The 288,358-nt window shown below is 41.8% G+C and overlaps 4 protein-coding genes across 6 annotated transcripts; all 4 read right to left on the bottom strand.

Moving 5' to 3' along the window:
• Positions 1–34,351: 34,351 nt before the first annotated feature.
• Positions 34,352–65,890, bottom strand: CCDC34 (coiled-coil domain containing 34). 2 transcript variants are annotated; one of them, XM_018921955.3, is made up of 6 exons: positions 64,957–65,890; positions 54,677–54,809; positions 52,307–52,414; positions 41,595–41,753; positions 41,007–41,148; positions 34,352–39,869 (listed from the first exon to the last, which is right to left on the bottom strand). In XM_018921955.3, the coding sequence occupies exons 1-6, from the start codon at positions 65,070–65,072 to the stop codon at positions 39,655–39,657; spliced, it is 873 nt and encodes a 290-aa protein (XP_018777500.3). In that variant the 5' UTR covers positions 65,073–65,890; the 3' UTR covers positions 34,352–39,654. The 2 variants fall into 2 exon arrangements, with proteins under 2 accessions (XP_018777500.3, XP_018777499.1); XM_018921954.3 differs by lacking the exon at positions 64,957–65,890 and adding an exon at positions 61,004–61,258.
• Positions 65,891–66,027: 137 nt separating this feature from the next.
• Positions 66,028–139,265, bottom strand: LGR4 (leucine rich repeat containing G protein-coupled receptor 4). Its single transcript, XM_030240713.2, has 18 exons — positions 138,765–139,265; positions 107,290–107,361; positions 92,782–92,853; positions 91,235–91,306; positions 81,739–81,954; positions 81,035–81,106; positions 79,900–79,968; positions 79,259–79,330; positions 79,102–79,173; positions 78,368–78,436; positions 77,865–77,936; positions 76,710–76,775; positions 76,015–76,086; positions 75,122–75,193; positions 74,310–74,435; positions 72,448–72,569; positions 71,819–71,893; positions 66,028–68,966 (listed from the first exon to the last, which is right to left on the bottom strand). Exons 1-18 carry the CDS (start codon positions 138,947–138,949, stop codon positions 67,690–67,692), a joined length of 2,853 nt encoding a protein of 950 aa, XP_030096573.2. The 5' UTR covers positions 138,950–139,265; the 3' UTR covers positions 66,028–67,689.
• Positions 139,266–146,892: 7,627 nt separating this feature from the next.
• Positions 146,893–159,655, bottom strand: LIN7C (lin-7 homolog C, crumbs cell polarity complex component). Its single transcript, XM_009097039.4, has 5 exons — positions 159,510–159,655; positions 154,526–154,644; positions 153,397–153,468; positions 152,856–153,065; positions 146,893–150,355 (listed from the first exon to the last, which is right to left on the bottom strand). The coding sequence occupies exons 1-5, from the start codon at positions 159,544–159,546 to the stop codon at positions 150,200–150,202; spliced, it is 594 nt and encodes a 197-aa protein (XP_009095287.1). The 5' UTR covers positions 159,547–159,655; the 3' UTR covers positions 146,893–150,199.
• Positions 159,656–186,568: 26,913 nt separating this feature from the next.
• On the bottom strand, positions 186,569–205,927 carry BDNF (brain derived neurotrophic factor). Of its 2 annotated transcripts, none has more exons than XM_030240820.2 (2): positions 205,733–205,927; positions 186,569–188,087 (listed from the first exon to the last, which is right to left on the bottom strand). In XM_030240820.2, the coding sequence occupies exon 2, from the start codon at positions 188,064–188,066 to the stop codon at positions 187,326–187,328; it is 741 nt and encodes a 246-aa protein (XP_030096680.1). In that variant the 5' UTR covers positions 188,067–188,087; positions 205,733–205,927; the 3' UTR covers positions 186,569–187,325. The 2 variants fall into 2 exon arrangements, with proteins under 2 accessions (XP_030096680.1, XP_030096679.1); XM_030240819.2 differs by lacking the exon at positions 205,733–205,927 and adding an exon at positions 204,879–205,008.
• Between the last annotated feature and the right edge of the window lie 82,431 nt (positions 205,928–288,358).

Genomic DNA, 288,358 nt, shown 5'->3' on the forward strand with positions numbered 1-288,358 from the left:
TCCCCTCTCTGTCTCGAAGGAGCTGCAGTAGTAATCTTTCAGCTGCTTTGAGGTGAACTGAAGCCCACTTGCCAGTTCAAGACCAGAGACGTGGGACCAATGGGAGCAGCATCACCCCATGCCAGCCCCAAGCCTCGAGGAGCACCTGTACACTGAGACAAATGGCCAGCAAGGTCATAAAGCTGGAATTCTGAAATAGGTTTTCTATCTGAACCAGGCATCTTCCTGTTATTATTGATTAATTACTAAAATCATCATAATAGCTCACACAATCAAAACCAGAAGGTCTTCACCATGGACTATGATACCCCATCACTCCATGCTGTAAACAGCTATGTTTGGTTTAGCCAGAGGCTCTACAGACATTTTTATTAACTCAGAACAGCGCTGGTTAAAAGTGTAATAACATAAACTGAAGTTCCTGTGATCTCATTTGTAAAGTAGTGTTAAGCAGGTAGTGCAGACCAAGTATTGTCAGCAAAAAAACTGTCAAAGCTATAAGTGTTAGGAGATAGCAGCTATAGTTTATTTTGTAGTAGATCTTGACTTTGTTTTTTTTTTTTTTTTCCTCTCTGCACATAACTGACCTTGGCTGTACTCTTCCTTCCAAATATATTTACAGCTTTTAATGATAATGGCAGAGAGAAATATTTACACATCTTTTCAAAGGCAACATGTACATGTTGCCTTTGAATCTGCAAGTCATTGTGCCAGCAAACTATCAACAAATGCAGATGGCAGGGGATTTCTTTAATGCTTTCCATTCCACCACCAATCACTCTCTGCTGCATAACACATGTATGTTGACTGTCATCTAAAATCCACTGAAGGGTTTAAATACATTTGGGCATTGTTTGTAGCAAAACATATTTTCACCCCAAGTATTCTTACACCACCAAGAGGTAGCAGAAGGGAAGTTCCAGCCCAGCAGAGGACTTTGTCCTTGGGACACAGTGCTGCTGGAGCACCAAGTGGCACTGGGACAAGGTCCTGTGTATTTGCAGCCACAGCAAAAGTTGGTTTGTAAGCTCAGGCTTCAAGCAGGCAGGAAGAAAATAGCGTCCTCATAAAATTATCTGTGCATTCTAATGCTGTGAAAGAAAGCATGTAATTTTTCTGAGAAAATTTCTAGACCGTTTGTAACCTCAGGTTTAAAAGGCTAACATGGGGTTTACATGTTATATAAACTGTTAATTATATTCAATTCTTCCCTTCAAGAGCTAAACACAGAGGTGTTTCTGTTTATTTGAAAAGTAGAGACAGCATTTTATCAAGTGTTGACCTGCCTGCTCTTTGAAATATGACATCAAGCCAAGTCAAGCTACACCCCAGCAAGAACAATTCTTATTTTTTCCATTCTGGCATCTGGGCCAGGAAGAACTTCAGGAAGACACTTTTTCAACTAGTTCCACCATTTGTTCCTTTAGGCTATTACCCCATTGACTCCAGAAACCTGAAAATAGCTGGTGTCATCTGCTCAAGGTCTCTCCTGGGATAAGGACTAGAGCAGTAGCTGGGGTGTCATTCAGCCAGCCTTTCTTATGCCACTTTCATGTTTCCAAAGCAAGAGAAGAGAGAAAGCCAAAAGAACAAGCTCAAGGTAGTCTATAAATAAAGTAACAGCCTTCAACCAGACTCCTCTTTCAAAAATTGAACTCTATTAAAAAAAAAAAACAAAAAAAACCCCACCAAAACCACACAGCAGCAAGCAGAAATACATCATAATTCACACTATATGAAACAAATATAGAACTTAAAGGCATAGGTGCAAAAGAATAAGCTTTAACTGCCTTGTGCCTTACTGGACAGGAAAAAAAAAATGTATTAGTAAAAATAATGAAAAATGCTTTTCTGACACCCCAAATATTTCCAAAGATAATTTAGTTTTCAGTCAAGAAAATCAATCATGCACCACCAGAAGTTCTCAAATGCTTTTAAAATTTTGAAAATACCTGCCTATTGCTCCATGAGACACACTTGTATGCAGTTCAGTTTAGTTGCAAAGATATTTGTGGAATTATAGCTTTTATATAGGAAGACTGTTGCACAAAAAAGAACAGTGGAATTTGCTTTCATGTGACAAATGGAATATTAAAAGTTGCAGTACTGTACACTTAAGTGTAACCTAAAGGCCAAGTTTTAAAATTGAAACTTGTTCTAAACAATCAAACTGAGTTCTCTTGATGACTGGGCACCTTAAAATACCATTCTTGCCATAAAACAACATTTAAAAGACAAAAGATAGCATAAAAGGTAAAAGATAACATTTTATCAATTGATTATTTAATCAAGTTACATGAACCAGGAAACCAATTCTTGCAATAAATCAGTTTCTTAATAAAGCATTTCTTTCTCCTTTTAGAAAACAAACTCCTCAATCCCAGAAAAATTTCAGCCAACAAAGAATTGCAGAAAGATTCTGTCATTTGCCATGTCCTTATAAGCCATCATCGAGTTTAACACTGACTTAAATTACCATTTAGTCTAGGAATACCAGAACTGTGGCCTGCACTTACCTTGCTAAGTCTACAACTTGTTTTTTAGCCCAAAAAAAACACCTCTATTAGATTCTACTTGACTTGGATATCACATAGTCCAAACTTGAAACTCATTGTCCAAAGATTTCAAGGAAGCACAGACCGAGTTTTTGTTTCTAACAACATTCACACATAGAAGTGAATCAATGATTCTGTGAACATAGCTGTAAAAAAAACCAAAGCACATTTTACCGATTGATGTGTATAGTCACTCATCCAGGCACAAATCCCCCATCATGGTAGTTAAGTAGTAAGGGAGTCCGAAAGGTTATTGATGGAAGAATACACAAGACAAAATAAATTAGCCATGAAGCTATGCCTAACAATCAATTTTATGTTCTGCAGAAAGATTGCATGATAAGAACAGAGGCAAAGTTCTCAGGACAACCATCTTAACACTGTAATTTCTGGCAAAGTAAATCAAAGAGGGATTCTAACACCTAAAAAAGCAAACAAAAAAAATTACCTGAATATATTTCATTGTCTAAGCAACACAATGCTAATCTATTTCCAGTGATTGATTCCAGAGTCCATCAGTGACATGCACATGCCAGGAGCATATCTTTAAAGAAACTGTTGGATCATGTTTTCAGTGTTGGAGATGGGCTTCCACACCATCAACAGACAGCAGTTTTTCCACCACACTCCAGCTTTTGTCCTAAAAGTTCCACATGGAGCTGCCAAGTTCAGCCAGAGCAAAATTCTGCATTCTTCCTGAGTAAATTCACTACAGTTTTCTAAGCGTGTTGCTTAGTGTGGAACGGTGTTTTGGTTTTGCTCTGAAAAGAGGGTTGATAATGTGGAGATGTTTTCATTACTGCTGAGCAGTGCTCAAACTGCGTAGATGACTTTTCTGCTGCTGCCTCTGCCCCAGCAGAGTAGGCTGGGAGCACACAAGGAGCTGGGAGGGCACACAGAGAGGGCTGGTCACCGAAAAGACCCAGAGATACCCCACACTACATGGTGTCATGCCTAGTATATAAAGCAGGAGGAAGAAGAAATGGGGAACATTTGGAGTGATGATTACAGCCCTGGATAGATTTGATGCAGCCCTACAGATTGATTTGATACAGCCCTGATTTCCAAAGGATGGCTGACCACCTGTCCATGGGAAGTGGGGAATTAATTCCTTTTTTTGCTTTTCTTGCATTCACTGCTTTTGCTTTGCCTATTAAATTGTCTTTATCTCAACCCTCGAATTTTCTCATTTTTATCCTCTGGATTTTCTCCCCCATCCCACTGGAAGGGGAGTGAGCGAATGGCTGCATGGTACTTAGTTGCCTGCAGAGGTTAAACCACAACAAAAAGAAAAAAGAAAATATTAAAAAGTTATCTTTTGCTCCAAGTCTTACTTCTAAATAAAGCAGAGACAGAGATCACCTCTGACTTCATCTGTAGTGCAACTGTAAGACTAGGATTTCTATGTTAAGAAAATACTGGAAACTCCAGTCTCAATACTGGTCATGTCTGATTTTTTGATTAGCAGAAATTTTATAATCAATCCTACGTTTGTATATGTCACTGTCATATTTTCTGAAAAATCCCCTTGCCCAGGATTCTTCTCCTGGGAAGCTGAGAAGCCTCAGAGAAAAAGGAAAACAATTATCTCATTTGCTTCTTCTGTGTTTTGCTGCTTTGGAATAGGGTTTGGAGATGGTTTATCCAAGAGTTGGTTGTTTGATTAGTTTCATGTGAATTTTTTTTAAGTTAATGACCAATCACTGTCAAGCTGTGTTGGACTCTGAGGAGAGAGTCACTAGTTTTTCATTATTATCCTTTAGCCTTCTGTCTGTATCCCTTCTCTATTCATTAGTATAGTTTTAGTATAGTATTCTTTTATATAATATCATAAAATAATAAATTAGCCTTCTAAGAACATGGAGGCAGATCCATCATTTTTCTCCCTTTGTCCCAGGGACCCTGAAAATACCGCATGTATACACTCCCAAACACTGCCAATTACTCTGCCTCTGATTCTAGTACCCAAAATCATGCCAAAGAATGTGCAGTGAAAAGGCATCTTGTAATTTATCAGTACCTACTGCAAGAAGTACAAGAACTAAACCTTTAAGATAGCAAGATGATCTAAAAGGAATTGCAAAATGACAAATGTTGACAGATGATTGCAAACTGAATACAGTGCCTCCACAATTATGTTCTTCCTCTTTTAAATGTGAAAATAGTAACAAACATTGAGCTTATTGGTAGCCTTGAAACCATGAAAGGGGCCAAATGGGAAAGGCTGAAGAGTAAACAAGGAAGTCAAAACTTAAGGTCCCGTTGTTTTCTAGCCCAAATTAGCACAAAGCCTTATAGTTTCTGTGGAAACTTGTCCATTTGGCACCACAAGAAAAAGTTGCAGTCTCAAAATGAGAAATAAGTCAGAGTACTAAAAAAGTGATGAAATAAATGTTAAGGTACTGAGAGTGACCAAAAAGTAAACTACTGGTTTTAAGGAAGAAACCAAAGATGTATGTTTAAAATATATTATACTTACAAATAATTATCACTTCAAAAGTGGAAAGGAATGAGAAAACTGATTTAAAAAAAAACCCAAACCAAGCAAAAACAAACAAACAAAACCACAAACAAAAATAAACAAAAAGAAAACCACCTTGTAATGTGAAGTGAAATTCTTAAATGAGATGAAACCAAAAATGTTGATGGGCAGATGAGGCAAGTTACTTTTGTGCAAAGGCCAGGAAAAATTTAGGAATTTGAGCAGAGAAGAAGATTGTTTCAAGTGCTTTATAATGAGTAAAACAAAAGGACGATGATAATATTTTCTTGTTGAGAAGAAAAATGAGAGCAACACACCTTGATAAACTTTGAAAAATATGAGATATACAGAAACAAAGGGATCAACACTGGCAACAAAATGGGAAAACAAGATTATGAGTCAAATTCCTAGTGTTAGTTATTAGTGTTTTCAGGGATAATCATAAGATGATCAGTTCTAGAGAGCCTTTTTTTTCCTCCCAGACTCATTTTGCATCATTTACCTCAGGCTGGAACTAGGTGAAGGCAGGGTGTGGGAGCATCTACCTCAAGCGACTGAAACTCTGCTTTTCCCCAAGCTCGTTGCCATAACTCTTGCAGTGCTTCAGTGCTGCTAGGTTGTAACAAGTGGTAGGATATCTTTGAAGTTAGAAACCTGGAAACCTGACCAAGATGCTTTCCTGTTTTTCTTTCCTCTGAAATAGTGAATGCTGATTGCTGCCACCACAGGATATCAAATAAGTGATTTTGACCTGAGTCTGTATAGGAATTCCTTTGGTTATGAAGAGCAGAAGAAGATAACAGTTCCCTCCCAGACCTCCCCATTATCTGTGCTTTGTTTTTTCCAGCACAGCAAAGGAGCTCAGAAGGAAAGCATATGGAAATCAAAATTAGAACAGCAGAAAACAAAATTTTATAAAAATAAAAGTAATAGGCATCATATTTAATTCTACTGTAACAAATACTATTAACAGAAAGAGAAATGCAAAAAATGTGTTGTATTAAACTCTGTGAATTTTGAGGATGACAAGATATCTGTAAATAAATTAAGAAAAACTATTTGTACTTGTTTGAATGTCACTCACAATTTCCTTCCTGAGGTAAGTGAAGAAGCCAGACATATCCTGTGTGAAAACTATATATAAACTACATTCTTCCAGAAATGAAGAAAAAAGGTGAAACCCCTGAGCATTTGTTACATCATTTAGTTAAATTAGCCAGAGGACAAGGCAAAATCACTCTCAAGAAGAATAAGATGTCAACATTTGAAATAAACTTCATTCAAATTATTTTGATTACCTATTAATTGAGAAGATTTATGTTCTCCTTAGGTTTTTATTAAGAAAAATAAAAAGAGTGAATAAACATAGAGAGTTCGTTATTCCTAATTGGAGTATTGAATTACTCCAATTTCTGTCTAGTTTTGACAGAACCTTTTAGTCAATTGAAGTGAGCAGCAACAATTGGCAACTGATACTAAGTGTTCTAGAGTCCCAAAGAGCAGGAAACCCAACCATCCTAGCAAATTCATATTCTATTTCCATTGTTTTTTATTTTATGGGAGAAAACTTCCGGAGTTTTCTCCCATAAAAGAGTTCATGGATTTTTCAGGACAGATATTTCTAAGAAACACACAAGTCAATATAATTGCACTTTGATTGATACACTTCAGGAACTGCCTTTCTGAAAGACTGGCTTTATTAAATCCAGTCTTTATTCTGTCAAAGTGAGTTTTAAAAAAAAAGCATTTTGGCTTGCCAAAGCTGACAGGGCAAGAATCTCTATTCATTAGTATTTTTCTCTTTAAAGCCGCACTAACAGAGCTTTCCCTAGCCAGGATACTGGAAGAGAAAGCATGCAGACCTTGTACATCTATCTCATCCTTGGACAGAAGAGAATCAGGCAGGAGGAACATAGAGAATGGGAACACGAGATTTTGATGGTGGTTCAGTTAAATAATTCATTAGTTCCTTTAGTCAGGTCCAGCACAACGTTTTTTTGAGTGAAGGAAGGATGGAGTAGACTAATACTTCTACAAAGGTGTTTTCCTTGGATGTTTTTTGAATGTCAAAACCTTTAGAATATAAAAGGCAAAGGTGTGCCAAAATAAGATGAGAAGAATCTTAAATGTGGACCGACTCAAGTTATTTTAGTGATTTCATGAATTTCTGATATTTAGTTCTTTCTCTTTGCTTTCCTAGGTAGGGAAAGCAAAAATCAGTTTTGACCTACTCATCGTCTCATTGCCATGCCCATTATCACTGGCCTGTTATTCCTTATTAGGTCAGGAAAAGAATGGGAGAAAAAAAAAAATTAAGGATAAACAGTTTATGTACCTACCAGAAGAAGACTTTGCTTACAAGAGAATTTATTTTCTACAAGGAAGCACCAGAAAAGGAATTTTTTTCAAGATATTCAAGAAGGCACTGTAGAAATTAGCAGGTATTTCAGTACTCAGGTAGGACAAACAGCTCATCTTCAAAATACATCATTAAGTGCTTTTGAATGAAATTTGGTGAACAATTTACCACCTTTTTTGTTAACAACACCTTAAAATAATTAATATTGGCATCTGACTACAATCTGAGTTTACAGAAACCCTGTTGCATTAAACCACAGAAGCATAGCAGCAGAATAAGGAGGACTATTTCTTACTTAAAAGATTTATGATACGTCATGTAATGTGCTATTTTTAGGGTGCTATTTTGAAGTGATATTTGTTTTCTTTTCATACACAAAAGAATATATGGATTTTAGAAATAATAATCCTAAATAGTCAAATCTTCAAAACAGAAGCCTGAGGCTACTTGATTCCAAAAACTATACAGCCAGATAGTTTTGACATAGTTGTCCTGCCACAAGAGGTGGATATATTTGGATCTAAGTGACTCCAACATGTCTTCCCCTCTCCCCCCTCAAAGGCAGGAGCAAAAAAATGAGAGAGATCTAAATGATTACAAATACTTTTGCTTATATAGATGCATAATTCCTCAAAATACTATTCTGAATTTCTCTTACCAGCAAAACAGCACACTTTAGGACTGAGGTTAACAGGCAGCCAAATCCTTTCTCACTATATACTTTTGGAAAAAGACACTTGAGTCTTCCAGAACCACTCAGAACTTTCTATTTATAACATTCAGCTCCTGCACAAGTAATTCCATGTAATTTTCTCTCTCTCTCTCCCATGATGTCCTTTCTAAATTTTAATAAACTTGTGTTTTCAGGAAGAAAAATAAAAATAGGGGTTTTTTTCTTTGCTTATTGTTTTGGTTTTGTAAATCAAATTAACATAGATAATATTACAATGCTGGTACAAATATCACAAGGGTTTCTAAAGTCTGCCAGAGTTTTTATACATTTTTGGTGGTGTAATAATGAAACAACCCATATTTTGGGTCTCTAACTCTGCAAGCAGTAACTTACATACAATGTACTAAGTGACATCATTTCTTTCCTGACTGCATATTGTCTAGACACAGCCATCAGAATTTACAGTTAATTCAGTGTTCAAACATGAAATACAACTGTATTCTGCATCACCAGAGAAGCATCCTTTACTTGCCAAAGTTCTTGATTCATGGTCATCAATCCATTTTACTTATGATGCTCACAGGCTTCAGACTTGGTTTTTTAAAACACGTTGTTACAAATGCATATAGTCACATAACTCAAGACTTAACTTGTAAGAAACCTGAAATTCCTCAGTGACCTTCCCATCTACACTGAGTCATTTGGCATCTTCTAACATACTGGAGACCTGCTTCTCAGTTTATGCTTATCATTAAAGTAAAAAGGACTTAAGCACACAGATAAGATGCAAGTATTTCACTGTTGTATTCGGGCTTTGCAAATGTAAGACACACTGTACTACAGGAAGAGTGCTCAGACTTCACCCTGGCTTCCATTTTTTCACTGTTGTTACCAAGCCTGCACTCATCTGTTTTGCAAGTATGGACCTCACATTTCAAACCAAAGCAAGTTTGATCTGTGGGGTCAGCATATTCTTTACACAGACAGACTTCTATTGCTACTGAATTAGTTTGGGAAACAAAATCCACTATAACAAGTCATTAGTGTATTTTCTTGGAGTCTGCTAAAAGCTCCATTCTCTATTGAAAGTAAATAGCCCATTAAATGAAGGAAGTGCATGTAAATGAAGTAAATGAAGAAGATAAATTATGCCTCCGGGAAAAGTTACATTTTTGTGTTCAGTTTAATTTCCATTTATCCACACCCTGTAAGGACAGAAGTCATGACTCCTGGGGCAGAGGTGAATGCCTCAGTGTCTCAGGCCTCTCTGCTAACTCTGAATTATTCTTTAGATATAGGCTCATTTCGTATATTATTAATGAAATTCTGGTTCAGAGGGTAGTGCCAAAAAGTGACAGACCTTCCAGCTGGAGCTCATGGTACATCTTTACTCCATCCCTGTATGAGTTAATATTCTCTTCCTCTCTCCCTCTTTCTCTTCACATGCATTCACCATAGAAGATGCCCCAAAAAACTCATCAGTGAAAGAACCACATTAAAGGCAAAACCTTTAGGTAGGTGTTCTTCTAGCCTTGTACCATTCTAGTAAAAGTCACAGAGTAAAACCCATGTGGTTTCCTGCATTTCTAATCTCAGGACAGCTCGAGTGCTGCACTCTGACTTGGCCAGTGAAGATTGTAGGTCAAGTGTTTTCTGTCTCTTCCAGACTAACAAGAGATGAAGTGGAAAAGCAAATATCAGGGACAATAGGGTTTAAATCTGCACAAATATTTACATCTGCAATATTCAGATAAGCTTTGTTGAATGTGAGAAGTCTGAAGAGCAAACGGACCAGGTCTTGGAGGAAATTTTTCTCTCACCAGTACAACAGAGAAATGGTTCTGAATTTCTGTATTTGGAACAGCCTGTTTTCCATTGCAGACTAAGTGCTGTAGCTGTGACACTTGCATTCATGCTACATATTGTATTAAAGGCTCTTCTTTGCAAAGTATCTTAAAAATCAAGATGGGCTTGATTTTTTAAAGATTGCTCGACATCTCTAAGATGTGAATCCCTGCCAACCCCACATTATCTGCCATGTCTAAAGTGTCACTGCTCCATTCAAGCTCTCACCCAGAGTTCAGGTAATCTGAGCACCATGGAAGTCTCTGATCCTGGGGCATTCATCAGCTGACCTTGTTTATGCATTTCATTCCTTAAACCAAGGTCTCAATATTTTTCTGTTAGAAGTGACAAACACCTAAAGATTTCAATAAGGCAAAAATTCTGTAGTCTGTGCTCAGAACTTCTCAATACTTTAGTTATTTTTCTTATTTTGTTATTAATCTGCAGTGTATTTTGCTGTATGTGCAGATCACACAAAAAAAAAAAAAAAAAACAAAACCCACCCCAGGACTGCTACCTGCATCAAAATTGAAAATAAAACAAATGGTTAATATTTTTTCTGTCCCAGCAACATTCCCTGAACATCAGAGTATATTTTAGGATACCACTTTACTTTGTCAATGTTCACTTTTTGTAATTATTATGTTTAAATGTAGCAACACATCAGTACTATGTGGAAAGCTTTTCTTAAGTGAAATCTCTCAATATTGAATCCTCTGCTTTATATACCAAAAGAATTATATGACAAGCACTGCATAATAAATTTTAAACTATAACCTCTCAAAAGAAACAATATTGTGAGCAGCAAATTGAACAGAAGAACAAGGAGGCATTCTCTGTCACTGCTTTTCTGTAGGTTAACAATGAGTACTTCATGTTTTCATAGCTTACATACCTCTTCCTAGCACTTCCTGGTGATATGAACAATTTTATGTGAGTCCTTGAAAAATTCTTTTCAAAAAAAAACAGTTTAAAATCTAAAGTCCATTGACAGTAAACATAGAGATTCCCAAGGCTGCAGCTGTGGAGCTGCAGTCCCCTGGGGCAGAGAAGCCAAACCTCAGGGCAGCACCCAGATGTAGGATGTCCATTTCCCTGGAGGTTTTTATATTACCATTTGAAAAAAAACTCAAACAAACAAACCACACCAATCCAAACCTAAATTCTAAGCGAAAAATTTCTGTCAATTACCATAGCTTGATTTTTTTTTTTCTGCCTGACAAACAGCATTGTTGGTAAACATCTACTCAAAGAAATAGTGTCCATCATTTCAGTATAAGCAAGAGCTCCTTATTTGTATCAATAGCCATGTCTGAGCAAGCAGAAGTTTCTTTTAGGAAAAGACACGTGGAAGCCAAATAGGACTTGTTTACACTTCTCCATTCAGACTTCAGCCAACACAGCACCACACTAGAAACTACACAGGACTTGCCTAAAGACTGGTAAAAGAAATATATCAAGGAAAACTTTCAAGGCAAAAAAATGAGATGGCATTTCCTTTAACTGATCATCTATAACACCCCAAAACACTAAGATAATGCATCAGTATTCATTTGATTCTGCTCATGATGCAAAAATATAAACCAAGAAAATCTCCATACTCAAACAAAACATTTGTCAGAGATGTTTGTTAGCACTCTGATTAGAGGTTTGTTATTATGCTTCAGGAATATTAAACAGTGTTTCCAACAAATATTCACAAGAGAAAATCCTTTTTAAATGAAAATACTATTTTTTCCTGAATGGAAGAATCAAACAAGGAAGTGTCTTCTTTTATTACCTCTTATGTGCAGAATTCTGAGCAACAGTATGTTGCTTGTACTGGAAGTTCATTTAATTCTTTGTCAACAAGACAGGCTAAAAAGGTTAGTTTGTAATTTAAGGAATATAGCTCAGCAAATCACCTAGCACACACAAAAGTTATTTACGGACACCTGTAGGGGTAGGAGAGTTATTTTGAAAATTATGTAATAGGACCCCAGAGGAGCAGACAGATACCTAATTCCTGATGTTACAAACCCTGCTGACATACAAGAGCAAATTTCAGAAGAGCATTAACTATAAAAATTCTGTTTTAAAAGAGTTACTGAAGGCTTTAGAGAAAGAGAAATTAGAAAATTTCTATTACGGAAAGAACAAGACATCTGCTTCTATTGCAAAGGAAAGATCCCAACCATTCGACCATTTTAATGTGTAAAAACTGAATTTAAAACTAGAAAATGTTCCAAACACGTGTTGCAAAGTTGAAAATATAATTTTGATTTATTTGATTCATATCTTCACCTACTTCAGCCAGTCTGAAAGGTGCAGACTTGCACTGCACTTCAGTTGTTCTATTGCAGGATATAGAGTGTCAATTACATTCAGATATTCTCTTCTTGTCAAGTCTGTGTTTTGTTCTGGGCAAATGAAAACATGATTAAAATAAAATTACTCTTTGGAAGTTGTGAAAGCCATAATACAGACGTAGTCCAAGAGAAATCAGAGTAGCCACTCTCAAAATGGGTTTCCCTTGTGAAGAGCTATCCAATACTTAAGAAAATGTGTAGGGATTAACTGAGATTCCATTAATTAACTACAGATGTGTCCCCTTGGTTATATTAGATAATCCAAGGCAGCTGCAGTCTGTGTTTTTCATTACTATGAATTTTTGGAAAAATTTAAGTTTCACGATGCTCACAAAAATTGATATTTTTATGGACCTATTCTACCTGTAGGTAACACCTACTCAATACAAAAACAAGCAATATGCATTTCCCTCTTTATATACGATAAAAAAACCAGAAAAAAGCAGTCAAAGAGCCACAGTGATGAGCACTAGAGAGCACAGCTCACAGACACACTTGGCCAAGTCTCCTCTCAAAGCAGCAGCTCAGGCTGCTCTAACTTACACAAAAGCTGTACTATCACCTAGGGAAAGCTCATCTTTCTGTAATGCCAAGGTTACAGGCTCCTGGACCACCCCTGCCACATTCTAGAGAGTTCAGGAGACACAGATTCTTTTTAAACAATCATTTATTTCCACCTTTTATCTGAACTAAAAACTAATTCCTATAATGCTTGCATGACAACAGCAATTCCTATGTTTTCCTTGTAGGGTCTTGCAACTGTAAGTTAAATTGCCACATGTTGCATGAGTAAATAGACACAGGTTTGAGGAAATAAGTCATAGAAACACATGCTTACCAGCTGGTGCAGAATATGAGCAGTGAAGTTGAAAACCATGATGATGATCAACACATGACTGACTGGATTTGCCTTGCTTCAAATCTTGCTTGGAGTCTCTTTTGCTCTCAGTCTCCTCTGATGAAATCTTATCCAGTTCAATTGTAACAGCTGACATTTTGATAGCTTCAGTAGACATCAAATTTAAAAAAGAAAAACTGAATAAAAGGAGAAATGAGTTTTAGTTCAGGTTGCCCAAACTTGCAGTCCAAAAATAACTTCCTATCATAAAGAAAAAAAAACACAAAAAAACAGACTGTAACACTGCAGAGAAAGATCAGGTTCTTTTTGGTTTGTGGGGTTTTTTTTTGTTTGTTTTGTTTTTTTGGTTTTTTTGTTTTTGTTTTTGGGTTTTTTTTGTTAAATCAACGGCAGAGAAACCCTAAACTTTATTTCCATGAAGCTGTTCTTCCATCTCTGGAACATCTGATAAGCACTGCAGCTCATTTCTAAAATGGAAAGCTACTACTTTAAAAAGTTCTTCTATTCTTTTAGTGAGAACCACATTGTGAATAGCTGCCAGAAAAACAGCAAGGATAAGCAGAGACATTTGTATGCCTGCTAAGTTGGGGACTTCCTAACTTTTAGAGTCCAACTCAGATTTTGTTCCTGGGAGGGGCCAACACCAATGGGAGCGAGTGCATCCCAGCCCGGCCCATGCTGGCACCTGTGCCTTGTCCCTTGTGCCGCAAGTCAACACCCAAGTCATTGTATGGCACGTGTGTAGGAGGATAAATTACCAAAGGCTATGTAATTCTTTTAAAATTAGTAAGAAATGCATCACACTTTCTCTGCTTATTATTTTAGAGCCTTGACTGTAAAAACATGTCTTTCTAAGCAAATATTAAAAAGGAGTAATATTGAGGAAAGTGGTTTCATCTTCCAAGTTTTTAATTACTACTTTTGTTTCCTTAAATGCAACTAAATCTCAACACAACTCAAGGCATGAAAATGATCAATCTGTTTCTAACCTGTCCCAGCAGAGTCTGAGCACTCTGAAGCGTCAGTCACCCACCTGGAGGTGCTGGGAGCTGGCAGAGCAGCAGGCAGGGGCAGGGTGTTGCACCAAGGCACCTGGAAGCACACTGCCAACTCCTGAATCCCTCAAGAACAGCAGAGGACACAAAGCTTGAGTCAGTTATTACAACTGGCCACATGAGAAACATTGCAAGCCCTGAGCTCCAGGGACAGTTTGCTATCCCTTTCTTATTTTCTCTTTGCACAGTGAGGAAGAGAAGAAAATGATGCCAAGAAAAACAGAAGATCTATGCAGCTATGCAGCTTTTACTAAACATTCCCTTGTCCTGCAAAAGCAGGACAAATCCAAAATCTTAAACTCAACTTGAAAAACATTGCAAAGTTAGGTTTAAACATAAGTCAGGTTTTAAACTGTTCTGCTGGTGGTGCTATCCTAAATAATCGCAATGCAAGCAGGGAGAAGGCGGAGGTTCCACGTGCTTGCAGTGGAAACATATCCTCAAACAGGACCCAGTTATATTTAAAAAGAAATAAATAGATCTATTTACCAGTGGGATACTTCTTTAAATATTTAGGTTAAGGGAATTTCTATGAGATAATGGGACATTGCAGCTAGGCACCCAACTGAGGTAAAAAGGCTCATAAGTAGAAAAACATGGAAATGGGACTATAAAAATCAGTCAGAGGGGAAGCTTTCCAAGGGGACCAGAAATATGTGACAGTTTTGCTTTCATTTCACTCCAATTAATGCACATCAGGGCCAGGAAAAGCCTGATGCAAGTGTCACAACACTAAACAAAACTTTAGAATGGGTTATATAACAGGAAAAACAAGTGTGTTTTTTGAAGGCAAACCCAGCATGGCTTACACCAAGAAAGGGAAAAAGCAAAAAATATCAGACAAAAACATTGTATCTTTTTTTAAAATAGCCCTCCATTCCAGTGCCTCTTAAATATGTAAAGTCTACTTGTGTCATTCATGCTGGCTGAAGTAATCTTACTTTGTCTTCTGAAAGAAAGTTCCCCAAATGAAAATGTTGGCTGCTAATTTTTTCAGAAATTTTACAGGAGGCAACAGCCCTATCAATTTATTTTAAAAAATTTCAGAAATTAAAAATCCATAGCTTAAATTGCACTTCCCTGCTCATAAAAATTTAAAACATGTATTTTACATGGAGGTGCTACATAAATGAGTCCAGTGTAGTAAAACTAGTAAAGAAAGAAGCAGCTTAGTCCTCTAAAGACAGAACACCTCAAATGCCCAGAGGCTGGATAATTTCTTCAATATTCAGTGTCCCAAGAACTCTATCTTAGTTTTGCTGGATTCTTGTAACTTCTCCTGGACATGTAAGCAATTTCACCTCCTGTACAAACCTTTCTCCAGTAACAATAATGTCAATGTGATTGAAGTTTTTTTCTCCCATTACCAGGCTGCTGTTAAGTTTCCCATGTAACTCTGAATATGTAAATCAGTCAAGAGCAGTTTGTGATTGTGTCACACCCAGGTCACTCAGACCCAGGGCTAAACCAAGGGTGTTTTGACCTGGGTAGGTCCAAAAGAAAAAATTCCACCCAAATATTCTCAAGAAGCTACACAAAAGTTTACTGGCTAAGTACAGAAAATTAAGGAACGTTGGCAAAAAAGTAAATACAACATAACATCACTTTTCACAGCACAGACTGCAGCCCGCAGAACACAGAAAACCTTTAAACTCAGTTGATGTAATGTTCCTTGAGAAGAGACTTAGAAGAAGAAAAAAGGGAGAAAAACAGAAAGGCAGGAAAATTTTTTTTGCAGCTAATTTTGACATACCTTTTCCATTAACCTGAGTAGGATATGCAGGCAAATTAAATCCTCCCCTTGGACTGCACAGGGAATGTTCCTGCCACTGGCTCGGCTCCACCCAGCACAAAAGCTGGAGCAGGAGAGCTGGATAAAGAGTGTCAGGGAACTTGGGCTCATGACAAGAACCTGAACCAGGGTGTGCAAGGCTCTGCTGCTGCTCGGGGAGAGATGCTGTCATTCAGCACCTGATGCACCACTTGCACTTCCAGCACGGACACCTGGAGTTTGGCAAGCCTTGGAAACACAAGAGGTGTTACGGGGCAGCAAGAAAGGCACCAGGCAGTGCCCCCTGCATTCCCTCACACCAGGGCAATGTCAGACTGCACAGTAACTCACACAGTCCTGTGCTACTCACCACTTGGAAGCAAAAACTGAGACTGTTCTGACTAGCCAGTCTGATTTTTCACCATTATTTAAGCAGTTTGCACACAGTAGCTGTTGAGTCAGTTGTTATTATGAGTCACAGGTTGATATGCTTACCAGTACAGTGACACTGAAGGAAACAGTCTCCCTCATGCTGACAGCCAACATGAGAATGCAAAGGAAAGCTGTTCCCAAACCCTAATAAAGGTTAAAATAGTGAAAAATCATGGGTTTATTTTCTTCTAAGTATGAGACACTTTTCAACTATAACTGTTTCTCATAATAGTAATCAGTCAAGTGACTGGTTTAAAATGTTTATTAATCCAAATAATCAAGAATTTCTTATAGTAACCCTAAGATTTTTTTACAGTGAGCTGTATTACTACTGAGCATAAAAAAATATTACACTTTACCTTTTCACAGTTGCAGAACTACCATAAGAACTGAGAAATGCCTTTTTAAAGTATAAACTTCTGGAACTATTTGTTTCCAAGTTAGAAAAACCAGCTGAACAGCTGTAGATATAGGACATGATTTACCCCGGAGTAATCATAAAATCCTAGAATAGCCTGGGTTGGAAGGGAACTATAAAGATCACCCAGTTCCAACACCCCTGCCATGCACAGGGATCCTTTCACCACACCAGGTTGCTCAGAGCTCCATTCCAAATCTGACCTTCATCACTTCCATGGATGGCACAGCCTCAGATTCTCTGGATAACCTGACGTCGTGTCTCACCACCCTCTGAGTAAAGAATTCCTCCCATATATCTCACCTAAAGCTACTCTCTCTCAGCTGGAAGCCCTTCACCCTTGTTCTGTCACTTCATCCCCTTTAAAACATCCCACCTTTCCTGCAGGCTCCCTTCAGGTACTGGGAGGCTTCAATTAGGTCACCCCAGAGCCTTCTCTAATACAGACTGAAAAAACCAATTCTCTCAGCCTTTCAATTAGGCCCTAAAACCAGAGATTTCACATGAATAATAAGGGAGATTAGCTTTTGATGCCATGCCCCTTATGTTAATTTGTCACCTCATATTCTCTGCCAGCAAATAATTATCAGCCAGTCCTACCAGGCTGACAGAAGGGCATTTGATGGCTAGCAAAGATAAATAAAGCATATTGTTTCCTGTTTACACTGGACATGAGCTTTATACAATTATTCCCCCAGTTAGTATGGAGTGGGCAAATATCCTGGCAGACAGTGGCACATTGAGGGCAGCCAGACAAAGGCAGCTCAGAGCCCCTCTGAATTCCTCAGTGTTGGCTGCCATCCCAGCACCAGCCATGTTCCAACAAGGCTGCACAGTCATGGGGGAGCAGCAAGGGAAACAGTTTTCCTGACCTGGCAGCATTTAACAGCACAAATATTTTTCCTTACCACAAAAGGAGTTGAAATCTGGGAGGAAGAGCGTTCCCAGACTGAGTGTGTGCAGCAGAATAGAGTGGCTGGGGAGAACAGTTTTGCTTTTCATCCTTCTGAAATGTTTCCATTAGATTTTCATCTCCTTCATCCAAGTGAAAGCAGTATTTCAGCAGTGGAACAAACTATAAAAATTGGAATGTCAAAGGAGTTTTTTCTCTTAACCCCTAATCCATATAGCAGAAGCCTCAGCTAGCTGACTCTTTCTTGGCAACAATTCCATTTCAGTGGATTTACTCACTTTGTCAGAAGAATTGTGAGAAGACACAGCCCATAGTTCACCCAAAACAAAGGGATAACACAGCAGGGCCATTGCCATGACGGTTTTTCCAGCAGCCAGAACTGCTCAGGTCTGGCAGGGAGGGCACCAGGCTCTGCAGGGCCACTGCTGCATCTCTTGCCAGGCTGGACCCAAACCAAGGCTAAGCCACAGAAGGAGATCCCTGACAGCCAAGTGGAATCTGGGACAAATCCTGGGTGCTACCCAACCTGCACAGCCCTGCAGCACAACCACAGAAATGGAAGGACTTATTCCAAACACTGGCACTGCCTGTTTCTGAGGCAGGTGGAGGCTGCTCTGAGGTGCACTGGTGCCTGCTGGTCCCCTGTTAACCCAGGATTTCCAAGACACCAGAAGTTGAGATTTAATTCATAATCTAGTCAATTCTATTTAACCTTAATTCTTTCTCTTTTGCACCAAGAAAAATGATATTTCTCCTATTATCTGAACACAAATGAAAAGATGATTTTGACTGCAGAACACACCAAATCTTCAAACAGCTACTACCTTATGTACCTAAAACCCCAAATCTTTAGACAGAGATTTAATATCTACAGCAAAATTGATCTTTAAAATCCCCACTACTGAAATATTTCAAACATTCTCTCTATAGCAATACCTACAACCAGTGTCTGGAAGGAAATCAGAGCTGCAAATATCTATTGATTATTCCAATTCCACATTTCCTAAGGTAAGTGAGCTGCACTGTGAGAGCTGGTGGTGTACAGTTGTGAACAATGCTTATTCCAGCCTGAATAAGTTCACTGCCTTACTGAGGCATAAGTAAAAACTCCAGCAAAACAACCTCATGCCTCAGCCAAATTAAAAAAGGGACAAAATCTCAGTTTAGTAGATCCAAGTGAAGAATGAAATCTAAAGCTCAGTGATTTCTGTGAATTTAAGTTGCTTTTATTCTGTCAGTTTTTCCTCCATTCTGGACACTTGTAGCCACAGACAGCTCTGTAATCCTCTTCTCATCCACTGCAAATATATATTAAGGAAATAAGAGTTCCCTTCACTTTAGGGAAACTCATTACATAGGCACATTTTCTTCCAGAAATTGAAGAAAGCTGTGAGAAGATAGGATGGTATTTATCTTCTCCCTTTGTCTTTTTGTGTTTGATTTTTGGTGGAATTTCTGAAGGTAAGGAAGTATAGCAAAAGATAGGAAAAAAAATTTTTGAATCTGCTTGAGTTAGCAAAATACACTGGAGAAAACAAGAGAAAGGATCTTCACTCTTCCACACTTTTAAGCAGGAAACAAGCAGAGGGCGGATGCTTTTTAATGAGTGTGATGCTGCTTTTATCTCCCTGTTCTCTGGACATGTGTATTTTGGTTTTGACTAGTAATAGCAGTTTTCCTGCCACTAACAAGGAGGTTCCTGTCCCTTCCCAAGGTACCTGGCCATGCACACACCAGGGCTGGCTGGCTGCAGAGCCCTGCAGGAGGCATGCTCAAAAGTACACACCAAGATATTTCCTCTGTGCTTCTCCTGAACTTCTGAAACTCCAGTCACACACCAAAATATTTCCTCTGTGCTTCTCCTGAACTTCTTAAACTCCAGTCACAAGGTGACCCAGAGCAGAATGAAATCCATTTTAATGGGGCCTTGGTTAAATCAGTCAACTGAATCCTTGCTGAGCGAGGCAATGCTATGAAGAAATACATCCAAAATCCAACCAAACCAAAACAAAAAACCCAACAAACCAAATGAAAAATACATTCCTATTTCTGTTGGCAGACTTAGAAACCAAGGCTAGAGGATGTTTTCAGTTGTAATCCCTTGCTTCACTGTCAAGCTCATCAGCACTACCCAAACACTGGCCATGCCAGCATGGTGCATTATGGCTCATTTTGGCAGCACTGCTCAGTGCCTGCTCCTCCTCTGGACTGCTCCACACTGGGAATAGCTCAGGGAAAGCCAGTGCTGAAAGTCAAGTCCGTGCTTCTGACTTCCACAAACTCAGCAGTGATGTCACCCTCTGGTGATGACACATTCCAGCAAGGAACAGAACTGAGAATTGCAAAGGAACACATCCAAGATGGGTAAAAAGAAAGTAAGAATATTCCTGTATTCCACCAGAACATCAACATTCTTATCTCTTGTTTTCAGTCTGGTACTGTAATGAGAGAAGCCAGAGCTGTAACAGGAGATGTATCACATTATCTCTGCTATGCTTTTCTCTGGAGCAGAAGTGTATTATGTTTAATTGTTCTCTAGAAATTTTAAGATTAGTGCACAGAAAAAATACCAAAGAAATGAGATATCTTTAAAAACTTATGTTATTTGTATTGCAAACATCAATCATCACACATCCAAACTCCTGCAAGTATGATAAATCCACCTCACCAAATTAATGCATTCTTTAATCAAATTTTAATTTGAATGAGAGTAACAGTGACAAAAGAGGCAAGTTTTGTGAAAAAAGATGGCCAAATTTCAGCCCTTTATATTTTCATGTGTATTTAAACAAAATCAGTTGCACCAAAAGCTTGACAAAGTGTGGAGCACACCTTTCCTACTGCATGAGGAACAAGCAGCCTAGGACATGCAGGAGACAGTAGAGAGGGACCCTCCCCAGAGTCTGATTCTGTACCTTCTCACTGAGTATTTCAGTCTTCCATCGATCTTGAAGTGCATCCCTGTGAGATCCAAACCCAAACCAGCCACAAGTGTTGGGACTGCAGCATCAAACTAGTGTTGAGCAGTTTATTTGCAGACTCTGAAAAGTTTAATTAAATCCTGCCACATTCACCAGGGTTTCAGGCCTCCACACCCACAGCTCCTTGAGCAACTGCATGTTCTCTGCATCCATGTGCATTATGTAACACTATTCTCTGTGACTTCAGCACACATTGGCTCAGGTCTCCCTTGCTTCTAGTATTTCTACATCAGCAGCCTGAGTTTCTACCAATCCACAGCTACACAAAATGTACTTCTTTCATTCTGGCATTTCATCCTATTTTCTAAAACATTTTTAGGAATGAGTCCAAGATAAATAAATTTTCTCAAGTACAGAGCAGTTTCTGATTTTGAAAATCTTCTCACGTTATTTAGATGGCCACCTATGAGACCCTAAGCAAATTTTCAGTACTGTGAAACAAAGAAGACACACTCATTTCAGCACCACCAGTATTTGATTGTTTAACAGCCTTGTACATTTTGAAATTAAGTCCTTGAAATTTTTACTCTATCTCCAGGCACTCTTTAATCAAAGGGTGCCTACATTCACTGAGTGGAAAGATTATAGGAAAAACTTCTTAGAGTGAAAACCACAGAAACAAGGAAAATACCAGTTTAAATTCTGAGACACAGCTGGAAACCAGAGGGTAAGCACCTTCAGCAGAAAGGAATACCTCTTCCACTCCTTATATTATTTATCCAACTAATTCCTGGACTTCACTTTGCACCATTTCTCCACTTTTGGTTTTGTTTGCCTCTGAGTAGTTTAGCAACAGCTCGTCTAAGCAAGGCAGTTACTATGGGCTCCTATGACCCTAAATGCCTCTATTTTCTTTGTGGCTCTTTTACCCAACCACCAACACCAAGCTCTGTTCTTTCCATTACCTATAATTTAGACACACTATATATAGATTAAACAATTCCAGTCCTTTCAATTACTCCAGTCAAAAAGCCATCACTGTCCTCAGCCTTTGTGAACTTTACAACTTGTTGGATTGTTCTTGAAATGTGTCTGTTCTCAAAAGCCAAAGCCATGGAAAAAGAACTGAAACCAAAATCCATGTGATCAAGCAACCATAACACATGAGAGACAAAAAACAACAGGAGAGGCTGTGGCCATGTCTGACCTTGTGAACCTGCACATGGACTGCAGCAAACAGCTCAGAATCTCATTTTACATGGTGCATACTCCTTCATTTGGAGTTCAGAAGATCTCCATTTACAGAGCAGGGATTTTAAAACCTCATGGACTTGCTTCAGATGTCAGAAACCCTTTACATTTGGAATAAGCTTAAAAAAGGTCACAGTTGAACTTCATTAGCTTACATGATCAAAACCAATTAGGCAGGCAGCTTCAATGGCCGCAGACATTGCCTCTATCTCCTACCACGTTTCCACATCAAAAAGGAAGGTGCATGAGTGGATTTTCTGTTCTAAACCTCTTTAAACATGGAGTTACTCAGGCTGACCTGAAAGTACCAGGTCACAAATTTTTATTTAAAATGTTCTGGCAGCACAAATTCAACAAGAAGCTTCTTACAGAGGTGTCATCAGCCTGCTCAGATCTGCATCCAGCCCTTAACTCAAATAATAATAATGTCAATCAGTTACACACTGATCATCCCTGTACAAACTGAGCACTTGTAGTCCTACAAATACGACTACAAATAACTACTAGAACTACTAACCAAACACACAGATTATGTTGCTGCTGACAAAGATATCAGAGCCCTTCATTTAGATCCATACATGCAGGGCATTATTGCCACCAGTATCCTTACTGACAAGAAATAGTGATTTTCGTGAAGGTAAAGGCCCCATGAAATGTCAATAAACTGCAACTTCAGGCAACAAAGCTTTGGCAGCTTTGCTGGGTAACAGCCCCCTGCATAATTATCCAAATTACATATACAGGCACTCAGGATGTTCAGTAGCTGTTACTGCTATGAACTGAGAGAAAACTTGGTGCAAACCATAAATGCTGTGCAAAAGTATAAATGCTACCCTCAATCCAGCCTGAACACTTGAGATACAAGACACAAAATCAAACTGCAGACATGCCACCTTCACTCCAAAGTAAGTATATTCAGGTTTTCCCAGGATTTAATAGAGATGCTTCCTGAGAAAGATTTTTACAGGCTGTGCAACTGTGACACCAGGAAAGGAAAAAAACAAGGGAGGAAAATCCTGATTTCCCTTCTAGCTGAAAGTTTTTCTACAGCTGGCAGCAACCCAGACTAGATTTTCTTCATGAACAGACCTTTACTTAATTAAAGAGTTTCACTGGAGTAAAGAGAGAAGCCTTACAAGAACTATCCACAGTAGTTTCCTCTCTCATTTCTCCTAGGAGTACAGACATACTTGTATGCCCATCCTCACAGACCTCCTGCAGCAGAAGCTAGCAAAGATCTTGGCAGAAGTGGCCAAATCAAGAGGTAAAAAATACCAAAATGGTGCAATTTGCCATTCTCTACTGAATAAGTAGCTACCTGAAATTAGCAGGTTTTTGAAAGAAACAGTTTTGACAACAAAGTGAGATGTGGCAGCCAGACCACAGAGAAAAGAAAATGTCCAACATGAAAATAAAGGAAACTCCTGTACACAGATAGGACAGAATGGCCAGAGGCTGAACTGTTACAGCTGCTGATTTTGGCATGGGATCCTACTCCTCTGTGCTAGTTCCTGCAGGTCCCCTTCTGCCAGAAACCCTGCTGGCCATAGCCCAGCCCTTTCTCTGCCCAGCTCACTGAGCGCCAGCAGAGAGCAGTCACACTGAAATGGAAAGGAGCAGATTACAAACCTGAATCACCACTTCTTCCAGGCCCCACAAACAGAACCACATCAAGGGACATTTCCTTTATAGGACCTTGTTTAAAATCCATGGAAGTCAGTAAAGTAGATGTTTCTAACTGTAAGCAGGAATACTTCTATTTATGTTGTTTGGGGTTTTATTACCATCCATTAAGAACACTGATTTTTTTTTTCCTTCTCCGTCACAATCACAAGAGAGGAGATGAACACAGGTAACTGAGAGTGGTTCACACAACAAGGCACAGGGCTGACCCCAGGTGAATTTGGCTTGTACCAATACACTGTTTCACCATCCTGTGCTCTCTCTGCTGTTGGCAGAATCCATAATGCTCTCATCACAGCACTGCAAAATGGTATTTTGCAAAAATGTAACTCTGCAGGCAGAAAAAAAAGAACAGTTGCTGCAAAGTCTTTCTTCTAAAGTATTAAATTATAATGAAAAGTCCAATAATTCAATATGATCAGGACACAAATCCTTCAGGTCTGACATCTGCCCACTCCTATGACATGAAGGATGATTCTGATCTTTCAAAAAAAACCTCTCTTCACCTGCTTCCTCTCTCACCCTTTCAAAGCACCAAGTTATTCACAAACACTTGTATAACTGGAAGAGGTAACTGAACCATGGCCAACATCCTCAGCTTCAAAAATTATCTTGTTCACTTGTGCTGTATCACTTGCTGCCTTTTGAATTCTGATGAAGTACAAAACAACATGGAAGAGCTTTGCTTAGCCTCAGTTTGTAACACTCAGGTTTAATTCAAGGCTTGAGCTCAAGGGCCTTCCTTCAGAACACTGAATTTTATAATGAAGTTTGGAGAAGTCCTTTAAGATCAAGTCTGACTGTCAACCTACCAGCATCACTGCACCCTATAAGCCATAACACCCAGGAATTTTTACCTACTCAAGATTTTAAATGCTGTCATTTCTGATTTCAACAAAATATTGTAACTCCACTGTATATTGTGCCCTCTTTCTAAAAATGGCTTGAGCTTCCTGTCTCAAAAATTGGTCTGGCTTCAGACACTGAAATAGGATAATGCAGAAAATTTCTCCTCCAGTCATCTGATAATTCAACAAGTGCTAGAGGGCAGCAAAGAACAGTGCTACTCTTCATAATAATTCTGATTACAGCTATATCCTATGAAGTAAAAATCAACAAAAATGCAGATCAGTCACACAATGACTCTGTTAACAAACAAAATATACACACCTTTATACTTGTTTAGCAATGTATATCCTGGACAAGATGATTCAGGGAAAGAAAAACCACTCAGGTTTATCCTCATCAAGAAACACTTACTGAAAATTGTCACAGTTATGCTTGTTCCTAAAAGATACAGCACTGATCAGAAATGCATGGTTATGTGTTAACATTTGGCTTTGTTAACTGCATTTGAGACAATTTTGTGATTACAATAACCATCTTGGAATAATTCTGGCTTACACACTTAACAGCAGCTCAGTCCTCCCCTGTCACAACTTTCCCTGCCCTGCCTGTGCCTGGTTTCTGTGCATTGGTAGAACTGTCTGGCTGCTCCCAAATCACCTGAAATGAGCCTTTGTCTGCCCATAGCACCTTAATTACAATCCTAAAGGGCCCTGCCAGGGGCAGGAACACCTTCCACCATCCCAGGTTGCTCAGAGCCCCATCCAGCCTAGCCTTGGACACTTCCAGGGATGGGGCAGCCACAGCTTCTCCAGGCAGCCTGGTCCAGGGCCTCATACCCTCTGAGTAAAGAATTCTTCCAAATATCAAACCTATTTCTGCCACCTTTCATTTTAAAGCCGTTTGCACTGGTTCTGTCACTAGATGCCCTTGCAGAAAGTCTGTAGGAAAAATCAGCTTGTCAGGAACGGAGAACCTGCAGCTCAGGGGTCCATGGCAGAGGTACAGCTCCCCTAAAATGCAAATTGTCAGAGAAGACTCCTGAAATCTTTGCCATGAATCTCTCTTTTGCTGCGGTACCTCGATCTCGGCAGTCCTGCACTTCAAGCTTTCCTACAGACACCAGCTGTAAGATGTGCTGACAGCACAGATGTCAAAGGCAACACACCTTCCACTCACTCTGACAATTTATCTTTTTAGCAATAACAAGTTCTTTTCATGGATTTCTGTGCCTAGTCCATGACAACAGCTAGAAAACAGAGTGAAACCAGCACAAAGGCAAGCCACAAGAAATGCTGTGGGCTGGCAGTATCCCAACAATTTGGGGAGCTGAATGAAGGGCTGCCTGTTTGCAGCTTCCTCCTGTTTGTTCCATGACGTAAACAAGAACCCAAAGAACATTTTTAAAATGTTTTTCCATTAACTTGGGTTTCCAGAGCTTTGCCTCTTTCAGGAGCTGACAAGATCTGTATTCACATACACAGCATGCAGATGTGCACAGATGTGGCTGTGTCAGCAGGGGATGTCCCAGATGTTTACACATTTAGTTATCCCTAAAATGCTGAATGGTGCCAGAGCCTCCTGCCCTCTGCTCCTGGATGTGCCTGCCAAAGGTCATGTTACCATCTCCAGAGCATTGTTTTAATTCTTAGGGCTGAGGGACATCCATCCAAGCCAAGCCAGGACAAGATGGGGATTTACAGCTTAAAACTAGGATGAACAATTATCATGGTTTAGAGACAAGTTTAGGAGAAAAACACCCTGGAATAAGTGAATAAATGCTGAAGAAATGCTAGATATTGAATTGTCAGACCTTACCCCCTGCATACACAGACACAGTAGAAAAAAAACCAAAGTGCCAGGGAAAGAGGCAACATGGTGGGGAGAAAAAAAATGGTGCTGGCCCCTGTCTCAAGGGGAAAAGAAACCAAAACATTCCTGCTGCAGCTTGGGCAAAAGAGAGATGGGAACCTGTGGAACTGCTAGTGTTGGTCCCCTCTTAATAGCTGTCTCAGTTTTGAGACAAATTTCAGGAGAAAATGCCCTGGAATGAGTGCTTCATCTAAAGAGAAAGAGCTTCAATAACTCTCTGTTCCAGATTGCAAGGCAAGATGTATTCTATTACCATCTGTAAGGCAGTTGTCTGGTGTCAAGTGGGCAATTCTCTTTAACTCTCTCCTTGAGTGATCACAATCACTCCTCCCTGGCAGGGGACATCTGCTGATAACAGGCTATTGAATGTCACTGCATGGCTGATAAGAACTATAACATCCCATTGTGAAATGCTCCACCCAGAAGGAGGAGCCAAGCATTGCTACCCAGATATAATCTGGACATTCTGAAACACAAGGACACTTTCTCCACTGGATTCCCCAGAGGAACAGCAGCTGCTTCTACTTCCACAGATCGGCAGAGGAAGAATAAACCCTTTTCTACAGGACTCCCTTGCTCCAACAGAACCACACCTGACACCTCAGGAGGGCTGCAGCCACTTTTCCAACTGGACTACTACCAACAGACACCAGAAGTTTATGTCCAAAAAAGAGACAGAAGAATCATTTCTGGCTTTATTCCAATAAAGAGAGAGGCCATGGAGCATTCCCCTGAGATCTCTCAAATTTTTGGAGGACACTGCCTCCTTTTTATCCCAATTTCCTGACTGCATTTCCCTGTTCTCTTTCCCCATTTGCTGAGGTCCTTGAGAGGTACAGACTTCCCAGAACACCTGATCCCAAAGATTTCCTTCCAATGTATAACCCTCCCTTTTAGTTTTTAATTCTGACAGAATTTAAAGGTTTTTCTTCCCCATTGTTTCTTTCATCTCTCAATGTCTAATTTCATTTATCAGCAAACCAAAAGTTTATTTGTAAGCAAATATCTTTTTCTATTCATTAATCAGTAGAATCCTTCCCATTGTTTCTTTTATCTCCCAGGGCTGGTTTTATCTACTAGCAGACCCACAGCTTGTTTGTAAAGACAAATCTGCTATTCCTCTCACTAGCAAAGCAAAAACCCCCCAAAACCCCAGAGCACACAGCACAAGACACCCCAGAGTGAGGCTGTGGAGGAGCCCCAGGGCTCCCTTCTGCCCAAGACCCAGCTCAACCCAACAGCAACCATCCCTGGGCATGGGGCAGGGAACACAAAACCTCCCTAGGACAGCAGCCAATTCCTGCACTTGTGAGTTCCACCTAAACAGAGCCTGAATATTTGCAGACACATCAAAATTTAGAATGAATCCGACAGTTCATCTTCACCACACAGACTTAACACATGGGATATAATTTCTTGTATTTCATGTGCATATCCAGAGAGAAAATACAGCCAGATCCTTTGACAGACACTGAACTACTCTCCTCAGCTGCTTTTAATTTCTGGAACCTCTTTAGATGTGCAGATTAGCTCCTTTGTAAATATTTTAGCCAGTCACAAATATTCAGCAATAGAAAGAACAGTAAGGTCATATTTTTGCTTCCCATAGCAGTTGAGCCTTCCCACAACCTATTATGAAATACTTTGCAAAAATCAAGCCTCTAACAATGTAATTAAATATAAACTGTCTTTCTGCTTTTATTAGATTAAAATTTACAGATTAGGATTTAACTAACTGGTGAAAGTAACATTTTGCAGGGTTTAGAAGTTGCCTCCTTAATCTGAAGAAACTTGGAGAAGTTTTTTAAAGCGCATACACCAACACAAAAGTTTATAGGTAATATCTACAGGAAGCATACTACTTCCCTGAAATAGGAATCCAAAGGAAGCCTCTTGTATTTGTGGGGTTCCCAGACAAAGGGAGGAATGATGAACCTGACTCCATGTTCTTAGAAGGCTAATTTATTATTTTAAGATACTATATTACATTAAAGAATACTAAACTAAACTATACTAAAAAATAGAAAAAGGATGCTTACAGAAGGCTAAAAAGATAATAATGAAAACTTGTGACTCTTTCCAGAGCCTTGACGCAGCTTGACCATAATTGGCCAAAGAGTCAAAACAATTCACATGAAACCAATGAAACAATCACCTGTTGATAAACAATCTCCAAACCACATTCCAAAGCAGCAAAACAGGAGAAGCAAATGAAATAATTATTGTTTTCATTTTTCTCTGAGGCTTCTCAGCTTCCAGAAGAAGAATCCTGAGCAAAGGGATTTTTCAGAAAATATGAATGTGACAGAAGCCCACAGCAGTATGGGCTGTATGTGTAGTTAAGACCATACCAAACCAGCTGATGTCTCAGAACTGACTGCACATTAATTGTTGTACCTTACACTGGCCTCATGACATAAAGAGAAAAGTCCTTTTATTCCCCTGCCTTCCTGTACCCTGCCAGTGCTATCAAGGCCTACCTGGAAGAGGAGAAACAGGAGATAAAATATTATTGCAGGATTCAGAAGAACTCCAGGAGAGAAGGTCTGGAAAGTATGAGGTGTCCCAAAGATGAACCATTTGCATCCCAAAGCACGTGAGGAGAATGAGCTTCCAGCAATAAGAGAACCTAGAGATGTATCAGGGCCCAGAATTCAACTAAACAAAAGAAAAATCACATTCATTGCTATCATAATTTTCATCTAAACAGAATAGATTGAAAATCTCTTTAGAGCCAAACTGCTTGCCATTTGCCTAATGCACTGATTTGGTGATATTTTCTTTTAATTATTTGCTTCACAATCTTTTTATTACTTAAATCAATTTGAACAATTCCATATTGTAAGAAACTAAGGCTAATGGGAACAGTAACATTATTTTCTACTGAGTCAATAACTGGACAAACATCACAGACCTTTAATTGATGATAGTATTGTTTTGTCTGACAGATTTGTTTTCAGATCCAAAAGTGCCCATCCCTTCTTAAAAAGCAAAATTATGCTATAGGGTACAATTATATATTACAAGGAATGTACATTTTAGCTACCTAAATGCAGAGAAGGTTCTCAAATGCAGGGGTGGGGGAACAGGAGGTTTGCCAATTATGATTTCAGAAACATTGAAGAACCCAGTTATGTCACGTCTCCAGCTCTTTTCCAAGACTGAGTTTACCAAGGATCACACCATGTCCAGGATATTACAGAGCACTAAGACATCTAGTGAGGGAAAAATATACTGCAAGTAGAGTCACTGAACGTTATGTAAACTAAGCAGAGTTGGTTCAGTTATGAGATGTAGGCTGTCTGTGGGATCCCTGCTGCAGGTCAGTTATTGCCTCATGGTTTTTCACTGTACATTTTAAGTTCTTACAGCTCTCGGGGAAAGAAATGATTGCACCAAAACCCACCTGGTGCAGGATCTCCCTGCAGTGCTCTGGGCTTTTATCAGGTCCTTGTTTTAGTAAAGAGCTCGAGTCACACCAGCTCAGAGAATCATGTCACTGCTTTTGCCAATGTGCAGGTGTGGCAGTGAGTCCTACCTATGAAACACACACCTGGCACACTTAGCACTGCAGACCCTGTGTATTTAAATTACAATTCAGAAACTGGCATGAATCCCGTGGCACAGGATACCTAAACCCTCCTTTCTAATGGAAACACAAGCTTTCCACAACTTTGCTGTCATAAAGTATAACAAAAACCTGGAATGACTTAATTCAATAAAAAGGTCAAACTAATTATTTTCTCTATGGCAAACACATAACAAAAAAATTTGCCATTATCAGCTTCAAATACATCAGAAGTGCTTCTTTGGGCTCACAAAATAAAGAACATTATTTCAGAGCAGATCCCTTCATGTTCTGCCAGGAAAATGTGTGTGGAAAATAACGAAGGAAAAATGCAACACCAACACACGAATAATACTTGAGAAACAGAAATGTATTCCTGCAAACTGAAGCTGAAATGATCAAATGATCACACCAAAAAATTGGAGGGTAAAAAGAAACTGTTTAAGGTATTGTAACAGGTTCACTCTAAGTTGCAAGGTTTGGAAATTATAAGAAACGTTCAAACAACTTGAAATTGAAAATTTAGGTCAGATTCCCCAATTTATGTAATTTCTTTATCAATTTCTCTCTTTTCAAATAGTATTCACTTTTGTACACAATAAATAGCATATACAGTTTATACACCACATTTATATCTCTTTCCCTATCCTTCACTAAGAAAAATATATTCTTTACAATAGGAGGATAGTACAATTATTTACTTTTTACTTCAACAGCTTCAGGGGAAAAAATAGGTATTTTCCCTGTCTGCTGACATATAGGCAGACCTTGCACTACCCAATGGCTGGATGTTTTACTGGGCAGACATTCTTGGATTAGGACTCTGCTTAGGTTTTAATTACTTATGTTTGACCTGGCATTTTCAGATTTCTTGGTACTTAAACTTTGTTTTTTGTGACGCTGTGAGAAAATTTTGGATTGAAAAGCATACGAATCCCATAAATCTTGAGTTCAGAATGACTTCAGTTATCTAAGAGAGTTTTTTGCCTCCCAGTGATTAGGATTCCATCATTAGTTTTTTTTACATACCAAATTACTTTTTTACAAATCTCTTGTATTACAATCCAGCCAGAAACTCTTCAGCGAGAATGTCTCAGAAATTTCTAAACATTTCACTAGTTGCAACACATCTGTATTTAAAAAGGTGTTTGCACAGCTTCTGGAAAGCAGGAGAAAACAGTTACGTAAGCTAGGAGCATTAGTGAGTTACAGGCCTAGTGACAGTGAACACAAAATCAAAGCTTATATACTGGATATTCCGCTCTCAGGAAAGAACATATTTTAAAGTACATTAATCAGATTTCATCCAGAGTGTTCTAGTTTTTTCACATACCACAATCTCCAATACTGCAATATCATTACTACTCTGCACTCCAAAAATTTATGCATATCCTCAACTCCCTACCTCACCATTGTCACAACTGCACAGGCTCCAGAAGTCTCCTACAGGCCTCTTCACCAAAATCATCTTCCAGACAATTTGCAGGGAGTTTAATTTAACAGAGTAAAATTTTGGGAATATTATTTTTTTGCTTTTGTTTGTTTTGTTGAAGCAGGCAATGATGTTGGGGACTGTCACTGTCATGTTTTCTGGAAAAATCCATTCGCCAGGATTTCTTCTCCAGGGAAGCTGAGAAGCCTCAGAGAAAAATTAAAACAATAATTATCTGATTGCTTCTCCTGTGTTTTGCTGCTTTGGAATGTGGTTGGAGATTGTTTATCCAGCATGTGAATTGTTTTAACTTAATGGCCAATCACAGCCAGCTGTGTTAGGACTCTGGAGAGTCACAAGTTTTTAATTATTATCTTGTTAAGCCTTCTGTCTGTATCCTTTCTCTATCCTTTAGTACAGTTTTAGTATAGCATTCTTTAATATCATATAATACCATAAAATAAATTAGCCTTCTAAGAACATGGAGTGAGATTCATCATTTCCTTCCTGCCGTGGGGGACTCTGAAAATACCACAAGGGACCAGATGCACAACCCACACTGACCATTGCTCTGTGACCCCTTTTGGTCCTGCTCAAGTGACACTGGAAACCCCCCCAAAGACTGAAGATACTCATGCTCCTGGTGACTCTCTGTCCTACCCAAAACCTACACAGCCACATAGACAAAATTTTTCTTTCGAACTTCTGAGACCTGCTTCTCAGTTTTCTCCATCTGACTGAGGGTTAAATTACCTGTGAGACAACTGAACAACTGAAATCTGACAGACAGGGGCAACTTATGTCTGGGAGGAACTGGAACCCAAACAAATAGAAATTAAATTTGTATTGGCCAGTGGCATTGCTTACCAAAAAGCACAACATGCATTAGTTGAATCTCAGTTGATTGCTGGAACATTAGTTTGCAAATCACAACTATAAACTTCTCTGAGTTTCACAGCAGCTTTAGATTTTGTTCTTTGCTTGTTTTTACTCAAAGTGGGATTCAATCCAGGATTGTAAGGAAAGAATACCACAGGTAAGGCTCAGAATGAAGCTGTGACAGTGACTATGACAGACACAGCTTATCTTAAGACACAGCAGCTGCTAGAGAAGCCATAGGCTGCAGAGGCACAGGTGGGACACATGGCTCTGTGAAGCTGCAGACCCCACACCGCAATGCCTCCAGAAGAGCAGTGGCACACCCTGGAAAATCCACACACCTCTGGAATTATCTGCCTTTCCCAAAGAGCACTGCTGCACCCTGAGCATGCCAGTCTGTACTCACAGATACACAAGCACATAGAGGGAGCAGTTTACAAGGTAGGGGGCTGAAGTTAAGTGAGATAAAAGCCAACCCAAGTAACTTTAATTTTCCCTTTGCCTCCAATTACTTGAGAAAAATTTTAGGAAAGGCTTATCAGATTACACTACTGAGCAACTTCTCAAAAATCTACCCCCTTAGACACAGGTAATAAGTTTATTTCTCAGGTAATAAACTTATTACCTGAGAAAAAAACAGCCTTTAAAAGCACTCTTGAAAGTACAGAGCACTGCAACCAGTGATATTACAAATCAAGGTACATTTGAAATCTATGGCAGGCTCTCATCCCTTCCCGCCCTCCTCCAGCAACAGGGAGAACTCCAGAAAGCTGCATTACAAACTCTGCCTCAAGCTGCTGTGAGTCAAGCTTTCACATTAGATTGGTTGAGCTGCTGTTGTTTTTTGTCTTACGGTTTTTGCTTTCGATTCCCCTAAAAAAACTACTGAAGGAATTTCGAGTGGATTTAAAGTGCAGAAAAGTTATCTACAAGTTATCTTTTGTAACTGGGAAAGGAAAGGAAAACTTTAAGTAAGTAATAACATTTCTGTACATAGCATTTATTTGTGTGGTATTGCACACACATAATTAGTTATAATTTACTTCACTGCCAGGTTTTTCTGGGGCTTTGTTTTTAAAAGGGCAATCACTTCAGGCTTTTAATGTTAGTTCCAGACATTGTTTGAACTTGGTTTATGCTCTACCAGTAAGTTCTTAGTATATTATTTTTAAAAGTTCCCATTTCCAATTGGATTTAGTTGCCTAACAGAGCATGCCTTTAATCATAATCAACAACAACAACATGGCAGCAAAGTAAGAAACAAAATTAAATCAAAGTCATGGAAAACACATGATCTGGTTCCTACATAATACTTAATTGCATTTGCTCGAGATACTGCCTTCCGCAGAGATGTGTCACTGGAACAGTCAAGCACTCCTTCACATGCCAGCCACTACCAAAAAGCCAGATTGCTTCAGACAATTGAAACAATTGTCTGAAAACAATGGAAATCAATGGAAAACAAAGAAATCTCCCCTCACTCAGCTGTGCAGGGCAACCCAGCCTCCTACACCCTGGAAAAGCACACGTCTTTGCAACTGGCAGGCCAAAGGGCCATTTATGAAAGCTGGCACCTTTCAGAGATGCCATAACTTTGACAGAGAGAAGTGACTTCACATGTCCTTGATCTAGCAAAGATTCAGATATAGAACTCCTGAATTTTAAATCAAGTTCTTTGATATCATTACAAGGCAGCATTTTTCACCCATTATATTTTGTCTCAATGTTAATTAAAGAGCATACTGTGTAATTCTATGAACAATACACACCTAGACAAGAATTCTCTTTTGAGAACATGATTCAAAAGCTCATGATAATTCAATTTACTTTCCTTTTGTGTTAAGAAACTGAAGTAACACCAAAACTTGGCCAAATGTTTTTCATACATTTAAAAATACACACATATATTAAGACAATGAGAGAAGTATGTATGAAAATTTTATGTAAATAAAAAAGTAATTTCATATATGTTTCTACTCATGAAAAAGTGCCAAGATAAAACAGAACAAAAATGCTTCATAGTATTTGCAGAAAGGAGAAAACAAACCAATCCCCAGACAGGCTTTGTAGATCATATCACTGGCTCATGAGGTGTGTCTTTTGCTTCCCAGTGATTTGGTCTAGAAAGTCTAGACTGTAAATCCTTCTTGTACAGGACTTACATAAAATTTACAACTGAATACATGCAAAACTAAAAGCAAACAGCAGCACAGTATTGCAATACTTGTGAAGTCCAAACGCCAATTAAATATTTCTCTTCCCAGCCAGCCTCTTTGTGGAGCACACAGGAAACACAAGCAGTGCATAAATACGAGTTACCATCCAGACATCCATGTCGTGACAACCAGCTGTGTGCAGCAAAAGCTTAACTCAGATACCAAGGGACACAGTTGTAAAAACAATCAGGGTTTTAGCACCAGTATAGGATCATCATTTTCATTAGCATCATCATTTTCCCACCTCAGGTATTTCCACTGAAATATCACTTCCCTGAAATATCATTCAAATCCAACCTAAAACTTCCCACAGAGTGACAAAGACTAAAAATATTGTCCACTCAGCATTTAACACATAATTTTAAAAAAAATCATAAATATGATTTAAAAGATTTTTCACAGACCTTCTGGAAAAAAAAAAAAAAAACCCAGAACAGTATCTCTCAATAGCCACCTTGCTATTTCCATTCATTTCATCCATGGTACTCAGATGAGAGAATAAATTACCTCAAGCTGTTTAACTCTTCTGCAGAAAGTATTTTATTTTGCATGTATAAGTAAAAGTTTGCGGATCAGAAACTGAAACTCACATATCTTATTTTCTAGGCGACTGGCTCTGGAACTGCTGTTACCTCTAAGCTATTTTATAAAAAACGCAACCATTGTAAGAGGAATGTCAAAAGTTTCAAGAGGAGAGAGGTTAAATTCTCTAAATCTATTGACAAGGACAGTAAATGAACAACAAATCACTGGTCCAACTTAACTAGGCATGAAGCAAATGAACATTTTAAATGACTGTACCAACCATTTAAAATGCTTTATAAGATGATTATGCTTTAAAAGTCTCAAAGGCTTAAAGCTAAGTGGCAATGACACTTTTAAATAGTTTTAAAAGGCACAAAGCTGAAGCTTATTGTCCTTACTCCTGTTTAAGCATTTTAATCCTGAAATCTTACACCTCTGAAGCAGTCTTAGAAGACTCTAACAATTTTATGTCAGAGAAACACCACCTGAAATAACAAAAAAAGGAGATTTTTTTTTCAAAGATCTGTTTGTGTTGGAATCTTGTGAAACATGATCAGCACATCCACTTCACTCAGGAAATTATATAAAATATTTTCAATTTTTAAAGCTGTTTAGCTTAACATGGAAGCAAAAATAGTTCTCTGGTCAGCATTTAAGCATGGACTGTACAAATATATCAATAATAACATCAGCCTAAACACCCAGTTAAGAAAAAAATAGAGAAGAATAGCAGCAGCAGCATCTAAATCCTAGAGTTTATTCAAATTACATTTTCTGTAACATCTTTTATTAGTAGCTGATTGAACCAGTATGAAAATACATTCCTTGCTAAATTCATTTGGATTATATTACCCACTTTCCCTGCACCAAGAATGCTGGTAGTTTTCCCTCCCATTTTCCTTCCTGAGAAGTAGAATAATTTGGATATGAAACAGAACTAAGGTCTGAAAGCCATGTGAGTTTGTAGGTACAAGGAAGTTCCACAGAGGTCATGTCAGCTGCAACTGGCTGGAACGTTACAAACAAGAACCAGCCAGAAACTTCAGTGTTCATCTCTGGATCAGTGCAGCAGCTTTGGCACTAAACATATATTAATAAATATCCCTGTCCAGATTCTGCTGCTGAGGGCACCTCAAGCTACTGCCATGCACATTTGGCTTGGGACACCTCTGACAAACTCTGCATACATAGAGTGGCATAGGAGAAAGTGCTGGATGGGCACAATAACTCACTTCTCCCAGTGCAAGACTGCATAACTTTGATATGGTGTGAAATAAACAATGCAGCAGAGGCATCATATTGTGCCCAGCCACAGCTGCAGCCTCACCTGCCATCCATCCACCTTTCGTTTCCTGCATCCTGGCAAGGAAATTGCTTTTGCAATTTTGTTATCAACATCCTTCTAGCCAAAAAAACAAGGCACAGCAGTGTGAGATTGCTGTGGGGAAATGAACTCCAGCTCAGCCAGACCCCCCACATATCCTACAGATCTGCCACTGCCTCCCTCAGTGCACTGTGAGCTGTGCTCAGCCTGGCACGGATATCCTAACAGAGAGAAATCCCTTCTGAGCAGTGGAAATCAAACCATTGCTATCAGCCCTTTAAACTAGGTCCTCCAGTGTCATTATTTTATCTTTTAACATCTGAGAAAGAACGATGTAAATTATCTGCCACAACAGCATAAAATTATAGCCTTCTGTGGCACACAATCTGAAATTATGCTACAAGGCCAGCCCATTTTATTGTGTAGTTGATACCTCCCTGGAAAAAATCCAAACATTATTTCTCTTCTTTAACAAAATCATTGTGTGGATTGAATTTGGGCCAGTATGTGCATTCAACAGCTATCTTGCCTTAACCTTTTGCTGTAATTTAGTTAGGACAGAACTGTCTTTTAAATAAATGCCATGTCTACCATCCCCCTAGAGGGTCCTTGCAAGAGAAATAGCAAATATGGTACAAGTATCCCTTGTGCAGGCTCCACTGACTCTGGAATGTGTCCTGACCTTGATTCACTCCCCAAACTCACATTTCCTAACATCAAAATCCTCATACTTACACATCTAGAATACTGACAATATCAACAGCCGTACAAGTTTATAAAGTAACACACAAGAATAACAGAATTACAGAATTCCATGGACAATCACAAAACTTCATAAACACTCAAGAATAACAGAATTCCATCCACAGCTGTACAACTTCATAAAGTAACACATAAGATGGAATCTACATGTTCCCATCCTAAGAACTACAATTCACATGCACAGTACACAAGATTTTACCAGCAAACACACAGCACTGAACAACAGAGCCACTCTGTCTCTATCTCCTAATGCTGCTCTAACTTCTCTTGTTCCTTTCACAGTTTTTGTTGCATTAGATGGTGTGAAGTTATTTCCCATGGTGTTCCCAGCAGCTCACCTGTACCCCAGGTACCAAATCCACTCTGGTCCATCAAGCAGCGTCCCCCCACTGCTCTCAAGGCTACGCTGGGCTGCATTTGCACCTCGCCCAACAGCAAAACCCCAAATCATGCTGGGGTCACCATTATATGGGAACCACAGTGGAGCCACCACCAACACCAAAGGCTTTGAGCATCGGCTTACAACTTTTATGCCCTCCTGTTGATGCCCTGCAGCTGTGTGCCCTCTGCTCCCTGTGTAATTGCTCAGCACCCCTAGGCACTCCATGGCTCCTTACCTTCCATAGCATTCACCTGTCCTAAACAGCTGCACCCACTGCTCCCAATCACCACAAAATCTGCGCCTACAACAACATAATGACAAAGATGGACACTGAGTTCTACATCCTGAAGATAATGTGCAGACTTCTGTGTGCTCCTACTTACCAGAAACATTGTTTGATGTTCCATGTGTTTTACAGGTGCCAGACTTCTAAATGCATACAGTAAAATTAAGACTTTGTGAAAGTCTAAATGCAAACACAAACCAAATCATCTATAAGTGCAACTGTAAGGTGTTGCAGTCTTGTTAGCAATTGCCACTATCTACAAAGAACAGACACAGGCATATTGTATAAACTGATTCACTCAAAGTCACGGTACAAGTAACGTATTAAGTATAAACTTGACATGAGATAGTTTAGTATTTTTCACAACTTGCTCTGAAGAAATTAAAATATCAGGCCTAGAACGAGAATCAACAGAACACATACATTTCAGAATGTGACTTGGCGTGTTTTCTTACCGCATAAATTTTATAATGTGCACAATACTTTTTAATACTGTAACTTTTTAAGGATAACAAGGTATTTCTCAAAGTGATACAACTACAACAGGAAAAATAAATCTTCTTTATTTCTGCTTTTTGCTTTTCACCATTAATAACAGAATTGTTGAGACTGGAGTGGACCTTTAGAAATTATCTAGTCCAACTCTGTTCAAAAGAAGGCCAACTGGAGGTGGTTTCTCAGGGCTATGTCCAGTCAAGTTTTGAGTATATCCAAGAATGGAAACCTACAACATCCCTGGGCAATTTGTTCCAGCATTCAATGACTCTTCCTGTTAACATTTTTGCCCCATGTTTAAATGGAATTTCCTGTACTTCGATTTCCACTCCCTGCCTCTTCTCTCACTGGGCACTACTGAGGAGGGTCTGCTCTCTCTCTCCGCTAGGTATTTACAGACATTACTGAACTTTCTCTCCTTCATGCTGACCAATCACACCTCTTTAAGTTTCTGTCTGTCAGATGCTGCAATCCTTTAATCATCTTTGTGGCCCTTCACTGAGCTTGCTCCAGAACATGTCACTTTTCCTGCCCAGGAATGGGCCCAGCACTCCAAGGGTGGTCTCGCATAGTTATGGTCCAAGGGTCAGACTCTTCCCTTTGTGGGCAGTGCTATTCCTCCGCAGCCCAGGAGGCTGCTGGCTGCACTGGCCAAATCCATCAGCTCAGGTGACTGAGGTGAGGCTGACTGCTAGCCGGCAGCTCTGCATCCACACCCCTCCTGAAGGCTGGCCTGACATTCACTTCCTTCTAGCTATCAGCAACCTCCCCTTATCACCAGACTTCTCAAAGATAATTGAGAGTATCCTTACAGTGACATTTGCCACTTCCTCAGCATTCTCAGGTGCACCCGACCAAATCCCACAGATTCATGCATGTCATCACTGGCCCCAAACCTCACACCCCTGACCAGCTCTCCCTGGTTTGTACATATCAGGGCCAGCAAAGAGCCTGTGCTTCCCTCAACAGCCTTCATCCATTCCTTGCAGCACTCCAGCTATCCCACTCAATCACTGTAATCCCAGTAACATGATAATCCTGGAACTGAGGCAGGCCAATTCATTCTGCATTAAGCCAAGAACTGTCTTAAAATTTGTTAGAAATTAAAACAAAACAAAACAAAACAATTTGTTACAAATTAAATTTATCTTTAAAATAACATAGTTAATACTGTTGCCCAAAATAATAATTACATATACAAAAGAACTCTTTCAACAACAAGAGAGGACAGGAAGAAACAACCCTGTGCATTTTACTGGCATTGAGGTACAGTCCCATTACATTTAATCTTTTTCTTAAACTAAAATGTAATATAGAAAAAACACTAAAAGCTTGATTGGTCAACTAGCAGTAAACACAAAACCTGCTCAGAAAAAAAAAGGGGGGGGAAGAAAAAAAGGAAAAAAAAAAGGCACAAAGCAATCTGCACTGGACATATAACTACACAGAAATTCACATTCATGGCCCGATTTGGTCAAGGTTGTAAGAACAGTTTTTCTGGACTACAACTTCTTTCTGCACAAAGATCCAATACAAGGGTTACTCCTGGGCTTAGAAACCACCACTGGTAAAATTGCACGTGGCTGACAAGATGCAGGTCTCTGACTCCTCTTCCTGGTGAGAACTGTGTCTTCCTTTGAATGAGGCACATGTACTGGCTTCCAAGGAATGGGGTTACAATATGCTGGAGCTGGATACAGATTTCTATCAGCGCTCCCTAGAACATTTAAAAATACACATAACTAAGAAGGAATATTTACACTACAAGCTTGCCAGTGCAAGCAGTTACAATAATTATACAACACAACATAATCTTCAGAGAAAGACAGCACAGGCACATCACATCAAAGAGACTCAAAATGATAACCAGTCCACCTTTTTACTTTTTAAACAGTAACTGGTATATTCTTCACTTCTACTTAAATAATATGCAGGTTGAATGCTCAGTCTTTTGTGTTCTTAAAAACTGTAAATGTCTACGAATTGGCTACTTTGTTTTACCCAACCACATGATGGATGGATACACTTCAAAGTTTGTAATACATTACAATGAATTACAAAAGTGAGTAAACAAATATTCTTCAAAACTCATTGAAATAAATGATTGCAGCTGTCAGTATGTTAAGCAGGTCCAACGAACACAGAAGGCAATGTATATCACTATTTACAAATAAATGTAAGCAGAAGAGTAAAGACTGTTCACCTGCTTTATACCTGTCTCAAACATTCAGAGATCAGAATTTTGGTCTCAGAACTATTTCTGCTGCAAAGTCAAATAGAAGTAATTATTTTAGTTGCACAGAAAAATAAGATGTTTTCAAGCCAAGGAGGTGCAATGAGGTGAAAAGCAAAATTTTAGCTCAGAACACAGGCTGATGCCCCTGTCACCTTTTTCAGACAGGACTTCTAATAGTTCTTGTGTCTCAAAAACCCCACCTCTTTTCTAAGGGGGATTCAGGTGTGTTGACACACACCTTCTGTAACACAAAAACTAACTTGACAATGACATAACTAATTTGCTTCACAGCACCCAGGACTTTGCTGTAGTGATTCCTATGTCTGGTAAGAAAAATCAGACAAAATCATCCTTTGGTATGCCACACAATTATCTCAAATAATGTCATTTTCCTCCCAAATAATAAAAAAGAAAGGCTAAGAAAAATACACAAAAGGTCTTAATCTGTTTCTCTGACTGATAGCATAGTCAAAGTAACCATTTCTATGTGCCAAATATTAGATGAGTCTAGATAGTATTATATGAGTGTCTTGAACAGCCTTCATTTTACACTAAAATACTAGAAGGAAGGAACCACAGACCTAAGCCACTCCCTATTTGTGTACTGTATGTACGAACCTGTAGACCTTCCATGTGGGTAACCATAACCATTTAAAGCAGGTTGTGGCTTATTTCTAGCATTTTGCAGCCATTCCTTAAAGATTTTCTCTGATCTTGTTCTTTTCTCCTGTAGCTCAGCCTCCCGTTCTTTTTCTTTTTCCTAGAATTAAAAAAATAAAAGGTACTCCTAGACAAAGTTCTGTACAATATACACAAAATAGTAAATAATTTTTTGCAGATTTCCAGACTGCTGAATACAATTCAAATATTTCTTCAAATACAAGCACCTTTTCCTAATAATGGAAAAGATGCATTTTTATTTAAGACTGAAAAAAAAACCCCAACCTCCACGTCAATCCAGTGTTTCCCTAAAAAAAAATCAAAGGCTAATAACAAAAATACATTAATATGCATCTTACTTTGCTGACCACACAACAGTGTCTTTAATGCACTAGCACTGTAACTCTTCAAAGATTTTTCTTCATGTACAACACTGCCATTTGATGTCCATATATTCAATGTAAGATTTGAATATATCAAATCTGAATCTGCAATAAATTGCAGATTAAGTAACTCCATTTAAATAAATTATGAGTTCATTAACACCTTCTCTTTTTTCTTCTTTTCTGCCTCTTCAGCTCTCTTCTTCTCTAACCATTCTTTATACTTCATGTCAGCCTTTTCTTTTAACTGCATTTTTTCCAGTTCCCTTGTGGCTTTTTCTGCTATTTCTTTGCTCAGCTTTCGTTTCCTTTCTCTTCTTTCCTATGCAAAACATATCAAAGAAAGAGAACACAAATTTTTTAGTATATTTCAATGAGCAATTCTTTTGAGAAACACAGTAAATTTTATTACATAATTACAAAGAAAATTATCATAAACATGAAAAAATATGTGACACTGTAAGCTCTTTGAAGTCAGAACCTATTCATTGCTAGATTCCAGGTATGACAGGCATACAAACTTGTCCAAAAAATGACTATAAAAATTTTACTTTCAGATCTCCTCAGGTTTACTGCTCTGTTTTGTTTATTTTGAGATTTCTTAAACACTTTAGACATGTCTCAATATTTCTGGGAATGAAATACATTTCAATTCTCAACAATGGTGTGTTAGCTTGTCAGTGAATCTAGAGCAAACTACAGTTCCAAATGCAAGTCAGGTAAACTGCACCCTTCTACTGAAATAGGCAGATTGTTCAGAGCACTTCAGCATAAACTAAACAGTAAAATTTCACATAAAAATAGAGTTCATTATTTTGTGGTATTCTCTTAAGTATTTTAAGTATTTTATACCCCTTAGTTTATCCACATAGGGACAACTTCAATAAATCAGTCCACACATTCCTCCTGTTCAAATTATGAAAGGGAAAATGAGAAAACACATTCTAGGGTAGGCAAAATGGTAACTTGAGGGTGAAGTGAAATTGCTGCCTGTATGATTTGGAAGACAGAACACACCAGTGGTGTCATTCACTTCTACGTCTTTGCAGTGTGTGTGTGTATATCCAACAAGAGTGTTCTGAGGACCTTTCTCTAAGCAAACAACCACACATCCACTAGCCTTTGCCTGATCTGGAGAGGGAGGTATTTTCATTTGAAGAGTGACAATAGCTCTCAATTATGTTCCTTGTAACCTTTTTGAAGTGTCTGGAATCTACTGATTGATTCTATTTCTGCCTAACTCACTTAGCTCTGAAGCAACTGCATCCATGCGCAGAGGCAAAAATCTACCAGACAAGCTGGGCACATGACTTGGAAGAGAGGCACAAGACTAAAGACCAGTTTCCTCTAAACAGAAAAGAGCTGTTGAAAAAATATGTTGTTTTTCTTTTAAGAAATCTACTTCTGCACTTCCCTGCACACTCCTCTTGAACAAAGGAGATGGATAACTTAGCAGAAACTCATCCTGACTCAGAATTATTACAGCTGGCAGTATGAATATAAATGCCTAGACCTACAGCTGCAAACTATAACAAATAAATGAAATATGGGAAAAAGACATTCTCAAGAAAACCAGAAATGCATTCCCATTTTACCATTATGTATTACCATTTTTCCCGTTAGAAGAACAAAGAGGCAGTAATCTAGAGCTTTCCCCAGGTGTCCCTTCACCACCTTTTTCCCAGGTTTACTGCACTTACAGAAACTCCAATTATGCATAATGAAGCAGAAGCCATTATACTGCAGTGGGGACCAGCACAACTCCCTCAGTCTGGTCTGAACAGGATGGTCTAAACTTGCTGGGCCAGTGCTTGTGCCCCCACACCAAAACCACCAGCAATCCAATAGAGCAGCACAGAGAATAAAAACCTCAGCCTATGTTGCTCTGCAGCACACTGACCTGGTTTCTGTCAGCAAAGAAGCCAGCTCACAGAATTACTGGAGTTAGTGTGTCCTCTTCTGTTTGCCAGCAGCAGTAGCATTACTACAGCTGTAACATCAGCAGCTGTACTGGGCACTGTGGGATTTTCCCCCCACCCACCTCCTGTTACAAGCCAGGCCTTAGCAGATCTATTTACCATAATCTCCAAGGGGGATGGCTGCTTCTCCTAAAATCTTAAGGGTACTTTCAGTAGTATTGCTCTGGCATACTCTTGTCAAATATTCTTATGTGACAACAAAGACTTTGTTGTGGTCACAATTTCACAGAACAATTGCAACTAGTGTTTTAGCTCTATCTTCCTCTTGATTTTTCGTTGTTTGGTGGGTTTTTTTTCCATTTCACTTCTAATACATTCTAGCAATTATCAGCTTAATCCGTTTTGTGGTGTAGGGAAAATGGTCAAATATTAATGTGGTGGTGTTCACCAGGGGTCCCAGGATGAGGGAAGAGACAAGAATCTTGACTCCATGTTTCAGAAGACTGATTTATTATTTTATTATATATATTATATTAAAACTATACTTAAAGAATAGAAGAAAGCATTTCATCAGAAGGCTAGCAAGGAAAGGAATGGAATGATAATAGAGTCTTGTGACTGACCAGACAGTCTGAGACAGCTGGACTGTGATTGGCCATTAATTAAAAACAACCACGAGACCAATCAAAGCTGCACCTGTTGCATTCCACAGCAGTAGATAATTATTGTTTACATTTTGTTCCTGAGGCCTCTCATCTTCTCAGGAGAAAAAATCCTGGCAAAGAGATTTTTCAGAAAATATCATGACTACATATTAATACATTCCAATTTATATTACAATGTATATTCTGAAATGTAAAACTACAAATTATAAAACAATTGGTCTCATTAAAACGACTTCGCAACAGAGAAGCTTGTACATGTGATAAAACAATTTACAATCAAGACTAATGAAAAAAACCATTTCATTCTGAGATCTAAAAAAAGTTGAGATTCAGAAATGTTTCTATGCCAATGAAGCATGGAAACAAGATCTTTCCTAACATGAAACAAACGATTCCATATTTTAAAATATTGCAAAGAAAAAACAATGTATTTTTGGTAAATTATTTAAACATCACCTTCCTGAAAATAAACCAAATAACCAATTATCTAGGCTTTCTCTCCTTCTTTACCTACAATTAATCTCAATCGCTTTTATTCAGAGCTGTTTCTCTGTCTCTTCATTATTAAATACTCCCTAAATGCACCAAAAACTCCAGTTTTGAGACAATGGTTGTATAGGAAACATAAAAAGCATTAATGCAGATGAGAGATATCTGTGAAATCAGTGAGTTAAACTACGGGAGAAGGTGGCTTACAACGATTTTGCACATTTTGTTTTTGGCTGACTTACCTCTGATGTACATGAAAGTTACAAAACTAAGGATCATCCAAAACTACAGTCTTTAGTTAAGGGTCTTATTGTATAAAAGACATGAAAATAAATATAGGAGAAAACTGAAAAAAAACCGAAGGGCTACTTCCATACCTAGGGGAATGGTTCCATAATGGAAGACCATTATAGGCAGAGAGTAGATTAAAAATCTTTCTAAATACTATAAAAGAAAGGCAGGGAAGCTTCTTAACTTATGTGTCTTAAATCACAATACTTAGATGAGTTTAGGAACTGTCTAGGCTGACCCAAAGTTAAATTAGGTCCTATGTAAACAATAACATGCCATACACACTAAAGCCACAACTATTGCTAAGTTTTATTTCCAGTGAGACATCCTGAAGACAGGGGGACTCCCTGCAGAACTGCAGACTTTACACTGCCTAGAAATTTTTTGCAGACAAATCAGAAATGCTTCCTCTTTCTCTCACAATCAGAACATATTTTCCTCCATAAAGTTAGCATAGACCACATTCCCAGCTTCAGTAACCTGTTCCATGTCAAACTTCTGCCCCCCTGACCCTGATTGTTCCAACTTTTTTCCCGTCCTCATTCTAAATGCTACCCATGTCCATATTAAAGTCCATGTTCTTCACTCCTTCTTTTCCTTTCCTTCCACGTTTATGTGAAGGAAGAAATTACTTGTTTATGCTTGGTGTTGTTTAGATTGTGTTTTAAAAATTCTCTTTGATCTTGTGTTCAAAACAGTCACAATTGATTCACTAATCCCCCAGTAAATTTACATACACTACTATATGGTTGTGGGTATTACCTAAATTAAGGTATTGATTGTAAAACATCCAAATACTCACTGCAAGAAAGGCTTGTTCTCCTGCCACCCTGGCCAAGGACATGATCAAGGAGAAAGGATACAAATCTACCCTGAAGGTTCAGTGCTCTGTGTGTGATTCCATCAGGTCTCAGAACCCACTGAAGCCTGGCTCAGGTGAGTCCTTGGAAATCCCCCAGCCCACACAAATCACTTGTCCCACAAAGCTGTGATGGTGACTCTGCCCACAGCATGTGTCTTACTGAGTCACTGCTAACTACTAACTTCTCCAGAAAATCAGACCTACATGCATGTGGTGAATGTTCAAAGGATTTTAAAATTTGAAGAAATGTCCCACTTCCTTCCTGACAGAAGGCAGAAACAATAAATCATTTTCCATGCAGGGGAAAAAAACCCTAATTGCTTTTGAAACAGAAGCACTATATCCCCAGCTAGAAGAAAACAACTACAATGTGTATTTCTGTATTTTCACATTAGTGAGTAACTGAGAGGCTGGAAAGTGCAGAGGTGCTTTCTGTTCAGCATTTTCTATGTAGACTGTCACTGAGTGGAAGTATTTCTAGAAACTAATGATGTGATTGATAATTTTAAGATACTTCTCAAAGCAATCCTTTCCATCTTATGATCTGCAGAATGTGTTGTTTTTCTTTTCACAGGTAAGTGTTCTACTTCACAGCTGTTTGCTGACATCTTAGCTAGCATATTCTAGCATCACTTAATGCTGACTGATGGCAAAATATAGGAAAAGCCCACATTGCCAACATCAGAACACACATCCTAATTTACTTGTTTATCCTCATAATAATTGTGGACATCAACCACTTCTAGCAGTCTTGGAAATCTGGGTTGCTCAAACAACTGTAATTATTTTTTCAACTTTGCCCTAAAACACAACTCAGTGACCAGGCCTAGCCCACACCAATACTTCTTTAATCTCTCTAGAATTTCCATGTGAAAATAACAAGAGGCTAGAAAGGAGATCAGCAACAGTCTGAGCTGCAGGTGGCTCTTGACAAGCTGGTTTATACCAATTTACTGCTCAAGTTCACAGAGTCAGGGCAAACCCCACTGCAAGTCTGGAAACTGGAGAACTGCTGCATCTTTCTCCCAAACCGTGTTCATTTCATGTGGGGACTCAATGTATGTGAAAAGCATAAAGTTTCAGTGTCCTTGTTCCTAGAACACTCTTGGAACCTTCAGAAGAATGTGGATTCCATGAATGCTGCTGAAATACACGAGCACTTATTCACTTGTCACACTGAATTCCTCTTCCAAAACTCTGTCTAAAACTCATTCTAACACTCAAATTGAGAAATTCATTCTACTTACAGAAATCTAAAGGTAATTATGATTCAGGTAAAACCTAAAATTATAACCACAGCATCAGTCATGCATGATACTATAGAAAAATTCCATGTAAAGACTTTTCAGGTCCAGAGAGCAAAAGACCCACAATATGTGGGGAAAAAAATTCCTTAATAAATTAAGCCCAGACTCAGAAAAAAAAAATAGATATGTAAAGACACACTTAGGTATGTAAACAGAAAATTTTCATTCTTAAATGCAGTTGGTTTTCATGACTGGAAAGCATTTCTACTAGACGCTTCCCCCACAAACACACTTCTTGAAAGGGTTCAGTCTTAAACAAGTGGACATCTTAGCATCTCTTTCAAGTCTAAACTGTCAGCAAAAACCATAGTACATCAGGCTCTCCATTAGCAACCAGAGCTTTGACTCAACAACAGTTCAGCTGTAAGAACATTAACCTAGACAGGGAAGATCTGGATTTCATCACATTTCTGCCAGAGGAGATTCCAATAAACATGTCCCCAAGCTGCAGGCTGGCATGACAGGATTCTCCACCCCTTCTATGGGAGTGCTACCATTCCTCACAAAATCATTAACAACCCATTGGATCAAAGAAAGAGAGCATGAGCAAGCATAGCTTTTGAACTTGAAAGCCATGCTCGAGCTGTGGAACAATCTGCGCTCTGTATTAACCATGCTGAGATAAAACACATATTAAACAAAAAGCCCTTGATGTAAGAGTCGGCACCTAGGTGTCCCTTCTGAAGGAACCAGTGCACCAAGAAAGGGAAGCCTGCTTCAAGAACACTGTCATTCATTACTGCACACTGTGTTGGTTCTAGGCTTTCATATACTCCTTAATGCTTTTTGCTTCTCATACAGACCATCAGCCAACAGCATAGTAAATGCGAAGAGCAAAATCTTCAAGGTAAAAACATTTCAACAGAACTTTTCCATACTGAACCTAGCTTCTATTAAAAATATTTTTTTCAGTAAGTAAAGGGAACTTATTGAAAAGAACAATAAAAACTGTTGAACATCCAAATTCCATTTTTAATGCCTGCTTGGTAATATTTACTTTTACAGAAAAAAAAAAATTAAAAATTGTTGCCTAATCCTCTATTCAACAATGCAGGAAGTATTAGAAATGCTACAGTCAATTTTAGATTGGCATTAGAATAATTGGGTTTTCCAATGGAAAATTCTAACTTCATTACTTGTGCTCTTACAACTTTGCTTGGTATCACATTATTACAGAATAAAGAATTACATGCAAAGACTCAATATAGGGATGACAACAAAATGAGTTTCAGAATTACAGTTATTTTGGAATGCAAGTTTCCTCCTTGGGGATTTCCATCACTGCTGCAAACACATGCACAACACATGTAGTGGGTTTTGGTTCGGATGGAGTTAATTTTCTTCATAGCAGCTCCTGCTGTGCTATGTTTGGATTTGTGAACAAAACAGTGTTTGTGATAACAAGTTATCCCTAAGCAGTGCTTACAAAGCTACAAGATCTTTTCTGCCTCTCTCCCCGTAGCACCAGGGTACAGTGGGGGGTTCATGAGGAGCTGGGAGGGTGCACAGCCAGAACTGACACCCACCAACCCAAGGGAAACCCTAGACCATCCTGCTCAGCAAGAAAAGCTGGGGGAACGGGGGGGGATCTCAGCTGCCTCCTGGGGCTAACCCACAACAAAAATAATGTAAATATTCATATGCACACACATGTATATATATTAACTGGATACTCCAGATATTTCTAAGTTCATGCACTACTGACATTGTAAAAATGAAGCAGCTTTGCAGAGCCAGTAAAGGTGGATTAAATATGATTTGGAGATACTACATTAGATTGCAGAAGGTAGAGTGCACTGCATCAGAGTTGATTTTTTTAATATGCAATCAAAAAGCTGTTGTCTTTAGGCCTGAGCTTTAATCCTAATATTTTATTCAGCATTAATTCCTAAGAGGTTCTGACTGTGATGAGAATGATAAAGAATTAAATTGTCATGGCTCTCCACAGTTTATGCATTCACAATGCATTTCTCAAAAGCTTTTCATGTTTTGATTCAAAATCAGCAATTCCACAATTACAGGTACCTTACTAAAATGATCATTTCCACAGCTGATGATAGGAATGAAAGAAACTTCACATGAGAAGTTCAGTAAAACAGGAAATAAACATCAAACTTACTTGCTCAGCATTTATAACCACAGCCACTTCATTTTTATCAATAAATCTAACAGAAACTCAGAAATAAACATTTTAGTTACATAAAAAATCATGTTATGTTCATTTTCCTGTTGGAATCAGAAGCATGCTTAGCATTATTTTAGAGTTAAAATATTTGAATTGATACTTGCTAAAAAGGCAACAGACAATTTACTGTCTGCCCACAAATGGCTCAACTTTAAGAGGGAGACAAAGTAAGACTACTTTTGTCCAGGAGGCATCCAGTACCTTGCTGAAAATTGTAAATGCATTATTAGGTCCAAGATAGTGCCTAAAAATTGGTTTTATAAAGCTTTTAAATCCTAGCGAGCTGAAAATTTTTGCCATGAACAAATATTTGTATAAACATATTTCATGGCTCATATTTCAAAATATTACTTCTACTTCATTTACCACCTTTACGAACCACAAAACAAATTACATAGAAGAATGCTAAATAGATAGGATTCCTTTACTTTCAAAAATAGTTTCTGTAAAATTATTAGAAGCATGAGAAAACTGTAACAGCATATAACTTTTAATCTACATTAATAATAAAACCAGTAGTGGACAAAAACAGGGTTCAAGCTTTGCTTCCTAACCTCACCCTAAAGAATCATATTCAACAGTTAGAGAGAGCATCACAACTAAAACTGCCATGCAAGTATACTGGCTTGACATACAAAAACCAGAACTGTTTTATGCATATACAAACATTTTACCTCTGACACAAACATCTCTCACATTCCCAGCACCAAGACTGTTCCAGAAGTGTCTCCTGGTGCTGGATGCCCAAGATGAAGGAAGAAGTTTGATGGGTGCTCACTGTACCTTCCTTTATCACTGCAGTACAGAGCAACGGGAAAGGACACAGACTTGAGGGGATTACAGGTGAGGTCCCTAACGTACTGCCTCTTTCAAATAAAGCACTTTCTGCTCTCTGCACACAGGGCTCAGAACCAATAACTCAGCTTGAAAAGGTGAGTGCTTAATACAAATTTCACTGAAAAATACTGCAAGATTTGCCCCAATAAGCATCTTTGGATACTTCTATGAGTGTTTCTAAAAGGAAATATGTACACACTCCCCAACTGTCAGTGCTTGTGACTCATACCTCAACTACAGCTGAAATCCTGATGCACCTTTAAACATCTTAATTGAACATCTCACTGAATTGACTTGTTTGTCCTTCAGTCTGTATCCAAATCCACAAATAATCTTGCAGAAACTTGAAGTGGGACAGTCTACACAGCACAAATGTTAATATCCTACAGACAGCTAAGCTTTTAAATTCAGTTGATCCTTGATTTGAGTGTGGTTTATAGAAAAGACTAGCCAACAAATCATCTGATTTAAATAAAAATCAGCTGACTTTTTTCTAAACACTTGCTCTAAGGATGACCCTATGCTTCCAAAACATAATTTGATAAAGTCCAGACACAAGCATGTTTTTTCTCCTGTCCTCTGGGCTGCTGTGATTACCACAAAAAAGACCTCCTAATCCCACTGAGTTGTTAACCAGTAAAACCACGAAGTTCCAAGGAAAACCCAAATAAGTAGAAATTTATGGAAGCTGAAGGAGGTGGTAGAGGTAGGGAGGAGGAGAAAGAAGGAAAACTTCTGGTTCTGAACTTGAACTATTTTAAGAGGCAGACCAACTCCTTCAAGCCAATGAATAGCCACAGACACCCAGAATTTAATTTTCATCTAAATTTCATTTTGGAAGAGGAAAATGGAATTTTATGTGCTGAATAATAAATCTACTTTTTCCTGTGTACTTTACTTAGTAATATAAATCATAAGAAATTAACAGAGCAGGATAGGTTCTGCAGTGGGTTTCTGCCAATTACCCAATCAGCATTTAAGATTAAGATTAATTAGGTTAGATCCAAATACACATTATTCTAGTGGTTCTAGGCTGAAACTGAAGGAGTCCTAAAAATCATGAAAACAAATGTAGGAGGTCTGCCCACACAACCCAGCTAGGGCTGTTGTGATGTTTTGAGTGAATTTCCATCTGCTTTTGCTCAGAAGCAGAAGTTAATGCAGTGAGCAGCTGGTATTGCTGCAGACCATGGGACTAAGAACACATGAACTGCCAGGGCTGGACATGCCCTGGGCTCCCAAGGGCTCCCACTGTCACTGTCATATTTTCTCAAAAATCCCCTTGCCCAGGATTCTTCTCCTGGGAAGCTGAGAAGTTTCAGAGAAAAAAGGAAAACAATAATTATCTTATTTGCTTCTCCCGTGTTTTGCTGCTTTGGAATGCGGTTGGAGATTGTTTATCCAAGATGTGATTTGTTTTAACTTAATGACCAATCCCTGTCCAGCTGTGTCAGGACTCTAGAAGGAGTCACAAGTTTTTCATTGTCATTCTTTGTAGCCTTCTATCTCTGTATCCTTTCTCTGTTCTTTAGTACACTTTTAGTATAGCATTCTTTAATATAATATAGATCATTAAATGATAAATCAGCCTTCTAGAAACACAGTCAGATTCATCATTTCCTTCCTGTCACAGGGAACCCCAAAAATACCACACTCCCATTGCTGCCACCCAGGCCATGTGCCCACCTGGTATGACACAGCTGTCACACAGCCCCAAAGAGATCACCATTTTGTCTATTTCTGACCCTGGACCCAGGCACCCCCTCAAGATAACTTAAAAGCTTTTTGATCCCACACAGAAATTAATGACTGAAGGAATTCCCAATTGCTAACTCTGGGCTACTGAGAATTCCCTACATCTGGTCCAATACCTCAATTACCCCCACGCCAAACCATATCCTCTGGTAAATACTCCTTGCCTGCTCGTGGTGTTATTTAACTAAATCCTATTGTACAAAACACTGCACACAGTCAAGATGTACACTTACCCAAAAATGTTTGGGCACTGAACCTGGGAAATCTGGGCGCATTGAAGACCAAAACCCCAGCTATCATCAGCAGAAGGCTACTGCACAAGATGTACACCAACTGTCAGTTATGTGACTACTCAGAAAACAAATCCCTTTGTACCCTACAGAAAAGAAAAATCCGTCTTGAAAAAACCTTTAGCTGCTTTGGCATGCTTTTATAATTTTCAATTAAAGCAGCCATTTACTCAGCAAACTGAAAACATGTATGGCCAAACAGACTGAGAAAATTTTACACAGGCTTACTCAAGCATGGTATGTACTAGAATATTTCCAGCCAAAGCAATACTTACCTCTTCTCTCTTTTTTAGGACCCACTCCTTGTGCTTCTCTTCAGCTATCCTTTTTCTTCTTTCCTTTTCTTGATTTTGCTTCATTTCCTCAAGCTGTTTATTAATTTCCTAATTACAAAAAAAGTATACATTTCAAATCTGTGGTGACCATTTATAGCAATACTGGTAGCAGTGCTGCAGGTAAACAATGTAAGCATTAGATTTTGGTGTATTTTCCTTCATTAAGATTTTGGAGAAGAAGAATGGCAGTCAACACAGAAATACTATGAAATACAATTAATGAAAATGTACAATTTTTAGGATATTAACCAGAAATACACGTTTTAATTAGGCTTTGAAAGCAATCAAATGCATCAAATCATTGCTCAGTTTACTGAAATTCCTTTTTAGTCAGTAGACTCTTAATTTGCAGCAGCACTATCCTACAATATTTAAAATTTAGACTGTGTACTGCTCTGCACTGTGGATGGTATGAAAAGCTAACTGAAATATTATTCACCTGTGATTTTTAGTACCAGAACTACTAGAACTTTAGGGCTTAACCCAAGGCTTAATAAAATCAAAATTATTGCAGATTCGAGCAAATTTTCAAACAGGAGTTTTAATTCGAAGGTGAGAGAAGAAATTTTCCAAGTATATTTATATGACATACAGTATATATACAACCATTTTTAACTCTCCAGTGAATAAAGAAAAACATAACTAAGGAGACAATTTGAGATGTCCAGGTTCTCCAACAGTAACATTACCACAAATTATTAATTTTCAATGAAAATTCACACCTTCAAACATAGACAGATGGAATTATTTCCATGAAACTGATTTTATGGTGCCTACACTGCAGTCAGTCTCAGAGAGAACCCCCTATCTTATGACACAGAATTTCAGTTTAGTAGGACATCAATAGAAGCTTACAGAAAGCTCAAACATCCCAATATAGACTCAATTTCAAAATACAATTGTTGCTGCATTGGGGCAGTTACCCCAAATAACATCTTTTGAGTTCCAAGACACCTGTATTGCAGGGATCCTGGTTTCTGTAAAAGCTGATGGCACTCTAAGCACCTTACAAGACCCAACCTAATTCCACTCCAAATGTTTATCCACCTTTCTGACATTCAGGGCAGACTTGGTACTAATGTCAGCAAAAGATCTGAAACTTCACTGTTGTTTCTCAGGATATCAGTTTAGAATACTTTTATAATGTAAACAGAGCAATATTTTTTGGTATAAATATCACGCATTTCATTCTCTTCTGGCATCTTACAAAAAAGTTGATTATGCTTGTCCCCCAAATATAAGGTTTTCACACTGTCTTGCTGTAGTTTACCATCTAATGTTTTCAAAATCTTACAAACTATATGGCTATTTTCTACATGGCCTTAAGCAATGCTTGTTCTATGACTGTTCTTAATACTTGAGACATCTGCTAGCTTACATTTACATTACCAATCCAGAATATAATTGGGAAGTATAGAAATGTTTGGTGGGTGTGGATTAACAGATCAAAACATATTCCTCCAGCTTAACAAACTACTTTGGTGTACTGCTGACCTGTAAAATTCTGTTCCTGAACCTTCCAGTGGTAGGTGTTTTATAAACAACATGAGGTAGCACACACAAAACTTTACAGATAATCCCAGAAAGACTAGGAAAACATTCAAGGTCTAATAGTTAATCAGTGACTAAAGTGAGAAATTATCTAATTTTTAATTAATGGTTCTAATCACTACCCAATACTTCCCATTTGATTTTCAACAATGGTAAAATTTAACTAATGCAATTACAAACAGAGTAATCAGGAAAAGATAGGGTGCTCTCACTTAATTGTGCCCCAGTCCTGGTTCTCAAGAACTGTTCATCTGCAAGGGGTAAAAAGACAGAATGAGGGGAAAAAAATGCAGCAACAGGGCTCCCTTTCCTGGGAAAGGACACCAAAGAGTTGTAAAATTTCATGCTAAGTGGGTAACAACATTGTTCTTCAACACTAACTGAGTAGCTGGCATTCTTACAATCAACACATACCTCGTTTTCTTCTATAACCTACATGCAGGCCTACAGACAGACCCATGATGAAAATTAAGGTAGTAATTATATAAATGTTTTAATCTTCTAACATGGAACCATTACCTGACAGTTGGAAAAACAAGATATTATACAGCACTAGTTCAATGAAGTACAACATGCAGCAAAAGAAAATGCACGTAACATAAATCACAGCAGCACTGGCAAGCACAAACACTATGGAGGCCTAAAACACTGCCAAAAAAAAAAAAAAAAGAAAAAAACAACTCGCGTTTCTACAACAAGGAAAAGAAAATCCTGGGTCTGCTCTCTTCTATTAGACTCAGACAAGCTGGATGTAATCACCTCTGCAGCTCTAGCCTGTAGGCGGGCACGCAGCTCCTTCTCTTTGCCAATGAACCACTCTTCCCATGGTGAAAGGTTATCTTTCAAAGGTGACACCTTCCCCTCCCCTGCTGTTTCTGAGTGTTCAACCCTCCTGAATTAAAAACAAGAAAGAGAAGAGAGTATTATCTATAATGTATCTGATTGAAAAGTTAAAGAGTTACGGTCTTGAAAAAGTACTTTTCTTTCATGGCACAATGTGACAACAATGACATAATTTTTCTACTTGTTTAGCAATCTCCCTAATGGATAAATGGCATTTATAATGCACCTCTGACCATTCCCCTTACAGTCCACATTTCTCTTGCTAAACTCTAGCTTGTTAGTGACTTAAACTGTGGAACAGATTCAAACATTACCTTTTAGGAACTAAACTAAAACAATACCCATAACATCAAAGTGTTCCTTTGCTTCTCACAGAGGGAAGCCATGGAAAAACAGAGATTTCACATTAACATCCTGCCCATGTGTCCTGGTTCAGGGCAAATCTGGGAGAGAACCCCCAAAGGGCTCCCCCAGGAAATCGAATTCTACCACCCCTCCCTCAACCGGTCCAGGAGAAAATACCTCTGTGGCGAAAAGCGGAAAAAAACTGTTTATTAAACAAGAAAACCTAAACAATATTAAACAATAAAACCCCTTGCTGCTCCAAAAGAGATGACAAACCCAGAAAGTCCCCTCCCCAGATTCCAGTTCAGCTCACTCAGTCCCTTATCAGTCCCTCTGGCGCTGGAAATGCCGTGGCCCAAGCCCGGCCCAGTGGCCACCGATGCGAGCTGCTGGTGCTCTGCTGGTGTTCAGTCCAGAGCAGGTGTGAACAGGTCCAAAGAAAGGGGAAAAAAGGAAAAAACTACAGTCTAGGGAACCTCTTTGCCTCAGCTAGCTAAACTAACTAAAAGCAAAAAAAAAAGAGAGCCCTGTCCCACTGTCTGTTCATCCGTAGACAACGCAGTCCAGGAGCAGGAATGTGTAGGAGTGAATTCAGCGTCTGTAAACAAACTGCACACCTCCTCTCCCCCCCTCAATCCTTGGAGCAAGTCTTACTATTCAGCATAAACAGAACAAGACAATTGGGGATAAAAGCATCATATAGTCAACTCTGGACACCGTGGTCACGAGAAGCTTCATGTACCCGTGATCTTTAGCAGAAGCAAAACAAAAGCAGAGAATGTTATTTTCTTTGTTCAAGTCTTACACCAGTGGATTCATGGTATCAAGCAACCTCAGCATTAAGAGTCCATTGATTACAAATCCATCAATCCAGGAAGTTTTCCACCTTAAAACACTTTCACAGGAAACGTGCTTAAGAAATACAGCCAGGATACACCACTTGATGGTATTATACAAGGTTCTATTAGACATTTAATAGGATACCTAAGTCACTCAGAACTTCTTTACTCATGAATACTGCAGCATTCCTAGTCCCAGGTCACCAATATCTTTTATAATATTCTATACATGTACTATTTCATAAGTAACACAGTATATTAGGGTCCAAGTCAGTAAAATTTTAAAACAGCTAAAGAGATTTCTTTAAAAGATTTCTTCTATCTGCCACATGAATTTTTTCTTGAGAACAAAGCAATGAAATCAGACTTCACTTTACTATTTCCTATGGATGTTCAGGCTGTGGAAATACCTACCTACATACATATATACATATTCCACTACAGTGAGGAATTCTGTTTGCTGAACCTAAGCTACAGAAGAAGCATGCAACAAGCATATTATGCTAATGCTCCAGAAACAAAATTTGTAAATGTAAGGCATCTGTATTTTATCAATAGAAAAGTACAACATATTCAGGACACAGCAGTACTCCAACACTCAATTGCACAACATTTTCTGTCCCAATCATCTTCAGGGTACATTTCTGTGCTAGAAAGCATTAGGGGACAAAGTCAGTGTTACAGAGTTTGTCCTACTCTTCCCTGTTGTTTTACCCATGTGTGTTTGCACTAACAGGACTTTGCTGGTCAGCTCAGGGCAACTGATTGCCTGGAGCAGTACAGACAAGTACAGACAAGTGGGTTTGTCTGGGGAAATAAACCTGCTCCAATACATGGAGCAGGTTTATTTCCCCAGACAAACACACTTTTATAGCATGAAATGTAAAATAACAGAACTGACAGGGACACCCTGACACACAAACAATGCAAGGACAAAAGCAGCACAGACCAAAGACTCACCAGCCCCACACATTCTGCGCACTCCAGGGCTTTTATGTTGCAGCATTAATAAAGACCAAAAATTTAACAGAGACAGCTCTTAAACACATATATATAATAAGAGATGCCACTTAAGAATGCCTAATAACACATTTTGTAAGAAAATAAGTCTCAGAAAGTTCATTAAAGGACAAAAATATTATACATTCACATTCAGGAAAAAAACCCGGAACTTTGTAGACTTGACATTTTGGGCAGGGATACTTCCTCAATACATTCTTTTAATTTGTGCGATTTGCATTATGGCACCTAGTGGAACACAACTGACAAATTAAACCAACCTTAGAAAAGGTACTAAGAGGACAAATAAATTAGGAAAAATAATATTTATTATATCTTTTCTTCTATCAGTACTCATGAAATTCAAGCTGTCAGCTTCTCAAAAAAAGTTATTCACAGTAATAGATTAAAAACTATCTGCAGACGAGTCAGAAATAACACAAAATGAAACTTAAACAGAGGAAAACACAAGCTCAGTATTAAGACCTCTTAGGAGAAACACTTCAATACTGTGTCTAAAGCTCTCCAACTGCACCAGAACCTAGTCTTCCTTAGTGTGCACTGCAGCCACCAGTGTCATGGTCTGACTCTGGTGTAACACCAGTGTTTTCATGAAAATACTTTTTCTCTGGTGTCTGCTGTGAGATGTGATCAGAAATAGAGCAAAGCAGGCTCTAGCTTAGGAATAAAAGGGGAAAAACTTTATCAATTTACAACTATAAAGAGAAACACACAGAACTCGGAATGAAAACTTTCTAAAAACATTCTTCTTCCCCCCACTAAATTTCTAATACATCTTCTCTTCAGATTATCAACTCTTGGTTCATCACTACTCTTTAGATAATTATCAGTTTACTAAGGAGAGAAGAGTTTCTTTTGTGCTATAGGCTTCTCTTGGAAACACAGTTGAACTCTGTTGTGTTTTTATGTCACATGTGGCACCGCACGGAGATCATTTGCTATTGTGACAATTTTTTTTTAATGCTCAGTGCTCTCACTACTGCGCATGAACTAGAGCTGCTTCTAGGGTTTTCTTTTTTGAGGGTATTTTAAAATACAGTCTCTCACTTTTGGGACACTTGTCTTCCTCAAATCTCACTCTCTGGGGCCAAGGGGTCTCGAGAAGAGAGATTTTCTTCTTTTTCTCTGAAGATGGAGGGCACTACTACTACTTTCGTCACTCGTCGTCTCTGTTCATGCTACTTTTTCGCATAACATTACTACACTCTCTTGGCTCTAAGCCATTGCCTCCCTCCTAAATGTAGTCTCTGTGTCACAGGAAAAATGGTTCTGTCTATGGCTATGCAAGTCTAGCCAAAGGCTACTCTATCATCTCTTCTCACTTAAGATTTTTCTCAGCTTCCCTCTCGGCTCATTTCTTCTTATCTTTATCTCTCTTCTCATTCAACTCCAGAAGGAATCAGCATTTGTAAGGTTCTCATCATCGAAGAAAAGGGTTAAAAGTCTCAGGCTCTGCCTGTCCAGAACTCCCACGGCTGCCTGCCGGGCATTTTCTCTCAGCACTCCCTCCCTTCCCTTTCACGCTGGCCGTGCGATCAAATTTCAAGGTGGCACAGGCACTAGCGCTCTCGCTCTCTCTCTCTCTCTCTCGCTGCCTCTCAGCGCTCTTCCACTCTTCTATCTTGCAGGGGCTTTTCACTTCTCTGTCTAAGGCCCGGCCTACCTCCTCCAGCCGCATGGCCTCCCCTCCCCTGCCTAGCTCGGAATAGGGTAGGGGAGGTCTGAAGTCTTCCATAGATGGAACTTAAGAGAAGTTCTCCCTGGGAGTTCCCTGCTTTTAACTTCCCTGTGTTCTCAGAGGCAAATCCGTGTCTTCAGTGGCTACACTAGGTGCTAATATTCAAATCTGAGCACTTATTGGTTTGACTACAGCATCTCAAAAAACTCACTTCCTCTCAAACCATGGCAACAGGTCACACTCTTCTGGTACACCAACCATGCATTTTAAACCACACATACCTTGAATTTGACAGGACCATTTTCTGCAATTCTAGCAGTTATGAGCTTCTTCAAAATAAAGTAATAGACTTCTTAAATAAACCCATTCTCAAGTGCACATTTAGCTGTAAACAAGTATCTTAAATCAAACTAGACACATATGGCATTAGACCTAAATCTGATTAACAGTGAACAGTGATTATCATTTGCTGTATATTCACTAAGGTGACATCAAACATAACAATGGATCCACAATCAAAGTATGAAAATGCCTAACAGCATTAACAAGGCCTTCCTTTTACCCTCTTTTGCACATATTGCATTTCCCACATTGAGTACCTGCTTCCAGATAATTTTTGTGTATTTTTAAGAGGATGACAACAACATTCAGAGTGCATGCATACATGGGGAGCTGGATAAGAAATGGTTTTCATTATTTTACTTCTGAGACCTTGGCAGAAAGTGCCATATGAACACAATGCAGGCACTTAGTGCAGCACAGCAGCAGGGGTGTATTTCACATGTTTAGTCATGTGAAAAATGCATATTTTATGATTGGCTTTTCCAAATATTAAAACGAATATTATATGTGTTACATTAGAAAGTTACGCTGTATCAATTTTCTTAAGTAATGTGTTAAATATAGTTTTAGGTTATAACATAATGTTAAAATAGAAACTATGCTATGTAAGATACCTTTTTTAAAGAAAGGACTCGCAGCAAGATAGCAGCCACAGGACACCTAAATCTTTCAGAGAAAAAGAATTTATTGCTCCATTATCAGAAGAAACAAACTTCTTCCCTGCCTCACTCAGCCCGGAAGAGCCGTCAGGATTAAGAGGAAGAAGCTGATGCTGACCAGACAGAATCCTGTGTTTGAATGGAATTTATGTATCATGTATCAGGTGTATGAATATGCAACAGGCTGTTGCTTTTAAGGGTTAATCCTCTGTTAATGCATGTCCTTTTTTGAGCTTATTTTGCCCAGAAAAGGTACCCGAACTGTCTGTAATTCTTTGTTTTTATTGTCTCATATTGTCCTAATCTCAACTGTTCAGATTATTATTACTCTGATTATATTACTATTTTTATAACTATTTTATTACTATAAAACTTTTTAAATTTTAAAAACAAGTGATTGGCATTTTTCACAGTCAGGCTGCCATCTCAGGCCCCAAAAGTGGCTGTTTTCAGTGCTGCTAGACAACACTGCAGCAACAAGCCCGAGTTGGAAGCTGTATCCAGCAGTCTCTGAAGCTGCAAAGACATGCTGCAGCTTGAATAAACTGCAACAAACTCCAAAGAGCACGAACAAAATTGCTCATTGGGAGGTAGTATAGAGAGAGCTAACAGAAAAACTGAAAGAAGGGACCATTAACTGGCTGGTTTCTTCACTGAGAAGCTTCTGGCTACACTTGAACACTCTTTCCCTGGACTTTTAGCACCTTTTTCAAGAAATGCTTTTAAGAAAAGTGCAGTGTGGTCCATATTCCTTCACTGCTCTCCATGGAAATTAGAGAACCATGCTGGAAACCGGCACCCCGTGAAGTTCTGCTGTCCTTCCTTTACTTCACCGTCATTTTTAGCTCAGCTCAGCCTCACTGGTTACATTCAGCCCCAGTTAATGCAGAAATCTGTGAAGTTTCTATGATGAAGCTGTATTCCAGATTAGGACAGGCTCTCTCTGCTCTTCCCCCTTCTAGTTTAAAGGGAAGAAAAAGAATTATTCTCCTGTCAAGCCGGCAAGATCCCAACTACAAAGAATGCATCTTATGCATAAAATTAAAATGGAAGAAGATTAAGCCACCGGAGCAGGAGCTGTGCAATTCTTACAATACAAAACTGACTCTGAACCCAGCTACATACACTATGCAAAATAACCCTGCAATCTGCAAGCACTTTTAAATTAAGGCAGGAAAGACTGTAGCCTATAAAGTACTCAGGTGTCCACTGAGAAGACTTTCCAAGACAATAAAAAGGAACAATGCGCTTAAAGCGCTCATCTCTACAAACAAGGCTATATTCCTGTCGCCGGCAGAAGGAAGCGAGTGCAAGGGCAACCCCGAGCCCGGCGGAGCCCGGTCCCTGCCGCAGGGGTTACCTATGGCCCGGCGGGCTCCGGGAGGCTCCGGGAGGCTCCGCCTGCTCCTGCTCCTTCTGGCCCGGGGAGTTGCAGCGGGACGGGACCGAGAGCGGCGAGCCCTCCGCGGGGCTGGAGGGGAGTCGGCCCTCAGCGGGCGGCGGGCTCGGGCCGTTGGCCCCACCGCTCATGGCGGGGGCCACGGCAAAAAGCGACGCAGGGGACGGTCACCGACGGGAGCGGGCAGCGGTTACCGACCAGGGCGGTTACCGACGCCGGCAGGGGCGGTCCAGCCGCGCTCCCGGCGGCCCCCGCGGCTGCGCCATGGCCGCCCCTTCGCGTCCCAGCCGCGCGCCGGCCTGAGGCGCAGCTTGGGGAGAGGAAGCGGTCAAAGAGCGGGTGAGCACGGCGGCCCTTGCCCCGCTGGTGGGCAGCGAGCCGAGGCCTCGCAGCGCTGGGATGTGCCGGAGGCAGCCCGGGCCGGGACTGCCTGCCTGGCACGGCCAGGGCGAGCACTGACACGCCTGTGCTGATCTACCGCAACTCCTCGCAGCTCTTTATTCCTTAACGTTTCTGCGCATATTCCAGGGCAGTAAACAGGAACCCGTAACCTCATCCGCAGGTGACAATCCCGACACATCACAAGGAGGCATTTTAACATTCAAATAGCCAAGTCAAAATTCGTAATCTATACCGACATTGAATTGCAAAAATCCCATTTCAGTCCTCACAGTTACTATCTTGTTTTTGATTCATAGTTCTAAAGCTTGGTTTTCACACACCTCTGCTAGGAAAACGGCGTCCTTTGCCTTCTCCATCAGTTAATTTTCCACTGAGTCTACAACTATCTGTAATAAATAGGTCAGACTATATATCCATATAAATAGTCCTATCCTTGTTAGCCACTACATTCTTTGTCAGCCTTCTATTTGGGTTCCAAATCCCACCATCACCTGGAATGGCCAGAAACTGTGAAATGGATGTCTCAAGGCAACGCAGCAGCAACTTTGCCAAACATGAACATTTCAGCTTGTCTATTCCCTTCCTATCCTGTTATTTGGGAAAATAGCTTATATTAACAAACCTTAGTATTGGACAAGCTAGGGGAGTTTATACATTGAGACCGCCCATAGGGAGGGTGACAAAAGCCAGTTCACTCTTTGGGAAATTAAAGCATTGCTGCTGGAATGGCAGAAGCACTCCAACTTTGAAGAGATGTGAAAACATAAAATAATATTGTTACTATCCCGCTTACCATTGTGCCCAGCTTGTCAAGCCAGCTCCACAGCCACTGTGCCCTAGTTAACACAGGAAAGGTATGAGCCAAAGTAATGTAATTTGGTTAAAAAGCATTGAAACAACAATCATGAAACATCAATCCTGCAGGTTCAGTACACAACTTCTATGGCCACAGAAGTACTGACAGGATAAATGGCATGCTGCAAGGATGGCAAATCCCTAATTCTGTGAACTGAATGCCAGAAGTAGCTGCCCTGGAAAGAATTACATGCCAACACTGCTAAAACCCATAGGCAAAATCAAACTGCCACAATGAAGCACAAGAAGTTGCCACAAACTGAATGAAGTGAATAAATATACACACCCCCCTATGATTGATATCAGTGCGCAAAATCATCCTAATTTCTTACTAAAGAAACTGCAAAAATTGCATTCAGTCTTTCAGTGCTAGCTCACTGTCACAGGCTATAGAATAAGCACTTAAGAGCTATCTAGCAACAGTGAGAGAATTCAGAGTAAAACTAGTGTGTGTTCACAGACCTATACCTTCTGCTCGTGACAAATTTCTCAGAAGTATTCCTCAATAGCCACCCACACCATTTAAAAAAAACCATTTTACACATAAAATATCAAGAAAGCAATTCCTTATGTAACAGACATACAAAAGATTTATATTCTAGACACAAATCAACTACTTTGAATCACTAAGCACACCGTGATTTGCCAATTCTTGTTTAGGAAATCGGTCAGTTTTAGAAATTGGACTGTAATCCGATGAACTCAGTCTCTGAAAACACAAGAGCCAGCAGAAGGAAACTTCTCAGTTCAACTTGATGAACATTAGCCAAGTTTAATGAAAAGAATGAAATCAGATTGCTTGTAGATGTCATGTCTAATTCCCCACTAGACACTAAGGAACACAGAAGCATAAAAATAATCAAAAGTGAGAAAAAAGAATTACTAAATGTAGGGAGAAACAGACGCTTAGACATCAAGCTTTAAGCTTGAAGAAAAGACTATTTTACATGCAACCTTGAAAAGAGTAGAAAATTTGAACCAACTATAGTTGAATTCAAGTCTCCTTAAGTCTTCAGATTTTCCAGCATAAGGAAAATACTGTGGCAGGCACAGGAGCAAGTGAGAAAGCCGCTTGGTTCACCCTCCATGTCAGAGCTCAAGGAACACTGCCTGTACTTGTCTGCTGGCTATTTTTGTGCCTGGATGTGTAGTTCTGCTTCATTAGAGGCTGTGAAACCTGAGAGGTCCTGGATGGCTTCACTTTCCTTCCTGGTGTGATGTATTCTCTTCCTTGCAGTGCACCTGCACGCTGCCAGTCCCAGCCCAGGTTCTGCTGCCTGCAGATGTGGAAGGCTCTGCTTTAAAGGGACAGGGCCTCCAGATAGGAATTCCTCTTGTCTGGGGGAACGTGCAAGTGCTCTATGCTACACATTTAGGTTAAAACCACATCTTTGTGAATCACTCGCAGGATTCCCACTCAACCCAGCTGTTTTATGCTAGCTAGAGACCACAGCTGTCCTGCTTTTGAACAGCCTTCATTTCTTTAGATAGTTAATAGTTCTGCATAAAGTCTTTCTCTCTTTTAAAAAGCATCAGCAACTAATAGATTTACTTGCTCATTTTTGGAGTGGAATTTTCAGAACACAGGTTATGCTTTTGTTACTGGAAACCAGTGAGGCACTTCAAATTTTGTTACCCTCAAACCAAAATTAGTTCGCTATAGCAAACACCACAGTGACCACTAACTAGTACTTCTTATGGAAAACCTACACTGTTACTTTATACTGGAGTATGAAATATGTCCATTCACCTTCCAACTTCTTACAGTATACAACAGTACAGAAAACAGCAATCTGTACAGTGCTCTATTATCCCATTTCACATTTCATTTCCTTACTCATTGAATCATCTTCAACTGAACCGTAGTGTTAAATCAGACTCTACAGTACAATATGTGAAAGGTAATATTGAAAAAACTCCTGCTAAAAAAAATTAACTTATGCTAACAGTAAAAGATCAAAAGCATTTATGTAATTAAAAATTGAGAGCACATATAAAACAAACTGTGCATTGTGTTTTTAATTAAAAATATTATCCTGTAAATTGAAACTGAAGGCTTAAAAATAGTAATCAAAGTGAAAAAAATTACTAAAGTAGCTTTGTGTAAGTTTGAAATTTCTGAGTAAATTCATAAATAAACAGGAAATTCTACAGGAAAATTTAAAAAGGCAAAAGGCATCTAGATCAAAAAGTTGCAAAGCAGATGCATTATTATTATAAGAGAATGAAAAAGCTCAATTCAAACAAAGAGCTCTCACCAGCATGTTGCCAGAGACCAGACTAACAACCATCTGTAAGAAATTACTCTTATTGGGGGAAAAATAAGAAATACCTTAGGCAATTTTATTTGTGATCATCTCCCTGCAAAAAGGTGCTTCCTCCCAACAGCAGAAGGAATAAAAACAACAACAAAATGCTCTCCTTGTCCTATGTCAACAGCAAAGCCTTTTTGACTGCTAAACCCAGCACTGGAGCTCAGTATGGCAGCCGTGGAGAGGTCCAGAGGCAAGATATGTGACACTGCTCTAAGAACAGTTTCAGCTAGCTTTAGACTCTAGAAAACCAGAGGAGTTCTTTTCTGTGGGCACCCCAGAAGGGTGTAACTTGTGCTTTCACTTGTTTCAGTCTGAAAACTGAAATTAGGAAGCTCTACCTACCTGAAGAGACTGCTGAGGTGACAGCTCAGAAAGCCACTGGTACACAGGTAACAAAAATCCCACAGGCTGCTAACACAGAACAGCTTGAAGGCAAGTTGTCCCCATGTATTTGACATTGCTTTTGGAGCAGCAGCAAGTTCTCAGTGGGTGAGAAAACCTGAACATTGCACTGTGCCCTGGCCTGAGAGCAGCTTTCCCAGCAAAGACACAAAGAAAGTTGGCATTTGTTATCTGGATCCATGTAGAGTCTCCTGTGGCCATCGCCCATGGGTGTCACACATGAGGTCATGCTGAGAGAGGCGTGTCTGCAGCACTGCTTCTGAACAGGCTGTCTCCAGGAGCTGCTCTCATATTCCTTCCCCTCCAGCAGCTGCGAGGCACTGGGCTGACTGCATTAAAGAGTTAATTGTAGGATAACTGAACTCCAAAAACATCCTGAGATACAGTGAAATACCAGAGCTTCAAAAGATCACATCACCTTTGGACACAGCACAGCAGCAAAGGCTCCCTTGTCGAACAGAAGAAATAAATCCATAGGTAAGAACACAACAACTGAAAACACAACAGGCTTATTTCCTTCCCCACTGATTATAAATGGCAGCTGACATTTACAGTCCTTTTTGAGAATCATTACCTCTGACATGTTGGCCAACAGAGGGAACATGGGACAAGCTGTGACTTCTTAGACAGTGATGGATTAAAAAACCCCCACAGTTTCAACATTACACAGTATAAATATGAAAATTATAATCTGTATGATTATTCAAAACATACTAAAAACATTTCCACTCAAACACAATACACAAAACTTTTATTCAAGAGATGGCTTCATAAGAGGGCTAACACTTTCCTTTAGGTTTTTAACCTTTTGCATGCCAGCAAAATGTTAAAAAGCATTATTCTGAAATCAGATCCACTTGTAAACTGGCAACTTTCTTGTTTTTGTGGCAGTTCTTTTCTGAAACTTTCACTACATGTAGCCAAGAGCAGATGAGACATAATTTATGCTCAATAATTCAACATGTGCACTGTTTTCAGCTTTAACTTTTGCAAAACAGAGATAAATTAGCATAGGTATTCACGTACCCTTTATTTGCTGTAGTGTAACATTCCATGCTAATTGAAGATGTAATATTCATGAGTGTAAATATAACAATTAACAACTCTTGGAGGGTTTTCTTCCCTTTTTACACTTGAATATTTTGGCTTACAAAATTAACAGCATACAGTAAATATTCCTCCCATACTTTGTACAAACTACATGATTTTCATATACAAGAATCCTGTTTTTATTATAGTGACAATATATAACCATGTCTATTTACAATGAAAAAAGTACATAAACCATATTTTAAACATTCTGCTACTGGCAGCCACTATTGTTTAGGAGGTAGCTTTAATTAACAAAATGAACTGAAGCCACATTTCCCATCATGGGTTCTATCAAATAACTTACAATACAAAGATAAAAATTCATTGTATGAACAGTATGTACAGTTTAATTCTCAAAACAGCAATCTAGCTTTAGATCTTAACAAGAATTTCTCCAGAGTAACTGGGATGGCAGTGGATTTACTCTTGACCTAGTGTATCATCCAAAAACCTTACATAATTACTTAATCATGCATTATTAAATTCATATTGATCATATTTTAAACTAAATTAAAAAAATTGATCTCTGGTTGTACTTGTCATTTGGGTCTCAGAACTTTAGAGATTGCACTGATTTAGGTGAAAATCAGTGACTTTGCACAGTGTACTTCACTGTCAGTAAAGTATATTGGAAAAATGCTTTTTTTTCAGTGCCAAATTGCGTTGCATTTTCCCTCCATTTCCTGAACTCTCGGTCTATCATAGGTATTCCTGGAGTGCTGTGACACTGAGCAGGCTGCAGAGCACTGGTGGCACAGACACGAGCTCTGTGTACAGGGGCAGCTCTGCTGTCACCCCACACCCCCTCACTCCTGCCAGTGCTGCCACTCGACTCGTAATACTGAACAAACTTGCTGTGGTTCACCTGAAGTGATGCGCCATCACTGGAAAAATGTGTTTAACCCTACTGTTCCTGACAGCTGTTAATATTCTTAGTCCAATAAATCTACAGAATATTGGATTACAAATACTTTACTGCAACAAACTTTTTTTTTTTAATTGAACATTAGCTAAAATATAAAACAGTATTCTGATATTGCTGTCACAGTTACATATGGGAGAATCAATCCCTTTTTTGGCCCTGCAATAAAATGCATCCTGAGATTCAATGCTGAATATACTATACAAAGCTAGCAATAATTTTTTTTTTTGCTTAATTATAGAAAAATCACATTTAAAAATAATTTCTATAATATTAAACAGCTGTCCTTTATATTGTGCTTTGTTGGGGGCGGGGGGGAAATCACCAGAACTTACCTCACCACCAAAGTACAACTGCAATATGATGTGGAAACACACTATCAGCATGTAAAAACTGTATAAAAGAAACCACGATTGCATGAAAAAGAGTAAAAATATTGGGTAACAATTTTGGTTTACCAATTATTTACAGTCAGGGCAATCGATTTATTTAATTTTCTAAAAAACATATGGCTCAAGAAGTTACTGCCCACTTCCCTTCTTTATAAATGACACTAAATAACAATTCCAAAAGTGCTTCCTGCTTGAGAGGTCAAAACAGGCGACAGTCTGTGAAACACAATACCTCTTTATTGGAACAGCTGAGGGCAGAGAGCCTTCTCAGTCTTTGATTCTTGGGATGTTGTAGGCATAGCGCACCAAGGGGAAGCCCCTGCTTTGGTAGAAGCAGGCGCGGCCACAGGCCTGCACTTGGTCCGAGCTGTCCGACACGAAGGAGTCGTCCTCGTCCGCATAGTCCGAGTGGGCTGACTGCGTGCCACAGTCCGACCAGGAGCCGTCCTGCCTCGGGCATGGCACCACAGCCAGCGCTGGACAGCTCTGGGACTTCATTAAATGTTTGCAGGGCACAGGCTTGGACAGCAGGAGTGACTCGCAGCACTCGCACAGAGCGACATTGCCACCCTGCAGGTGGGAATAAATGCTGCAGTCGTAGTAAAAGTCCTGCGCCACATCCCCCTGGCCACCCACAGCGATGGCCACGGCCCCGCTCCTCCTGCTCAGGTGGCGCCTGAGCTGCTTCCAGTCTTCCTTGAACTTCGGGTTGAAGAACACGTAGAGGACTGGGTTCAGGCAAGCAGGCAGCGGGAAAAAAATCAAAGTGACAGACTTCATGATTTCAGGGCTGATAGAAATGGCCGTGATCAGCGGTGCGAAGGAGAAGAAGGCAACAGGACAGAAGAAGATGCAGTTGGTGAAGATTAGCCAAGCCACATGCTTAATCATGCTGGACTGGGAGTTCTCGGAGAGATCCTCCTTCTCCAAGTTGCAGTAGAGTTTAGTGTAGATAACAGCCATCAGCAAAAACGCTAGTGAATTCAGCAGCACCAGAGTTACTGTGAAACCTAACAAAGGTGTTTCTCCAGTGGGGAAGGGCAAACAAAGGGGTGATGCTGAGTACTCTGCTTTATAAAAAAGTGGTAAGCAGCCCGCTACCAGAGCGCACAGGAAAGCAAAAAATGCTCCAATTTGAAATTGTTTTTGGCGGTTGCTTTTCCCCTTTTTAATAAACTCCTTTGCAGACAAGCTCCGTTCAACAGCTGCCAACATCAGGAAAAAAATGGCACTTTCTGATGAAAAAACTGCAAGAAACCCAGCAATTCTGCAGCCACTGCCAGTCTCCCACCATATGCCAAATTCAGCAAATCTTCCCCAAGATACAGCATCCAGGAAAGTTAAAATACCAGTATAGACTCCCATAAATAAGTTAGAGACAGAAATCAGGCTTATAAACAGTTTGGAAGATGGCAATGTAGTACAGGATGCAAATATTGTTAACATGACAAGCAGGTTGAAGAACAAAGCAACTAAAAAAATAAACCAGACAGTAAGGCGAATCATCCAGCTGCCCAATAAATATTCACAAGGCTTAAAAGCACCTAGAAGAAAACAAAAAACAAACAGAAGGACAACCAATTTAGGAAAAAATTTTGCCTTAATAAGCAAGATTTTGAGAAGGTATTAAAATTGAACTCCTCATTAATTCATGAATAAAATACACAGTTGAACTGCTAAATAGGTCAGCTGAAAGTAAACTATTCTGCTGAAGTTATTTACTAATTAATTATGCCTGAAATAATTACTGCAGTGAATGGTCACTTGAGAACATTTTGTATAAACAAGCTAGCTAAACAAACCTAATTACCTTTTAGCTATTCAAAATAGTTTTATTAGTGCGACCTAAATACCTTTTTATTTTATGTAGATTTCATACTTTATAGAAAAGGATGGCAAAAAATATAAAAGTGAATGTTCACAATCCCCTCGTAAGGGAAAAGAATTTTTTAGAAGGAACATGTTCTCTCAAAAAATTACTCAGAAACATGCCTTCTGGAGTTACTTTTGATGACACGGAAACATCTGTGGAACAACAGACAAATTCAATTTAAGCAGCTTTAACAGGGACAGGAATTTACCACCAGCCCTGTCCCCCAGCCTCGCCACTGAAAGTTTCAGCTGACTGAAACTGTAAGTTTGAAAAGTCATATGAGAAAAAATTTTTTTCATCTTTTTTGCCACATAAAACAGCTTACATAATAAAAAAGTCCAATGAACAAAATAAGAGGAGACAAGACAAGGAACAGAGGTCACTACTATTGCATACCCTTCTAATCCCCCTAACTGCTATTTATTCCATAGGGAAATCCTACTGATTTTAAGTAACAATTAGAAGAATTTAGCCTCTCCTATATCCCCGCTAGGCACCTCTAATTGTCCTAAGCACAGCAGCTCAGGATCCCTCCCTGCAGCTGCAGAGCACTCAGGGAGCAGATGAAAAATACCAGGCTGCAAAGGCTGGAGCCTCTGACCTGGAATCAGCCTGTGACTGAGGGCTGGCTCTGTGCTGCACATGAACTGACAAGCAAAAGAAAAAAAAAAATCTTTTTGTTTGTTTAAATGATCAAGCTTCATTTTTGGGCAGAAAATAACGATGCCCACTGGACTGTCAGAAAATCAGGTGTAAACCCCCTTTTTAGCAGGTATTCCCAAGTAAAACATTAATGAAAGAATAATTAACCTTACTATACATTCATGTGACACAACACTGCCTGCTAAGCTGATCTACTTTAAAACAACTTCCTACTTATGAAATTTTAAAATGTCAATTCTGTGCTTCCAAAAATCAATTTGAAGCCATTTTTCTAGTAGTTGTACTTGAGACAAATAAAAGCCACTACCCTTTTCTGCCTGTCTCCCAAATCCTTTGGGTTAAAAGTTACCCTGCTCTCACAGTGATATTTCTAGCCCATGCTGGGACAGGGCAAAAATTCATGCTTGGAAGGATGTTTCACAAACTTGAGCTCCTTGAGCACCACTGCTCAGCAATCCATTCTTTAGGCAAGGTGCAAAGTGGATCTCCAGGCTGAGAAGTGATTCAGAATTGACATGGTAAGTGGAGTATCCTATGAGCAGATGGCAGCATGGCACAGAAACTTGTTAGTATGAGAGGGGCGGGTGAAAAACAAGGCAAACTGAATTTGTAGAACAAGCTCTTTCTTCTAGACCTACTACAGCATTTCTGGCATGGACAAAAAGAAAGAGCTAAAGACTTTAAAAATTTAACCCATGTAACACACCATCTCAATTCTCATTCTGTAAACAGGAGATCAAAAGCAAATAAGCACCTTGAACAAATTAACTTTTAGATTATGTACAATTACATTAATATATTTGACTTTCTGACTACAGGTTTTTTTGGCTGTGATCAAGAAATCCTTATGGTATTCTGGATATTAAAGCCAGAGCTAGCTCAAAATATAAACAGATTTTCATAACATAAAATAGTAGTTAGGAGAAGAGAAAGAAGTAAGACTTTGAAAACTCCTGCTCACCCAGGAGTAACTTCATTGGAAGCATACTGTATCTGCATATTCCTGTTTATGCAGACAAAAGGGTACAGGAGGTAGGGAAGGAAACCTCTGGAGAGGCAAAGGCAGAAAGCAAGAGGCACCACAGCAAGTACTTCAGGAGCTGAGTGGAACCATGTACAGATATTGGCAGCTTGAGTCAGAGACACAGAAGGGCAGAAATAAAGCTGCCTAGAATGAAAATATTCATTGCAAGATCAAAGACTTGCAACACTCCTGGACTGTTCAAGCCTGACTTGGAGTATGTCTGGTGTGTCAATAAGACTGCTCACTGCATAAGTGTCTTGAGCAGTTTAAGATGCTGCTGCCTGCTCCAGCTGCTTGTAACAGCCCTCTGCTCACAGTTAATGCAGCTACAGCAGGGCTGGGGAACAGATCATATGGCTGCTCCTCATCCTCTCTCCTGGAAAGACATCAAGCTTCCTTAAAACCACCAATGATAGACAGCAGTTTGAGTTAAGCTTTTAAAGCACAGGCTGAACTCTCACTGAAACAGATGAGCATTTACATAGTCTGCTCCAGACATCTCCTTGGAGAAATAAGGCAGAATTAGGAGGTCGTGCATTAGCAGACTCCAAATATAAGCACTACAGTCTGGATTATTCTGCTTATGGAAAGAAATTTTGGTATTTTTCCTAGCACAGCTCTCCAATGAAGGGCTGTGTGTCTAAAGCTGAGTCAGATCTTTCTGATTGCTCGTCCAAAACAACATGGACATCAAATCAAGTTTCACTGAAAGCACTGGAGAATTTAATCTTCTGTGTACAGAATGGCTACCAGGAATCAAAGATCTAATTCACTCAACTCTTTGCATAACACCATGCCTGCAGTTCAGTGTGGCTAAAGCACATGATGAGATTTACCTGTTGCTGGTGTACAGTGAATAATAGTCTGTCCCAATTCCTCATTTTTCTCATTTCTTAGAATACCTGCATTAACTGTAAAAGTGAAAAACATGTTAGTTGTTGGAAGAAAAATAAGTGAAATGGCAGTGAAGCTGCCTAGGATGGAAGTAGTTCACTGACACCTGAGCCTTGTGACAAGTGAAGTGGTTCTGGTTTGCCACATGAGGTCAGATGCTCAGTGCAGAAATTGCTGCTCACAATTGTAACCAGGCAACATCTCTGGTCACTGGGGAAGGATCTGTGGAGCCTGAAGTAGTCAGGGAAAGGACAAGTCCTGTCTGAATAGAAAGGCTGAAACACCAAGAACAATAAAACCATGACGGAAGCAATACCTGCAGTTTGACTTTTTTTCTTAATTACTATTTTTTTCAGACAGGCAAGTCTTAAGAGTGTCCAGCGTATCTTTCATGTGTTTGGAAGGAACATGGCACTGCTGATTTGTAAACAATTGCTAAGCACTTTCAGAGACCTCCTCTGTATCCCTATAAAGACTTGTATTTTCCCTACTCCCTTATTCAAAGGCAAAAGACACTGTTATTCTAGTCTGGTACAAACAATACTGCTGGTTAAGTACATGAAACATTTACCCTTCTCATGATCCATCAAGGCACCTTGATCTTGGTGTCTGGAATCTTCAGCATTGGAGTTTAGATAAGAATCACAACCCCAAAATGCACAGCACTGATAAGCATATGGTACAGAGAGTGACCTGAAAATACAGGCAGGACAAGGAAGACCATTAGACTTTGTAACCAAAGTTAAGACTACCACCTATTAAAAATATTTCAGTAGCACACTTCAGTGCTAAACTCAAATCTTCTTTTTCTCACAGTGGCTGATAAAAGCTGTTTCAAATTGGATCTGGTATAAGCATTTCAAATGAACTCTTGCACTGAAATAAAGGACAGGTGATGTATACAAGTGAGAAGTACAATGATGATGTTATGATATTTAGCTCTCTACTATTCTTTCTACTCCATATACAAACCAAATTCTGATCAGGGTTAGTTTGTGGCATTGCTGTAGAAATTAAACTGAAAACTAATTAAGTAAGCTAATTAAGAGTAACTGTTTTGTAAGAAAGTTAATTCCCAGATGACCACAACCTTGTGTTACATCTTTCCTTCTCACTCTTCATTCTGTGATACCAAAATAAGATTTCTATTTTTTCTGTGTTTGGCAGAAATGGTACATACTGTTATTCTGGCAGAGAAGAAGTACATCTTCACACAAAGTTCTAAAAAAACCACATAAACAATGAGGGAATAGCAGACCAGAATCTAATTTTTTTCACTCAGGATTACAATATCAACTATCCTGAATTCTCTTCTTGAAAATATTTAGGAGGATCATCAGACTGCTTCTTAATGGGCAGAAAGAGCTTTGTACAATTGAAAACAGTTCATCACTGTCTGATCCATCTTCCACAAAAATCAATTACAGGTTTCCATTTGAATGATTATTTTTATTATCATTTGCCTCCAAGAAAATATATATAAAGCATGGTGTTTGTGTAATCAGACACCTGCCTGTCTGCTCCTGTTTTCCTCACTGTGAAAGACAGATGTGCTCAGTTCAGTAACAAATGGAAATCTACCCAAAGCACTACTCTCAAACCAGATGGTATCTTGCCTGAAAAGTGGTGGAGAATATTAAAAAATGCCAAGAAAATTATCTGTAACTGGTTTGTACACCAGAGCAGTCAGATGCTCTCAGAATCTCTGCTGGTCACAGTGACCCTGAGATGTGTTAGAAAGTCTCTTTTCTCAGCCCAGCGGTCGAAGAAGGAGTCAGAGCTCTTCAGTTCTCGGTCTCAAGGTTGTTTATTGTTTCTAATCTAAAAAATTCTTTCTCCTGACCTGCTCAGCAAAACAGTCCAAAGGCGGTGTTGTCTTTTTATACTAAAAACTACATGTACAATATTTACAATAACTTTCCAATACCTATCACATATGTTAGACAGTGAGCTTCTACCTTAAACCAATCTAAAAATGCCAACATCACAGCAGAAGACGTAGGCCAAAAAGAAGAAGTAGGACAGGGCATGCCCAAATTCCTCCATTTTGGGACCCTGAGTCCCCATTCTAAAAACCCCCCAAAAAATCTATTTTTTTCACCCTGTGATAAATTCACTATCATTCTACTTAAACTCTTTTGACTTGTAATTCTTCATATAAAGGCTGGTAATTGTTTTTTTCATGGGTCAAGATCAAAGGCACAAGGGTCTTGGGCTCTGTGCCAAGGTCTCTGAGCCCCCTGACAGGGTCTCAAGTCCTCCAGGGCAGCCAGAGGAATTTCCTGGGTTCCCACAAGATGCCCTTTCTGCAGAGCAGCACTGAGACCCTGCAGGACTCAGCACAGACCACTTGCCATGGGCAGTGCACACACTCGCTCCATTCAGCACACAGTGGGCACTGCAAGCACCCTGGGGTGTTCTTTACCAACCTACCGCAGCTTGGCGAAGTTCTTGGCTGCCAAAGCTTCTTTCAGCTCAGAATTGCCGGTGAGTTTCAGCTGGTTCAGTCCACTCAATCCTTCAGCTGGAACTGAACTGAGCTCGTTGAAACTCAGGTCTCTGGAATGTGAATATTAACACTGTATTACAAAGTAAGTTTGAAGACCCTCTGGCACACATTTCATTAAAGAAGGGAAGGGCTTTATCACATGAGACTGTGGTCTGGAAATGCCTGTCAATGCAGCCTGCACTCTAAACAAGTGTGCCCTGCATGTACTCAGGGAGCATGTACTAGCAGGAGCCTTCCCAATTCACAGATATTAAACAAATGATGAATGCATCGCAGGGGTCCCAAGACGAGGGAAGAGATGCGAATCTTGTCTCCATGTTTCAGAAGGCTGATTTATTTTATTATATATATTATATTAAAAGAAAATTATATATTAAAAGTATACTAAAGAAAGAGAAGAAAGGATTTCATCGGAAAGCTAGCAAAAAAAGAAATGGAATGATAATAAAATCTTGTGACTGACCAGAGAGTCCAAGCCAGCTGGACCTGTGATTGGCCATTTATTAAAAACAACCACATGACACCAAAGATGTACCTGCTGCATTCCACAGCAGCAGATAATTATTGTTTTCATTTTGTGTCTGAGGCCTCTCAGCTTCTCAGGAGAAAAGATCCTAACTAAAGGATTTTTCATAAAATATGTCCATGACAGCATCACTTTTAAGCTAAAAGCATTTATTAGCTCAGCAGCTGAAAGCTAGAGAGAGGAGGTAACTGAACAAAACAGCCTACTTACAGGTTAAGAAGAGCTCCAACAGTGATGAAAGCTCCCTTGTGGATCTGATGGATCCGATTTCTACTGAGGTCCCTGCAATAAATGCCAAAGGAGATTATTTGGCAGTTTCACCAACTGTAACAGCCACTGTACTGAGAAAAAAAGCTAAGGTGACAAATTTATCATGCCTGTATCAGAAAAGCAAAACATATCCCCCCTCTTCCCATTCAGCCAGGTGCAATAGCAGCCAAATTCCTTGGTAATGCAGCTGTATCCTGCTCCACCTCATCTCCCATTCCTGCTCCCTCTACCCTTGTCTCTGACACTACAGCATGAGTTGTGTTCCCAAGGCAGAGGCTGCCCCTGGCATCACCTATTCCCAGCATGAAGGTGCCAGGATGACTACTTTTGGTGACAACTGCATCTATAGCAGGGCATGTTGGCAGAAATGGGGGAAGATAACAAAAGAACAAGCAGAGGAGCATCTGGGTTTCTGCATTTCAACTCCAACTCCAGCTTCTCCTGGACCACCATGAGTTGTAACATTCTTCTTAAAATATCTATTTCTGGCTTGTTCTTCCTGCGAACTTACTATAGCTTGAGTTGTAAGGGGAGAAGATAATTGTTTACTCATCTGCTTCTCTTGAGGAAAAGAGATAGAATCTCTCCAACAAATAATATATAATGAAATAATACAGTTAGAATGCAAAATATTGGACCACTGAAAAAGTCTCATTTTTTAGACTTCTTATTTATAAAAATATTTTGATAGGCTAGAAAAATAAAAGGGAGAATAGAAGGAACAGGGCTGAAACTGGCTGCTGGCCTTTTGCCATCAATCAAACTTTTAACACCAAACCCTGACATCAGTTTACATGGGAATCAAAACCAGGATCTGCTATATCTGCACTCACAGGACACGAAGGGAGGATAGTCCTTGAAAGGTGTCTTCTGCAATTTCATGGATTTGATTATGCTGTAAGGAACTGCAAAGGGAAGAAGCAGAAACAGAACTTTTATTACCTGATTTCAAACAAAGGGTAGCTTGGTGTCTGCTAATGGATGGCTTCAGCCTTATCAGTGTGAGGTTTTACCCATTTCCCCTCCTAGACAGTCTTTCAAGTGTTTTGCACATCAGCTATGTTCATACAAACATGGAGCACTTTCCTGGCACCTCTGCCCAATCCCAATTCACAACTCATTTAATTTAGAAGAAACTTTTAAGTGTGGACTGAATAACTTTCAAGCTAAAAGTAACACTTTGTGACCCCCTGAAGAGTCATACTGAAATTTAAAACAACTCTCCATTCTGCATGGAGTCTTTGGATATATTCTAATCATTGCATTTATGTGCATATAAATACTACTATGAAGTGCAGGATTAAGCTGTGTCTTTCATTACTTTTGTGCCACAGGAATAATTAAGCATTAGATTATTAGGGAAGGCACAAATGGTTGAATTCTCTGTCTGGCACAGTTCTCATGAGATCTCTCTCTCTGTCCTTAATTTTTGAAAATTTGGATCAAACATGAAGCAAAAACGTCTGTAGAGATGTGGATTCAGAATATAAAGAGTTTATAAAAATAAACAACACTTATTTCTACTTACATTTCCTCCAAGGTGTGGCAGCCCTTAAAACTTGGGAGGTGCTTTATATTGTTATAAGACAAGTCCCTTCAAAACAGAAAATGGGAGAAGGGTGCTTAGTTCAATTCCTTTCTACTTGAAATATCACTTGTAACTATTAAACACATTGACAGAAAAATCATCCTGTTAGTACCATTCTGCTGAGAAACCAAGGGTAGTTTAGAGAAAATCACAGAGGATATCACAAGCGTGAACTCTACATCTTGGTATACACATACCTTAATAAAAAGATTTAGGACATTTTCCCTGAATTCTGAGAGTTATAATCTAAAAAGTTTATTCATAATCTGCTTTTTCAGAATAAACTAGGTAAATTGCATGTAAAGTATACAAATTTGGTGACAATTTTGTTTAGTGTGCTGGTGATTGCTTAAGCAAAGCTAGGAAAATTCAGAATATTCTGTGAAACCAGGAAGAAAAAAAAGACTAGAAATAAGCAAGCAATCTTAAAATTTCTATTTGCAAGGTAAATGGCTGTTAGAAAATAAATCCCACCTCATCATTTTTTCTCCTGTTTTCTTCTATCAAACAGAACGTATTTTTTCTCCTCCCTTTTTCAGGATTTGCTTTTGTTCCACATTTTCCTGGGTGCATCCTTTGCACACATGGTTTGTTCCCATGCCCTAATGGTTTCAGTTACCAGTTTGGGGTTTTTTGCATTAATTTTGACACATCCTCACTGTTTTTTACATCTAGCCTTTGCATTGCTATGTTCTTCCCAACTCTCATCTCCATTTCTTTGGTTCCTGATGCTCTCTCCTCTGTTCCTGAACACCAGAGGTCGAAGCACTGTAACTAAACTCTTCTTTAACCTCTGAACATAGCTGACTACAGTTCTGTTAACAATGAGAGCTGGCACAAAAAGCTTAAAGATTGGTCTCTGCAGCACCACCTTACATATCTCTTTAACATGAAAAAAATGCAACATATCCCTATAAAGAGGACTCTGTTTAAGCAATGTAAGGCATTACATCAAATCAAAAAACAATCAAGAAACCACATTTCCAACTTTGGGAGAACTACTAGGATGAAAAGCTGAAAGCAACACTTTTATTTTAAATTAAAGTTTCTTTCAAAACATTCTGATGTATGAAGAGAGGCACAATATATACTTACAAAGTTTGAAGCACCTTTTGCTCTTGGCATAAATTAACAGGAATACTGTTTATCTTGGTTCCTGTAAGAGTTCTGGGGGAAAAAACCAACAAACCCACACATATAAATGCTTGTTTTGTTTATGACAGATGGCATAACAAGGATATATAAGAACAGAATGCTATTGGGATGCTAGATTCACCCACTAAATTTTGTTTGGTTTGGGTTTGTTTCTTTTTTTGGTTTTTTTGTTTGTTTGTTTCTGAAGACAACAATTTTTCTGTTTTTCATTTCTGGGAGAGAAGGTTAGTATCAATGGCTTTTTTCATAGGCTTTTCTTAGCTTCCCCTACTAAAAAAGAACCCACTAAGTGTCACCCAGGTATCACAGTGAGGAAAGCTGAATTGTTACATTTATTGACAAGAAGAGAACATACATGCAGTTGCTCTCCAGATCCACTAATCAGATTTCAATTACTTCCCAAGAGGCAAACCCATGAACTGATTTCTGCAGAAGGCACTTACAAGCTCTCCAGATTTACAGTTCCTGTCAAATTAGGAAACCACTGCACCATGCTGGCACCCCGAATGACCCTGGAAAAAATCCCCATGAAAATCAAGTGTGAACTACTATGAAATTGAATTGTGACATTCAGCCTTATTATCAGGTAGATATTTACACCAAGGAGACATTCTAACATTCTTACTGCTCTTAAATTTTATACTTGAATAATGTGGGAAAGGCTGACTTTTCACTGCTTCTTATGCTACTCATTTGCTTAATTAATTAATCCTCCAGAAAGAAACAATTGCAATTCATCAAACTGCAAAGAGTGCTATCAATACTCATGAAAAGTGCAGCTTGTAGTTCCAAGTCTCACTCCATTCTGCTTATTCGTCAGCCCCAGAAGTGGTATTTTTAAGAGCATACATGCACTAACCTGCAAAACATTCTCACCATGTACATCCCTGCTCAAAAAAAACCACCCAGGACATATTGCAGATTGTTTAACTAAGAATCTGAGCATTTGGCCTTGGGTTACGTATCTTATGAAAGATAATTAAATAAAAAGTCGTGGAGCATATTTAATAGAGCTTCTTAAGAAATTAGATATTCCCAACCAATAACAATATTTATTAGAACTTGCTGAAAAAAACCCTCTAATGTAAGAGGGAGTCAGAAAATTTATTTCTTTTGAGTCCTCAGCTGCAACATTTCATACCCATTTATTGTACAGTATTGTCAAAAAGGTACTTACAGGGAATGCAGATCTGACAGATTCTGAAATGCTGAGTTCCCCACAAAAGACAAAGGATTATCATACAAATGTCTGGGAAAAGAAAAACACATTCAGTGTTTGTTCTTACATTCACTGTCTGCTAAAGGCTAAAAATAGACTGATGAAAATTACTTACATCGTTCTCAGAAAGGGGTTTCCTGCAAATGCACCATCAGGAATTATGGAAATGTAGTTACTGTGAAATCCCCTAAAGATAATAGCAAAGAAAAACACTTAAACATTAGCATTTAAAACTATACTGCCAACAGATTCAACCAGTAGTCATTTTCATCATACCTACTCAATTCCCAATCCTGCCTTAACAAGGATTGCAAAAGGACTAAGTCCATCTGCAGGAATAATTTTAATGGTTTCTGTTTACTGCACAGCAGCTAACTGAAAGTATTTCATTAGAAAGGAATTATTTTGACCCAACATGATGCTGTACTTTCACTTTTCCCACTCACCTCTTAAGGCGGGCACAAGGAAAACATGCATCATCAATGAGCACCTAACCGGGAGGCCAAAACCCTCTCCTGATTCAGATCTATGCTAATGCTTCTCCTACTTATGTAACTCCAAAATAATTTTCAACACAGGCCCTCACCAGATGATGATTATATTTTCTTTTAATTATAGCCTCACCTAGCATAACTTAACCTAATTTAGTCTCCTGTACAATGAGTCAAGCATTCTTAAATCCTGGATTTTTTTCTCCTTTTTATTTATAAAAAGGAGAAAGAAAACTGATAAAAAGGGAGAATAAGTAATACTCACAACTCCTTTAGACTTGGAAGTGCTTTTATGGCTTCAGGGAACTCTACCATGTTGTTATAATTTAAATCTCTAGAAGAAATAAAGCAAGAATATTATAAAATTTTTAACAGTAGCCATGAATTGTCAAAATAATTTTTGTTTAAGACAGTCCAACAAAAGAAAAAAGTTCTCAGAAGACCTTTAACTAGACCACAGAGTAACTTCAACTTAGATTTAGAAAAACCTCATGACAGATTGGTGATGGGGATCCGTTGAATTCTCAGTTAAGTTGTCACTATTCTAGCAGGAATGTCAGGACCTCTGCAAAAGGGATTCCTTAGAAATGGCAAAAGCCATTTTCAGAGTTGTATTAGCTGTTATCTATTTACCCAGCACATCATTGCTCAATTGAGGGTGAGAGAGATGAAGCAAGCAGCATCTCTGGACTCCTCCCAGCTCTTCACGTTAACAGAGCTTGTCACTGGCTTGCCCTTGCCCTCCTTCATTAGTTTTACCTATTTAGCATTCCTATTTAGCATTCCCCAAAGCATACAAAAACGCACTGCTCAGGGTGATATCACTTATATCAGACATGCCCTGAGTGAGCTGCAGGGAAATGGGAAATGTGACCCAAGCAGCTGAAAGCCAGTCCTTGCCACTGAGGCACTCGGGAGGTTCAGGATGAGGAACAGTGGAGCAAGAGCCCTCTGAGATCCCCTCAGAAAGCTCCTATTGTCCCACAACGGCTTTGGCAACGTATCCTATAGATGTTTAACCCTACAGGAAACCTGAGAAACAAATATGTGTCCCTTATCACTCATGGGGCCACTCAAACACTTGTGATCTGTCCACCTGGCTCAGCAGAGTGCTATGCAAAGGCACACCAGCTAGAGAAGGGCTAGGAACACTGGAGTCACATCAGCCAGCATGACATCTCACCCAGGCTGGTATTGAGCTGCTTCTCAATGTAGTTAATTCCTTTTTGGTGGGGCAGTGCACCAGCTTTTGCAGCCTTCAGCTCCAAAACTTAGCTGGATCTAAGTGTCAGTGCACACATGCCTGATCTGCAAAACTTTCATCATACCAGCATGGCAACTTGATTAAGCTGAGACTGAGACAAACACTGACCACAAGTTATTTTAGGAAACATACTTACAAGGTTTCAAGGTTGTCTAATCCATCAAAACAGTGTTTTCCTATAGTTTTTATTTTATTATTATGAAGATGTCTAAAAAACAAAACCAAAACAAGTGAATTATTTCATATAAGTTAACAAATTAGATGATATTTCTACGAAATCAAGAGAGTTAAACAGTTTATGAAAAAAACATTGCATGGGGTGGATTACACAGAAGAGTATCTTTCACTTCCAGACAGAATATTTCATCCTCATATGGAAAAAGAATACATTGCTTGCAGTCAAGACAACCTATTTTAAATCTTCAATCACTATTCAGAAATGTGATAAAAATATAGCAAACACAGAAATCAAACATATTTTTCTTACTATTCCACAGAGATTTTTAAGATTACAAAGAGACAGGTTTCAGATAAAATAATTTTTTTCTTCTTTTCGTACTCTGAAAGCTCTGTCTGACAACCGTTGTTTTGAAGTATTCATTATGTAATGAGATGTCAGAAATCAAATCTCACTACCCACAACCAATGTGGCTTTTTGTTTAGGAGAAAGTCTTCAGCAAACCTTCAGCAGGTTCTCTACCATACATGGTATCATCTCATGTTGACAGTAGCCAACTGAGCTAAAACACAGCAAAATCTCTATTTTCAGTGCCACCCTGGATGAACCAAAACTGTAACTGCAGAGAAAAGCCAAGTGCCTTGTGAAACACAAATACTCACAGAACAACCAAGCTGGAAAGGTTGGTGAATGCATAGTCAGGAATGTGAGTTATCCTGTTGAGAGCCAGTGTCAAGGCTTGCAGGGAGGGGAGATTGCTGAGCGGAGAGATAGGAACATCTGTCAAGCTGTTGTCATCCAGCCAGAGGTGCCTCAGCTGCAGCAGCCCCTCAAAGCTGTCCTCTGGGATGGCAGTGATGTGGTTGGCATCTAAACGCCTGCAGGGGAACAAAGAATTTGTTAACAAACTCACAAACTACACAGCAGCACAGTCCAGATGAAGTCCTACTATTCATGAACATCTCTATTCAAGCTTATGTGTCTTTCACTGAATTCAATACTTCAAAGTTTGAAGTTTTATTGAAAGATGCATGAAAACCCTTTTCAAGGCAAATGAAGAGCCCATAAAATAAAGTTTCATAATAAACTTTTCAGACGTTTTAAATAAAACATTTGAACAAACTGATATGCTTATAATCAGCTAACCAAAATGAATTAATAACTCTATAAGGCATCTCCCACAAAACCCCTAGCTTATAACACAGCAAAAAAATCTTTAAAACAGTAGCTTGACAGCATGTCTAAGACTGCAGAGGCATTTACTCATTTGAATGGATTATCCCTGCATCACCCTTGTTGATAGCATCGTGTACTGTTGTATGCTTTGCTTTGTGGCACTGCTATACAATAACAAAGCATCTACTTTAGAGAAAAAGATTATTAAAAGCTGTTTGTGAACAAAGTCAAGTCATGAGTTATCCCAACAAATATAACATCTCAGCTACAACTGATTGCTGTCTTGGCCCTGATCTTTTCTAACATTCTCCAGAACAAAATGCAAAACAGCACATCAGCACTATTACCTACTGTACACCACTGGATTTGCCACCATACTTTTCCCCTAAATGAATGCAAATTGTAAAATTAGCTATAGTAACTGTCCTGTTTCCAGCCATGACAGGGTTAATTTTTGCAGTAACTAAGGGTGGACAAGGGGACCTATCTAGGACCCAGAGGTTATTCAATATGCTGGGAAGAAGCAAAACATTCATAGTCCATGGACCTCAGTGGGTGCACAGAGCAGAGAGCCCTGGGCAGGATTTGATAGCCCTCTGACCTAAAGGCTGTCTTCTCCAGGTCACCACACAGCTGCACCATGGTAACTTCCCTGTAAACACAAGGAAAGAGGATAGAGAATAGAGGGCACAGTCTCAATCTATGGCAGGGAAGGTACAGGCTGGATATTAGCAAGCAATGTTTCACCAAAAGAATAATAAAGTACTGGAATGCTCTTCCCAGGGAGGTGGTAGAATCACCATCTCTGGATATGTTTAAAAAAAGACTGGACATGGTACTTGGTGCTATAGTCTCTTGGAGGTATTAGGGCATAGGCTGGACTTGATGATCTTAAAGGTCTCTTCCAACCTCATTATTCTGTGATTCTGTGAAAGTACCTTGCACAGCTGGTGTGAAACAACTGCTGCACCAGCCATGGTTCAGGGACACAGAACACACACACCCTGCTCCAGTAACAGGGATGCTCATTAAGATACAAATCAGCACATCTCTGGAATTACTTAGCACTCTCCAGTTTCTAAAGCCATGATCAGATATGCTCTTAAAAGTCTAGCGAGGTTAGTTTCAGAAGTAATTTCCCCCAGCCCTTCATCCTGTCCTTCTCTGGGCAGGCAGTGTGGACCAAGTGACTTCACTGCATTTGTCCCCAGGCACAGTCACAACAGATCTGATCCCAGCACTTAAAGGACATGCAGAATTCAAAGGGAGACGACAACCCTGACTAAGAGTTAATGCACAAGACAAGCCTGATCGCAAATTTAACACACTTAATATTTTTCCTTAAAACAGAGGTTTGCTGTTGTGATGCATGTGGTTTGTGTGTTTCAAATTATTATGAATAAAAAGCCATCAGCTGAATTTCCATGTAAAAAAAAAGTAAAAAAATACACCAAATTAAGCAAAAAATACGCTACTACAAGTGGGAACTTACAAAATTGTCTGCAGTCAAAGTTCTCTCCTAAGATCAGTGAGGTGTCATTAGCTCTAAAGTTGTACATCAAAGAGTGAATTCCTATGGTTCATGCACTGGCATCCCCTCATCATTTGCCCATGTTCTGACAGGTGTGTAAAATGTTCTATTTGAATGCTCTTAGGCTGCATGGAGACTAGAACATCTCAGAGAAACTGAAGTCTGATGATAATAAAGGAGGAAAACAAAGAGGCTGAGGGAGAGAGGAAAAAAACCTGAGCCTCTGCTTCAGGAAACAAAAAGCAACTAGAAATGACCTGTCTTTCTTCTCTTCTCTCCTAAATTTATACAGGTTCCTGAAGATCAAAGAATTATTTCCCAATGGAATAAACATATCCAAGGCTTCTAATTTCTCCCTACCCCACCCCTCCCCTCCCTTTTTTTCTGAGGTTTTTTGTTCTTTGTTGTTGTTGTTGGAGGAAGGGGTTGGTTGGGGTCTTTTTAAGAGAAGAAGCATACTCAAGAGACAAGCCTCAATCATTGTCCCTACTCATCTAGTCCCTCTGTACTTCCACTAGCACCTTGCTAAATCCCATTTATTCTAGGAGACTTTGGAAAACAAAAGCACACAAGAAAGCCTCCTGTCCTGCTCCTCCTCTCCCAGCCTTATAGGAGGAGGGGAACAGAGGAAGGATGGACACACAGTGAGGAGCTGAGCTCAGCCAGGGAGAACAGAGACAGTCATGGAGATGATGTCTCACCCCGAGTTTTCAGCTGGCTTTGCCAAACCCTCTGTCCCCCAGAATGGAAGATGGAGTACCTAAGCACCCCCCTTTCAACTGATGACTCTCCACAGCCATCCCTGCTGTTGCGGTTATTTTCTACAGCCCACAGCAGCAAAGATGAAGGGGGAAAGAACACCACCACCCACCATTGATATTACCAGGGGGGTGTGGAAAGTGAAAAAGGTATTTTTAAGTTATTTAGCCTCATCCACAATTTTTTGTGTTCCTTCATTTCCACTAAGACCCTAATATGCCATGGTTGTTTTTCTTTGTCTTCCAAACAGTCAAAGCTTATCCACATGATACTGAATGCACAAAACACAGCTGAAACACTCCTATTTAGTGTGAAATGCACACAACAAAGCACTTAGTGAAATAACTGAAAAGCAAAACTAAAATATTTGGCAACCTTCACAAAACATTAACAATTAAGAACCACAACTTTTCTTTAATGGGCATATTTCCTAGCTCCAAAAACTAACAAAGAACAAGTAATATTCTTTGCTTGGACTGGACTTTGTACAAAGACTGTCTTTTTCCATTACATTGTTAAAGATACAAGACCTTAATCTTTCAAAAGCTACTTTAATTCCAGATTTCTTATAGAGACACTGGCTTGTGAGAGATCTTTACATTTTAGTCTGTAAATTAAGAGTTCAGTTGTGGAGCTGTCATCTTCACTTTCATTCCTCTCATGTTCCCTCCTCACACAAGCACCAAGTCCAGAAGAAGAAAAGAGCAGAAGGATGATAGAAATCTAAACATTCAGCAGCTCTTCCATCAATATTTGATATATTGTTAAAACATGAACTAGCAGACACTTCAAACAATTGACTCTGCTTTAAGGAAACCTTTAAGGATACTAGTTCTTAAGAACTAGTAAGAATGCCTACCCCAATTCAAACAAATAGAAGTTCCAAATGTAACACACACATATAAATGAAATTTTACACACAAATGTACACACACTGCTTAGAGCAACTGCCCTACAGCCTGCATCCCCCATAGGTAACATGGTACCAGTCAAAGGTCACAGTTTGCTGTAAAGTCCCCACAGAGGATTCAGCTAATTTTGCCTACATGGCATTTAACTTTCACCATCACACTTAAGTTTCTGATCATTCAAATTCTAAATAATTCCCTGATTTTATTTAAATTTAGTAATTCCTTAAGCAAGCCCAGACAGTTAAAAAAAAAAAAAACAAACTAGAATAATGCCAGAAATCCCTGAAGTTCACAAAAAACCCCACAACCCTTTACAAGAAAACCAGAACACCTTCTAAAGGAAAAAATGGTATAGAAAAATATGTGAAGTTTACAAAGCAATATATTTAAAGATTTTTCAGCACCATCAGATATGCTCAGAAGAGCTCTTGTACATACTTAACTCTAAACGTTCAAGGAACAAAAACATATTCAGTGTATTTAAGTCTGTATTGGTTTTGAAGGTTAAAGAGACAATGTATCAATTTCTTCCATTCCCATTCTGATTAATCCCGTATTTTAACACAGACTAAATCTGAGGGCTGATGCCCTTTCACCCCTTAGTAACAACAAAGCAGGAAACTAGAAAACCTTTGAAGACAAACCACTGAAAGGTGCTCAGCTGAAAAGACACCTCCCACAGTAAGGGGTGTGTGCCACACATAACACCATTTAAACCTTCTAAATTTCATCTAGTCATGGCTGTTGACGAACAAATTCCACAGCCTCCCAGACACCACTGTCCCTACAGACATGTCCTGTCCTTCCAAACTATAATCCAGAATGACAAAATTATCAACTAGAGTCCTAAAGCACCAGTTTCTTTAAGAAGAAGATAGCAGAATTAGAACAGAACTATGTAATTTTTGGTATAAGATTATATTTGCATTGTTCTCTCCAAATTCAGGAATCCTCCCTTCTGTAGCATTTTGTGTTTATGGTTTATGTTACTGAAATTGTCAGCAACATGAACTATGGCTTAAAATCGGGCAGTTTCATTACCAGCAGAATGTTTCTAGATTTGACTTTTTAAATGAGGACAGATATTAACTTGATCTGTATAAGGAATCCTTCCTAAAATACAAAAAAGCTAGAAATTCAAGCCTACAGCTGATATGTGCTATAACATATATTTTAAATATGTCTGAATTTATTTATAATAATTTAAATTTATATTAATTTATAATCAGACATATTCAAAATTAACTTAGAAATATTTCAGTCATCTTGATATTTTTAAATATGACTGAAATATGACTCCATTCTCTGTCCCCATGCTTTTACCATACTTTTTACCCTGCAAAGCATGATTCTGCTCTCATTCCTTTTAGTTCTACATTAGGACCCACCTAGGCCTAGATGATTGCCACTCCCAGAAAACATTATCCCATGCCAGTTCAGCACATTCATGCCTCCTGCCTTCTCCTGCCTCAAGGCTGCTCCAGCCTCCTAAGAGCTGGTTATGGTCCTGCTGAACAGATCAGGCTGTTCAGGGAGCCAGAAGTTCCAGCAGGGAGTTCAGAAATGCCTGCTGACCACAGGCATGGAGACACTCACAGTGCTGTGGTGGTGTTCTCAGGGGTCCCAGGACAAGGGAAGAGATGAGAATCTTGACTCCATGTTTCAGAAGGCTGATTTATTATTTTATGATATATGTTATATTAAAAGAAAATTTTATACTAAAACTATACTAAAAGAATAGAAAAAAGGATTTCATCAGAAAGGCTAGCAAGGAAAAGAAAGGAATACAATGATAATAAAATCTTGTGACTAACCAGGGAGTGAGAGACAGCTGGACTGTGATTGGCCATTAATTAGAAACAACCACATCAGACCAAACAAAGATGCACTTGTTGCTTTCCACAGCAGCAGATAATTATTGTTTTTCTTTTCCTCTGAGGCTTCTCAGCTCCTCAGGAGAAAAATCCTGGTAAAGGGATTTTTCAGAAAATATCATGGCGACACCATGCAGCTCAGGTGAGCACCCACCCAGCAGGAGAGGCAGGAGCTATCACAGCTCTGTATCACTCTGGCAGGATCCCAAATCCCACAGTTTGGCAATCTGGCAGAACTGCTAAGCTACTGTGCTTTGAACTGCTGCTGCAGAATGCTCAAGTATTCCCTGCATGTGGACAAGTGTGCACATGTGCTGGGACTACAGTTACAATCAATCATACTTAATACATGAGCAGATATTGACAGGCTTTCAGAAGACTCCTGGGTTTGATGGCAAATGCACGGTGGCAACTAGGTTTGTGGGTTTTTTATTCAAGTGAAATAAAGCTTTCCTTTGTAAAGCATCTGAAAGTCTTTGTTTAAATAGTGTAATTCCAATATTTGTCACACACTGTACCAGAATATTCCTACTAGTCCTGCATAGCTGGGTTTCTGTGGTCAATCAGAGCAGCCCTAAAGATTGCTGCAGTTTGCATTCCCATTTTACAAATCCCCAGATTCTGGGTCAAAGTTCAGAATAAATACAAAATAAATCATCACAGTCAAATATGCCAAGGCACTTAGAGGAGAGACTTTCCTCAATGGCTTCCTGGTGGTTCCCAGAAAGAAGCTCCACCACTGTGCTGCTGCACCTCCTGCTCTCGGTGAGATCCTGGGACTGCCCACGAACCTCCCCAACACCACCTCCAGACCTAAAACACAAGGTACTTCATGGCCTCATAGTAACAAAAACATGCTGTTGATGCTTTGCAGTAACCAAAATGCACCAAGACTATTGTTTACATTTGTGAAGCTCTTTGTCAGGCTGTTTTGCTACTGAAAGAGGCACAAGCTGGACAAGCTGTGGCTTCTCCCTCGGTAGAGCTGTCCCACAGCCACACCTATCACAGCATCCTGCCAGATAAACTTTTCTGGGGTGCTACACAGCAAGCTTCCACTCAGTACAACTCCTTAATTTTGCTAAATTTCACCTCCATATAAAGAACCCTATTCTAACTCTCTTTTGGAGGCCAGAGCTGGGAAATATATTCAGTGCAAAGAAAATAAAGAGTTGCCATTCAGTATTCTGAACCAGGCTGGCTACTCACCAGCTGTAATATAAACACTACAGAGTATGAAGCACCTATAACCATCTTCTTTATTTCCAACCAGGTATGTTTAATGAGTCTGTTAATACATACCACATGTGGCAACTGCCTTCCTATGACACTAAAAAATGAAGCACATTAAGACAGAAAGCACTTGTAAAGGTGTTTAAAATGAAATTACTATCAATATACTATAAAAGTTTTGAAGAAGTAATTTGTACCTTCGCCAAGAAAAAAATACCCCTGGAACCATACTTCAGAGCAAACTGGGAAACTGCCAAAAGAGGGACAGTTAAGTGATGTTTAAACTTCAGGTTTGGGATGGAGATCATATAGAAGAGCAGAAGCAGGTTTTTCTAACATATTCTGCAACAAATTATTTGTTTTAGAAGAAGCTTGCAGCAACTTGGGAGTTTTGAATTAACAAAAAATTCTTTAGGGAGAGGAGTAAATCACTTTTTTCCTTTTTCTTTATACAATAAAGCAGGATGCTGACATGTTTCCATGTTCAGACACAAAATTCAAAGGACCACCCTTACATTCCTTTGCCAGAAGGTGCTATCTGCATTACTATGGATAATCAGTGTAATTATGGGGATATGCACAATCAGTGTAATTATGCATGAAGAATGCTAACAAAGTTTTCCTGAAATTCATTAAAATCACAGAAATGCATTCTGGTGAAGTAAACAAATTGCATAGAAAAAATGCTTTTGATCTCTCACTACACTTGTCTCAAAAGTCAATTTATTCTCAAATTCCTGCCCATTTCTAACAAATTACAAACCAAAGGCTAAGTCACATCAGTGGATGGAAGAAAAAAAAGCCTAAGATCTTCCTGAGCTCCAGATGAGCTCAGTTGGTTAGAGTGTGGTGCTGATAGCACCAAGGTCATGGCTCCAATCCCTGTGCAAGTCATTTATTCAGTAATTCACTGAACATTCACTCAAGTGCTGGATGCAGTGATCCTTCCAGCTCACAACTGTCTGTGACTCTGACACCAGTGACTTCCAGACTGGACTTGCCCACCATATTTCCAGCTGGTTATCTGGAAATCTCAATTTGCTTTTCCTCAGAAAAAGAAGTGACAAGCAACTTCCTACTACTTACTAACGTAATTTCCTCCTTTTTCACTACCCTAAAAATTGGTATATTTTATCATTTGCCCTTGAACAATGAAGCTCCTAGAAAGGGAAATCTCACTACATTTTAAACTGTTACTCTTATATCTTAATTGTAAGGATGTTTTTGTCAAGTGATCATAATGATTACAATCTTACATAATCATAATTTTTTCAAAACTAAAATGTTTGCTTCTTTAAAAATAGCTCTAGCACAGTCCATCTTTCCAAGAATATTAAAAATCATATGATTTTTTAAAAATATATATAATGACTTAATTTATACATTCATTATTTTTTCTCTTAAATTTTGTTCCTTCCCTTTTGCACATAAAATTATCACCTCCAGCAATTAGAGATATAATATTTTAAACTTTAATTAGAGAACAAACATTACTGTAAATATGTATAGAAAAAAGAACGTTCACTGAAAATTAAATGGATGATTTGTAGACAAACATTTTTACTAAAGCAGTTTCTCTTTCTGACATCAAGGAAATGCTGGAAGCCAAGAAGAAGTTTTTGTTTTGTTTTAAATTATTACTAAAGGTTTATTCTTATCATGTAATTTGAAGAGCTTTTACACAATGCATTGTGTTTGCACCAAGACCAAGGGATTTGCTCTTCCAGGCACACACTAAAACAAGAGTGAACTGTGGACACTGAATTGCCTCCTTACTGGAATACCAGAGCAGCTGCAACAAGGAGGGTCAAGATCCAAGATTAGGGAAGAAAAGCACCTTTGCTAAAGTTGTGCAGTAGTTTGCAAATAGTTTTCTGTTTTGAAAAACTAATTTTTTTCTTTTCAAAAATCCATAATCTGAAAGAAACAGGGTCTTGGGCCAGAAAGCTGAACTTTGGAACAGAGACAATAGATAATTTACACTCTCTCTCCCCCTCCCTCTCTCTCTGGAGAGAGAAGTGGGAAGGAGGAAATATTTTGCAGCCCCTCCCACCTCCTCCTCCTCACAGTGATAGGTATCTACCATTTAGAGAGCTGTAACTAACTATTAGGGTCTGATTAAGATGCTTTATAAAACATAATAAACCATGAGATAGGATAAGCACATATGAAATGCCTAATGTGCAACTGGCAATCAAGGCTGAGGTATTCACAACTGTCTGTGAGATTTCAACACCTTCCTGTAAAACCAATACTCTGCATGTCTCAAGTTATACTTCCCATAAATCCCTTTTCCTGCTCTGGATACAACAGGCTTGGGCATCATTCATTTTTGAACAACATTTAAGAATTGCTCAAATATCTTAGGATGTGCAAGAGGGTTTAGAGTTTAAATACACCACTACTGCATTCACACAGCAATCTTGTACCTGGTGGAGTTTTGCAAGAGTTTGCATTTGGGTCACTCCACCAAAGATGACAAATAAAATTCCTCATGAATTTTAATTGTGAAACTTTGTTCCAGTTGCAATTGCACTTTCAGAAACTCCAGGTACATTATGACACATACATTATTATAGTTCATAACTCTACAGAATGAAACAAAGGTGACAGAGTGACTGAAAGTAGAACTTGGAGAGCAATCCCAACCCAAAAGCAAAGTAAGGCAACTTACAAGGACTGCAAGCCACTCAATCCTCTGATGGCCTCGTTAGGTACAGTCTTCAGCTGATTGTTCTGGAGGGTTCTGTAAAAATCTACTGTGTTAATAAAGTAGAATTGGACAATCATCTTTATCAAAGCCAGACATAACAGAAAAGCCCATCGTCCTGTTATGGTTTCCCAGATTTCTAATGTATGTAAATGCATGTAGAATTCTCAAGACCAGATGCCCAAAGGCAACAGTGAAACAATGGTCTATTTCAGTTTTATTTACAACTCGTTCATTAACAGCATTAATTTGCAGAAAACAAGCTGTGACACAATATGCTGAGATTCCCTTGGGAACTCACTGAAAAGGTTAAACAACTTAACACTAGGACAAATTTGCTACAAGAGATGATATGTTATTTTTTGCTTGTGGAATTATCTTACACATGCTAGAAAATACACAAACCTCTAATTTTTCCTGAAGTTGCATCAATACACAACGCATCAACATCCTAATTTATGAAGTGTGCTCACAACAAAGCACCACTGGGCCAAAGTGAATTAAGCTATACTGTTGTGGGTTTCTTCAAAATTCTCTTCTAGGTCAATGTATGTCATGTGAGCTCTTTTATAAAGAGAATGTAAATGACCTTGTAAAATCTTACTCAGTTTTGGTACATACTGGGGTAAAAATTCAAGTCACAGCTTTTAATTAAGACCCACGTCCCACATTTTTCCAAGAACTGCCAGAATTTCAGGCACCTCCAGTGTTAGTATTGCAATGGATATGTCTTCAAGAGTTTTGACATGTGACATTCAATTTACAGCATATTTTATTAAAAAGTACTGCAAATGGGCAGCACCCTAATCTGTACCCTGGAAATAGTGTCTGTGTTTTTTTTATTTAAAACCTCAAGGTCTATTTTTTATAAAATATCTCTTTAATTAACTACCTATTACCCTGCTAGCATTTGGAAGTATTTACATCATCAGAAATGCTGCAGTTTTCAAATAGAGTTTTTTAAAACCTTAAACAACAGAAAGCTTTTTTTATCCTTAGCTATGGAAAAACAACTGTCATAAAAATTCTTATTTCAGAAGGAAAAACAAAAGATTTTTTTTAATAGAAAGCCATTTTCACTTAGAGAAGCAGCAAGCTACAGAAATTTTTTCTATTGCCAGTAGGGAATAAGTCAAAAAATGTATTAAACCTCTAAGTATAGTACCACCTGATAATGTCAGGTACCTGACAGAGTATGCTGAAGGTGTGAGAACAACAAAAGCTCACATGTCCTTTTCTGGATTTTTCCTCTGATTCTTCTCCTACAAGATATACTTCAGAAACAAATAAGTGTTCTAATAAAATACAGTAATTATAGTTTAGTCAAGTTCATCACTGTCATCTTATCTTGACCACATCCAGCATGCTTTGTAAAGAGAAAAAAAAAAGTAGGAGAGCTCTACTTTAGGACAGAGGGCAAAAAAATTTCCTCCAGCCTACCAGTAAATAGTCTGGCTATGCACTAAGAAAACATAGAGCAAGCTATGAAGCTCAAAAACCCAATTACTTACAGAACTTTGAGTTCTTTCAACCCGGACAAGGCCTTTGGATGGATAAAAGTAAGGTCATTGCCAGCCAGTCGCCTGGAAAAAATTGCAATAATAATTTCAGTCACAAAATACAGTACTTCTACAACCATCTAACAAGGAAAATCACTGCAACATCAAATCTTATGCAAAATTATGCATTTTGCATTCAATTACACTACATTCACAATCTTCCAAGTTTGTAACAGTTATTTTTCTTACAGCACATTTTTAACAATGAGGATGCAATACTCAGCCTTGTGGATATTCTTTTGCAAACGCGTTAGAAAAAGCACATCTTGGAATGATGAAGAGCCTTCTTATGGTACTATGTTTGAAAGTGCATTTACCAACATAATCCTCTGGCTTTCAGCATTGCTCCATTGAAACAGGCTCTGGTACCCATGTATTTTTAATCTATACAGCAGTTTAGAAAGAAAGTATGAAGTTAAGTAAAAACAGATGCTAGATGCTACAGCAAAGCAGCAGAAGTCTCTATGAAAATCCCAAATATGAAAACAATATTCACAAGCAAGTGGTATGTTCACCCAGTGCTGACAATTGACAGGACACCTGCTTATATGACCAAGACATAATATTGCCAATATTTCATCTTTTTGGTCAGCTATTTGGAGGAACTTTTGAAGAAAGGAAACTCTTTTGGACCAGGGAGAAACGGAACAGGATTCTGGGGCATATACTCTCAAAATGTGGCTGGTTTCAAAACTGGGCTGCTAGACATTAACACAAAGCAAATTATGAAGATCAATATGATATTAAAAGTAATCAAGAGGGGGGATGCTGCAGAATACAAAGCCGGAAAGCAGAAGCAGCAGCCAAACAGCTCGTTCCCCCTTCCCCCACTCCTTTTCTTTCTCCAACCTTTTACCTCTCCCCTGCCCCACAGATCAGTGCAGTCCAGCCTTGGCTGAGCTTCTAATTTCATCAAGGGTAAAGACAATAATGCAAATTGGTAATCCATAACTGACAAAAGATGCCAAAGTTTCAGCCAAAGTATTTGGTTTTAGACTTGGGTTTCATATCCCAGCTTAGCAAAAGCAACGCTGGACAAGGTTGTGCAATGAGATCACCCATGGAAATACTATGTACAATCCAATAAGTGTTAATAATTAAAAAACAATCAACGTGCTTTAACAAAGGTTACAGAATATCACAACCCATCCCTGCTGTTACAAGGCACTGTGAAGCAAGCCAGACACAGCAAAGGGAAAATATTATTTCAAAGAGGCAAACAAAGGAAATAACAAGAGTAACACCTAAAGGATCAGCTTGCCAGAACATAGCAATGTTTTTACATTTTTATCTCCTTCTCTAACTACATTAAAGAGATTACCAAAGCACTTAATGCTTACATAAATCTGCTTGCAACAGAATTAGCGACTTAATAAAATGCTGCCTGATAGAGAGAATGCTAGTTATCTTTATTAAATCCATTTCTCAAATGCATATGGTTTTATTTATAAACCAAGGGAGAAAAGGACAAGAACACCTTCATGAACAAGAAGGTGACAGCAGAAGATCCTACTTGTTCTTAGAAAACTGTGTTACTCTTGCTTGCTAAGGTGGATTTTGTGTTCTAGTCCTGGTATTTTCACACACCCCCAACTGCTATTGTTCTGACATCACTACAAGCATGTTAACCCCCCCCCCCATCTGCTGACTGCTGAGAAAAGTTGGTCTGCATGCTTGAGTATAATCAAAGAGCTCTGAAACTAGAAGGAAATTAAGGCTCTATGTATGCTTATTCTTGAAATCTCCTGTCTACAAGCAACCTCAGAATTTCAGAGCTGGGACATGATTTTTCAAATGCTTCGAATTTTTTACATTAATGGAAATTTCCAGATGGCAACTAAACAGCCCCCTAAAATTCATTTTGTTGTCAGTAGCTGTCCAAATCAACTTGATTAACTTTATCTGGGGGGATGTGGAGGGAGGTTTGCAATATTTCATGTCTTTCCTTCTAATAATTTATTTACAACTTCACTATAAACAGAAAGAAGTACTGATGAAACATGCTGGGTCTTTACAGCAGAGCCAGTAATCTGCAAAACATATTTCTGTTAAAATGTGTTTGAAACAGCATGACACAAATCCTTAAATCAAACAAAATTCAACTAAGGCTGTTGCACCTCATCATTTTGCATGCAAACACTACTATGATTACATATTACACAATTCAAGGAGCGGCAGCCCTGGTAAATGTGTCAGGCAGCTCTGGCAGCACCTCTGCCAAGGCTCCCCAATAATCTGCTCTGTGTGAGGCCTGTCAGGCATCTGCTCCCTCTCCCAAAGAGACTGGAGATTGTTACTTTAGCTTTAAAAAAGCTGAACTAAGTACAGTTCAACAGTCTCCCTCAACCTGAATGGTACTAACAACAACCTAGAGAGCACTGAAAACAAATGACAGCTGAGCCAGAGCAAGACTTGTGTGACTTCAAATAGCAGGACTCTGCTTTCCTCAAGAGAGCTCCTGCTTCTTCAGCCTCAAGGCAGCTCCTGCTTCTTCAGCCTTTTTCCATCCAACCAACAGAAAAATCCCAACCTTTGTGACCAATTACATTTCCATTTCTCCACTATCTGGCAGTGTTCCAGGCTTTTCTCATCAGTTTGCCAAAAACACATTTATCATTCACATCCTAGCCTTGGGGAGCTGCTCAAGAGGAGGTTCCAAGTGCAGCTCCCAGGCAGGCAAAGATCAGTATATCACACACTGCTCTCAACACATTTTCCTTGCAGCAGCTGGAAGGATGGAAATGCTTCTCTTTACACAACCAGATTCATTTTAAAGAGAGAACTGAAAAATAAATAGCACACAGTATAGCACACGTACAGCATTATAAATTGTCATTGAAATAATCCAGTCAGGCTTTCCATGTTACGTTCTTTCAACAGGTCTTAAAAATATTTATAATTAAATAATTTAAAAGCATCTCTGTTTCTCTCTCTCTCACACACATGGTAAATAGGCAAAAGGAAATCAGTTTTACCAAGACCAAAACTCTAGCACAACAGAAAAGACACAACTTCCATCTCCTTGCAGCAAAACTCACTATCCTTCTCGAGAGCAGCCCTGGAAATTCCTGCTCTACGGTGGGACAATTTCACATTGTCACAAAGCAGCACCTTAAGGCAGCCCCACATTTACACTATCAAGGGCTGAGTGCCTATCCTTCCTCTCATTCTGTGTGGAAATGGTTACAGGTATCTAGTCTGAAATCCACCTGCTGCCACTGAACCACAGTACATCACCATTACTTAGAGCTCTGTCTCTGAAAGGCAGCAGGCTGCAAAACAGATTCACCCACAAAGACAGTAAAAAACTGTATTAAACAGACAAGTGTAAAGTGCCCTGCCATACTATAAGGCCACAAAAAACTTTGCTATCTCTTTCCTCTCAAGGCACAGACACAGCAGCGGGCATCATCTGAAGTATAAATTTTTATCACACTCACCATGAGTTTCTCTGCTAACTCTATCCTGACTCTCCTTGTTTGGAGAGTCCGCCAAGGATGGCAGCTATTATTATTATTATTAATTCTAGCTGGAATTAGTGCATCTGAGTTAAACCTTAGCGGTTTCTCCAGTGGCCACAGTAGGTATCTTTCTTGTAACTGCTTAGCATGGAATGTTGTAGTCTTCTATTTTTACTTTTAAAATAAATATTGAGTGTTTTAATGGTAAATCTCAACAAATTCAAATTTACAGATTCAATTTTTCAGCATAGCAGGAAAACAGAACAGGACACACAGAGAACAAAATCCTTCTGCTAGCCTGTCATACAGAGGTGAGCAGTATCCTTTAATCATTATTTTAGTGACCCAGTAAATAATCTCCAGATGTGGAGGACACCTTGTTATTACAGATTATCAGGATGCAATGCAGCTGAAGACTAGCCTTTCATAGTGTCTCATTCCCAGAGCACACACCAAGCCTGGGTTCTGGCACTGAGCTGCAGCTAATATGGTTTTCTCTCCTTTGGGAAATTAAAACTTTGCAATTATGAGTCTGTCAACCCAGCTGCATGTTAACCAAGCCAAGTTAATCACTGGTGTGGCTCCAAAAGTCAGGGAGGGTGTTCCAAGGATACATTTTTGCCTGTAACAATTAAAAGCATCACTCTTATTATGACAAGACGCAATAAAACCTCTTGGAAATCTCTGTGCTTGTCTTGCATCCCAGATGGCAGTGAACCCTAGGATACTTGAGCAAAGAGTTACATCTCCTTCCATCCATCTGAAGGTCTTATGCTCATACAGTAAATGTTTTTGCTGTGGATTTTGGGTTCGTTTTCTTTTCCTCTTGGTAGTATGCTCCTAACCTTTTGTCTCTCTTGTCTCTGAGAAAAATTTAATGGCTACACAGAACAAATTCAAAGAGTGACACAGACTGCAACCCTGACATGTCATAATAAAATATCTTATTTTTACTTCTACATTAGCTCATTTGTGGTAAGAGCCAAGACTCCTATTTCAAGGTTTAGTCAAGCCTGAGCCCTCCATACCCATCACTGTTCCTCTGCCTGGCCAACATCTACTTTTAGCTATACAACTTCTACCTACTTATTTTCGTCCCATTGGAAAATATTGCACTGCTTCTCCACCTGTACTTTCACAAACTCTACTTTTTGTGCTGTCTTACATTAAACTATTCTGTTATCTTTACATGCCTTCCACTTTTTCTGGGTTCTCTGTGTTTTCCAAATAGAAACTTGAATTTTACTTTAAGTTCTTCCTCAAAAGAAGTCACCTTTGGAAATGCCTCTTGGATAACTTAATCCAGGATACCCAGCAAGTGTTTCCTCAAATCCGAAAGAGCTTCAGTTTCCATCTGTGCCAAAATAGCAGCCACTTTGGAACGGAATTCTGTTTTTCTCAACAGATGATGCCTATTTATGTGCTACAATTTATTAATCAAGGTTGAAAGCTCTACAGGAGAGGTACAGTCATTTGCAGGAAAATACAGGGCTTTGCTGCATGCCTTGTGTAGGGGTAGGTGCCCTGCCTGGTGAGGGCACATGCCTCTGCAGACAGCTCCTACCCAGATGGGCAGCTGCAGAAAGGAGGAGCTGGGAAATGGAATCTGGGTCTCCAGACTAAACCTGGCTTTGCTTATCTGGGAGTAGCAAACGGCCCCTTGGGGACTTGTGTCAGCTGCAGCCTGCTGCATTGCTGGGAAGCCAATCTATTGCCTCCAGGTTACTCCAAATTCCTCCACACCAATTTAACAGAACTGAATGGATACTTTACTTCCCTGCTGCTAACAGAAAATGCATTTGTCTCCTCCTTTTCCTGCAGCACTTTTAGTATTACACAACCTCCACCATTATTTATAAAATTGTGAGCACTACACCAAGACACATCGTGACTGAAGAAAGAGAACTCTAACGACAACAGCACTGAAACTGCACCAACTTCACTTCTTGTCATGATCCCTCCCTTTCCAGTGTTTACAGCTTTCTCAAAGTTATACTGAGCTTTAATTGCTTGTTTTCAAATGCATTTTGGTCTAAAAAGCTAAAATATCTAAGTAAATGAGACTGATTAAAAAGTCTGAAGCTCGTTCGTAAGTTCTATGGTTAAACTGTCGGCAAGAGTCACCAGCGTCTATCAGAAGATAAAATGTGCTCTATGGTAATGCTTTTCATGGACTATCAAAAACAGGAAAGTAAATTACAATGGATTTTCAGGAAAGCAAGCATTTACAACCATGCAAAATATGCTCTAAACCTTTCATTTTCAAGCAGTATCTGTATTTGGGCAAGACCTCGAACTAGAACCCACAAACTACAACACATGCACTAAAGGAAATAATATAACACCAAACAATTCTTATACACTACAAGTTGTTGAAACAAGAGGTCTTTGAAATCTCAACTAGTATTCTGCAGCAAAAAACCTCAGAAGTTTGCATAAATTTTTTAACATGGACATATTTATTGTAAATATAAGCAACAATACCATGATATCTAGAAAACTGGTTAACACCTAATGTGCAGCAGAAATGCTGAGTTGTTGCAGAAACCAGTTTTGTTACCTCTCACCTCCAAAGCAAAATGCAGAATATATTTTATAAAATACATTCTCCTCTTCCTATTTGCCTTTGCACATCTTGTACTATGTTGTAGTAACTCTGCTTTACCATAGGCCAGATCAGATAGACCTTTCTCTTGATAGCCATCTCAACACTCAGGTAATAATGCATTTCACTTACCTAGTCTGCACAGCAGAGACAGAGATGAAAGCCACCAAGTTTGGTTTTGATCAACTGGGATGCAACAACTCCATTAAGTACAGATTTGTAATTTTAGCTATCCAGATGTTCAGAAGGTTTCCAAGATCATGAAATATGATAATGGTCAGACAAGAGAGGGTGAAAAAACTGCTGCGAATAGAGCAACTCCTCAAAGTTGCTTTGGTGTCATACAGCCTTGTCTCTTGTCCTGGCATTGATTGGCTATCCAGGCATGGGATCTTTGAATGACCATGCATCTAGCAAGCGTCACTGCAAAATGGGAACGTGGGTTACGTCTACATGTATTTGGCAATTAAACTTTTGTTACTGGTTTTCTAGCCACTTGAGATACATATTGGGTACATGCAAGACACAGGTTCTGCAGACACCTTCACAATGAATGACCTTCGAGAAACTGAGGTAATTTTCAGTATGTTTCTTTGATTCAGTTTAGGTTGACTGTCAGCTTTTTTCCAGCTGAAATAAAACAAATATTTTAAAAGAATCATCTAGAATTTTATTTTTCTATAAGAAGGGCAGGAAAAAGAACTTTATAGGAGTCTGGTTACTATTTCTTTGCCAGGACATCTGCCAAGGCTAATTAGCCAGGAATACCTCTGTACTAACAAAAAAAAAAAAATACAAGAACACAAACATCTGAGCAGAGGGGAGGAAAGGAGCTTAAAGAATGGCATCACCATGTCTCCTCACGGTAACACACAGCATCCTAACATGAAACTATGATGACAGCAAATACCCAGTTACTTTCTCAGAGGAGAAGGCATTACCTCCAACATACAGGATTTGTTTTTTCTCCTTTTCTGTCTAAGGTTTTTAGAGGTCATGTGATGACTCTTGAGACCCTGGCCTCGAACTGGCTACCTGATTACTCACACACACACACACACCCCCGCCCTTTTGTTCCACACTCCAGTTTCTGAAACTGAAAGAAGGAGGGAGGACTGCATGGCACGAGCACCATTTGGAGAACTGTACTTGGAGAAACACAGCTTAAGAGCTTTGAAAGTTACTGTTCAGCCTCCAAAAGTTTCTTATCTGGTTTATACCTTCAGACAGCCCCAGCCTGGTAACTCAGGCAGCATAATAAATAAGGCTTGTAAGACTGGTCTTGAAGTGTAACACAGCAAAGCTCAGCCTTCAGGCCATTCAGCTAAGCCAGCTTCTGTGTGTGTGCATGTGAGCAGAACACTGAAACTGAAAAAACCCAACTACAGTTAAGGAAAAGGTTTTGTTGTCCTCTAAAAGTACTTGCAGCAGAATAACCAGTCTTGGGATCCTTATATACAACCATGTCAACTTTGGAAATTAACATGTAGAAACAGAAACTAGAAAGAAAGAACTTCCTCATCTTCCAAGAAAACAATGGAATTTACTCAACCTACTAGCATCTATCCCCACAAACAGGAAAAAACATGCAGCTGTTAAGCAGAGCAAGAACCTTCTAAGCTACAGAAATATTCTTGTATGAGCATGATTAAAACTCATCCAGAACCAAACTGATTTAGGACTCACAGAGATAAGAAAACACTAATTAAACACAGGTTGGCCAACATGTTTTGAAACATCATTTAGTATTTAATGCAGACCAAGTAAGTGATGTTTAAAAATATCTTAGCTGACTGTGGTTAATTCTACTTGGGAGTCTTTGCCTAAAGGTTCGTCTTGACTAGAATTTGAAGGTGCAGGTTACAACATGCTGCTGGCTTTCTAAAGCTCCAGTGCACAAAAGGCAGCAAGCGTTTCTAATGTGAGCAGGCCAGTCAAGTTAGGCTTTTAACTTGCTACCACACGAGAAACCTACCCCTGGCATTTTTTTCATTAATATTTTACTTCTTGGAATTCAGGCTGGATCAACTGAGGAAATCACCTCCTGCAGCTGTTCAAATATTCAGAGCTGGTAGATCGATGAAGGGCACTCATTGGCTTCCAATCCTGTGTCATATGGCTCTTTTTGAGGAACCAACAGCTGGTATCTACACTGGCTGCCTTTGTAAAAAAGCAGCTGGACAAAGCCTGTTCCTCAGACTCTGCTGGTGGGGCTGAATGGACAGATGGGGGTGTGGGGGTTCCAGTTGTAGGTTTCTCTGGGTCTGGATTAAAGGCGCCTGAGAGGGTAGTTCACGTTCAGACTCAAGTGTTTATTATTTCTCATCAGTAAAAGAGTCCCACTCTTACTCTGAGTTCTGCAGCTTTTCATTAGAAGGCACAAAATGGCCAACAATCTCTTGTTACAAGGTCTTTTAAGACTAAACTATCCAATTAAGAATTGACACCCAGATTATTTTCCCTTTTAACCCGATAACTGATCCCACAGAGCCCCCAACGCAGACTTTTCTGCCCAATTACAAAATGTCACCCAAACCCTTGGAGAAGAACGAAGAAGCAGCATGAAGAAGAAACCCAGGACAACACCCTGTACACTCCATCTTGCTTCCATCCACAACATACTAAAAATCCCAAAACCTAAATTTCTCACCAAGTGACACACCTACACTATTCTCTATAATCTATTTCACACTTTTGTGCATTCTAGTCTGTCTTGAAGTCTAGGAAACTTTCTCCGTGAATGAGGGTCAAAGTCAGTGCTCCCCTGGGGATCAGGACATCCCACAGCACACAGAGAAATATTCCCGGTGCCCTGCGTATCCTACAATGGGGCAGTAATGCCTCCACTTGTGCCAGCCTGTTTTACAAGAGGATGTTTAACCACAGTTTTAATCACATGTGAGTTAACACAAGGCATCAGGACAACATGAAGATTCATTCTTACCTTTTCTACTCAAAGCAAGTCCTTCACCTCCAGTTTCTAACTAGAAACCTTGGGATTTCTCACATACATGAAAGAGAAAATAATGGGACCATTTCATCAACATTCACACACTACCTTGAAAATATCGCTCTTGAAAGACCTAGCACTGAAATACAAGGCAAGCTTTTCCATCAAGTGTTCCACAGCCAGGTGAGAAAAGACACAGCATCTTAAACTAACAGCCCATCATTGGCATAGATCCAAGACATGTCTTACTCATTAACCCCAGGTAAATAAAGACACGATACTCCCTCTCTCCCTGTCCAAGGATGATACCACTTGGTGCTGACTGAGAAATTAGGAGGAACGGTACCATCTAAATTATACGCTGAAACAGATACTACAAAAACAAGCAGCGGTGTCATTTCAGCCAGGTGGTCATCTTCAGCTGCAGTCAAGAGGAAAAATAACCCTAGACATCTCCCTAGCAGATACCTCCTGATTACAACCTTATGGTAAAAACCCACCTCATTTTCACTGCTAGTATACATTTTAATTATTCTTTATGTTCCTAAAATATATTTTGTCAACTAAAAGCCATGAACAGAGACTCTGGAGATATTTAAGCAAGACCTCTTAAAACTTGTAATCAACATGGATATAATTAAATATAGCAAATACTCAGTCCCACTATTTATTTTCTTGCAAAAATTAGTTGCATGTGTGTGGTCTCTTGTTCACTGTTCATTCGTTTCTCAGAAAGCAAATTAGCATTGTGTTTCAGCAAAGAGAATACTTTTACTGAGCTAACTCTTCCTTTTATTACTTATTTCCCCAACTATTTTCAACCAGCTATTAAATAAGAAAATTTTGCCCTTGCCTGATAAAGCAAACTGTATCTGAAGGTGGCATCACAGGAGAGAGACTATTGCATATCATGTATGAACAAAAAACAAAAACACAACAGATCTTGGTATCAGTACACATCTGGAAGCTGACTGAGCCCTGCTGTCTGTTGGTGCTTTCAGGAAGGATTACTTTCCTTGCAGCACCACTGGTTGTGATATGGTTTTTAAACCCAACAGTCCAAGAGTAGAAAGCACCCTCCTCCCTGACCGCTGCAGGAGAAGGCCAGGGCCCTGCCCAAGGCTGACTGGCTGGGAAATTACCTGTGTCCCCTTTGGACAATCACATCCTTCTGTCACAAGTAACCCACAGACAGACATGGAACGGATTGTAGTCCTCTGCTTCTCACATGGACTAGCAGCCACACAGCTAAAAGCTGATCATTTAAATCTTGCCTATGAGTACAGGGCAAACAAAATCACAACATTCTGGAAATCAAAACAAAGCTTAAAAGGTCATTAAGTTAAAGATACTTCTGCATTATTAGAGTGGTTCAAGTTTCTGAAGACAAACTAGAAAACTGGCCAAGAATAAAAATAATTTTAATTTTGCCTTCCTCAATAAGACACTGCCTTTTTAATTAATCTAGCAGATCATTCACAAATAAAGCGTAAAATCCTTCAAACTACTTTAGATAACTTTACATATTGGAAGGGACTGCCACCTTTTTAAAAGGCCATCAAAATATAACACAACCCAGATATTCTAGTTAAAAATTCACACTGGAAAATGGTTTCTACTTTCTAAAAACACTGCATTATCTAGTTATATTTTCCTCTTCTAGCTTTCTATAAATACTTCAGGAGTGGTTAGAAAACCCTGGCCGAGTTCTTCAAGAATGTTTAGTTTCCATATCATGTTTATGGCTCCAGCATGTTTATGTTAGCATTTTCTGAAGAATACACATCATTAACTGCTCAGGCAAAACCCTTGGTGGTCTGCTTCTCCCTGACTCTGACCATTGACATTCCAATAGTTTGCAAATTACTTCCAGATGGGTATCAGTTACGCATACAAGGAGAATTTGTGTAACATTTATAAACAATTCTCAGTCCTACTGCCATCTGGTGAGTGTGCTATGCGGGGACACGCGTGACAAGCCTGTGAATGGGGCACATGGACCACTCAACCCAACAGACACCCAACCCACAGGCTTGTACCTGTGATGGGAGTAACGTGTCCATAGCACATCACCTCAAAGTTACAAAATCCCAGATTGTTCCTGCAAATTTGATTCTTTGCTGGGGAGTCAGTTGCCTTAACGTGGCCATTTAGTGCCATTTCAGATGTCCTCTTCCACCTGGCCCCAAAACTGCCATTCACAGCACCCACTGGTTTCCCATCTGTGTCAGACCTGTCAGTCTGGTGCAGGTGTCTTGGATAATCCAGAACTTCCAAAACCAGCCTGGGATGCATAATTGAAGCATCAGAGTTGCTTCCTCTTTGGTGATGCAGAACGTACTTCTGAATTGAGCAGCCAGCTTTTCCATGTCTGGTGCTCTGCTTCTTCCACTAGTGTTCTTTCTAGGATTTAGAAAATGATCCACTGAAGCCTCAGCAGACTACCAAATAATTTCATTGAAGAAATGACAACCCACATTTCAAATGGCCCCTACTGAACATTTTAATCTCATCCTCTCCATACATGTAACTCAGTTGCCTATATAATACATTGTAATTGTCTCCTATTTCCATTCCATTAAATTCTGTGATACTATTTTGCAACATTAATTAGCAAACTCTGCTAAGGGCTAACTGAACACAGCATTTGACTGTGGCAGGGCTATGGCATATAAAGGTGTCTGGGGCTGTCTCCTTGATGGAGACCCACTAGCCTCCATGCTGGTGTGGACACTTACTGCATTCCCATTATGTTGTGGGATTTTCATTTTCTTTAGTGTAATTTGTGGGAGAATTTCTCAATGAAAAGTTACTTTAAGCACACATTCCAACATCACTTAAAGTCTTTTCTTTAAATCACTTTTCTTTGGCATGGACACTAACTCCCAGTTTTGTGTGCTGAAAAAGCAACTTTGCCAGGGCCTGGCAGTCAGAATTTGGATCTGTTCAGCTACAAATAAAAGCCAGGAAGAAACTCAGACAATCATAGATAGGAAAAATTGTGGTTGTACAGAAGGAAGTATGAGAGTTCAGTTGTGCCTGCTCATAACCAGCAAAAATAAAGAATGAAATATTTTTGTACCCTGTCCCATAGAGAAAAGGGAACAGGGAGAACAAAGCAGAAACATGTCATATCTGCTGGTGGTCATTTCTATTAGTGAGGAAAGCTGTTTTGTTTGAACTTACTTCATTGTATTCCCATTTAACAAACAAGGGAATCTGGAATTGTGTTTTTGTTTTGGGTTTTGTTTTTTTTCCCAGAAGTTACTTTAACACATTAATTAAGCATGCTAAGAATGATTTAAAGCTTCTTGGTGTTCACACATAATTCTGCGCTTAATGTTAGCCTGTTTTTTTTTCAAACTGAAAACCTTGAATTTAGGGGGACAATGAGGTACATGTAGGAAATGGCTCTTAGGCCATAAGCCCAACAGATGATGGCTGAAGGCTCTGCCCTTCCTTTTTATCTCCTGACACACCCCAAGGTTTATGAAGTAACACAATAAAACCCACCCATTAGGTTTTATTGCTAAATTACTTATTGGGGAAAGAAAATGAAGTCTCCCACAGTCATCTAAATTGGAAAAACAGAATTTTTTGGGCTTTGCAACTTCTTGTGTGAAACATGCCTACAAAGAATTAAAATTTAAAAAGATGGTTACAGATCTAGTCTAACAAAACATACAGACATACAGAAGCACATATTACAAAGCACGTATTGAATGTTTGCTAGTACATATTCTGAAGCCAACCAAGCCTTCCTAGGCCACTTTTTTTTTCCAGCTGACTACTCATGCTATAGAGCCTTTCTTGAATTCTGTCAACTACACAAAAGCACCATCTGAAAACCTATTTTTCTTCATACCGCATTCTTGACTATATCACAGATAAAAATAATACCTTAAATCAGAGAGAATAAACCAGAATATGTTAAACATGAAATGAGATATGGATATCACACACAATTTATCTGGCATAAATCAACTCAACTGCACTTCACGGTTGTACTGACCTGAGTCAAAATTATTTCAGAACCAGATAAAATGGAGTAATTTTAAGTGCATTAGTAATGGCAGCTGCTACATTATCAGGATGTAAGAGAGACCAAAATTCTAAGGAGAGGTGGAACACCTTATTAGAGTAACTAGTGAGGCAGAAGTGCAAAGAAGCAACCTTCAGGAACCCAAATCTTTCTTCAGAAGCAAGCAATCTATCTCTTATCAATTTCTCAGTATCTTTGTTCCAGTGAGGTGCAGTGGTTGTACTGGTTATAACAGATAACCAGAGTCAAAGGGTTCAGGGCTTTATCTGCAGTTTTGCTACAAGGTTCATTTATTCTTTTGCCCTCTACAAATGGTTTTCATTCTTTGCTTGTTTCCTCCTTGGTGAAGTCAGAAGAACACTTGCCTACCTCATAAGGGTGGTGCCTTTGGGAAAACAAGCTGCTTTCCCTAAGGTGATTTACTGAAAAACCTCCCAACACAGCAGCATTCACAATCCTAGTCTTACCAAAGTCACAAATAGAGACAGCTTTAATTTGTACTTTAAATGCTCTTTAATAAAAGAAATCCTACTTTGTCACTGAAAATATAGGAGAGGCAAAGCAAATTGCAGGGTGATTGTCTTATCTATTGCTTAGTACTGAAAGTTCTCAAAGCTCTCTTGCACTGGTTGAACCATTACCCTCACCCTCTGTTCACAGATAAGGAAACTCTAAGGCACACAGAAAGCACGTGACACCTAACAGTACTTAAAGCAGTAAGTGAATGTCAAACCTGCCTTCCTGTGTACTGACTCTGAAACCCAACCTAATTAAGGACAATGCTGTTGAAAGCATGCTTCAGCTTTGCAGAGGCATCTTAGACTTCCGCAAAATACTGAGCACATGAGCTCAAGGATTCAGAAATCCAAGTAGCAGTAAAGTAAAACATAAAAAAAGAAAGCTAAAATGAGAGTAGGACAAAAGGGAGGTGGGAAGTGGGGGAAAAAATTTCTGCCAGAGAAATTAAGAGAAAGAAGCCCTGTACCACAGAATTTCTGATGTAGGTCAGGATGAGCTTGTAAGCATTGCATCTGCAGCCTACAAGGACAATGAAAGCCAGCTGCTCAGTAAATGAAGCAACACCTATTTTATGGAACTTATGCAACAGCTATACTGTAGCTCCTTCAGAAACAATGGTAATTACACAACTCTTGTGTTATCTTTGGATAACACTGTAATTAGCATGTGTCATCACTCCAGCCATGATTAAAATAATCACTATAAAAAGTCCTTTGTAAGTAGCATTTACTGTCCTGGTTTCCAAACACGTACCAGATTACATTTTTAAAGTATAATTGCTTTTTCTGTTCACAGCTCAACTTAACAGTGTCCTCCACCCACCTTCCACTTTATACAGCCATATGATGTTGCAGCAAAACTTGAACATGTGTAGAATACTTACAGCTCTTCCAAGTAGGGAAAGTTCTTGAAGGCATCTTCTGGTAGTCTTGTAATGTTATTCATGCTGATATCTCTGGAAAAGAACAAATACAGATGTATTATTAACCAGAAAAGGATTTTTACACTTTATGAGAAGAATACAAAAAAGAAAGTCTCATCAGATAGTATGGTAACAGGAAAAAAACTACTCTAGTATGACAGAGTAATATCTCTTTCCAGAAATTTGCATACTAAACTTTCAAGTCACTGTAATTTGAGAATCAGGTTGCAGCAAAGGCCTACAAAACGGGAAGTTGTCAAAATAAAGTTTTCCAACACCTCTGAACAAAAATAATTACTGTGAAACTACAGGGAAGGCACACATGGAAGAGGCTCTACAGTACTGTTATCTACAGTCCTAATTTTTAGCAACTTACACTAATACACAGTTTTAACTCAGATGATTAAGAATACTCTAAAACCACAAGCATATGAAAAAAAGTATTGTGACCACCCACCACGCAAATTTTCATCCCACAGTGTCTTAAAAAAAAATAATACATGCTTTAGGACTTAATAAATAGCTTCTGGCAAACAACGCTTCTGGAACAACTGGCAAGAATAGCAGAAACATGTCCTAGCTCTACCACAGTCTTTTTGTGTTTTCTTTTGTTTTCCTTCTACAAAACCTATAAAAGTCCTCGAGGTAATCGTTTTAAGCAGATTTCATTCTCAGTCCAAAGCAGAGGGAAGATGGCAGCAAGTGCTTACATGATAGGTATGCGGACCTGCTCAGCTTTTTTCTGTACAAAGCAGCACTAAGTGGCAAACTTGGTGCCATCACCTCACTTCACACCTACACAATGATCACAGATAATCCAGTCCTAAAGCAAGTTATTACTCAATGTGAATAAAAGCAGCATGAAAACAATTTGGTTTGATAATTAAACTAACTGTGCAACAATTCATTACATAATCCAAGTTCTTACTTTCCACTCGGTTGCTGGTTTGGGTTTTTTCCGTATGCAGTTAATAAGCAATTCAGTAACACTTGTCAGTAGAACCTTCCCTGCTAGATGTCTTCCACGTTGTTCTCTAGTGCCTACATGCCACCTCTACACAATGCAGATAAAAAACAAACAAAGCCAAACTTTCCTTTTATCTCACTAATGGCCAACAAGTACCACTGAAGCTCTTCCCTGACCTTAACAAGTAACTGGCAGCTGATCTGCTGCAGCACCTGTGCAGCAGAGACCCTCAGGTGCTGCAAGTGTGAAAACTGCCCTCTTACACTAAGTCCAGAGACAGCCATTCCTCTAAAACAGCACTCACACTAAATCCAGAGACAGCCATTTCTGTAAAACTGCCCTCTTACACTAAATCTAGAGGCAAGCGTTTCTCTAAAATAAATGTTAACGAAATAGTAGTCCAAAACCTTAATTTCTCACTTCCCAGCATAAACTAAGAGAGTTGCTCCTCAGCAGCTGCTAATAGTACACTAAACTAATTCAAGAGCAGTGACATCAAAATAAGGTTCAGTACATACAAAACAAACCCAACTGTGATAAGAGCCAAAACAAATCCACTACTGTAGAAAAGCCTCCTTCACCAAGCTCCAGAAGGAGCTGAACTGCAGATGCTTCATCCCCAGACTCAACAGCCCACATGCATTAAGCAGTGTTTTGTGCCTTGGCAGCGGCCTGGTCACAGTAAAAAATGTTGCTGTTGAGGATGTTTTTCTTCTTGGGCAGGAAAGTAAATAAATGTATCAGGTACATGACCTGTCATCTTTCTGCTCCATGGGAAACGCCAACATCTATTCTCATTCATTTTTCAAATTCTCGTAAACACACACATTTCATACATCCAGGCTTGTCCTCTCCTTTTTAGAGGACTGCAAATCCACTTCTGTTATCAGATGGGAAGCATTTATGAATAGGGCAGAAGAGTAAGAAGAGAGTGGAGACCCTAATCTTAAGAACAGTAACCTGTGTAAGAAAATCCCAACTCTGAACAGTCCTGGTGATATAAAATCCTGCACCATAATAAATAGAGGTAGTAGAAATAAGCCAACAGCACATAGCATCAGAAACAACTGTATGAATGCTTATGCATCACTTTGGCAAAGATTGTGGCTGCACACACATCTGTGGTACTGCACGGTTGCGGCAACGAAATAACATCCACCAGAAAGCAAAGGTCTTGAAATCTCCAGAGCTATAAATGTCAAGTTTGAGAAGTGCCCTATGCAATCCTAAACAAAGTCAATGGAAACCATGCAGACACACAGAATGGTTGACATCCAAATTCAAAGCAATTTTGGCTTTCTCTGGGATCCGAAATTAACTAAAAATGTTTTTTCCCTGTAGGTTCAAGGATTAGGCTCTACAATTTTAATTGGGGAAGTAGATTCTTTGGTTGTAAGCATGAAACAGATCACGTTAATAATGAGAACCATCATCAATATTCTCAAATTCTGCTGAAGTCTATTTTCAGTGAAGCTGAATTTGTAAAAAATCCAGACAGAAATATCAACTGTGATTGTCTTTATCACATGAATCTTCAGGGACTGCTTATCATGATGCCGTGCTAAAAAGCTGAAATTTTTACTAAGTTTCTGCATTTGCTTTCATTACATGTTATAGTAATTCTTACTAAATAAATAAGTTAATCATTATACCACTGATTTGCAAACTTTGGGGAATATCCAAGCACCAGCTCTGAAAGTCTCCTAATTATCATCATACAAGTCTTAAAACAATTCTTGTTAATGAAGAACATTATGTGAGAGCAGCTTTGCTGATATATATAATTTTTTTTTCTTTTTCTTTTCATTTCACTCTATAGAGTCTCCTCAAGGAATGAGTTTATAAGCACTATACACTGGTAATAAAATATTAAGTAGTTCATGACCAAGAATTTTCAAACAATATTAGGATCAACCACGACACTAAAATTAGATTACTTAATAACTAGTCTCTATAAAGTTTACCTAGTTAATTTGGGAAGATACTCTTAATAACACATAATTAATAGAAGAATTGCAACAAAAATGGTGGAGCACAATATAACAAAATAATGACAAATAATCCCCAAAACCACACTCCAAAACAAAAAATAGCCCTTGCTAAGTTTTTACTGCTTGCATTTTTGAAATAGTAATTTTATTACTCCTAAACTTAAAAAAAAAAAAAAAAAGAGATCAGACTATGCAGTATCAAGAATGCTGTCTTTTTAATAAACATTAGTATGTCCCTTGACATGTCAAAGAAATCTCCACTGAGAAGCCATCATACCACACCTATTTCTCTACTAAAAATCCCTTGGGAATATAAACCCAAAAATCATTTAGAGTGCTAATATATAAAAAAAGTTCTTTAGAATGAATAAAAGAACATTAATAGTACTATCCCAACCCCTAGCAGTGTTCTTGGGAATGATGCTATCACAGAACAGAAGGATCATGCCAGCAGTTGCCTAAAGCCCCTTTTCAGCAGGACTAGGCTTGAAAACCTACTATGGATTGGGTTACTACACCCAGATCTAAATCCCCTAAAAGCAGCACAACACCGGCAAACCTTTGAATTGCCACCAAACACACAGCACTCCCAACAAATAAGACACCAAAACCTCCATACATTTGCCCTAAATTTTTTTGGTGAACTCTAGTTCAGACTCTGTATTTAAAAGGCTTGTCACCGTTTTCTTGTTCTTCCAACAAGTCCCCAGTATGGTCTGTGAGCCCAGCAAACTACACCTCTGACTTAAAATTACGTCCAGACCCACATTTATGCTTGGGACAGACAGAAATATCAACTGTGATTGTCTTCATCACATGAATCTTCAGGGACAGCTTATCATGATGCCTTGCTAAAAAGCTGAAATTTTTACTAAGTTCCTTTTCCCCAGAAAGTGCAAAAGAGACACAACAGCTCTAAGAGAGTTAAGATGATGGTACTACCATGGTTTACACTTCAGATTTGTCAGGAAAAAGGAGAACCCTAGGCAGACCTGCACCTTTCACCAGGTAGTCATTAACTGGGTTTATCTGTACTAAAGAGCCAGGCTAACTCTTCACTCACTGTCCAACATTACCAAGGCAGTGGGGGCAGATGCCCCATTCCTGGAAACACAGGAGGGCATAATGGGGCCAATAAGCTGGCACTGAAACTAAAAGGATGGCCAAGAAGCTGGCATTGAAACTAAAATATAAGCTGCCAAAGGTGGTAATCTCTTTAGCAAGAGGCTGCATCTCACGGGATAACATGAATCACAGCCTTATATTTACAGTTAGTATCCATTTCAGGGAGGAGAGCTGTAACACAAAAAATAAACACTGTTGCACTCCCTCCTACAGTACCATGGCTGCAGTTTTGAATGATAAATGAGGCTTCTTACACTCCAACAGAAGCCTCTGTCCTTCTTCCAAGAAGGTACTACAGCAAAGAATAAAACTAATTTAAAATAGTAGCTTGTAGCTGTGAATGTTCTTTCACCATCCCAGGTAATGCAGAGATTAATTTTTACAGGCAAAAGGTGAAAAGTCAAGCCAAGGTACTCCAGCACTCATTTGATGTCTCCAGCCTGCTCAGGTAGATCCTTCCAGTTTATTCTGACAACTACTTGAATATTCACTTCCAGCTGAGTTTAGCAGAGTTTCCTGCTTTCACCTAACACAGAAACACTTTAAAGACATTAAAAATACTTATATTAACTACCAATCATACTAAAAGCAATAAAACTCTCCCTCTGCTGAAAACAGGCATCAAAGGAGATTTTTGTGTTCTTGTGAATATAAAACTGTTGGGTTTTCCCCATTTAAAGCTGTTGTGTCCGTTTTCCTTGAAGAGGAAAGCAGCTTCGCAAGACACAGTAAAAAACACAATCTCATCTTACATAATGTCAGATATTGAATCATTTTTAGATCAACCAGCAGTGGAGACTTCAAAACTGAACTAGAAAACATAACACACCTAAACTTTTTATTAGACTCCTTCTGTAAGAATTCCAGTTCCTGATGTGAGGGTTTAGTTACTTGGATTTTTTTTTTCCAAGGATTGTTGATTTTACCACTAACCAAAGTCAAACATCCCCAGGCTTCAGAATGAGCAGAAATACTTAGTCTCTTGGATGGCAACTTACTGATTCTCTCATATTTTAAAAACAGAAACTCTTATCTTTAAATAGTGGCTTCAATCACTGCTTTCATAAGTGGCATGAGACAAAAGAGCCTTAGATGCAATACACAGCAAGTCCCAGCGTCTCCAGCAGGCGCAGGCACAGGTAGCCTTCTCTGTCATTTTAAAGCACTGCCTCTGCCATAAAGGAGCCTGAGCCCTGTTAGATTTCTCTCTTATACCAACTGCCTGAGCATGATTCTGGCTGGAAAGAACAGATGACTAGAGATGATGGACAGGGAGGAGTGGGACAAAACCCTGGCATGAGAAGAAAAGCTGCAACAACAACAAAAAGGGACAACAAAATGTCAAGTACAGAGTTCCTGAAAGACAGAGAGGACAACAAAATGATAGATAAACTAGCCCAAGATATAAGCACAAAATAAAAGCAAGTGACCCAAAATAACTGATGGGTATTGAAAAGGAAAACAATGCCAGTCGCTGTGAACTGAGGGACATTTAGCTGCAGCAGTCTTCTTTTTTTTTAAAGACAATACCTACCACTCCTAACTGCATCTCCCCAAAATGTGGGCACATCTTAGGGAAAGAAACTTTCTGCACAGCTCTGTTGTGCTGGCATGTCTCCTAAAACCCATGGAGATACCAGTGTTACACTTTCTATCCTAGCTCACACTCTCCTCCCTCAACACTTGGATCTGCACCAAACTGGGGGCACACACACCTTCCCGTCACATCCATGCACTGCATGCTAATGACCTAAAACACTCTGCTTTGTAAGAAAGGTCTTAAGCCAAACCATGAAATACCTAGCTACAGAAAAGCAAAATTAAATCTCAGCAAAACCAATTTGAGATTGGCTGTTTAAAACAAATAAGATCAAAATACATCCCTGCGCTTCCCAGAACTTTATATAAATAGTTATCTACTTTTTGGCTTTTTGATTCTGGCAAGTTTAGAAAAGAAGAGAGCAAGGGAAGGAGATAGAAAAAGAGAGGGGAGTGTTGGTTGAAGGAAAGAAGATCATGTTTCAACAAGGCACCTTTAAATTCCTTTAAAATGCTGCCTCTGAGCAAGCTTAACCTGTTTGTTGATAGATAATAGCATGTAATACTGTAGGCTCCATTTAGTCTTTTCCAATGTCTGTGCCGTCTGCCACTGAGTTATTTAATTATAACACGTAGAAAATTACTTAGGCAGAGCTATCTATATTTGAATAAAGCCCTCCTACCTACTTGTACAAAAACATTAGGTAATAGGTCTTAATCTTATATAAAATTCCCCAGGTAGTAACCATGATCCAGTTTCAGCAGTAGGAAAAGCTGAGGCTGTTAATATTTTTAGCAACTACATTAAATAAGCCAGGATATTGCAAACGAACCTCAACATTATGCTGGGAAGAACCCAGGAGCAACCAGCCATCCTTTCCCATTTGGACCATTGATAACATAGATCTGGACCTGATTACAGTAATACTGGTGAGGATAAAGACAAAGTGATGTAGATACGAGCTCTCCACCAGTTATCAGAAACAAACAAAAAATCAACAAAAACCCCACAAAGAAACAAACAAAAAGGACCCATTATACAGCTGCATGGCAGTGGTCAGTACTTCAAGTTTTATCCAGGTGTTAAACTGCCTGTGTTAACCAAGAGAACTTCCTGGTCTTGTGGCAGTGGGAGAGGCAGAGACACTGGAGACAAGACGAGTGGGCAGGGGGAGAAAAGAAATCAGACAAACTCAAGCTGAGACTAATATTAAGTTGTACTGCAATGCTACAATCTTGAAGAAATACATTCAGTGCCCAGCTCCTTGTAGGAACATGTTCACATGATGAAAATCAAAGTGATTTTCATCCAAATCACACCCCTCAGCAACCAGTCTCATAGGAGAGAAGGAACTGATTTACTGCTCTGGTTTAGATCATCTCTCCCATTTAGCCAGTTCTTTCAGGACAGTGATAAAACTACTGAAGGGACAGAATAAATTAAGTCACATTAATACTGCTCCATATCTTAATTGCATTCAGTATGTAATGAAAGCATGGAAAGCTTAGAGGATCGGCAAGAAATTTTCAATTCAATTAAAAAGAAACAAATTTGGTAGTAGAGTGTTATTTTATTCTATCTTCCTGATGACAAGAAGCCAACAATTCTCTTCCAGAAGTAGCACCACATCACAACTACTGCTTGGAATGGTAACTGCCTGCACTACGAATCCAAAGAGCACAGCTAAAATCCAGGGATACACATTACACACAGATATGCCACCCCAACAGTGAGAAATCATCAACAGCAAGAAAAGAAATACCAGGCAAAGATGATGTTTACAGAGGAACACTTGGAAAGTGTTTGAGTTTGCAATGAAGTTTGAGTTCAAATTAAAGTTTAAATAACATGCTGAGAAATTAATTTCTTACCTTTTATCTACTACCTACATCTCTTACTGCAAGGTAGTAGTATGGAAGTATAATACCTATACTATTACCTAACATTTCTGTGGTGAGAGGACCCCAGTGTCAGACTGGCATTGTATTTAAAGTTTGCATTCTCTCTTATTTCTGACAGTAACAACTACCTGAGCCCATCTTCCAGTGGGAAGGGTGCACTGGGTATTCCAACAGCCAGAGCTCTGCAGTATTAGCCATCCTTCATCTCCAATCCTTATGGCCTGTCCCAATACATTTTTTCCTTTTGATAGTTATCTACTGTTGCTTTTAACATGGACAAAGCTAATGACAAAAGGGAAGATTTTAATTAATATAGATTTTTCTTCTTATTTTCCCACCTCTCCCCAGCAATCTTAAGCATGCTTCTACTGCCTCTGACAAGATCACAGAGACCTCCAAAACTTAAAGGCACACAAACCTGTTCTGTGCTCACAGGGCATTCTGGAGTAACAGAAAGCCTATGAGACATGACATCATTTACAAGCATGCTTCATTTTCCAATTCTTCCAGGAAAACACTCTTACAAGAAAGAAAATATCCAAATATTTAAAGCCTCAGTCAGTACCTGCAGTGAGTGGCTAAGTAAGACACAGGTTGCATTCCCACCCAGCAAATCCACTTGCCATTTCCTAAGTACCCGTGCTATCTCACTAATGAGCACCAGGTCTTATCACCTGTTTGTATTGCAGGAGAAGCTGAGGGCCCTGCTCAACACATCAGTGGACTGGTGCTGTACAAATACACAGCTGGAGACACTCCTCACCTAGAGGGGTTTGCTGCCTAAATGCACTGAACAAACAGCAGGGCAAGGAAAACAAGTGTGCAGAGGTATGTGAAGTAAGCTGGAAAAAAAAAGTCACCAACAGAGCCTGAAGTCCCCTCCAGCTGACCAAGGCTGCCCCCATGTTCTATGCCCAGCTACCACCTATCATGACCTTTCCAAAACCAATTAGTTACCTTTCTTCCCTTGGCCCTTTTGCTTGTCGAAGAGGAAAACAGGACAGGAGATTGTTCTGACAATTTCTTGTTGGCTAGATATGTAAGTTCTCACCACTTGATAGCAGCAGAAAGAAATTATGCAATTACTTATATGCAACATTTCCATTCACTTTTCTCTAACTGGAAACTAAGTAACAGCACTTGACCTGACTTTTCATAATAATCAAACTTCGGAAATAATCAACTTCAGATCACCCACCACCCCTGGCTATTAAAGAAGATTTAGATTATCATAAATTTTAGTAAACAGTGGTACACAAACCACTTTAAAAATATATATATTAAAAAAAGGCAGCATATACATCCTGTAGATGTCATTAAGCAATCACACATACAGTTAATGGCTCTTGTTGACACATGGTAGGGAATTAACCTAGAAAAAAACTCCACTGCATTATTATGAAAGTGATCCCATCCTGTAATAGGAATATAGTGCAAGTTAACATGATCATCAGTTAATTTTTAAGAGACACACTTTGAGAGCAGATTACAGACTAAAGGAAGGGCTTATTCTCAAGTGGTGGAGGGAACAAAAATGTCTTTCAGTACAGGAGTATTTCTTTTACACAGAGATTTACACAGTTAGAGATGATTTACACCAGAGAGTAAAATTATGTATTGTTCACAGTTTCATAATCATTTACTCTATGGAATACAGAAATGGCAGGGATTGAGTACAAAAAAATCAAACCATGTGACAGGCACACTAATCCAATCTGAGAGCAAATTTGCACCAGGATACTCCTCCTGTAGCTACAAGTATTCATCACAAAATGTGAATAACCAGTGAGACCACAAAGAGGTCCACGGACAAAACTAGGCGGGAACTCACATCATGCACATCCCTGATCTGGAACCAATTTGCATGTCCTGCTATCAGCCAAATTCCTGACAGGAAAGCTTTCAGCATGGTTACATCACAGCTGCCCTCTGACTTGAGACCTTTTAAAAATAATTTATACAAAGTAAGATCATTTTAACTCAAAAAACATGCATCAAAAAAACATACACTACAACCATAATTTTTGCAAGACTTAACATTATTTGTAATTGCCAGTAAAGGAAAGCAGAAATATTCCTATTTCTTTTAACCCATAAGTCTCCACACATAGGGAAGAGAGGAACGCAGGAACAGGTTACACACTTAAGAATTCAACCAACTACACCCTGGCTGTATATATCTGTGCTTTTTTTTTTTTTTTTTTTTTGGTAATCAGATGGTGTTAGCTGCCTTTTGTGGAACAGCTGACTCCTATGGTAGTAGGAGAGGAAAGTACTGAAGAAGACACTAAGAAAAAATGTCGCGTGTAGCTCATGCCTGTAATAAAATCAACAACAGAAAACCTAAAGAAGTTTTTATGGAAGGGTATTTGTTATGTTTTAAGTAAATTAAGTTTAACACTACACCAGCAATTAAGTTAAAATAGGGTAGCATTGCCAGTTGCATCACTTGTCCTTACCATAATGGAATCACCAGTCACTGAGGTTAACTATGTCATTTTTCAACAGCACTAACTGGTTTGTCTTTATTAAGTTGTCATTTCCAGGTTTAATCCATTTCTGTGTTTGAAGTTAAAACATACTGCAAAGTTCGGCACCAACACTTCCCACAGGACCAAACCACAGTTCTGTCCATTAGCACTGAGGAAGTTCTCGAGCCCTTTTCCCTTATCACAGCCCTACAGGAAGCCCAGAACATGAACATGAGGGCAGTATGTAACCAAACCAGTTCCATGAGATCTGGGTGCGTCTATCCCGCCCGCGGCCACCACTGCAGTCTCAGATTTCTGCTGCACAACCCCCAGCACCTACCAGGCACGTTTCACTGCAGGATCAGCTCCAAGGGCAATGCCATAAAACCCAACCCGCCCTAACAGGAGCGCGGGGAGTCACACTCACCCTTTGGACTCCAAGGACACCACATCCCTCTCCACCTAGCAACACCGTCGTTAAAACAACAAATGCCCAACACATAAATCCCAGCCAGCTTCAGTGCCTTGCCCTGCTCCAGCAGAGAGAGATCTCCTGGGTTTACAAAGGTTGCTTTCCTTCCCAAGTCTTGGGTCCAAAGGAGAATACTTCTGCATCTCTGCGAGGTAGGAGGAGGTTAAAGCTACCCATGTTCCTGAGCTATCAAAAAGTAGTGATATCAATTCACATATATATTCATATAAAAATCTTCTGTTGCAGTTTCACTGTGTGTGTTTTTGCTCTGCTGCAAAAAGAGAACATAAACAGCTATAAATTCAATTTCATTAAAATGCCAACTTTAGTCCTTATAAGTACTTTGAATTTTATTCTTTTTTTTCCTGGTTTATTTTGATGTTCTAGTCTGATCCGCCCAACGTTTTGAAAGCAACAGGAGCCCCAAAAGTCTGGGCAAGACCTACATTTTTAGAAGGCTAAAAACAAAAAAATAGCAAAACAAAACCAGTGTATGAACACAGTCACTGATACAATGAAGCTAGATGACAAAATCTAAATGTTATACCTAGTCCAAACCTATATACAACAGCTTTAGCATTTAAGCATTTTTTTCAATCACATATAACACATAACTTGGATGTAACTAAAAACTATTTCTGGCAAAAAGCACTCAAAATATCTATACTGTGGGAAAACTAAAAGCACATAGTACAACTTCCTAGTGCCAAAATAGACTTCATGGCAGCACCTGGAAGGACCTTTTTAGAACCAAACATGGTTATATGTAGCAACTTTCAAGGTATCTTAAATAAAATGATGAACAACCACCAATTTTGTTAAGATGTAAAACTTAAGTTTTGAACATTTTTGGTCATCAATTACTGCATAGCATTTTAACATAAGAGTAACTTCTACTTTATGGCATTTCAAGTATTAAAGTCTGCCTAAAGTTTCCCATGTGGCTGAGTTCATGGGTGCTAACACACAACCTGTGTTTCTCTCAGGAAACTGTGCCTTCAACAAATGGCAAAGCTGCTGCCTATTGACAAGGGGTGTAGCTGAATACAAGAACTTAAACAGCCTGATCAGCCTTCCTGCTCTGTAGAGTTATGATGGTTTCAGCTACATTTTTCTTCTTGATTTGAGATCCATGTCCAAGTTCCTTATAGATACATATGAAGACATGGGTTAAGCATCCACCTTAGCTTCCAGTGAACCTTAGACATGAATTAAAATCAAAGCTGCCCGAATCATCTGCCAGGACACTCTCACAGGTTCACCTTCTATTTCAATAGTACAGGACTGAACAAGGGACATCAAGAGAGTATTCAAACTCCATTTTATTTCTTTTCACACAGAGTGGCAGGAATTATCTTGTTATTATCTGATTTCTCACACAGTTAATTATTTCATTTCAAGAAGCCAAATCCACGTATGCTTTCTGTCTCGTGAAAAAAACACACAACTCTTGTTGGTTCCTTCCCTGAGAGCCAGGCTGCTTGCCCATTCCCTCAGCCCCAGCAGAGTCACCTCAGCACCACTGGCACACATCTCTTCTTCTCAGGAGTCTGCAGGGCACAGCCCCACAAATGACAAGTGCCTCCAAGTCACATCCTCTGAGGATTCTCCGAGCCTCAGACAATGCTGCCTGCACCAGACTAAGCTCATGGGGGCGCAACTAACTTTAGTCGATGTGGCTGAGCAACACAGCAGGATGCAGCAGCAGCAGTCCCATCTGCGGGTAACAGGCCATACCACACACACACACACACAAAAAAAAAAATCTGTGAAGGAAAAAAATCGGTCTGGATAAAGAGAAACCAAATGAAAGCATAAAAACTCCTCTTTATTCACCAAGAAATGAAGGAGGAATGTACTCAGCATTTCCACTTTCAAAGGCCTGAAGACAAAAGGCAGACTCCCCTCTCACCTGCAGCAGAAAGCCACATAAGCTGAGGAGCATCACCTTTGTCCCCATGTTTAATACTGTTCTTGTTGATAAAAACGAGAGCAAGCTCCTAGTACTAAAGTCACTTCAGCATTTATTATAATAAAAAGAAAGGCCTAAAGCAATGGGGCCCACGGGCCGAGCAGGAGCGTTCCCTTTGGGGGTGCTGCAGCACCGGTGCTGGGGCTGCTCAGTAGCGATGGCCCCGATGGAGTGGCACAGCCTCAGTGGGTCAGAAGCCCCTTTTTATCTTGTTTTCTGTCCCTTTGGATTGGTTTCTTTTTGGATCCTTCATTTGCATTAAGTTTTAAGGCGCTTGATTGGCCCATTACAGTTCTATCCAGACCGGCTCGTTTCACTTGGGGGGTGGTGCACTTTACTGAGGTGTGTTATGGTACACTGAGTACCGTATTTCTTATAGCTACCCTTTTACAATATAATAACCAAACTAACAGTACATGCTTAACAATCTATCTATTTTACAACGGTTTCGAACCTATTTTTAACAATTGGGAACCATGCCTAAATGCAAAGAGGCTTCCAAAGCAGTCCACCTCAAGCACTGACACGCCAAGGAGCAGCTAACACAAGAAGTCTGCTGGTGTAACAAAAGTGGATCAACTCTGACTGAGACATTGGCCCTTGCTCTAAATTTGCCCCTAACTGGAGGGGACTTCTCCAGAATCCCAACAGTCAGAGAACCTGCTTCTTATCCCACTGAGCCTCTTTACACATTTAAACTGCAACCACTGAAACAAAGGAAATTTGCAGAGAAAAGAATAAGTTTTTAATTCTAAAGGAAGAGTTGGGGAAAAGATTTTTGTAATGTACTGAACCAAGCAACAGAGATGTGGGAGAAGGGGTGACAAGGCACAGACACTTTCTGGGTCCTTAATGGTATGCTGATGTGCTTTGCTCTTGTAGGGCTTCCCACTAACCTGCAGTGGTTGTCCCTCTTCATTACTGCATACAAAGGAGCCAGCACAGCCTGAGCTGGCAAGCCATAAGAGAGTTAAATGCACACTGTACACCAATTAGAAAAACTCTACAGTTAAAATCAACTGCAATTTCAAGGTAAAAAAAGAAAATAAGAGGAGAAAAGTAAATTAAAAAACCCTCACTCATTCACACACTCACAGAAAAAACTGAGTACACTGTTAGCACGGGGAATCCCATTCCCTGCCAGCATATTCACAGTAGTTTTCAATAAACATCTACACAAGTCACTGGAAGGCAAAAAAAAAATCTGTTTTCTTTCATACAGTTACACAAAAATAACTGTCATCACAACCATCCTTGTGGTAGAAGAGAACATATTTGCCTGCAGTGAAATCCGTCTGCAGCTGCTCTGTGGAAAAGACAGCCAATAATTGGCTTCTTTCACCTCTGTTAATCATGAACAAAAGTGACATTCATCTCGCAAAAGGATAGAAGGCACCAATGGATGGTCAGCTCTCTGAGCCAATGGGCTGGAATAACAATAACCCTGTAGCATTTTATTTTTCTTTTTGTTTAGTCTTTCAAAGCCCTTAATTAAGTCCCTCACAAAGCACCCCTACAGGCTTCTTTCAATGAGGCATTACACGCCTGTTTTCTTGTATTGAAAGAAGAAAAGTAACAGGGATTTCTGAAACACATTAAGCAGTACACAGGATTTCCACGTATTCACAACTGAACTACTGTTACATTTGAGCTTTTAAATATTATCATCAATAACAAGAAGTTCAAACTTACTCTGCTCACCCTTTGCTGTACATCCCCTGCTAATACAGGTTGTCATAAACGCAGCCTATCTGCAACAGCTCGCTCAAAGCTATCACAGGACAGCAGCTCCTGAAATGAAAGCATGTGGAAAAGGCATGCTGATGAAACATCCCTGGGCATCCGAGGCACACAGCTGAGAAAGGACCGGGAACTGCTGACACTGCACATGACACATCAGCATGCTCTGAAAATACAGCTGCTCAAGGCTCAAGTGTAAACTCTGCTATCTAACTGGCCTCTCATACAATTAAATATCTGCTTGCATTTAATATAATGAAGGTAATCTGTACTCACTATTTAGGACGAAACTGATGTAAAACTAATGGTTGTGTATTAAACAGGACATTTGAGGATTACATCTGCTTTTCAGCAGCACAGGCAGATTCTGTTTGACAGAAATGTTATAGAAACTTGTAATATTTGAGCCACAAACACGAAACAAAACCGTTTTAAGAAAACACCTCACAGATGCAGGCTGGTTGTCGGAAACCTAGTCATCTAATCCCTTCCCACACCAAACCAGCCAAAGCAGCAGGCTAACGTGGTCACTGTTTTTTGGGAGGCATCCGATGCATGTGGTAAAGGGCTGAAGGGTGGGTAAGGAGTACCAGGTACAACCACCACTTGAAGCCATCACTTGTCTGAGCACTCCAGCTGCTGCTGCCTCACTCCATTATCCTGCAAATGTGCTTGTCCTGTGAATACAAGCAGCTTCCCCGTGGAGACTGGCCCAACCAGTCCAGTCAAAAACTACCAGAATCATTACCAGAGGATATTTTTGACATTACAGAACCACGGGCTGAGGCTCTGGTAATCTCTAAAGCACCTTCTCCCCGAGAGAAAACTGGAATAGCCTTTTTGTGATTGACAGAAACCCCCAAAACATGAAAAACAGAAAAAGCCATTTTTATTACAAATACCAATCTGAGTGAATGCAAAAAGCAATGTTTTAAAATCCTCTCCACACCACCTACGTATCAAGAAGCACTATGTATTAAGAAGCACTACGTATTAAGAAGCACTATGTGCTATAAAGAAAACTGCGTCTAGGAAAAACCTGGGATTGTTCAGCTTGGAAACGAGATGGCTTTGAGGTGACCTAACTGCAGCCTCCCAGCACCTGAAGGGAGCCTACAAAAGAAATGGGTAAAGACTGTTATGAGAAAAAAGAGTCACTAATTTATTTTTTTTAAGGGTTGCAGAATTACAAGTTAAGTTGAGAGTTGATTGCTGGCCTGCTGGCCGAAGAAGGTTCTTTGTTAGCGGAATGTTGTAATCACCTGTTAAGCATCAAGTCGTTAACCATCTATTGTTGAGAATTCTCCTTTCTCAGTACCACCCTTGCCTGCTGCCAGGAGGCTGGCATTCCCCCCCCACCCCGCGCCGACGGTGGGAAGGGAGGAGACCTCAGGAGTCTATTCAAATTACCTCAAATCCAGAGTACAACAAGAGAGGACCCCCACCAAATCCAGGAAAAGACCCCAAAAGCAATGAGCCAAAACAGAATTAAGAGATCAAAGTAGTGTCTGGATATCAGGGGCGAGGTCCGAAGCCGGCAGAGACGCTGAAAAACTTAGTGGCCCCTCACTATAACCTAAGAAGATGTTGGTCGGAGCCAGGACCCGAAACTGCAAAGTTGAATGTGGAACTCGGGGTAAGCCCCATTACTTCCGAGCTGTTCCAGGGAGCGACTACGGCCGACCGTGGACCTGTCGGGCCTCCCAACCTTGAGCTGATCACTTTTAATAAAAGCATAACAAATGAGGAAGATCTCCTACCCTGTTTATTTCAAAGACTATTTACAAGAGCATGGAGTGGCAGAGGCACGGAGAATGGGATCAAAGCGAAAGCAGCATGCTCACCTTAGACATCAGGAAGGCATTCATTACTGTGGGAGTGGTGAGACTCTGAATAAGCTGCCCACAGAAGCTGGGGGTGTCCCATGCCTGGAACATCCCTTGCTCAAGCCAGGTTAGATGGGAGTCTGACGTGGTCTAGTGGAAGGTGTGCCTGCCCATGGCAGGGGGGTTGGAACTAGGTGATCTTCAGTCCCTTCCAATCCAAACCATTCTATGATTTTATGAAAATGCAACTGGGTACAAATCAACATGGACCTTTATATTATTTTTAAAATAACAAAAAACCTTTTTGTATTTTTTAAAAAATACATCAGAGAGTCAGCTGCTGGTAACTCTGTTCACGTAATCAAAGAAGCAACTTTCCTTTCAGCAATGGTTGTCTAATGGTACTCATTGATTTTGCTTTTCAAAGATAAGATGGCCTCCTTAGGTATTACACCAAATCTCTTTCTAGTCTTACCTTAGACCACTGAATTAAGGCCACAACAAATAATACATTATGACCACCTGTCCTAAATGGTGTTCCTGTTTCCCCCTTCTACAAGAAAATATGATGTAACTCTACAAAAAATAAGGAGGAAAAGCCCACAGCAATGTCTGCATGGCTTGGTTTGAAGGACTAAGTCCAAGCACATATTTTTGGAAAGCCTATTTCACAAGCCTTTATCAGAATGTCTCATATCCCTGACCTTAACAGAGTTCAACACTGATAAAGGACTAATTGCACTCAAGTTCTGTTACGCTATTGACAATTTCTATGGTTATTTACCACAGCAGCTCAGAAGGAACTCTTCCCTAGCAGCAAGGAGCAAGAAAAGTAATTTACATTCTAAAACCAAGCATGAAAGCTCCTCCTAAATGCATCCAATGCATCAGCAACAATCCAAATTTGCATCAAGCTGATAAAAACACTGCTAGAATATCTGATAAAACAGCAATATAGTGTGAGAATATGCCATTGCAATGTAATATAGAAAAGCATAACAAGACCCCGCCCATCCTGTACAACCCAAGGCCCACACTTTGCCTCTCACAAGCTGCATGGTTCAGTGTCTGATCTGCTGTTGTCAAAAAACAAACACAGCCCCCAACCAAACAACAACAAAAAAACAACAAAAGTCCTCAAACAAACCAAAACAAAACCAACCACCCAAACCAAGCAAATATGGCCATAAACTAAAACACAGGAAGTCCCATTGAGGTAGCAACATGAGGAAGTCCTTCTCTACATCGAGGGTGGCAGAGCACTACAGGAGGCTGCCCAGGGAAGTCACTGAGTCTCCCTTGGGGACATCCAAACCCCACCTGGACACACACCTGTGCCACCTGCTCTAGGTGACCCTGCCTTGGCCAGGGGGGTTAGCCTGGATCAGCTCCAGAGGTCCCTCCAACCCTAACAATTCTGTGAAAAAAAAAAAAAAAAAGAAACCAAACAAATGCCCCAAAACTACTCAGACATCAGAGGCACTCACAAACATGACTATTGGTTAGGAATTGCATCCCAAACTGGATAGCTGTGCTAACCAAACTTAGGACACACAGCTCTGGACTTCTGGATTCTGCCCTAGCATGAATAAAATTAGTAATATTTACTATTGCTGATGCAACAAAATAAGCCAATAAAAACTTAGCATATTTTCTAATTTTTAAGGAAAATGTATACAAATATATGAAATGGTTCACAGAAACCATTCATATAGCCTTCACTTGCAATTATAAAAAGAGGTCGAAGAAGCTCTCATTACCAGTTATTTTCTTGGAAAGGTTAAGTTATCTCTTCAGTTTAACTTTGTTCTCAGTATTTAAATGACTACACTTATTTAAAACTGTCAAGAAAAAAACCAGCTTACTTAATGCAAACAGAGCATTTCAAGCATTCACATGAAAAACAAAGACCTACCACACTGACTACCTGGTCCACACTCTCTGCAACAGATATTAAGGCTTGTCAACTTTGATCATGTACATAGAATCAATTTTTATACAAACACACCTAATTCATGTGTGAGTGAAAAGAAAACTCACAGAAGGCAAAATTTGCAGCATGTATTTCCAGCTTGCTTATATACAGAAATTGTATGTATGTGCATTTTCCCAGCAATATGCATTTTACAGACGAACTCCAACAAACAAACTTGGCTTACGAACACTTGTCTCCTTGGTTATCTCCACAGGACAAACATGGGCATATTTCCACATCATCACAGCTATTCTACAGGCAAGGAAATACACTCCGGCTCTTAACTGAAGACCACTGACCAACAGTGAAAATTCACCTGCAGACAACTAAAATCGATACAAGGTGGACAAAACATATCCTTGACAAGCTCCCTTAATAGCAGATCTGGTTTGTCTTGCTCTTGCTTATTTTGAAGAAGTCTGGTTCCTCCTACCTTGAAAGACTATGAATTTTACTGGATCAGTAAACCAAGGCCAGTAAAACTTGCCACACAGCTGGAAACCTGCTCCTAACACAGACACTTTTAAGCTATTGACACCCTGTTTCCTCATTACCAATTTAATCATTTGCTTCCATTAACACACCCATTTTTCCAATTTATCACCAGCAAAACTATGAAAATAACATTGAAAAAAAATTAACACCCTGAAAGTTGACAGAGTGAAAAGGTTTCTATTGAAACTGGCCACCTATTTTTAATTCAACAAATGAAATAATGCTCTGAAAATACAGTGTCAGATGGCACAATAAATAACAATCTATCTTATATTCACTACCCAATCTAAAAAGTGTAAAGCAGATGCAGTGATTTATTTTAAATTTTAGTTGAGGGACAGGTGATCAGATTAGATATTTAAGAGACTACCTTAGAGGAAAAGGTGAGGAAATGGGCAAAACATGATCACTATTTGTGGTTTTGAGCAAACACAAAGAATGAAGAAGGCAATTTTATTTTAAAAGATCCATAGCTTTGTCAAGTTAAAACAGTTTCTTTTTTCCACATACAAAAAGACAGTCAGCTTCACAAATATTTACTGCCGTTAACAGTAGAGTTAAATAATTATTCCATCTTAATAAGAACACAAAATAGTCAAAGGTTCAAGACAAATGCAACCTTTGCCTGCTTTTCATTATATTTACTACAGTATAATTAGACATACGGACTATTTATAGTAAACATAGGAGAGTGAAGCAACCATCCCTTACACATCAGACTGTATTTTGTACAGCATATAAACGCAGCTTTCAGAAGTAATTCTGTATGACCCAGCTCAATAAATTCTCTGTTCTAACTACCATTGAATTAAAACGGTTTTGACAAAGAATGCACACACTTTGTCCCTGCTGGTCATTACTATCTATATTTTCTTTTCTTTCATCCATACTATGTATTAAGAAGGTCATCATGGAAGGCAAACAAGTATATAATAAATATGTATTTCTTTGCTACCACAGGAGCAATCTGTCTGGCAGCATTGCATCACATTCATCTCATAAAGATATTTTAATACTGTATGACTAAACAGTTGCCAGTAGAAAGCAACGGTTGAATGAATGGATGTTATTAGGTAACTTGAATGTCTTTGTACCTTCATTGCCCCAACAGAGTATTGAAGGGCAGAGTGAACTGGTGCTTTCCTGATGAACTCACAGGGCCTATAGCGCAGGGAGAAATGTTTAGAGCTTGCTTATTCAGTACATCTAGTCATTTATTTTCTGCACATGAAGCTTAACATGCTATTTAAAAGGTATAATTTATGTTTCCAAGACAGCTCCAGGCACTGCCTTGTTTGGAGTTGCTTACCAAGCAACTACGTTTCTCCAAACAAACATTTGTGCAGAAGGGTAAAGAGCAGTAAAGGTAATTATTGGAAGGAAATCTCTCCCTAGGCCAGAAAAGAATAACTAAACTTGTATGTGTTAAATCACATGGGGAACTGAACACTGAAATAGCTGAGTGTAAGTGATAGTAGGATCCATCTACAATCTTCTTGGAAAGAAATTGAGGCAGGGATAACATGAAGTGGGATTGTGGAGGCAACACAAATGCACCATCCCCAAACTTAACTCACAGTTCTTTGCATAAACGTTCACATTTTCCCTTACACACACTCCCCACAGCAGAAAAAACCTGCAGTAACCCAGTAATTAAATTAGTGTGCTGAAACCTAAAGCAGTTAAACTGCATTCTGCAGTCCTGGATTCAACACAATTTACTTATTGCTCATTAATCTCTCCACAGATGCTATCTCTGTAACAGCTAAAAAGCCTTAAATTTTCAAGATTTTCAATGTTTAATTAAGATGCCTGTTGTGCTCCATTCACCACCTTGTCTAAATGCATGCCACATATGGCAATAAGTGTGCTGAGTTTCCAGCCCAGTCCTTTCTCAGAAGCCTTGGGCTACTTTGTGAAAACTGAAAGAAAGCTATTTGCAGTGAAAAGCTGCTAAAGAGAAGCTGTAACAGAATCTCTTCCTTCCAAGGAAGCTGCACACCTGGAGAAAACAGCCTTTTCAAGGCATCTGCAGTGCACTGCTGCTGCTGCGAGGATGGCAGCAGAAAAGGGCCTGTTTATGCTTTTACCTGCACATGCAGTGAGGCTCTGCTGAGGTTTCTTGAGTGATCTGCACATATTCTCTGAAATTACACCATATTTTAAGTGCTTTTAAAATACAAAGCAAATAGGGAGCAATATCCTGTATTTCTAGCACCTTGTGCACTTCAGAGACACCTAAACCAAAGGCTGACTATTTCAAAGAGACAGGTTAAGAGGTAATCTCATTTAAGGCTACACTTGTATGTTTGGGCTACCAAAGGAGTAAAGCAACATCTATAACATTGACAGATCTTAAGGCTTTCCCAACAGTTCTGCAGATATGAATTGTTAGGATATCGGCTGTCAGCCTCAAAAGAAGCATCTGCTAGCACTGCTCTGCTGCAGGAACCTGCCTCCTTTACCAAACTTTAAAATTTTGTAAGTCACTCACTATAAACTCTTTTAGCAAAGCCCTTAGATTAGGCTGCCAAACCATATATCCATATGCTCCTGCAGATCTCCGCTGATGTACAGCAGAGCTAAACAGAACTAACCACTACCACACATCAGGCTTCTACTTCAACACAAACATGAGCAGGACTCAAATCCCAAGGGAGGCTGCTACTACTCAATGGCTTTTCTTTCTTTACATTAGAGATGCAAAAAACTTGTAAGGCTGAAAATGGTCATATGCAAAACTACCTCTACACTTTGCCTGTTGATTCACACTGAGATTCATAAATTCTCTTAAGAAACTACTTTTCAATTTGATAGCTCAAGGAAGGCATCAACAATTAAAACTTATTCAGTACATGGGAGGACAGTAGTTACTTCATAATTCTTGTTCTGTTTCTTAGTAACAGCACAATGCAACTAATGTATCCTCTTTGGAAAGAAGTGGATTTTTTTGAAAGAGGTACATATATCAAATACTGTAGAATCCTCAGTTTCTCCAGTACCTCTAAGGTGTATCTCCTGATGGGCACTTGCAGGCCAGAGATGAAACACAAGCTGCCTATTCCCACTAAAGATGCCAAAGGACAAACTGGCGGGAAAGTCAGTTTGCACTGTGAAGTGGCCAGCAGTATCAATCCTGACCTTTTTTTAAAAAAATTAATCAGACTGGGCACCAAATTCACTGAGGCAAGTTCAACGACAAATGGCACAAGGGACAATTTTTTTAATGTTTACATTATTATTCTGCTATTCTCTGTTCTTGACGGCACTAAATGAACCCAGACCAGGTGATGCACTTTGCCTGAAGGACATAGGGAATATATCTGGTGAGGCAAATACCAAGGGTATTTGAATATTTACCTGATGTTTGTCATAGAATTTCTCCCATTCATGCTTTTAGACAAAAAAAAAAAAAAACAAAAAAAAAAAAAAAAAAACAAAACCTATTTTGTGTAAGTGAAGATACAACCACAGTGCAAGCAGCTATATTATTGTTTTGGGATTTCAGGTATATTATTGCTTTCATGCTAGCCTCTTTTGAATACACAGACTTGTTTTACTGGCATGATTACTCAGGAGAGTTGAAGAGTTTTAAGGAGGAAAAACTGGTCTTCCTGCAATACTGCAAAGTATTCTGCTGAAGAAGTAAACAAATGCCACTTATTATACCAAAACCAAATTAATCCTTGCTTAATCCTCTTGAACATTCAAGATATTGTTCGTTTTTGGTCTGAAAACTAGAGACCTGCCTTTGCAGTAAACAGGTTATAGAAAAAGAACATGTAAACAAACTAGTTGAAATTTCTGAGAAAAATGTCAAGCAAGTGCAAGTAAATTCTAAATAAATGACTGACCTGATATTGAAGAGATATAATGTCTCCAGTAAACACTTAGCCATAGTAACACAGAGCCAGATTTGCCCTTGCAAAAGACATGGATTTTCTACATCCAGCAAGACTCACACTAGGTTCTGTAAAATATTAACAGTTTGGTCAATATTAGCCCATCCACTTCCATTGTTGTTTTTTTATACTCAAACGTTACAGCCAATAGCAGTAAAAAATTTCCAAGAGGCAGAAGCCTGTGCAGGCCCACATCATCAATAACTACATTCTCAGAGTAGGATTCTTTACAATGAACCATTTCCCTTCTCTCTCCCCAGCTAACTCCAGGAAGACCACCAAGACTCCAAGAGAACACCCAGCACAGTGAGCATTTCATGTCTCAAGAGAGCAGCTGCTTGAGTGAAACTGTAAATAAAGGAGATGGACAAGAAATATGTAGGTTGCTGCTGACAATGGCTTTGCAAAATTCCCTTAAAGAATGTGTAAGTCAGGCAACCACCTTCCAAGTGGTGCAGGGCTCCTGGCAGTAGGTTAAAGGACTCATAATTTGCAAGAGCAGTTCACAGAACTGCTGAGAGCACTACTACAGGCACGTCCCCTAAAAGGTTTCCCCTCCTTAAAAAAAAAAAAAAAAAAAAAAAAAAAAAAAAAAAAAAAAAAAAAAAAATCAACATTTTTCTAGGGCTTCCAACCACGGCACCTGAAAAAGACAGCAACCTCTTCACAGCTTCTCCACGCTTGAGTGGAGTGAAGGTCAGATCCACTACATGGAGAGCACCATGCATGTTTTCAGACAATGTCCCACTGCACCAGAGGGGCCTGCACTCCAAAGTCACAGGTTTCAGTCTCTTCACTTTTCGAGATGAGCAGACTACATCTGCTGCTAATCTAAACCAGCATTTAGAAAACTGCAAGGAAACTTCTGCAGTAAGAGTTATTTTTAAAATAACATGAGACTAAGTTTTAAAAAGGACAGCCAGGATATCCCACACATCAAACTCTAATACCAAAGAAAAGACTGAGGATATACACCACCAACTCCTTCTGACAGGTAAGGAGCAGCCAGCTTCCTCAAACATCCTTTCCTGACTTGCACCATCTCCTCTCCTCCAGCAACAGGAGCTAATTGTCCTGCTTTCCAGCAACAACTCAAGTCCTGAGAGACAAAAAAACATATTCTCCCTTTACAAGCTAACACACTGCCACGTCCTGTTTGGACAGCAAAAACAGTGTCTGCATTTTGTGCTCTGAAAGGGGAAGCCATGGGCACAGGAGACACCAACCCCAGGTACATCCCAGCAAGAACCACATCTGCATTCATGCCATCTGCATCTGCTGAACACAAAACAAAACCCCCACAGTGCTCAAATGGTTCAGAAAGAAATGCTGCATATTATTGCATAGAAAAGAATGAAACATGGCCACAGTGAACTGGGCTGCATGGTCTCTGCAATACACTGCATTACTGCAATGCTAAAACAGCATTGTTCCACATCTGGACTTCTTGAGCCACCACTGAGCAGTGCCAGGCAAAGCACAAGAGCTTCAGCAAGAGCTGAATGGCTCCCAGAAAACCTTCTGGCTGCCTTACCAATGAGCCCCCTGCCCGTCCAGCCCCACACATGGCTCTCCAGGCTGGGATTAAGCAGTCCATGTGTTCTCACTGTCAGGGACATGGCTATTAAAGCATAGCCATGCTGCTCTCCCCACTGGGCACTGGGGCAGCCTATCAATCTGTAACCCTGCACAAGTCGACAAGGTAACACCAAAACCCCACAGTTAAAACACATTTTCAGAGAGCAACCTTACCAAATATACAACAGCATCTGCAGCATTATTAAGCTAAATTAAACAGGTTTAGGCCTTCCCTGTGTACCTCTGAAATTGCACATTCATTTATGATTTACTACTCATTGTGTAACCATTTAAAAGTCCAGACACATCTGATTAAAAATTTTAGGGTGAAAAAAGTCCTTGCAAGACTTAGCATTTTACCACAACTGGCTGGAGAGAGAAAAGGAGGCGGCACATCACTTCAAAAGATAAAAAACAACAACAAAAAAAAAGTCTTCATATTTTCATAAGAAAATGTTTAAGTGATATTCTTATTTCCCAAAATCAAACAGATCTCTGACAGATGTCAGAACACAATCCACCAGGGAATACCAACATGACCTGGTCAAAAACAGCTATCTGTATTTTTAAAAACATGTTACCACATTGGCCGACATTATGCATAATGCCATAAGTTGGCTATTACCCATTCAAATTCAACAGCAGTTTTCAGACACCAACTTTAAACTGTTACTTTTGAGATCACTACAGTCCTCTCTGCGGTTTTGTAAGAGATGTATATCATCATTGTGCCTTCAAAATCTTGGTGAAGCTGAAATACAGGTTTCCCTTACTCTTTCAGCAACAGGAGTATGTTTCTGGGAAGTGGAAAGTGCCGACCTTGTCATAATCCTGTAACAGTTAAATCATTCAAGAGTAAAATAAAATGGATCCTGCTATGTCAAGTATGTATTTTAAAACAAATGAAAATATTGGAAATTTGAAAATATTGGAAACTTTCAAGTCCAGTGAAATTCACTGACAGGAATTTAGCACTAAAAAAAAAAAAAAAAACAGGCAAAAAGGTCAACTGTTTTGCAGGTACATCACAGGCCATTTTTTCATTGTTTAATTATACTTCCCAGGTACCCTTATATCTACTGCTGCATGTTTCCAATATGGACATACCAGCTTTATTTGCAACAAAAGTGAATGAATCTCGGCATGATTCTGAAGAAAAGTTCTCAGACATATTTATAGTGAGGACAGTATTTACACAGTAACACCAAGATCTTCCTGTTCTCTGTGTGAGCTCCTGTGACAACCATCCCCGCACACAATTCCCTATCAACACCACCAGCTGGCCACCTCTCAGCAAAGGAAATACCAACAGCTACCTCCACTTCTTCAGCAGGGCTGTGCAGGGCACACTAGAGGTGGGAGTGCACTGAGAACCAACACCACGTGACTAGAAAGCTCTTTTCGGACCAAAGCTTGAGAACAGTTCATCACAAACTGCAGCAGTACCTGAATTGCAGACGTTAAAAACTAAGAGAAGAGTATTTCTCTATGGCAAAATCCTAGGTCACTGGTGAAGCAGATGGTGAATCTACCAGGTGGAAAGGATGGCCAGGGCCTCTAATCCATGACATTCTATTGAGATCTCTGTAAGCAAAGGGCTTGTAGTATTTAAAACTCTGCTGCTTCAATTTACAAGTTTCTTCAAATAGGAATGGCTGCTTCGGCTCTTTCTACTTTTGTCTGCTATTTCTAGGATCATACAAATCCCTCTGAGTCTTCCTTAAGTTATTTTTGATGTTCTGCTTCCTCCACAGAGAGACCCAAAACCACAGCTTGGCAGCACAGAGCTGCTGCCTGAAACAGTCACCCTGAACAGAGTAACTGCTGCCATGAAGTTTCAGCAGCCCTGCTGAAATGAACCAGTCCCATCCATCTCACTCCCTTGCTTGTTTGCAAAATAAGGATCAGGCAAACCCGGGCTGTTGGCAATTACCCCACAAAACAAACAGAACACCAGCTCCTACCCATTCCCAAAAGAGGCTCATCTTTAGGAACAAGCTTTTAGTAAAGGCCCAGGGGTGGCTAAGAGGAAAATCTCTCATATTCAGAGTTACTCCCAGAACCCTGCAGCCACCATGCTCTCTAAAATGTGGTATGGGTGCTCAGCCCTTCGGAAATCTAGGCCAGTAATTTTCTCTGGGTAAATAAGAGCTTCTGTTCTGCAAAAATTGCTGGCTTAGATGTAGACTACAAAACAAACAAAGATCCTTGCAGAGGAGGTTTTTTCAGTTTTGTTTTGGTTTTTTAGTCCTTATATTACAGCTTCCATATTTTCCCTCTCAAGTAGATAGTTACTAGCAAATTTCTCTCACGAACTGAAATGGTAATTATTTACCTCCTTACTAGCATAAGCTTGATTCTATGCTGCAGACTTATCTTAGTATTTATTCCCCAAAATCACACAAGCCTCTGTCAGTAAACATCAAACAAGAAATTAGATACGATACGAATGTGCTCCGTGTACAAAATAAATGCCAAATACCTGAGAATTACATGCTATGGCAGAATGTTGGGTTTTTTTGGGGGGGATAAATGGTGAAGAGGAAAACACCAAATTTGATATCAACAAAAACATTAAAAAGGCAAAAATATTTAACACTGAAACACCAACAGCTTCACTTTGTGTACACTACCTAAAGCATCTACTTTTTTACAAGACTGACAGATTAACTGGCCAGCTTAAAATGAAGATAAAGACTCCAATCCTTGGGTGATATATGCTGGAAAGACTGTTGCTGGAATCACTGAATGTTCACCAAACTGAAATACTCCTCCTGTCTGTGGGATTTCATGAGCCTGTACAAATGTAACAACATTTCTGCTGACTTACAGGAATATTCAAATTGAAATGACATGACCATGCCTTTCTAAAAGAAGTATGGAATTACTACTTGCCATCACATCACCAGTAGATAGTACAGGCAAATGAAAAACTAAATGGTTTACCTCCAAAACCTTCAAACCTATAATTAGATAAGGCTTTTCTACCTCAAAAGAACTGCAATCACGCTACATTTTCCAGACTCAAGTTCGCATCTGAACATCTTCACTTTTCACCATAACAGCTCTACCAGACAGCATTAACAAAACTTAGCCAGGTCCTTCTATACTTAGACATCTGACCAAAGCAGTACACTAAATATCTCTATCTTTGCACCAGATGTATCAGAAGAAGACACCTCACACTTCCCTACTACATTTTATCACCATTCTACAAAAAAGTAACAGTAACAGATAAAAAGACAAAAAATGGGCAAGCTCTGCTCACCTCAAACAGAGCCACATCATTTTGCCATTCATACACAGAGCAAGGGATCTCACTCAATGGTGAGAACTGGAGGTACCTCCAGATAGCATGTATTCCAAAATACAGATCAACAACTCTCTGTGATTGATGAAGCAACCTTAAGTAAAAAACAAGTGAAAAAAGGATCTCAACTGCCACATCCCGACCTGATATAGCTAGTGCACAACAGTACACAGAAATACAGCACTATTAGGTTAAATGAGCCATAAAACCCAGAAGATTGAGATGCCAATTTCATCCTGAAGGTTTATCCCCTAGTCTAGGGCAGCCAGAGATCCCAAGCCCTGCCCTGCCTTTCACACTCAAAGAGAGCAAAATTAAAGCAAGGGACCCTACCCTTCCTTCTTGTGTGAAAATACACACAAGAAGCACTAGAATGAAAACTACCTGTATTGTTTTCTTATTTGAAGTGCCTAAAATACAATAGCAGGCACTGACAATGGGCTATATTCCTCATGGTTGTCAGGCAAGACCTAAGTCAGCCAGGCCCATAGAAGATCTCTCCAAAAGTAATTATCTAGAATTTTTGCTTTTATCTCCCACACAAGACTCATCCAAGTATTAAACCTTCCAAACTGGAATTTGAGTTCTCAAACTGACATCCATGAGAAGCACATGTCTATGCCTTACCACAATTTCCTCTCACTAGCATGAAGTTTTCTAGAACACGGCATGTGAAACATCATGGCAAAAATTAGGAGCATACAGCATTGCAAAAACCCAAACAAACCCCATTTTTCTATGCTTTATATGGTGCACAGGCACCACTTATATCAGAAGGATGATGGAGCCATGACCAACACCAAAGGAGGCTTCAAGCATCTGCTCCTTATTGCTCTTCAGTGCAACCTTTTATAACCTTCACCTTAAATTCCCTGCACCTGTGAGCCCTCTGCTCCCTGTGCGATTGCTAAGCACCCCTGGGCACCCCATGGCTCCTTACCTTCCATAGCAGTCACCTGTTCTGCACAGCTGGAGCCACTGGGGATCAGCCACAGCCCCACTCCCAGTCACCACAAACTCTGTGCCTACAAAGTGCACAGACTAGTTATTTTGCAACCAAGCAAACTGAACCTTCATAAACAGAAGAACTGGCAGATGGCAATTAAGAGTTAAATAAACACCTACCTAAATTATACACATGGTGGCCTACAGTAAAAGTATCAAGCATTTATCCTTGCTCGTGTCATCCCAGCTCCCTGTGAGCTTGTCCCCATCCATCCCATCCCCTCAAAAAGGTCTGACCTGGTGCTGTCATCTGTCTTTCCTGAGCACTTGTACATCTCCGAGTAATCTCTTCACTAAGTTGCCTGCAGCTGGGACAGCTTTATTCAAATTCCACCTCTCAAAGTTCACCAATGACTCAAAAGCAGTGACCAGATACTCCATCTTTTCGAGCTGCTCAGTCTGAGAGAATTACCCTCAAGAGATCTCACCATTCTCTGGTAATTATAAAATCCCCCACTATCACAACAGCCCCTCTCTCCCTGCTTTCAAACCATGACAGTAAGCAAGAGACAGCAGGGGATCAGTCAAAAGCTGAATGAGCAGAAATAAGGAATGGGAAGGGTATTCTGCAAAGATATTCTTTAAGACTACAGAAACCCCTGTCTGACCATTCATGGCAGCATCTGGGAAGTTAGGCTAAATGATTAGACTTAACACAAAGAAATTAGAACTTCAGGAAAACAGAACTAGTAAAAATTAAATACCAGGTTCCTTCCATAGTTCTCAACTTCCCTGGAAATGATTCACTGCCAACTTCAATCATGAGCAGCTTTTCTTCTCTCATGGCCAAAGCAAAAATCTGGGCATACCTTTGCTTTAGTATCACAGAACATCACCCGTAACACTCTTTCAGCCACCTCTATGCTACAGGCTCTCTGCTGCCACGGCTATAATCAAAAACTACCCCAGTAGCAATGCTGAGGGGCTCTCCTGACATCATTAAGGTGCCTGACATAGAACACAAAGAAGTTTTCTTCTCTTCACATAGCTAAGGTGCTTTGCCATGAGACAAACATGTCACATAGGAGTGTGATGTTATTTTTGTGTCTTCTTCCACACTAACCAACTGAGCACTTCTGGCAAAACTATACATTGTCCAGTCCAAGCAGGTCAAAAGTGAGTGTTTTATTGTCTCCAAAACTGTCTTCTTCATACCCTAAACTTCTAGTGCCCTCACTAACAAGAGAGACTGGTTAAGCTCAGATGCCATCAATTATCTTCCTTTTATAAGGAAGCAGGAACTGAATGAAAACGGGGATCAAGAGTATCCTCCACTGCCACAGCACCAGATTCTTCTCAAGTTCAAGAAAGATTCTTCTCGAGCTTAAAGAGCATAAAATCAAAAGCTACAAAAACTCATTCCAAAGCACTTTTCAGTGTGTGCAGGCCTCCTCTCACTTTTGCCATAAGTGCCACATTGCCTGTGTGAAATTTACCTGCAGAGCAAGGAGAAACTTACAAAATTAAACTCTTCAGCAGTTTTATCTCTAACAGGTGTTGGCTATGGCAACTTGTGCCCATTAGACAATTTATGTCATGTTGCAGACACTCAGGGATGTACCAGTCCATTTTATAAGACAGCCAGACAGTGTAGGAGCCATAAAATCTTATGCTTAAATGCAGCTTTTACCAGAGAGACTTCAAGCACCTTATTAATTTGGGTAACTTCGCTGTTTTATCTGTGAAGAAAAGACTGTTTAGCAGTAATTCCAAGGGTTCATGATGGCAGCATCTAACTCCCTAACCCAAACACTCAGAAACCACCATTTCTGCCACAGGAAAAACACCACAAAGCGAGGTCCCACTTAACACCTTATAAGCACAAAAAAGGAACAAAATATTTAAGCACATATAACAACTGAGACCAGATGCAACTTCCACCATTTATCAACTAGTACACAAGAAAAAAGCCCCAGTAATCTTTCTCCACCCAGCCTGAACAACTAAAAGAAACAATCCAAATATGCAGGAGAAATTGGAAACCTCCTCAGTAAACTAAACACCCAGGAACTATGAATCAGACTCCCTCTGCATATTAAGCGTATGCAAACAAAGAAAAGAAGTGCAGTTTTCCAAGGCATACACTACTGCTGTGTTCTGACAAAACAGCAATTCAGAACCGATCTGAAATGTCGCACTATCGTTTGCCGTAGTGTGCTGTATGACATGCTGTAAACACGGCAAAGCTTTAGTAATACCAGACTTGACCACTGGCCCATACTAGACCTTGCTCCACCCTGTGAAATCTGCGCTGAGAAGTGGGGCAAGACTGACAGGTTTTATTATGAAACTTAACAGGTTTGTGGATTAGCAACGCTACCGTATTGAAAGCTGCAAATCTCTCCCAGGTCATGTCTCTACAGAACCGTGCTCATTCCTCAATTAAAATTTTATTATTAAAGTTACCAAAACGCCACACAAGACCTACCAGTTTCTGCCTGCTTTACAACATCATCATAGAATATGGGATAAAATGTTTGGGGTTTTTTTTAAGAGTTTGTTTTTCTTCATTCACGAGCAAAACTCGACAAATTTGCGATGTTTGGCTATGCTGTTTTTTTTCCAAGATTCCCCTGTGCTTTACCATCGTGAAGATTTTGTAAAAGCGAAAGCAAGTATTTAACCAGACTTACGCGTTCTTCGGACTGAAAATGCCTTAACTTTTGGGAGCAAACTGACCAGCAATAGCAACCGGTTTCTAGAGAGCTTGAAGACGACCCGGGTCGCGGACGCACGCCGAGGCGCGCGCACACACACACACACACACACCCGAGCGAGGGCAGCAGCTCCCCCCCGGCTCAGGACGGCACCGACATCGACTCGGGCCCCACCGAACGCCCGAGCCTCGCCTTTCACCGCCGCAGGCTCCGAACGCCTTCATCCCAGCCTTTACACCACCACGGCCGGTCCCTTCGGGCTCGGCCGGCTCCCGTCGGCCGCGGAGAGCAGTCCCAGGCCCTGCCGAGCTCACCTGCCCCGGCGGCGCCGGGCCCTGCCCGGAGGCCGCAGCGCGGCTCGGCTAGGGAACGCGGCGGCGCCGGAGCCGGCTGCGTTAGACCCGCACGGCAGCAACCCCCGCACACCCGCAATTGCCGGGGGTACCGCCGCCGGTCCCTCCCCCCACCCGGCTACCTGCCTGCCCGGCCCGGCCCGCGCCCCGACTCACAGTGCGTGCGTGAAGGCGCTGAGTCCCGCAGGCACGGCCGCAAGCCCTCGCCCGGAGCAGTCCACGCCGCGGTCGCCGTCGCAGCTGCACGGGGCCGGGCAGGGCGGGGGGGACGCTCCGCCGCTGTGTCCGGCCCAGCTCCCCAGGCCCCAGGCGACGAGGCCAAGCAGAGCAAGGTACCGCATCGCCGACCCCGCCGGCCGCGCAGCCCCCCCCGGCCCGGCTCGGCCTGCGGCTCTGCGGTGGCGCCCTCCGCCTATCGAGCCTGGCCGGCCGCCGGGAAAACGTATAAAAACCCACCAAAAACAAAATTAAAAAAAAAAATCAAAATAAAGCGGCTCCTCCGTCCGGCGCGGTTCCGGGGCTGCCTCAGCGAGAAGTCAGCTCTCCGTCGCCCGCCTGCCCCGTGCACAGCCCGCAGCGCTGCTCGCCACCGCTCATCTCAGCCGCGCATGCAGCGCTCGGGGGAGGCCGGGCCGGTGGCGGTGCCGGTGGCGAGCCAGCCCCGGCGGCTCCGCGCGGCTGCCGCTCACGCCCCTCCCGGAGCTCGGTCCTGCGTCCGCGGCGGCTCCGCGCCCAAGAGGTGCGTATGCTAATGAGACGGCCGCACCTGCGCTCCCATTGGAGCAGAGCCGGCGGGGGGTAGGGAATATGCAAAACACAGCCGGGCAGCAACCAACGGGCGCAAGGGGCGGGCCCGGCGCGGGCAGCCCCGCCCTCCCGCCCCGGGGCCGCTCCCTCACGGCGACGGGACCCCCGGGACCCCCGGGCCCGCGGAAACACGAGGCGCGGTCGGGCCGCCCTGGGAACCAGGGCAGCGCCGGACCCCGGCACCTCAGGACACAATTTCCAGCCCTAGTGTTGCCGCGGCAGGAGCGGACGGGCGCCTGGGCCCGCATCCCCCCGCAGCCGGCAGGCACCGGCCCCGGCCAGGCCCAAACAATGCACGGGAAGAGATGAAGCCGCCCCGCTCGGGGACCGGGACCGGAGGGTTCCAGCGGGCATGGCCCACCCATGCCGTGGGAAGGAGCACGGGGGCCATGCCGTCCTGCTGCCCCAAGGACACAAAAGCACTTCTCGCTCCTGTTCCCAAAGCTGCAGTGACTGAGCACAAGCTCTCCTCAGAACCAGTTTGCTGTTTCCTTCCCACGCAAAGCACTGCCGTGGTACCTGGCTTCTGTAGAGCTCATACATCACAACCAAACCTGTGCCCGTCTGCGTCCTTTTCTCCCAACTACCTTAAAAAGAGCACTAAACAAAACTGAAACCCTATCTATCCTTGTCGTTAGTGCCCTCCATCATCAAACCTTTTTAAAAATGCCTTCTTTTGGACGCTTCTACCCTGCAGCCACCACCAGCAGTGAGCCTGCCGCATTAGCTTTGCTCACTCACACACCATGCCCCGCACGATCAGCACGAATCACGGCTTTTCTCCCAGATTTACCCCAAACCAGGACAGGATGTCACGCCAGCCCTTGGGTAACCATCTGGGACGTCTCAGGGCCGGCCCGCTCTGAGCCAGCAGAGCCGGCTGCAGAAAGCTCGGCCGGGGCACGGGCTCCTGCGCTAGTGCACAGCCACAGCGCCTGCTTCACATGTTGGGCTGGATGCTAAGCCCAGCCCAAAAAGCCCACAAACGCCCGCAGAGCCGAGCAGCTAGGCAGGGACCCCGAGGAGACAAAGGAAGCTGCAGATTCAATGTGAATCAAGCAAAAGCCGTTTGTTGTGCTTCCAAACGTTATTTACTTCTTACCTTGGTCTACACAGTCACACGTGGTTTGATTTGTTGCTCGCTTTGTCCACGCATCTCTTGATCGGTAGCTCTATTTTGTCCACGAGGCAGCACACATCTTTTTCTTATTCTAATTGGTAAAAGCTGCAAATGTCATTTTACTTCAGTTGACACCCCTTTGTCTGTCAGCAACTCTTCTTTCTTACATCATCAGTTTTTTTATCCCCAAAGATGACCTCGTTCTTTAGTTCCAGAGGGTCAGCCTGGTTCATTCAGTACATGTCCATTTCCCACAACACCCTTCTGTCCATCCTGCAGGTGAATGACAGAAGCACACACAGGGCTCAGAGGGTGACAACCTGCCTCTGCCACAGCAGAAAAGGGCTGAACCCCACACACAGAACTCTACCAGCTTCCCAGAGCAGGAGCAGGTCTTCAGTGGTAACTAAACCTTAGTCCAAAGTAGAAGCACTTCAAGTTCCTGAAATTGCATATGAAAAATCCTGAAAAGCTGCAAATAGGTGGTAAGGCAGAGAGGTCAGGGATGAGGCAGGCCCCATCACACAGTGGAGAGACAGTGTCCACAGCACCTCTGGCCTGGCACTGCTGCTCAGCCAGAAGTTGAGGAGCTCATCCCTTACACTTCACCTTCCAAGGGCTGCCTGTGAAGACACCCTGGGCAGCTGAGGTGTGTGCTAGTCACACCTTTCTTGAGCTGACTGAGGTGAGGGAAAAAAAGCAAAAAGTCTTTGCTTAAAAAATAGTCACTTTGTGAAAATTAAAAATCAGGCATGTCAATGGTGGGGACCTGAAGATTTAAAATCATCTGTGCCCAAGAAAGTACAGTGCACAGTGAGGACCCTAGGAATACAGATCCTCCAGCCACCACCACCACCCCATCTCCTACATTTCTCCTCATCCCTTTTCAACTTTTAACTCCCTTCTAAAAGTGTTATTTTATCTAGTTGCAAAAATGGTTATTTTCTTGCATTTAGGAATCCTGTTCCTGATGCACTGATTTTACATGAACATCATCACTTACTTGTGAAAAAGTAAGGTCCCTTTAATAACAGGCTGTGTGCTTGTCCTGTACCTTGTAAGAAATATGAAGTTCTCAAAGTGGAAGCTACCCATGTGTGCTATAAAAGTACCAATGTTTGCAGTAAGTAAAGACACTGGGTTATCTTTTGTCCTCCCTGGCTGATCTTGGCAGAGAAATGCTTCTGTCAAAGCCATGTTGTTCTAAGAAATACCAGGGCCAAAGCCACCATGCATTCATGTCACTTTCTGTGCCTGTGCTCAGGGATAGCAGAGGAGGAGCAGCAACCAGAGCAGAAGGGGGGAAAAAAACTCAAAGGAGTTCTCTCAACTTCCTGCAACAAAACAGATCCAACCAATCCCCATAAGAAAAAGTGACCTTTTTCTTCTACTACTGGCAAAGAAAAATAACAAAGCACTTGCACTCACTCTGCAAACAGTCTCACTTCACTAAGCAAAGATAATGGGAGCAGAAATGGCCCTTGATGCCTGCCTGATTTTGGAAGACAAACAGTAGCATGGAGTTACTCTGTACAGCAGCAGTGGTACCCTACAATGCCCCCAGAAGTTCTCTGGATAAAAGGGCCCTAGTAAAAGTAGAATAGCAGAGCTCTTTTTTTTTTTTTTTTTTTTTTTTTTCTCTGCATGCTTTGAAGCACTGGAATAGTCCAGCTTTTCCTCTCAATCCTTGCCTGATTTCAATTTTTCTCTTTCTTTCACCAGTACCACTTCAGATTTCTTTCCTTATTGCAGCTCTCTGAAGTAGCCACATTTGAAACTCCTGTCCCAGGAGCAATCCACTTCACCTTTTTATCCAGCCAATACTGCTTTGCTGCTTCCAGTTAGTCTGGAACTCATACTGGCAAATTAATACTTTCCTTAGTTTCTCAGCCTCTGTCTCTCCCTTGCTGGTACTGATGGATCACTGCTCTCTCCATTAACAACTCCCATTTCTCTGCTTAGGCAGACACCTGCTTGCAGGCATTTATTGATTTTATTTTCCTTTAAAAATAAAACCCTAGCATTTTCTGTGAAGCTGGCTTATTTTTGTAGGAAAGATCTACATGCTAAGATATTTTAAGTTGAAAAAAATACGGCCATATTTTACTAAATGACCTATTTAACTAAAAATTATACCAGATTTTGAAATTACCATAATTTAAAAATCTGATCTGAAGCAATCCTTAATATCGCAAATCCCAAGAAGCATCCCCCAAAATACAGCATAAGGCAGCAATTAGCTTATTAAATTAAAAAAAAAACCAAACCAAACCACCTGCAAAAGAGAGAAAAATCCTGAGGTGTGCTTTAAACCAGGTGAAGAAGATGAGGGTCAAACTATCAAGTAAATTTAAAAAAAAATTAGATAAAAGTAGCTAATTTTGGTTGAGCTGTGGAGAAACTATTCTCTGTTCTTCAGGGAAAATGGGAAGCACCATAAACTGCAAAAGATCTCCAGAATTTGGTGCCTGATGTACAGGCATAGGGTTTTGAAACTTCTGTCAGACATTTGGTGAAAAGGCATCAGGAAAGCTTGAAAGACATAGGGGGAAAATACAAAAGTATGGACATAGGATTTTTTTTCTTCTATTGCCACAAAACTGTCCAGCAATGTACCCACGTCTGACAAAAGTCCCACTCAGAATTCATTTGGATTGAATGGGAGTCTAATGAGGAAGAGCATGCAAATTAAAACCTGAAACACGGCCACAAAAATAAATACTAAGTGAAGGTAGACTGGAGCATCAGAACTCCTGCTGCTAGAGCTGTACCATGAGAGGATGGCAGGGGAATGGGAATGTGAAGATCATAGTCATGATAAAAACTTTGTTTTCCTGTAAGAATTTCTTAGACTTTACAGAAGAAACTGGGATTTGCATGGAGGTTTTAATTTCTAAATTGGGATAAAAACGCAGTCAGTGTTGCAAGACTAACGCCGTTAGTCTTGCAAGGTGAGCTGTTTCACCTCTGATTTCACACATACCAATTATCCTCCATCAGAAATGCTGATGTGGCAGGATGTGCCCCAAGGGCTGCTCCCCTCCCTAAGGATTGCCCAGAGCCGGTTCAGTATGCAGATGTAAACACAAATGTATGCAGTTTAGAGCAGCTTTAAAATTTATCTGTCTAGTGATAAAAATAAGCTTTATGCTCCAATGGGCTGGAAAACGACCTGAAGGATTCATCCAAGTTGTGAAAGAGGCATCACATGCAAAAGCTGCTGCTGCTGTTACTGAGACCCACACGGCTGGGAAATTCAATTAGCACTTGGATTCTGCCTACACAGGGTGCTGGGTTTGGCTGGAGTTAAACGACGACACCAGGAAATTAAAGTTATGCTGGAGAATATGACACAGAGCTGCTGTGTGTGGAGAAAGAACAGTCTGGAATACCTGCACTGACAAAGCAAGCTCTCTTTAAAATGAAAGTACACTTCTTGCCACAGAAAAAGTTGAAACTTTTACTCAGGTGAAGTAGAACTGAAAGTCACTTCAGGAAACAAGTGACAAAAGGAAGGCTCAGCCAAGTTCAAAGCTTTAAGAAAGTGAAGGTAAAGACCCAAACCTTGGTACAGCACAAATACAGAAACAATTTAAAGCTTCAGAAAGATTGGAAAAAAAAATATTCTGGTAGAGTCAAAAATTTGCCCAGAAAATTTGTTCCCCAATATCTACTTCATGCCTCTGTAAAACAAGAAAAACTAATGAGGACAAGCAAGACCACTAAAATCCAGTTTAGAAACAGCACATGTAGAGTGAAGGAAAAAATATACAAGTTAAATAGAAACCTAAGAGAAAATTTTAAAATTGCTTATAAATAAATATTACACTTTTCCATGTAAACAATGCTTAACTTCCAATGGTAGAGTGTCTCTACCACCTGTCTCTGTGTATGCATTACCTAGATGATCCACAGCAGAAAGTGTTTTGCAATTTGGCCTGCTGATTGTAGCCTTGCTGCATTGTTCCCAAAGATGCCGCTGAAATGCAGCAAGCTGGGTTGCCAGTAGAAATGAGATGTTGTACCACAGCTAAAAGAGGATGACTGCAGGCAGCTTATTGCAGCCTCCTGTAAATTGGATAGAGCAAAGCCAAAAGAGAAGACAGCTCAAGAAGTGGGTGTGTAGGGTTGTTATTTTTATTATTTTTTTCTTTTTTGTTGTTGGAGTTTTTTCAGCCTAGATGTGTCAGGTCTTCTGCTGTCTCGCGTTCACTCTGGAGTTTCTCCAGTACCATGCGTTCCCCTTGAAAAAAGAGGGTCATGGTAATAGCATCACAACAAATTAATTTTATCTTGTCACTCCGAGTCATCAGCTGAAATTAGGTACCTAGACAGGAAGTAAAAAGCAACTTAAGACAAAACTACTGGAAATTAAATTCAGGGTTTAATCCAATATTCATGTCAGTCTGTTTTCTAGCTAGAAAGTTTTTGTAATCAAAGAACAGGCTTAAATTTGGATTTTGCAGACTCTACAGACACTCCACTGTAAGCAGACAGCACCAAACATGTCAGTCTTGCTCTATGAAAGCAGGAGAAAGGCCGGAAGCCTCAAGTCCCTGTTTCTCAGACACCTTCCACCCCCAGCCAACCCAGAGCAGCAGTGGGCAGCCTGACCATGGGATGGTTTGGGTTGGAAGGAACCTTACAGCTCACCCAGTTCTACCCCTGCCATGGGCAGGGACAGGGACACCTGCCATCAGTGCCCTGGTAGCACTCCTCCTACCTGAGGGGCAGAGGCACAGCTGCGCTGGGAAAGGGATTTTTATTTTTGAGGAGTGGGAAAGAAATTGTTAGCATGTGTCTGTGCAGACTTATTTTAAACCTTTGGTTACCAATAAAATGCCCAATTAACTCACCCCTGCCCCCAAAAATCCCAAACAACCACACAAAGCCAACAAAGGTGAGCAATACATAGCTTGTTTTACTTTTCATTATTTTGTCACTCAAAACCTGATATGCCGCTAAAGCAACAGGAAACAGTAATACAAAGCTTCAAATTATTTCTAACTTAATTTTAATTTTAGCTTTATAGTTTATTTTTAATGATTAGAACTAGCAATCAATTTCATCCTAAGGCCCACTGCTGAATCTCAGACTGTCACAGCACATGTCACACAGAGCACCATCACACCATTTCACCAAGCTCCAACCCACACATAGCAACACCTTACCTCCTCAGGAGGCTGCAAGAGTAACACCTGAGTAAGACCTATTCTGCAAAGTAAGATTGCAGAATAACACCATACCTCTTCAGGAGGCTGCAAGCTCTGCCCTTCCTGTCCCTCAGCCCAGCCTTTTATGCCCTCCTGCTGCTGCCCTGCACCTGTGAGCCCTCTGCTCCCCGTGTGATTACTCAGCACTCCTGGGCACTCCATGGCCCCTTACCGTCCATAGCATTCACCTGTCCTGCACAGCTGGAGCCACTGGGGATCAGCCACAGCTCCACTCCCAACCACCACAAACTCTGTGCTTACAACTCTCCAGACTTTGGACAATTCTTCTGTAAAAGTGAACACTGCAGCCCAGATTTACCTCTCAAACCAGCTTCTCACCAGGATTTCAGAAGACAAATGTCACAGAAATTCAAACTGCACCTTATCCACCATTTCCCTGGAATTCCAGTGTTTACCTACCACACTTTCCTTGTACTAATTCAAATCCAGCATTGCTTTTTGACTTCACTGTCATAAGACAAGGCACGATAACTATTTGGTTTTTAAATAAAACTGAAAATGTGTTTTTATTTCCTATCATCTACATGAAATGTTCACATAACATTTCTCCATGTATTTTCAATTCACAGTCCAGCCTATTTAAATTTGGAAAAAAAAAAAAATCAACAAAACCCCAACTTGTTTTACAACATTCAAAACTGGAGCATTTTCTCTATGTTAATTCCAGTTCATAACTCTTGAAACATTTTACCAAAAACCTTACAAACTCTCCTTTGAAGGACTTACAGAAATTCACTATTACTTTACAGATACTTGATTCAAACAATTAAAACATATGACTCAGAATGCGACACTTGATTCAAACAACTAAAAGGTAATAATATCTGACTCAGAATAATATGCAGCTTTATGTAGCTGACTTCTCAAAAATGCAAAAGGTTCCAACTATCACAAATGCCTTATAGCACTCTTTTTCCCCAGCAAATCACCAAACACTGGGTAGAAAAGGAACGATTCAAAAGCCACCAGGAGACAAACGAAGCAGAGATTTAAAGTTTCTCTCTTTGGATGCCCACACACCCCCAGGTGTTTATGTTATGCCCTAGAGACTATAAAGAGCCAATTAAAGCAGTCTGGAACCTGTACTCAAAGTGGAAAGTAAGAAGAAAACACACAAAAACAATGGTGTGAGACTGAATTTTTATTTTTCTGTTGATAAAACGCAAAGATCCTTCACAGCAGCAACAGATGCAGAAATCACTTGCAGAAATGATAGCTCTTAATATGTTGGTAAAGCCATGTATGAGAAGTGTGTAGGATTGCAGATTAACACAGTACAGGCACTGCTCAGTAGTAACAGAGATCAAGTTTCTTGGAGTATTTTAATCAACCCTTTCCTTATTAATAAAGGGTTCTTGTAGCAAAGATGAATATTAATTAGTTGGCTTTTATTTTTTTTGTTACTGCAATTTATAAACATTTTATCAAACTCTACAAGTACTATTTATATGCCCAGGTACACCTCTCCACATTTTGTAGTAGTTGCCAAACCAGAACCAAATGCTACGATTCAGAATGAAAATGCTACTGCATTTAGCAGCTCTAGCTGCAGTGAAGTAAATATTTCATTAGAGTAACAAAACACACCTTGTTCAGTAATACAAGGGACATGGTTTGTAAAATGAACATTCCTATCTTGTATCCATACCTTTCTGTAATATATATATATTTATATATGGCTCTAAAACATATCTCTACTAATTAATTAAATTAAAACACATCCACAATTGGTCTAGTGAGTGATTTTGGTCTCAATACTTTAAACATTAGTTGTTCCATAAAATATACAATTCAACAACATGGTTGTATCAGCAACATGAGGCCTTTGAAAGAGGCCTATGACATAAAATCAACCATGCAATTCAGTGCTCAGTGTCACCTGATAAATATTTATACTGCATTTTCAAATTACCAGTATCTCCCAAAAGTCTCTTTGCAGGCTTACCATGCTTACAAACATGCAGAAAGCAATCACATTTCTCACTTGCCCATAGCAACCACATTTTTTGTTCAAATAGATCAACTGACAAAGCACAAGCTTCAAGCTGTCATTCTTAGATTACTAATCATTCCTTTCTTTCATATATTGCTTCATGTGAAATAAGACTAGGGATTAGCCAACTAGCAAGAACTGCACTTCTTAGTTTCAGCCTCTAAAAATCAAATTACTAACAGTCAATTAGGATGTACTCATAGCTGCCATACAAGTGAACTGATACCCAGTAGACAATGAAGTTAACTCTTCAAAAGGGGTAGCTTAAAGACCTAAAAAAACCCAAACCCAGAACTACACAAGTACAGCATCAAACCTGGTAGATTCCAAAAACTGGATCTCTGTCTAGAAATTTTCCAAATGGTACACAAAACTCATGGCACCATCAAGAACCCATGAGCTTAAACAGTAATTGTCCACAGATGGAAACGTCCTTATTGAGCAGTTGTGATGTAGTACTTCTGCAGTGCAAACAAGAATCCCCCAAGTCAGAAGCAGTCAGTACTAAAACCCCAGATAAGTTCACCTGTCACAGTAACCTGGCATATAAGACTCAATAACAATCAGTAATTTAGGTACTAATTCCAGAACGAATACATTCAATATGGAAGTAAGACTACAATAAAAGACAGAGAGACAATAACGGTATGACAATTAAGACGAATTAATTCTTTTACACAGCAGAAAGTCAGGGGAATATCTGGACTTCTTTTGCACTGCATTTACATATCTTCTGCTTCTCAATATAAAAATACATCTAGAGAGTCAATCCAGAACTGCAAACAGCAATCATGTTTTCCCCCATAACTGCTTTAAAATTAGTACAAAATAATGTAAATTACAGGTATGTTTGTTGCAAATTTGTAAATGTTGGCTATTACAACATCATTATATAAGAACACCAACTGTAAATTATTTACAGGAGAGGTAATACAATTTCCAGAGTAGTGAATTATAATTTAGCAGAAGTGTATAAACAATGTACTTACCAAAACCATTACAAAATCTGGTATCAGCTACACAGTAGATTGAGTTTACATTTTGTAGTTGACATACAACATATCCCTATGAAAAGTGACAAAATACTGCTACATAAGAATCTTCTTCTTTTAAAAAACCAGTTAGCAAAATCCCCAACAGATTCTAAGCTAAGTAAAGTCAAAAGAAAGCAGGAAGAAAAGGATGCTGATTGTACAACTATGTCTTATTAAATGCCTTTGAAAAAAATCTGTAAATTCACTTTGTCACTTAAAAGTCTGACAAGACTTACCAAAAAAGCCAAGAGAAGTATCACCACATATGCTTCCCCAGGGCATTTCAGGCCATTCTAAACCTACATATTCCTCCTAACCTGTGGGGCACAAGGAGACTGCAGAACATTCTGAAACTGGCTGAGGTGCTGAGGATTGTTGTGCTCAGTGGCCAAGCGTCCTGCAGGGTGCCAGTCAGCAAAAGTGCAGCCAGGGCCCTGCTGAGCCACACCCCAACACGTTTTTTTAGTATCAGCCCAGGGGCTGGCACAGATCACTCTCAGCAAACCCCTCAAAGGGACTCAGCAGGCTGGAGAAATGGGCAAACAAGAGTCACAAAGGTCAACAAAGAAAAGTGCGAAGTCCTACACGGGGGGAATAACCCTGTCTGCCAGCACAGACTGGGGACTGAGCAGCTGCAGAGCAGCCTTGCAGAGAAGAGCAGTGAGCCATGAGCTACCACGGGCCCCTGCAGCAAAGAAACCCCACAGTGCCCTGGTCTGAACTGAAGGAGCACTGCCAGCAAGCTGAGGGAGGGGACTCTTTCCTCTGCTCAGTCCTCCTGAGACACAGCTGAAGTGCTGGGTCCAGCTTTGGGCTCCCCAGTCCAACACAGAAATGGGCACACAAGAGCGAATCCAGTTAAGGGCCACAAAAGTGGTTAAGTGACTGGAGTATCTTACAGACAAGGAGAACTTGGGAGAGCTGGGATTGCCTCTCTCACCTGGAGAAGAGAGGGCTTGGGTGATCTTGCCAGCCTGTGTCAATGCCTGAGAGAGAGGAGTGAAGGAAGAGCCTAACTCTTCCCAGTAAAACTAGTGAAGGACAACAGTAAGTGAGCACAAGTGGAAATAACAGAAGCTCTCCACTTAAACATAGGAATGGATCTTCATAGTGTAAGGGAGAGCAAAACACTAGAACAGACTGCCCAGACATCTTCTGGAGTCTCCATCCTTAAGAGATATTAAATAACTCAGCTTATCACACTCCTGAACAACCTGCTCCAGCTGGCCTTACTCTTAGCTGGCTAGTGGGGCATAGACTAGATCCAGTCCCTCCAATTTCAACTGTTCCACGATTCTATGAGAAGGACAGGGTCTTATGACAGGCATTGGATCAAGTGAGTCACAAAGAAACTACAAAATGCAAAAGGAATATATATTTTCTCTTTAAATTATTGCACAGTGTTAATTTTGCTGCCTTCGTTTTGCTGACCTCATCTTTTCAAACCTTGACTCCATTTCTTCCAGGACTTTTGGTGTGTATCGCACAACTAATTTAACCTTCCCTTGAGCTGCCTTCAGCAGTTCCACTGCCTTCTCATGGTGCTCCCCTTCCACGCTCTGTGAAGTACAAACCAGCTAGCGTTAGTAAAGACACACACTGAAGACTGATCTTTACATTTTATGTACAATTCTAAGTATAAGCAATTATATTGATGTATTTATTTATATGTACTCTATTTTCAAGAATGCATAAGGACAATGTAATGCAATTTCAGGACTTACATTTAAACAAGTCAAGTGAGGTGATGATAAAAATGCTAATTAGTATTGGCAAAAGAATAGTGCAAAAATCTTTAGATTTCTGCTGAACAATTAAATCCTGCAATGATAACCATAGTCAATTATGAAATTACACTCAAAAACCAAAAGCTTCAGGAGAATACTTACTTCAAATTTAATATTATTTTTCTTCTTTTGAACACATTTTAAATTTAGCAGTTGCCCTCAATTTGCTTAATAAACTGACACAGCCAACTGCAAGATAACTGCCTTCTTGGTATTACCTGGCATCACAACAAGGCAGAACAATGCATGCTGGCTGCTTGCAATGGAGCAACTAATATGCAGTGTGTTGCTTATCTCAGTGCTGCTCCACGTGTCTCTCAGCAAAGCCACACCATTTCCTCTAAACTCATTATCAATAGCCTGACCCAACCCAGGAAGACCACAATAAAAATGGTTCCCTATACCAACTCTCAGAATTTCTTAGAATTGTATTAGATTTCATCTCATTACAATTTTTAAGCAACGCTTCTCAAAATTGAGGCATCCAATACATCTCTGCACAGCATATATTTTATCAGCTACACTTCTTCCTCCCAAACTTGAAACACAATGACAGGACTACTCCAAGCCCACCTCCCACTGGTGCTATTAGAAGCTAGAACCTGTTGATTGGAGGGTTTCCCCACTACTATAAAGTTACTTACAGAAAGAAAAACAACAGTTAAAAAAACCCCAAGTTATTTCTCTTCTACCAGACTTGGACAACCACATACATCTGAATGTTTTCATTTTTGTTATTCAAGTGGATGTGTAGGCTGCTCTGTTTAAAATTGTAATAAAATGTTTGTAGAGCTCTGTTTAATTCTATGAAAACACCTCAATTCTGGAGTACACAAAAGATCCCCACCTGAAAAAAAAAATGAGCTTGTTTTTCAGTCATATTCCCTGAAGTCTTGGCAGTGGCATTTTCTATTATTATTATTATTGAAGTATAAATTACAATCACAAGAAAATGCCTGCCATGTATTATGATGACAGGATTCCACCTGTAAATATCAGATGACAAGGATTTTCTGACTACAGTAGCATTTTTAACAGCAATTTATGCACTTGCAGTATTCTTACAAGGGCTATATATATATTTATACATGCGCATGCATGCAGAGAGCCATTGTTAGCTGTACCAGCTGCCTGATGATCAGGCTCAGTTTTGGGGGGGAGTGGTGGTTTTGCTGTCCTTAAGAGAGTCTGTGGGTGAGGAAGGACCCATCTGAGAACAGTTTGGCACCAGTGCCAAAATATTCCCCAGTAAAAGAAGGCAAAGGCAAGCACAGTTGCATCAGTACAGCTGATTTCTCTCATGCCTCTTGAAGAGGACAGCTGGACTCCCAGGTAACACAGGAGCCAGGCACATCAGAGATCTGTGCCAGCCAAGAGCTCCTAGAGTACAGACACCCAGGATCTGTACCCAGTCACTATTCCTTTCAAGAGTCAAGAATCTAGTTTGACCCTCAGTCTTAAAATAAAACTTGGTTTACAGATGTAATAAGAATATTAATTTTAAGCCTGCATAGGGCCTCTCTGTAAATAAAAGCAAGTGTTTGGGAGATATTTACATGCATTTGCTGAAAGCTGTCTCAAGTCAAAGCCTGCCCATAACCTTTCCTTTCCAGCCTCCCTTTTACTTTTTATATTGTTGATTCTTCAGAATCAACAATAGTAATCAAAACCAACAATTTGGTTTTTTTTAGTAAAAAAAAACAAATTCACATCAGCACTTTCGACACACAATTCTCAAAATACAGTAAAAAGCTTGCTTCTGAAGCCCAGTATAGTTAAGCGGAAGGGAAAAAAATTACATACAAGGTAACACCACCTTGTAGTCCCATCTCATTACAGCTTTCATCGTGCAGTAGCATTTTTACTATGGGAAAAATGAGAATCTGGTCAGCCAAAAGCAACATAGCATAATTTACTACCTATGTTAGAAGGTGCAGAAAACTCTATTAGTAGAAATCTGCATCATGAAACTTGAATTAAAAATGCAGTTTGTATTTTACAAAATTCTCTGACTCTATTTATACAACCCCTCAGAATCTGAAATACTGATATAAATAGTACAGTTCCTTTTTGAGACAGATAACCAAAACATAATCCTAAAACTCTCAATGCACACAACTCTACAGAAACCTAAGCAAGTCTGTTTTGGAAGGACAAAAAGAGAGTCTTTAGCCAAGATCAGAAGAACAAGGAGCTTGTGCCATGTGTTCTCTGTGCCCCCTCAAGTGGAAACAAGCAGCCACTGCTACATAAAAAGAAAAGCAGCTCCTACCACTCCGTTTACAGAAAGCAGCTGATCTCCACGTTTCAGGCCTCCATGTCTGTCAGCTATGCCTCCAGGGATAATCCGAGAGATATAAATTGGAGAATTTTGTTCTTTGCCTCCCATAATGTTGAAGCCAAGGCCTTCTTCTGTTTTGGGTAGTTCAACCACTCTGGGATGAGAATGACCTTCACTAGCAGCAAATGCAGCTACTGTGGCCTGTGAGAAACAAGATTTTTTTCATTTATAGGAAATTAAATAAAGTCTCTTTAGCTAGACACAGTGAGCAGGCTGAAAATGTATTTTATCTCAAAGACAAATGAGACAATTCCCTACCTACCAACACCAGCATGAAAAATTCATAACTCCAAGAATAAAATTGAAATTGAAAAAATTTAAAAATCATGAGTCTTGTTATACCTTTTAATAACCTGTTAAGCTTATCCATTTTATCTGACATCCAGATAAGAGCCTTCTGAATTTTATATAATTTTCTGCTTCTGAAGTAATGAACTACTGTATTTTTTGCAAGTTACGGTTTGGCTTTTACCTTTGCTGTTGCATTGGCTCTGACTTCAGGGCTACTGCTGATATCCACAGTTTCATACACATGTTCATACACCTTTAGAGACAAAACAGTTTCAGTATGACTACAATAGATAGTAATGTAACAAAATATCAGGTGCAGCTCAAAACTGTGTACATTAAAACCACACACCTCTAATGTTACTCCCCGACTCACAACAAGAACAGGCCATCTAACACTCTCTAAAGAAACAACTCTCAGCCTAAAGCTTCCTTCCTTGCACAGGACTCAGACCCCACCAGGACCTGGGGAATGCTCATGGCTGGGCTGCCACGTCTCACTTCAGGTATTTTCTCTTGCTTGATTCAAGCTGGAATTGTTCACATGGATGCACACAAAAACACTTCAGGACAGCTCTTCAAGGCTTTGCTGACAACCCATCCATCCCCAAAAGATCCCAAATTTTCCTTCAACTTTAGCAACTGAGTATCTTAGGGAAAAAAAAGGATTGAAAACACAGAGACAATAAGAATACTAATGCTAAGGAGGTGCTTCCACTGCAGGCTAACCCACATCTCATCTCCCTGCCAATCATTTGTACTTCTGAGCAACAAGTACAGCGTCCTCAATGGCATAAAAACATGAAGATGACACCTGTGTCTAGAAAAAGGTTTTTAAAAATCATTCCAGCTGTTATCATCAGTATTAACATAAGCAACAGCAATAGCAAGGTACATCCAATCACCTAAAAGTCTCCAAAACAATAGTTGGGATGAAGATGAGGTGGCACAAGACTACACCTAAAGATGGTGTGGATTTGACTTAAAAATAACATTTGGTACGTTGTCATACATAGGCGTTTGGTACTTGGTCTATTCTTACATACCAATTAGAAAACATTCTGTTAGCTGCCAGTAAGGACAGACTCTCAAAACAACCTTTAAGAAGTGCTACTAAACCATTATTTTATACATCTATGGTGTTCCAAATTATTTTATTTTGAAATTACTTAAAAATAAGGCTTGTTCTGCTAAGCTCTGTAAATTAAATGCTGCTTTATGAAGTTCAAAATCAACTTACTGCAGTGAGCACAAGAAGAAAAGAGTAAATCGTACTGGTCTTTGAAGGTAACTGTTACATCAAATTAACTTACCTCTCTTACAGCATTACAGAATTCACTCTGCAGAACCCTTTGCAATGCCTGTAGCTTTTGTGGTGGCACTTCTCCACTTCTTTGTAACTTTTCCAGCAATTCAATTGCTCTGCAGATGTCTATGAAAAAAATAAAGCACCAATAATGAGTAATGTCTGAGGAACTTCAAGGTATTTTTTTTTCAATTAAGGGAGCAGTCTGTGTGTGTGCATACACTTAAAAACCATGCTTTAAGTTTTATTACCCATAAAACCATGTCTTTACAAAAGGCTACAATAAAACACTTCTTCCAGCCTGTTATAGATCAGCCACAACAACAGCCCTGTAACACAGCTAGAGCTATCACTGGCATATGCATATTGCAAAGACAATCCAATTTTTCCTCAAAGGACTGAAATATTGGTATATGTACTAAAGTATTCGAAGTGTACACTTCATAATACTGGTGTTTTGTTAACACTAGCTATAATATTAACAAATATTCAAAAATTAGTTCAATAAGGTATACTCAATACTGCCCATAGAAGAAGAATGAAAACTACCTGGCCTATTTCTTTTCCCTCCTCAAGTGCTTATAAAACCAGCACAACTCCTTTTTATATTCTCAGCTGAGAGACAACATCTCCATAGTATAGAATCCTGAACCCCAAACCTCTTTCAGTTCCTTGAAATTTGTTCCTAAGAGTTTGCATTGTCCATTTTCTCATAAATGCTGCTCTTTGTAATGCACTCCACGGGGGATTTAACTCCAGACCAGAATGACTCAAGATAGGCACCAAATGCAATATGACATTCTCTTGGCAGCACCGGAAGAGCAGAATACATTCACATCCTTCACTTGTACTTCCAAACTGTTACATTAGTAATTATTCTGAAACACAGAAGTCCTTGAACAGAAGTAGAACAGTCTTAGAAAAGCAGATTGAAAGAATTACTTTCATTATCACAAAGACAAAAAAAGAAGTGATTAATTTACTATATAAAATTAGGCACAGATCATTTTAGAACAGGATGAAGTCTGGAACACTGCTAGTCCCAAAGGCATTACTTCCTTTTTTCTGTAATTAACCTCTCATTTTTATGTGAATGCACACCTACTCAATGGTATCACAGCAGCACAGAGGATAAGCAAAAGCCATGAACCCTTAAAACAGGAGTGTAAACAGAGAACACTTCTGTAACAGGATGAGAAGGTAGCAGGGTGCAGGTTCTGGAATCAGGGTGAAGTGCAGCAGCAGGACACAGCCCACAGCAGTGCTCTGGCCATGACATGAATTATCAGACACACACAGGTCATGCAGTTTTGTGAACAAGGCAAACCTGAATCACACAGACTGGTCATCCATGCACTGGAAACAAATCCTTCATGGGAAAACACTCAAGTACCACAGCCCCAAGACTCAAATTATTTCTGATCATGTCCATATATTTCCATGTGCCATGAGAACTTGGTGCTTTCTGGCAAGCATTTCCAAGCTTTATAAGCATCAGCTATCTAGAGCAATGCAATATCAAAACCTAAATGAGCTAATAATCCCATGTTCTACAGAGAGCACATTTTTCACAACTGCAAAATGAAAAAAAAAAACACCCCACATTTTAAGCTTATTTCCCAATATATATTTTATAATTAATTTGAAATCTACAACAGTTGGTGAAATTAAAGACATTCTAGATGATGCAAAATCACCAACATTCTTAGTAACCCCTGTGTTCAGCACCAGCAGTACTGATTAACATAGCACTTACTACTTCATCAAGTAGCCCACTGATCAACTTGAAGAGCTATGATCAAATGGAAACAGCAGCACTTCCAACCTCACAGCACTCCACATATTAATGACAAACCTCTGGCAAATCTATCAACTACAACACCACTATCATTTCAATACCTGCAGATGTTTTCAGACAAATGATTATTACATGCACATGTAGCCATTCCTGAGCCTATGGTCTATGAGCCACATTAAGATGTAAGGCGTACAAAATTGCTATCAGTTTGATTAGGATTCTGTAAGAAACTTCAGACACAATGTACTGATACAAGGAGTAGCTACAGAAATGAAGACACCAGAATGCCAAGTGATAATTTATTTTTTCCACCTTCGTGTTTTGTCATTAAGTTAGATATGCTTCCTACCTCTATCTCTGAACAGACTAAACATTTAATGACACAGCACTTTTTACCCTAAGGTAAAATGGGTTTGTCTGGGAACCAGCTGTGGCTTTCATTAACTACAGACTAAGAACACAGAATCAGCTTTTCAAAGGGTGATTAGGATACACTAAACTGGATTCATTTTCAATGAAACTAAAGCAGAGGACACACACTTCAATAGAAAAGTGTTTTCAGATCAAAGGATCAAACTATTGCTATAAAGTAAAAACTCAGAGCAGTCAGACACAGCATGAGAGTCAGATCCTCACTACTCAATAAATTACCAATCACACCACAGTTGTTACTCAGGTAGATAGACACAATACATCCCATCAGCAGGACACTGCTCCCAGCAGCTGTTCTGCTGTATGTTATTGAGAGGATCCCATTATACCAGTGTGGAAGTGCACACTGGTATAATGGGATTTCTTCTACTGAACTGCACTGGGCACCACAAGTCAAAAGCTGAATATTCAATCTATCCCAGCAGTACGGCCTTAGGTAAAAAAGCTTTGCTGGGAATAAGGGGCAAAACACACCTTATTTCATTTTTCAAGAAAAGCTTGTTGACTCCTATGTTGAGGCAATTTGCTTCCTCCTGAATGATTAGCTGGAACATGATCAGCTGAAAGCTGTCTTCCTCATAATACAGACACCATAGCTTAGCCAACTGTTCAGCACCAGAGATCAAAATGAATAGTACACAAGTGGTCCAGTGATGGATTTCAACAAGGATCGACACTGATGTAGCTCCAGAGATGGATAATTTAAAAAACCCAAACCATAAAACTAACTACAAAAAAGAATCCATACATAATGGAAAATTTACTTTTCTTTTCACCTTTTCTTCCTTTTTATACCACACTGCCCGCTCTTCACAAATCATTTTTTGGGATCACTAGATTGAAATCCTGAAAAAAAAACCATTTAAACTAAAAGAATGTGGTGGGGGTAAAACCAACAAGATGGCATGTGTGACCAAAACACAGAAAGAGAAAAAACACAGCATCCTCACAGATATTCCTGATTAATCACTTCCACTGCTTATGTGCAAGCATTCTAGATTCCTGAGCTGTGTGCAGAGTTAGCACATCACCACTAAACTGTAAGAACTGAATTGCTAACTGTGGTTTCATTCCTACCCTCTGGTAACTTTGGGAGGTGGCGTACAAGAACTTCCAGTTGTCCTCGTGGTAAGGCTATGGTACTGATTTAAAATCAGCTCATTTCTACACTATTCTCTCTTTTCTTCTGCTATAGGCCAACTACATTAGTGACTTTCACTTTCAAGCTAATTATGACTCAACATCAGGTTAAGTGCAGTCGACCCCACACAATTAACAGTTACCTATTTCTGTAAATAAGCCTCTTGCATTTGTAGGTCCATTATAAAGGGCCCTCTTTTTCTTCTTTCCTTAAAAAGACCAATATGCCTGAAGACCAAACAGCTCCTTTGTTTCACTGATCATGAAGTAACTCTGCAGATCTGTTTGTTTTCAGGGACAGAGCACAGTGGCAGGGTAATGAGCTGAAGGCTGGGACCTGAGCCTTAAATCTGCAGACCTCCCAAGCACAACTAATGCACTGCTGAAGCAGCTGCCCTAATTAACAAGCTTTGAGTAGAGAGAGTAGAAATGCTATGTGAAGCAGAGACCTTACATAACTCACTATTTACAGGCCAACTCACACAGAACAAGGAGTTCCTGGGTGGAATAGGAAGCAGGGCTGGCAAAAAAAGAAAAACTGAGCTCCTCAGCAGGTAACACGATAGCATCAGTAAAATAAAGTGGGTATGTACAGTGGGTTATACACCTACAAAAATACATCTAGCACCAAGAGCAAAAGTGGTAGTGCTAGTGGGAATGGTAGGGGGAAAAGTCAGAGCCATTGATGACCTCTACATCACCTGTTTTCCTTTTCAAAAAACATGATTTCTAGTTATCATGAATAATTTCCCATGTAAATTTCATTTTCCAGTCCCTACTGTCCTAAATCCATACCAACAAACCAATCATCTATATTGTTATAAAAGCATCTGTGGGTGTTACACAGTACCAGATCACCACATTGAAGGAAATTTGCAATTGTTTCTTAAAAACCGTGGATAAATCTCACAAACATACTACACAAAAATACCCAACTAGGTTCTATACTTTATCTGTTTTGCTCTTAATTTCAGTTACACAGCGCCTGTATTAACAATACAAAACTAGAAAAATGGGATGAAAACAAATACGAGAGAGTAACAAGACAATCATGAACAAATGTAGCGGAAACCCTGCATGTGTCATTCGTCTTCTACAAAAGAAGTAAATTATTATTCCTAACACACAGCTAACCAACTGAACTCAGAACTCTAAGAATTCTGCTGTGCTCAAGATGAAGTTTTCCCATGAGAGAAGCAGAAACCGAGAGACAGCAGGCTGAGTAAGGGCAGGCTGAAGTGTTCACAGCAGCGAAGGCAGAGCAGACACAGCTACAGAAGGCCGCAAGCGAGTGCCCCCATAGAAGCTCAGCCTCAAACCGAAAGGGAGAAACACCTCCGGGGCTGCACAAAGCAAAGCCCAACAGGTCAGCCCCACCGAAACGCTTCCAAGAGCCAGAAGTGACGGCACTCTGCCCAAATCCCATCAGCTGTTCTAATAAGCCGCGGCTGCGCCCAGCGGAGAGCAGCGGATGAGCTCCTGCGGCAGGCCGGGAGGGCGGCATGGCCACTACTGCCGCCGCCCCGCGGCCCCGGACCAGGCCAGGGACTCAACTGCTGCTGCCGCCGCCCGCCCGAGCAGAGAGCGGAGGAGCGCCCCTGGGGGCCGCGGCCGCGCTCACCTCGCTCCAGACGCACCGGCTCTCCCAGCGCCGCCATCTCGTCCTGCCCGGCCCGGCGGAAGTGACGCGGAGCCTCCAGAAAGGGCGAGACGGCCCGGCCGTGGGGGCGTCCGAGGGGCCGAGCCCCGTGAGGGGCAGGTAAGCTGCCAGTGCCGGCCCGGCCGCGCTCGGCGTCACCGGCGGTGCGAGTCCCGCTGCCCGGCCGTGCCAGCCCCCTGCCCGAGCCCGCTGCCCGGCCGGGCGGGCCGGCACGGCTCCCGGCAGGGGCCGGCAGCTGCCTGACTGCCCGCCAGTGTACCTGGACGTTATTCCTCTGGACTGTGCGATGCGCAGATCCTGATTGGAATTTAAGTGGAAAATGTCCTCTCCATTTTGTTCCCCATGCTTTAGCGTGACTGAGGATTATTGACACAACACCACACTGCGAGGGCACATCCTTTGTGCGCCTGGCGTGCCCCTGGAGATGGAATTTAAATATGAAAATAATGTTAAATATACAGACTCATAGAGAGAGAAATGTTCTCTGCCTGGACTTCAGCAAGGTTTTTGACACTGTGTGGAAAAACCAGTGTCCACAAAGGAGACAGTTCTGCAACTTCAAACAGTGGACTCTATAGGTCCACTATACAATATTGTATTATATAATAAATATTACAAATATATAAACTATGCAAAATTATATAATATATAGCAAACAGTATATCTATTACACATAATAGATACATTTTTGTATCTACAAATATACAGACACATAAATACGGTTCCGCCTGTGTGAAATGCGAGACATGATTTATATTTCCTGTTTGGCACCAGTTTAATCTCTTTCTGGGGCTAATGCATTGAATTTACCATCTGTCTTAAATCACTGCAAGTACAAGCATGACATACTTACTGTGTGAGTTTATTCTGGAAAAGAGTAGGGGACTACTTCAGAACATGTATTTATATGCTCCTAATTTATTCTGAGGGTCAAACTCTTCCCATTTGGCTTTGATTTTGTCCGCATTTTGTATTCTTTGCTTTGAAAGAGAATAGTCCTCAACAGGTCTCAAAGTGTCCGCCAGTGTGGCAGTGATGTACTCACTTGTCTCTGTGATTTATTTTCATGTCGGTTCCTCTCAGTTTGAGGGCTGCTGCACGTGCATTTCAATGGAAAGGTCACACAATGGAATTTTGCAGGTGAACAAAATTAAACCTTCACAGACTAGTTTCCAGTGAGAAAAAGTGTTTTAGCAGCCGGAATTATGAAGTGCTTCTGGAATAAAATCCAGATGTTTCTATCAGTGCTGCAGGAGCAACTATTCTGTTAGAAGTGGTTGAAATTTTAAATAACCTGCTCAGACTTTGGACAGATTAGCCTACGGAGAAAAATGAGTGTTCAGCAATATTTCATCAATCCTAAGGCTTTCTGAAGGACACACATGAGAGTAAATGTTTAAACATTTAAAGTGCTATTCTTCTCACTTCTGTAAAGACTAAAGATTCAGAGGTTAAAGTGGCTACTTTAAATTTCCTGTAGACTCAGTGACCTGGACAATGACATTACAAGAATAAGAAAATCTGAAAAGGAAATTTTAAGTAGTGCTGCCACCATCTACTCTCCAGCTTAAACCCCATCACTCCAGCAATTTGCACTGATTTATACCTGCAGAAAAAACCCAGCAAAACAAACCAAAAAAACCAAACCAGAACAAAGTTTGGGTTTCTAGGTTGTGAGCTGTGAAGAAGAATACTTCTAATGTAATAGCAGGAGACAGGGTTCAAATTCCAACTGAAGAAGTGGAATGCCACTGTAGGACAACAGGTCGTACAGAAAAAGAAAAAGCCATGCATTCCCATTTTTCCCTTTCTGAGCTAACACTCTAGCATGCTGCTGCATTTTTACAGCACTGCCTGATTTTTGCAGTGGTGTCTTCAGTTGAAAAGGTGGGCAGAAGTATTTCAGCATGGTTTTTATCTTCAAACAAACAACAAAAAAAAAGTACTTAAAGAAATAGCCACTGTATAAGTTCCAAGTCTGTTTTGATGCACTGGAAGAGAGTGAACTGCTGAGTCTATAGCATGCTGTATTTTTCTCAAGAAAAATTAAATCCCTAAATGGATGTTGACAGATTAGGTATTGACATCACAAGCTCTTTGTGCCATTTTAGTCAGGAAAACCAGATCCCAAACCTGGCACTCCAGCCAGAGCCTGATGTGTTTAGAAGTGAATGCAAAGGAGCAGACTTGGTTGGAAAAATTGATTTATCTTTAAAAAAAACCAACGTAGTACTTACTTTCACTTGCATCAAGATGAAACCAGGATTAAAATTTTTAATGACAAACTAGAATAAGAGAAAGACTGCAGAACATCTAGGAATTTTGCGGCTAGGAAGCTCTTCAGGAGATGTGATACAAAGCAGGGAGTCAAACCCAAAGATGCCATGTCTGAGATCAGCTCACTAGTCACAGGGCTACTGTATTTTCTATCATCTCTTGGCTTTCTGCATTTCCCCTGGTTGCAGTCCCCGGCTAGATGGTGACAATGGGGGCCGACAGTCCCCCTTTTCCAGGGCTCCGCAGAATCCCAGCTACCAGGGGAGGTGCAGCGCGGAAAAAAAGGACAGCAGCAGCCTGGGCCTGGGGTAGCACTGGGTTACTTTATTTGATGTTACACTGCCGGAGGGGTCCCAGGCCAGGAGCTGGGGACAAAGAGCAGCTTATAAAGGGAGACAGGTCTCAAGGGAGGATACAATGTAAGAACTGTGGGTGGAACACAAGGCAGGGAATACAAGGGAGGAAAACTGCTTGGGACAGGAGGGGTTAACAACTGGATGTGGGAGGAGGGGGTTTGAAACTTGGCAAAAAAAGTAGCTAAGTAGCAAAAAGATAAGACACCTGGCTCAATTGAGTAACAAAGGCAGATCTGTGTCCCTCTAGAATCAGGGGGAGAAAAACCCCAAAAGGACAAATCAAACAATAACCTTCAAAATAAAACCACAACGCAACCCCCCCCTACCCCTTTAAAAGCTTGCTTTTGTTTCAGTCCAGATCAAAACCAACTACAAGAACAACAGGTTCATTTCTTCATTGCAATGGTAAAAACAGTAATTTGCAGTCTTGACATGAATGTACATTGCCATGTGAATGGAAAATTAAACAGTTCCACTTAAAGAAAGAGGCAAGCATATAATCAGTCACAGAAATCATAAAACTATCTGTAGCCCCCACTTACTTCTAGTTCCAAGCTAATATCCTAAGCCACCTCTTTCAAGGTGAATGAAGTAATCATGAGGCCATTGCCTATTCTAGAACTACTCCAGCCTCACCCATCTCTTTCATACCTCTTATTTTAACTAGATATTCTTGCTTAAGCCCAGCAACTTAGTGGTAAACATATTTCTAAGAAGACTACTCCTTCTTTGGTCAATAGCACTTATTCTCTTCATTTCTTTTCATGCTTTCTCCAATGGATTTGTGCAACAGCTTCACAGGAAGTTCCCTTACCACAACTAAATTACTGCATACCTTTAGCCTTTAATGTTTTCTGATGAGACATCTGAGGCCACACTCTGGTCACACTGGAATATGTTAGCATTTCTGGAAGTGAATATAAAAAAAAATATGCAGCTGAAGAGATGATCATGATTTTGTTTAAAGACTTGAAATGCAGCAACTAAGTATCCATTAACAGGTTTAGAAAATACAAATAAAAATTTCCACATTGGTGGGCACCAGACTATATTAATTTTGCTAAATAAAAGACATCTATCTTTATTTTAAAAAGTCCAGCTAAAAAATATTAAAAATCAGTATTTGTTGTAATAAGCAGCAGCACTTATAGCTCTGCTTTAAGACAAAGTTTTCTAGTCCTCTCCTGTTGCCTGCCCCAGGTAAGTAACAAGACCCTGGTGAGATAATTTAGCCAGATTGGCTCCAAGGTTCTCCCCTCCCTGCCTTGGGCCAGAGCCGGCTGTGGTGACAGATGCCTGTGCCTGCATGTGTCAGGCAAGGGCTGCTGCTTGCTTCCAAATGGTTCCTTGATATGGCATCCCCAAAGAGTCTGTAATCCTTGTTTGCTCTGTTCTGCATTGCTTAATATCCAGTGACTCAGCAGCATTCCCTGCCACCCACTGGCATATCTTCCCTGTTATTTTATACATTGTGAAACAGCCACTGTTTTCATTTCGCGGGTGAGGAATGAGCCTGCCACACATAATTCCCCAGCATGTTATGTGGGATCTTATCAGGGAACTTCACAGCCCCAGGAAAAGTTCAGCTGGCATCTCAGTAAAGGCTCTGCTTTGTGGAAAGCCAGTTTTAAAGTGTTTATCCCAGTGATCATCCGTATCCAGGAACCCAAGGAAAGAGCAGGTAAAGCACCACGGGATACTTACTGCAAGAGAGATGAGCAGATGCTCCAGAAGAGGCACTGAGCCAGCTATGGAGCAGCACTGCCAGAGCCTAGAAGCTTCTCCAGGAACAGGCAGCTGTAGGTATGTCCCTTGCCCCGTGGGATAAAGAGAGCCAGCTGATCCACCTTCAGCATTGAAGAGACTTTAAATGGTTCATAATGCTCTGCTTACTTTGCTCCAGGTGATTTTGAAGACTTGGTTGGTATAATCAGCTGTGTAACTCCCTCCGGTTGTTTTGAAATAAATTAAAACCTTTGAAGAAGTATCTCTCTTACCAACACTTCTGTATGGATGTAGCTCTCTGCTCTAGCCATTAGGATTTTCCCCTGGGAGGAGCTAGCCTTGATAGCTTGCTAGTTTGAGTTAAATGACTTAAATGGTAAGTGGCATTTTGTTCTCATTACACTAAGAAAAGCCAATCAATATAAAGCCCATCAATGCATTAATATAAAAGCAGAAACCAAAGAAAACTGATATTAAATGGAAATTCAGGACCCATTATATTGAACACTACAACTCAGTTTCCTGAACTAGAGTTGACAAACCACCAGTAAGTGTCCAGCAGGGAGTAGTTCTGCTTGATTATACTGACTGGATGATTTAATAGCTCTTTTTCCTCTCTAATACCTTTGACCATATGAAAATCAATGGCAGCCCACTTAGTGGAAGCACCTTCCCTCTCTTGGTCCAGATGCATGGTTGGAGCTACCTGTGCACAGCAGTGCTAACAGAGATGGATGCCAGCTGGGTGTCACCTCCTCACACAGAAATTCTAGGCCAAAACCCAAAGGATTTCTTCTGAACTCTGAAAAATTCCACTGCCTTCAGGCAGAACTTTGCCCCAGGAGAGGAGAGTACCTGCTGGAACCCAGGAAATTCCTCTGGCTGCCCTGGAGGACTCGAGACCCTGTCAGGGGGCTCAGAGACCTTGACAGAGAGCCCAAGACCCCTGTGCCTTTGATCTGGACCTATGAAAAAACAAATTACCAACCCTTATATGAAGAATTACAAGTCAAAAGAGTTTAAGCAGAATGATAGCAAATTTATCACAGGGTGAAAAAAATAGATTTTTGGTGTTTTTAGAATGGGGCTTCAGGAGGCAAAAGGGAGGAATCTGGGCATGTCCAATCTTGCTCTTTCTTCTTGGCCTATATTTTCTGCTGTGATGGTGGCACTTTTGGATTGATTTAGAGTAGAAGCTCACTGTCTAGCATAGGTGATAGGTATTGGAAAATTATTGTAAATATTGTACATGTAGTTTTTAGTATAAAAAGATAACACCACCCCAAGGATGGGCAGAATGCCTCTGACTGTCCTGCTGAGCAGACCTCAGCAGGCCAGAGAAAGAATTTTATCGATAAGAAACAATAAACAACCCTGAGAATGAGAATAGAAGAGTTCTGACTCCTTCTTCGACTGCTGGGCTGGGAAAAGAGACTTTCTAACACATCTCGGGTCACTGTGACCAGCAGAGATGTGAGAAGCGCCAGCTGTCTGTCGTAGGGCAAGGTGGGCACCAGCTGGCAGGAGAGCACGCTCTCTGCCCTGCGCCTGTCCCCCTCTGGAACACAGGTCCTGCCTGTTGCTGGGGAGGGTACAAGACAGCTGTGCAGCTGGGAGCAGACACTGAGGTGTCCCCCTGCAGGCTTCCCCCATCTCACAGCCCTGGGAACACCTACCTGAGCAATGTGCCCAACAGCCCAGCTATGTGCACTTACCCAGACTGAATTCTCCTGACCACATTGTCCCACAGGCTGTGGAAATGCTGTGTCTGAGGAGTGGAAGCAGCTGCCCCCTCGGTATTTGCCGAGGTTTACTTGTGCTTTTCATTTCTGAGCTGTCATTGCATTCCATTGCCAGCAGATACTACTCTACTCGTTTGCTAACCAGGAATTGCTCTTTACCCAAATGCCAGACCTTGAAAGAAACATTTCTTTTTGTATTTTCAGATAACAGGAAAACAGTTTCAATCCATCAAAAGTTGATCAATGGTACGACACATCTAATTAACAAGCAAAAAGGAAGGAGCAGGGCCATGCCTACCCAGTGAAGCCCATGGTGAAAAGCCAGTGCAGAACCAAGCTCAATAAATTAAAAATATTTTAGTAAACATAGCACGACTGTGGGAGATCACATTATACATCAGCAGGGCTGGTAAAAAGCATAGATATAGGAGAAGCAATAAAATTTTGGGATTTGGTAGTGAAATAAGGGAAAACAGAATAAAACATCCCTTCTGAAACAATCTTCATTAATTAAAACAACAAATACGACACAAATCTCCCTGGCTCCAAATCCCTTTATTCCTCATCTGGACTTCAGATAATGTTAGCATAAATCTCAGTGGAGCCAAGCCTTGTGAACAGGACGGTGCTGCCTTGCCCAGGAGATAATCTTTTCGAAACATTCTGCGTGAGGGCTGCGAGCCGCCACCAGGAGAAGAACAAGAAAGCGCCTCAGGAAGCGAGCGGGACACACGGCCCCGGGACCCCGGGAGCGCCGCGGGGCACGGCCCTGGTGCGAATAACCAGCACACGGCTCTGTCATCGCCTGCTGCTCCTCACGGCACCTCCGCACCCCACAGCTGCCCTCGCCGATAGTCACGGAGGCCGCACACGTGTGGGAACTTCGTGAGGGGAGCGAGTAGAACGCCTCGGGAGAAGCTGTAAGGGACTGAACGCGCCCCGCCCCCCGCCCCACCTTTTATAGGGCGTGTGAACGACCCGCGCTGCGCTCTCAGTGGTCGGATCTCCACGCCCCCTCCGGGATGTGATCAATGAAATGCCCGCCGCCTTAGGAGTGATCTGATTGGCTGAGACAGCTGTCAATCAAACCTGAGGTTGTTAATTGACAAAGTAGTGGCATCTGTGAAATTAACTAACACGCACTTGTAATAATTCACAAAAACTGCAATAATTCATACACATCTGCCAGAATTCACACAAATCTGTGATAATTCACACAAATCGGTGAAGTGTGAATTGTGAAATTCACACAAATCTGTAATAATTCACACACATCTGTGATAATTCACAAAAACTGCGATAATTCACAAAAAATCTGCCATATTTCACACAGATCTGTTATAATTCATAAAATGTGATAATTCACATGCATCTGTGATAATTCATACAAATCTACACTAATTTACACAAATCTCTGATATGTGACATATGAAATTCGCACAAATCCGCAATAATTCACAAAAATCTGGGAAATTCACACAAATTTGTGACAAATCACACAAATCTGTTATATGTGAAACGTTGAATTCAGACAAATCTGTGAAATTCACACACTTCTATGATAATTCACACAAATCTGTGATATGTGATATGTGATAATTCACACAAATCTGTGATAATTCACACAAATCTGTGATAAACCACAAAAATCTGTGATCTGTGAAATGTGAAATTCACAAAAATCTGTGACAGTTCACACAAATTTGTGATAATTCAAACAAATCTGTGATAATTTACACAAATCTGTGCTATCTGCGATTCACAGAAATCTGTGGTCTGTGGCATTCACACAGTGCTGTGTTATGCTAATCAGAAATTGATATGTGATACGTGCCATGTGAATTGATATGTGCTGTATGATTGATATGTGACATGTGCCATATCGACATGTGACATGTGAATTGATATCTGACATCTGAATTGATGATGTGCCATATGATTGACATGTGCCATGTGAATTGATGTGCCATGTGAATTGATATTGACATGTGAATTGACATATGCCATGTGAATTGACATGTGCCATGTGAATTGATATGCGCTGTATGATTGATATGTGACATGTGCCATATGATTGACATGTGACGTGAATTGATGGTGTGCCATATGATTGACATGTGACATGTGAATTGATAATGTGCTATATGACTGATGTGTGATATGTGACAAGTGAATTGATGATGTGCTGTGTGACTGACATGTGCCATAATATTGATATGTGACGTGTATTGATGGCGTGCCATATGATTGACATGTGCCATGTGAATTGATGTGCCATGTGAATTGATGATGTGCTGTATGATTGACATGTGACATGAGAATTGATATGTGCTGTGTGAATTGACATGTGCCATGTGATTGACATGTGCCATGTGGCAGCACAGAGGGGCACACATGAGGGAAGTGATGCTCAAGGTACACCACGAACATCAGAACAGCGGGGTCACCCTGCCCAGCTGAGCTGCACACAGAGCTGCGGGGTGCCAGGGTGCCAAACAGGGGCAGTGTCAGTGCCCAGTGCAGGGTTCCAGCCCATGGCACAGGGGCAGTGTCCCATGCAGGGGGCCAGCCCAGGGCACAGGACAGTGCCCAGGTGTCCTTGCAGTGCTGGATGGAAGCAGGGAGAGTGGATGACCACTGGAAGAAGGGAGGGTGGATGGCCACTGGCAGCCCTTGGTTCCCACAGGTCCAGGGGCAGTGCCCCAGGTACTCCATCCCCTGCAGCCCCCTGAGGGCTTGGGCTCAGCTCTGCTGGCCTCCCTTTCCAACCACTGCCAGGTGCCTTCTCATTCCACACCTGCCAGGCCCTGTTTGCCCACTGAGGGCAGGGAAAGGAGCCCTTGGGCTCTCTGGGCTCTCTCCTTTCCTTCCCAAGGAAAGATGCTGGGCCAGCCTGCTAAAGGAAGGGACAGGGTGCTTGTGGCACTGCTTTGCTGTGAAATCTCAGTGAACTCCTTCACTGCTTCATGCTGAGCTCACCCAGCTACAGCACACCTGTGGGAGTGTTCTGAGAAGAGCTTCAGTTTCAGATTCTCCAGGGTGAGCTACTCAAACAGCACTGTGATTTATGGATGATTTCTCCTGCATTTAACATTTTCCACAGGCTGTGGTTCAGCGAGGAAAGGCAGAGATGATTTCCCTTCCATGCAAATGGGAACCCAGACAATATGCAAACACATCTGCCTCAATCAAAGTAGAATTTCCATCCTGCCCCATCCCTGCTCAGGCACAAACATTGGCAGCAATTAGGGAGGTTCAGAAATCAAACACGGAAAGGAAGATGAGAGGCACACAACTGCATATTTAATGAGATACAGCTGGTAAAGGAAAGGAATCTTTCCCAGAAGGTCACCGAATCCACTAGGACAAAAAAAAGAGGTAGTTGTTATTATTTATTCCATTTTCATAAAAGAGATACTTATTCTTCCACCTTTTCTGGTGTCTGTGTGAGTCATTAATTCTCAGGTAATGAGTGATAAACCGAATAAGACTTTTCCAGAAAAATGGAAAAGATGGGCCTGATGCTCAGTTATGCTATAATTAAACCAGCAATTACTGTCTGCACTATCCAAACCCCACAGGTCTGGGTTGTTTGCTTAGCAGCTGGATGCAGCATAAACAACATCCCCTAAATGTCTCTGACAATGGTTTTAATTGATCATGGCATTGATCATCTGCTTGCAGTGGCTGGGATTTTCCTCTGAAAAGCTTTTGGTGTATCATGGTGGTGCCAATGGAAGCACAAGTGCTGATGGCTGACATCATAGGAAAGGCATTCTGTGCTGTTCTTGTGAGCCAGCAAAGGCTTCCTGATGATAAGAAAAGCCCCATATCTCTCCTGAAGGAAGACACCACGGTTGTCACTATGGAGATGTGATGAAGGAGAGAAAGATATGGACTCTGGCTGGCTCACAGAAAGACGTGGTTCCTTGGTCACCTACTGAGAACTTTCTTTCTTGTAACCAATGGGCAGTGAATGTGTATGTTGAGTGAATGTAAATGTATTGAAAAGCTATAAAAGAAACATGTTGCTATAATCTCTCTTGCACCCTTCTGATGGACTTGTGGTACTTTGTACTGTGTTGTGCTCTATAATGACACGACTGACATTTCAGCTTTAGTTACTCCACACCATCCCAGTGGTTTCTTACCCCCTTTCCATCCCCATGGCTGAGCTGTGATGCTGAACGCTGGCCAGTTTGGAGCAGAGGGACGGAACTGCAGCTCTGGAGCCCCCCCCCGTGCCCTGCTCTCAGTGCTGATCACCTTGCCAAGCCAGCATCTGGCACTTGGGTACCCCAAATCAGAGCTTCTGGGCCAGGCAGATTGCTGCAGCAGCAGCAGTGTTGGAACGTTGGGGGACACAAGACAGATGATAGACTTTGGATCTGGTTAACATAAGAGATTTGATACCAGGATACCTTGGCAGAAGCAAATGGAACTTTGAAAATTAAACCTGGTGTCACCGAGGATTATGAAAGGATTATGAAAAATCCTTTCCTTAGGATTTTTCCCCTCCTGAGAAACTGAGAGGCCTCAGGAACAAACTGTAAACAATTCTTATCTGCTGCTGTGGAATACAACAGGGGGAATCTGTGATTGGCCTCATCAGGCTGTTTCCAATTAAGATCCAATCACAGTTCACCTGTCCGGCAAGTCTCGGTCTGAGAGAAGACTTTGTTATTCATTCCTTTTCTATTCTTAGCTTAGCCTTCTAGTGAAATCCTTTCCTCTATTCTTTTAGTATAGTTTTAATATATTATCTATCATAAAATAATAAATCAACCTTCTGAAACATGGAGTCAACTTTCTCGTCTCTTCCCTCATCCTGGAACCCTTGTGGACGATACCACAAATGGTGACCCTGAGTGAAAAAAGGAGCACCAACACAAAAGGTGAACACCGAGGACAGAACTGACAGATGGTGCCTCGAGTGACGAAATCACCACAATTGGACCCTGAGTGAAGAAGAATTCTTCATTTGCTAAGCCCAGAGGAGCATTGCTACATTTGGGTAAACCCCGAGTGTTTGGCATTGATGGTCACCTACACAAGTGACCACAGAAGTGGCTTCTAGCCAGGAGCTGAAGAACCAAAGATCCTGAAATTGGACAGAGTTCACAGCCAAGGCTGGCCACAGAGAGAACCTTTTGAAAAGTCTCTGAGACAAGATGTCCGGAAGTCTTCGCGGCACAGAGCAGCCTGCTGAAGCCCAGAGGACACTGTCACAAGGTATTGTTTACGGTTCCCTTCCTGAAAATGCTGCCCTTTGTGTAAGGCAGATTCGGATGTGGACAAGGGTGCCTACGGAAGTGGAGGTTCCATTCTCTCCCTCAGAGGAGAAACTTATTGGCCTCTGGCAAAAATGGGGTCATGAGGACAGAATTCCTATGCTGGAGACACATTTCTATGAGTTTTTCAGGTGGGCAAAACACCATGGTTTTTTCACTGATGTGCTGTATGCCCTTGATTCATATGTTTGGGAATGCATGGAATTAATTATCCGAGATCTTTTTTACCGGGGACTTGGATTTCCTCGGATTTATCCGTCATTCAGAACTCTCTTCCCGGTTGTGAAACGGAAAGCATCTGCATATCAGTGGATTGCGAATTGCCGAGGTATGTCTCCCTTCTCGCTGGAGCTGGCAAGAGAGGAACCTGAGCAAAACCATGGCCTGCAGGTTCCCAGCCCCCCCGAAGGCGGGGGGGCGAAGCTTTGCCCGCAGCAGAAGAAAAGTTTTTTTTTGCGCCTTTGGCTCATGCTCCGACGGAACCGCTTCCCCCCCCCGCTGCTCTCGGGGGGGGAGGTGAATTGGCTCCGTCACTCGAGCCAGAGCCGCTGGCCCCACCGCAGCCCGCCCCACGTGAGGTGCCAGTCCCCGCGGCCCCTCCCGCGGCCCCACCTCAGCCCGGACCGGACCCATCGCCTCCAGCAGAGTTTGTCGGCGTCCCGTGGCGGAAGCACCGCCTCCCACGGCTTCGCCCGAGTTGCTAGGCGACACACTCGACAGCGATCACCAAGAGCTCATGACTGCGCTGCCGCTCCCGGAGCAAAGTGGGACAACAGTGCAGGCGGTACTGGTGGGCGCCGGCCCCGCGCCCCTGCCGCCCCCTGCGGCTGTCCCGCCGCCTTCCGTGTCGGCTCCGCTAGCTTTGCTGTCTGCGCCTGCGCTGCAGCTTCCGGTACCCGGAGAAGACGCAGCGGCTGTCCCCAGCCCGGTGGGGAATGCGCTCCCTCCGGCTTTGCAGCCCCCACCGACCCCCGCGGCGGCCTCGCCTTCGGCTGCCGCGCCGGTGGAGGGGGCTGAGGTTGAGAGTCACCAAGCGGAACCATCATCAGAGCCGCCCGTGGCCCGCCGCCCCTTGCGGCGGCTCCTGCGGCCCCTGCAATCAGCCTGGATTCCCTCTCGAACTCTTCGGGCTGTCCCGAGGCTGCCCCTGTGGGGGGAGCTGGGACAGGGGAAGGGGATTCCAGCCTGCCCCTCCGTGGGGGCATTGTGGCTCGACAGCTGATTGCGGGCTCAGCCAATCTGCCTGCTTTCAAACTCAGTGTTTTTTGCAGGCCGATTCGGGTTTGGTTCGGAGGTTCCCGCTGGGGGTTGGAATGCCTGACTCCCCCTGCGCGCCCCAGCGGCTCTCGGGAGGTGGCTCCTGAGCCTTCTGCCTCTGGTCCCCAGCCCACAGGGGGTGGTACCGAGGGGCAGAAAGAGGGAACATCTTTTGCATTTGCGTTGCAGAGGCAGGAGAAACAGTGGAAAGTGAGCATTGTTCACTTGCTCTGGGGACAAAGCACCCCCAGATCTGGGGTGATGATCCCTGGGAAAGCTTCTCTTCCCCAGCTGCTGGTCTGCACCAGTTCAGAGGGGATGAAGCATTCGATCGCTCACGTTGCCCAAGCATTGGCAGCAGGGTGCCGGGTTGAGAGAACACAGAGCCCGCTCCTTGGGCCGGGTCTGGGCCGTTTGGCTCGGTTTCCTGGGCCAGGGCCTCCGCCCGGCCAGCACCTGTTGGGTTTGGGGGCTTTGCTTCCCCCGTCAGGACCTGGGCCACCGTTCTGTGAGCCAGGTCTGGGATCTCTGATCCTTCCACAAGGGCCTGGGCCACCGTTCTGTGAGCCAGGTCTGGGATCCCTGTTCCTTCCACGAGGGCCAGGGCCCCCCGCAAGGGCCTCAGTGGCCTCTCTGCTGCTGTTCTTTAGGATAAAAAAAAAAAAAAAAAAAAAAAAAAAAAAAAAAGAGTTGAAAGAGCTAGCAGCTCAAAAATTTTTGCAAGCCTGTTTCAGGACCAAAAGGGACTTTCAGCGATGTCAAAGAGGAACATCTTCAGTTTGGACTTTCTCCTGAAACTCAGCTGTTTGGACTTGAAGCAATGAACTTTCTTTGTACTGTTTTTGTATTTTTTTCTATCTTAAGATTGTTTTGGTGATGTGATGGAATTTGGTGTTTTGCAGGTGAAGAATTTCCCTGATGGTTCCACACCAGCATTTGACTGATGTTTTGATTGGCAACACTAAGCCTCTCAGGTGCTTGTTCTTTCCTCTGCTTGGCCCAGCAGATGAAATTGCAAACACTTTTCTTTTTAATTTATTTAAAATAAAAAGGGTGAGATGTCACCGACATGTTTTATGAAAAATCCTTTCCTTAGGATTTTTCCCCTCCTGAGAAACTGAGAGGCCTCAGGAACAAACTGTAAACAATTCTTATCTGCTGCTGTGGAATGCAACAGGGGGAATCTGTGATTGGCCTCATGAGGCTGTTTCCAATTAAGAGCCAATCACAGTTCACCTGTCCGGCAAGTCTCGGTCTGAGAGAAGACTTTGTTATTCATTCCTTTTCTATTCTTAACTTAGCCTTCTAGTGAAATCCTTTCCTCTATTCTTTTAGTATAGTTTTAATATATTATCTATCATATAATAATAAATCAAGCCTTCTGAAACATGGAGTCAACTTTCTCATCTCTTCCCTCATCCTGGAACCCTTGTGGACGATACCACAACCTGGATTACAAGAAGATTAAATCAGACAGGTTTACCAGAAAAAGAAAACCCCATTAAATTCTGCAAGCAAGAGATGCTGTTATATGCATAAGTTTGTGTATGTGATTTTAACCTAATCATTGTCGTACACATTACTAGTCTCCCTGAAATGGTATATAAGTGTTTGTACCCCACAATAAAATCTGATTCTGATCACCAAGTCAGTCTCCCCGTCTCTCTCCATCACCAACACAGCAGGATTATTTTTATTTTTAAGCTAGTTTCTGTCCATATGTTGGGCTGTCAGGAGCAGCACGAAGCAGATGCTTTTGCACGAGTGTGTGCTGGAGCCTGCAGTCGGGGCTGGTGCGTGGGTGGGGCTGCACATCTCCAGCAGGAGATGTCGTAAGAGGCACAGGGAGGGAACATCTGCTCCTCTGCAGGGCTAGAACATCTGCTCCTCTGCAGAGCTGCTCCTCTGCACATCCTGGGGCACCCAAGCACCACCAGGCCCCAGGCAGGGGCTGCTGGTCCTGAAATCTCCCTGTCAGCCCCGTTGTAAAGAAGAAGTTGTCTCTCTGTAAGATAAAAAATCCAACACATAAACTGTTTTATCCAATCATACCAAAAAAAGTTCTCCCTGCAAGGGCAGCTCCAATAGTGGTGAGGGAGAGAGAATGATGCATCTGACTCCATGGATATCAGAAGGCTAATTAATTTATGTTATTCTATACATCTAAAACTGAATATTATTATACTGTGTTATTCTATATATCTAAAACTGAATCTGCCAAGCACTCAACCCTGCACACAACACTCTGAATCTCGTGACTTTCCCCTGACAGTCCCCCCCACCCCCCACCTTGGCCCTGACAGGCAAAGGAAAAAAAACACCATCACTCTGGGTAAACAATCTCCATGTTACATTCTACTCTTGCACAAACACAGGCACAGCAAATGATAAGATTTGTGGGTTTTTTTCTCTGCCGTTCAGAGGATGTGAATCCCAGGAAAATTCTTGGGAAGAACTGTGCCTTGCTTTTCTCTATGAAGAGAAATGTGGGGCTACAAGCCCTCTTGGTTGGCCCCCAGAGCCTCTAACTCACCCTCTGTGTTCAGCAGCATCCCCACTCTTCCAGCCCATACAATATTCCAAAGGGTGTTTTTCCCCCCCTGGCTTCCTGCACCGTTCACATTTCTTTCTCTCCTCCTTGCAAACACACTCACTCAGCTAACACCACCTTCCCCAGTTTCTCTGCCTTCTCTTTCCAGTTGTTCTGCCCAGTGCCCTTTGACATCTTAGCCTTCTTCCCAAGGAATCCCAGGGCAAGGGGATTTTCTGTCCCCTCCCCCTGTTGCTCCTTTCTGGGGCAAATCCCGTCCTCTCTGCCAGAAATGGCTTTGTCCCATTTTTTTAATTAGTGGGAAGCTGTTAATCAGCCTTACTTCCTGAGGCACACACCCACCCAGCCCCCTGCCTCCCCACAGTGTGCTGCAAGCTGCTTCCTCCATGCAGATGGGCTCTCCAGGGGATTCTGCTGGAGGTGGAGCATCTCTGCTGTCACCATGATATTTTCTGAAAAAACCCCTTTGCCAGGACTTTTCACCTGAAAAGCTGAGAAGCCTCAGATGAAAAGAAAAACAATAATTATCTGCTGCTGTGGATTGCAACAGGTGCATCTTTGATTGGTCCATGTTGGTTGTTTCTCATTAATGGCCAATCACTGTCAGCTATCTCGAACTGTCTGAGAGTCACGGGTTTTTGTTATTCATTCTTTTCTATTCCTTGCTAGCCTTCTGATGAAATCCTTACTTCTATTATTTTGGTGTAGTTTAAATATATCATTTTCTTTTAATGTAATATATATCATAAAATAATAAATCAGACTTCTGAAACATGGAGTCATGATTCTCATCTCTTCCCTCATCCTGGGACCCCTGTGAACACTACCACACTCTGCTCTGCCCTGGTGTGTCTCTGGGGCAGGTTTCTGTACTGACCCTGGCTGTGCAACAAACTTGAACCACCCTGGGCTCCCCTCCAAGTGAGGAGTCTGAGAAACAAACAGAGGGAAGCAGAACGGAGAGAATGAGACCAGTGATGGTGTGATCAGCAGTTAATTATCCGTGGGGATTTTTGAACAGGTAATACTGATGTCTCAGGGTTTTGGCTTTTCTATTTTTCACATTCTGTGCTGCTTTAGTAGGTGGGTCTGGGCTTCACATGAGGGAATGGTGAGCTCTGTGCACAGAGCAGGGAGACAAAACAATTCCTGCTCCAGCTGGGCACCAAGGACAAATGATCCAAATCTCAGCCCAAGAGCACAAACCCCGTGGGCTGGAGAGAGAAAAACAAGCAGGGTGGGACTGCCTGGGCTAAAGCTGGGATGGGACAATGAACTGCAAGGTGCAAATGGAGCAGAACTGATCCCAGGGAGAGACCCTGGGAGCGCTCGTGCATTTTGGGACCATTTTGGTTCACTTTGGGTGCAGCCCTGGCTGGGCTCTTGTGCTGCCCAAGGTGGGGTCATGGAGGAGATCTTTTGAATCAATCCCTGCTTTATTCTTTAGCTCTGTCCAGCCTCTGCTCCAGTCCACCCTTCCCAAGGGATCACTCCCAACTCCTCACATTTTTCCCCAGTCCCCAGTCAGCTGCTGCTGAGAGTCAGACACTTGGATCCCTGTGTGAACCCAACTGGTCCCACAGCTTCAGGCTGGAGTGTCTGTGGGAAGGAACACACACAGCCCTGGCCCCTGGCTGGACTGCATCCAGGACTTCAAAGATGTCAGATTTGCTTGCCAGGCCAAAAAAAAGAAGTCTAGAGCCTATATTTTCTAACATTTCAAGTCTGTAATGTACTTGAGAAGTCTGAAATCTTTGACAGGGTTTTATAGTTGCAGAGGGGGGATTTTATTTTGAACATCCTTTAAATACTTTGTGGGTAGGAGTATTCCCAGTTTTGGAGTGGTATGTGTATTCTGATAAATAAAATCAGCCTACAGTGTGGACCTTTGCATTGGTAATCAATACAGCTTCATCTGCATCAGTGACTCACACGGCCTGCCACATAGGCTTTGTTCAGTTATTTAATGAAAGGTTACATTTATATCACCAAATATTTACATTGTAGATATTTTAGCATCAATGGACAGATATTTTGCAATGTGTAATTTATTAAAGAATTAAGAGTTTTGCATCCTGTGATGTGCTGCAGTCTTCATAAGTGTGTCTCTCAAACCTAAAAAGCTTTTGGCACCATCATATATTGCTCATCTCAAAAGACAGAAAACTGTAGGTCAGAAGTGTGGTGGTAATAGTTGAAAGCAACACTTTTCCTAATCAAATTAGTGTTCATTCAAACCCTAACTTCCCAACCCAAATGATGTCATTTGCCCAAATTCTTCTATCGGGTACACTTTTTATTCCCAGAATAGCTGTAAGGAATAGCTCTGTGTTTGCTGCCTTGCAGACCAAGCTGGCCAAGAAGAGAGATTGGTGTGTCTGCCGTGTGAGGAGAAGAGGCAGAGTTCTGTCTCTGCAGCTTAAACTTTGTATTTGAATGGCTTGAATACAAATAAATTCAAATAACACTTGAATACTGTTGTGTTAGGTTGTTCTGTTCCCCTCTCAGTTTGTATGTTGGACTGTTCTGTTTCCCCCCCCCTTAGTTTGCAATGGTTCAAGCCTGGTTCACTCTGCCCTCCTCCCCACTGCCAGTCATCCCTGCTCCCCCCCACCCCCAGCCTTATGAATCCTTTCTTTCACCCCTCCCTGGTGCCCTGTCTTGCATTTGGCACTCCCTCCCTTCTCTCTAGAAACTTCTAGCTGGAGCCTCGAGTGATTGGATCAGGGACCAGGGTCCCGCCCTTAATGTATTCCCGTTGGTCTGTTCCTAATGTCAATCCCCTGCATCCCACTCCCCTCTGGTTTCCCATTCGGCCAGAGGTGGTTTACTCCCCTGTTTCCCCTGCCCCATTCAAAGCTGCTGCACTTCTGGATCGGGGTTTCATCCGCAAAGTGGTATTAGAGTCATTGAAGTCTGATTGTACCCTTGGCTGGTTTCAGCTCTCTTTTTCTGTTGGCTGTTGCTGCGAGCCCAGGCCGATGCAGGGAGCTGCCTCCACCATAGCGTGGGGCTGTATCCCAAGGCGCTGTCCCGGGTAAGACCCGAGAGTGCCTCTGCTGCGAGCAGTGTGCTGGTCGCTTGCCGGGCGAAAGGGGAAGGGCAAGCCTCCCCCCGACAGCTTGCTGCTTCAGAATACAAATTCTTGTAATTTCTTAGTTACTACTCAGAGTAATCAGAGCTTTGGCAGAAGATCTTCTCTGTTTGTGCTTGGTTTTTTAATATTCCTGTTCAGCAGAGTTCCACAAGAACACACTGCAAAACACTGCAGGACCCTAAAGGTAAATATTTTATTGACTTTTGATGGGGACCCAGCAATGCTTAGTGACAGAGGCAGGAAAACCCCTCCTGGGTAATGGCAGAAAGCTCTGGGTGCAGTGTATGGCACACAAAGAGGCAAAACCAGCTGGTGGCCACAGAGCTGGGCCAGAGCAGAGTCTGTGGTCTGTCTGGTGGAGGGTGAGAACTGCTGGGGGGAACAAGCTCATCTGCTTTGAAGCAAAATGGCAATTCCCAGCCAGCCAGGCAGCTGCAGGAGCCTGTGCCCAGGCATGGAGCTCAGCCTGCTGGTAAAACAGAACCAGCAACACTCAGAGCAGCAGCAGCAGCAGCAAAACCTGGTGGGAGAGCAGAGCCAGGGAGCCCAGCTGTGTCCAAGGCCAGGGGAAGTCTGCAGCACCTGGAAGACACAACAGGTTCTTCGTCCCTGCTGGGTGTCCATGGCTGGCTGCGCCTCAAACACATCCATGAAAATGCAAACCAAACACATCCCTGAGAATCCCAACCAAACACATCCATGTGAATCCAAACCAAACACATCCATGTGAATTCAAACCAAACACATCCATGAAAATGCAAACCAAACACATCCCTGAGAATCCAAACCAAACACATCCATGAAAATCCAAACCAAGCGTGTCCCTGTAAATCCAAACCAAACCCTCATCCTGACTTTACCAGCCAGGCAGGCTCACACCTGGCTCCCACCACTCGGGAGCACGAGGACCGAAGCAGAGAGAAGAAGCCACAGGTGTCACAGGGACACCAGGAGATGGCTCTACCCCCCTGCCCTCTGAGCAGCCTCCAGAGCAGAGCAGGTGCCAGCCCATCCTGTCCTGGGGCTGGAATCCACCCAGGCACACAGCACAGCAGGCTCAGGGTCCCTGTGGTCCTGGGGGCTTTTTCACCCTGCTCTGCAAGGGAAGGTGTCAGAGGAGTCTGCATTCTGAATTTCTGAGGAGTTCTGAATGCAATCACCCATGTGCCACCCCCATCCTTCACCTCCAGGGATGGCCAAGTCACAGGATGGGGGTGGAAATGAGGCAGTTTTACAGCAATTGCCTCCCAGACTACTCCTCTGCCAGTCTTCATCCCAAGTTTCTCCTGATTCTGTCCAGAATGGCTTCTGCTAGACTTACTGCCTATTGATTTATTGAGTGCTCTTTAATCCTCCAACTAAATTCAGGAGACACTCAGCTTTTCAAAGGCAGAATTAGGCTCTGTGATTAAGTAAAAATTGTCCTATTTAAAGGAGAGAAAAACAAAAGCTCCAAGAGAGAATACTTGCAGAGGTCTCTGGGCTTGCAGCTTTGTTCTGCAATGCCCCAACTTACTGCAGAGGTGATCATTTCATTGGCACCAAACTATAAATTAGACCATAGTTACAGCCCTGCTCAATACCTGATCCATACTTTATTAGAGAAATTGCACCAGTTCTTGGAAACCATAGGTATCTGTTGTGTTGGGAAGCACAGAACAGAGTGTTGTATTTCCTAAGGGGAATTTCTGAGGTGACCATTGCATAGGTAGTGGATTGCAGACTCCCACAGTCTACAGGAACCCTTTATTTCAGGATCTCTTCCTATTGACATACTGCCTTGGAAGTTCAAGCAAGGCAGCCTGTCCACTACTTTCAGTGACAGGCAGGGCTAGGTAGCTTACGTAACTTTGCACTGCTTTATCTTCATTGTTCCTCTGACTTTGCATGCAGGCAACAATTACCAAGCCGTGGGGCCATGCAGAGCTATGCCTGGAATCTCAGTTTAATTAGAGAGGGTGCAGACAGGAGCAGCACTGCTGACTGCAGATGCCTACCTGAGAGGTTTACAGAGGGATTTCATGTTTGTGTGCCTCTGCTCTGTGTCTCACACTGTGCAAGCAGAGTGTATCAGCTGGCAGGAAGGGCTGTGTGCTCCCTGGCTTTGCCAGGCTCACAGAAATACAACGCCTGACTCTCAGGGCCCCCATGCAGACAGCCATATGAAGACCTTTTGGGAAGCTAACAGCAATGCATGTTTAAGGGAACACACCCTTAAACTGATGCTTAAACATCAGCCTCTTCCAAGCTCTTGCCCTATCTTCCCCTGGGAAGGCAAAGCTGCTGTTTGGCACATCAGGTGATGAATTTCTGTTTCACTAGACAGCTTTGTTTGCAGCAAGACTCCTGAAAACAGGGGCATGGCTCATTCCTCCTGCAGGGCTGAGCTGCCAGGCTGGAGCACAGGGCCATCACCCTGTGTACTGTCCTGCAGGGAGCCAGCAAGGAGCTGTGTGATACTTTCAACTGCACAGCAGGACAGGGCAGGGTAGCAGGGCTGCTCTGCTCCCTCTCCTGCCTTGAGAGCTCCTGAGCAGAGCCCTGTGCAGCTCAGCACAGTGCACAACAGCCAGGTGGGATGGGCATGCCTGAACTCATATCCCTCATATCACTCAGCGGAGTGAGTGATGCACACCAGCACAGCTGGCAGCAGGGAGGGGCAGCTCACAGGGAAAGAGGTGTAAGAGAATATGGCTGCTCTGAATAGTTCAGCTGCAGCTGGGTGAGGATTTCTCTGGACCCTTCAGAATTAAAGAGGCAGACAGTAGCATGTCCAAGACTCATTTGCTCAAAGCCAAGGGAAGAGTGATCACAAGCTGGGAGGTGAAATCACCTTGGGAGACACAGCCACATGTCCACTCGTAGTGCAGCCCAGGCCTGGCAATCCCCTGTCAGCAGAGATCTGCACATCCCTTTGGCTCTACGCTAAGGAGCAGGAGCCCTCACGAGGCAAAAAATAAGTATTAATTTACAAGGTGATGTAGTGATTTTATTTTATTTTTTTAATAAATACTTGTGTTGCTGAGGCTGTTCTCGCTCACCAGGCCTGCATCACACAGGGACATCAAGTATAGACATTTTGCTTAGCCCAAGAATAAAGCAAACCAGAGGGACTAATAAAATAAAAATAGCTGCACAGTTTGAGTTTCTTGTAGCTAAACAGGACTTTAGATATGCATTTGTGGCTGAATGGCCAAGGTGGGGATGTCCAGGGGAAGAGCATCACCTGCTCTTTGCTCTCAACAAAGCTGCTAAATTTGTTCTTTTTATATTTCCCAAAGCTTTTTTGGGTATGTCCTTCCATTCAGTTTTACAGCTGTTCCAATCAGAGCATACATCTGGAAGAAAAAGGGCCTCACTGGGCTGTTCCATGGCAGTAAATGGTGACACTGGCAGCACTATTTTTGTAACAGAAACATGGTCCCACATATTTTATATTGTCTTGAAATAACAGATTCCCAAGGTTGGAGTCCAAATATAGTGGAACTTCAATGAAGGACCATGCTGGGGTTAGAGAAAAAATGAATTTCCCAGCAGAATGGTCTTTAAAGGTCAGAAAATAGTGTAACTGGAAACCTTCTCAAGATAATTTAAAACCCTGGAAGGAATTTAAAACCCTGGAAGTTGAAGGAATATTTAGTCCAGCAGGTACCTGCACCCCTGTTTAGAGTCTGAGCAGTTTTAAAGGCTGTTATAATTAGCATAACTCAGGAGGAGCAGGCAGCTTGGTTTATACACATGAACTGCAGGTTGAACTTTACAGGTTTTAAGCTACACCAGATTTTTTTTACTAGAGGGCAGGAAGGGACAGGATAAAGAAAGGATTCTTCTAGCAAAGGGAAACATTTTCAGAGTGTAGACTCACGAGATGCCATTTCTGGAAGCGCAAAACTCTGCACTCCCAGCAGGACATCTTCCTTGCAAGCCATCCCTTTGCTGGCAGAGGCAGGACAGGGATTTAGGCAAGAAGCCTCACAGCTCCCTGCAAAATCCTCCTCCCTGCGTGAGCAGCCTGGCAGTTGTTGCTCAGATAAGCTCTGAAGTGAGGCAGGGGAGGGCTTTGGGCTGCAGGGAAGCCCCTGCTCCTCCCAGGCACTGCCAGTCCTTGGAACTGCCTCTCCCCGTTCCCTCTACAGAGAGGGAGCTGCAGCAGACTGGGCTGGCTGCAGTCCGGACAAGCAGAGACTCTCCAGAAGCACCAGGAGACATTTCAGACCTAGATAAATCCAGCTCCACGTGTGGGACTGCAGCCTGGAGGATGGAGCAGGTCACACCAGGTTCTACAGACTGCACAGCAAAGCAAAAACCTGCAGCTCTGTGCCACTGGCTCAGTAGAGACAAAGAGCAGTTTGTCTCCAAGTGCTTTCTGCCACTGTCTAACAGGATTTGAAAGATTGAAAGATATACCAGAAGCACTTCAAATTCCACAGGTGAACCCAGATCTTGTGTGGAAAAGCAGGATCATTTGCGCTATCTCCATTCCATCTCCCACAGGCATCAAAATAAAGCTATCCCCCTAATTCCCTGTTTATAGCACCACAGTCTCTGAGTACTCATAATGGTAGCAAGTTGTTCTAAAAAAAACAAACTCTGTGTATAAAAAATGTTCAGGGGGGAAAAAAAATCTCCTCCTATTCTGAAACACCACCTATAGACAGTCTCTGACTTTAAAATTCCATTTTCTTCATAAGGTCAGTGCTCTTTATATTTACTCAAAAAAAGTGCATCAATGACTTTTTCATTTTAATTGACCTGCCAGAAGGCGTCTCCTCAATGAGGACCTCATTAGGGGAAGGAGCCTCACCTGGGACAAACTGAAATAAACATCCTCCCCCTCTCTTACTGCTTTCTTTTTTTTTTTTTTTTTTCCTGAGTAATTTCAAAGTCTAGCTATGGATTTTTTTTTTTTTTTCTCCAGGTGAGAAAGCCATGGGAATACCTTTGTTTTCCCCTCCAGAGCTAGGACTCAGTAGAGTGGCTGGCTGGATGGTTAGACCTGCATCTTCCTGTGCAGCTCAAATCTGTATTTTGAGTGTGTGCATTCCATTCCCTAGGCACCTATGCCATGCCATCAAGACATATTTAATTGCTGAAGCAAATTCTTTGTGCTGCCTCAGGAAGGAGGCAGGGTCCAAGCAGAGGCAGGGGCAGCTCTGCTCATCCACATTCCAAAGGCTGCAGCATCCATGTGAGGGTGACAATAAAAAAGCAATGTGCACAAAGGTGTGTTTAATATCAGTGACCATCTGCAGACGCATAATTTCCTCAGTTTTTGTGAGATACTGCTGGTACAGGGTTCCTGAAAAATCTGCAACAATAGGTTTTTTGGTGAGAGTCTGGGTTTGTGCTACACCCCCCACCCCCCTCCTTAAGTTACATGCAAATTTTCTACTAATTGTGAGGATTTATTGATTATTAAAGGTCTATGGGATAACTAAATATACAGGCTTGGCAGTTGTAGTAGAGATTATTTTAGAAATGCTAACAAGGTGTTAAATCCAAGGAATCCCACTCCTAGTACTCTGTAGGGTCATAAATCTGTGCAGGGGATATAAATATAAATTTAAAATATAAATTTAAAAATAACCATTTAAAAGTCAGGTACACGACTGTAGCTATTAAGTTTATGTGTCACTTATCCCCTTAGAAACTCCCACCCCCTTAGGCTCTTTATTTTATACTTGAGTAAAACCATATATATGTCATTCATGGGCTTTTAGTTCATGAGGACTTTTGTGCTGGAATTAAATGGAAATGCATCATTCTGCAAGTATCCCCAGCTTTCAAGTGAAGTAAATTCTTGCTATCCCTCCCCTCCCAATGCTAACTATGAAACAGGGGGCTACCTGCCCTCCGAGTGAGATTTTATTGCTAAAACAGAGTAAAAATTGTTTTAAAACAAAGAACACACATATTTATAGTAAAACTCAAGTTTGTTTTACAATTAGAGAAAAGTCACATGGTCCCCCAAAAAACCCCATTTTATATATATATGTATTTCGAAAATATATTTAAAAACATAAAAAACTCTAGTTAAACATATATTATGTTAATCAGTACACTTAAATATAGCTCAGTTATATTTACAATATGATGCAGTTGCTTTTAAATTTTAATGCCAATTTCAGTATTTTCCCAAAAAAACCATAAAATTATATAAATATACAATAAATATTTATGTTACACAAGATGAATAATGGAGAACAAGGCCACAGACATGAACTTACAGTTGCAAGAGTCCTTTAACACAGCACTAGGCTTGCTGACATGCTTGGAATACTTCTGTCACCAAAAGACCACAGCAAGAATTAATGAAGTTTAATTAAGAGTTTAATGAAGTGATGTGAAGGAAAACCAACCCTCCCCTTTCTGTCTCTGTGTTAACTGAAACTGCCCAGCCTGTGAGCATGGATGTGTAATGTCAGGCCTGGCAGAGCTGTGGGGCTGCAGGTATCAATAATATCAATCTATCAATCACTATTGCAGGTTAATTGCCAATATCATCAATTATTAATTGGTTATTGAGCACAGAGCTGGCATGTTCTGGGAAATATTGCTCTGGTGTAGGCACCAGGCACAGCTGTCCAGGTTAATTGCCAATATCAATAATGTCAATAATATCAATTATTGATCAGTTATTGAGCACAGAGCTGGCATGTTCTCAATCACATCTCTACAATCTCTGCATCACTCTGGTGCAGGTACCAGGCACAGTTCTCTGAGGTCCCAGCTCCACCCTCAGCGCCCCCAGCTCCGTGGGCTGTCGTTCACCCCTCTGAAGCCACAATTTCACTCCTCTCATTCTGCCACACCTGCACCACCCCTCACTGTGCCAGCTGAGGATTTACAAGGAAAGGATATAGCCACAGTTAACTCTGGGAATAAACGAGCTTTATTTCTAGCATGATTTGGGCATTAACACTTCTTTTTTGGAAATTTCTTTGAACTGGCAGTTATTTGATTCCTTTATGTGAATTAGACTCCTGTCAGATTCTAGCTATCTGTTGCAGTCTAGATGAGTGATTTGTTTGTTATTCCCACATCAGCATAATCTTTTCCTTCACAGCAGCCAGCCCTTGTTTTGAGGAGCCAGCATTACAGCACTTCTCTGCTGCAGGTGAGGAGTGCTGCTGAGAGCAGCTCCTGAGTCACGCTGGCTTTACTCAGTGCAAATTACAACACACACACAGGTGTGGCCCCAGGGGAGTGAAATACTCAGGTGGAAGGTGTACCTGCCCACGATAAAAATGATCTTTAAGGTCCCTTCCAACACAAAAAAGTCTTTGATTCTATGATTTAATTTGCATGAAGAGTATCCGAGATGAAGTTTTGAGAATTTCAATAAGGTGGGTTTTTTTGGGATTTTTTTTTTTCCCTGTGTGGGAAATGCCCATCAACAATCAGTGGGGAAGGCTGAAGTTTGAAGCTCAGGTGGGTCACACAGCCCTCTCTTCTCACTCAGTCTGGTGTGCACATGACCACTAGACTAGTTGCCCTCAGGAAGGGGCTGCCCTTCTACCCAAAGCAGAAGAAATCGCTGATGTGAAAGTGTCTGTTAGGTTCCAGCATGGGTTTCTGCCAGTGATGACACAAAATCAGTGTTAAATATGCTCTTCAAAGAGCATTAAGCATTACTGGGGCAAAAATATTTCTGAAAGCTTTGCCCAGTCAGAGTTTTAACAGACAAAGATTCTACAGCATTCAGAAGCAGATTATATTTTGCAGTATTCTCCTACTTGTTCAGCTATTTTTTTATCTCCAGGAACTACAAATATAGCCTGAGCCTCCAGTGACCTTCTAAGGAGCTATTTCAGTGCTCAGCCCACTGTGGTCAGTGTGCTGTGCACAGCTCTGAGCCTCACAACCTGCCTTTTTAGCAGTACTTCTGTCAGGAGAGGGGGAGCACAGAGTGAACACATCCCTCAGACCTGAGCAAACTAAACCAGCTCCTCCAGCACTTGCTCCTCATTTGCTTCCAGAGTGGTTTTTTAGTGCCAGTATTTGTTTCACAGGGTAAGTCTGCCGGCAGAGGTGGAGCCACACGAACACAATGCCAATTGTTTTCTGCTGGAAGTAGCTCCTCTCTGTCCCATTTCCAAGCTGGTTTACAGGGCTCCTTCAGGCGAAGATGCCCCAGAGTTTGCCCATCAATTCTGCAGGCCTGGGGCTGCTGGCATGCTCTGCAGGGGAAGGGAATCCACACACACGGCCAAGCTCTTGCTCTCTAACAGAATGTACGGGGCCACATTCAGTAATGACTGCAACTGAGACAGCCTCAGCCAGCCCAAAGTACTGTTATTTGTTCCCAAACTGGCTAAGCTATAAAGCCCCACAACCAGCCTGATCTCAGACCCTCCATCCTCTTTTCTAGACCCTTTTTCTAGTGACACTCTCACCGTGCTTCACCAAGACATTTGATCCAAGCACAGTCTTTTATTATAGGAAAATAATTGCTCTGAACACTATAGAATATTCTCTATATGACAAGCTCCAGTTCTATGGTAAGTGAAATACTTAAAGATCACAACCAATGTCCCTCCAGAAGGAGAAAAGGGAAAAAAAAATTCTCAAACACAAGCAAACATGGTATAAGCAAATGCATGTCTCAAAAGACTTAAAATTGAAAAAGAAAGAAAGAAAAAAAAACCCAAAAAACCCCCAACAACAACAAACCACCACCCCCACCACCCCCCCGCAACAACCAAAAAAGCATGTTGCTAAACAGTTAAATAAGTGTTGCCTTTAAGCCTGAAGTTCAACAATGTGAAGTGGAACATCACCATTCTTTTTCAGTTGCCTCTTTTTATTATTTTTTGTCAGTAGTCGGACTGCTATTGCAAACACCTTCACGACATACAAAAACCAAATTTTTTTCTAATCCAGAATAAGGTAATGATTTTTTTGTTTTTCAATCTGATGGGAGTTGAAAAGTAAAAGAGAAACAGTAAAACTATGACAACAGCACCTTGACATTGTTTTAATTTCAACTATCAGAAGTCAGAAGCAGTAAACATATATACTAACAGACTAAAGATACTGTCTAAAATGTAAACAGAATGTTTTGGTTCAATTTATTTTTCTGAAAGAGGACAGTTTATCATTAATTCACAATTGAAGCAGCATGCAATTTTATTCCTTTTTTTTTTAAATTTTTTATATTTTCAATTCTTGGCAACGGCGACAAACCACAATGTTATGGAGGAATGTAATGCAGACTTTTCTGTTTGCTTGATTTTCTTTTTTTTTTTGGTGTGGTTTTTTTTTTTTGTTTGTTTCTTTGTTTAAACTTGTGCGCAAATGACTATTGTTCCCCTTCAGGTCATGGATATGTTCAATAAATAGATTGTGTAACCACTGAACTGTATAAACTTCAGTCATACATGCAGTCCATAAAATTATTTTTTACCGAATAATTTACCCTGTTATGTATATATACAAATAGATAATTTTGTCTCAATATAATCTATACAACACGAATCCACTATCTTCCCCTTTTAATGGTCAATGTACATACACAAGAAGTGTCTATCCTTATGAAGCGCCAGCCAACTCTCTTTTTGTTATCCATGGTGAGAGCTCTCACGTAAGACTGCGTAGTTCGGCACTGCGAGTTCCAGTGCCTCTTGTCTATGCCCCTGCAGCCCTCCTTTGTGTACCCTTTGGGGTTGCATTTGGTCTCGTAGAAGTATTGCTTCAGCTGGCCTTTGGGCACAGGGACTTTCTCCAGGACGGTGACGGTGGCCCCGGACATGTCCACCGCAGTCTTTTTCTCGGCGGCCGTCACCCACTCGCTGGTGCTGTCGCAGACGCTCAGCTCCCCGCGGCGCGCGGGGTCGGAGTGGCGCCGCACGCGCATGGACATGTTGGCGGCATCCAGGTAGTTTTTGTACTCCTCCAGCAGGAACAGCAGTGGGGGTTCCAAAGGCACTTGGCTGCTTAGCATCACTCGGGATGTGTACAAGTCTGCATCCTTGTTTCCCTCGCTGGGCTGGACGTCCTGCTCCTCGTCTAGAAGCTCCTCTATGACATGCTCAAAAGTGTCTGCCAACGATGTCAGTCCCCTGGAACCGGCACTGGGCCCATTTATGCTCTCCAGAGTCCCGTGGGTCCGGAGACCTGGGTAAGCCAAGCTGCCTTGTCCTCTTAGACTGGCTTCTTTCATTGGGGCAGCTTTCATGCAAGTGAAGTATGAGATAACCATAGTAAAGAAAAGGATGGTCATCACTCTTCTCACTTGGTGGAACTGTAAAAATCAAGAAAAATAAATTAACTTACAAAGTTCGGAGTAATAAAAATTCACCTGACTTGTCACAAGACTGTGCATTTTCTACAGAGGTGTTCTGCATGCAACTCATTACCAGTGATAATGCACACTCTTGTTAAAGAGCGTTCTTTAATCTAAAGTTTCAGAAAAAGCACAGGCTGCAGCACAGGCAACATTTATCTCAGCAACTTGGTTCTTACACGCTAAAATCACTCAATATAAGTATTAGGTTAGATACTACACAGATTCCTTATTTATTGACCAATTACACCTATTCCAAGTAACAGCAAATACAGAACTGCTATTTAGCAATACAACATTTCACCAATAAAAGACAGCTCCACAGCTGTGAGAGGAAAGACTTCCATTTCAAGTGCAAATGTAAATACTTGATTTTGAGGATCTCTCTATGGCAGAAAATAGTTCATCATTCTGCCCACAAAAAAAAAAAAAAAAAAAAAAAAATTACTGAGCAGCACCAGGGTAAACTGCATTTGTGTTTTGAAAGCAATCTTGAAAACACATGAAGAAGCCATACAATTCTGAGGTCCCAGCAGGTCAATTTCTCATCTAAACATAGAAGGTATAGATACATAAATACAGAACAAGAAAATGGCCTGGAGCAGTAAACTTGAGCAGGACAGATCTTTGCATCATGTGAACAGCACGGAAAGGGCATGCTGGAACACAGAGCTGGGAAGAGCTACACTAAAGTGACAGCAGCAGAACCACTGCTCTGTGCTTCTCCAGGGCCCCACAGCACCTGTTTCTCAGGTTATTCACACCTAGCTAGAGCCCAGGGGCCATCATGAAACCCAGCATCACCAGCCCTACTGCCATGCTGAAACACAGCAGTTGGCCTGTTTCTCTCACATTCTGCCCCAAAATCTGGCACGTGTTAAGGGTTTATGTGCATGCTCATCTCTGTCCTCACTGAGAGGGGAGGGGGAGCACCAGAGAGAAGAGCTGGTAAGGCAATTCCTCACCAGGCTTGGAATCAGCACAGCTCACTCCTGTTAGGACTCCCAACCGCTGGGAGCTCACATGAACTCCTTCCCAAGTGCTGCTCAGGCTAGAAATTGTTTCCTCAAGTTCAGAGTAGATGCTGTAAGTCCTGTTACAAGAAGCACCCCCAAATCCTGCAGTGACACAGAGCTATGCCTTCTGTCTGATCCCCAGCACTACTACAACATCTACCACACCAGTTGTTATTTTTTCCCTTCCAATCCCTCTTCTCACCAGTTCTGTTTGCTAGAAAGCAATGGCATTGTTCACATTTTTGAAAAAGCAGCTAATGCATGTTTCAGAGCTTTTGAACTTCATTTGGAAGTACCTCATACTTGGCAACACATGTTGCCAAGTATGCTATTTCTGTTTGCCAACAGGGTGCTATGTAAAAAGACTTACTTTATCTCCAGCAAATGTACTGTGGGAAATGAGCACTCTTATGACTTAACATGGAAAGGCAATTTATCATAAAACATACAAATAAAATGAAATGTGCACTAGAAAGGCAATGCCCAAAATGTACTTAATGAAGACAGGGTGGGAAGTGTTCAGGTTTATGTCCATGCCCCCCTCATCTCCACACCCCCACTAAACAAGATTTTGGCCAAGAATCCTTTCTAACCCAGCATAACTCTTCTTCCATCCCTCCATCCCTCTTCCTGTTTAATAGTGTTGTTGTGGCATAGATTTATTAAGATTAAACAAACCTGACATCTGTGACTCACAGGAATATAGTGTTTGCTCTAACCATGCAGAACATTAATATTTTGCAGTTTTTTTCCTGTTGGGATTTTTAAAACATTCTACAGGGAGTATCAGATTTCTTCCTCAAAGGGGAGGAAAAGAGGCATTACAGAGGTGATTTACAAAAGAAGGAAAAAGATTGCTAGTCTTCCTTTACCAAATGAGAGACAAAACAACTCTTCTTGTCTTGAAGGTGGGTGGCTCAGCTAACATACAAATGTAGAGCCAGTGGAACAGAAAAATAATATTTATACACTCTCTCTTCAGAGAATTGTTTAATATAAAACCTAAAATGAAAAGAACCCCAAACACTCACATCACACTCTGTGGCCACCAGAGCAATGAACAGAAAACAGATCTTCTGGCTCCTAACCAAGTTCCTGTTCTTTTTATGGAAGCAGTGCCAAGAGGTCCTGGCGAGCTCCTGACTCTGTGGTACACAGTCTCTCTGAGCATGAAGGGCACAAGAGAGGGCACAAGGGGCACCAAACAAGCACAGAACAGGGAGAAGTTTGCCCCATCAGGTAAGCACACCAGCTGGAGCTGATCTGTGCTTTTCAAGCTAGACAGGTGAACAAAGCGAAGAACCCTGAAGCAGGCCACATCCTTCACCACTGTCACTGCGCTGTTCACCTTACACGGAGAGAGAACAGAACAGAGGCTGGGCAGCTTCACTCACAATAAGCTGCAAGAAATTGTGTACAACTAGACTCTGAAAAGCAACAATTTTTAGACAGGCATTACCCACATAACATCCTGATGATACACTGCTTAAAATCCAATCCTTTTCCTCCCATTGAAAACTGTAGAAGAGCATGTCAAAGTAAGTTTTAGCAGCACATATTGCCGGCAAGAAACCACAGATGAAACTTCTACTGCCCTGCAAGTGAGCCCCAGACTAAGCCGAACTCCAGAAGTAAGATGTAAAAACATTCTTCTCTCTATCTTGACAGCGACTTGAGCACTATACAGAGTCATCATCTTTGGCAGCAAAATTATATCAAGTGATTTAATACAAGGGTGTAGTATTTTATCACCTGGGAAATATCTTCATTTTAGAGACCATAGCAATTTGTATTAGCAGTTTCTAAAAATCAACTTGTTTAACAGGCTGTAGCAGAATAACGTATCTCATGTCACGGGTAGAATCCCACAACCTTTCAGCTATTGTTGAACTGACACACGAATGCATCTGTGTTGGTTTTACCTGGCTTGATTTTTTGATGAGGAGGGAATAAGCCAGCTACAAAAGTGTTTTTAAAATACCTTTTAAGTTTTGAGCCTATTTTGCCCTTAAAGTATTTCTTCCCAATCCTTACCTCAACTCCTGAGCCCCTCTGAGTTTCCTTTCCCCTCCTCTGCTCAGCTGTAGCAGAGGAGAATGGCTGAAGAGTTTTTTCCTGGGTGCCTGGCAGGACTAATATCCCAATGTAGCACCAATAAGGTCACTGGAACACTTTGGGTGGCAGCTTCCAGTCTTCTTCCTCTCTGTTCTCCAAACACTGAACCTTCACTATTTTGCAAAGATTTAAGATACTGCCTGTCCCGTTACATTGTCTCGTAAGCCCTAAACATTAACATATTGTGCACATCCTGATTATGAGCCAGTCAGTGTGCCGCCCTCTGTGGAAGGTGGACTGGGCTGGGAACACGGGAGAAAACTATTTTCCTATTTTCCCAGCCTGCTACTACCAAGAGTGGTATTGATGCTTTCTGTGCTGGGCACAGCCACCAGGGAGCGGCCTTGCATGGACATGCCCCAGCATTTTTGTGTACATCTATGCTGGTAGACTGAGCCACCATCCCCCATAGAGGCTCACCACTGGAGCAACCTGGCTGATAATGCATGTTCTGAGGGCATCAATACATCTGCATGCCAGACTAACAGGGTAGCCATGACTACTTGTAGTAGGATGTGCACGCAGAAACACACAATTAAAAAAAAAACAAAAAAACCACTGATGTCACAACATCACTCTCTAGTCCTACAATACACCCATTTTCCCTCCCTTCTCAGGTGTAGGAGATTCAGGTCTCTACACCACACCTTCTAGAAACAATAAAGGCTGCAACCCTTCTGCACTCCTGTTCAGCTACACCTCTGGGCATCGAAGATTGCAGACCTCTCTAGGAGAAGAGATCTTGGTCCAGTTGTTGTCCCAGGCACTGAACACCCACTAACATGTACAACACAGATACATACCAGCCTCCCTGAGAGCCTTAAGCTGCTCCCTCGGGACATAAGGTGTGTCCATCCGAAATCACATTTGAGACTAGCTTTGGAAACACTGTCCATTCTAATGGCCACAAAATGTCCCCTCTGCTTTCATGCAGCACAGTGAAGCTGGAGCAATAAAAAGAGGTCACCCACTGGAGTGGATCTCAGGATGATGTGACCTACTTCACAGCCCAATAAAGTCCAACAGTTACAGCTAGAGTAAGGACAGAATTGTGGCAGGCATCTCCACTAATGGGAAGCAGGCTCATTAAATGAAGGTCATGTCAATTAGTTACAGCTATTTTACATATGCAGTCAATTACCTTGCTATACTATTTATTTCAGTATTTGTATTTAATGAAGATTCATCAGGTAATTGTTTTATTTCATTACTTTTAGGTATTTTAAGCAGAAATCCAGCAGCTTAACAGGTTACATTTCAGCAGAGGGACCTAAGGAATAGCTGTGACCATGTACTTGCTCTCCTGCATCCCAATATGTGCCATGTGAGTTGAAATAACTTCCAGTAGTGAATATATTCATGCTTTAATCTCCAGAAAGGATTGCGTGAAGGAAGATAAAATTAGCAGCAAGTGACATTCGTTTTGTGCTTTGCCATTTTCTAAGATCTTTACACAAAAGTTCAATTTACTAAACCCTACTGAATGCCACAGGCATGAGTTTCTGCTTTATGCATCATTACCAGAGTGTGTGAACGGATATCAAAATAGGATGCGTGTCAGCACATGATTTGCAAAGACTAAATGTACTGAGAACAAATAGTATTACCCTTTATCACATGCATAACTGGATGTCTGACACACTCAACTTATCCTCAAGGCTATTTATGCAGCAAAGTATATAATTACATTTTATTACTCCAAATAAAGCACCCATCCCCCAATATATATACATGCACACCCATATTCAATTTGTATTCTTCTAAGTTGGTGCTTCTTGTCAGGAAGAATAAACCTATTTTATTTTTATTCTCATGTTGGTTTTCCCTGAGGTAATGAAATCTACTTAGTCTTAATGCCAGAGATACAGAGACTATGAAGTATTTTGTAGTTCAAGGTAAACAGCAAGAAAATTTACAAACAGTGTTAACTTTAACTAGAACTTTTAGCATGAGAAATTTACTTTCATCTTATGTTGCTAAATACTGTCTGCGGTACAGCTTCTGAGAGCAAAGAAACTCAAGCAATGTCTATATTGGCTCTGGAAAAGCATGCATCGGTCTAAAGGAATATAAGGTATTTTTTGTGGGGTTCCAAGGTTTTATTGGACTCTCTGCTCAAAACATACAGGAATCACAGCTTCTGACAACCAGAGGTGAGAAAGCACCCAAAGAAAATAATGGCAAAATAATAACCCCATGACATCACAGTCCTGATCCTTCACAGAGCCACGTATCAGAGTTTCCTACAGACTTAGCTCATACCTTCCTAGACACTCAAGCAGACCTCAAACGCTCACTGAGCGAGAATTCAGCTGCTTTAATGCGTACAGAGCAGATTCATTGCAAACACTCTTAATTGCATTTAAATTGGCTAAGTGCAGGACCGCAAGGTGTTCCCAGCAGGATCTCTGTTGGACACACTCAGACCCAGTCTGCCCATACCAGTAAACAGGAAGGATGAGTTTTGACAATATGCACAAGCGAAGAAACAGACCAGATTCACAGATGGTATCATATATTTTCAGAGAGACAACTTTAGACAAGATGTGCACTTTTTAAAGATGTGATAATGGGAACTGATGATTGATCCAGTGACACACTGCCTTTGCAACTGTTCATTGCAGCATACCACACTTGGGGTACTCAAACCACAGGAAGCTGTGATTGCAGTTGTACTCAAAGAAACTCAGCTCCCAAAGGAGCCTGTGTGTGCCACCATTCCCATCAAACACAATATGCTTTACCACAACATTTTTTGGCAAGATTTCACATTGAAATCCCAAGGTATTCACTGAAATGTCCTCCACAAATAAAAGCATTACCAACAGGTTTATTTCTGCTTTTCAGAGTACCATGGGTAGAGTAACATGCTGCACATCTATTCCTATGTCACAAATACTGTACAGTAGGGATGATACTCAAAGCCCAAAAATATGTGCATTAGCAAATTCCAATTTCAAAACTGACTTCAGAAATCTGCATTTATCTCTTTAGAGTATACATCAAGGTATGTTCATGACATTACTGTGGTCATTCAGAAGTAACATTAAAGCAAGCTCTGTGAAAGGAAGGTTCACCTATAGAATAGGGTACATACTCCCCTCCCATGAAACCAATCCATTAATTACTCCATGCCAAGATGCCCCCTCCATGGGGGCAGGAAATTACAGTTCTCTAAAATATTTTGCTTCAATGGCCACTAGAGCTTTATAAAAATGCTAATTCAACCTGTGTGCAAAAGAGCATTAAGGCAGAACCTCAGACCTTTGAGCAGCATCTGTAGTTTGTCTTCTGTTTCACTAGGGTTCTTTGGTATGAAATGCTGCACTGAATCATCACAGGACTAAGCTATTCTGCCAAGTACACACATGAAGCTCACAGAGGAGTCAAGGATAATTGGCACCCAGAAGCAGGAACAGAACAGACCATGTTGTGCAATCTAGCACAAGTTGGATCCCTTGAACAGTGACATGTGCCCAGCACCTTGGAACAACCCAGGAGTTCCTGCACCAGTTGAGCCTGGATCTCAGAGTGCTACAAACTATTGAACAACATGTGAAGCATCCCACACATGCATCAGTTTGGCTGCAAGTAGCAGCTTCCTAGGACCTACAGAACATTAGGCACCCAAGAGGAACGAAAGTGAAGACTTGCCAAAGAAAAGAAATGGTTAAAAATCATGATGATCAGATGGAGCAGTAACCAGTCGTTTGGGCAGGCAGTGCTTTCACCAGGGTGAGGAGAGGAGAGCAAAGGCTATTCCTGCTTGTTGCAAGACTCTTACCCTTGCGGAGACCCTGACTGTGTGTGGCACCAATGTAAGACAATGCCTCACTTTTAGCCATAGCCAGTACTTGAAATGCAGCTGTACATTGTGATGTGCATGAACCAGAACTGCTTGTTGTGAGAGCCCTGACAGGTATTAACAGTTCTCCTGCATTTGCTAGTGGAGTTTCAGTCATCTTTTGGCTGTCTGCCCTTGTGTGTGGATTTTTCCTGACACATGCTCAGTCCAGCTGTCAGCACAGCATCTCCATGGAAATAATTTCCGTACACAAGGCAGGGAAGAAAAGCTTACTCTGAGGTACCACAGCACTTCCTGGGAGTATTCAAGTCCAAAGTTACACGGAGCAGAACCACAGCAGAAGTAGAAATCTGTAGGTATGCAGATTTCACCTCAATGTTAACAGAATAATGAGGATTTGTATAAGGATATAAGGATTTGCTTATTGCACTGGGCAGCCAGACCTGCATGTGTCTTGCTGTGACAACAGCTTTATCTTTGGAGATAACACTACTGGAAAATTATGTCAGTATGCTAACATAACTGTACTGAAAACACTTTGGCAAGAAGTGCTCTTTCACCAATGATATTTTACAATGACAATACAGCTTCCCACAGATTTCAAAGCATTATAATTTTCAGCTTTTTTTCCCCCCACCTTTTAAGTGGTTTCATGTTGAAACAAGACTTCTGCACTTCCTATGGCTGGTACTCTATCCCTAATCTATTTTAAAAATCTGGGGGCCAACTTCAGCCAGATTCAGCAGAGGGATACACAGGGTCACCTTGTATAACCAGCATGCCAGCACCTGAGAGTGACCCAAATGAGCTGTTCTCCTCCTCCATCCAGTGTATAGGCTTATGGACTTACACCACTATATTTTCCCTTTCATTATACAAGCTCCACTGAGGGAAAGGGTTTGGAATCCCTAGGAGGAGTGAGGATGGTACATCTGGCATGGATGCAAAGGTTTGAAAACAGTCTTCATTAGTTGTACCGCTCAAGGTACAAACATTTAATGGAATATATAGAAAAAAAGCCACTCCCTGCAGTCTTACAGGAAAAATTAATTTATCCAACTCCTGCATTCTCCCAGCTGTATAATGGTGTAATTTCTTTCACCAAGGAGTGTTACACTGTGATTTCTGTGAATTAAACAGACATTGGAACCTTCCCTTTCCTAATTAAAAAAGAGGCTACATGGTTCCTGACTTTTCATACTTGCCACCAGATATACCAGATTGTGGCATCATGGGGAATTATATCCACAAAAATTATGGAAGCTCCTTGAAGCAGTAAGTTCCAGTGGACCTAATCTAGTGGACACGATCCCTGCCTGGTATAAATCCACAGTGTTTCATTCATAGATTTATACCAGTTGCAAAGGTGACCAGTATTTATGTGGTCAGAAAATCAGATTGGGTCACAACCTAAACTATAGCTAATAGCTGTATCAGAACAAAATGTGATAGGTTCCAGCAAAGCAGCTTCCTCAGGACTCCTGAGGGATACATGGATATTTGGTAACACAGTTTAATGAGAAAGGAAAAAACCGTTCTAGGTGCGCAGGCTAGCTCTTCTCTTCCCTCACTGATAAGCACATAAACAGCCTGGACACGTCTATAAAGAGAAGTATGCAAAATCCAGCCCAACACCACCTAATCTTCCTCACTTGGGTGTCCCATTTCATGCATAATCCCCCACTGAAGAAAGTGGCTTTGCTGTCAGCAAAGCACTGTTCTCACTGTAAGAGCCCTTAAGCTCCGAAGGGTAGGTTTGTATATGAGATTTCAGTCTTTAAATAAACACGTCTCTAGAAAAACTTCAATACCTGTCCCTTCATGTAAGCAGATCCCACTATGCTGCAGGGAAGGACAGCTTCTCTTCTAATAGCTGGGGGTGGGGGAGGAAAGAGAAAGTTAAAGCAAGAAACAATAAATTACACAATTAGTCTTGGAAACAGCCAAGTATTCTCCCTCTCCCAAACATCTCCACAACATAACAGAATAGCTGTAGAAGTCACCATCCTATTCAAAATCAAAATCAAAAATGTCACACCAGAGATAATTAGTAGTGACAGAGAGGAGAAGAAGTTGCCAAAGCTAAGAAATCTGGTACTAAAGCTGTTGTGACTCTCCAATTGTACAACGCTTTTTGGAGAATGTGCTATCAAAGCCTCCAAAGTGCTTGCAAACACTGAATCCCAACATCCTTAGGTGAGAAGGAACTGCATCAGAAACTGTTTTGCCTCTGGGTAGCCTAAAGCCCACAAGTATTTTAAACATTTTACCCCAGATCGCAGCAAGTCACTGCTGAAACAGAGGAGAACAGGGGAGCTCTTGCTCAAAACCCCTCAATTCAGCCACTACACAAAGCTGCCTTTACCACGTGTACCACAGGCCTATTTTGCTAATCTCTCCACGGCAGTTTAGATGCCTGACACAGAAAGATGCTGATTAAAACCTTAGGGGTAGTACTTTGAATACATATGCTAGCTCACTTCCATCTGTGTCATTATTAGTTCCTGACTGGAGGTTAACTATAGGGCATGTTGTCACGAGCCTAAGGTGGGGTGGCAGAAACTCCTGCTATTGCCATATGGCTCTTTGTTTCTGCTTGCATTTTTCAGCTTTTAGCCTCATGCTTCCAATTTGGAGGCTCGAGCACTACATAACAAAGAGCAACAAGGAAAACAAAACTAGGTTTAAAATACAAATATTCTTCACCATTAAAACCTCTAAGTTAGATTTGAAATGCAACACAAGTTCCTATCTCATCGAGACCAGAGACTGCTTTTACCTGCAGCAAACTTGTTGTGAAATTTGGGGAAGACCTGTTCCCATAAAGAATAGGGAATAAAGAATTGCACAAGCAGGTATTTACCAGCCCTACAAACAAAAACCAAGTAGCTTTGCAAGTACCAAGGGTCATCTTTAATTTAGATAAAATGGAGAACAGCAAGGTTATGCCTACTTGTAATAGGGGTAGCAGCACCATCACCATCACAGCACTAAAAGGAAAAAAGATGACTGAGTTCCAGTCATCTTTATTCCCAATGCACATTCACAGATCCAGCTTTATGTTAAAATACCAACGGCTCAATGCTGTCCTTAAAAAAACTATGGGTCGTGTTTTGACGTATGCCTGATCACGACAAATTACAAAATATGCACAATATCAGCAGTTCCCCTGCAGCCATTTTCTAGTGAGCACAATTTGAATACTAAAAGGTCTAGTGGTGCTTTGCAACTGAAGACTTGCTCCTAAGTGTTTAATTCAAAGGAGATATGGAAGTTATTCATTGTGTTTTCTAGGTCTCACTGCATACCTGTCCTTCCATTAGCTAAAGGCAGGGAAAATGATTTACAGTATTTCCAAGCAAAAGAGTCTGTAAATTTTGTAACAGTTACAGGAATCAGAGCAGGTTAAAAATATACAACCATTTCCAAGTTAGACAAAATTGATTAAGAACTAGGTGATATGACTTCATGCTTGAAGTTTATTGACTTCAAGATGTTGCCTACAGGTTTGTCACTCTCAAAGGTAGACTTCTTAGAAGCTTAGACTTCTAACTAACTTATTCTTAAATATTACTTCTACCTTTTTTTTAAATGGAGGCACGTGGAATTCACTCATTCTTTTGCAACAACCTTGTTCATTGGTAACATTGCTCCTGCTTTTGCAGTTACAATGGCAAAAAAGTTTTGCACAGGGGACAGCAGAAATTTATCATTAGTGCAAAATCAAGAGAGAAAAAGGAGTAAAATGAGTCTTTCAAGGAAGGCAGCTTCATTCCTTGTTTTAAATTCATGTGCCAGTCATTAGCCTTTAAGGGGAAAGCTCATTTCCAGACATCTCTTTCTAGTCAAAAACTCTGTATGTCTGTGGAAGATGTAAAGAAGCACCTGCTTCTTCACTTTGCACCATTTTATTGGCATCCATTTGCCAGTGCCACAACAGTAAATACTCTGTGGCTGTAATGACATGAGTCCTTCTTTGCCTCCCATGAAACAAAAACAATCCTTCACCAGTCTACAAGACAAGCTGACAACAACAAAAAAATCATGACATTGACATAAATGGTAGTGTTTATATCTAGAAAAGCAAAAATGCAGAACTTCAGATGTGTTTATTTCTAGTTGTGGTTCAACCCATTATAAAGATAAAGGGTGGTCATGGTGTTCAGAAGGACACTCATAGCTCACCACACTTTCCTGGCACGGGTTCTGGTTAAATCACTCTTGCCAGCTCCAACTTGTTATTGAATTTGCTTCCTCCTCACAGTGGCTTTCTCAGTACAAATTATATCAAACAGCATTTCTCTCTCAGCATTTACAGCTCAGTCAAACTGGATTATCAACTCAGAAGGAATGTAAATAGGAAGAGAAGATCCAAGTCTTAATGGAGGCAGCCAGAAGGCAGAATTACCTAGAAATACTTCAGAACAAGTACTGTCACTCATCTCAACAGCATCTACACACTGTTGTGTCAGAAACACAGTGGAGCCACAACCAACACCAAAGAAGGCTCCAGCCATCTGCTTTTTATTGGTCCTCAGTACAACCTTTTATACTCTTGATCTTGCATGGATTCCACCGGTGCGCCCTCTGCTCCCTTTGGTGATTGGTCAGCACACCTGGGAACTCCACAGCTCATTACCTTTAATAGTGTTCACCTGTCCTGCACAGCTGTAGCTGTTGGGGATGAGGCTGGGCAGGACAGGTGAACACTCCCAATCACCACAAACTCTGTACCCACAACACTTCTGTGCTACACTAAGACCTATGACTAAGGGCAGAGGTTGTCTTTACTAATCCAGCTTTTCAACAAAGTTTAGATTTCATTTCTTTTCTTCTCAGTGTATCATGTACTGAACACTCTACATGGCTAGTGTAAAGATGGATAAACTAAACCATATGGATACTAGATGTTGCACCAAGCTTAAAAAGTAAATGACTAAGGAATCCAGAGATCAGAACCTTTAATTTCTTGATCAAGATGAAACAGGATTGCTCCAGGAACAGTTTTTAAAAAAACAGGATTTAGATCACATTAGATAAGGCACAATATGCACACAAGATTAAGTTTAACTCACTTTTAAAAGATATATAGTAAAGGATTCTGGGTTGAGTCTTTTACATGCTGAATTAATAAAGAGCATATTGCTCAAGGTTTTGCCTAGTTCAGTTTTTTCCCAGATTCCTCCTGCATTCATGCAAGGCCTTCTTGTAACTCAGTGCACATACCGGAAAGGTTGAGGCTGATGTGGAATTCCAGTGAGCCAAGAACAGTTTTTCAAACTCTAGTTTGCTATTACAATTCTCACGCACCCTGATATGGTATAAGCAGTTTGCAGTTGCCTCCTGACTTGTGGCAAATATCCCTGCATCACAGCTTCCCACAGGAGAATTCTGTTCCCTCAGAAGTTTTGGATTAAGCTCTTATCCCAATCTCACTGACAGACTTCAAATATATTAAGAAATGTAAAAAAACATCACCTGGGAAGTAACACAGTACATGCAATTACCTAGCAGGTCATATTTTTGGGGCTCTGTGAGATGATGTTATCAGCTCCAGGTTTAGTTGTGTTGGTTTGCTTATTCCAGTAGGCATTTGATAGCTGAGAGCTAGCAGTTATAAAAGTTCCAAAACGTACTGTGTCTCTAAGAGTCAAACAGAAATAACTGAGCATGAGATGAGGAGTTCAGGGGGTAAAAAAGGCTCATTTTTCCTGTAATCAGGAAACAATTAAGTAGGGAGCACGGCTTTTCTCTAAAATACAGAGGAAGAAACTGTTATAGCAGTTTGATGTACAAAACAAAAAAACAAGGAGCAGATACTACTGTATTCTATGTTGCCATATTTGAGATAGTAATAAATAGCTACATAATTCAACTTAACTTTGATACTTAATTTTTAAATTTAGAAAATTCTTAATCTAGTGAAACCAGTCTAAAGGCTGCTAGGTTCATACAATTGGGGAAATCACTTTTTTCTATTCCAGCAAATATATACTAAAGGACAGTCCCCAACAAGTAGACTTCAAAGATGGGATAGGGAACAAAGCAACCTTCAACTGAACTCAAATCCTTAAATCCTAATTCTACATTGCATATTATTGGTGTAGGCTTTACAAAGGCTATGGAGCTTCAGCAGCAGCTGCACCAAACCCTTATAAATCTGACTTGCAAAAAACTTCTTTAGGAGCAGTCTAAATTAAATCAGCAAGTGCTTTACTGAAAGTGATGCTTCTTTGCTTACCTACTTAAGCCACACAAGGAAGACTGTATAAAACTTACTTACCTGCTTCATTAGAACAGGATTCACAGGTAATCATCAATTACAGGGCCAAAAGAATCTGCACTCATACATTAAATCTATACTGGGGAGTAAGGACTGGGACTGACTCATTTTCAAGGTGCAGGCTCCCTTGCCAGAGGCAGCCCGAGCACCCTGTGTGGTTCGTGCATCTCTAGATGGCAGCAGCTGCTCAGATTTTGAGATACTGTAAGATGCTTATCTCAAATTTAGCAACCAGTATCCTTCCATCCTCCTAGAATTGCCTTTCCCAACGTGAAATGTGACCCCCTCCCCCATTTCTTCATAATTTATAGTAGTCTGTAGCTGAGTCACAAGGATTTCTGCATTTTCCTAAACAAGTACACAAGAAAATAAATGAACTGCCAAAGGATTTAGGTAATTTATAGCGTAAAGCATTGAGAGCTTCTAGTCGATCAAAGGACTCAGAGAAACAAATATAAGAACAATCGTGCCTTCTGTTCTCCACAAATGCCACGGCCAGAAATAACTGTCCTAATTAACTGGTTTCAGAACATGACTTCTCTGAAAAATACAATATTCTTACCAAGGAAAGTATACAACTGCTGCAGCCTTATGGCAGCTGTCAGCAGGGCATGAAAAATCACTAAATGAAGTTTCCTTTTGCTGCCTCTGGTTGTGCATGGTACTCGTCTTTAGACAGCTGGATCTATTCATGGTGCCTAAATGATGCTGTAAGGGGACATTCCTGTACCCCTGGTATCAGTATCAGTGTTACCAAGAATTACAATCACATCAGGCCAGTACCATCCCAGCCAACCTCTGTCCACAGGTTATAAAGGGCAGACATTGTACCTGAGATGAGGTTGGCTTTTTTTCTTTTTGGTAAGACTGTTGCATGGTCAGTCATGCCCACAGCATTTCCAGTATTCCAGACAGTTTTGTGTTCACTGTTGCTGTTGGGTGTAGCAGTTGAACTCCACCAGTCCACAGCTGCCTTACAGTGAGGTCCTGAATGTTGAAAAGGAGAAAAGGCTGAGCCTCACCCTACAGATCACCTACACTTCATACACAAGACTGTTTGCCCTGTTCCACATGGACAACTCCTGCAAACAGTGTTCCTCCCTGGACTGCTCAGCACCTGGAATTGTTAACATGCAAATTTAGGGTGCCAAGGCAGAATTGCCTATATGCACTGCACAGCAAAATCTGTTATTTATTGTTTGTATTACAAGGGCGGTTACAAGGTGAGTTCTTGTTGGGTACCAGAAAGAGCAGACAGGCAAGGCTACCTCTGCCTCAAAGAGCCTGCAGCCAAAGGTAAGAGTGAATAGTAGATGGATAAGAAAAGACAGTAAGATTTGTGAGCTGACAGACAGGGGCACAGCCTACCAGCCCCATCCCAACTCATGTACCAGGCAGTTCACTCAGTGCACACCTGTGCTGCTTCCTAAAGGGCTATCACAGCTTTCAAGGGCTGTTAAAGAACCTTCCCTGCTGGAACTGAAGACAGTAGGTTATTGGTTAACAGTTCACTTCAGCAACACACAAAACCAGCTTAGCTTCAGTACCTTTAAAAGCTTCCTTTTAAAGGGTGTTTACAACTAAGGATTACCAAGAATACCAGCGTATGAACTGATCTAAGAAATGATTGAGAGTTTCCCAATTAAGCAGCATTTCAGCTATTTAGAAGAAACCAAGTGCTCACAACATATGCTTGAAAACAGGTCAAGACAAGTTGGCAATTAACCTATTAAAGCACATATCCTTCTAGTGGAGCCTCCAACAATTCACACAATGCCTCATGTGAGATTTCTAGTGTAGGCACAGGGCACATTGTTAGAAGAACTTTTCAGCCTTTTATACAAACCAGGAAGGCAGGTATGATAAATACCTTGGTTTTTTTTTAATAGGACCGTAGTTATTGCACAAGTCACTCAGTGGAGTGACTTGTTTCTCCTCTTCATGCAGTGCTTACCCATAGAAGGGCTGAGAGGGTCTCCTTATTCCAAGTTTCTTGTGACCTGCTTTTATATGTGCACTCCCTGAGAGAATTCTTATCTGAACAAAATGTGCAGCTTATGGGTTTTCCTTACAGCAACAGCAGAGTAAGAGTTGCACAAATGCTTCAGCTACTGCAAGGACTTTTTAAGTGCGGCCACTTTCAGCTCAGCACTATCATGCATACAAAGCTTTTAAGCAAAAGCCCAGAACCTTATTTTCCCCTGTATTTTTTTTCACATATTAACAAGCCTTTAAAAACCTTTGCATCTGTGCACTACATTTTGTAGAATTCCAGCATATTGCAGTACTTCCCAAGCACTACTGTTACAACATAATGCCTTGCTGCTTAACAGCCTGAAGTTACACTTTTTTTTCAGTTTAGTCTTGCTCTGTCCAAGACAAAAGTCCTTTCCCATCTTCCTCCACCATTATATCTGGATTATTCAGATAAAATGCTCTTCATCTTTCTGACCTGGTTTACCCTGATTTCACAGCCACACAACAACAGGATCTACCCAGCAGTTCCAGAAAGCAGAGAGCACTTGCAGCTTGAACAGAAGGCGCACTGCTTACAAATGGGTTTTCCCAGACAAGGTTCAGTGAAGCTGAACATTAGTGGTAGTACTACAGCAGAAAATAGATATGTTAGAGTTGAAAAAGAGGCGCTGCTTTGCTCTGAGACCCAGGTGAGGGACGGCACTCATTCCTGCAGAACAGCACTGCCTGTCTCCTCCCTTCCCCGGCTCTGTTTACACAGCCAGTGCCCTGGAACGCTGCGCACAGGAAGCCGCAGCATCCCCCGGCAGCTGCTGCCTCCTCTCACACGCCAAACTACGGGATCCGCAGCGTGCCTGACGCCAAGAGCATCCCCTCTGCTGACATCCTTCCATCCCCACACCAACTCAGGGCCATCACTGGGCTGGAGTTCTCACATGAGGGCTTGCAGACAGCAATCAGCCTTGTAAGCAGAGCCCACGACTGACACAAACGCGCTACCCAACACAAAAGAGCAGGCAGGTCTTACTTAGGACAGCCACTCGTGTTAACAGAGCAAAGTTCTCACTTTTGTGACCAAAAGGCCATTAAAACTTGGTGCTGTGAAAGTTCCTCCTGCCCACAAGCAGGCGGCTCATTATCCAGCCCTTTGCTTGTATCTGTAGACAACCAAAGAAATTCATCTTATCTGTTTATCACCATGAATTAAAGATTACAGAAATACTGGCTGAAGAAAAATGCATTGCCAGGATAGATCCTTTGCATTCATTAGAACTGTGTTACTAGAAACATAAATAAGTAATGACTATTGATCTTGCATAACCTCAGAAGAGCAAACTACAATAAACTGAGAGGAAAAGGACAGATCTTAACTGGAATGTACAAACCAAGACACCAACAGCACCTCTTAAAAACAACCAAGTAAAGCAAGCGTTGCCCACAGCTGTGACACCTCATGCTTTTAATACTAGGGGAAAAAAAAAAAAAAAGAATAAATCTGTGGGACGGCACAAGGTTCCCAAAGTATTAATTAAACCTCTACTGAACAAATTTACCATGTAAGCCCAGGGTTTTTTCCTGGGTGCGGGCGTGCCTGACCCCGATACGAATCCACAGCGGGGGGGTCGAGGCTAGTCGCCGCTCCTTCCCGAACCGACACCTCCGGCCGCTCCGTGCGCCGCCCTGCCTTCCCCTCGCAGCCGGCGGCACCGGCGGGCTGCCCGCGCCCGCGGATGCTGCAAGGGGACGGGCGGAGGAGCAGGCGCCCGCGGCACCGGCTTCCGGAGACGGTGACGGGCATGCTTCACATTCCAGCGACGGTCCAGCTTCAACAAGTGCATCGCGCCCCTCCCTGACGGCACCCGGCCCACCCCGCACCCCGGCTACTCCGCGCCGCCCGCCCTACGGCCGGGCCCCGCCGCTCCGGCCCCACAGCCGGGCCCCGCCGCTGTCGCACCACGGCCGGGCCCCGCCGCCGCTGCCGCCCCCAGGCCCCGCTGCCACCGCCCTCCGGCCCCGCCGCTGCCCCGTCACGGCCGGGCCCCGTCGCCGCCGCCGCCGCGCACGGAGGGAGGAGGCCGAGCCGCCGCCCCGCCGCGCGCCCGCCGCCAGGGGGCGCGCCCCGCCGCTCGAGGTGCCCCGCCGCGCCCCGCGCCGGGCGTCCGCCGCCGTCGGGGAAGCGCCGCCGGGCCCCGCGCTTCGCTGGCCCCGCACCGCCGGCAGCGCGCTCCCGCTCCCGCCCGCCCCGGCCAAAGCCCCGCCGGGCACCGGCCGCACTGACAGGTGCGGGAACAAAGGGGCGCAGGGCGCGCCGGCCCTCGCCCGCCCTTACTGCTCCCCGACGCCTGTCGCCGGCCGCCCGCACCCCCTGCCCCCGGCCCCTTAAGTTTCCCGGCGGGGCGCCGCGTACCTTGTCGTCCACACAAAGCCTGTCCGGGTCCCCTCCGGGAAGTTACATCCTCTCCCGGGCGCCCAGTCCCACCGACCGCCTCCCGCCGCCTCGGCAACACAGGCGGCGTCTCAAGTGTCTCATCAAAGCTTTATGAGGGGCGGGAGGGCAGCGCGGCCGGATCCCACGCTCCCGCCGCGCAGCCGGAGCCTCCCGGCCCAGCCCCGCCGCCTTCTCCTCGCCGAGCGGCTTCGCCCCCGGCCGGCGGCTGCGGCGGCCGTAGGCACCGCGCTGCCCCGCTCCGAGTCTCCGCACCGCCTCCCGGCCCCGCCACCGCCCCCGCCCCGCCCGCCCGGCCCCGCTTCGCTCCGCTCCGCTCCCCCGGCGCTTCCCGAGCGGGGCGGGGGGGGGGTGTCGGTCCGCCCGCGGCGGGATATTGGTTTACTCCGCCGGGTATTAAGCAAGCCCAATCCATTTAAATATCGCTCCCGCGCTGACCTCTCCGTAGTTCGCCTATTAAGAATGCAATCAAGATAATAACAGGCATTGCTTATTAATGAGCGCCCCAGGTAACGTTACACCGGTGACTTTCTGCAGGCGCCCAGCGGGAGCTCAGTCCCGGCGGTCCCGAGGCGGCTCTGCCCAGCCCGGGACCGGGACGGGACCGGCACCGGGACCGACAGCGGGGCCGCCCGTCGTATCAGCGCCCGCCGGTGGAGTCGGGGCCGAGCGCGGAGCCCGAAGATGTCGGGCGGAACGGGCGGTTCGGCTCTGCCCGGCCGCCCGCGGGGAGCATCCTTTACCCCCTGACAAAAATCTGTTTATCCATCTCCTCCTCCTCCTCCTGCGCGTGCAGCGAGCACAGTAAATTATTGATAGTGGAAATTGAATGGCGGAGGCAATAATGGTATCCCCTGATTGACTGGCTTCATTTGATCTCGGTAAAGACAGAGGGATGGCACGCTCCGGGCTGGGCTGGCTGCGGCGAGCGGGAGCGCACGCATGTGCCAGCGGCAGGAACGAGCCGTGGAGAAGAGCTGGCTTCACCTCTTGCCTGGCATGGGCTCTGGTAGCCTCGCCTCTTCCCTTCCCTCTTCTCTCACAGGCAAAATTGGAAACAGCTGATTTTCAGGAGAAGCTAGCACAACTCTTTCACGAATTGGTAAAACACGTATTTTTCTACACCTCAAAGCCTGCCTGCCATCTAATTTGCAATTAATGCCGAAGGCCCATTCACTCCACGCACTTGTGAAAATTTATTTATCCTAGGAGAAATGTGTGCAACTCATTGCTGCCCTCAGTCAGTGTAATTGCCTGTGTGCTTTTGCTATGAAACACCTGCATTTATCAGAAAAGTAAAGAAAATAACAGAGGTGTTTGAAATTTGAGTACACCTAAGGCATTCCATATAAATCAGCTTTTAATATATATTAAAGGAAAGATTCCTGGTGGTTAATAACCTTTGCAGCTTTAAGAACTTTAAAAAAAATCATGCTCAAGTACCACATCACCATCCTTCTTGCACTTGGGGGTTTGGTTTTGTGTGTTTGAACTAAAAATGTCAGCGAGCGTGAAGACAGTTCTACCTCTTTTTGTCTCAGTGTTTTCCAGTCCAAATCTATGCAATTTATGAGAAAGGAGACATTTTCAAAGCCTTCACTAACAGCCTGGGCCTGAGGAATCATGTCCAGCCCTTGCTGGCTGATAAATAGTCACTAATCCAGGTAGCTCTTCAGGCCAAGTCCTGCTCTACTATTTCTGTGTTATTCAAAATCTGCCATTTGGGATACATGAACCATTCCTTTCCCCACTCTGATAGACCAGTATAGGCTTACAACTCCCAGCAACAATGCCAGGTGGATATTCCAAATCTGTGGTTGTACCTGGAATTTGCAAAATTGATATATACAGTTTTAGCCTTCGCTCTACAGTCCTGCTTAACTTTCCAGGTATGACTGTGTTAGTGTGGGTACCTGATGTCACCAAGGTAGCATAAGCATATTTTCAGCAGCCTTTTTGCACAGTCACAAAACTGCACAGTTCCAATATTCCATGTTTATAAGGTGGTGAGTGCAAGTATTTGCATGATCTAGCAGACAAGTTAAACAGCAGCAGGGGAGGCTACTTTAATCAGCTGTAATGTAATACATTGCACACTTCTTATTCCTGGAGGAAAGGCTCTTCTGCTAGGACACTATACATGCAGATGAGCAGCAGCAAATATCATGCTTTAGAAACACTGCTGGCTTTTTCTCAGGTGTGAAGGAGAAGGGATACACTCTGAAAAAAAATTTGCTTGCAATCAGATTTTTTTTTTTTTAATTTTGGAAAGGAAGCATGTTACAGACAGCCTGACAAGTGCTCACTCTGTGGGAAGCGCTTCAGCTCAGCTCTGCTGAGAACATGAGGACCATTAATTCCATGCAATCATGAAATTCCCACTTTTCTCTGCTACAAACATGTTGCCTTTTGCATCAGTGTAGAGATTTTCCCAGGGGAGAGGTGTGGTCAGAGGAGCTGCTGATTCTTGCTGGTGTAATCAGCCCTCAGAGCATTATTACCAGCCAGTGCTTGATTACTCAGAAAATGAAAAATAGCGTAAATAATGACGTGTTTGGATTTTTAATGCACATGCAAGCTGTATTCCATATTGTTAAATCAGACCTTGACTTCCAAGAGAATTTTTATGAATGAACCCCCAAAAATTGTGTCTTCAAGGTATTAGTTTATGAAGCAACTGATAGTCCTGGGGACATGGGGACACTGCTCTGGTTGGAGCTCCATTCCTTAGTCCATAAAATGCTCTCTAAATTTGGAGATTACATGAGCCCTCCCCTTTGGGATTTGTGGCATACATAGGATGCAAAGGTCAGGCATCCTGATGTTTTCTGGGTAGACCCAATAGGAGTTCTCTCTTGTTGTTTCTTCCAGCTATGTTTTCCCCATTCGGATTGCACAGATGTAAGAGGCTCTTGAAAACAAAGTCATACCACATTGCATGAGGAAGAAAAGGTCAGGCAGATCCTTTTCTGGTGGTTTCAGATAATTCAGTGTATCAAGCCTCTTTGTGCTGTCCCAGTATGACCACTCTAAGCATTCACCTTGGAACTATATGTTTTTCCTATTCATAACTAATTAGAATAATTTTTTGCATACACAAATCATACTTCACCATTTTCCAAACAGCAGCAGGGAAAGAGTATGAGTTGTCAATCAATAAAATGTTGATTTATCCCTGAAGTAATATTGCTTGCAGGAGGGTAAGACCATTGCTTTTTGCTGAATTCAATTTAAACTGTAGCATAGGCACTAATGATACTGTGGATACTATAAAGAAGAAAGCAGAAGCACGCACACCTGGTTTCTGTCTCAGTGGAGGTTTATGCATTATAGTGATTGATGTATGAGGTCCAAATTTACTGATAAACTAATTATATGATAAAGTAGTTTGTGGGTCTCTTAAATTTCCCCATTGCAATTGTAGGAGAAGCCATATAGAAGTCAATATTTGAAAAGAGTAACATTCATAAAAGGTACATAATTAGACAAAAGGATGCGGGTGATTGAATCTCCCCTCCCCCAGACTGTCTTTACACTCCCCATTTTATTCACGTACCATCTTGTCCTGTTTTTGAATGAGAAAAAGGTCAAGAAACTGTAATTTGGAATTCTTCTCACTTGGCTGTCAGGAAATATAAACTAATCCTGATTTAAAAAAGGACAATGCTATTGATGTACAAGGGTTTTGATGCTACAGGGTTTTTTTTTTCTGTTTAAAATTTTAATTGGCTGAAGTAATTCCTTATATCATTACAAGCATTTTATATTTGGTTATGTTTATTCATATTTCCTAGTTACCTTTATTTGCTATTTTTTTCACATTAAAGAGATGGAAAATTCATGGAAATAAACTTTTCCAATTCCAGCAATGCTAAATTATATTCCCAGCCAGAGTTGCAGACATGGTGCATTTGTAGGATGACTGGGCTATGATGCTGCTCTACAACAATTCAGTGGCTGCAGCACACACAAGAAATGCTCCACACCAACATCAGTGCACTGGAAAAACTTCAGCATCTTTGAGGACCAAGGCCAAATTCTGTGTAACTTTGTAAAATCTTCGTATTTTAGAGGCCTTGACTGAGAGATGAGAGAAAGATGGTGGGTGGTCACTTACCCAGCTTTCCCCTTGCATTTAGGGGCTGGCCAAGCTGTGGGCACAGCCCCTGCCAGCCCTCAGTGTTGTATGTCAATGCCCCGGGGCTGGTGGCTCTTCTATCTCACAAGCCCAAGGTTTACATTGCTTCAGCCTACAGAGTTGCTGCTGTTCTGGTCTGCAAGCAGCTTGCTGGGTGACCAGAACAGACCCTTACAGTGCCTTAAATAGTGGAGGGTAGCTGCTCTTAATTTCAAGCATAATTTCACCTTCAGTGAACAACATTTCTTGAGAGGCCTCATTTTAGCAGGGAAAGTAGAAGTGAAACAGCAAGGATGGGAATACAAACCCAAAGATCTTAGACATGGTTTGGAGGCTGCATGTACAGAGGATAAAGCAGGAAAACCTACTCTTTGAATCAGAGGCACCAAAACCACAACATTTTTCCTGGAGAAAATACCACTTAATAGCTCAGTATTGTCACCCTGCAGCTACAGCAAAAGTGATTTTAAAAGTCTAACCAACAATTAAAATAATTGTTTTCATCTCATGTCTGCTAAAGGTATGCCAGCTTTCCATCCCATGGCAGGATCTCTACCCTGAATCTTGTCCCATGCCTTCTAATCAGGGATTTCAGCACAATTTATGATGAAACCACTTCTCTGACAGAGTTCTGTGCTAGGTGCAGATTAGCCTTTTGCAAAAGGAAATGCATGTGTCTATCACACATCCATCTATTAAGCTGATCATGAACATACTTGTTTGGTTGAGCACACCAGGTCTAGCTGGGTTTGTTCCCTGCCACTGCTCATGTAGCTGTCTCTACTGGCTTGAAGTGTTGTAGAAATACAACGTGTGATATGTGGCAATTTCCACCTGCAGTGACCTGCACACACACACACACACACACACACACACAAAAAAAAAACCCTCCCCATCCAAACCTCTAGCCTTTTCTTTTGGGGTTTTGCATGAAATCCATGCACTGCTGGGACAGATGGACTCCATAAGCACGCCTGAAGGGCTGGGGAAAGCCAGGAGGATAACCCACCCTTCCTTCTGACACCTGCTCCCATGGCAAGTGTCCAGCCACACCAGGCTTGCCCCACACTGTGGAGTACAGGGCAGCTGTTGAGGATGATGGCACAGAAAACAAAAGGTGAGAACAACAACAACAACAACAACAACAACAACCAAAAAAAAAAAAAAAAAAAGTCAGGAGAGAATGAATCCAACCCCGCAGAAACATTTAAAGTTTGGTTTGTCATTTCCTGATACTCTAACATTCACTAAAGCTGGCAATTCATCTCCTGAGTGTCTCTGCCTTACTGCTGTTGTTTTGGAGGCATTAAACACCCTCTACCTAAGCAATGAGCAAAGTATCTGGCTGTGCCCAGGAGTATCCAGTGTACCAGGTGTCTGGCGTGCCTGAGCCTCCCTCCCTCACCCCTGACCCTCCTGCTAACAGCCCAGCCAAGGCTCCAGCACAACAGACAGAAAAGAGGGCATGGGACAAGAACAACAAAAATGCAGACTCTGAGGGAGCAGCAGACATGGGAAGGGAGAAGAAAATCCCCTCTTCCCCAAAGAGGTTGTGTGTGATTCCTTGGGAAACCTGAGCCAGGTGTGGAAAGGTTAGATGGCTAGAAATGCACTCCTGTGACGAATCAGGCCATTGGAGCTCTAGGATTAAAAGAGATCAGAAAACTGGTGGTGCACTTGTGGGTGAAAGGTGTTGGGATTGACTCATCTCTCCTTTCCTCTAAGTATTCTGTGAGTTTCAGTTAGATGCAATATAGTGGATTATTTTTAATATTTAAAGGGATTGGATTCCAAGGGGTTTATAAACTTAGCCAGGCATCTTATCAGAAGAGATTTGTGCCTTAGCAAACCCTGCTCAGTGCATAACTTTGGAGAGCTTATTTTGAGTGTGTGCTAAAAATAAACAAGCCCCAAAATCCCAGGTCCACAGCACTGAGTGCTCTTTTGCAGCTTATTTCTATTGAAGCCACAAAGATCTCTGGCATCAAGCTCAAGCACTGCCTTGGCCAGGTGCAGCAGCTCAGCGATACTGCCCGAGGGTGATGGGCGATAAGGGATCTGCAGCGAGCACCTGGGGAGGGGAGATGCAGGTGGAGCTTGGCACCAGGGCCAGGGGCTGTCTCGGAGTGCCCACCACCCACAGGGTCGCACTCTGCCAGGAGCTGGCAGGAGGGATCCTCCTTGGGTACACAGAAATCCTTGGGAATGCAAAGCATGTGTAAACATTAAATAGTTCTGTTGGCTCTCCTGCCCTTCAGGACTTTCAGATTAACATATTTTATGCTGCACTTAGATGGTTGTCTTCCTCTTTATGAAGGGGTTAAGGTACTTTGGCTCTATCCCATTTCAAAGCAGAGCCACATCAATGCTTTAAACAAGCTGATGTGTTTAAAGATAAATTCAGGATATTTTTTTCTTTAAATAGCATATTGAGTTATTTCACCTAAGAAACAAAACATAAGAGTTCAAAACATTTTCTGTGTTAACCACCCAAAGCATTAAAGAGAGAAGTGTCTGCGAAACAGTACATATTTTTGTTAATTGCAAACTAAAATTATCGATGCAGCAATAGACATTAGAAAGAGTCCTCAAAATGAAACTCAGACCCCACTAGGTTCTCCTCCTCCAGTCACTGTGACTTGTGGCTTAAGAAACAAGTACTGGCTTAGTCACATTAAAGCAAAAGTTTTCCTTGACTGGAATATTTAATTTGTGTGGTGTAATTTCTGTGTGTTGAATACTTGGGATTGTTAATCCTTGGGTAATTTAATGGCTGGAAGCACATTGTGTGTTACTGCATTCCCCTCTGGAGATCAATGGGCAGCCAGGAGTCTGCCCAGGAGTTCTCATTTGTCCAAGTGAAAGAAATGGTCTGCTTATCCATGGCAGAGTGGTGGTGCTCACCCACTCCTAAGGGAGTGCTAATACACAAAAAATGCAACAAAGAAGGTGCAGACCTCACTTCCTCTGTCCTCCCACGGCAACACCCAGCTCCAAGGAGCAGGAATTGCACAGGGGCTGTTACTAACTCTGCAGTGACCAGGTGAAATTATTTCATTGACTTGTATGGCAGTATTGCTTTAAATAGTGCCAGTACAGCTGGGTTTTTGGTACTACTATTAAAACACTATTTTCCTCCTCACTAGCGCAGCATGGGGGTAGTTGGATGCATGGCTGGTTCTCTCTCTACAGCATGTGATGTGCTCAGACTATCATTTACAGATGCAGAGAGAGGGGAACAAAACACAGGGTGGGTTTACGACTACTCAGGAATTCAGAAATCCTGAAATATCGACCCACAAAATCAATACAAATTTTAAGCTATTTAAAAATAACTTTCCTCACGTTCCACACCATTTCTCAAATGGGGAAACACACTGATTTCTCTGCCCCAGCCTGCACAAGGTCAGGGTGACTTTTGAGGGGTAAGGGGTGGTTGGGGTGGGCACGTCCAGCAGTGAAGACAGGGCCACAGCCATAAACCTCATTTGAATATAATCTTAAGTAATCCTGCGTTCTGATGCTCAAAGGCCCTGTATTTTTAGTGTTGGATATGACTCAAAGAATACCCAAGCAAAAATTACCCCTGGATTTGGCAAGACATTTAGTGGGGCCTTGGTGGTTCAGGACTTGTGCCATTAGAGTATAAACTCATAAACAACATAATATACATTTATTTTCTGGACAATGTTTATTTTTCACATAGTTTATACATCTGAAACTTAAATGCTTGCAAGAGAGTGTTTTAAACACCTCTTTGTATTTCATTAGCTGGCTGTTTAAGCTGATATAATTTATTGCAAATTGCAGTTGTACTATATGGCCTCATGGTGCCTTTACTTATTTGAACATAAACACCACTGAAGTCAGCAGGAATGCAAAGTTTTTAAATCAGAAGGGAGCCAAATGCTAGGTTTTCAGCACGGACTTTGCACCAAGGCATTAAACCCCTTATTTTAGACTTTTGTTATGTTTCAGTTTAATGCTTTACCCTGCTATGTGCTCCAAGCAGAATCATTTTCCCTTACAGGCATGTATAGCTCCTTCCCTTTTGGTTTCTTAATTTGGGTTAGATCCCGTAATATGAAAAATATACTCAGATATTGCACCTAGAGCACATCGATGAGACCTAAAGAGCTCTTCTGTGAAGGGAATTAAGATCAAAAAGAATGTGGAATTTAAATATTCAACATTTCTTCTTGGATATGAAACAGAAAAATTGTTTTGATGCAAAAGTTCTTGTGACAGAATACGTTACTTAGATTCTGAGACCATATTAGGATAAAATGCCTTTTTTATATAGGAATTGCACTCCTTCATATGGAAATTATGACATTTTGTCTATTGCCTCTTACTACAAATGTTTAAAGGATCTGTTAAAAATATTCTTTTAAGAAGTTGCATCAAGATAAAAGAAAGTAAATAAGAGCCAGTACAGTTTTCAGGTTTATTGCTGATTAGTTTCTTGATTTAGACCCCATTAGCTGCCAGAAAATTGCACCAACTACCAGAGCTGGGGAAGCATGCTGCTGACACCACAGTTCACTTTGCAGCTGGGGTTTTCTGTGCTTTTGTCAGAGCCTCACCCTGGCAGAAAAGGAACACTGTGTTAATACCATGAACTGATGGGCTTACAGAGACCCAGGGAAAAGGGCTCAGCCTGAGTGCTGACACAAATGAAAGACAAGCAAATGAAATACACATTCTCATGGTCTGACAAACTGCTACTAGACCTTCATCTACATTTAGCTGATCGATTTTTACCTGACCATTCATCTTTACTAACACCCCACAAAAAAGCATGGACTGGGAGGGCGGTGGGTAGCTTCCCCCAGCAAGGCTTCAAGTAAAGGGGGCTTGTAGATGGCTGAGGAATTGCCAGATTGCCTGTTGGGAAGGCAAAGGCAAAGGGAAGAGCCTTCACACTGTGCTCTTCCACACTAGGCAAGACTCAGTGCTATTTCTTTTCCATCCAGGCACTGCTCCCCTAGTGTGGGAGGGCTTCAGCCAGGACTCCAGCACTCTCCACCAGTTCTGCTTGCCCTTGCCACACCTCCTCGCTGGCAGAGCCCCATGTAGGTCCCAGGAGCCCTGCCAGCAGGGTCTGAGGAAAGTGAGAGCTCCAGGCAGCTGCCACACCAGGGCCTCTGGGTGTGAGGGTCAGGAGCTGAGCCAGTGAATGGCTTTGGTCCTGCCCTGTTGCTCTTGGACAGGCTGATGCATCCAAAGAAAAGCATTTGGAAAGGTCCATCATGGGATGCATCACACACATCGGCCATTTCAGAGACCTTTTCCATCAGGGGACTGTGAATTTGCACTCTGCATCTTTCTCCTGGCTTGAAGTGAATTCCTCACATTAGTCTGAATTTCTTCCTTCTTTGTCCCTACAGAAAATGAATAGGAAATTCCAGCCATTCCAAATGAACTTCCTAGGTTTGTCTTTTTAAGGACTTGGACTTCTTGTCAGATGTTCTGGCTTCCTTAAAATTTGGGAGCCAGCAGAATTTTCTTAGGGGACTGCTGTAGAAATACTTTGATGGGAAAGTAGATAAAAATAACTCTTAGGTGCCAAAGGCAGTGGACTGGGAATTAAAAGCTCTTTTGAAGTCAGAGACATTTGTGTCTTTAAAAAAACTCAGAAAAAGAGGTGAGAAAAGCTATGAGCATGGCTGGACAGCTGACTGAGTCCTGGTGAAGGATTTGGGAAAGGAAAACAACAGGTGGTAGGCAGGAAGGGCCTGAGAATCAGATCTGCCTGGGGAATAGCCAGTGGATAGAGTGACTGGTGCAGGAGCAAACACAGAAAGAAAAGAGGTGAAACTAGGATTAAACTTTACCTCTTGCTACCAGCCAGATCTTTGTGAAAGACTTATGCACAGCAATTAAACCCCTCAAAGACCCAAACTAGGGGAAAATCCTAGAATGAAGTACATCCTCAGAAGAGGATGAGAACAAAACCTGTGACAGAGGTTATTCATGTCACTTTAAAAAATGTTCAAAAACAGTGATCAATGATCAGTGTGCTGCAAGCACTTAAAATATCTCAGTAAATAAACCAAATTTGGGGCACAAAAAGACATCCATATGGAAAATACTGTAAGATTCACTCTTTCTGTGGATGACCAATAGATACAGTAGCTGTTTTTCCTTTCTGATGCAATGAATTTTCAACAGTATAATAAAGGGTATCACACTTCCAGCTACAGCAAGAGATTGGTACAGCAAATGATACATCCATTCCAGTGGATGTATCAGCATCCACTGGAAAATTTCAAACCTAGCATTTAGCCTTGTTTAAAAACTAAGCCTAAAACTAAGCTAAGTCTTTTTGTTTTTCTGGTCAATACAATATTATCAGCTATCTGTTCACAAACTTGGGCCAAATACTCTCTCAGATGGTTTTACAGACTTTTGGCAGGTGTGAGTGAACATGTATTTTACAGAGCAAACCAACACATGAGCAGCTCCAGCCTCTTGACCTCTGCTCATGTCTCTTGCTGCATCCCATGCTCGGTAGAGTTGGTTGGGTTTCAAAAGGTATTTGCTGTCAGAAAACAGCTGCCTTTTTTTTTTCTTTCCTTTGGTAGCCACCTGTTAACCTGAAATCCATTAAATCCATTGTCTTTTCATGATATTGTTTTGGTTTGATCTGAATATTGTATCAAATGTCATTGTCAGATTATTGATGATAGTTTTAGACAGAAGTACTGAAAGCCTCTTTGAATACTCTGTTAAACAATACAGAACTCAGTTTGTGTTGAAAATACTGGAAAAAAATTAATTTTGAAATGTCAAAGATTTTCTCCGCTCTGTCTGCCTTGATAATGCATGGCCTTTTCTGATTCCTGAGAGGAAATCTGAATGGGAGCTAAGTGACAGATGCAGAACTGCTTGTGGGCCACCATACAACCTCCTCCTCCTGCTGCTGTTTCAAGGGGTGAAACACGTAAAAGGATAAAGAAACCTGAATGCAGGATCAGGGCTGACGTCAATATTTTGACATTTCCATAGCTGTACAGGTTTTGTGGCTCTAATATTAGAATAAAACACTGCAAGAGGTAGTATGTGAAGCTATACTGCTATGCCTTGTCTTAGACCTGAGCAGTAACCATCTGAACAGCTTCCATCATTCTCTTTCCATTCTCAAATGTTTCTTAAAAACACATCCTTCAGATAAAAGGTTTTGAGCTTTGTGGTTGGGTTTTGCTCTGGTTTAAACTGATGGCATATTTCCCCTCACTCAGTGCTCAGGGGGGAGCTTGGTACCACCTCTGCATGGCTGCTGAACAGATGGAGGTGAAGGGGCTAGGAGGATCTGCCACACAGCACACAAGATGCACAGGAGCTTGTCTTTACACTGGCTCATCAAAGGAACCAGCCTGGCTGCTCTTCCCTCCTGTTTGCCTCTGGAGAGCACAAACACACACACATAGAAAGGCAGCCCCCTTTCACAGACACTGCCTATGTGCCACTTCTACTCTTGCCAAAGAGATGAGAAAAAAGTTTATCCTGAAGCTTTCCCACTGCCAGGGTCCCTTCCACCTCAGCATGCCTCACCTTTTTTTTTTTTTAACTGCTTCAGTTTGCAGCTTACCATTTGTTATAATAATGGAGTCTAGTGAGAAGCTTGTGGCCCCATAAACTTTGGGCATAATTTTAACTATGTCAGCTTTAAAAAGTCAGTATCTGTCTCATCAAAGGGCAATCATGTCCAATGTGGGTGTCTCTGCCAATTGTGTTCTAAACTGCAGCAATAATCCAACCAAACCATGCAAAGATCTTTTCTACACCCACATTTCTTAATTATCATCATGAGACTGAGGTAGCTGAGACCAGATCTATAATGTTTTCTAGATGTCAGAATGCCCACACACCTTCTGTAATCCTTGTGCTACCAGCCCCATTTCATATTGCTTTTAGCTGGTCCATCTAATTATCTACTACCATAACTTTTTACTGCATTATTCCCAAATCCCACAAAGGCTCTGTTTAACAAAAAAGAAACAACTGGTCTGATGAGACCTCCTTAACTGAACAATCCTATTAACATTTTAGTGGATGATAAACCCCTCTTCACCCTTTTCAGAAATGAACCATTTTTCTTACAGTCAGGGAAGACCTAGGCCTTTAAAAGTCTCTGCATACGTTGCATCCATAAAGAATGCAATTTCTTGGGAGCCTTGGGGTCTACTGTCCATTTGGAGAATAAATAACTTCGTTATTTTCACATGTGCTATAGTCAATAAGGATCTGGAATGGGAAAGTAGCAAAAATGTTATGACTTAATGAACACGTTGCAAAATCATTCTTGCCAAATGTCAAAATAAATTGGAGGCCAGAGTGCATGGTTTATGCTTGTTAAATTGGGGGTTTGTGTGCTATTTTGGGAAGGAAGAGAAAAAAAAAGAAAAGACAGGCCACACTATGAAAAAGCAGGGGGCATAGAAAGTGTACTCTTGGCCACTCATGGCAAGAGCTTGGCCCACTACAGTCCCTGCACCAGTGCTCCCCACAAGAGACAACAGAGCAGCCTGTGGCTCTAGGGAACCCACTCACTGACAGCACACCTGGCTCTGGGGCACTGCCCTGGCCGCAGGGCTCTGCCCCAGCCAAGGCAGGGCAGGGCCAGGCCCCACAGCCCAGCTGGGCTCACATCCCTGCCCCTCTGAAAGCACCAGACTGTGCCAGGGTGAAGATGCATCACACCCATCAGCCATTTCAGAGACTTTTCCCATCAGGGGACTGTGAATTTGCACTCTGCATGAGAACCATGAAGTTTAAATGACAACAGGGATAACGTGACTGGAACCAGATGTGCTTCTGCTGGAGACTCCTGTGCCATGTCTGGTCATTGCCACAGGGATCCCACTGATGCCACTTCTGGCACAGATGTGCTGAGAAAACCAGGTTGTGCCTATATTGCAGAGAGTTTCCTGTTTGTCCAAGCAATGAGCAGCTTCAAAGGTCTAAGTTTAGAAATACCTACACAGCTGAGGACCTGATCCTTTGAACACCAAAGCATGTCACAGCTATTTTCCCTTTGAGATTGCCTCAGGAAAAGACCAATTAGGATTACATGATAAGTAAAATTATTCCCATTCTTACATGGTTGGGAAAATAGGTCTCTCCAACTGCATATTCAAAAGGAGATCAAAGAAATGTTGTTCTTTTTCAGTTAGATTTTGACTTATTTATGTTTTCCCTCTTTATGTGCCTCTTCCAGCAGCACCAAGAGGCCGCACGCATGTGCTTCTTACTTCCCCTCTACATCTAGTAATGGGAGTGCCATGGAAGTGCCTCTATTTCTGGCTGCCTGCATGAAAATGTGTGGATACATATATGTGGCTTTCACTTATTTTACTTCATGACACAAGGAGGGAGGGAAAATCTTTTTCATACACCTACATCTATCACAAAGCAACTAAGAATAGAAGCAATATTTAGACAGATGGAAATGTTAATGGTGACAGCTCACAAGCAAGAATCACACATTTGTGAAATAATGAAATGGGTGGGCAGTTGTTATATGAACTCCATGTCAGTCGGTATGTTTTCCTGGCTATCATTTTGCAGAAGTATGTCTCAGAGATATTTTCAGTTCATGGGAGATGCCTTGTGCCCTACCCTACACCTTGCTGCTGGCACGTGGGTGTAGGAATTCACCAAAGGTGGTGAGCAGCTTGCCAGTGACCCTGTTCATCACGTGCCCTGGGGGCTGTAGGATGTTCCCTGACATTTCCCTGCCAGGGCACTTCACTACTCCTAAAAATGTGGTGGGAGAGATGCAGAAAGAAAGGGTAAAAATATTTGGAAAACTAAACATGAGAGGAACATGGGATACCCACACTTGTTCCAAAATCTTACTTCCAGGCATACAAGTATTACCTTTTCTTTGACATTTCATCTGCCCATCTTCTGCAGTCCTTATTGTTAGCTGGAGTTGCTGATCACAAACAAAAATGAGCATTACAAAACCAGCCCTGCATTTCTCCACTCTTCTTTTCTTGTTCTCCATGCCCCAAAAGCCATCAAATCCATGTTAAGGACCACTTTGACAAGCCTGCTTTTGCTAGCCCCAGTTTCTTAGCCCCAATCCAATGTTAGCTCAAAGGGGAGGGAGCCGTGAAAGTGTCTTTTCAGACATATTTTACCTTGCACTACCTGTCTCATTCCCAAGGTCTGGGGAATCTACGGATTTTCAACAACTTTGATAGGTACCATTTCTTGCAGATGCTGTTTACTGCACTTGACGTTACTTTTTTTTGCCAGAGGAATGAACTAGTTCTCCTGAATTCTTAGGGATGCTCTCTTTGTTTGCGTATCTGATTTAAAAAACAATTCTAGCAGCTACATCTTCAAGTGCTTAGTGGTGATTTACTACAATGATTCATGGTAAGACTTACAGCTCCGAGGAAAATCTGTCCCTCGAGATTTATCTACCTTTCCAGAATTTCTCATGGCAGGGCAGCCATATGCCACTGTATTTAGGAAGCAACTTATGGTTACTGAATGGCAGCCAGTCTGGTTTTTCTTAGTGCATTTCTAAGAGCTCAACAGCATTAATGTGATAAAGGGAAAAAAAAAAAAAAAAAAAAGGACTCTCTGTACAAAGCTGAATGTATGCAGCCACCTCAGATTAATGAAATGCTAGACATTAATCCACTGGCATACATGCCTGTGAATGCTGGCCACTAAAAATAAATAGTGAGAAATATCAGACCGTTTGAAACAGGAAATTGTTGAGCAATCCTGAAAATCAAAAGGTTATCCAAATGGTGAGCTGCTGAGAATGGCAAACTTGCATAGATACAAGGCCTGTGTCAAACACCATATATTATAAAAAAATCATCTTGTGCTGGGCACAGACACCTGACAGACACCAAACCACTGAAGACAACACTCGTGGTACCAGGTAAAAGAAAACCTTAAAAAGGAGGCAAAAAAGACTGCCTAATCAAAACCTTGGAGGATGAAGACATAACGAAGGACATTGGCCATTTTACAGTACCATAACTGTAAGAGATGAAAGGTGGTGATGAACCACCACCAAAGCAGTGACAGCTCCTGGAGAAACAGGAGATACTAAAAATCAATAAAGCTACTTGCAGATGAAGGTATGAGTCACCAGGATGGGACCAAAAACAGCCCGTGTCATTTGTTAGCAGCCGTCCATCCCATGCCTCTCTGCAGAGAGTGATTAGAATTCCAGAGAAACATGGCAACAGAGGCAGAAAGGGAAATGATGGAGTTTTTTAAGAGCTGGCAAGAAAGTAATGGGTGCAAACTTAAAATACAGGAAGATACACAGAATTATGCATGGAGTGGAAAATTCATATAACTAGAAGCTCCTTGACAACCTCCTATATAACAGAAAAAAATTATTTTGGGAAGTGGGTAGATTTTTAGTAGGGCTCATCAACCTCTAGTTCAGAGTGGATGTATTGAAATATTAGCTCTACCACATTACTTTTTCCTAAGTGATAAAAGGTCGGAGGACGTTTCATTATGAATTTAATGAGACCAATACCGCAAATCATGAGTGTTTGAGTGCCACCCAGCCTCCTGATGAAGGATGCTGCTGAGACCTGGCTCCTCTCTGGCTCCTCTCTTCTCGCTTTAAGAACTGCCTCCTACGGCACCCTGACAGGTATCCCCAGCAAACGCAAGTTCTCCAGGTGGAAATGGAAAAATCCACGGAGGGATGCTGCCCGTCCCCTCCTCCGGCCGGCCCGGGGGGTAAAGGGGGACGGCGCTAAGCCAAGGCCGCCGGTAGCGCATCTTCCGGGGAGGAGAGCGGCTGCTCCCCGTTACCGACCGGACTCCGGAGCGGACACGGCCGCAGCAGAGGCTGCAGATGACCGACTTCGGAGGGAACCCCTCCGGAGCCGTCCTGCGCCACCTCCATTTTGGCTGCGCCGTCTCCGGTGCGGCTTCGCTGCCGTCCAAGGGCTGCCGCCGAGCAGCTGCGCCCGGGCCGCGGGGCGGAGGGGGCGGCAGAGGGGCGGCATCCCCGGCGCCCCCATCCCCGCGGCTCCGCGCCCCGTTTCCGCAGGACGGAGCCTCCCGGGAGGAGGCGGTCGCCGTGGCAACAGCAGCGGGGCGGGGGGACCCGGGGGAACGCCGGCGGGGGCGGCCCGGCCCGGCCCGGCGGGCGCGGTGCCTGCGCGGCGTCTCCGCCCTGCTGCGCGGTGGGGACACCGCCCCCTCTCCACGGCCGGCCGGCCTCTCTCCCTCCCTCCTGCCTGCCGGGGGCTTCCCTGCCCGGCGGCGCTACGTGCGAGCCGAGCGGGAGGGAGCCCGGCGGGAGGCGGGGGCGGTGGAGCCCCGGGATCCGCCCTCCCTCGCGGCGGGACCGGCTCCGCAGCGGGGCCGGCCCGGGGCGCTGCCCCAGGGAGGGCCCGGGGGGCTCGGCCGGGCGGGAGGAGGGGGCTCCCCCCGGCCGGGATTCCCCGGGCGGAGGAGCGCGGTGTATGCGGAGCGGGCACGGCGGGGCTCCGGGCGGGTTCTGCTGGCGGGAAGGCGCTTCCCCGGCGGTGCGGGGAGCGGGGGAGGGGGCGATGCACAGCCTCCGTGCGGAGCCGGAGACCCCCTGAGCCTCTCTACCTGCGAGCGCTCCTTCTGCCGCCGCGGCTCCGCCAAACTGCTGACTTTCCAGAGCTTATTTTTAGCTCGGAGACTAAATATTATTAGCTACATTTCTACGTAGGAAGAATCGGAAGCGCGGGGAGGGGTGGGGGGAGGCACTAGAGATAGGGAGGGAGATGAGCAGAAAGCTTATCCGAATGATCTCCAGTTGGGGGGGCTGCGTTTGGGTTTCAGCCTTGCCAAAAGCGCGCACAAACACACACGCACACACACCATTAATTATAGCAAAGTAGATGCGGATATTGGATCATCAGCAATACATGCACGGCTCTCCCTTTGAGCCGTAGGTTGAGTATACGGAGGGGTCAGCTAATCTCCGTGTAGGTAAAGATCAGCTGCGTCTCTTTATCTGTGAAAGATCAGTCCTGCACAGTGCCGGCTAGAGCTCGGCTGCATCGCTTTAGCTATGCAAAATCAACTTGCATCCTTAGCCAGGAGGGAAAAAAAAAAAACCAAACCCGTCGCATCTGCTTCTTTCGGTAAAGATCAGTTGCATCTCTGCCCAAAGCATGCACACACACATAGACGAGATTCCCAGCTTAAATCAGGCACAACTTAACTCCTAGTTAAATCTCATCCAGCTCTTCCCCCTCTAGCCCTCACACACATCAAGCAGCCAGCAAGGTAACAAAACTAGGCGAAGAGCAGGCACCCATCCCCGCGCCACAGAGAGGGAGAGGCAGGAGCCAGAGGGGCCGCCGGGGGTGTCCCCCCTGTGCTTACCTTGGTTACAGCTAACACCACGAGCAGTGGCTAGATCGCGGAGATAAATACTGGCATTTCCCAAAGTTGACACCGTCAAACCAACCCCCGGAGCTTGCAAGACTCTTTTTTTTTTTTTTTTTTTTTTTTTTTTATCCCTCCTCTCTTGTTCCTATTCCAGTCCACACCGCTAGGAATTCAACTTAGCCCAGCTCGAGCGGGGCGAGAGGGCGGCGGGCGGGGAGGGGAGGGGAGTGGAAGGACCGGGGCTTGGCGGGGGAGGGAAGCCGGCACCCAGCGCCGCCGCCGGCTCCCCGCGCCCGCCGGGTCGCGGAGCAATGCGGAGCCGACCCCGCCGCCGCTGTCCAGGGTGCTGCCGCCGCCGCCGCCTCCCCGCTCCGCTCCCGCCCGTCACGTGCCGCTCCGCGCCCCCTCCGGGGCAGCCCCGAGCCCCCGGCCCCCCCGGCGGAGGCGGCGGTGCCCGCCGAGGGACGGGCGAGCGCCCGGCTGCAGCCCGGCCGCCGCAGCTGCAAGTTTGTGTCTCAGACGCGCCGTTTCCATCGCGGCTCTAAATCAAAGAGCGCCGCAATTAAAGTTACACCGTCTAAAGCACAATTCTCCCGGCCTCCGCGGGTTACGCTCTTTGGCGTATTAAGTACTAGAAAGCCGAGCCCGTGATATCAGATCCTGTCGTTAAGTAGCATCTCGAGCTTTTTGGTGTAGTTGTTCTGTTCCTCTCTCCAGGTATAAAAAAATAAGCTTTTTTTTGTTGGTACTCACCATTGTTTCTTTGCTGTCCCGGAGACAGAAGTGGTTTAAAATCCAGTCTCTCCAACAGATGCTGGAAGGTAATGTGTCTTGTTTGAAGTCATCATGTGAGAACTTCTGCTTTGCTCAGTGGATCGCCCACCACTTGGTGTGACTTATGAATCTAATAACCCTTTGCAATATCCGCAAGCTTAAACTCTCCACCACCTTGGTGCCTACAGAAGACAGAAAGCAACTGGCAGGGAGTTTAAAAAACCTATAGATTTACGCAAACGCCTTAGCTCAGAGTCACGTTTCCCTCTGAGTTCTTACGTGATCTTAATGAATGAGAGGGGTTACCAACCAATACAGTATAAAACGTGATCGCAGCCGCCTCCCAGGAAACCGGAGCGGGACACCAAATTCCCGAGCGAAGTCCTGGCCGGCCGGGCGCGCTGCTCAGCGAGCCCTGACTCCCACCGCCCTCCTTACACCTCCCGGCTCGCACCCGGGGCCGCGCAAGGCGAGCCGACTCTGGAGATTTACGTTCGGGTCAGGTAAGTCAGCATTTGGGGGGTTGTTCGTTTGTTTGTTCGTTTGAATGTCACGTTCACCGCGCTCTCACGGGAAGTGCTCCAGGGACTTGTTGCATACTAGGTCCTGCCACAAGAGGAGCATGGCACAGCGGCCAAGACGAGTTCCTTTCCGAAACCCCTGCCTTTTCCGAGCTGCAACTTCCCGCAAGCTTTTCTTCCCCCTCCTCCCTCCGCCCTCGCCGGGAGGCGCATCCCGGGGGCGGGCTGCTCGGCTGGCCGGCACTGAGCCCCTGCCGTCGCCAAGGCAGAGCTCGGGAGGGGAGCATCCCCGGCATCTGCCTTCGCTCCCCCCTTCTTCCCCAGCAGCGCCCCGGCTTCGCCCGTGATTTCTATGGCCAAGCCAATTCCTGTCTGCTTGCGCTGGGAGAACGCCCGCACACCTGGGCGCCACTGCAGCCCCTTTCCCAGAGAGAGGTGGCCGAGCCCCAGGGTTACTCCTTCCAAGGATCACGAAGTCCCCGTCCCCATCTTGTCTTGGCATCTGGGGTTTATTTTCAGCGGCTGCCCCGCCTCCACGGCTCCGAGAGCTCCGCGGGAGCTGTGCGGGAAGGGCTGTGGGAGGCGGTGGGGCGGGTTTCTTCGCTTTGAAGGCGAATTGCAGTCAACTGAACCTGGACTTGCCAAAGTTTATGGGCGCTGCCTCTCATAGGGAAAAAAGAGACCAAGACCGAGGAGCTCCTCGTCCACTCCCGTTCTCTCCTGACCGAGTGTTGGAATTACATTTACGGGTAATTTCTCTCCCAAGCGCCCGTTTTCCCTCCCCCCCAGTCCCAGGTACCTCTGCCTGGGAGCCAAAGCAAGCAGTCTCTTCCATGACAACCATCTATGTTGATCCATGCAATAACCAGCAGATGCTGCCCTAAGACTGGTGCAGCTGGTACTTTCCTGCCTTGGCTGTCCTGGGGACAAGGAGTTAGAAGAAAAGTCAAGTGGCATCCAGCAAAGCTGCCCTGAGGAGAGCCATGGAACCCCTTCAGTGCATCACACCCTGCCCGTGGGCCATGTGCAGGCAGAGCCTGCTGCTGGTGTAACACTGCACCCATCAGATCACCCTGCCACTGACAGGATGTCTCATGTCCTCAAGGGCTGATCCTCAGGCAGGCAGCTGAAGTTTTCTTCCAACAGTTGGAAATACTCATAGTTAGTGTTAATACTGGTCAGGAACACCAGTTTTAAGTGGCATTAAAGCTGAAAAAAAAAAAAAAGGCCAAAGCGTTTCAACAGGTGGTAAGACTGCAATGAGTTCGTCTTTCTCCCACATTCTTCTAAGCAATTTGCTCCTGCCTCTTCCTCAGGGGAATAAAATAATTTGGTAGTATCTACTTTGGGTAGCAAGTTGCACAATTCATGTTTTGACTACATAAACATATATCTAAATCTTAAAGGATTCTGACCCTGTGGAGTCCTCAGTGTTTTATAGAGAGAACTTCACAAAGTTATTATTTAAAACATATTTCTACATACTTATTTTAGAGCTCAAGAAACATAGTCTTTGATTAAGAAAGTAATTCCCTATGTAGCACTTGTAAGAAAGTACTTTGCAGCACTGTTCCTCCCTACTTCTCATTTCACTAACTTCTAGGTATCTTCATTTTCTGATAAAGGTCTCAGTTGTTAGAGATGCCCAGGAGAAATGTTTGGTGGGTCGTAGTATCATAGTGATGTAATAACGTTTAAAAAAAATTTACAACAAAAAAAAATTTACAACAAAAAAATCCTTCCACAAAGCTTCCCAGGAGATCCAGAGTAGGAAGTAGCATGGTGTCATTTCAGCCCTGTGCAGATGCATTTTTTACAGGAGATTGATGGGGTTTGCCAGCAGTGATAAGGCAGGGCCCTGCCAGGGAGACCTTGTGTTTGCTGGGGATACCTGTCGGGGTGCCACGTGAGACAGAGCCACAAGCAAAGTTACTTCTTTGGACAGCTAACTAGAAGAGTCCCTGGTCAGTATTTCTGCTAAAGGAAAGGACCTCCCTGGGGATAGGTGACAACTGATAACATATCTCATTCTCAGTAGACCAAATTAGGCATGTGTTTGCTGAAGGGTTTGCTTTAGATGGTGTCAGTGTAACAATCAATGAAATAAACTGGGGTGTAATCAAGGGAATGGTACAAAACTCTATGGAAAAACAAAAGGTCATTGGTAGGGTCATAGAGGTGCTATGGAGAACAGGAATTACCTGGCAGAAGATGAGTAGGAGGAGGCAGTATGAAACAATCAGAGTTCTTTCCTTGTAGCGGCACTCACAGGTGAGAGAAGAGCCCAAGTCATTCTGCTGGGCCAGAGCTGAAATATTGAGACACCAGTTGATGCACCTGTCTATCCTCTGTCAGGGATTCCTGCAAGAAGGGCATTAGAAAGGGGATGACTAGAATGAAACCTAAATGCCTTTTGAGTTTCAAGGCATTTCCTTTCCCTATGTCTTGTTTCCAGCTATGGTTTTTTTTTTTTTTTCCTCTAGAAGATTTTATCCCCAGGCCATGGGAGACCCAGCCATGAAAAATCACTGGATGTGAGTCGGTGTGGAGGACCTTTTTCCTTAGTACCATAGAGGGGCATGAGCGACTCAAAGTTACTCACTTGACAAGTCATACACTTCAGTGAAAGCTGAAGCAGTGAGTAGAGCTTAGTCCATTATTTCAAAATAATAATCAGGTGGTCTGTTTCCAGACTGTTGAAATAGAATAGCTGCTAGCATTTGCCAGAATGACATGGCACAGCATTTGCTGCATGCAGGTAGTTCATACATATAAGGCAATGTACATCTCTTGTTCCAAGTCTGTTTATCTTGGAATCACATTGTTACCAGATGAAGTATACAGCTGCAGGACCTGACTTCAGTGGGGACTACTCCGACGGAAATAGTGACATAAGTGTTTAGCAGATGAGGCCTAATTAAGCTGGAATCAGCCATACATTTTCCTTCTCTTAGACAAAACAAAGTGAAGAATCCTGCAGGAGCATTGCTAGAAAGTCACAGTGCCTTGAATCTACCTGGGAAGCATCCTGAAATCCTAAGCAAGCTGCAAATGCTCTTTTCCTGCCTTAAAACACCTAGGAAAATGATGAGCTGTTACTGGTTGGCTTTTTCATATAGTTGAAAGACTACCAAAATATGTGCATAACTGCTAAGCACCTAACTGCTAAGGTGCTAAAAGACACCTTCCATTTATTATGTACAGCTACTCCCTCAGGGACCACTGAAAACCTGCCTCAGACACCAACATTAGCAATGTGAACAAAATCAGAGGAGATAGCTGTCAACTTTACAGAGATGCTTCTGAAATAAGAGCTGTGTGACATCATCGCTGGTGTGAAACGGGGCTGCCAGCTTCTCTCCATGCCAAAAATCTAATGGTGTGTTTGCAAGAAAGGTCCCCCAGGGTTATGGTGTGCTAGTTCTGCTGGTAACCTCCTGCTTCTTCAACAGGCGGATTTGGCACCTGCCCTGCTACTGCCTGGAGGGTAAATACCAGCCTCCCAGGAGGTATTTAGGGTAGCCTCCCATCAAGTGATGATTTTCTGTGCCTGATTTCCTTCTCCTGCAGATTATCCTGCTCTGATATTTCCATCTTTCCCCTGATCTTCGCGCTGCAAGTGTTAGCAGTCTTTCACTCTGCCTCCTCCCTCCCTGGAAGTTTTCCTTTCTTTCTGAGCCTACTTGTCTTCAAAGTGCGTATATTCCATGCTGGTAACATGCAGATGAACATCGTAGTCATGATCCCACTCAGATACTAAACAAGCCTCCCACCAATGCCTTGTCCTCCTTTAGAGTGCTGGAACATTTCAGCTTGCTTTCAGTCTCCTGCAAGTAGCAGGAAATCCTCTGGAGCATACAGCAGCAGCACACATGCTCGCTGTGGTTGTACCTCTGAGGAGGGCTCAGCACCGACTCCTCTCCAAGTGTCTGTGGGAAAGGGAGCCTGAGATTCCCACAGGAATCCCACAGGTGGGCCCAGACCCAGCACAGAGCCTGGGCTCCAACCCACCTCAGCCCACAAGAGAAGGGCTTCAGTGTCACCATCAACGGGAGGTATCCTGCAAGTCGGCTTTTTTTTGAAATCACAAACTGTGCCGAGTTCATATTCCCATTTGGAAAGAGAGGAGAGCTCAGTATGCTTAAGGAAAGCCAGCCCTGCTACAAGCCAGGATAAATCAGGGTTTCCATCATCCACAGAGTCTGAAGCAAACACCCTGAGACCAGCTGCCTTGGCCAACATTCCTGATCTGTGGAGGCAGTAGCACAGGTTACAGGGGGAGGACATGCATCAGGTCTGTCAACTTTGAACCACCCACCAGTTTGCTGATCCTGGGGAAATCCTCTGTCCTGCACTTTCAACTGTCCATAGCTACAGTCCCACTCCTCTCACAGGGGAGTGGGACTGTAGCAGGACTTCAAGGACAGGTCTGACAGTTTTGCATTAATTAATTATTTGTCATCAACTTACAGCAAAAAAGCACTGTTGTAGAAAAGTTTTACCTAAACTGTTTCTGTCATGGAAAAAGTGTGTTTCAGGAAACCTTGTAGAATTAAAGTTTTGTTTTCTCCAGCTACCACACATGCAAATGTAGTTCATTTCTTGTACGGCACTCATTTAGGTTAGCTGGAAAAGACAGGAGATTAGATAAATGTAATGGAAACTATTGGCCCATGTAAGTTCTCCTGCCTGACCTGAGCAAAATGAGACACTGGGTATCTCTTACTAGAAGAAAACCAGAGATAGGGAGATAAATCAGAACCTGGAGGAAAAGAAACATGACAGCTGTAATCTGTTACTATTGCAACCTGATTATAGGATTCATTGACAAGGTGGGGGACCCTTTCTTTTGGCATTAAAGTCTACACCTTGCTTCATGTAACCACAAGAAAGAATCTCTTTTAAAGGCTGATGCCTGGAGATGTTTTCTTCAACCTTCTTTAAAGAGAAAACACACAATATGACCATGAATAAAATAAGCTACACCCTTGCCTCATCATATTTTTAAATGCTGTTACACACAGACCTGAGTTAGTAAAGAAAACCAGCACTCCCAGTACACATATAAAACTACAGGGGATTAGCCTTAATTGTACTTACAGGTGAAAAGTAAACAAATACTTTAATTCCCTTCCAAAGTTAGTGTTTTATAAGGAAACTACCTTCCAAACCACATGAATCTACTTCTCACCAGCCAAATGCCCTCTCAGCTTCCATGGGAGCTCACAGTCACAGCTTGGTGTTTGAGCATGGTAGAAACCTGTTATTGTTGAGAACAAAATATCTGCTGGTGGAATTACACCCTGAGTTAGAGAGAGCAAGAGGAGCTAGATGCCTGTCATACAAGGGTCATTAAGGGATGCTGGCAAGCTCTGAGTAAGAGTGACCCTTGGCTTTGTCTCTGCACTCACCTGATGAACCCTTTCAAAGAGAACTGCGTTCTCTGCAAGGCCCTGTGTGAAAGAGGAAGAGGGTGAGATGACAACAGAAGAAGAGAGGAACAGAAGAGGGCAATAGTGGCAGGGGACAAAAATGCTGAAGAAAAGTAGAAATACAGAGAAGAAAAAAAGTAGAAATCCAGAGAAATTCTTACAAGGCTACCACTGAACCGGGGGCATTTAGTAAAAGAATAACCTCCATCCAGGCTCTTGCAACAAGTTAGTTAAAAACACCTCCCTACCAGTTAGGTATGAAATTTTCCCGTCTATTTTTATCCTGACATTTTCAGACTAAAATGACAAATTCTCCCCTGAGACAGTATTCACAACAACCGGGAAAGAGTGCTAATGTTGACCTAAATAAATAAAGCTGCTCCTATGTAAGAATTCCTGCAAGGATCCTTTAAAACAAGACACTTTGAAAACATTTGCTGCAAAATGCATCTGAAACCCTGGGGGACAAACAGCCTGCCAGACACTATGGTCTCACTATCCCAGTTTCCAAACTAGGCTGAGAGCTTTACAAATGAGCTGCAAGAGAACAGGGGTGTTAGAGCAAGACTTCTGATGCCAAAATATAGGGTCCTGGTATTCCTTTCAGTTAGGGCAAAGATAAATTTTCAAAGAAAAAAGTGTTATTTTGTGGAGTTGTACACACGTTTTTGAGCCAAGGTGCACATGAAGCTTTGACTATGCCTTATGACAATTTGCATGATGCTTTCTGTCTCAGGTGGTGCTGTCTTAACTTTCTGATAGAATCACTCATTACTGCTAAAGAGAGTAGTTACACTCAAACCAAACAGATCTCTTCAGATGCATTGTTTATAGAGATGAACTAGACCTACTGTCCTTATTCAATCTGAAGCTGTAGAGCTGAGGTCTGTTTCCAAAACCAAGCTTCACAAAGACAGGGGAAAGTCTAGATGAGAGTTTTGTTTAGGAGGTTTATTTGGGATTTTGTGGTAAACTCACCACCTGAGTGAGTTGCAGCAGTGTTGGAGGTTGTTGGTAAAAATATTGTTGCTACTCCTACTTTGTATTTGCATCACAGATTTGAAGACATATATTTTCCCTTGGCAGCCCGGGTCCTGCTGCAGCATCCCTGCCTCTGCTCTGCCTGATAACCGCCAAAAAGGGAGGCTATCAGGAAAACCTCCTCTGTGCAGCAATTAGCAAATCTTCTGTTCCAGCACAGATGAAAAAAACTGACTTTTTTTCCCCAAGACCTGAGCAGTTTACCCAAAATAATAATGCCAGTCAAGATCTGGAAGTCCCAATACTTTTTTCTAAGAAATTTATAATGACTCTTCTCCTGTGCCTGCTGAGTGTACTACTTTGACAGTGGGAAAAGATCCATGCAAAAATATTTGTATCATAATATCAAGGATATGACATATCATTCAAGACCTGAAACTAGAATGGCCAAAAGGGGCCATTATTTTCCTTTAGTGCCCCTTGCAATGCCATCCATTTACCTTGAAGATGTTCTGCATGGGCTCTAGGAGTCAGTGCCTAACTGCAATGTACATGTGAAGACTTGGGATGCACAGATGTCATTATGAATTAATCCACTTCAACCAAAAAAGGCCTTTTTACCTTTCACACCTCCACTGGAATTGAACCAAATACAACCCATACATTTTCTGTTCCACTTTCTTCTCTGATGTGCTCTCCTGTTCTAACTGCTCCTCATAGAAGCTGAAGTAATTTTTGTTTGTGACTTGGTAGCTTAATTGAATAAATATACATTGAAGTGTTCCTAACACTGAGCAGCACACAAATTGCATGATTACTTTTAGTGTCTCTTATTGAAATGAAAATATTTTAATAACTTGAAAGATTATTCAGTGATCTGTGCAATTTATAGCATATTTAAATATTTTTACATTGGTACCCAAGATTGAATTCCAATATTTCTCTTTTGTCTCTCTGTGCATTTTAATACACTTCTGGGAACACTTACCTTTTATGACTAAACCAATATTTTCTAAGGTAAAGTGGTGATTTCAGCTTAAGTGCAACCATATGTATCTTAGGGCACAGGCTCTTGGTTCTAAATAACTGGTTAATGTTAAGCATCTCTCACAATGAAAATGTCACAAACTACCATACACCAGCTTTCTCAAAGAAAAAAAGATGAAACACAGAAGAGAAGAGCTTCTATAGTTAAGGATGAATACTTTGAGGCACGATTAACAATTGAATTATTTTTTCAATTGATGTGGTATAACTACAAAGTTATCAAGTCTGCTTGATTTTGTGAGCCTGTCTCTCTTGGTATGATTAGATAACATCCCATTTTAGTTTACCAGTCTGATAACTGGTGGGTAATAACACCACTGAACATAGTTGCACAAAACTATGCCTATAACTTCTTCCTGAATCTGTACAGCATATATCCCTCATCAGTAGCTGCATCACATTTGATTATTTTGTTCCATTGCAAATCTCTCAGAAACCTGTAAGTCTTTACAGCTTTGAGGGACATTTTTGTGTCCATTTTCCAAAAAGACAAACTGAGGCAGAGAGCATTTAAGCTGCCAGTAAATTACTCTGATAGTGCAGCTTGGTCCCTGAGCAGTTTACCCACAATAATAATGCCGGTCAAGATCTGGCAGTCCCAACACTTTTTTCTAAGAAATTTATAATGACTCTTCTCCTGTGCCTGCTGAGTGTATTACTTTGACACTGGGAAAAGATCCATGCAAAAATATTTATATCATAATATCAAGGATATGCCATATCATTCATAGGGCTTAACAGCGAAACACTGGCAAGGAGGAATTATTAATATGGGGGTAAAATTACTTGAGTTTTTTGAAGTGTACGTAAATTAAAAGAAAAAGCAGAGGACTTGGGCAAACAGTGAGAAATAGCAATCAGATTTTCCATCTCCTATGCCTTCTCAGGCTCTACCCTAAATGTTAAGGGTCACCTGTGGGTCACAGCACATTTATTGTGCATTTGCTGCATGGCCTGCACCATGGGGTAGTGAATTTGGAAGTTTTGTGGAAGAGCTTTGAAGTCATAGAATAGAATCCTAGAATTGTTTGGGTAGGGAAAGACCTTTAGAGTCACTGACTCCAGCTGCTAGCCCAGCACTGACAGGCCCACCACTAAACCATGTCCCCAAGTGTGCCATCTTTTAAACACCTCCAAGGCTGCTAACAAAACCACCTCACTGGCCAGCCTGCTCCAATTCATGACAAAGCTTTCCATGAAAAAGTTTTTCCTAAAATCCAATCTAAACCTCCTGTGGCCCAGAATTTACCACATAATTTGATGCATGGCCTCACCAGTGCCAGGTGCAGGGGGACAATCAGTGCCCTGCTCCTGCTGGCCACCCTGTTTCTGACACAGGCCAGGATGCCATTGGCCTTTGTGCCCACCTGGGCACAGCTGGCTCATGCTCAGCTGCTCTTGGCCCAGCTCCTTTTCCACTCTGCCCCCAGCCTGCAGCACTGCAATGGGTACTTGTGATCCAGGGACAATACTTGGCACTTGGCCACACTGAGCACTCCACTGACCAGGGGCCACTGATCCAGCCTGCCCAGGTCCCTCTGCAGAGCCTTCAACAGTCCCACCCAACTTAGGATTGGCTGCAAACTCACTGAGGATGCCCTTGATCCCTTGTCCAGATCACTGATAAAGACATTAAACAGAACTGGCCCTGGGGACCCTGACCTGGGTGCCAGCTGCCAGCTGGGTATAACTTCACTCACCATTCATCACTCACCATCCATCACATGGAATTTCACTCACCATCCTTCCCTGGGCTCAGCTGGCCACTCAGGTTTTACCAAGCCAAGAATATATCCATGCAAGCCACGAACAGGCAGCTCCTCCAGGTGCCAAAGACTTTGCTAAGGTCCAGCTAAACATTATCTGCAGCTTTTCCCTAATGCATGGGTCACCTTGTCACAGGAGAGACCAGGCTGGGCATGGCCTGGGAGCTCATGGACACAGGATGTGAGCTGGCAGTGCTCCTCACCCTCTGCCTTCCCTCCATCTGTTGTTGGGTGTCCTCCTTAACCCTGCCCTGGCCCAGAGCTGTGGAGCCAGGTGGGCACAGGACTCACCCTGCAGTGCCTGGGGATCCAGGGGGCACAGGGCTCACCCTGCAGTGCCTAGGGAGCCAGGTGCTGCTGTGCTGGGTGGCACTGGCAGCCGGCCACACCTGGGGAGACCTGCAGTGCTGGGGGCCCTCCCTGGCACAGCAGGCACCCTGTGCCACCAGGCTGCTCTCTTCAGTCAGGCTCTTTAGCAATCAGCATAGGGTCAAAACACAGGACTGAATAGGACATCATGCATGCCAACATCTTCTGATCTCTTATGGGTGAATCATCTTAATAATTTTTTGGGCAGCCTGCCTACTGTGAGGAGAAGGCAACCCCGAAAGCAGCAGGGAAGGAAGATGGGCAGATTCAGATAAGTACAATAAATGTCACTCCAGATTATCTGTTGGGATAGCAAGATGTCTATCATTCTTAATAATCTGAGTTAGTGCAGTTATGTGAGACCAAAATGAAACTTGGCCTAAGGTTTCCCTGGCTTTCAGTGGGTTTGATTGTTGGCTTAAGCATGCAGTTCCTATGAAGTTGCTGTCTCTCATAATCTCATAATTATCTTTTTTCTTGTATTTCTCACAAGTCTTTTGACATTCCTTGCTCAGGAGTAATCCCCACTAAACCTGAATCATGTGGCAATACTTGAAGGAAAACAATTGTGACTAAAATCTAGGAGATAAAGCACAGGGTGGAAAACAAATGATTAATTGCGAGTAAGTAGATAAGAAGAATGTAATGTAATAATACTACCTCTCAATTACTTAATTAGGAGCATATAAATCACTGTATCTAAACATGACACCCTCCTGTACTACCAAGTCTCTCTAAAAAAATATATTTTGGTTATTGGTCGAAAGAGCATTCTTAGAGATTAGAGCAACACAAGCCAAAACAACAGCAAGATGAAAAGATTAAAAAATATTATATAGTTCAATAACATAAAGAGCTCTGATTGTAATCTGAAAAGCGCAGCCTGGATTCTTAGTTGCTTAAATTGATGTAGCACCACAGCTTTTTGGAGCTCATCCACCTTGCAGAAACCATCCTGTAGCCTTGCATCTGTCTGATGTGCCTTGGACGTCTAAAAAAACCAAACCCTGTTCAAATCAGTCCAATGATGGCTTGACTACATTGATTACTTAATGAAGCTAAAGGGGAGTCACTGCTCAGAGCCAGCAGGGAGCAGAGCAGCTGGTTTGTGCAGGTGTGAGGTGCAGGGTGTGTAAGAGCCCAGGTGATTTCTGTGTGCTCTCTGCAGATGGGAGTGAGCTGTGCTGCCTGCAGTGCGAGTCTGCAAGTTCTGCAGGGAAGTTTGCAGGCTCCTACATGCACAGCCTGAGGGAGCAGAGCCCTTGGAGCCCAGTCAAGGTAGTGATTCAGAGGCACAGCAGCACAGGCAGGCTGAGCAGCTGCTGCACAGGGACTTGCTGGGTGGGCTTGGGCTGATTAAGCTGATTGGAGAAAGGAATCAAAGATTCAGGATTGAGAAGAGAACAAAAATGCAAGTTAAAATTCAGTGTCCATTAGCTTGATGTGCAATCTTAGGGCAGTTTACAGGCCTATGCATGAGAACAAAGTGGAAAACATCTATTTTCATGTTGTGGAGGGATGCTGAGCTGAAGATGAGACGGTTCACAAAACATGGTTTGGCTTTTTAGTCTTAATCCACCTCCTGTTACACACTCCTCTGCTCAAAACACCCCACATCTTCATAATGTTGCTTGCATGCAGGGCAATATTGTTTTGTTACGGGACTGGGATCAGGGAGGAAATTGGTTTCTGATGTTTGGAATGGCTTTGTAAATGAATGATGAATGAAGATGCAGGCAAGCTGGGAGATACAGGGAAGAAATTGATAAATAGAAGACAATGCTGTAGAAAAAAAACCCCAAGAGTATCTAAATTACTTACACAAAAGGCACTAGTAATTTCTGTGCTTGTTATTAGGTATCAATGGCATCTCTCTCCTTGCTGCACCAAAACATGCTTTATATGCACAAATAAAGGAAACTGCCAGCCACTCCAGCCTTTATGTTAGTTTTAGAGAACCCACACATTTAATTTCCAAGCTTAAAAGCAAATAAGAAATCTGGAGCTCTAGAAGTCATTGCTGTTTCCTTTCAGAGCAATTCTGCATGTTTGACATCCAATCTATTGTTGATGTCAGGCAAACAGAGGCTGGACAACAGAGTGGGCTGCAGCACTGAGACAGGGAGTGAATACCTATGAGCCTTGGTGATTCATCCTTCCAAGGAGCTCTTGCCTTAATCACAGTGGGCTGCCAGATGAGGAAAACCATCAGGATTTATGACTTTGGGGCAGAGTGACAGCTGTCCTAGGCATTTCAACCCAAAACTACAAATCAAGGCTTTTATTAGAAAGTGGCGGTGAAGGGCTGAGCAACCAAACATCCTCCAGGACAGAACTGCCAAGTGAAAGAGCAACCCTGCCTGACCCATGGAAAAATCAATCTGAAATCAAAGCTTTACAGTGGCTGAAGGATGCACCTGTAGGATTCCCTGTAGCTAAGGTAATCTGGCCTTTCTGGGTGTTGGTCTGTCTGTTTTGTCACAGACACCAAGAAGCATCAAGTTCAGTGCTAGGACTTCGTAAGCAGTAATTAACCATTGAGCATCACTCAGCCCTGCCAGCATCCCTCCATGGCCACTGCTCTTCATTGCTCCACTTCCACAGAGACCTTTTCACTCCCAGTCTGCTGCTTTAGATGATGTTCAGTGTCTGTATCATGGTTTACATGAGACTGGTGCTCCCTTCACAGCTGCACTTCTCCCCTGCCACATCAGCTGTGTCCTGTCTGCAAGCAGCAATCCCTACAGGCCATGGAAAACTGAGAGCTTCCCTCAAAACTTGTGGCTGGATTGTATAGCTGGGAATGAAGAGACCTGGTCTCTACTGTCCCTGACAGCACTCACATGTGCAGGTGAATAATTTTGTTATCTATGTGACTTAGTTTCTCCATCTCTGAAATGGAAAAGCTGCCTCTCTGGAGGGATTTTTCCCAAAAATGGATTTGGGTCTCAATCAGGAGGAGACATAAAAGTACCAAGTGCTAATATGGGCAGCAGCTGTAGCCTGATTACACCCAGAAATAAAGAGAATGCACTAGCAAATTCCTTCATATCTCCTACGGCACAAGTCTCTACCTAAACCAAGGAATGAATTGTATTTTAACAGAGGAACCGGCCCTGGATAGAGCAGGGAGGTACAGGGGAGCCTTATGTAGAGCCTTCTCCCAGACTGACCTGTTCCAGTAAAGGTGATACCTGATTTCTAGCCTCAAAGAAATTCCCACAGGAATTATGTCCCCTTCCCAGTCCTACTTTAATCACTTGGAGCTGGAAGACTTTTCAGCTTGCAAACACCCAAAGATCAAGATATTTCAGCCCATACCTGCCAGGAGGACTGAGCCATGTGGTTGCTGAGGTGGCCATCAGAGCTCCATCAGGGTAGTTTAGGGCTGGCTGATTGGTCTGTTTCATTTCAGTTCTCAGTAGCTGTGAAAACAGCACAAATTATCTAAACAAGAGGGAGGGGGCAGAGAAAAGACCTCAAATGCTTGCTTTCCACCTGCACTTGTTTCCCTGCAGAGTTATTTGTAGAAAGCAAAGTCAGGAGCAATTGTTTACAGGCAATGGCTGTTTTGCCATCACAAATCTGCGGAGCTGAGGGTTGGCACAGGGGCACCGTGTACTGTAGAGGCAGAGCTTTCGTGCAGAGAACAGGGGGGAATTTTCTGACAGACACTGTGGTGTCTGCCTCGCCGTCCCTGAGAAATGCTGAGGAAGAGGAGGGTCACCACTGCCAGAGCCTCTGGAGGCTGTCACTTCTCACTCTGCAATAGCTGACAGGGCTATCATTACCTGCTGGGAGGCCAAGCACAAGCTCACCACCTTCTGAGAAATGCAGCCCACTCGAAGCCTTAGGGCTGTTTGTGATAACACTCTCCTACTAGACTCCATTCGCCTTCAAGAGTGATAAATGTAGCACTGGGGGAAGAGAGACTTTTGAGAAACTCATGGATCACTTGAGATTTTGTGGTATCCTCATGGTATACCTTTACCATTTCATTAGGAAATGCTGCTATGTTTTTCTTGAACTCTGATCCATTAGAGGGGTAACAGCAGCAGCCAGAATCACCAGTCAAGCTTCTGTATAGAAACCTCACCTGAAACCTTCAAAATTTTACACCAAAATATTGGCATAACATTTTCCTACTTCTTTCTCTTCTGCAGTAGGTCAACTCTACCCACCACATAAGCAAGATGAAGTGTTATTTCTGAGGATGTGAATTTTCCATCATTGACGGGAGAGATGAGAACTATCTTCAAGTCATTGCAGTTATCAAGGAAAAGCACTAAAAATATTTTGACACATATAGAATAGAACGGTATCAAACAACTTCAAAATGAAAAGAAAGTAAAAATAACAAGTCAGCAGCACATTTGAAATTCCTGTAATAATGTGAAACACTATTCTACCACTTCTTTGGAAAAGGATTTTCTGTGCAGTTGCCTCTATATGTGCAAGGCAACTGTTTACATGACAGAAAAAATGGACAAGTTTGAGAGTGCCATCTCAGCTGGGACTTCTGATCCCAGGAGATTCTTAGTAACAACAATGTTTCATGGGATAAGATGACAGTGTTTGAAAGAGACAAAAAGGTGATATTGTCAAGATATTCCTGATGACTTGAGGAGAATTTTGCAAAGATACAACAAATATTGATATTTTTGGGAGCTGTGAATGCTCCAAACCATTCATCCCCTTAGCACTTCTGGTCTGCAGGAAATTTGAATTATGACTGTTTTCCTCTGTCCAAAAGGGGATGAAATAAGCAGACTTGGAAAACAACAGATTCCAAGATCTGCCATTAGAGGATTTCCAACATTTTAAAGACATGGAGCCAACAATTTTTTTTTAATTTTGTGTTTTTCTGGTGGGGGCGGTTAGTTAGTATTTCAGTAACATGCCTCATATGTTTTGCTTTACTCCTTAACTTCCAACATGGCACAGCACAGCCAGATACTTGAAACACATATTGTCACAGACAGGCATGAGGAGTGCTGCATCTACAGTGGGAAAAATGCAGAAGTGACACACACACACCTCTAGCCAAATGCACAGTTGTTACCATCCAGGAGGCACATAAAACCCCCAGGCTCACTTGTTATTTCTATTTACTCTTCTCTCAACTGTGGAAGATTTTTTTTCCCAGGGCTCATAACCTGCTCCCTTCCATCAAGCTTGCACCTGGAGAACGGACCTTCAGTGAATTTCTTCCAAGCTCCCCTCCCATCCCAGGTGATATCAGGTAAACACTGGCTTTTAACCCCTAAGGAATTGAACTTGACCTTTGCAGCTACTGCAAATACCTTCCTTGTATTTGCAGCTACTGCTTGAGGAACAAGGGAGAACAAAAAGAGGAAGGATTCAGGAGAAAAATAACACAATGCAAAACTCAGTTGAGCTGTTTGGTACCTGCATCCTCACACAAAGGTGATTGGGAGGTTCTGTGATGGATGGCATGTCATTCTCAGGAGCTCTGTCTGTAGCTGTCAGCACAGAAAGGGGCCCTTAAGATTCCAGCAGCTATAGCCCTGCTATAATCCATCAGGAGAGGGCACAGACACCCACCCCCCCTTTGGCCAGCACAGGAACCCAAATAAGCATAAGTCACAATCATTTTGTTGGTGCAAATCTCCCTGGCCATAAATTCCTAACCTTGGGAATACGCTACATCCTCACACCTGAGAATGATTAATTTCATAAAACATCTTGGACATGAGATCACTGTTGTTCCAACTTCCATTTGGAGGCATTAAAGTACCGTTGTAACCCAATTAATCTTTTTTCTCCCTTTTGATTGTCACCTATCACATGGTGTGCAGAGTAGAAATTGGTTTTTTATGCCTTTGTTTGGATCTCAGCAGCCTTAGTTTTTAATTGAAAGCCAAGCTCTTACACCAAAAACCAGATGAAACTGATTTGAACTTCAGTCCTTTGACTGAGCTTTGAGAACTTTACATTACTTTAGACTAAAATAATAAAAACCAATTGATCTATGCAATGTACTCACCCTTCAGAACGTTTGTGGAGTTTTTCAGATTTTCCCAGCTTTTCGCCCTGCAGCTCTTGGTTACTTGGTCTTGTTCCCATGCTGCTCATTCTGACTTAATGCAGACTAATTTCTACCAGAATAAATAGCATTTCTCAGTTGGTACAAGGGCATAAGACTTCTTTGCCTGCATCCTAAATTCTCCACAGGGTACACCTGTGGCCAATATGGCCTGAGGGATAAAGCAGTGTGAAAGCAGGTCATTGCTTGGATAAGCACAGGATGGTGCCACCAGGAAGTATTTGATTCACCAGGTGGCAGAGAGAAACAAGAGCCTTCCTCTGCTGCTCTGCACTTCTCCCTCAGACTGGGAACCCCTGGCCATGTTTCATCTCTCACTGCTGCCTTCCCTCACCCCCCTTGGCTAAAGCTGTGCTTTCAGGGGTGAGACAACCCAAGCAGGAATCGGAGCTCAGCAGCTCTTTCTCCCACTGGTTGGAGGCACCAGCTGGGGAACATCTATGATGAACAGAAGCAGCATTTCAGCACAGGGAACACAGGGCAGCTGGCAGAGAATGGCGCACCTCACCACCCTCGGTTGGCACAGGGCTCACCAAGGTGGAGATGTTCCAGTTGAAGCAGATTCAGTGGCTTGGTAGAGTCCCTGTCATTTCATACTGACTTTTCTGGGCTGGAGGGGTGTTGTATTTGCAGGGTGCCCCGATGAAGAAAGAAATGATGAATCTGACTGCATGTTATCAGAAGGATAATTTATTATTATATGATACTATAATATATTAAAGAATACTAAACTGTACAATGCTAAAGAATATGGAAAGGATACTTACAGAAGGCTAAAAAGATAACAATGAAACTCACAACACTTTCACAGAGCCCCGACACAGCTTGGCCCTGATTGACCAAAGAGCCAAAACAACCATGCACACACAGCACAATACCAGGATCTATCACTGACCATGCACATATAACCCAACACTAGGATCTATCATTGACCATGCACACATAACCAACACCAGGATCTATCATTGACCATGCACACGCAACCCAACACCAGGATCTGTCACTGACCATGCACACACAACCCAACACCAGGATCTATCACTGACCATGCACACATAACCCAACACCAGGATCTATCACTGACCATGCACACGCAACCCAACACCAGGATCTATCACTGACCATGCACACACAACCCAACACCAGGATCTATATTGACTGTACACACACAACCCAACACCAGGATCTATCATTGATCATGCACACACAAACCAACACCAGAATCTGTTATTTACTGCACACACAACCCAATACCAGGATCTATCATTGACCATGCACATAAAAACCAAGACCAGAATCTATTATTGGTGCCTCTTCCCTGCTCGCCATCATGACGTCCAAGCTGGAGGCAAGTGCTCACGCCCTTATAAGGCTCTGTGCATACATTTGCATGTGTTATCCTTTGGCTGATGATACAAACTGCTCTCTCAGTAGCATACGGCATGGGGAGGTGGGAGATTTTCTTGGCTCTGTGGTGAGAGAGAAATTAAAAAGGAGCCTACAATGCTGAGTCACTGTGACAAATAACTTACTATGGAATGCATTCAGGCTTTAGCAAGGAGGCAGCTGATAGTGAGTCAGTGACTGACTAGTGCCTCCTAGATTTTCCTCCTTGGGAAAGATTCAATTTAATGGGATGAAGTGCCAACAAAAAGTCATTCTCACTGTTACTGAGACAATATCACTAATTATACACATAGTTAAAACTGTCAAGTTTTGTTATACATCACATAAGATGTGCTTTTTTTTTTGGTGAGTACAGCATCACCCTGTTATAAAGAAGTTTAAAGTCCCATTACAAAGACTGACTTTTAGGAGCTAGAAATTTTGCTACACTTCAACTCTTCATCTGTGTTAATTCAAGAATCTCCTCTCTTTTGGTCCAGCTTGGCAGGCTTATGGGTGTCCTATTTAGTGTTCTGGTTTAGCACTCCATGGCACAACTTAAACCAAAATAGTTAGTTAAATGTTAAAAAACCCCACTTCTCAGTGCAAAATGGGTAAGGATTTGAGGCAGAAGAATGTCACAATTATTTTGTTACGAGTAATGTCAAATTTGTATTTGTTTAATCATTACCAAATTAATGTCTTCTCCTCTCTCCGGTCTGACAGTCCTCAGTCAAGGAATGAGGATCTTGTCCAGAGAAGTAGCTCACTCAGGACCATGGACCTAGAGGATTGAAGAAGAAAGGAGGTCTGGGCAGCTTTGCTCTCCCCCTTTTTCCTGGACACCTAGTCATGTACCTGCCAGTAAAACAGCAGAAACATCAGGAAGCATAGCCTCCCAATATCTGAAAAGCTGCAGCCAAACACCCTTCCTGTTCACATATCTTTCTGTTCATGCTGCCTGGCACAGCTGCCAATTGTTCTCAAACAGTCATCTAATCTCCTACCCTCACCTGACTGAGGCTGCTCCTGACGGGACACTTTCTGTCTTGATGAATGTAAAAAACATGGAGAAAAGTTAAAGGGCAAAGCTGTCACCCCAGAGCCAAGCAGCAAAGCCTTATCAGCCAGTCTGTCCTTGCCAGCAGGGGAACAAGGGACCAGAACAACACGATCCCTGCTGTGTTTCCATCAGGCTGCTCCTCCTGCTGATGTTCCTTTCCCATTTGCCTGTGCTCTCCCTTTCAGAGAGACACCAGAGCATCAGCTCTGAAATTCCTCAGATACCATGCTAACCACTCCATCAGGCGGGAGGTTATAACTGTTCCCCAGCAGACCACAACCAGAGGGAAAGAACATTCTGCCTCCACCTGCACTCCAGGAGGAGACAAGAGGCTCAGACTGGCAAGGGGAGCATTTTCCCTGAAGTGATTCCAGCTGAGACACTGCAGTCAGGCTGCCCTTTCTGAGCATGTGTATCACAGAGGCATGGAACAATCTACTGCTTGCTTAAAGTGCTGACTGGCAGGTGAATTATACTAATGCTCTTCTGTACTAAAGACTAGCTGTTCAAGTGCAACACCTGTGGCCCAGCTCATAAGAATTTCAGTGGTCCGTTTGCCAGTGAATAGGGCTCATAAAGCTGGTCAAATATTTTTGTATGATACTTTTGTTAATATGTTTCTGTAAATGCACTTAAAATGTATTTTTTCTCCCTCTAAAACAAAACTTTTCTTGAGAAATGGTGCTATCATCACTGTCCTTTCTTAGGCCATTGCACCTCTCCCCAACCCTGTGGGACAAAGGGCCTCCTTATTTCCGCCACAGCTCTGTTAAAACCCCCTATTAAAGCAGTTGGCATTCTGGATAGAGGAGCAGAGGGGCAGCCAAGGGCTCCTCCAGGCCAGGGGAGAGGCATGTGTAACAGGGCTGCAGGGAACTACTCATTCCACCGGTGCCAGCACCAGATCATTTGTGGCTGCTGAAGGACTTTGGAGCGAGGCTGTCACTCACCTTGAAGTGGTGAAGTGGTCTTAAAGTGGATGGGAGTACATAGTTATGATCAAAGGAGTCTTCTTCTAAGGAAGAATCATCTATCTGTGAAAAATCATACACAGACCCTGCTTTAAAGGGAGCAAGTTCATACTATTTTAAAGTAAGAAAGGTAATCATGTTTTTCTTTGTATTCTTGTGAAGAGAGGCTCTCAGCCATGACCTTTCCAAAACACCTGCCAATGTTCAGCTGTAAAACAAGAGATACCAGTAATATTTTTTCTAATGCAGAGTAAAGAGCAGCCAACTTCCCATAGGAAGGGTTTTCTCCAGCTAATTTTATTTCCTTATCTTTAGTCATCTGCTGAAAAGAAAACACTAAATATATTCCTCAGTCTACTCCTTCCAGTGATAGCTCGAAGGAGTAAAGAACCATATGGTCCTTCAGCTGATCTGTACTGTCTCCATGACAATGCACATTTGCAAAGTTTGCTTCTAACAACTCAGTAGTAGGAGATCCAACTGCTTGTAAGTGAAGGCACGAGGAGCCTTTTGAGAGGGAGGGGCTGCTTGCTGCTGAGCCTGGGCTCTCCTCTCACCCCGGCAGGGGCACAGGGCTTTGCTAAGGCCCCTGTGCACTTCTCTGCAGGAATTCCCAGCCCTTCAGCTGGAGGAAATTAGTTTATCTTCAGCCATGTCAGTCCAGTTTCAGCCAAGAACCTGATACACTTAAATCCTTCAAGTTCCATACAAGTTTTAATGCACAGGACACCTTGAAAGAGCTTTTGTTTCTCAGGAAATGTGGGATTTTCAGAGTCTCCTCTTTGCTAATGCTCCTGAATTGTTTTAACTCAGTGAAACCAGATTTCCCACAAGGTCTCTAGGCTGCAGAGGGGTCTGGACCTCCTGGAGCAGGAGAGAAGAGTGGCACAGCAGGGGCTGAGCAGGGGTGCCCTGCATGTGGGCAAAGCTGAGACACAGCCAAGGGAAAGGTGGGAGCTGCTTGGTAGGGCATGGAGGCAGCATAACAGAAAATAAAAGAGCATGATATTCAAGACATAGGCATATTTTAAGCTAGGGGAAAAAAATCCTTGTTTGATCATCTTTTCTTTACTTAAGACAGAGTGAAATTTAGAGAGCCCTGTATTTAATATTTTACTCCTCTCTCTGGGCCAGCCCTCCTCACCCCAGCCCAATGTGCCAGTATTTCTTCCCAAGCTCAGGGGAAATGCCAGGAGAGCTGTTCCTAGCCTGGGAAGCAGGTCCCACCATCCAAGGAGAGAGGGCATTGCCTGGCCTGCCACAGCACGCTGTGCCCTGCAGGGACTGGGTGCTGTGAACATGGCTTGGGGTCCTGCGCCACTTGCTCAGGACCCAGATCCCAGCAGTGCAGGCATTGTCCTGAGCCCTGTGGCACTGCAAACTCACGCCAGTGAGAGTTTGTTTGGCTTGCTGAATTTTCCTGCTGTGCTCTGTGATGTGCACAGCCACCTGAAAAGGCTGGGGAGCCACCCAGCAGGGCACTCAGGCTGGGGCACCTCCAAAATGTAAGGACCTTTCCAAAAACAGCCTTTGGAATGGCCAGGAGCATGAGCACTTTACAGCTCCAAACACATCATATCAGGTATGTCCTGTCAGTAAATACAGTCAGCTTTTTGCACATAAAATAAATACGGTTTGCACATAAAATAAATACAGTTTGCCCTTTGCAAAACACCTGTTCTGGAATATCTGGGAGCTCTCCAGGAAAGACAGCAGCCAACAAAAAGCCAGGCACCCGCACTCCTCCTGCCCCACAGCTATGTCAGGGCAGTGCCAGGGAGAAACACATGAGAGGTGATGGTGCAGAGGCAGAGTTTACATTTTGGCCCCTTAGATCTTTTGTGTCTGTCTTAACAAGAGTAAAGAAAGGATCTGAAATGCCAGCAGGAGGGCATGAGAATGACTGATGCCATGTTGGTGGGCACAAAGGAGCACACTGCCCGTGATGGGAACCCACTGCACATGGAGGTGCAGGTGAGCTGCTGAAACAAGGTCTCACCACCAAAAGTGTGGTGGACCTCCTCATTCTCCTTTAAACCCATTATATTTATGTTTTACCTGACTTCCTTGGGTTTTCTTATTTTTAAAAAAAGTAGTAATAGCTTAAGTAATAAAAATAAATATAATTTAAAATATATAATATTAAATAATAGAAATAAATATAAATTTAAATATTAAAAAGAAATATAATTTAAATAATATAAATATAAAGCAATAAACAATAGTTTATTGGTTTATATTTTTCGTCTACATTATGAGTTTTTTTTTTCCCCTATCACAACTGCAAAAATAGCTTCCAGTTGAATACATCATTTGCCAGAAAGTGTTGACATATTCCAATTCTTACAGAAGCCACTTCATATACCCAACAGTGCACAGTAGTCTGGATTTACTTCTACCCGAGCAAGCCAGGGTGTCCCACTACTTTGATGGACAAAAATAACCTTACACAGCAATGTAACAGCAGAAGAGAGACCAGGCTGCATGTGGGCCACAGGCTGTCCAGAGAGATATTGTTATATTGTTGTTTCCAGAGCCTCTTGTTTCACTATTCCTCGGTTGTTGACCATAGCTGTCAACACTCTTGTTTTGAATTTCACATATTTGCTTATCAGAAACCAATAGAAATACTCAACCACTTGAAGTGGTGCACAAGGCAATTTTTTTTTTTTTTTAATCAAGGAGTAGCCTAAAATAAGGGTTGCAGATGAGGTTAGCCCACAGAGTTTCAAATGGACCTATAGCACATATTTCAACTCAATAAAAACTCCAGCTGGCTAAGATATGACTGTAATAATAAAAAAGTATTCAAGAATAATGATACATTTAGTTTGAAACAAACCTGACACACTTATTTGTCAGAATGAAACATTTAGACCTTTTTCTCCTTCTGTTATTTGCATGCCCATAAACTGACCCAGGCAGCAAATTCCTATGAATTTATGAGGTATCTGGATTTTTTCTAGACTGGTGATATTCACTAGGAAACTCTTACCATTAACTTTTCACTGTTTGTATATCACATTTAAAGAGAAACAGGACTTCAAAGCCCTGCTCCTCTGAGCAGCTCCCTGCTGACCTGCTGTGGAGTCCCAGGACAAGGGAAGAGATGAGAATCATGACTCCATGTTTCAGAAGGCTTGATTTATTATTTTATTATATTTATTATATTAAAAGTAAATGATATATTAAAACTATACTAAAAGAATAGAAAAAAGGATTTCATCAGAAGCTAGCAAGGAATAGCAAGGAATGCAATGATAATAAAATCTTGTGACTAACCAGAGAGTCTGAGACAGATGGACAGATATTGGCCATTAATTAGAAACAACCACATCAGACCAATCAAAGATGCACCTGTTGCATTCCACAGCAGAAGATAATTATTGGTTTTCTTTTCCTCTGAGGCCTCTCAGCTTCTCAGGAGAAAAAATCCTAATGAAAGGATTTTTTGTAAAATGTGCCTGTGACAGACCTACTCCTCCCAGCTCTAACCCCAACCCTGCTCCTCTGTGCAGCTCCGTGCTGACCTGCTCCTCCCAGAGGTCAGGACACTGCTCACAGTGCATCACCACATCCCCTGGAGCTATATGCCAAGTTCTACTTATGCTTAACAACCCTCTAGAAATTCAGATTTCTGTTTTGTTTTTGGGGGTTTTTTTTGTTTGTTTGTTTGTTTTTGGTTTTTTTTGCCTTCCAGGTTCCATCTGCAGCCTATTTTGGGGTGATACTGAGGTTTTTCTAAGGACAGCAGAGCCTGCAGCTCTGCCTTCACCCCACACACCAGGAGGGAAGGCAGAGCTGCCAAGAGGAGTCACCTCCAGACGAGTCTACCATCATTATGCAATGGAAGGAGGCGTGCTGAGCAAGGAAGGAGAGACAGCTCAGAGGCAGAGCTTCCTCCTTAAGGCTCCAAAACTCCCAAAGAGTTGGTTTCTCTGGTCAAAAATGCCCTTCTTTTGGGGAGAAGCACAGCCCTGCATGGGCTTTGCTGGTCTGCCCCTTCAATGGGACAGCACATGAGGTGCCAGGGGCTGAGGGAGCAGAACTCAGAGCTGTTTGGTGCCTCGGGGAACTCCCTGTTGAAAGAAAACCTAAGGGATTCAATGTGTGCCTCCAATGTGCTGCCTCTTAAAGGCTACAAGGACAGGAAATGCTTTCCAGACACACCAGCCAGTTCCAAGGAAATTGCTACCCTGTAGGATGTCAGACAGATCATGCCAATGCCATAAGTGTGACCAGTCAGCAGTTTTCATTCAGAAAACAGATGACTGATGGCAAGAAAATCCAAAGAAACACATCTTCCTTTTAATTCCTCTCACCACTGTAATTTTTTTTCTGGGGATTTGGGAAACAGGCTTCAGGAGAAGCTTTGAGGAGTCATGCAAAATCAATTGTCCCCAGCTTTCAGAGGGTGGGAAACAGCTAAAATCTTGCCACATCTTTGGTGAGCACCAAGAATGGGGTGCAGAGCTTGCACAGAGCTCCAGCCCAGGTCTGGTGCTGGTGCCCTGGCCCCCTGAACCCCACAGAGCTGCCAGCACAGCCCCTGGGAATGAGGAGCTGCTGTCCCAGGGACACAGCAGAGTTTTTCAGCAAGGAAAGATTTCAAAGCAGAAGCCTGTCAGGGAAAAACAGTGAAGGCAGAAGAGTTGCTTACTTCCTGCAAGATTATTGTACAAAAAAACCCAAATAAAAAGGTATTTTTTCCTATCCCGTTTGGGGCACACACACAACAAAGAGCAAATGGAGCCAGGGGCATCTTCCAAGGCTATGATGAGACAAACTCCAAGAAGTAGGTGTGCAGGGATGGCAGCAAACCCTGAGCCTTGGGGTCAGCAGCATCTCTGCTCCTGTAACTCTGACTCCACCCTGGCACTGGGATGCTTCTCCTCACATTCCTCAGGTTCAGAACCCCTTTCCATTCCCTTTCCCAGTTAAGGAGAGATAGCCAATGTTTCTTGTCCCTATTTCCTATTTGTTCAGTTGACATTTCCCTAAGCCAAAAAGCACTGCTGTATTTGTTGGTTTTGGTGCCAGAGGAACTCCCCTGGAGGGGCAGGGTAGGTGGCCTTGGACACACTGCCTCAGCCCTGGGAGGAGCACTTCTCTGTGCAGGGAGGCTCAGAGCTTGGTTCTGTTGATTTAAATGCCTCCAGCTTTGTCATCAGGGAAAGCCAGCCAGCTCCAGGGGGGGGCCCAGACCAGGGCTGGGGACTGAACACCATGGAGGTGAGACTGTGCAAGGCCTTACAGCAATGACCCTCCTGATTCAGATGTGCTGGACAAAGAGGCTTGATTCAGGCTGGCTCAGGGCTGCATCCAGGCTTGGCCTCAAGCTGGAAGCTGGAAGAGGAGTTGTGCCCAAATCCTTGAGAGCTCAGACCAAGGTCTGGACTGAATTGTCCCTACTTTTTACTGTTCCTGTTGCATTTGACAATCACCAAGGTGACTTTCTCCCTCATTTCCCAAGATGCGACTCCCCAAAGTGGGCTGTTGGTCCCCCCAGCAGAAAATAGTCACAGCAGCAGCAGAGGGTGTGGGGGCAGATGCTTTTTGGGCATAAGAACTGGCAGTTTTTAGAGCCTCCAAATGAGTAGGTGACTGTGCTGAGGCTCTTTCTCCCACCACAAATCACGAAGCCAAATATCTCAGTTGCGCTGCATGTCTGCAGCAGTTCCTTCTCCAGGGCTGGCTAGTGTGGGAAGGGCTCTGTTGGCACACAGCTTGCCCAATCTCTTGCCTGTGTGTGGTCAAACTTAAGGGGACCATGTGTTCAAGATGCAAATGTGGGCAGAGCCCTTCTGCCACTTCTAGCCTGCTTGGCTTCCAAGGGACACCCAGAGCAAAGATCAACCTGCATGCAGCCAGGCAAATCCTGCAGGGATCTGGGCACTTGGAGAGCCCTGCTCAGGCAGGGCAGATTCTTGTCTGCATCCCCCCCTGGATCTCTGCATCCACCCCTGGATCCCTGCATCCCCCTTGCCTGCTTCCTAGAGAAGGGAGGGAAAGCAGTCAGCTGCAGGTAACAGAAATAGCTGAACCTGTGTGCCCTGTAACCTACAAGAGAAAGGCCTTTTCCAGTGGAACAGATGGGTTTAAGTGCCATTTGAAGCAGCTCCTGCTTTACCCAAGAAAGCCTCCCAAGCTTTCAGTGTGGATTACACAAGCAGTTTATAAAACAGAAAGTCTGGCACCACATCTCCGACACCACAGAAAGCCTTTTTAAGCAAAACTGAACAAGAGGAGTCAAAACCAGCCCCTATGTCCTTGAAATTCAAGCAGTGCTACTGACTTAAGCTACCTGTGGCTGAACTTGAGTCTGAAACTGCTGCTTCTCCTTCTGTTCCTCTGCTCCCACTCATGGTAGCTCAGTCAGTGGAGACTTTTTGGGAAGGTGTAACAGCATGGCTCCATTGCTCCTCATGAGCTGTAAAAACCAAAAGTGCATAGGCAAAAGAAGAAGGATTTCAGAATAGCAGTCACACAAGCAGAAGATGCCATTGGTGTCATGACTTTAAACCTTTCAGAACCTAGCCACTGATTTAGCATGTGCTGTCTCAGCCTCTTAGCACCTTCCTGTACATTATTTTCCTTCAGGGAACTCACCAATGAGAGCTAGCAAGAGCTGTCAGAGACTTTCTTCTTTCTTTTGCAGTTATGTGAACAGCAAAGTTACAACCAACATGTGCATTAGACCTGCAAATGGTCACAAGTCTGCAGAAGACAGGCAATTCCTCATCATGTTTAGTGAAAAGGCCCTACACACAAAGGAAAAAAAAAAGGAATTCTTTTTGCTCCCTTCCAGTCAAAAAATCAAAGCAGTGAAATTGATAAGATAGTCAGACTTTGTTAGAATAATCAGTATGGACAGAGGAAAGATTGGCTTGAATGAAATTTAGAGAGAAAATGTCCTCTCATCTTTCCTCCATGCAGAGTTGTACAACCACTGCTGCCATTGCAGAGGTGTTAGCTTTGAGAAGAGCCAGGGCTGGCTTTCAGTACTGAGCTGATGGAAACACATGCATGCAACAGGTGAACACAAAAATGCAGAGGAAATAAAAATGTTTTCAAAAGGAAAAAAAGAAAATAAATCCAGGGGTACAAAACAAAGTGGAGGAAATAGAGCAGAGTCAAGGCAAAAAGCATCCAGCAGTGAAAGGAAGGCTGCACTTTTGGCTCACTGCTTAAACTAGGGCTTAAGAAAGTCTGGTTCTGACAAAGGGACATCTTCAACTACACCAGGTTGCCCCAAGCCCCACCCAAACTGGACTTGAATGTTTCTGGGGATGGGGCTTCTCCCCCCTACTCTGGGCAATCTGGGCCAGTTTTTCACCATCCTCAGTGTAAGAACTTCTTCCTCATACCTCATCTAGTTCAACTCTCTTTCAGTTTAAAACCATTGTCCCTTGTCCCATCATAGCAGGCTGTGCTAAAGAGTTTGTCCTCATCTTTCTTCCAGGCCCCCTGTGAGTGCTGAAAGGACATGATGAGGTTGCTGCAGAGACTTTACTGGGTGAATACAAAGCACTGGGGTAAACATGGATGTCAGCAAAACTGATGGATTTGAAAGCAAAGTGACTGAAACGTAGCTGCTGTTACAGGATGGGACTGCATGTCATGAAGGTATTTTCATACTTGATGGTATTTTCACAGGATAACAAATTTGTACAAATTTTCAGTTTCCGTATTTCCAGTTTCTCAGGCCAGATTTCTGGTGGCTCTTTCTGCATGGAGTGTTTCTACAAGTGTTCTTTATCTTTCCAACCTTCCTGCTAACAGACAGAAGGAAAACAGAGGAAAATAATGGCAAATAAAGGATTTGCAGGGGTACAGCTCTTCTTCCCTCAGCATGGCCCCTTCTGTCTTGTAGCCTGGTGACATTGAACTGGTGCTGGAACTTGGCTAGAGCCTGCTGGCTTTGGTCAGTGCTTTGGGCATGGCTCTGAACAGCACTGCCTCCTTCCCAGAGAGCAGGAGCAGAGTCCTTCCCATGCCTGTGTCTCCTGCCACACAATTCAGAAAGGCATGCAGAAGTGCAAATACCCAACCGCCATTTAAACTGCCTGAAGGACCATTCCTGAGGAGATAAAGGGTGAGAGAGAAGAGTAAAGATGAGGGCAGTGAATTTTGTGAGTGTAGCTTTAAAGTAAATATTTGAACAGCAAGCTGGAATGCAGCCAGCGGGAGCATTTTATTCCAAAGGAAGCATCTTAAGGATAGCTGAAGATGGCATCAGGGTGGTACAGAAGAATTAACCACATCCTGGCCAGAACCGGGGCTGAAGGGTTTGGGCAAAGCAAGGGAAACTGAAACTACAACATGAGGAAGGAAGATACAGTCATAATTGGACATCATTTCAGCATGATGCTGGTTTTCAGATCAAAAATAAAAACAAAAAATCTTCCAATTGAGTATGCACAAAGCATAAAAACATTAGAAAGGTGTTTAGGCAAGAAGAAGCTGTAGGAAGGCAAAAGGGGACTTCATTACAGAAGAAATATGTTTCTCTGAAGGTGGTTGTACAGCACCCAGTGGTTTCAGTGGAGCAGGCATTCAGGCTGTTTGTTGTAGCCTCAGACTCCACACAAACAGGAGGATGTGGTTTTCATGTCAGGGATTATGAATGGGGAATCTCTTCCTAAAGTCAATTCATCCCATCCCTTCTAGGGAGTCAAAGAAAGCAAAACTGGCTTTTTTACAGCTGAATTGGAAAAAGTGCCAGTTTGGGCCATTGGGATGGTGCTGTTTTGTGTGCTGGCTCTCCCCTGTTCGAGAAATGCTGGGGAAACAACATTCCTTGGTTCCTGGATTCCAACATTCCTTTAGAGGTGAAGAAGGATGGAGCTTGCAGCCCTTGACAAGGAAGACAGAACAGAATCTACAACAAGAGAAGGAAAGGTGTAGGTGTAGTAGGTGTTTTTCATTCCAGATGCCCATTCAAACATTTCAGCTAACATTAAAAAAAAAAAGCTTAAAACAGACTAACCAAAATCACTTTTAATCAGATTTTGTTTCCATGGCACCTTTGATGTCATATGCTTAATGGCTCTTCAGTGATCCATACAGTCTTCCAGGAAAAAAAGGGAAAAAGGCTTGACAACCTGAGTGCCAAATGTTGAATACACCTTTCTGAAAACTTTTCAGGTCTCCCTTCTCTTTTAAGAGCCAAGAGAAACCAGAAAATCCAACCAGGAATTTCTCCCTCCCACAAGCCCCCACCCCTGCACATCAATGTAAATCTTTGCAGAGAAGTAGGAATAAAAATGGAGACCCACAAATACATTATTAAATTGCAACGGAAATGCATAAAAAGACTGCTATAAAAATAGCCACAACCTTTTTTTTTTTTTTTTTTTTTCCCTACAGATGCAAATTCTCAAGAAACATCTTTCTGTCAAAACTGAAACAGATTGTGGTGTTCAGCAGCACATTTTCCTGCTAGGGAAACATTCTTTGTGCAGTATTTTTGCTCTTTGTCTGATGTTTTTTCCAAGGATTTTTTGATTAGACATGGTGATGATGGATGACAGCAGTCACACTATGGTTGCTACTAACACACACGAGCCTTGCCAGAGGTGAAGTAGATGTAATTTGCTTTTATTTAAAAGTTTGTGCTCAATAATACTTTCACTGCCTGATCTGGCACTTGTAGTCAAGCAACATTCCCAGTTCCATCAGCCCTTAAGGTCCTGGTCTGATTTTGTATGGAAAAAAATGGGACAGACCTTTGGCTTGATGGTTCTCTGGGATCTCTGTCACAGTTTGGAGAGCAGCTTGTTTCTAACTGGTGGTTTTGGTGTGTGTAGGAAAGGAAATAAATCTTCAGATGACTTGCTGCTGGACACTGGCAGTATCATGGAATGTACTAAAAATTCTAAAAATTGAGAAAAATCCCAATCCTGGTTGCTTCTTTGCAGGTAGAGGGTAATTATTTTTTTATGCTGACAGTAAAATACACAGCAAAGGTACACTGTACTAACTTCAGCGGAAAGAACAACTTAAAAATTCTAATTTGAAAAGGAAAACTTGATAAAACTCTGAGTAAGAGGTGTAAAATATGCATACCAAATGATATTTGTACAACATATGAACAAAATAAAATAGCTCTTGGAAATGGCCAGTGGGGGAAGCACGGCCAGCAATTCCCTGATGTGGAACCTGGACAAGATCAACCTCTGGGTGCTGTGGGAGCCCACAAGGATTTTGGATTGGTGGAACTCTTTGGCAGAAGCACCTAGGGGCAGCAGATTCTCTCTGAGTCAGAGGAGAGGAGGAAGTGAGGACGCGTGAGGGAAAACAACTTGGTGACACCAAGGGCAGTGGGAGAAAAGGAGGGGAGGAGGTGCCCCAGTCAGAGCCAAGGTTGCTCAGCAGGCTGTGGTGAGGACCATGGTAACTGTCCTGCTGTGAGGCATGAGGCCCAGGGGGATGCAGAGGCCCGGGGGGGATGCAGGGAACCGGGGGAGATGCAGAGACCCACGGGGGATGCAGAGACCCAGGGGGGATGCAGAGATCCAGGGGGGATGCAGAGATCCAGGGGGGGATGCAGAGATCTGGGGGGGGGGATGCAGAGATCTGGGGGGGATGCAGGGATCCGGGGGGGATGCAGGGATCCACCCACAGCCCATGGAGATCCAGGGGAGATGCAGAGACTCAGTGGGGGATGCGGTGACCCAGGGGGGGATGCAGGGATTCACTGGCAGTCCATGGGAAAAGTGCTGACACTGGAGCAGATGGATGCCAGAGCAAGCTGGATTCTCCTAAAGAGAGAGGGCCCTGCTTCCAGGGACAGAGAGAGACAGAGAGCCCCTCCTTCCAAAGCAGAGCAGCCCAGCCTTGGCGGACTGCACCCCATGGAGAAGTGACCCACACCCCAGCAGTTTTGGGGTGACTGTGTGACTGTGGCAGGGACTCATATTGCAGCAGCTTTGGCAGGACTGCTGCTGCTGAGATTGGAGCCACGCTGGAGAAGTTCATGGAGAGCTGGCTCCCATAGGAGGGACCCCATGGTGCAGCAGAGAAAAAACTTCTCTGTCAGAGTGAGCAGAAGATCTCGAGTGATGAACTGCCCCAAACCCCCCTGCACTGTTGGTGGAAAGGAGGGAGATGCTGAGGGGGGAAAAAGGTGTTTTAAAGGCTTATTTCACTTCTCATTATCCTCCTCTGACTCTGTTAATAATAAATCTACTTTACACCTTTAAATTTGACCCTGCTTTGCCCTTAGAGTGTTGTTTTCCAGTCCTAATCTCCACTCATGAGCCCTCCGTTAAAATTTTCCCTCTCCTCTGCCTAAATGAGAGCAAGAGAGGGTGAGAGAACAGTTTTTGTGGGTGCCTGGCATTTGGCCAGTGTCAAACCACGAGATCATCTCCCTAACCTTGTGGCATTATGGAAAAAAAAGGAAGCATGTAGCTACAATGAAAAAGACAGAGAGAAACCCTCCTTATATTTTGATAATACTTCTTTCTTAGACATTTTGTGTGGCTTGTGTTTTGAATATGGGACAGATTTATTTATATAAATATATTATTTATAAAAATATATGAATAACATATATAAAATGTATATAAATATATTATTTATATATGTTTATATACTCATGTATATATAAGCCCTTATTGAGAATTATGTTCTTTAAGAAATACCACATGACACTTTTCTCACTGGGAACTCTTCTAGGTAAAGTTCCCCAGTGAACCCTGCAGACATTAATGTACATATACATTAATATTCATTCATGTTCATGTGCATGAATGTCCAGAGCCATGGTCAAGTTTTAATATGTTCCTATTTATCCTGTTTCAAACCAAATATTTCCAGACAAAAGAGATTAACAGACCCATTAAAGTCCCAATCAATGCAGCTGTATGAAGTGCCTTATAAACTGGAGCATGCTTAAGTCACACTTAGAGGGGTGCTTTCCAAAATACTCTTGGATAAGAGAACATACCTTATAAATTACTTTATAAGAGAAGGATAATGAAAAATTATTTTATCTCTGTTCCTGATATTGGGAGCCACTGACAACTGAGGTGGGTGAAAGCTGGTTGCTGATATGCCCAAAAGCTCTGTTAGATATGGCACTTACAAGGCAAACCCCAGCAAAACATGCCTCTCTATTGAGTTAATAAGAAGTGCATAGAACTATAAATCTTGTGAAGTTATACATATCTGTCTTCTATTTGGAAAATGAGTCCCTGATTAAAGACAGGGGGCAGGACCCTGTAGGAATCCAGATCCATGACTGGAGCAAGTGGAAGCCCCAAATAATCCAGAATTTTTAAGAGCATGTTGTTATTATCATTACACACACCCACATCTGCACACACTGACACTTTTTTGGGGGGTGTTCTTTGGTAATTGTAAGTAAAATAAGAATCTTTTAAAAGGAAAAAAAAGTCGTACTGAAAGCTGCAAGTTAACTTTTCCATCCTGAAAGTATTATCCTCCTTTTTTTCTTCTTAGTCATGATTTCTCCCTCCTCAGACTTGTCTTAGCCACTCTTTCCTGCTTTCTTTCTGTCTTGGAGATGAATGGGTTTCAGGAATGAACTTCAGAGCAGCCTGAAAGAAGAAAATCTCTTCCAGATTGGCTATTTTTTGATTAAACCCAACAAATGCATATTGCAGGCAGTTCAGCAAACTGGCCATAAAAGACCCAGTCTTTCATCTCTGTGCTACCTTTCCAGCTGCAGTTTCAGCCAGATCAGAAGAAGTTGGCAGACTTCATTCAGCACCACTTTCTTGAGGACACAGGACTTTCTGCAGAAAAAATTCACCTTTGTTAAAAGATGTCCTTACAAACATGCCACTTTCCCCTATTTTTCCATCACTTATTTGTTTCTGCTGATATTCTGTTTTTTCTCTTAAGGCCATATTAATTTCCTTCTTGTTTAAATCTTCTCTTGAACAGAACAGAGTCAACCACCCTCTGGTTTCATGGTCAGTGGAGGGATTCCTGCACCTTTTCTCCCTGCACCACTCACATAACAGCACTTTTTGTCTCCCATAGCACGTTTTTGTGAAGATACCAACTCAGTCTGCAGCAATACTTCACCTTAAAAAAACCCCTCTTCCTTCTTATCCATTCTCCACCCCGCCTCCCTTCCACCCAATCAGGAGAGCATTAAAAGTAACCATTTTTTCCTCAAACCCACTCGATATTTCTGCCTAAGTTAGATAAAGAATATAAGGTTTTTATTCCCATTTTAAAATTTTTCCTTTAAACTACTATTTCAGAACGTTTTTCCTTTGCCTGTTGTAGGGATACAATTTCTCTTATGTTTAATTGTCCTCTGTCCTAAAGTTCAGTGTAAGATCAAATATTCAAAGGTTCAGCCTTAGATCAAATATTCACTTTAAGTGCCATATCTATTCAAAGGTACCAAGTAGCTCCCAGTTCTCTCAGATTTACATCACAGTAAGAGAGAAAATCTGGACTCAAAGCCCCAGAGAGATGTCAGTGCCACAGATGTCATTGTTGTTTGCATGTACTACAGTGCCCTGATAAAAACCACTTGGCTTTGACTTACACAGTGACCTCAGAGCCAGCTTTTTCTTCCCCAGACACGTAAAATGCACACAGGGAGAAATTAAGGACATGGCTAACACAGAGGCAAGTTGAACAGCAGCAGCAGCAGCTTCAGGCTTGGCAGTTTCTGTTTGCTCCACTTTTGTAGGAGTGGCCAAGTGAAAGACAGAACACACCAACTGCACCACAGCCCAGCCAGGAGCTTGGGAGTGCCAGACTGCCATGCAGATTTTTTCTTGTTTGTTTAGAAATTAAACCCAGGAGAGCAATAAATACTCAGCTTGGTACACCTCAGATCAAATCCTTCAGTGTCCTCCATATGTATCATTACAGGGCTGATCCCATCACCTTTAGAAGAGCCCCTGGTGTAATGATTACAGTAAGGAATGAGGAGCTGAGCCCTGGGTTGTGGTCTTAGCTCTGCTTGCAATTCCTCCACAAGAAGGGAAATAAGAGTTTGGAGAGTTGGATGGCAGGCACTCCACTGACTCCTGAACAGGCTGTTATTTGCATTAGCTGGTGCGACCAAGGCTCCACTGCTCCTGCTTCACAAGCTCTGTTCTATTTGCCTTCCTAGGAAGAGGAATGTCTGTGCTTCTTTGCTTAAACTTGTTAGTTTGAGAAAAAGTACAGGCTGGCCACTCTCCTGGAGGAATGAGACCACGAGCTGCTGAGAAGGAGAGGGGTCAGTCTGTTCTTCCAGCTCATGCCTGCAGTGTTTGTCAGGATGAGGAACAGCATGATACATCCTGCAGGGAGCTTCATTTAATCATGGAACTTGAGCATGCTGACAAAGCTCTTCTGAGTGAGACCTTTACACAGGTACTCAAAACCAATAATAATGGACCCAATTGAATTGAACATTGGCTGGTGTACTGCTACTAGTTTCACCCTCCCAACACTTTCCAAAATCTAGAGTTTATATAAACCCTCTTTATCTGACTCATGATTGCTTCAGATCAATCCCGACAGCCTCTACAATATTTGATTGCTCTGTAATTTCATTAGTCTGGCTTTTTTCACATATATTTTTGCTGTGTTCTGATGATATTAGAGTAAATCATGCAACATTGCACTGGCTTTTTGGTGATGACCATCCAGCAAGTAAAACAACAACAAAAAGAAAAACCAGAAGTCAAGAGACTGTGATTGCTGTTTTTTAAAGTTTTTCTATACCCAGGATGTCAGCCACATAACTTCTCCACATTTTAATGGCCTTATGTAACCAAAGCCCTTTTCACATGTTTGGGGTAGTACTTACAGCACTGTAATGTATTTGTGGGACTGCTTGTCCACACAACAAACATTCCCTAAAATGTGGTCAGGGGTCTGAATCACAAAAGGGAATGGTTTATTTTATGATCCTTTTTGTGGCTGCTGTCTCCAGTTGTCCTTTGAACATATCTGCAGAGCTGCCTCAGTCACCAATTTGCAGTGAAGGAAATCCAGGCTTGGTACAACTTCACCTCAGTGCAAACCACAGACTGTGAGCAGCTGCCACATGGAGAGATGAAACAACACCACAGCAAGTGTGGGAAGAAGGGCAGTGTGGACCTCTGCCTGAGAAATCACTGCTCATCATGGACTGAGTCATCTGTGTTTATCAGCCACAGCCCCTAAGGTCTAAGTTGGCATTTAACATACTTTTACACAGGTCCAGGGGTCTTTGGGTGACTATAAATAGGACTTGGAGCAATGGTAAAGCCCCCTTTCTTTGCTAAAGAGGTGAAATGAGGTTTACTGTAAATAAATATTCAGGTGAAAGCTTTTCAAAAAGGCACGGTCTTTGGGATTTGTGACAAGAGATATAATTTAAATAAAGTGAGTATTTAAAACCACATTATCTTGTTTTCTGTGTAAGGGCCATGCAAAACATGAATAGGTCACTAATAATGGTAGATTTGGTGGAATTTGCTCTTTTTTGGATGGGTGCCCAAGTCGTCTCAATTGTGTATACACATGCTGACATCACTGGATGTGAGATTACAGAAATGGAGACTTAGATCTGCCTTTTCAGTAATTAAAATTTCTATTGTATTAGGTGTCCTTATTAGGAGTCCCTGATCCCTTTCAATTCCCATTGTTAGAGTCCCTGTTGCCTATTTTTAATGCTCCTGCAATTTAAATACATTTTCACGTTTCTTTAAGGACCTTTTGTGAATAATACCCAAATAAACAGCAAACAGTGAACCATATAATTTCTGGATATTCCACATGCAAGAAACATGAATTCAGGTCATGGAGAACAGTGAATTTATGGGGATGCTACACTGGCTTGTAAGACCAATTAAAGAAAAAGGTAGAGTAGATTGCTTTAGCTGGTTTGCAAAGAAAGCTTTGAATACTTCATTTGCATTTTGTTTACCAGCAGCTCCAAGTGAGTTTCAGGCAGATGTGTGTCCTCAGGAGCTGGGCCACCCCATTTGCATTTCAGCACTGCCATGTGTGTCTCTTCCTTCTGCTTGTGTGGCTGGCACAAGCAGAAGGAAGAGACCATTGCTGTGAAAAAGGCAGAATTCAGTGTTGTGAAGAGATGGCTGGCCCTGCCCCCTGCCCCACTGCAGAGGGGCACCTGCACCCCCTGGGTGAAGGCAACAGCAAGTGGCTGACTAGGTGAACAATGCATGTGGTTCCTACACCTTCTTACCTTGAAATCTGTGGGTGCATCCAACTGTCCGTGTGTCCCTCTGTGCAAACTGTCTCTGCATCCGGCTGTCTGTGCAAACTGTCTGTGCATCCCGCTGTCCATGCATCCCACTGTCTGTCCAAATTGTCTGTGCATCCCGCTGTCCGTGTGTCCCACTGTCCATGTGTCCCACTGTCCGTACATCCCACTGTCTGTCCAAACTCTCTGTGCATTGAACTCTCTGTGCGTCCCACTGTCCGTGCGTCCCAACTGTCCAAGCAAACTGTGCGTCCCACTGTCCGTGCATCCCAACTGTCTGTGCAAACTGTCCGTGCATCCCAACTGTCTGTGCAAACTGTCCATGTGTCCCACTGTCCATGCATCCCACTGTCTGTGCATTGAACTCTCTATGTGTCCCACTGTCTGTGCGTCCCAAGAGTCTGTGCGTCCCAACTGTCTGTGTGTCCTGCTGTCTATACGTCCCGCCGTCCATGCAAACTCTCTGTGCATCCAGCTGTACATGCAAACTGTCCATGGGTCCCACTGTGCAAACTGTCCATGCGTCCTGCTGTCCATGCAATCCCACTGTCCGTGCAATCCCAGAGCAAGGCTGCCCTGTGCTCCTCCTTCTCCTGGGACTGAACAATGTTCCTGGCTTGGTGGTAACTACACTGGATGCCACAGTTAATATTTTAATATTATTTTAAAATTTTATCAAATAAAGTAATACAATTAATTAATTTCATTAATTAATTTAATATTTTAACGTCTAAATTTCTATGTTTCAAACTGACATAAGTCCAAAATCACACAGTATAACTGAAAGTAGGATGTTTGGATAGGCAAGAAAGGAGGAGGAGCAAGAACTTTCTGTATACTGCAACTGCATATCCAGATGTACCTAATACCAAGTTCAAATTCAGTTGAAACTAAATATCACTGTTAGCTAACCCAAGTGAAGTGCTTCACTGATATTTTGTATTTAAATTCCATTCCTCTCACATTTTGCTTGGCAGATATCTGGAATGTCCATCTGACTAACTTGGTTTTGCCCTGCAGCACTCATTATGGTGTTTTCACCAGCAGAACAACTGTAGTTGCCATAGTAAATCCACCTGGTACTAGCTCTGGGAAAGGCCAGTCCTAATTTATATTTTACCTTGCAAAACTGAGAGATGTCCTGAGAGGGGAGTACTGCCTTGTAGTTTTAGGAGCAGGTGCTCTTCTGGGTCTTGACAGTTCCCAGCAAGGTGGGACAGGCTCAGTGCTTTTTCTTGGCTTCAAGGCAGGACAGAAGCTTTGTCACAATGAGCAGGACACACCCAGAAACAAAGATGTGACATTGTCTATTTTTCTTGCAGAAAAATCTCCATTCTCTACATTCAACAATAACTCCTGGAATCATATTAATGTGAAAATAAATTGCCTTCTCTGGTTTACAGATTTCCCCCAAATATGCTGTATGTATGCCTCAACAATGAGCACAAAATTTCAGTTACCACAAAACCAATTCAGAACACTGGATAAAAGCAAAGACATTGAGGAAAAAATCCTGTGATTTTTTCCTGTTTTGAGCAAATCAAAAGTATTTTGAGGGATGTTATTTTAAATAACATGGGGGGAAAATATATGTTACTAAAATCTCCAATATGCAAAACTTTTTTCTGCCCCCAAACAATTGCATTTCTTTTGGTAATGGCTTCCTTTCCAAAAGAGTTAGAAGCAATACCAAGTAAAGTGAGTACATGTTGAACATATTTTTTCCAGGTCTCTATAGACACAACATCATCTTGCAAAAGGTTTTGCTGGGGAGGTTTCAAGACTGCATGTTTCTGCAACAATTCCAAGCATCTGGATACAGAACATTCCTGGGTAATTCCTGATACTTCTATTGGTACAAGCTGCAGAGCAGTGTTCCCACAAGGCTTGCAGATGACTCTCACTTTTGTCAGATTTTTCATCCAAGTTCTAAAGAAGCTATTTCAGGGTCAGAGAGTTTTATTAGCACAGGCTTTAGAAAGCTCAAAATAAAAATGAAAATCTTCTTGTTGAGAGAAATACTTTGTCCAGTATAAAACATATTAATTATTAACTTTGCAGTCCTTTGATTTTTAACATTTTTTTTCTTGTGAGTGAGCCAGCAACTCTAGAATTAACCTCCTGAAGGTAAAAATTGCCCTTTCCAACAGGACTTGAGAGGCAGGGAGGCAAATCAAGCGTTCCCAGATTGTTGAAGTGATCTAGCAGCAGTATTATTTTCCTTCACCTCAGGCAAAAATGCACAACAAAACACCTGCATGTGTGCCTTTGCATACCATGCAAACACTTTTGGGGTCAGGTGAGGTCTCTCCACAGGGACAACAAAGTATTTTCCCTAAGCCCTTCTCTTTATCTTCCTGCCTCACCCGTACCTCTCTGGTCCCCTCAGAGAGGGAGAGATGCTGCTGGACCTGGGGTCCTCCTGAGTAACCTGTGTTCTGATCCAGTTGATGAGATACATTTCCACACTCCTCGAATATTCAAAAAGGGGGGGAGGAATCAGCTTCCTGTTACAGGGACTTTTATATAATAGAAGACTGTCCAGCCTTAGTCACTCCTTGCTCTTCAGCATGACAGCTCACCATGGAAATGAGAAGTCCCCAGCACAGGTGGCAGCTGTTCCTACCTCACAAGATGAAGCTGCCCACTGGTGGAGTCCCTGCTCATCACACAAGAAAAAGCAGATTCAGGAATAGTGCTGACCCAGAGCTGTCATTAAAAAAGAACAGAGGAGCATGACTGGAAATAAGTGCATTGCTTACACCACCTGCTCACCAAGCTTCAGCAGTGGCTTCCTATGTTGTAAACCAAACTGGAAGTGTCAGAGCTCCAAGAAACATCTCCCAAATTGTGGTAAAGGACAAGACAGTGCCACAGCTTCAAAGCAACAGCACATTCACCTTCCTCCATCTCCTTTTCTCTATTCAACTTCTACATTTACTCACAACTGTTGTGGAAGCACGACTGTGCATTAAGCAAATTCCCTTGGCCGTGTACACAAAATTTCCCTTTTTCAGATATTACACCCAAGTAGTCCCACTGGCCAGCAGGAGCAGGGAGGTCATTGTTCCCCTGTTGGGCAGTACCTAGAGTGCTGTGACCAGTTCTGGGCCCTCACTTTAGGAAGGACATTGAGATGTTGGAGCATGTCCAGAGAAGGGCAGCAAGGCTGGTCAAGGGCTTGGAACATAACTCCTCTGAAGAGCAGCTCAGCTGTGTAGCCTGGAGGAAAGGGGGCTCAGGGTGACCTCATCACTATCCATAGCTCCCTGGAAGGAGGTTGTAGCCTGGTGAGGGTGGGGCTCTGCTCCCAGACAACCAGTGACAGAACAAGAGTCTAAAGATGCACCAGGAAGGTTCAGGTTGGACATTAGGAAGAATGGGGCATTGGGAGGGGTGGCCCAGGGAGGTGGTGGAGTCACCGTGCTGGAGATGTTTAAGAAGGGCTGGATGTGGTACTCAGTGCCATGGTTTAGTTGACAAGGTGGTGCTAGGTCATGGGGTGGACTTGAATTTTAAGGGTCTTTTTCAACCTAGTTAATTCTGGGATTTTCAGATTTGTATCCCTTACCTATTGCATGACATCTGATGAGATAATCCAGCGGGCAAACCTGATCCAAGCTCAGGTTTTTCCCTTCCCCCAACACAGGGGCAGAAGCAAATAGAACTGCTTCCATCTCATTCCCAAAAAAAAAAAAAGCTAAACATTTTACATATATGCTCTGGAACCATAATTTTCTAATGTCAGAGTTCACATGAAATACCTGTTATGTTGTCTCAGCCTGTTTCCTGGCAGTGAGCTGTAATCTCCGAGAACACATAAATGTTTCAGTATTAGTACTAAGAAGCCACATGGGGGAGCATTTGGAGAATTGAAATGCTTTCCTTGTATCATTGTAAATAAGGGAGGGAATCAAACTTGATCCCTCTGGGATATGTGGAATTCAGACAAATCTAGATGTTATTATTCATTTCTCCACTCACACTGGGATGCAGAAATTGTGATTTCCACTCAAGACGGAGGTTTTTTTTTTTTTTTTAAAGCCCATTAGTGTCTGAAACAGACAATTTCTTACTTTGGCCAAGGTATGCTGTGACTGGCATACCTGAAAGGGAGCACGGATAAGTGGGTTTACATTTCAGCTAAATGGAATTATGGGACACTCTCTAGGGGTTATTCCAGTCTGAGTGTGACAGCAGCAGTTTTCCCAGATTATCAGCAGCCTTGGCTGCCAGTGGCAGGGAGTGGTAATTTCTGCAATATTCTGACTGGTAAGTAGCTCAATAGCTACATGTTTCTAAATTATTTTTACTTTTATATCTTAGAGCTAACTAAAAAACCAATATCCACAGGTGTATAAAGTTAAATTAATCCACTGTTCTTATAAACTAACTCACAATTTTTTGAATATTTGAGGTTGGCAGTAATGAAAGCAGTCAAAATGAGAAATAAAAACTTGTCCAAAAGAACTGTAATGGGAAATGTGCATAAATTTCTGCTCTGTATTCTTATATTAAAAAAAAAAAAAAGTCAGCTGCCACTTGGGCTATACTTATTGAGAGTCAGCTCAGTCAAATAACATCATGTGACTTTACCAAAAACATTCTTGTCAGAAGTGCTAAACAGGTGTTCAATAAATAAAACATTTAGCTCTCTACCTCAAAAGTCAACATTCATAGGACTTGTTGTCAATCAAAGAAACTCCTATTAAAAGTAATTTTGAAATCAATAGAAAAGGACTCCACCAAGATCCTATTTTCCCCTCATTATTTATTCCTAAAATTGGCTAAAGAACAAGTAACTAATGAACTGCATAAAAATCAGTTTGCAGCTATGACCACACATGGCTGTGGATGTTTGACTGTAAAATTTGTAACTTCTTTTAAGGGCCAGAAGTTCCATTAGTCTCTTTCTGCCTAAATTATATAATAACCAACCCCAGGCATGGCAAAGAAGTGGAAGGGAAATGAAGAAATGAAAGAGAAGCACAGAACTTTTAGCTTTTAAGTAGGTTTGCTTGGAGCTGCTGGAGGAGGTTGGGTGGGTTGTTTTGGGTGGAGTTTTGGGGGAAGGGGAGGTGGGTGCCAGCTGAGCCACGTCAGGAGCCCAGTGGCCACCTCCAAGGGGCTTGGCTGCCTGCCTGCAGGGTGGCCCTGCAAATCCCAGTGGGAAACTGATCCTCCCTGGAAATAATCCCTGTTTTTCAAGGGATTAAGCCTAACCCAGATGGCTGCAGGCAGTGGCTGGGGCTCAGTCCCCCCCAGGCCCTGTGGCTGCAGCACAGAGAGGGGTGCTCAGGAGGCTGCAGCTGGGGCAGAGCTCTGCAGGTCCCCTCTGCTGCCAGCCTCAAAATCCTGCCCAGGCACGGCCTGATGGGGCAGGACACTCACCCCCTTTCATTCGCACCCTCTCACTGCCTGCTGCTCTCTTTGCACAGTCACCTGACCCTTCTCATCAAGCCAGAGCAGCTCTGGAAGTCTGGTGCTTGCCGATATCCTCATCTCCAGAGAACAATTCTTTCCACCTCCAGTAAATAGGACTTTAAAGGTAAATGGTATTATAGTGTTAATTTCAAAGTGAATTATTCAAAAAGTGCTCCATATATCAGCAAGCACCATTTTGTGGAACTATACTAATGTCTTAAATACAGTTCTGCCTTTCTAAAAGCTGTTTTATAGATCCAGGAAATATGTCTGGTATGAAGAAGTGCTTATTGTAAAGGATGTTTCAGCAGTTGTGTCCAATTAATGAGGAAGGCAGGATGTAGTCCTATATAAGAAATAGCACAACAGCAATAATTCCTTGGGGCTTGAGAATGTTCACACTTTCAGATCCTGCACAGTTATCCATTCATTCAAGATACCAGATCAGTTTTGTTTATTTTAACTTATAAAAAATAAAAATAAAAAATAAATAATAAAAAAAAAGTATGCTCTCCTTTCAACAAAGCCTCCCTGTAAAGAATTGAGAAGCTGAAAATAAGGAACCATTGCTTTTCAGCAGAGGTGCCTCCAAGTAAATGACTCAAAAAGGACCTTGAAGCTTCCAGGATTAGCTGAAACAAGCAGAAAACTCCCAATGCTGACAGCAATGGCCATTCAATAAGGAAAGGACCAGTCTGCAAAATTCCATTTTATCCCTGTGATTCAACCAGCAGCTCCCTTAGTTCAATTAATCAAATTTGAAAGGTGGAAAGAGGACATATGAGGTGCAGAAGGCCCCCTCCTAGATTTCTCCATATTTCCATGTTACTGAACGCATCTCAGCAAACAAACTATAGCCCTACTTTAAGGGACAATGTATGTTCTTTGAAATTGTACAGCAATAGGAATCTGAGCAGAAATCTTGGTTTTCTGGATTTTTCCCATTCAGATGAAAGGGCCAAAACTTCCTATCTCTTATGTCCCACATCCATTACATGAACTCCATGGCACTGAGGATTAAAAACAAATAAATGCAAGTATTAAGAGGATTTAAAATGTCTGTGAGGTGGCTGTGTCCCTGTTGTCTGTAAATAATGGCTGAATCTATCTCTATTTGTGTTACCAAATTGCTTAGGGGCTCAGCCAGGCTTGGAGTCCCACAGTGAGGGCCAGGGCAGACTGGGACTGGAGGTGACAGCAGGCAAGGATTGCTCTCATCCCCATTGTGCTGAGATAATTGTGGCATAGGGAGATTACACCCAACTGAGCACCAGCAGCAGTTGCTGCCCTTGGGAGCTCAAGGGATATGGCAGAAAACTGCAACTGCCCCCTCTGAGTATAAACAGGGCTGTGGCTCAAGCTGTAAACACCAAAAGGTGCTCCTTTAAAAGCAACCTGCTCCCTTGAACTCCTGATTAACTCCCTGAGCCTCTGCAAAGCCCTTTCTGTTGTTCACAGAAGAGCTGGTGACTGTAGTGTGAGTGCTGGAAGCTCAAGTTCACTGGGGAGGTTGGATCTGAGAGCCAGGGTTTGGTCTTTGGCTCTCCAGCTCTTGCTATGCAGGTGAAAAAAATCTAGTCAAAGTTGATTTATATTTTATGTAGGGTTATATTTATATCAAATACTACCTGGATTATTGCATTGTATTACAGGATGAGTGCTATTATTCTGCTCCTTACTCTTAAAATTTCCTCTCCTGAAGTGATGAGTTCATCTACACTGTTCCTACTTAAAATATAGAAGAGAGAACATTTGTGGTGACACTTCTCACATCAATTAGAAGCCCTGTAATATTCAGCTGTCTTGCACACTGCACACACCTGCAGCAAGGAACTCCTGCAAATCACACTGGCTGCTTGTGATGGAAAACAAAACAATGAGATATCTCCTATTCAGTGGGTTTCAGACTTTTTACAGTGAGTTTGAAATCTTATGCATTTGAACTGACCACAGTATTGTCTTTTCACACTGACAGTGTACATAAGATATTAGTGCAATATTTTTTTTATCAGGGATGACTTGGCTTTAAATCCTCAGGTTTATTTAAAAAAAATTAATCCCTCTCAAAACTCATGGTAAAGGCAATAAATCTTAAACTGCTCTTCTTTGTGAAAAACCCCATTGGCATTCAGCTACCTTTTGAAAATCACCTGCATGGCAAGCAGCCAGAAAGAAACAAAATCTGAAGTCATTTTCTTATGGACAATTGAAGGATGAGAGCTTAAAATCCAAACCTCATCTTGTTGGCTAGCAAATGAAACTGGTTCAGACAAGCACTTGTGCCACACATTCAGCCCTGGGCTATGCTAGCATTATGGTCTCTTGACCATATTTTAATGCCATACTGCCAAAACCTAACTACTACTACTACTAAAACTATTACTACTGCTACTGTTACTACTGCTATTAATTCTGGAGATCCAATAGAAGGAGAACTTGATGGGGGAGAACTGGACGACAGCCCACCACAACCCTGCCCAGAGCTACAGGTGCAGCAGAGAATTCCACCACTGCTCACATATGGTGCTGAGCAGAAGCTAACAGAATTTTTTTTTTTCCCTGGGATTTACAAGTTGGCCAAGTTTCAGCAGATTTTCATGAGGCTGGCTAAAAGAACATCATCAACATGAGGCTGACAGACCTGCTTACTTACCAAATAACACTTAGCCAATTTTTGAATTCCTGTTCTCAAGCAGGAAGGCACCATAAAAGAAACAAGTTTTCTCAGAACAAAAATAAACTACTAAACTAAAATATTTCTCACTATCTTTACTCCAAAGGTTATTCTGATTTCTTTCTCACACATACACAAATCATTTTTACACCATCTTCAGCAGACAAAATGCCATTCCCAGAAACAAAACTCTACTGAAGTTAAAAAACAGATAAAGATGGTCTTTACTGGGCCATGTCAGGCAACTTTCATCATAGTGTTCCAAATGGAGTCAAAAAAGATGCATGGTTAAAGAGAGTGAGAGAGACAACCAGCAGGAGAAATGTATCTGAGGCATGTCTGGAGGTGAGATTTACACAAGAGAGGTTTGCAAAGAGCTTTGGCTCAAAAGGTAACGTGTGGGGTGAATGATGTTTGCTATAATCATACCTTTCTTTGCTTTTTTCCTTAACCCACATGTGCTCCTTCTTATGAGCCAACTTCTCTGGAACAAGGACTGTTCCAAGCACAATTCTCACAGTCTGCAGCACAGAAGGTATTTGTAAGTGCCACCATGCCTGTGCTGACTGGAGAGAGTGGCCTGCTTTGCAGGCAGACTATTTGTACAGCTATTTATAACAAAACAAGCATTATTTCAGTTCATTTAGACAAAGCCACTCACAAGGCCAGCTCTTGCTGTCCCTCCCATACTGGCACACCTGGGGAGGGCACACCAAGGGCTGCTGGAAGGAGGGGTTCTGAGTGCCAGGGCTCATGGCTGCGCCACTTCCATGGCTTTGCTGGCAGGCTGGGGGCCACAACCACCTTGAGAGTGGCACAAACTGCAGGGGAGCCAGCTGGTGCGGGAGAGACTGGCTCTCAGGTTTTCCAAGTGCATCCACTTTGTTCAGGAACAGCTTTCTCAGGGGCACTCTCTATGCACTGCCACTGCACAGGCTGAAATTCCATAGAGAAGATATAGTACTTCTCTCTTTGTGCCTCCTTTCATGGGAGCATTAGAATGGGTCTGAGGAAAGATTTACTTCTCCCCAGCTTTCTTGGCCCCTCCTGCAGTCAGAGGTGTTTGGAACTTGTTTTCTGTCTCCTGAGCACCATCCCCAGAGCTTTGCTCCCATACATGTTTCCTTCTCCCAGCGCTCTACCTCTGCCCTGCTGGGAATAAAGTGACAGGCCCAGCAGCCAGCCTGGGATTTGTCACAGCCTATGGCTGGGAGTTACAGACCAGACTGGCCCAGCTGGACCTGCTCACCACAGGTTTTCTCCATCCCCAGTAGATTCAGTCAGTCCAGAACTTCTGGAGGGAAAATAGGTTTTCCATGGTGTTACTGGCAGTTTTTCCACCCAAGCAGGAACATGGGACCTTGGCACCAGCCCTTCCACCACCACTGGAGAAAGCTGCACTGACCTGCTTAACCTCTTCTCCTCACTCCCACCACAAACTCTCTCGGACCACGGAGGAAATGGACAACAGCAAAGCAGAAAGAAGGATAACATGTGCTCCAGTCTTCAGTTTCCATCATCTCTCTTTTCCTTTCTTTCCATCTTCTCTCTCCCCACAAAATAAATCAGTTTCTGTGTGGTCTGCTCAGCAGATGGATCAGCAGAGGCACTCTCTGCCCTGGATGTTCTGCATGAAATAGGGTCTGAGTTCACATTCAGTGCACGTGAATCTACATTTTGGAGTAAATTCACATACTCGTGAAATTACAGTACCAAAACCAACCACATCAAATAAACATCTGTCCCAACAGCTGAATACCAGTAACTGCAGTTGTGTTTTCAGTTGCCAAACCCCAGAGAATTGGGAGTTTTGTAGGTGCTGAAATTGCCATGCATATCCCAAAGCAAGGGCAGGTCTTCAGGGATTTCCTACCACACATGGCTTGTCCACAGGACAGCATCCTTAACTGGAATTGGTCTAGTAGCTGCTTAAGGGATGGAACAAAATGACTTCACAGCACAATGGCAGCTGATCAAAAAAGTTCCAGCTGGTAAGATCATTCTCCACTCTGTTATAAACATAGAAACCCTGTGGGCTCACTAGAATGAAAACCTTAAAACCCCTGCAATGGTTTTTCCCAGATAGTGCAGATGGATCCGTTCTGTTTGTCTGTGCTCCATCTATCTGTCAACATCTATGTTCTGGAAAGATGCCTTTCCTTGCATATTTTTTTCTAGATTTTCACATTCTGTAGGGAGGGTTCTGGGGCTGTCCCACCATTAGGGTTGCACCTGTACCTCAAGTCCTTTGTACCCCTAACCCTCAGTGTCAGCTCTCCACCTGTCAACCCCCCTCCACTCTTTGCCCCTCAGCCCATAATGTTTGTGTGTCACCCCAAGCCCCCTAACATTGTCCCTTGGTCCCCTAACCTCCACCGTGCACTCTCCACCCGGGTAAGGGTGGTTTTTTGGGTGAGGTTAGGGGTGGTGTGAGGGGATGAATATCTTAAAATAAAGCCCTACAATGGTTTTCCCAGATGGTGCAGATCTATTTGTGCTGCATCTATCTGTCAATGTCTATGATCTGGAAGGGCACATGTCCTTTCATTTTTCTTTTTTTTTGGGTTTTCAGCTTCTAATTAATGGATAGTTGGAAAGAATTTTGTTACTTTTTTTTTTTTTTGTTTGTTTTTGTTAGCTATCTCTTCATCTCTTCCAACTTCAGAACTGCATTCCACCAAGGCAACCCAGCTGCCATTCTAAGTGCACTGTAAGGTGCTGAAAGATGCTGCTATGTCAGTTCTAGATTAATTTGGTTTTGTCTCAAAGTCCATAATTTTCCTCTTTCATATCTAAATCTCTTCTACTTCAGCTGCCCCTTTTATCACATTTGGTGTGGTGATATGAAATAAAAATGGCACTTTCAAAAAAAAAAAAAAAAAAAGGAACTGATTTCTAAAGTAAAATCATATATTTATACTTTCCCCCCACATTATTTGTATTGCCTGTTTTTCTCATCCCTTTTGGGCACAGCTTGCCAGGTTTCGATTTAGAGCAGGTTCTAATTTTTGGCCACTAGCCTCTTTCTACTCAACAGCACTTTACCTCTCATTTCATGCTTTCTCTACTCCCTTAACAGTCATTTGTGACTATAAAAACCCGAGATATTAAGGAGGCACATCCTCCCTTCAGGAAGAGGCTGCTTTTCCTTTCAGTTCATGTTCCCTGCTAAACATTTTGAACATCCACATGATTGATTTTACAGGTTTTCCTAGAGGTAACAAACAGCAACTTGTGCTTCATTGGGGTCATCATTCCTTTTACAGGACACTGAAAACCACTGCTTTAACTTCCCTATAATTGTATATATTGTACTATATGTACCTACTACATGTAGATAGTTGTAGTACAATGTATGTACAATATGCATACAATACATATTGGTATCTTCATGTTTTAAGGCTTTACATCCAGGCTTCTCTGGAGCCCAAGTCCTCAGGTATTTAATTGACTAAATTTGGTTTTTTGTTATCCACAGCTGATTACTTTTTTTTCCCAAAATGCATTAAAACAGCACCTCAGCCCCAGAATGTGTCATCTCTGTTGCCTGAGGAAAATTGCCTCTCCAGAGCCTCCCCAGAAGAAACTGACAGAAGCATAGCTGTGAGGTCCTCAACAATATTCTCTAAATACCTCTCACCTTTATTTTCTGGTAACCTACTTGTCACAATATCATATTTACTTTTCTCTTCCAAGGAGTTCCTTGTTTGTTTTCACACTTTGACCTCCTGTTTTCCAAATCTGCCCTTATATCCCTCAGAATTTCAACTCTTTATTGGCTTCACAGTCTGACCAGAGTACTTTTGTTATTTAATCATGAGAAAGTTTTGGTTTGTTTGGCTTTGTTTGGTTTTTTGTTTATTTGTTTTATGTGCCCAAATACATTTGAGGGTCAACATTTGTGTTGATAACTCTGCTTTAGTCTCCTATCTTCTCTGATTTTTGTTCATCTTTCCCATTCCTTGTGACTTTCTTTCTGATGTTTGCAGCTTATTTTTAGACTGGAATTCCTGGCTCACACCCAAAAATGAAAAGATTGACCTATTTTTGCCTGCCCCAATACTCTCACACTGATTACTCCCCTCCTATTCTGAAGATACTCAACATCCAACATACACTGCATAGCTCAAACACTTCCACACCTGCTGCCTTAAGACATCCAAGTTTCACACCCACTAATAAAAACCTTTAAAGGGGGATTAACACCTGATAACAAACTCTGAGGAATGGACCAGTCCCAGCCTTTGAGGGACCTTCTGCCCCCTCCACAGTGGTGAAATCTTTAAAATGATGCTAACATTTAAATGACACATTTGGAGTTAGAAATGAGACAAAGATAACGTTGTGCATGGCTTGATTGAGGGGTTTCTGAATAACTAACAAAGTTGTGGGATATATTACGTAAAGATCAAAATCACTGAAGTTTTCTCATTCAAAAAACCAGGAGAAAATACTAAGCTCATCCAAGTGCAGTAAAAATTTCTCTGCTTCTGAAAATAAAGAGCTAATCAAGACTGATATGAATCTGTATGATTTTCAAAGGATTAGGGAGTTCTCAAAATATGTTCCATAATGGATATCCAATTCTATTCAATGTTCATCATAAACAAAGTGAATTAATGTCTTGAGGTACATATAGACAGAAGTGCTGTTGGTCTCCTTAATGCTTTTACCACATAAGATTTACAGGAATGTTCATATTAGTCTGAGTAAGAGAGGCCCTGGTATTTAAGATATATTTCTAGGTTGAAAGACAGTCTAGAATCTGAAAATTTGATTTGCTTTCAGGCCAACCAGAAACCAGTGGAATTGTTTTAATGCTTTAGTAATTTCCCCAGACATAATTTGATCCATGGGAAGTTTTGCAGAGTAAATTGCACGGGAAGAAGAGTAAATGATGGTGTTAATTAAGAGGGACAGGGACATGGCTTATGCTGGCTGTTGTGCATATATCACTGTAATGTGCCATGTACATTAGCTCAAGAACCTACAGTTACCAATAGGTGGCAGAATATTAAAAAATAAAAAAAATTAAACTCACCTTTAAGTAGAAATTCAAATTTAACCACTTTCCCCTCCATCTATCCCACATCTGCATGGAATTAGATGCAAAGAGAAAAATATTTGTGAAGATGGCAGATTACTTACTAGGATTTCCTGTATTTTTAAATAATCCCAACAATTTCCCTGGAGCGTGTGAAAACCCACAGTGCAAATTATTTGATCCTTGTCAGTGTTTATATAATAAGCCATAAATATCTCAGAACTATTTGGTATATTGGGTGTATTGAGAAAGCAAAGTACAGTGGCTCTGCAGTTTTCTACCTTCTCACATCAACCAAGAGATCAAGAAATTTTTTTTAAAAAAGGAGGAAACTGTAGTTAATGAAACTTTGGTCCATAAGTATTTATGGTTTATTTGTTTCCAAAAAAGTAATTACAATGACAAAGGTCTTCATTTCATTAGTGGTAACTATTAAATTTGTACAAAAGAAGCATAGCCAGATGTACTGATGAGAGAGGTCTAGGATATCTAGTTGCAGGTAAAATTGCTAATGCAACATTTTTAGTAATAAAATGCATTTATTGAAGTTCTTCTCACATCTCCTATCTGTTCCCATCACAGTCAAATGGACAAAAAAAGAGATTGAGCTAATAGGATTTAACCTTCATTCCATCAGGGACATTACCATCAACTGTAAAACTAAATGAAAATATTTATACCCACAAATGTAGGCTGCATTTTCTTTTTTTTTTTTCCCCAAAGAAGAAAAAGGCAGTACTGAAATTTCCAGTACTTTGCATTTCAGAGCAGAAGTGGACCACGTGTCTGTGTCAGCTGTTGGAAATCACAGCACAGACCCATGAGGAGCGAAGGAAGGAATGGGAGCTGCTCTGGGCACAGCACAGACCCACAAGGAGTGAAGGAAGGAATGGGATCTGCTCTGGGCACAGCACAGACCCATGAGGAATGGCTGGAGTGAGATGGTCTGAGCACAGCACAGACCCATAAAGAGAGAAGGAATGGGAGCTGCTCTGAGGTGTGGCTGGAATGAGCTGCCCTGGGCACAGACCCATAAGATGCGGCTACAATGGGAGCTGCTCTGAGCCCAGCACTCAGGGCTGCCTGCCCTTGGTGCCCAGGATGTGAACCAGCCTTCACATGCACCCAGAGCCAAATTGAACAACTTCTGCTTTAAGGCACGCTGGGCAAAATGGATGCTCCCCAGGAGAGCCCAGATCAGGGATTTAAACATTTGTCATGTGCACACCCAGTGGTGTCTGCACCCACCATGGACACAGCCCAGTCTCCTCTGCCTCCCTGCAGCTCCTGGGGCACAGCAGCTCCAGGAGAGCCTTTCCTGCCCCTTTCCTGCAGTGAACTCCTGTACATCTCATGCCTTGGCTGCAGATGGAAATGTACCATGCACTCAGCTGCCTGAGAGGAGGCAAAAGAAAAATGTTACAAAATTTAAAATAATTATTTTCATACTCAAAACAGTTGAAGAAATCCCTGGTTTTTCTATCTGCTTCCATGTCTAATGGGGGACTTGTTCTATTTCATAGAAACAACAACTCATCTTTAAAACAGTACCCCGTAAGTTAACATGGCCCATAAACACAAATTTCACAATTGCAGAAATTTTTGACAATTACAAATTTCCCCAAACAACTACTATTGGTAAAAAATTAAAACCCATAAAAGCCCTATTTTCTTATGTAAAAAAATCTCCATAAAATTAAAACCAAAAAAAACCCCTTCTCTCCCTAAGCAAACAAAACTCCCCTATTCTATAAGTAGTAAACTAAGTAAAATTAGGTTTTGTCTCTTTAAATTATCAATTTAAAAAGTTATAAAAATAAAATAAATAGTCTAAAAATTTTATTCTAATTTTGATTACGCTTTCTTTTAATTACCATTAATAATTTTTCTTTATACCCTTTTAAAATTTTAAACCTGCTTTACCTTTCTCTTAATCCTACCTCAAAACAAAAAATAAATAAGTGTATTCTAATAAATACACTAATAATTAACCAACACTAAACCCACCACACTCATTAATACATTCACCAAAAAAATCTCAAATTATCAGACCAAACCCACTGCACCTACCTAACTGCTTAACAGCTAACCTAAGAAATATGACAAATGGTAAAGGAAAAGCATATTTCACTCAGCTTCCAAAGTTGGGGTTCTCTGACGGTGTTTTTTGTCTTTTATTTGTTTGGGTTTTTTTATTGATTTCTTTTTTGTTCTGTTTTAATTAAAAAAAAAGAAATTAATAGAAAGAGAATGTTCTCCCCTGGACTGTTTTTCTAAACTCTTGCTGATCTGTTACAAAAAAGAAAATAAATAGGATAATTCATAATATCATCATGTCTAGAGTGAAATAATGCCAGAAGATTTTCCCCTGCGTGGCTTCATGCTCATTCAAAGAACTAAAGCCACATAAATGTCTGTCAGCCAGCACTAAATAACCCCTCAGGAGCTGAGGGGTGACAGACGTGTCTGCACTGCCCAGTAAGCATAGGAAGAAGGGAGATGAGAGCACTTGTCAGCTCCAAAAGTCTTCCTGTAAGGCCAAGCACAGAGAGGTTTAATGATCTTGGAGTAGAGCACAGTCAGCCTGTGCCTGATGCCTCAGGTTTCAGCTTTTCTATGTTTCACATTCTGTGCTGCTTTAGTGGGTGGGTCTGAGCTTCACAGGAGGGGATGGTGAGCTCTCTGCACAGAGCAGGGAGACAAAACAATTCCTGCTCCAGCTGGGCACCAAGGACAAATGATCCAAATCTCAGGCCAAGAGCACAAACCCCGTGGGCTGGAGAGAGAAAAACAAGCAGGGTGGGACTGCCTGGGCTAAAGCTGGGATGGGACAATGAACTGCAAGGTGCAAATGGAGCAGAACTGATCCCAGGGAGAGACCCCGGGAGCGCTCGTGCATTTTGGGGCCATTTTGGTTCATCTTGGGTGCAGCCCTGGCTGGGCTCTGGTGCTGCCCAAGGTGGGTCCATGGAGGAGATCCTTGGAATAAATCCCTGCTCTATTCTTTAGCTCTGTGTGTTCTAGGTCTTCCTTCCCAAGGGATCACACCCTGCACTCAGGCAGAAGCACTCAGCCCACCCTTCTCCTTGCCACCAGGGCCACAGGGTGCCAAGGTGTAACCAGAGTCCAGAGCAGGGTTTTGGGAATCATTTGCAATTTATGAGGCGTGATGTGAGAATCCACAAAATCAGAGGGTTTTGGGAAAGCTGCAAAAGGCAGGCCTCAGAGACAGCAGAGCTATGATTAGAGCTGAGCAGTAGCCATGAGATTGGTCAGTTGAAAAATTATGGAAAAAGTAGAAAAGTAAGGACAAAGAGAACAATGGTCTGTGTATTAACACTTGTCTAGAATAACTCCCTAAGCTTCTGAAAAGTTTAACTAGCAAGATATTAGGAAGTTCAAAGCTCAATAATAGAGCTCTGTGCATTGTGTTTTAAGGCTCACAAGCAGGTATTGTATTTGAAATAAGCAATCATTGTTTAACCAAAGGTCTGTGTGCTTATAGTGGTTGGATGGAACTACTGTCAATGTGCTTTTGCTTTGTGTGATTGGTCAAAAACCTTTTAGAGTTGTAACATTAAGTTCTTGATCTGCTGCCTGGGATGTGAGCTGATGGCATCTTCCCACTGTCACAGCCATGAAATAAGACTGATGCTGGAAAATGCAACAGCTCAAGGCACGTTCATAGCAGTCCCATCCTGTTTGTGATTTGTACACAGACCCCAGCCATCAATAGCTTGAGTACAAAGCTGAGCCAAAAATTGCTGGTGAACCTCTGTTGGTGTCCTGTCCACATGTTTCCCTTTTCCCTCTGAGGGGTTTGGGTCTGAGCACTGACAGTGTGGAGCTGGGATGAACAGCTGTAGGTGAGCAGTGCAAGCCCAGAAAACACACATTAAAACAGAGGGGCCGATGACACCCTGTTAGTCTCATTCTGACATTTTTTTTTCTCAAACTTTTCTCTCAAGGCCAGCAGGTTAATAATGCAATACTCATTTCTGAATGAGTATGTCAGTAACTTACTCTAGGATCTGAACGTTTCCCCATCTATAACTTTCCAAGCCATTAAGAATTATTGGGCTCCATTTAATTTCTTTGGATATGCTCAATTGTTTAATCTGATTTGCCAGATTGGGGCATTAGACATTTATTCTTCATTACTGTCTGGTTAGAGCAGTCTGGAAGTTGCTCTTGACTGCGGGGAAGCAGCAATCTGCTGCTCCAGGAAGGGTAATATTCCCAGGTAGGCACTGAGAGCAAGTGCAGATGGAAAACAGAGTTCTGAGGGGAATGAGAGATGAAGAGTGCCACAAGTCCGACAATAATGGCTCCCAACATGCTTGCAATATTACATTTCAGGGGCAAGATGCTATCATTCTGAGGAGCTGTTTTAACTGACAAACCTTTAAAAGTAAGGAAATGGGCTGGGAACCATGCAGGGCAGGTTTTTAGCCACATTGGCAGGCAGCTTGATTTCAGCCCAGGATCATTTCATACAACGAGGTTAAAGCTGCCACAGGTGACAAGAGGAGGTTGTAAATAGCTAATGGGTGTGCTTGATAAAACAACAGCATACCTGGAGGAAGGAAATTAAAATACTGCCAGGAAGTTCTCTCTCCAAGTGTCTGCAGCTCTCCTCCCAGCTCCTGATGTTCTCATCTAATTTTCAAGTCATGTTTCTGAGGCCTTAGCATCCTTTTGCAAATGTCAGTGTCAGATTTTCTGTCTGCAGAGGAGAAAGGCACCTAAATTTGAGGGTAATGCAATGTGTCTGGGTAGTACCACTGAAGCTTGGACCTTACCACAAATTATTATTATTATTATTATTTTCGTTGTTGTTGTCATAATTATTGACATAATTATAATTATTACTATTACTATTAATAGCAGTAATCATCATCAAAGAATACATTTATGACTTATACAATTTAATTTATGATTATATTTATATTCCAAATCCATAATTTATAATTATAATATGATTTATAGTAATGATAAGAAATACATAAGAATATTTATAGTGATAATATAAAATAATAATATACAAATAAATAATAATGCCAGCTTATAAATGGTAAATTTCTATTACCTGCAGCACCAAATAGCCAAGTATACATGTAGCTCATGTATAGGCGAGGTTTAACATATTTTCAGGAAGACGTGTACAAATCCCAAGGCAAAACAAAGTGTGAAGGCAAGAGCTCTCAAACCAGGATTTTTTAAATAGTATTCACCAGGCTCACCATTATTATCTGGGTTTGGCATATGCAGCCTATTGTGTCTAAAAATAAATGAAATTCCGAGATTCTTCCCACCAAGTGAAATTATTGTGCCAAGAGAAGTTTCTGCTTTGCTTGTGGCTGTGACAAAGGCACTCAGAGCACATAGGTAGTTACAGCAGCAAGGCAATAACAAAGTCCTTCTTCACCTCTATTTAATCACAGCATTAAGGAGCCAAGCCTGCTCAGAGGATAACTTTCCCTGTATTAGTCAAAAGCAATAAACAGTAACAAGCATTTAATTTCTTTACAAGGCACAGACAATCTCTGAGCCAGCCTCTGTTTCTGCCAGCTTGCACAACAGTGTGCCTGCTAGATAATAAAAATAAACATTTTAGGGGTAAAATCCTGCAGGGGAATTAATTTCCCATTAAATCAAATAATGTATACCCAAATGGTATTTCACTTTATCAATGATCAACGCAAAGACATTTCCTGCAATGCCTCCTTCCATTTTACCTGCTTAAATTCCAGATGATGATTTTACCTACATTGCAGTGTGGGGCTCTTTCCTTGTCATCCTCCCCCTCCATTTGTCTTTCCACTGTGTATTTAAATTTAAGGGGAACAAACAGTAAAATGACCTAGAATAGCATTGGACTTTTCCCCCTTAAATATAGACTCATTGGGCTGGATAAAGCAATAGTTAGAGGGTTTTTGGTTTGGTTTTGGGCTTACCATTACACTTTTAATGATTTCTACACTTTGCTCTGGACCTTGGCAGTTTGATTCAGAGAGCCCAGCTGAGGAGAGTGGCCTCTTTCCTGCTGTTCTGGAGCAATAGAAATAAAAATATTTCCTTCAGTTATCAGCACCATCTTGGGGGTTCTCCTCCACTGATGGAGCACAAGTTGGGACATGAGACTAAGATATTTCACCCCCTCCTTTTAGGAGGTCATTATGTTTTCTCAAGGCAGTTTATTTCACCTGCCACCTCTAGGAAAAATGGATCCACAGCAGCAAGAAGCAAATCCAACCCAAGGCCACAGCTGCATTTTCAGCATGAAACCATTTTGAATATTTAAGCCAATTTTTTTGGTCATAGTTAAATTAATAATATCTAAACCAAAATAATTTATGCATGTTCTTGTGAGGTCCCGGAGCAATAAAAAAAAATAGTGATGTTCTGTGTTGCACTGTGGATTTGATCTGCAAGTAGGCTAAAGAATAACTAAAAGGGAAGTCATCAAATACTATTTTTTTCATGCTGCATAAATCTCCTTTCCACAAAATCACAACCCTCTACACAAAGCTGTTTAGCAGGAATAATTTATGATTTATATTACATTGCCAGCTCATTAGCTTGCTTCAACCACAGCAAAGTTTTATTGTGCAGGGCACTGCACAAATATATACATGAGACAAATATATAAAAAAATGACACAAATCTATAAAAATGACATTTCCTGGAGCTGTGTGTGACACAGACCATCAGGCAAAGGGTACACATGGGAGTGGGATTACATCCAGCTGAAAGCACAGGGGCTGACACTGGTCTCAGCAGGGGTGGAACTTCACTCACATAAATTAAGGCACCAAAAATTAGTGGACTTCCTTCCTTGAGGTGAGGCAGGAAGGGTGGAAAAGTGCAATGAGGGGCATTTTGTTTTCATTCTTAAGTTGAATGCAATGAACCATGGACCAGAGCAAATATTCAGTTTTTTATATTTCCATTTGGATCAAAGCCTGGGATTATTAATGCAGTATAAATTTTCACTCAGAAACACAGGACTCTATTAAACCACCTGGTAATGGGAAACATTTCAGTGTTCACCTTCCTTCCACACATATAAACAAAAATACAGAAAATGTAGTTAGTAAATTGAAAAAATTGTTTTTGATGACAAATATATTTATTTGGTGTTTGATACTTGCTAATGAATATATTAATATTGCCCCTTAGGGATAGCTTAGAAATTCTGGCCATTTGTTGCTTGCATGTCATAAGTGTGTCACACATTGAATACTGTGTAACAATCCAATAAACCTTTTAGGCTAAGACTACACAAGACTAATAAATAATTTTCTGTGCTTACACTTAGAATAGAATAAAATACAATTTATATAAAAAAACCCCATTTTTATGTGTGCTGTTATTTTTAAAATATTTTTCTGTTTTTTTTTTTTTTCTTATTATTGAGACTATAATTTGTATCTTTTTGCTAATAAGCGTGCATTCCAAACCTGTACCTTTGTTTCAGTATCTTGCATTTGAAGAAAAGAAGATTAAGGTGGGAATTACCTGCTGTTCTGCTGGGCTGCAGCCCCTGAAGATGTGCTGTGTGGGACACCCATACTAAAATGATTAATGCACATGACGGAAAAATTCAGGCTTTACAAAAAAGGACTGCAAACCCACATCTTCAAATCCTGTTTAAGCTTTCTGCTGTGGTGCAATGGCATGAAAAGGTGAGATGTATTTTTGTTAGTTTGCTTTGTGCTGGTATTGGTTCAAAACACAGCAGCGTGCTCCTAGAAAAGGAGACCTGTGGCAGGGAGGAGTTTGCACATCACCAAACCCAAAAGTCAGTTTGGAGTCACAAACGCCAAAAACTTCACGTGTAGGTCTCTGCTGGGTGCCCTCTGGTGCATCCAGGGCTGAGATGAAAAATCCTGGCAGGAGGAATAGTGCCAGGGTCCCCTGTCAAGACAAAAGTTACAAAGAAAACAAAAGTTCCATCTGAAATCCACATGCAATTGTCATAGCATGGGGAGGGGGGAGAAGTCTCATGCTATGAATATTTCAGTAGCAAAGTGAGAAAGCATTTTCCCCTCAAGCAGATTTTGTTAGTTAGCACTTTTTATCTCCAGCCTTTGCAGCAAAATCCCAGGTTGAATTACATGTTGCCTGAAATATGTTGAAGGAATTCCCCTCTGCTCACCACAAAGTCATTTTCTGTGGCAGAGCATGGAAAGAAGGACAGAGAAAGAAAAATCAAAGACAATTAGAAGGGGGAAAATGAATAAAATATCAGTAAGAAAATTCCTGCTGTGGTGCATCAGGGAAATCAAGGAGGAAATCAGTACGTCAAAGACCTTTTTTCAGCCTAGATTCTTCCTTATGAAGAAAATATATAGCCAGTAACCCATGGATTGGAAGTAAATGGCTGAATATAACGTGCAAATATAAAAATAATACCTATTTTACCATTGATACCTGAAGAGTTCAAAACACTTTTTTACATTTTTTTCCTCTCTCTCCTACTCTCACACATGCAATATGCAATATTGAAAAAGCCAGTGACCATTGTCAGAAGAAGGAATAAAAACAACATTTGACCAGTTGTACACTCTCCTATTTTAGCCGCAATTGTATGAGCACTGTCAGTGCACAGATGTCCCAAAACTTTTTACAGACTGCACTGTGCAGAATTTTAAAGGGAATTTTTTAAATGGACCAAGCTTAGATATGCTCCAGCCACTAAAGGGTACAACAGTTTTTTCACTTCAAAAAGTGACATCAAAACTATGAATGACTCATATCAACCATTTTTTTCCCCACTAGACAGAGGCTTTTTCAATAATCCAAGCCAATAGTTTGGTGTTTTTCAAGTTTCATTTGGTTTCTTATATGTAGGCTTAAGAAAATGTTTGTATAAGTTTGAAATGCAAAGTTACTGTATGAGATGTGGAGGGAACAAACCTAATTAAATTATAGGGGTTTTTATGTATAAGGTAGGTGCTCTGAGATAAAAGTTACTGCATAAATAATCTAATCATCTATTGTTTTGTAATTATATGCTTATTTTTTCATCTACAGTGCAGTGCTCATCATTTAGGGCTGTTGTATTTTTTATTTATAAAACTTTCCAAGTCGTAAACATTAACAATAGGGTCGAACTGAAAAAAATAAAATTGAAATAATAAAAATGAAGGGTGGCTATTAACACAAAATAAATTTCAAGGAAAAAAACCATTCAGGAGGTGTAGCTTCCTCTGGAAATGCAGATTTCTGTATGCAGCACACATGGGAGAAAAAGGACCAACAGTGCTTCCTTCTCTGATTTGCAAGTCATGATAAGGCCATGGGGAGCAGCAAGTTTTTGGAACATCCCTGGTATAATTACATTAACCTCATCTGATGAAATCTGAATGTAAATTACTTCTTCACTCACTAAGAGGATCTAATTGAAGTTGTTCTCAGTCATTGTGGCAGATTTCTTAGGGAAGGTTTGATATGATAAACATTTTAAATGGTTCTTTGGTTTTAAAAAAAAAGCCTGTTGAAAAAGAATTTTACATCTCAGTGATTTTTAAGAATGAACTTCAAAGAAAGCAGGAAATATAAGTATTCTTGTCCTCACTGCAGCTATAAATGGTTGGAATCTTGAGTCACAGTAAATGAGAATAGGGGATTTATGAATTAAAGTATCAGGCAGCCAATTAGCTGCAGAAATAACATCCTTCCCCTCAGGATGGAGTCATCTCCTCCCAGTCACAGCAGCTCAAATGTCAAATGCGTAGTAAATGTTGTGAATGAGGAAACCTCAACACCTCCTTGCTTCATTGCAAACAAAACCAGTCCAGTTTTTGGTTTTGTGGGTTTTTTAAAAGTAATTATGTTTTTTGATCACCCAGCCCAGTTTAATGCATCCTCTGACATTGTCAGAGGTGGCAACAGGGGAGGGGGCAAAAACACTATTCCAAATGGGTAAAAAACACTGTAATGATTGGCTACTAATTTTCTTCTCCCACCACTGAATTTTTAGGTGCTTTTTTATAACACTTTATTACTGAATACATTTAGTGATATTTATTTCCCTTAATAAGCCTCGAGGTGATGACAGGCAAGAGAGAAAACTATAACAGAATTTTCTCTAGCTCAACACTTTAACCTCACAGAAAATATAAAATATCTTTTATAAAAATAACAATATAAAAATATAAAATATATTTTATATTAATTTTTAAAATATATTTTAATATTTATTTCTGAGCTGAACAAAACTGTTAATAACTTCTTCCACAGATTATTTTTATCAAAAAAAATTTCTTTTTTCTAGAAGATACTTAAATATTCTTAATATGGAGTTTTCCACTCTTGTTTGGTTAAATATTGCAAAAAAAGGAAGGCATGTAAGAAGTAATTTCTTATTAAACTGACTGCTTAGTTGGTCACAAAAACCTCTTGGCATCTCAGGGAGGGCTTATGTCTTCAGTTTTTTGTTCCATATCTCCACCTCCTTCCTCCCCAGTCTGAATCAGCTGGTCTAATAAAACATATGAATATACCCCATGATCCTTATCTCTTATACCTTTGGATTATCAAAGCCAAATCATTACCTCTCTTTTAGAAAAAAACAATATTCTAAAATGCTTTAACAATTCCTAAATGCTTCTTTACTGTAAAAAGAAACATTCTGAATGGGAAAAGAAAGTGCTCTGGTGGAAAGATTGGTGACGTTAGCACTAAAATCTTACTGAAGGAAAAAAAAAAAGCATGTTTAATTTCAAAACCTCCAAAGTAAAAACAGCTTGCTGAAAAAACAACACCAAGATAAGAAGCTATAACTGGAATCTGACACTAGATGACTTTCAGCTAGAAATAAGATGCAAATGTTTACCAGTAAGAGTAATTAACCATTGCAATAAGTACATTAAAAGGAAGAGAGAATGTTTTCTAAGAGGTATCACTTACTTTAGGCATATTTATGGAACTGGAAGCAGGAATTAATTCAGGGAAGTGCATCCATTAGATACCACGGGTGAGTCAGCAACCTCTCAGAAAAGGCAGCATCAATCTTCCCATGAAAATACCATGTAGCACTTTGTCTGCCACAGGCAGGTCCTTAGCCACAGGCATCAGTATCTGCCTTGCTCCTGCTGGAAAATGTCCTGAAACTGAGCTGATAACCACCAAAGAACCTCAGATGGGCTCTGAACCATCTCCACCATGGGCTCTCCTAGCTGGGGGCACTAATGAGAAACAGGTTTGTTAGGGTTGTTAGCAGCAGGTGATGGCTGCATTAACAAACCTCTCTTATTTAAGGGGAGTTGGCTGCCCTAGAATGAGGCATCACTAATGCCATAGCAAAAACCCCAAACCAAATTAAGAAAAAAAACAAATTCAAAAAGGAGACACGGAGAAAAATCCATCCTCCCCACCACCTGTTACACTAGCACAGGCACAGACCAAAAGCATGTGCCAGTACTATTCAATATAATACCTTTTAGAACCATGAATGCTGGCTTTATTTTCCCTTGGTGCAGCAGAGCTGTTCCATGTCTTGAGGGCAGCAACAAGGAGTTTTCTAGGTGGCCAGCTGTGGGATGAGCCATGATTTCCTTCTGAGCTCTGCCTGTGAATTCAGCTTGTCAGATGAAACCAAAACCCCCTTTTTGGTGCACAGTGGCAGCTATCAGGTGTTTAAAAACAAAAGTGTGGTGGCACAGGTGCAGCTGGTGAGACAGCAGGTTTGCAGTGTACAATTCTGCAGAATAACACACCTCTGTTCTTCATCCCCCCGTCACCCCTGGGGGTTTATAATCACATTTTGCATTGTCTCCTTCACTGCAAAGAAGTCACAAATATCTCCAAAGTGGAGTCATACAGCAAACGATATAATAAATCAGCATAACCACATCCCTTTAAAATAATGCTTCTCTTCAGAGTGAGCCCTTCCTGTCTCAACCGCAGTTCCATGGATGAGCTTAAATAAGTGGATTTTTTTTTAGGTTGGGATGAAAAAGTTTTGTTAAAATGGAATTTAAATAAACTACCAATCAAAAAAATCTTGCAAAGCATATGAGCAATGGCTTTAATTTTTCCCCCCCCGATGTAAACTTCTACATATCTGTGCAGAAACACAGGATGAATCAAATGCCACTCAAAACAAATAATATAAAACTGACTGCGCCCCTTTTCCAGACATCTTTAGCCAAGACCTGTGGCTTCCCTGTAAAATGAGAATTTAATGTGCTGACAAAAACATGAGAGCTGCCCCTTCATTTACCATCAGTGGAAATCATCCTGCAGGATGTGGCACTACCTCTGGTATCATGGGAGTCTGCAAAGCCAGGCTCCCTTTTCTGCAAGTGAGAACCCCTGAAACATCCATCTAATTACCATTATTTTTGGCTTTTGACAACGTATTTAGATACAAAAAGTCGGAAGCAGCACCATCAAATGCCTTCTGTTCACTGCAGAGGGATTATTTTATATTCAGGTACATCAACAATGTTGTTAATTTAGGAATAAAATGACTTGAAGACTTTAGCAGAAATATTGATGCTTCCTTTTTTTTTTCCTTCCTGCAATCAGACAACTGAACTCTAACTACAGCCATATGTGCAACTAAACAAGATTATGTTTGCAATTTCTGAAATTATTGATAAGTCTGAGTTCTCTTTGGTATGATACTTACAAATTTTATTCACATTATTTCATTACCTGTAATGGAGGAAAACTATAAACAGGGACAAATAGATTTTTATTCTTTTTTAAACAAGACTTTATCATGATAGTCACTTCATTTTAACATCATCCTCTGCCATGAGATCATTGTGCTGAACATTACAGAGAAATGCCTTGTGAAGGAGCAATTACCCTGACTAAATGGATTTCTAAGCAGATTCAAAGAGAAAGATATCAACAAGCAACAAAATGTACATTAGTGAAATAAAGCTAAATCAAATAAAGGTTTGAAGATGCTGCTAAATGATCCTCAAACAATGCAGTACTCTAACTACTTAGTTAAAAAATGGTTTTCATGTTCAAGAGACTGTGTTCCATTGGAGTGCAGCCATTGGTGTTCAGAATTGGCTGAGGGAGCTCCTCTGTGCCTGCCTTCTCCAGCTGTAACAAATAATCAAAGGAGAGGTCACTGCAACAGCACAAGAATTGGAGTTGTGGCCCATGTGCTGTCACCCTGAGGACAAATCAGAGAATTGGGGACCCTGATCACAGACCCCCTTGCAGGGAGTGTCCAGCCTGGCTTTGGACATTGAGGGATGGGGCAGCCACAGCTTCTCTGGCCAGCCTGTGCCAGTGCCTCCCCTCCTCACAGTAAAGAATTTTTTCCCAATATCTATTCTAAAGCTGCCCTCTGTCATTTCAAAATGACAAAAATGGTCACATTTATATTTTCTGAAAAATCCCTTGGCCCAGGATTCTTCTCCTGGGAAGCTGAGAAGCCTCAGAGAAAAAGGAAAACAAATTTTTATCTCGTTTGCTTCTCCTGTGTTTTGCTCCTTTGGAATGTGTTTGGAGATTGTTTACCCACAGGTGGTTGTTTCATTGGTTTCATGTGAATTGTTTTGACTCTTTGGACAATCACGGCCAAGCTGTGTTGGGGCTCTGAAAAGTCAGGAGTTTTCATTATTATCTTTTTAGCCTTCTGTAAGTATCCTTTCAGTATTCTTTAGTATAGTTTAGTTTAGTATACTTCAATATAATATAGTATCATAAAGTAATTAATTAGCCTTTTGAGAACATGCAGTCAGGTCCATCATTCCTTCCCTTGCCACAGGGCACCCAGCAAATACAATAAAAATATCAAAATTCCCTCTTGATTCCTTGAGAGGAAACAGTTCCTCTCCAGGTTTTTTGGAGGCCCCCTCTGGGTACTGAGAGACCACAATGAGGTAATCTCAGACCCTTCCCTTCTCCAGCTGATGCTCAGTTCTCCCTCCTGATGAAATGAAATGCTCAACATCATCAACTTCAATGTCACCTGCAAGTTCCAAAGCTGTGGAACTTGATTGAATAAATTGTAATGTTTAGCAAACACTTGTAGAAGTTTCATACTGCTGAGGAAAGGCCTGCAAAGTTTCTTTCAGCTGTTCTAGGAGTAGTACTATCACTGCACAAGCCATTGCACTTGTTTCCCTAGAAATATTACTGATGGGGACAGCTTTGCTTTTGACACTACCACATTTTTCAGTATATATATTTACGTGAGGTTTATTCCCTTAAAGAGGTAAAGAACTCCTTGGCAGGAGCTTCTATAACTAGTTCATGAATTTTCATCAGACTACCCAAGGTGGACAATCTGATTGTTCTGATCACAGATTCAACACCAAATCATCTTTCCTCCATCACTTGAGAAGCCCCACTGCCCAAAGTGAGACAAACTTGGGCTCTACACATAGCAGCTTATGTTGATGAGGGAATTTTACTTTGGCAGATTAGTGTCTGAAATGTTGAGAGGATAAAATACTGATTTTAAAGCCAATTTAGGGGGCCTTGTACCTCCCTGCTTCTCTCAGGCTTGCCATTCCCCTAAAGAGAAAGAGAGAATTGTAGCCTGAATTTTAGTGAAAAGGAAGGTTGGGTGGCCAGCCTGGGAAAGCTGAGCCTCCTGAAACAAAATGTCCAGGTGGCAAATCAGGACTTGGGAATTTAAACTCCAAGACCGAGTAATGAGTAACACTCTGATTTATCTGATCTTGTTTTGACTCACCAGCTACTGTAGGAGAGGAATGCTGCTGGCTCCACAGCCACCTCTGTCATGAGAACTTTTGTTGGAGAGGTTCTTGAAAGACTGCAGGATTTCACTGAGGTTGCCAGAAGTTGGCAGACCACGTAACACCTGTGTAACCTGGGTCCAGATTTAGCAGAGGAGAAAATGTCAAGAACTCCTCCATAACCACTGACCTCACTGCAAGTTTAAAGCCTGATTTGTTATTAGAACTGATGGAATGAAATTCTCAAACTGAAGCAGCACAGGAGATTTATGCAGCTGACTTGAATCAGGGCTAGGCTTTTGCACATGCTGTTAATTTACACAAAACAGCTGTTCTATAGTCACAATCAGGATGCATTTATAAAATGAGACTTTGGAATACATTGCAAAACCTCAGAAGCAAACACTCAAAACACCAATTATTCAATCACTGTGAAACTGTGCTCATTTCCAAGAGAGAACATTTTGTTTGACGTGCCAGCTCAAGGCTTCTGTGTGCTTGACTGTGTTGATCCTTGCGAAATTACATACATTAGAGGTTTGAATAACATGCAACAGATTAGCTAGAATTTGGAGAGCATTGTTTGGAAATGAATTTCAGACTACAAAAGGCTCAGTGGCGTTGGCAGGCATCCTTGAAACTGACAGCTGATGCACAGAGGGCAGGAACAATAC

This window comes from Serinus canaria, chromosome 5, assembly GCF_022539315.1.
Source record: "Serinus canaria isolate serCan28SL12 chromosome 5, serCan2020, whole genome shotgun sequence".
Lineage (NCBI taxonomy): Eukaryota > Metazoa > Chordata > Aves > Passeriformes > Fringillidae > Serinus > Serinus canaria.

Excerpts from the sequence above, each read along its gene's own strand:
- LGR4 (XM_030240713.2), bottom strand. The coding sequence starts at position 138,949 with ATGCGGTACCTTGCTCTGCTTGGCCTCGTCGCCTGGGGCCTGGGGAGC. Across the intron at positions 77,937-78,367 it reads ACTGTAAATCTGGAGAGCTT|AACTCTTACAGGAACCAAGA; the intron begins GTAAGTGCCTTC and ends TTTTTCCCCCAG. Across the intron at positions 68,967-71,818 it reads TCACTGTACACCAGCAACAG|GTGCTTTTAAGCCTTGTGAA; the intron begins GTAAATCTCATC and ends GTTTTCTTCTAG.
- LIN7C (XM_009097039.4), bottom strand. The coding sequence starts at position 159,546 with ATGGCGGCGCTGGGAGAGCCGGTGCGTCTGGAGCGAG. Across the intron at positions 154,645-159,509 it reads GCCGGTGCGTCTGGAGCGAG|ACATCTGCAGAGCAATTGAA; the intron begins GTGAGCGCGGCC and ends TTTTTTTCATAG. Across the intron at positions 153,066-153,396 it reads GAGCCAATGCAACAGCAAAG|GCCACAGTAGCTGCATTTGC; the intron begins GTAAAAGCCAAA and ends TGTTTCTCACAG.
- CCDC34 (XM_018921954.3), bottom strand. The coding sequence starts at position 61,173 with ATGAGCGGTGGGGCCAACGGCCCGAGCCCGCCGCCCGCTGAGGGCCGA. Across the intron at positions 41,149-41,594 it reads AAAAGAAGAAAAAAGAGAAG|GAAAAAGAAAAAGAACGGGA; the intron begins GTGTTAATGAAC and ends TTTTAATTCTAG. Across the intron at positions 39,870-41,006 it reads CCCACATGGAAGGTCTACAG|GGAGCGCTGATAGAAATCTG; the intron begins GTTCGTACATAC and ends TAAATGTTCTAG.